This window comes from Caloenas nicobarica, chromosome 25 (genome assembly GCF_036013445.1).
Source record: "Caloenas nicobarica isolate bCalNic1 chromosome 25, bCalNic1.hap1, whole genome shotgun sequence".
NCBI classification, from domain to species: domain Eukaryota; kingdom Metazoa; phylum Chordata; class Aves; order Columbiformes; family Columbidae; genus Caloenas; species Caloenas nicobarica.
In genome coordinates, this window is record NC_088269.1 from 4,497,086 (window position 1) to 4,725,199 (window position 228,114).

At 51.8% G+C, this 228,114-nt stretch overlaps 11 protein-coding genes across 16 annotated transcripts; 6 read left to right on the forward strand and 5 right to left on the reverse strand.

Annotated features, from left to right (window-relative positions):
- The first annotated feature begins 1,202 nt into the window (after positions 1-1,202).
- On the forward strand, positions 1,203-3,890 carry NKX2-6 (NK2 homeobox 6). Its single transcript, XM_065651643.1, has 4 exons — positions 1,203-1,296; positions 2,255-2,849; positions 3,668-3,814; positions 3,860-3,890. Exons 1-4 carry the CDS (start codon positions 1,203-1,205, stop codon positions 3,888-3,890), a joined length of 867 nt encoding a protein of 288 aa, XP_065507715.1.
- A 549-nt stretch (positions 3,891-4,439) lies between these two features.
- Positions 4,440-6,964, forward strand: NKX3-1 (NK3 homeobox 1). The gene is made up of 2 exons (XM_065651829.1): positions 4,440-4,758; positions 6,567-6,964. Exons 1-2 carry the CDS (start codon positions 4,440-4,442, stop codon positions 6,962-6,964), a joined length of 717 nt encoding a protein of 238 aa, XP_065507901.1.
- Positions 6,965-17,068: 10,104 nt separating this feature from the next.
- On the reverse strand, positions 17,069-30,905 carry SLC25A37 (solute carrier family 25 member 37). Its single transcript, XM_065651659.1, has 4 exons — positions 30,681-30,905; positions 23,243-23,471; positions 20,906-20,962; positions 17,069-20,306 (listed from the first exon to the last, which is right to left on the reverse strand). Exons 1-4 carry the CDS (start codon positions 30,888-30,890, stop codon positions 19,786-19,788), a joined length of 1,017 nt encoding a protein of 338 aa, XP_065507731.1. The 5' UTR covers positions 30,891-30,905; the 3' UTR covers positions 17,069-19,785.
- A 7,173-nt stretch (positions 30,906-38,078) lies between these two features.
- Positions 38,079-46,083, forward strand: ENTPD4 (ectonucleoside triphosphate diphosphohydrolase 4). 2 transcript variants are annotated; one of them, XM_065651654.1, is made up of 13 exons: positions 38,079-38,131; positions 39,048-39,166; positions 39,430-39,627; positions 40,048-40,253; positions 40,598-40,748; positions 40,835-40,938; positions 41,570-41,629; positions 41,853-42,007; positions 42,839-43,005; positions 43,231-43,555; positions 44,260-44,345; positions 44,571-44,732; positions 44,999-46,083. In XM_065651654.1, exons 2-13 carry the CDS (start codon positions 39,159-39,161, stop codon positions 45,225-45,227), a joined length of 1,851 nt encoding a protein of 616 aa, XP_065507726.1. In that variant the 5' UTR covers positions 38,079-38,131; positions 39,048-39,158; the 3' UTR covers positions 45,228-46,083. The 2 variants fall into 2 exon arrangements, with proteins under 2 accessions (XP_065507726.1, XP_065507727.1); XM_065651655.1 differs by having other exon boundaries at positions 41,853-41,983.
- A 2,926-nt stretch (positions 46,084-49,009) lies between these two features.
- On the forward strand, positions 49,010-95,979 carry LOXL2 (lysyl oxidase like 2). Of its 4 annotated transcripts, none has more exons than XM_065651494.1 (16): positions 49,010-49,084; positions 55,520-55,666; positions 61,114-61,218; positions 62,383-62,822; positions 64,755-64,930; positions 78,429-78,640; positions 82,715-82,937; positions 84,516-84,699; positions 86,431-86,582; positions 86,948-87,115; positions 89,904-90,069; positions 90,560-90,803; positions 93,236-93,351; positions 93,740-93,876; positions 94,612-94,723; positions 95,275-95,979. In XM_065651494.1, exons 4-16 carry the CDS (start codon positions 62,462-62,464, stop codon positions 95,352-95,354), a joined length of 2,331 nt encoding a protein of 776 aa, XP_065507566.1. In that variant the 5' UTR covers positions 49,010-49,084; positions 55,520-55,666; positions 61,114-61,218; positions 62,383-62,461; the 3' UTR covers positions 95,355-95,979. The 4 variants fall into 4 exon arrangements, with proteins under 4 accessions (XP_065507566.1, XP_065507565.1, XP_065507564.1 ...); XM_065651493.1 differs by having other exon boundaries at positions 55,520-55,624; positions 61,093-61,218; XM_065651492.1 differs by having other exon boundaries at positions 55,520-55,624.
- Positions 95,980-96,859: 880 nt separating this feature from the next.
- Positions 96,860-106,847, reverse strand: R3HCC1 (R3H domain and coiled-coil containing 1). Its single transcript, XM_065651644.1, has 10 exons — positions 106,841-106,847; positions 106,620-106,707; positions 106,360-106,538; positions 104,780-104,909; positions 103,605-103,742; positions 101,697-102,852; positions 101,260-101,432; positions 99,804-99,874; positions 99,056-99,151; positions 96,860-97,463 (listed from the first exon to the last, which is right to left on the reverse strand). Exons 1-10 carry the CDS (start codon positions 106,845-106,847, stop codon positions 97,324-97,326), a joined length of 2,178 nt encoding a protein of 725 aa, XP_065507716.1. The 3' UTR covers positions 96,860-97,323.
- Positions 106,848-109,124: 2,277 nt separating this feature from the next.
- LOC135998539 (D(1) dopamine receptor-like) lies at positions 109,125-110,462 on the reverse strand. The gene has a single exon (XM_065651755.1). It carries the CDS (start codon positions 110,460-110,462, stop codon positions 109,125-109,127), a length of 1,338 nt encoding a protein of 445 aa, XP_065507827.1.
- Positions 110,463-113,887: 3,425 nt separating this feature from the next.
- Positions 113,888-122,606, reverse strand: CHMP7 (charged multivesicular body protein 7). The gene is made up of 10 exons (XM_065651818.1): positions 122,263-122,606; positions 120,676-120,850; positions 119,550-119,735; positions 118,769-118,902; positions 118,314-118,362; positions 117,886-118,005; positions 117,515-117,613; positions 117,163-117,223; positions 116,367-116,528; positions 113,888-115,564 (listed from the first exon to the last, which is right to left on the reverse strand). Exons 1-10 carry the CDS (start codon positions 122,550-122,552, stop codon positions 115,500-115,502), a joined length of 1,341 nt encoding a protein of 446 aa, XP_065507890.1. The 5' UTR covers positions 122,553-122,606; the 3' UTR covers positions 113,888-115,499.
- Positions 122,607-127,450: 4,844 nt separating this feature from the next.
- On the forward strand, positions 127,451-136,243 carry LOC135998489 (tumor necrosis factor receptor superfamily member 10A-like). The gene is made up of 10 exons (XM_065651668.1): positions 127,451-127,626; positions 131,326-131,449; positions 131,981-132,109; positions 132,698-132,812; positions 132,899-132,990; positions 133,084-133,179; positions 133,296-133,336; positions 133,817-133,957; positions 134,360-134,441; positions 134,577-136,243. The coding sequence occupies exons 1-10, from the start codon at positions 127,564-127,566 to the stop codon at positions 134,864-134,866; spliced, it is 1,173 nt and encodes a 390-aa protein (XP_065507740.1). The 5' UTR covers positions 127,451-127,563; the 3' UTR covers positions 134,867-136,243.
- RHOBTB2 (Rho related BTB domain containing 2) lies at positions 136,143-148,297 on the reverse strand. Of its 2 annotated transcripts, none has more exons than XM_065651667.1 (10): positions 148,232-148,297; positions 142,278-142,479; positions 142,026-142,129; positions 141,749-141,934; positions 140,621-141,645; positions 139,561-139,679; positions 139,335-139,485; positions 139,153-139,241; positions 138,546-138,651; positions 136,143-138,469 (listed from the first exon to the last, which is right to left on the reverse strand). In XM_065651667.1, the coding sequence occupies exons 1-10, from the start codon at positions 148,288-148,290 to the stop codon at positions 138,231-138,233; spliced, it is 2,280 nt and encodes a 759-aa protein (XP_065507739.1). In that variant the 5' UTR covers positions 148,291-148,297; the 3' UTR covers positions 136,143-138,230. The 2 variants fall into 2 exon arrangements, with proteins under 2 accessions (XP_065507739.1, XP_065507738.1); XM_065651666.1 differs by lacking the exon at positions 148,232-148,297 and adding an exon at positions 145,667-145,871.
- Positions 148,298-158,642: 10,345 nt separating this feature from the next.
- On the forward strand, positions 158,643-220,287 carry PEBP4 (phosphatidylethanolamine binding protein 4). Its single transcript, XM_065651824.1, has 6 exons — positions 158,643-158,773; positions 160,037-160,169; positions 185,977-186,075; positions 213,784-213,829; positions 214,861-214,977; positions 219,890-220,287. The coding sequence occupies exons 1-6, from the start codon at positions 158,643-158,645 to the stop codon at positions 219,979-219,981; spliced, it is 618 nt and encodes a 205-aa protein (XP_065507896.1). The 3' UTR covers positions 219,982-220,287.
- The last annotated feature ends 7,827 nt before the right edge of the window (positions 220,288-228,114 follow it).

Here is a 228,114-nt window from a genome sequence, read left to right on the forward strand (position 1 = left end):
GAGCTGCAGTGTCATTCCTGCACAGGACTGGAAATTTTGGGGTCTTGGTAGCAAGTGGAATAGCCAAAAAAAAAAAAAAAGGCATCACCACATGCTGCAAAAACCTCCTGGGGAACGCGAGCTCAGTGACTCTCACCATGTGTTTGGTCACAATTCCTACTTTACACTGGAAAATAAAGCGCTGCGTGCAGATTGTGCCACGGGCGTGAATGCACACAGAGCTAAAAACACAGAATGGACGCGGCGGGAACGAACCCATGCGTTACACAGAAATGAGGACTGACCTGTGGGGCTGTGAGCACTTTTCTCCCCAAGCCACTGTATTTATTTTTCCCTCCTGTTCCAGCCCCTCGCTTCCTTGCCTGCGTTTGGGTAGTTTATTTATTCAGCCTCCCCTAACAGTCCGGTTTGGCTATTTCGGTGGCGCGAGAGATACTGACCCAACCCAGACAAAAACTCACTCTGCTCTGTCAGGGCTATCAGCAAACACCAGCCCCTGAGCCCGGCCAGGAATTTTAATTGAAATAGCCGGTCACTGAGCTCAGATAAGGCCCAGCATCACCCCACGGCCGGTGGGGCTCCCCACTGCCCCATGGGGCTACCAGGACGCAGCCCCACTCCCCAGATTAATGTGGGGGACCCTGGTCTTACTCCGTGCCCCGGTTGGGGGGGCTGCCAGCTCAGTGCCCACCCACCAAGGCAGCACTGGGACAGACTGGGGGGGAACTGGGGCCCAGCGGTGCTGCCAGTGGGCAACGCACATTGGCGGGGGGGGTTAAAACATCCCCCCCGCCCCAGCCCAAAGGAGCTTGGTGGTCTGCGCCCCTTATCAGCCCTTATCTCCCAAAGCCGCTCGCTAATGTGACCTTAATGGAGCTAAAATCGACTCGATTTGTTTTATTGCTCCTTAGCCCAAATTCCACCCCCCCCCACCCCGCTTTCTCACTTCCCCTTGTTTTGGAAATACAGAGAAGGGGTCTGGCTCCTTCCTCGGGATCTGAAGCGGGGGGGCAGCACATGGGGAGCCGTGTCCGGGCCAGAGCATCCCTGGCGACAGGGAGAGCCCGTCTGGGGACCGACCCGCCTTCCCCTGCTCCCCCCAACCCCCGGGGGCCGGGGGTGGCGCCTGGGCCGGCGGCGGCAGGAGGGTCAGAGCCGGGGAGCGGGTCCCGGAGCGCACACACCCCCCCCGGCCCTGGAAGATGCTGCCCACCCCCTTCTCGGTGAAGGACATCCTCAACCTGGGACCCCCCGCCGCCCCCGGCCCCCGCAGCCCCGGCGGGGAGGACGAGCCGCCGCCACCGCGTAAGTGACCCGCGGAACCGGGGGAGGCAACGGAGCGCCCCCGCGGAGCCGCTTGCGTTCCCCCGGGCTGGAAAAGCCAGGGGAGCAGAGCCGCCCGTTGCATTCCCGCACCCTCCATCATCCCCGCACCCTCCAACATCCCCGCACCCTCCAACATCCCCGCACCCTCCAACATCCCCGCACCCTCCATCCCGCCGGAGCCGATGGTCTCCGCTGCGGGTCATGGCAAATTTCCTCCTTTTCCTCCCCATTTTTGCCCAGGGTTTGTTTTTTTGGGGTTGTTTGGGGCATTTTCCGGCAGCCGCGCATCCCGCTCCGTGCGCCCCGGCTGTCCCCGGGGAAACCAAGCGGCCCCGGGGTTGGGGAGAGGGTGGGTATAACTGGTTTTTCTTCTCCCGAAAGGCACAAATCGCCACCGTTTTCGATGGCACAAACTCCCGTTTCGATGCTCCGTAAGTTGTCCCCGCTGGGGGACACGATGCGGAGCCGGCGGCGGGGATGCGGCTCCGGAGCCGCCGCCGCGGGGAGATCGGACGGGTCCCCTGTTCCCCGCGGTTAAAATCCCGCAAAAAGTTTCCTTTGCTCCCTGCCCACTTCACACCCCAGACGGAGCCCCCAGCACCCCATTTCCCCGCAGCCTCCCCTCGAAATTCCCTGAGCTCTTGCTGTGGCTGTCAGGTACCCGAGTGCATCCCGCTTGCGACACAAAACCCCAGCAAATTAAAAAAAACCAACCAAACAAAACTACTTTCCATCTTCTCACGGATCTAAATATTTTTCTCGAATTCCCATTAAACGTCACAGGAAAGTTAATATTAAATTTATCAACTATCAACCCTCTGTTTTTTTCCCAAGGGGCCCCATTCCCAACTCAATCCCTCCTTCCAAAAAGCATCCTCACTGGGAACAGCACTGGGCTCGGCTCTCACTTTGCTTTGGGTTTTTCTTGCTGCAGGAAAACGTTTGCTCACCCACCCTTTTGAGGCAGACGAGAGGAAAGCCAACCCCTGCCACCATCCCAAGCAGCGACAGCAGAGAAAACCCCGCGTTTTGTTCTCCCAAGCTCAGGTGTTCGAACTGGAGCGGCGATTTAAGCAGCAGAAATACCTCTCCGCTCCGGAACGGGAGCACCTCGCCAACGTGCTCAAGCTCACCTCCACGCAGGTGAAAATCTGGTTCCAAAACAGGAGGTACAAGTGCAAGAGGCAGCGGCAGGATAAATCCCTGGAGCTGGCTGCCCACCCGCTGCCCCCGCGGAGGGTGGCGGTGCCGGTGCTGGTCCGGGACGGCAAACCCTGTCTTGGGGGCTCGCAGCCTTATCCAGCCTTGTACAGCATCACCAACAGCCCTTACTCCTATAGCTCCTACTACAGCACCTATAGCAGCAGCCCGTATGGTGCTGGCTATGGGGGGGGCTATGCCGGGGTGCCCCCCAGTGCCACCGTGGGCAGCCCCACCATGCACGGGAGCTTCAGCATGGCCGGCGCTGCTCGGCACCAGCCCGCGTGTCTGCAAATCGCCGCGCAAACGGGGATCAGGGCTTGGTAGGTGGAGGTGAGGACCGAGGAAAACACCGAGGAAAAGTCCCCCCTCCATTCCAGAGCCTCATGGGAACACAAGCCAAACCCAGAGGGTTCCTGCCACCCCGGACAGTGGGACAACTCCAGCACGTCTGTCCCCTCCGCCCGTGCGGTCACATCTCCGCAAAGGCAGGTCAGGAGAGAGGGGGACGCTGCTGCTGTAGTGCTGCGACTTTGGGGACGCAGTGACCGAGGGCATTTATTTATTTCAACACAACTATTTTGGAGCCTGGCCCTTCCCGCTCCCGCAGAGGATTTGCTCCTCCAGGACGCCAGTGTGTGGCCATCAGGAGGGTACAAATACTGGTTTTCTTCCTAAGGAAAACAGGGTCTGTGCACGTCACTGTGCATTCGCTTTTTTATGAACAGTATTTAATGCTTTGAGTTCCTCTAATCTTTTTGAGATACACTTCTGGTTTATATTTCTTAATATCTCCCAGCACAGGTGTTCATTTCTTTATTATTATTATTTGCAAATAAAAACCAAATTGGTGAAATTGTGTGTTTTTACTCTCTCACCATTCCTTAGACCGATGCAATCATGGGGCTGCCCACGGCCCCCAGTGCAGACTTTACTTGTACAGGGGAGGGGGAAAAACACACAAAGATCAATGATTGCTGCAAAATGTTGGTTTAACAGAGATCTTTCCACTATGATGCATAGATATCCTGGTGATGGAACTGGACGGCATCCTGCACACAGCTCCCACTGCACAGGACGGGGAAAATCTCCTCTCGCAACCCCCGGGGTGCGGCCCCCTCCTTTCCTCCTTTCCTGACAGCTTCTTATCCTCCCAGCCTTTGGCGAAAAGAGACTTGCAGAAGGCAATTAAGCTTTTATCTCTAATCCCACTCAGCCCCATCACTCCGGTGCTCACTCGCTTCCCAAATGCGACATCCCTGACACTCAAACCAGAAAAACTCTCTCGGTGAGATAGTGCTGGCCGCCGTCCCGCTGCTCTGGGGCTTTGCAGCCCCATCGAGGTCCTGGAAAGTTCTGGGTAAGGTGACAGATGCACTGGGTGCTGCCCCTTCTCCTTCCCTTCATCCATCCACACTCACCTGGGGATTTCTCCCAAAATCAGCTTCGGAGCAGCCAGGGGACTCCACAGAGTCCTCGCACTGGGAAATGCTGCAAACAGAAGCATCCCCAACACATGGGTTCACCTGCAAGTCCTAACAACACTGAGCACTTTGCTTTTGAGTTTCAGCAATAAAATTAGGCAAATCACATGGAACGCCCCGCTTTGGGCACCCTTCTCTCACCATAAAAAGCTCAGGGGGTGATTTACCAGGAAAGGAGCAACAGGGGGGCAAAGGAGGATGCTGAGGTTTGGCTGGGACCCCACAGACCCGTGGGGAAGGGCTTGTCTTGAGCAAGAGGGAGAAGCGAACAGCCAGAAAAACCCGCAGGAGCCAAGACACAACCGAAGGGCGTAAACTCCTGCCAGGGATCTCCAATCAGGCCCGGGAGGCTTGGCTGCCTGCCGGATAAATGCAGAGCCGGGAGGCTGGGGAGCCGGCGAGCCGCTGGGCAGGGAGAGGAAGAGGAGGATGAGTGCTGGGCTGCTGGGGGCCAGGAGGCAGAGAGCACCCAGCGGCACCCCGGCCGGGATGAACCGGAGCCCCACGGCAGCCCAGCAGCCCGGCCCCATCTCCTCCAGGCCCCGCACATCCTTCCTCATCCAGGACATCCTCTGGGATGGGGCGCAGAGGGGCGACAGCGGAGGGTTTGGCAGCTCGGAGGACGGGGAGCCGGGGGCGGCCGCCACGGAGGGCGGCCAGAGCAGCTCAGCCCTGGGGGGCCCCCCCGGGAGCCCTCGTCCCCCAGGAGCATCCCAAGCCCGAGGGACGCCCCAGGAGGCAGATGCAGGTAAGGGGGTGGAAAATCCTGATTGGTCCTGGGGGATGGATCGGTAACATCTAAGCTTGGCTCGACCAAGGGGCAGGATCTAGACCTCGAGCACCCCAGAGCCAGCTAACCCATGCTTTAAATACCAGGGAGTATCTGTGCTCCAGCACTGGGAAAGTAAGAGAAATCGCAACCGCGTGCAAACCAGGCACTTCAAATAACTCAAGGGACCGAATCTGCCTAAAACTCTGTCTAAATAAAGCCTAGACAATGTGTTTCTGCGATATCCTGGGAGATAATGTTCCCTTTTAATGCAGAAGGTGCCCGGCAAGGTCACTGGGGGCTGGTGGATCAGAGCAGCAGTTTGTGCCCGTCCTCCACGCAGCCGAGCTCCTCGGTGCCCCCGGTCCGGGGATATTTAGAAAGTCCTCGTGCTGAATTTGTGCTGTTTGCAGCAAGGCTCAGCTTTCCCACATGCTCAGCCCCGATTTCACGCTGTGATTTATTAATAATCGCCCTGTTCCTCCTGATACAACGCTACCAGCATCTCTTCCTAGCATGCAACTGCTAAATTCACTGCAGGGAATAACGTTTCACTGCAGAAGCAAATCACACTCAGAAGCACATTTTTTTGACCGGTGCCTCTCGCTTTGCAGCAGCCGGGGATGCGGGAGAGGACTCAGCCTTTTTTTTGCCCAAATAGTCCTGAGCTGAGCTGCAGCAGCCAAAAAAGCAATTTTAAGCTCTCCAGCAACCAGCTCTTGCTTGCTAAGAGAGCCCTTGCAAGGGGAATTTTGTCTTTACATTTCAACTCTATTAGAATAAGTTTCTACATAAAAGCAAGTTCAGAAACAGCCACCAGGCTGATTATTACACGAATCACTAAAAGCTGTACCAAGTCTCTCAGAAAGCAGCTCGTGTAAATCAGCGCAGCTCCGGGGATTTCAGTGGCACAACCGTGATTTACACAAGGTGGGAATTAAGCCCGTTGTTTCTATCTTGAGCGTTATGTTCACATCTTAAGAAAATATACTAAGAAATGACTAAATGGAAAAAAAAAAAAAAAATGGCCTATTCCCATTCTAAGCTGGGTAATACACAAAAAGGAACTAACTGTATAAATGAATTTACTTTTCAAAGTTATAGGTGACACTTTGCAGGGAGCTCAGCACCTTTCGGGCGACCGAATGGTGCCACGAGAAATAAGTCAGAGGCAAACACTGAAATGCTGCTTTGGAGCTGCGATCCGAGTTGGGGTCTGCAGTTCTAGCTGTAAAATCAGGCCTGGAGGTTTAAAAATCTGCCCCAAAATGTCTTGGCATTGCCTTGGAGTCAGGAAAGAGAAAAGAGAATAATTTATTTTCAACGCTTTCTAACTGCAGTCTGCTTTAAGCTGCACTGATTTCCCATTTCTGAGCTATTCTCTGTCGCTTGAGGACAGAAACTTGTTTTCTTTGGGGATCAGGATTTTCCCCCACAGGAACAGGAAGATATTTCAAAGAAGTGCCTAAATAGTATGAATTCTGCTGCAAAAATCCCAAGAGCTGTTGATGCCATACTGTATATAACAGCAGTACCTTGGGGTTTCACGCAGAGCAGCGTCACAAAATATCCCTTTCTGCATTATTTAAGTCCCTTAAGTATGTTAATATTGAATGCATGCTTAGATGAATTAAGGAAGTGGGATTTAAGAAGACTTTAAGATGGCGTTTACTCCACTAAATGAAAATATTTCCACGGTAATACGAACATTTTGCTCTCCGGAAGGGAAAAAACAAGTGATTCCGGTGATTTTCGAGTGGGTAATTCTCGGTTTTTTCCTCTTGCAGATGCCACGGCGGAGAACGAAATGTCAGAGTGTGACCCGCCCCGGGCAGCCCAGTGTCCCCCCAAACCGGCCAAGCGCTCGCGGGCGGCGTTTTCCCACACCCAGGTCCTGGAACTGGAGCGCAAGTTCAGCCGCCAAAAATACCTGTCGGCCCCCGAGCGAGCCCACCTGGCCAAAAACCTGCAGCTCACCGAGACCCAGGTGAAGATCTGGTTCCAGAACAGGAGGTACAAGACTAAAAGGAAACAAGTCGCCTCCGAAATTGGCGGAACGGACACGGATGCGGCCGGGCAGAAAGCGGCCGAGCTGCCCCGAGCATCCCTGATGGCGCTGCGGGGCGGCTGGCAGTACCTGCCCTGCCTCTACTACCTGAGCGGCTGGAGCCCCTCCGGGTGGTAACCGACTCTTTTTTAAGCAGAAATCAGCTTTTTTTCTCTTTTTTTTTTTTTTTTTTTTTTTTTAAACACTGCATTGCTCTGCGTAGTGCTAATCAGGAGAGGGACGCCCCGCTCGTAACCATCAGCATCTTCTAGTTGCTGCACAAGTTGCCACTAACAGCCAAAAAAAAAAAAAAAACCCAAAAAAAGGCCAAAAAAAAACCCTGAAGATTTTAAAAGTGCGTCATTCAGCATGCTTGATACCAATGCTTTGGGGTTGATCTGCAGCTGTAAAATATCGCAAGCTCTTTTGGGGACCAAAAGGGAGAATCCAGCCCCAGAGATGGTGACCGCCCCTTTCAAACTGCCTGTGCCCCCCTGACGCCTTTGCAAAAAGCAAACTGGTGATCCTGGGCTGGGACTGGTTTGGCCACTTGGGCCAACGAGCTGCTGTACAATCTTAAAATTTAGTTTAATTTTTTTTTTTTTTTTAAATGGCAAAAATATTTGCATTTCTGCCACTGACACCATAATGGCAAATGGTCTCAGAGGGGGCTCGGAGCTCCCCCGTGATTTCTGCAGCCTCCACCTGGGGCGACGCATTTTTGGGGAGAATTAAACCCCTTTTTTTGCCACGAGCAGCAACAACCTGAAGCGCCCGACGGCCCCGGTTTGCTGGGGTGGAGCGGTGCCAGTTCACCCCCCCAGCCACAAAACCCGGGCAACACAGACAATAGTGCAATGACAGACGGGTTTTGCATATCCGGGTGTCGACGCTGTTTGAACGTTTCCCATCTACGCTGTTTAAAATAAAAGCTGCGCAGAGTTCAAGGCTCTTCCGAAGCAGCAAAGTCCCCATTTGCAAGTGAAATCAGCCCAATTCCCATCAGGGCAGCAAGAGGATGACATCTTTACAAGTTATTTTTTAATGAGACGACAACTATTTGCACTAACAGAGTAGCAAAGTGTTGGGTTTTTTTTCTTTTAATTAATCATACTTAAAACTTTAGGTGCCACTAAGTCCGTGGGAGAAAGCGTAGAAATAAGTGAGATTTCCAAGAGAGGAAACACCTCAACTGCTGTTTCTCAGTGTAAATCAGCATTGCTCTGCTGAAACAAATGTAATCTTCTAAAACCAAAAGTAAATGGAGGGGTTTTTTTTTCCCCCTGTGAACCTCCAGAAATGTTTCTGCGGTGCCTGTTCTTTCTGCAAGAGAATTAAAAATCACAGCGGTCCTATTCCCTCCTGCAGCAGGGAAATACAGACTATTAGAAAATGTTGAGGAACTGCTTAGATCTGAGCTTTTCAACAAGATTATTTGGGAAGTGATCTCCATCTTTTGCATCACCCATGGATCTTGCAAACCCACGGACTTTGCAAAGATGAAGCTGCTCAGTACGCGGATGAGGAAAATCTCATGGGAAGGGAGAGAAGAACACGCCAACTCAACCCCTTTGCTGCAGATATTTAGTTTTTCTTGCTATCAGGGCTGTTTGCCCGATTTGGAGGACACCCGGTTGCTTTTTAATTGGCTGAAAGTAACCGCTAATATCTCGAGACAACATTTTTCTCCCATCCCCTGCTCCCAGCTGCTGCGGATCCCTCAGCCCATTCTTTCGGCCAGAAGGACATCTCCTCTCTGCTGTTGCAATATGTTTCAAACCCAGCCCAGCTGCTTATCCACTTTGAATTTTGCTTATCCACTGCTTGAAACAAAAAAAAAAAACCCCAAAATAATAATCAAAATAAATATAAAAAGCCCTGATGGCCTCGAATCCAAGCCCCCGCATCCCTCCCGATGGCATCTCTGCGGGGAGGATGTTGTGCCAAGATCCCTCGAGATGCTGCTCAAATCAAAGCAGAGACGCTATATTTGCACTAAATACACTGGATTAGCAGCTCTGATCATCCCTCCATGAAAATCGTGTTGTGTCCTTTGCACAGACAGCAGAAAAGCAACAGGGGTGGGCATGTTATGCTGGGAAGGACTGAATTGGGTTGGGAAAATTAGATATAAACCGAAAATTAGACATAAACTGAATGTCTTGGATGCTTCTTTGGGAAAATGTTTGTGTTGTAGCTATTTTTTTTCCTGGTATGGCTTATTAACCAGTAAAATATCCTTCTTGTTGCTCCAACACCCAGCTGCTCATACTTAACTTTGCTGGTAGAGAGCAAGTCCAGCGCAAACAGTTGCTATTTTTGTACATATTTTTTGATACTATTTTATCTGATGCACATTGTCCTTTGGAATAAAGGGTGCAGAGTCTTTATTAAAAACGAGCTGCCTCTGTGGGGTTTTTTTGCCATGGATTTGGATTTTCTTTTAATCCCTGTTTCTGCCACAAAATGACCACAGGTGTCCCACCAGCACATGAAAAACTGCTGCAGACGCAGCACTCGGGTGAGTTTTGTGCAATGAACTGTCACAAGCACCGGCTCACAAGGTGGTAAAATCATCATTCAGCACCATTTCTAGGTGCTCACACCAAACACTGTTCCATCGCCCATCCAGCCAGGTCCAGGGTACCCCTGAGCATCCTCTAATCCCATTTACTGTCCCATGAGCGTGAAACAGGTGGCTGTTTCCCAAAAGTAAGACCTTAAATACTGAAGTATTTTCTTTCTCACGCCCAAATTACTCATAAATCCCACGATTTAAGCACAATCAAATTAAGCCGAAGCAGGTTCTGGATCCAGCCTTGGTGCCAATGGGATGCAGGGATGCAGGCAGGGATGCAGGCAGGGATGCAGGCAGGGATGCAGGCAGGGATGCAGGCAGGGATGCAGCTCTGTCCTCCCTCCTCTCCTTCCTACTCCTTTTCTCTGGAACCCCCAAGTGGTTTCTTTACTTCCACTTGTTTTTTCTCTCTCTTTTTCAAGCCCAAAGCACAAGGACAAAAAAAAGGGTTGTACCGTTTGGGTAACCAAACCGTCCCAGAGTGTTAAAGCATTAATCACAACAAGGGGAACGACACGGCAGGCTTTCCCGGTGATAAATATCTCCTTAATTAATACAGAAAAGAAAATCCCACTCTAACTATGGAGATGTGGAGTTTTAATCAGCTTTAACGAAGCAGAACTCCTGTTTGTACACAACCAGAAACAGAAAGCATCATTTAATGTCTGTCAATTAGTGTCATGCTCCGCCGCTAACGTATCCATCAAGATTAAATGGTGTCTAATGCTGACATAACATTGACACTTGTTTGTGCCAAATCATTTATTTAAAGCAAAAAAAAGAAAAAAGTCTGCCTTTGGATAATGTAACTGTTGACTAATATTTGCATGCAATAAAGCACATACTTGGCAAGGACCCGCAGGACTGGAGCCAAGAAAAATCTTCAGCTTGACCTGCACAACATTTGCAAACCAGAGGAGTGGGAACAAGTTCGCTACATGGAGCTAAACAGGGGATAGAAAATGCAAGGACACCCAAAGCGCCAGGCTGTACCAGACCAGGGTTTCCTCCCCGTTTTGGTACCCGCTTATTAGGAAGATGCTTTGGAGAGAAGCGCAGAAAACCTTTCAGCGACGAGCACCAGGATGTGGCTCTCAGGATGTGCGGATGCTTCCTAAGGAGAGAGGCGAGCTAAGCCACGAAGCACCAGGACTTAGAGCTCTTAAAAACCCCGGAGGATTTTCAATATTTACTTTTTCACTTCAATATTTATTTTTTAAATATTTCTTTCTTGTTGTGGATACTCTTGTCACCCACAGCAATGTCCCATCTCTTCCTAACCCAGCCAGAGTCCCCCAGCCCATTCCAGGGGGCTGGACCAGCTCCCTCCATCCTTCAGCCATCCTGGCATCAGTGATGCCAAAGGGGGGTCAGGGAAGCGCAGGGGCACAGTAATCAATGCAGGTTTTCAGCAGCATTGGGGAAAGAAACAGCAAACGGGGAAAGAAAAAGGAAAGGGAAAAAAAATTTAAAAACCCACAAACTTTGGAGATGTGGCAAAACACAACTTTGCAGATTGGTGTTCCCATGGGAAACTCCTTCACTGTCTCTCACAAAAATCCAAGGCACATTCCTCCTCTTTCTTCTGGTATGGTCTGGGCACCGTTTGTTAAGAAAAGCCAAAGGTGGAGAGAAACCCACAGTGAATAACCCTGGAAGCGTTTCCAATGCCGCCTGCCTGCGGTAATTTATGGCAGCCCACTCGCACAAGGGAAAGTCAAGAGATAAGACAAGTATTTTTACAGGAAAAGAAGTTCGGAGCGAAGCATATATGGGTGGGTTTTGTGTTGAAACGCTCTGGTTTTGGAAGAAAAAGGAAAGAGGGCAAAGAAAAATAATTGCTTTTGGTGTCCGAGCAGATGGGCTCATCGCTTTATCCCCCAGCCCAAAGCAGGAAAGTGATGGGGGAAAAGGGGCACCACGTGTCACCCGTTGTCACCTCGCTGTGGGCCCCCCGGGGGACAAAGGGGGACGAGGGGCACGGGAGGAGCCGCAGCACGTTGGTTTGTGCACGGGGGAGCGGGACGTTCCTGTGCTCGGAGAGCAAGGACGCGGGGGACGTTCCCACCGGGGCCGGAGCTGGGGGGGATCTCTGCACAGGCAGCGGGGGAGGATGCTCAGGGCACTCTAGCTGTTGGGTTTGCCCAATCCTATTCCTATCCAGGCTTTTTCCAACACTAGGGTTTGGGTTTTTAAGAGATATCGGCCATGCGCGGGCACCCCAGCTCTTCTTTTCATCCGGAGCCTTTTGGGGCAACCAGATTTGCAGAAAAGCGTTTTTGTGTCCCCTGGCCACGCACAGCCCCATGGAGCCCCAGCTGCCCACCCTGAGCCTCCCAGGGACTTACTCCCAACTTCTAAGACTGATTTTCCCATGCAATATGATTTTTACATCCCAAACAGTTTGCATCACCCAACCCCGGCCAGGCTGGATCGGGGCTCTCAGCACTGACAGCACAAAGAAAAAGAGAGAAACCCCCTCCCGAAGAGCCCGCGCTATTGAAATGAGTTAAAAGCTGGGATATCGGTGATTTGGCAATGCCACTCGTGGTGTTTTTCCACCGCCCAGCCCAGGCTGCGCAATGGGGTCCGGCTCGCGCCGGGAAGCCAAGGGATTAGCACAAGTCTCTCCGCAAACAGAGCTTGGGTGGGGGCACCCAGGGCTCCTCGGCACTCCCCTGACAATAAATGGCTGAGTTACACCGGGAAAACGCTCTAGCAAAGCGATTATTCACCTGCAGCCACTTTCTCATGGGGGATGGCAGCGCCCGGGCTGCCAGGTTGGAGATTTGCAGGATTTACACAGGATGGAGTAACCCTGTAGTACACCCGGGGGAACTTGCTCTGCAGAAGGATGTCCCAACACTTTACAAACATCATCCCAACGGCTGCACCGCTCACTCGGAGCCAGGGCAAAGCTCTGGGCCGGGGCCGTCGGAGGAAAATGCAGCCCAAAGGCTCCAACAAATGCCAGATGTTCCCCTGGAAATCGTGCAGATGTTTGCCCCCCCGAGCCGGGTCTGGAGCAAGCAGAACCTGGACTGCCTTTGCACCAGCTAGATAATATTAATCCTTTTTCTGGGGCGTCCGGGAGCTCAGCCAGCGCCCATTGGGTTTGTTTGCTGCTGGGTATCGTCACGTACGAGGTGGGGGACGCAGATTGCGACAATCCCAGGCAAGTTTCCACGATGAAATGGAGTTTTTTTTCCCCAAGTACCCGTGTTTCAGTCTGGATATCCATGCTGTTCCCCAGTGAGCAGCTCCCTGCATCAACCGTGCCCCCCAGAACGGTACTCCCATGTTACAGGCTTTATCATTTTGCTCCTTAAAAAAGGGGGGAATGGAAACAAAGCTGCAAGCCAGCACCAGTCCCGCACTGCACCTTCTTCCCAGAAACACGATGTATTTGATGGGATGAGCATGGAGGTACCGAATCCAGAAGGATTCGCGCCGTTTCCCGTCTTGATTCAAGAGCTCACCCTAATTAAACGAGGAGATCACCAATAAAACCAGCAGCAAAACTTCCCCGTTTTTGGAGGGTTCAGCCTCTGGGAATTATTTAGCAAATGACCAATATTTCACCCCTCCCTGCCCAGCGGCTTTTTGCATGATGTTGATGGCACAACAACCCTCCTCATCCTCTATTTGCGCTGCTGGAAGGAGGAATTACTGCAGTATTTATCTACCACGAGCTCTTTCTGCTCATCTGCTTTGCAAAGCAGCCCCGGGGCACTGATCACCGCACACTCCCTGTACCACTCGCTAAAAATCATCACAGGGGGCAAAGCTTTAAAGCAAATAAATGAATAGAAAATTCTAGATGAAGGCGATTAACGTGCTTGGAGGATTCAGTTGGCCAGCGGTTGTGTCTGGGCTGTTGCAGACCTGCAGCTCTGAGCAGTTTTTGGAGGGTTCGGTTTCCTTCAGGCAATGAAAAAACAGGCTTTTTGCCGTGCAAATCGCAGCGGGTGAAAAAGAAAACACCGAAATGATGAATATTGGGGCCTCTGCTGGCAGTAAAATAGGAAACAAGTGAAGCAAAGGTGAGGTTGCTGCACTAGGGATATATATTGCATGTGGGGTGTAGGGGATAACTCCAGGACCAAAAAGCTCATGGCCCAAAACTGGCAATATTTGGGCTGGAATTCCACCGCCTCTCTCCAGAGCCAGGGCTTGGCCACATTGCAATGCTCCAGGACCGATCTACACCCGCAGAGCCCGGCGGAAAACACTTACCTGTTCTACAAACCGAGCCCTTGTCTGTTAAAAGGAATTAAATCTTGTGGATAAATAACAAATGTTTTTATTCCCTTTGTGGACAATAGTGGCAGAGTAAGATAGCAGGTTAAGGTGTGGCCGGAAAACCTTTCACTCCGTGATCTGCATCTTGTCATCCAAGGCAAACATGCAGCTTAATGAAATTTCAAGAGGGAAAAGGTGAGATGTTTGCCTTTATGTTCATTACCCTTTAAAGCAGAAACAATATTTGAAGAGAAACAAAGAATCGGGAAAACTAGATAATAATCATATGCGGTGAACAAACACCTAGATCCTGGATTAATCAAATGACTTCAATAAAAACCCCAAATGCCGGGGGTTTGGCGGCGCAGGGGGAGCACCCACGTCCCGCGGGGCACGTAGCAGTGACACCAGCACTGTCCCTAGTGTCTCTACCAGGTCCCCCCGGGTGGCCTCCGGTGTCCCAGGGATGTACCCATCACTGCCACCGCCACCCCCGTGTCCCAGGGACCGTTTGTCCCCCGACATCCCGCTGTACTCGCAACTGATGCTCAGGATGCACCTTCCAGCCCTCGGTTGCTATTTCTCCTCCCACCCACACAAGCTTCGTTATTACAATTGTTATTCCTTTTTTTTTTTTTTTTTTCCCCCTTTTCTGTTTGTCTTGTATAATTACAGACCCTTAGGAAAAGTATCAGTTGGGAAGTTTATAATACATGCAGTAGAAGGGAATTTATTTCTTGGTACCAACCCAAGACATCAATATCTAACCAAGCCCCGAACACGGCAACGCGAACACCCGCTGCCCTGTAGATCCTTGCTGCAGGAAATCCTACAAGTTTAAGGAGTTGCTGTGTTCTGCCAGATAAATACGGTGCACTAAAAAAAAAAAAAAAAAAAAATTACCCCCAAAAGATATTTACACAATAATCTGTACCGGGTCCAAAGAAACCATCAGTGTCAATTAGAAAATCGGATGCGTTTTCAGGGCGAGATGCCACCCAGCCCGGAGGGGGACGAGGACGTTGGCGCGTCGTGGCTCTCAGCAAGTGCCACGTGCCCGCGGGTGGCACGTCCAGCGGCTCGTTCCTCCTCCCAGGGACACATCCCCAAAGCCCGGAGGTGATGGAGGAGCCGGGGTGACACCTTTGGGCTTCGCCGGGGCTCTGGGTACCCCGGGGTCCTGGGGACGGGTCCCACCCCGCTCCACTGCAGGAATTCCCCATTTCAAGCCAGGCAGATGCCAGAGGTTTAATGCAGAAAGGGAGGAGAGATAACCATCGACGGGATATTTTGCAGAGGTCCCTCAGCCTTTCCAGTAATCTCTCCATCCAGGGAAAACCATCCCCTGCTCCCCACCTTTTTCTACCGAGAAAACAGGCTCAGCCCAGACATTCCCAGCTCCGCAGCCACCCTGCACCTTCCTAACCAACAGTATCTCTTTATTTCCCTCAATAACCAGCCACATTTTCCATTATTACTTGCAGCAACAGCAGGACGCAACATAAATTAAAGCAGTTAATGCATTCAGGCAACTGTTAGGCAAGCCAAAAGCAGAGAAAACATACGAAAAGTTGGAATTACTCACCGGGTAGATGAAGGGAGAGCAGCCTGAAGTCCTCGGGGATGCTGGGGCCAAAGGGCTGCAGCCACATCTCTGCTCAGGTGAGGAAATGTCCTCCCAGGGCACCCTACAAAGGGCACAGAGTCTTTTTCTGTGTTTTTTTTTTTTACTTTTCCTAGGTGTTTTTCCTTTATTTCAGTAGGCTTAACTCAGAGCTCTGGCAGGTTTAATTGGATAATTCCCATCACCTGTGAGCGCACATCAGCTGGGCACAATAATTCCCTCCTGTGCAGAAGCATATTTGGGGCATTTCTCACTTCTTGGGGGATTATTGGGAATAAGATGGAGCTGAATGGTAGCTGTGATAAAGAGAAATGTAGGGATCCTCAATAGCCTTCATATAAACCAATATTTAGTGTTTGAGAGGCGTGCATGAAGGGTGTGACATATCCCACCTTTCAGGACACGTTTACCACACAGGGGAAGGGGGTTAAATATCTACAACGAAAACAAATATAAACCTGTCACAAACATTTTGCTGAGTGTAAACAGCGCCTTATCTTGCGATCTTGTCTCTTCAGCCCATCAGCTGGGTGAGGCAACCTGCTCTGCACCCCTGCACGCTGACGGTCCATTGCACCTTCTGCATTTTTCGCTGACAGTAAAAACACCAAAAAAAAAACAAAAAAAAAAAAAAAAGGAAAAGAGAAAAGGCAGAAAAGTCCTTTTTGCTTTGGAGCAGCCCAAGGACAGCAGCGTCTTGCTGCCGCTCCCCTTGGCGGCCAGTTTGGCTCCCCGCGTCGGTGTTTGCTGCTAAACCCTGTAATTATCATTATTATCCCAGCTGAGGGGCTGGGGCAGCTACTGGCTGCATCCCAACAAGTTCATCTTTAGGATTTTAGGTGCATCTGCACTGAAAACACACCAAAACCCACGGTGTGGATCCCTGGATCAGCATCTCTTCCAAACCTGCCATTTCCTCAACAAAACCCACGGGAAACAAATTCTGCTCCATCCCCTTGTGGAAATTACACGAGGCTGCTCCCCAAATGATCCTTCAGATCCAGCTCTGGATTTTTAAGGCTGGGGATGATTTCCACCAAGGAGTTTCAGGCTCTGTAAATGAGAGATGTGCAGCACTTGGTAAGCTGAAATGTGATTTTAAAATAACCTGGGTTTCAGGCTAGATTCCAAACAGAGCCTGTGGTTCTGCCAGGTTTATTAGAGGTGAAGAGGAGGAAAAGAAACTGCAAGAACCACATTTCCTAGTGGAAACGTTCTGGGGTTTTTTATTGAAGGGGAAGGTAAGATCTAAAGCAGCTTCATATTTTCTGGGGTTTCCCCCCTTCAAATTCTGCAGGAAATATTAGTGAAACCTCAGCAAACGGATGGCTCCCCCCAGGGCCCTAACCCCCCGTGCACTTTTCTTGCAGGTGGGAAGAAATTCCCAGATGGGAATTCGAGCAAGAGCAAGCGCAAGCCCCGCTCCGTGGGTTTGCTCTGCAAATCTCAAGACGAGCACGTTCCAAAACTCTTCGGCGGCTCCTAGAGGAACACAAGGCCGGGATACAGATGTCAGCTCCCGCCAGGCTGCAAAACCCCTCCCAGGATTTATTATTTTTCCCCCTCCAGCGCGATGACGAAGGGATTTTTTCCGACCCTGGGAGGTGCCAAGTGTTCAGGCAACACTAGAAGGCACCATCCCGCCAGGCAGAGCTCAGCGCCCGGCTGAGGAAAGCCACCAACACGAGCCTAAAACAAACAAACGAAAAGACACAAAAAAAAAAAAAAATCAGAATATTTTATTTCCTTGAGCTCCAGTGATACAACTGTAGCAGCATTTCACAAACGAACTCCTGCATTGTTAAATGCATATTTAAGGAAACACATTAGATTCCAAGGCAGGCGAAATAAAAAAATATATCAAGAACTGCGGACAAAATTACTCATCCTCCCCCTTAAATAATATGTGCGTTTGTTGCAGACAAAGCAGCAGTACATGTTTCACATACCAGGTTAAAATAAAACTTAAAGACTCGCAGCAAAACTTTCAAATGCAAACCTAGGGGAGACCAGGAGCAACAGCTTTGGTGACGGGGCTTTCGCCTGAGGAATCCAGCATTACGTACAGCGAGAAACATTTTAAACATATGAGACCTCTGCAATTATTAGACCAGCTGGGCACGTTCCCAGCTGCAGAACGGGAAGGCTGGTTTGATCGGGTACACGGAATAACACGCAAAGAGCTCTATGAACATACAAGGGCTCCTCACCCACTCTCAGCTTGAGGGAGAGCAAGTTCCCAAGAAAGTTTGGTTGATAATTGTGTGCTCAAAACTCGGGACACACTCATATTTTTCTGGCTAGTGACCAAAATGGGACGCTGCCTCCCCAGCCCAGTACGATGCTCAGATGGCCAAACCCGTGACCACCGGCTCTGTCCCCTCGGCAAGTCCGTCCTTCGCATCCCAGCTCCTCACAGGTTACTCCAAATGGGAGATTAATTTCTCCCAGAATAGCCAAGGTGAAGTCAGAAATATTAAAGCTAAGCGACCGGAGGAAGAGGATGATGCACTGGGGACCATTCGCCGAGTGCAACTCCAACCTGCCGAAGCCACACTGAAAAAGCTCTCGCCTTCCACCTTATGCTACAATTTGCCTCTTTAACATTAAAGTGACCCAAAATTTTCACCTAAGTGTTTATGCCCATCCCCAACGGAAATATTTTGTGCAGTTCTGGTTCCTGTTAGTGATTCTCCAGTTTTTAAAGTCAATAGAAAAAGACATGCAAGGCTCACAGACAGCTTGAAGTCCAAGGACCGGGGCTTTCTGCAGCCGCACCGCCAACACCAGCGGCCTCAAGCTTACAATTTTTGTACACTTTTAAGACACAGGGTGCATTTGACACAGTGATTAATTCCGTTTAAGTGGCAAAAAAAGGCATCGAGAAGCCCATTCCACCACTATCGGCGGTACAAGGTTAATTTACGCAAGGCACACGCAACACCACCCCGAGAGGTGCTCTTTGATTTACCTTCTCCAAATAACGGAGCAAAAGGATTAGCTCTGCTTAGTGTCATCCTGCGCAACGTGCCTGGCTGAGGGGACACCCCCAGTGACACGTGCCAGCCCAAAAAGCCCCCAGTCCCCCCCCCCAGACTCGAAGCTGCATCTCCACGAGCTGCCCCAGCAGCTGCTGGCAAGTCCCAGGGAGGATGGGGATTTGCCAAGCGGTGTCCTGGAACTTACACTTACACATCCAGGCCCCCGAAACCTCCTCGTTGGCCCCTGCTCACCTGAGTCACTGGCCAAAGGATGAACGTGGGGACGCCGAAGGATGCTCGGGAAGAGCAGGGCACGCAGCAAAGCTTCAGCCCATCCCGAGCAGGCACAAAGCTCAGCATCCCATGGCTAAAAACCAAACCCACAGCACTAGCAACCTCTCTAGGCTGGTTTGTCTTTTTTTTTTTTTTTTCCTCCCAGAGACGAGCAGCAGCTTATTGTCAAACAAGGGCTGGGAGGTGGCTTTGGTTCTGCAGGTGGGACTTGCCCACGGCTGGTTTGGTGCTGCCGGGACGCAACCCAAGAGCCGAATTACAAACAGAAGCTCTGGTGTCCCCCAGGCTTCCACCCCACCGGCCATCGAGACGCGCACGGTCGCTCCCATAAGCGGGATCGGGGCCTTAGTGAAAAAAAAGTATGAATAAATTACGGGAGGATGAAGACTGTTCAGCTATCACACACCATTAAAAATGTACCTTTAAAACAAAAAAAAAGTTCGCAAAAAAATACTCTTCCTTAAAATCTATATTTTTTTTTAAGAGTCTCCTTGTAAAAAAAAAAAAAAAAGTTGATAGTTTCCTCCTCTCCCCCACCGAGTGACCGGGTATTTTGGGGTGCCCCTCCTTGGTGTCCTACAGCTTCCCAAAGCGGTGTCCCCATTCCTTCCCCCATCCCAGCAAGTCTCCAGGGGCTCCCAAGGACCTTGACACCCACAAGAGAATCCAGGCCACTGTTTGGGGGCTAAATGCTGTATAATTAAAGCCAATCTGGCTATAAAAATAAATGCTTTTCTGTCTTCCTTACACAGGATGGAAGAATTTAGCCCTTTTTAAACAGCTCAGCATCTAGCTGTTATAGTATTTAAAAAACAACCCAAATGCCTACATAGAAAAATAAAGGATAAACATTATCCATCTATTTTATATTTATATAAAAAGTAAGTTCTGTGACAAGATATTCTGCATCTTCGCTGTAAAAAAAAATCCCAGCCTAGGCTGTATAACCTAAGCCTTCTGTTGAGGAGTAAGCTGCATCTTCAAACTTATTCAGAGAAAAATATCAGTTAGCAATTCCGCTTCTCCAAAATAAAGTTATTAAATAGATATATTATTATAAGTCTTTATAAACTATGTCACTGTTTAAGCGAGGAGGGGAACGGGTGACTGAGGACCACTTTAACCTTCCCTGGGGAGGGAAAAGCGGCCGTCAGCTGCGAACCCCCCGGCAACCTGGTGTGTCCCCCGGCAGAGCCCCGGAGGGGACACGGGGGCTCCAATCCACTCCCACCACGTCCCTTCACAAGGATGCTCTTTTTTCCAGCTTGTGCTTTGTGAGAAAGTACTTGAAGAACTCATACACGGACCAGGCGATGGCCGTTGAAGGCATCTGGTAGATGACACGTGCCTGCACCCCCCTGAAATACCCCGAGACGCCCCCCAGCTGATAGACAGTCTTGAAGGCGTTGAGCATGCCCGAGAGGTGCCCGCTGATGTTCACCGAGCTCAGCGCCGTGTTCTCCTGGGTGTTGAGCAGGGTCTTGCAGACGTCCAGGGGGGTGGTGGCGGCGGCGGCCACGGCCCCCGCGACGGCACCGGAGACGATGTGGGACCGAGGGTTGTAGTCCCGGCGGGGGTTGATCTGCTCCTGCATGAATTCGTAGGTGATGAAGTGAATGGCCTGGAAGGGGACGTTCATGGTGAGCTGGGTGGTGTAGCTGCGGTAGAAGGCACCGAATCCCTCCGTCCTCTGCACTGTCCTGATGCAGGACAGGACGGACTTGTAGGGCGAGTTGAACATCTGCATCCGCTGCTTCACCACTGGCCGCGGGACGGACGGCGGCGGGCGGGACAGACACAGGGACACAATGACTCATGAGCCACGGCACAACTTTCCTGGTCATTGCAACACCCAGCACCAAGTCCCAACCGTCCGAGCCCAACCTCCCCTTCCAACCCCCATCTGCTACGACATAAATCGGGCGTCTCCGCAGCCATGAGCTCCTTATCGACAGGATTTTACCGTTTTACATCCTCTGCTTCCCTCAGCCTGCCCAGTGCCCCAAAACCCCCAACGCAACAAGTGAGAGAAGCAGGTGAGAGCTCAGCCCTGGTCCAACCACCCTCCGCTTCCACAGGCTAATGTGTTCCTCTCCTCAAGCCTAATTAGGAACCTTTAATTCTAGAAAGGCATTAAGACAGCCTGATAAGGACCTTCGGATGCATCTGTGAGGAGGCAGAGCTGTTGTGTGGAAAAATTCGTATACCATGAGGACAGGGGGAGAAAGGTGATTAAATAACTGTACGGCACCCGGCAAGTGAGACGACCCCTCCTGCGGTTCCAATGACATGGAACAACTCCCACTGACTTAAGCAAAAGGTCTATTAACTTAATTTATTTAGTCAGCGCAGGGCATTACCTTCAGCAGGATTCATCACTGCGTCGTGGAGTAGCGTGGCCACGCTCCCAGCTATACCTGCAAGAAACAAAAGCATCCTTCAAAAAAAATAATATTCAGAAGCCACAGGCTTGCTTGGGCATCAATATCCAGAGAGGCAGCAGCCGATGGTGCTGGAACCCACGTGTCCCCAGCATCCCGGTACCGCCAGCTCCGCGACAAACCCGCGGGAGCATCCAGCAACAACGGCAGACAAAGAAAAACATCCGGAGCAGCTCCACAGAAACCAGGATCCGCTCCGCAGGATCCCAGGCAGCACCTTTGCTACTCCCTACAACAACCCACGAGGCTTTGCCTGCACAAGACGCCACCGGCTTCACTGAACCTGCGCTGGACCGAGAGGTGAGCGAGGTTTAGAACTGGCTCAGCGCATCCGTAATTAGGCATTTTCATCCATGTGAACGCTAATTGCACGGATTCTGCAAACACCCAGCCAGCCGTTAATGATTCCGCAGTTGGCTCTAGGATGGGCGCCTCCAGCCACACCTTGTCCTTTGATGTAGGTTTCCATGTCAAATTCTCTCTTGCCCAAATGACTTTCGGTCATTTCTCATTAACACAGCGCTTCAGTTTTCCTGCTGGGACTGAAAGCCTGTAGCTACTTGAAAGGCAAACGCACCTTACTAGCAAAAAGCAGCAAGCCAAAAGGATATTATATACCCTCAAACGAGCTGGTGGAGCTAAATCAAGTGACTGTCACGGCAGATTCCATCACGTCAAAGACGAGGCAGAAGCATCTTCTGCACAAACCCTTTCGTAACGCCCCTGGCTCAGTTCGAGGGTTGAGGCCTGTATCTAGTGGAGTGCCTCAAGGGTCAGTTCTGGGACCAATACTGTTCAATATATTCATCAATGACTTGGATGAGGGAATTGAGTGTACTATCAGCAAGTTTGCTGATGACACCAAGCTGGGAGGGGTGGCTGACACGCCAGAGGGCTGTGCTGCCATCCAGCGAGACCTGGACAGGCTGGAGAGTTGGGCGGGGAAAAATTTAATGAAATATAACAAGGGGAAATGTAGAGTCTTGCATCTGGGCAGGAACAACCCCAGGTTCCAGTACAGGTTGGGGAATGACCTATTAGAGAGCAGTGTAGGGGAAAGAGACCTGGGGGTCCTGGTGGACAGCAGGATGACCATGAGCCAGCACTGGGCCCTTGTGGCCAAGAAGGCCGATGGGACCTGGGGTGTATTAGAAGGGGGGTGGTTAGTAGGTCCAGAGAGGTTCTCCTGCCCCTCTACTCTGCCCTGGTGAGACCTCATCTGGAATATTGTGTCCAGTTCTGGGCCCCTCAGTTCCAGAAGGACAGGGAACTGCTGGAGAGAGTCCAGCGCAGCCACGAAGATGATTAAGGGAGTGGAGCATCTCCCTTATGAGGAAAGGCTGAGGGAGCTGGGGCTCTTTAGCTTGGAGAAGAGGAGACTGAGGGGTGACCTCATTAATGTTTATAAATATATAAAGGGTGGGTGTCACGAGGATGGAGCCAGGCTCTTCTCGGTGACAACCAACAGTAAGACAAGGGGTAATGGGTTCAAGCTGGAACACAAGAGGTTCCACTTAAATGTGAGAAGAAACTTCTTCTCAGTGAGGGTGACGGAACACTGGAACAGGCTGCCCAGGGGGGTTGTGGAGTCTCCTTCTCTGGAGACATTCAAAACCCGCCTGGACGCCTTCCTGTGTAACCTCACCTGGGTGTTCCTGCTCCGGCAGGGGGATTGGACCAGATGATCTTTCGAGGTCCCTTCCAATCCCTAACATTCTGTGATTCTGTGTTTCTGCTGGTACTGCAGAATTGCTGGATCTAAAAGCAAAAGCCTTCCTGGTGGAAGCAAAACCTTTCACGAAGAATGCGAGCACGCAAGGATGCAGCGTACTTCACCATGTTGGAGATGCGTGGAGCAACCCGAACTGCAAACCTCAAGAGGTTTAGATGATGCCTTCAACGTAACACCAGAAACAGCCTGCAACTGCCCCTGAACACCTCTTGTACAACGCACTGATGACTTGTGCGAGATTAATTTGAGATTAAAGATGTATTGCAGAAGCAAAGGTTAGACGAGGGCTTTGGAGGGGGCTCAGTGTTGCCGTCAGGCGCTTCCAAAGCGGGTGCCGAGACCTGCAAAACCCTGGGGCTACGTTTGCGTCTTGCATCCCTCCCGTACAGGTATTTACAGGCTGAACGCAGGCCGAGCACAGCAAAGGATGCCAGGCTAAGCGTGTGAAGCAAGCACGGGACAGGCTGTTAATTGCAAGCTTTTTTTTGTGCAGAAAAAAAAAAAAAAAACCAAACCAAAAATACCATTGGCCAAGTGGCTGTTTCCTCCATGCTGGATAGAATCGCTTAGAGACTTTTTCATTTTTTCATAGCAGGCAAAGTACATTGCGTGGGCAGGGCCGGCCCCCAGCATGGTGACATTAATCCCACGTAAAGGCCTCCAGAAACCCTCCGTAAGGACAATCTTCTTCAGAGCTTCGTACACGCTCCTGTACTGGGCTTTGGGGTCCGGCTGCAAGCTCTGCATCCGTGTCTGCAACAAAGCACACGAAGGGAGAGGCCTCAGTTACCCGTCTTTAATGCAACAAGCACAAGCCATAGAGAGTTAAAGAGCTACGAGACTTCCAAGATCACTAGAGGGGTCAATAATGTGCTCCCTGGTTGCTCCCATGCCGGGGCCACGGCACTATTTATCCACGCTTTGCCTGCCAGACCAGCAAAATTAACTCTACGCTCCCATTGCGACACCAAAATGTTACGAGGCTGCTCAGACAAGCGCTCAGAGGGAAGTGTAACCTCTGCTCTTGTTTATGCAGGGAAAGTACAAGGAATTAAGGTAACGCCGTTGTTCAAAAGGCTCCGGTGAAGAAATACAGTTAGGTCTTTAATTGCCTCTTGCTTACAACACTCCCGTGTCTGCCCCGGCTTGTTTCTCCTGCAGTTGCTCAGCTGCTTTTGACACTTGGTGCTCAGAGTCAGCCTGCTCGGTTGGGAAACAAGTTTCCTAGAAGGGCAAAGTAAGAAAAACAGGGTACCGGCAGTAACCCCCCCCATGGAAGGTGAGACAGGTAAAGGCCACCCCATACTCCTGCACAGTGACCCAAAGAATCAGAATCACAGGTTTGGGTTGGAAAGGGCATTTTTGGGTCATTTAGTCCCACCCCTGCCGTGGGCAGGGACATGGGCACCAGCTCAGGTTGCTCAGAGCCCCGTCCAGCCTGGCCGGGGATGTCTCCAGGGATGGTTCATCCACCACCTCGCTGGGCAGCCTGGGCCAGGCTCTGTCTCAGTGTCAAAATGACCCAGCTGGTGACCACGTGTCCCCCAGCAGCCTGGAGAACACCGAGCTGCCCTTCACCCCCACCTTCCTTCGCCCCGTCTTCCCTCCCACCAGGTTCCTGAGCTACAATAAGCGGTTTCACCCGCAGCTTTGCTCAACAGTCCCCAACGGGCTTCTCTTCCACGGATTTTTGAAGGTTGCGAAGCTTCTGGCGTCCGAAGCGTCCTATTAAACTCATTGTCATCGCTTAATTACGCGCCGTGGGAAAAGTTTCTTCTTTTAGCTTGTTTCAGGCTCAAAGCCCTTGCAATGACGACGCCACCTCCTCAACCGCCCCAGCGAGAGCGAGTAAACCTGGAGCATCGAGATGCTCCTGCTGAGCAGCCCCCAAGGCTGGTACGGCAAAAATGGCCTGAACAGATGCAGGCTTTGGAGGGGGCTTCACACCTCAAAACACAAACACAGAAAGCTCCTGGCAAAGGGCACAGCCACAAGAGGCGAGTGTTTAGCGACGTGTAACCGGCTCCATCAAATTAATGCTCTTTTACGGAGAAGCCGGAGAACTGCAATTAAGAGGTTTTGACGGCGTGAGCTGGGACGCCCCATTTGCAGGATAAAGTTTCCCCCAAACGCTTTGGCAAAGCGACACGAGCGGTTCCGTCCCCAGCAGAGATTCAACAGCCCTTGAAGGAGCCAGGAGTGCCCGTGTCACCCCCGTGCTCCCCCGTGGGGACACATCCCTTCCAGCTTATTAATTCACTTCACTAATTAGCTAGGAGGCAATACTACAGATAAGCTTTCAGGCAAGATTAAGTCAATAAAAGTGCTGCAGGTTTGGACTTTTTGTCTCCCCAGACCACTCTAGTTAGTGGAAACTGAGTAGCACGTTCACATGCGCTTTCTGAGACCAAGGAAGAGATTAGAGCCGAATTCAGGACTTTAACCCAGTATAAAACAACCAAGCTATAAAAGCAGCAAAGCAATATGTGTGGCTAAGCCAAACAAATCATTGCATTTGTAGTAAATATTCTAGAAAAAACTGCATAGGAATTACATTTGCCAAGTGACTTAATTCAGCAGCTTGCTGAATTTCAGACTTGAGCATCGGGCGGTGACCATGACAAGCCATCAACTACAACAGGGAATTTGGCAGCCTCAAGCAAAGCTTCCCGTTTCAGAGCACCAAATGCTTGGAAACCTGCGAACGGCACTGGAAATAAACCCAAAGGCTCAGAAAAACCCTCCCGTAAAGGCAGCGACATCCCCGAATTATCTTGCCATTTTAAAACGGGTTTTAAATCCAACCCGCAGCCCTCGCTGAGCAGGTTTAAGGGTCTTGCAACCTTCCCATCCCGCGGATGCTCATCAGGAGGGGCTGGATTTCCCCGTGCCCCGGAGAATCTCCCGGCAGCCGTTTCGCCGTCAGCGTGACTCAGCACAACCCTGCATCAGCTGGGCTTTGTGTGCCATGGGGTTTTGTTGGTTTGGTTTTTTTTTTCCTTTCCCTCCGCTAGTTTTAACTTGTAGGCAGCCTCCAGAACCGACCCCGGGAGAACTCCATCTCGCCTCGGTATATTGCTGGGATGCCTTCGAAGCGGGTATAATTTTAAGTATGCAGCAGCATCACTTCATCAGGAAGGTAATGAGGGACAAGTGCTCCTGTGGAGCAATAAATTACCAGCTTGGCATGTGCAGGAAGAAAGCACATGGTGCTGTGCTGTCGGGAACCGACCCCGAGTATCTCCACCCTCCCTGCGGACCAGCTGCTTTCACATGGGAGTGGATAAATAACAAAAATAAATTTTTATTTTTCTGCTGGTCGCCCGAGCCATTCTAAAGCTCTCGCCGTGCCCCAAAACGGGCAGTAAGCATCTGTTGGACCCACCCCTCCTGATGAGCATCCTCGGGACGGGAAGGTGAGGGGTTGTAAGACCCTTAAACCTGCTCAGCGAGGGCCTGCGAGCTGGATTTAAAACCCATTCGAAAATTCCAAGATAATTCAGGGACGTCGCTGCCTTTACAGAAGGATTTTTCTGAGCCCTTGGGTTTATTCCCAGCGCTGTTCATGGGTTACCACCATGCTCGCTGCCGTTTGCATCACCGCCACCGCAGCCTGATCCGCAGGCTTCCCCCTCTTATTAAAGCTGTGGACACAAACAGGACAAACAGCCCAAGGAGCGACCAAACCCAGGACCTCCTGCAACGCAAGAGGCGCGGAGCTGCAAACAGGTTCGGCTCTGGGTTTTGTCCAGGACGGGTTTATCGTGCTGTGAACAGGGCTGCTGTGCTGTGAGCTCTGCAGCCCGGTCACCTATCTGGAGCACGCAGCCTCCCCCGCCTCTTGCTAACCAGCCAAAAAATACCTCCCCACCTACTTAGATTAATCCTCACCGCATAAGGCAGTGACAACCGCCAGCGTCCCGGTAGTCCTGGTTTCGGCTTGGGCATAAGAGGCCCCACCAAAAGCCACGAGTTCAGGTTCCTCGGGTTGCCTGCTCTTTGTGGACCAGCAGCGTCTTCACGGATGCTGTTTGGGGGAGAACACGCAGCTTTCCTGCTGCCAGAGCGCAGCAACGTTCCAGGGCAGTTTTCTATCCAGAAAGGTTCTCCTGACGAGAGTCAGGTCTCTAATTCTGCATATTCTCGCGAAGGGTCACCGATTGGACACGCCACTGTACAAACAAGCCCAGATGTAGCTTGCCTTTGTGTTGTTTTGGGGTTTTTTATTTCTGAACATAGCACGCGTTCCCAAAGTTCAGCCTGCACGTTCATGTGACAGACAACCAGCCCGGTCTCCCCGCAGCTGACAAAAGGCAGGGAGAACACAATACGCTTTTACCAGGAAATAAGCAGCATTTCTGCAGCGACTGGGTCAGATCCGGAGAAGGCTTTGCTATTGCATTTTTTTTTTTTTCTCCTTTTTTTGCTGGGCTGTTTTGCAGCTCCCCAGCCAAGCAACGCGCTTGGTGTGGCACCCACTCGTGTGTGCAGAGGCCCACGGGAGGGGATTGTGGGACCAAACGGGTTGACCGTGACTTTCCAGCACCCCGACACTATCAGCTGGACCAGGAGCAGCTGCTCCCCTGGACCTGCATCAAGATGGGTGGATGCAGAACCTCCCACCGCCAAACCCAAGCCAAGGCGAGCATCCCTAACCCCAAAGTCTAAATAAACCCAAGCTGGAGCCACCAAAACACGCGCTCCATCCCTCCCAACAAGCCCCATCGTTCTTCTCCTTTCTTTCCCGCTCCCCTCTCTGGCATCGCGGATGTAGGCGAGACGTTTCGCCTGCCCTTCGCCCCAGGAGCTCCCATTCCAGCACAGGACCTCCCGCACCGGTTAGGAACGATGCGTGGTGTCCACAAAGCCGACCTGAACCAGCTTGGTTAGGAGCAGTTCAAGTTTTACAAAGAAGGAAGGGCCTGAGGAACAAGGACTTTTTGTCATTTATGCAACCGCCATCCTCTGCAAGGACGGGAGGTCCAAGCCCAGCACATCTCCAGTTTCCAGATGAGGACAAGAGCTTTTTTTCGCATCCTCAAGGCAGCTACTTTACTTGCTTCGGGAAAGCAGCTCCAGCCGCCTTGCAGAAAAGCCACCAAATGGCTTAAGCAAGAGGAGGCTCCAGGGGAGTCCTCCAGAAACTCCCCAAGAAGTCCTTGAGATGCTGATCTCTCCAATTAATTTGGAGACTGACCAGGCTTGCCAGGGCAGCTGTGTTGTCAGCGGCTACAAAACAAAACAAGCCTCGGCACATGAGAAACACCGTGTCTAAAAACATCCACACTTCGAGCCGGTGTTTTCTGACAACCACAGCGTGAAGCGGGTAAGACAGAAGCCAAGGTGTAGTTAAGGCTGAAGCTACCAGGGGGTCTTCAGCTTTAAAAGGAAAATGATGGGAAGGAAAAGGCACCAAGCAAACCGCAAATAATCGCAAGCCTCCAGACGCAGCTCTAGCTGGTAAAACACAGCCTGTAATGCACTTCCCCTCTGAAAAAAACCAGCAACACTGCTGCAAAATACACTTACAACTAGCAAATGCTTTAAGTTACAGCAGAAGAACCGCAGCGTGTGGGCACAGACATCGCGGCTTTGCACCCTCTCCCATCACATCCCAGCACGTGTCGCCCCACAAACGCCAGTGGCATCTCTGTGCATTTTCTACGCTGTGTCACAGGCGCATCTACGAACTCCGCAGAGGTCCACAGGGCACGATTTCCAGCGCTTGCCCCGGCTCGGCGCAGCAGGACACCAGCATCGCAGCCCGCCCTACCCTGACCCCGGCAAGCTCAGGAATTGTGCAAGTGTCTGAAGCAAACAATCCCCCAAATTAACGTATTTTCGGTTTCTCTTTGAGAGGAAATGACTTGCTGGAACCAAAACATTTCCTCCACAGCACGATGTCGCCAGGTGCCCAAAATGCCTCTTTCTGCAGCATCCACAACCCCCTACGACTCCTCCATGAGCTCTGCATGGCCGTCACCAACCCCAGGGATTATTACCCAAAAAGTCACGCTAAGGAAGGAGCTTTGCTGCTTTTCTGTAAGAGAGCAGCACATTTCCTATTGAAGCTTCAGCTGTGTTTAGTTACTTCTGTTACCAAAAAAAAAAAAAAACACAGCACCTTTTTTGGGGTCAGTTCTCACCTTTTGCCGTAGCAGACAGACAGAACAGACACAGAGCAGCACCCAAAACCTGCAACTTTCCATTTTCCCCCTGCTCCTGACACATGGGGCGATTTTGGCCATTGCCCCGCCGGAGCTTTCGCACAGCCTGAGTATTTTATCTGCTTCCCAGCACTTGGAGGCAGTTTGCTGAGCGGGATTATTCCCAGCATAAGGTATTATACTATCCTGGCACAGGCCCTGAAGCAACCACAGAATTCACTGCCCAGTGCAATGAGCACTTTTACCTTCCAACAAAGCACCTCCCACTCCGGGAAACCGGGCACAACTCCCGTTTTCTCCCTCTCTCTCTTTTCCCCTCAGAGGAAATGCCCTCTTAAAAAAAAAAAAAAGCCAACAAAACACGCCATAAAGTCCAGAGTGATGACACGCTGCTCCGACCGTGACTTGGCAGAAAATCCCGGGCTTGGTTGCGAAAGGAGCCGGTGCGGAGGCACTCGGGGTGGGCACGGACCCCGTCCCTCGGGGGGGACCCTGCCGTGTGGTCCAGCAGGCACAGACCCAGAGGGAAAACATGGGAATAAAGCAGAGAATATTTCCCTTGAGCGCTTATCGCAGCACACTGGCAAGACCTGCAGTGCCTCAAAGCGAAGGCATTTCCTCTCCTCTCCTCTTTCTCCCCTTTCAGGGCACCCTGCATTGAAAAGAGGAGAAATTAGAGCATCTGCTTGCAGCTTTTCCTGATCGGAGCACGGAGGATCTGTCAGGGCCAGTAATACAATATTGAGAGCATTTGGCTTCTCCCAACCTTATTTTCAATATTTTAAGCCTCCAGAGCAGTGCACTGGTAGGGCAGAGGGAGGAAATACCCTTTATGATACTCCCTACCACATCGGTGACACCATGAAGTCTTCCCTTGTGTGCACTCGACAGCACCAAGAGCAAACTCGTTAGTCCCGAGCAGCTCATGGCATCAAAACCCACCAACCCGCCGTGCACCTGCAGCCATGCGACCCCCTTTATAAGCCCCAACCCTGGTAAAGCCACCGCTGCCATGGGGCTGCGGTGACACGTAAGGTTGGGTTCACACCACTCGCAGCCGTCCTGGTGCGCGGACAGACCGGCTTTCCCCTCCCGGGCTGGGATTCCAATGCTACAGAAGGGAAAAGCTGCCTGGGGGGCTCCTGCTCCAGCCCCACGCTGGACGACGCTGGTGGCATCGCAGGGAGCAGGGTGAGGACTTTGCTTGCTGCAGGGCCCTGCGCACACCTTTGCACCGCGGGTTGCGCAAAGCTCGCCGGGGCCGAGGGCAGCGGGACGGCACCCGAGGGGCTGCGGGGACGGGTCCAGGGTGGGCGCGCAGCTCCAGCATCCAGAGATCTTGGGGTGACACCTCAGGCACCTTGCACACCCCCAGCACCTCGCTCATCCCCAGCACCTCTCGCACGCTCCCGGCACAACTCTGCTCTCCCAAAGCACCGTACACCCCCCCTGGAGCCCCGCGCACCCCAACGGCCCTTGCACGCTTTCCCACTGCACACCCCCAGCACCCCGCAAGGGCTCTCCCGCTTGTGCATGCGCCTCCGGTGCTACCGTGCATGCACCCCCAGTACCACCGTGCACGCACCGCCGGTGCTACCGTGCATGCACCCCCAGTACCACCGTGCACGCACCCTCGGTACCACCGTGCACGCACCCCCGCAGACCCCCGGTACCCCGCTGCACGCCCCCTCCGTACAACACACCCCCGTACGCCCCCGGTACCCCGTTGCACGCCCCCCCGAGCCCGGCAGCCGGCGGAGCAGATCCCGGAGATCCCACCGCGCCGTCCACGCACCTTGACCGAGTCCACCGGGTACATGACCGTGTGCTCCATGATTCCCGCCACCGCCCCGGCCATCATGTGGGTGCCGAGCGAGGCGCCGCTGGGCAGGCTCTCGTATTCCTCCGTACCCTCCATAGGCGGCGCGGGGGCGGCGGCGGGGTGTGGGGGGCCGGGCCCCGGGGGCGCCGCCGCGCTGCCCTCCACTCCGCAGCTCAGCTCCATCCGCCCGGTAGCGGTGTCGGGGGGGCCCGGGAGGGGGTACCGGGGGGGCCGCACGGGGCTCCCGCGCCGCCCCGGCCCCGCTTTAAAGCCGCGCCCGCGCCCCGCCCCGCCCCGCTCGGCGCCAGCCAATCGCGACGCGTCGCCGCCACCGCCCGCCTCCCGGGAGGGAGATTGGCGGGGAGGCCGACGAATGGCGGCGTAAAGACGGCGGGGTGGAGGAGTATGATTGGCTCTGGCGGCGGGGGGGGCGGGGCCGCGCGGCGCGTCCCGCCGCCGTACGAGCGCGCCCGTCGTGCAAGCGTGCGCGCTTTGCACAAGCGCTGAGTCTCTTGCACAAGCGGGCACCCCCAGGCGCGCGCTTGTGCGTGTGTCCCCGTGCAAGCACGAGCACAAGCGGGAGGGGGCTCGAGTCCACCCCGGCGCACCGTGCAGCAGCCGGGCCGGCCCCTGCAGCGTGTCGGGGTGCGAAGCGCTGACCCCCGTCGGGTGCAGAGCGTGCAGTCCCCGTGCGTTGCACACTCCCGTGCGTTGCACACTCCCGTGCGTGGGCCTGGGGGCCTTCCAGAGGGAGCACCACCGGCTGCACCCTGCCGTGTGCTCCCGAGCTGCTGCGGGGGGAAGCCGGGGCGGGGAGGAAGGTGCAAATCGCGGGCATTGCACGAGCAAAGGGGGGATTTTTCCTGGTCGCTGGGAGTAAAGCTGCTCTCGGCACATGGGCGTTGCACATCCCCAAACACGCCCGAGCGCTCCCCTGGGCACAAGCGAGGCCACGGGACCCGCTCAGCTCTTGTGCTGCTGCCGCTTTCTCTCGGAGGCTTTTCGCCTCCGATAGGATTTAATTTTGGTTGTGCTTTTGGGGGTTTCCTGGCTCACACAGAGCCCAGTGCACTCTCCCGTCTCCCCGTCCTGCACGGCCAGGGCAGCGGGATGAGACACCACGTCATCCCCTCTGCGTGGGCTTGAGCCTTGGCGTGGGCAAGAAAAGTCCACGGAAGGGCTCAGGAGAGTTTGCTGCCTCTCCCTGCAAAGGCTTTTTGGGACAACGGGATCCACAGGGACCACCGTCCATCGCCACAGCTCCTGCTCCACCGCAGAGCCTTTAATCCTGGCCTGTCTGCAGGAGAAATGAGCTCAGCCCATAGCCCGGCACCCCCAAAAAGCTCCACTTTCCCCTGTATTTTGGATGATCTCTTTGTTCCACCACGAAATCAGCCCAAGCCAATTACATTTGACAAGACTCAAATAGATGGAGGCAAAGCCTTCATGGGCCAGGGTTCCAGGAGCAGCCTCGACTTTTCATTTTCATTTCATTTCGTTTCATTTCGTTTCATTTCATTCCATTCTTCCTTGAAGGATTATTTGGAATTTGACCTTGCTGGGAAGGTGGCATTGCATAGCGTGTACAGAAATCAAGGTTAACCATTTGCATGAAGCACTGAGATAATGCCAAAGCAATTTATTGCTGCTTGAGCCTTGGGAAGGAAGAAAACCATCCTCCGAGGGCCCAAAAAAGCCAAAAAATAAAGTGCTTGGTTTTCTTGTTAGCCATGAAATGAACACATGTGAGGCAAGAAAAGCCTGGTCCGTTCTCATCCTCGCCGTCCCATGAAACCAGTCCCAAAACCTGGAGAAAGCAGAGACCAGACCGAGTCCTTCAAGAACGTGCAATTGAACACAGCGATCGCTAAATCTCTCCTTCCTTTCCCCTTCATCTTGCCCCCCCTTGCACGCCCCCCTGGATTATCACAGCTTTGTTACCTCCCAAAGAGACCGAACAAAATACATGTTGCTGACTGATGGTTTGACACGGTGCTCTCCAGCTGAAATGACATTTTGGAGCTGGAGAGCCACGTGCATCCACGTAATTCCGGCAGAGCCCTCCCCGCTGCTCACCCGTGTCTGCGAGACGTAAATCAAACACGGGCGCAAGAGCTTCCTTTTTGCCAGGCAGCCTTATTCAAGGAAACGGATGCTTTAAAACCCAGAGGGGAACACTTTCCAGTATTGCCCCACGCAGTTTATCTAGGTTTTCTACCCCACAAACAACAGTCAACAGCAGCTGATCTTCTCTTGGCAGCGCCGAGGAGGGTGGGGAAATTACAGTGTCACTTACCTTGATGAGCCCTTTCCTCTATAATCTTAGGTCTTGCTCCCTGATAAGAAATTGTATGAATCAGTGTGAAATACGGCGCTGTTGAAATACGCTGTTTCCAGGCAGGAGCAGGTTGTATTTTAATCTGAAATGAGGACTCCTTTCTGCCCCTGCCAGGAGCCACCCCTGGGCACAGGGAGCCGGAGGTGCCCAAGAGATGCACAAACCGAGGATTTTCCCCACGTTTGTGAAGAAGGGACAAAATTATTCATCATTTGTGGAGGGAAAACGGGGCAGGGAGCCTGGTCTCGCTTGTAGCTTTGTGACATCACACGTCCCACAGGCAGGAAAAGGAGCAGCCTGTGTCTCTTGGGTGGTTTCCTGCCATCCCTGCCTGGCGTGGTAAATAAGAGTCATCACCAAAGCGAACTCTACCCCATTTACAAAACCAGTCGGTGTTGTGCAATGATTCCCTCGCTGCCTCCCAGGGCACAACCACTGCTCGGTGCATCCCGTCCCGGAGCTCCCCTGGGGTTTGCGGGTCCCTTGGGTGCTCCCCGAGCCCCAAACCCCATCAGGGCAGAGAAGCAGCACAGGGCAAAGCCATCTGCACCGCTAAAAGTACAGTTTGGCTGCAGGCTGCACGGAGCACGCTCATTTATATTAATACACCGACAAGTCGATGCGAAATACGCCGCCGCAACCTGCACGTGCGTTGCATCACTGCGAGCAGCTGAATGATGAATCAGCCCCACGGATCTTGCATATAACCTTCTTCATAGGGCCTTTGCAAAGCAGAAATGCAACACAAACGTAACGAGAAATGAGAAACGACCTGCAAAATGAAGCTAAATGCTCCATAAGCCACGCAAAGAAGGTGGCCGCAGCCCCCAGACCATCTGCCGGGTGCTCCCCAGCTGATTAGGAGGATCCAGTTGTGCTTATCGTGGTTCTTGGCCGGGCAGGAGCTGCGGGACACGGCGGCTGCACGCACGCCGATAACGCAGGAGTGTCCGCCTTCCGGGAACCACAGAAATTGTGGCTTATCTACAAGATCCAGCGAGATACGTCTAATTTTTTTTTTTTCACTTTCCAAATCTACAAGTTCTCGAACACCTTGTTTTCAGGGGGGGTTTATCCTGTTCACAAGCTGCCAGCTTGGGGGAGAGGGGGGGACGCGACTTCACCTCCAGCAGCGCGATGCCGCATAGCAGCACATTACAGGCCATTTTTTAAAATCCAGGCGTCCAGCAGCAGGTAATTGTATTTTTTATCGTGGAAAGGAAAAGGCACCTGTTTATGGCATGGTGCAAAGCGTTCACTTTAGAAGAGGGATCACGGCACACCAGCGCTTGGCCACCACCAGCCTCATCCCTCCTTAGAAATGTTCAAAACCTCAGAATAAATTTCAAATAGAGAGTCTGGACCTCATTCCCCCAAACTTTCCTTAGGTCAAAGGCAGCGTCAGGCTCAGAAGACGCCCTGGAAAAGGGATTTTCTGACACCAACTTGGGTTTTCCTGCCCTCTCGGGTGCGTTTTATGATGCTCCCGGGTGGAAGCGGCTGCAGGGGAATATCAAGCTCTAGGAAACACGATGCGTTCCCGTTATTTTTTTAATCTCTATATTCTCAAACGCCATAAAAATAAGCAAAGGGTATTGTTTTGCCTTCAGAGTGGACTGACCCACTTATTAGAGCATCCGTGCAAGGCATCCCCTGGCTTTAAGCCCTTGCTGAGCACAGAGAGGTGCCGGTAGGTAGATTAATATCAGAAAATCAGGCACCCACAACATTAATCCGGTACAAACTCAGAGCATCTTTTCTTTTGCCTCGATTCACCAAAGCACCACTCCAGATTACCAAGTTATTTGTCTCATAGCCAGCGTTTATATGCAACAGATCAACCACAGCGTATGAGGTTGATGCCATTGAGGGCCGTGAACACGAATGCAAATTAAATTAGAGAGAACTGAGCCCTAGTGATGCTGCAGGGTTATTCCTACACCAAAACAGCCGAAATCTGAAAACTCAGCAACGCAGACAGATCCAGGGTATGCCGACATTTATGCAACCTCGGAGGTAAAGGAGGTGTGGACGCCAGGAATTTGGCCTCTGGGTTTTATTTCAGTGCTCACATAACCTGACCTAATTTACCATTGCCTCGCTCCGTGGATGAATGGCACAGGGAGAGGCAATACCCCATGTGTATAATTAAGCCTGGCTTTTGTATTACTTCCTGGACCCAATTTTTTTCTCATCAACTTGCCTTTCTAGTTTGAAGCCCTGGGGAAACAATGGGAAAGGCGCAGCACATGCTGCTGGTGCTGTCGGGAGCGACTGGTGGCACTGGGCAGAGGAGGCTGGAAGGATCCCACGGGGTTTGTTTGCTGGGGTTGGGTACGGCTCCTTTATTTGATTTGATTTTTGCCTTGTTTCTGACACTTAGCAAAATTAGATCCAGAAAGGAGGGAGAAAATCCTGGCTTGTTGCTTAGAGCCGGGGACGATCCTGCTCTGCCACTGACTCCTTGCGTGGCCTTGGTCGGGTTATTTAATTCGGATAGGCTTCACCGCCTCTTCTGGGCAGGGTTTTGTGGGATTAAAAGAGCGAAAAAGGAGGAGATGAAGGCTCTGCAAGTGGGGCCACGGCTGGCGGGCAGTCCTAGCGTGCTGCTGCAGCGCAAGCAAATAAAAAATCAGCTTTATTCTCCGCGGAGTGAGTGCAGCCAGCAGCAGGGACGCCTCTCCGGCTTGGCAATGGGCAGAGGGGCGTTTTAACAAAGGAACACAAAAATGCAAGAAGAAAAGTCCAGCTGGGAGACGCGGCTCAGCCCTGGGCGATATCTGCTGGCCCTGGTGCACGGCGGGGGCTGATATTTGGGAGGGTGCGGTGGGATGGGCGACGTGCTGCCCCGAGATAGGGACCGGGCACCCTGCACACACCTCGCCGGGGGCTCGGGGGGGACCTGCGCATGTCCCACACGTGGTTTTTCCTTTGGAAACGGCTGATGCCCCGATGCCCTGGGTCTGCATCAAGCTGCTTGCTCCAGGCGCCAATTCAGAGCGAACCAAATGGTTTTAGCAGCGCGGCTTTATCCCAAATTTCTTCCGCATTGCACGGGGGGAACAAAGCAGGATTTGATGCTTGGGGAAAAACTTCCCTGCAAAACGCCAGGAGCTCAGCAAGCCCAGGTTTGTGTCAACAGCACAAAAGGTTTTACTCCCACTTGGCGATGCTGTCAACAGTGGAATGAAATATATTCGCAAACGACCAATATTTTCGCCGCCGCTGCAAGGAGCGTGCATCTGGAAATAATTAGCATGCACAAAAACAACTCGCACGCATTCCTCCTGGGCCTCCATTTTGCGCCGCCCGCAGACTCTGGCAATGAGGGTTTTGTCGGCAGCTCTTCAATTTCTGCGCATTTTTCAACATCTCGAGCACCCAGTTCGGCCCAGGGCAAGCCCTGGAGATGCAAAATCCACTCTCAGCCCCCAGCAAACCACCCCCCAGCGCCGCTTTATTGTTTGCATGGTTCGATGGGTGTTTTTAATTTTTTTTTTACTCCACAAAGCCTTTGCCGCCGCTGACATGCTCCTGCTTGTGCCTTCGTCTCCGTGGATGACGGCAGCACCGGGAGCCCCGCAGCCATTCCCCCCAAGCCACGAGTCTGCAGCAGCTGCTTTTGGGTGGAATTCAGCTCGGAAAGGGACCGAGGGGCTGCAACAGCTGCTGTGTGGCCGGTGGGAGCCTGTGCGATGCCCGGACAGTCTCAAAGCTCCTTCTCCTTGCAGGTCCTCTCATTAATTCGGCATAATTTGCCATCCCAAAGCATTTTCTTTCTTGCTGTTGTACACCCAGCACAGCTTTCCATGCAAGTTCAAGGCTGCCCGCTCTGCGTCAGCCCAAACTAACAAGGGATATACACCCACGGACAAGAATTAAAATGCAAAAATCCTAAAGAAACCAAATGTCTTGCTCATTTTGGAGCTGCAGATCTGGAGTCCTCCCTCCAGCCCCAGCAAACCCCTCTCCCCTGCCGGCACCCCATGGCACACCATGCATTGTGTGGCTTAGTCAATATATTTCTGCTTTGCTTCTATGAGAAGTTCATTAAAGCACTTTAACTATTTGTGCAAAAACTTGTTAGAGACAAGTGACTTCGTTCTCAGCGCGTGGCAAAGTAGCTGCAGTGAGATATGGTGGGAAGCGGAGCTGTGGCCCCAGCCTGGTTATCCAGCAGTAAAACCCGGTGTGCAAAACTCGGCATGCAAAACTCAGCATGCAAAACCCGGCGTGAAAAACTCAGCGTGCAAAACCCAGCAGGGAAAATCCAGTGTGCAAAACCCAGAGCGCAAAACCCAGAGTGCAAAACCTGGCACGCAAAACCTGGTGTGCAAGATCCAGTGTGCAAATTGCGACGAGCAAAACCCGGTGTGCAAAACGCAGCGCGCAAAATCCAGTGGGAAAAACCCATCATCCTGCCCCCTGGAAACTGCTCCAGCGAAGCTCCCCGGCCTCTCCGCGAGGTTATTCCTGTTATTGACACATTATTGTTGCCTGGATAAATGTTTTCTTTCCAGCCCCTGGCGCTGCGTGGGCACATCTGTGCTGCCGCTCAGTGGCAATGCGCAGGAGGGTTCCTCCTACACAGCACGGCGTGGCTTTTTACTTATTTTTTTTAACCAGATTCATTTATTTATTACTTAAATCACAAATACCTATACGCTTATTATAGCTGCTACCATTCCACTGCACGCATTTAATATATAAACAAATGTTTCTATGTGTATATTTGTATTTATAAATGTCTGCTTGTATGTTTATTTACTGTTTTTATGTTTATGTTTGCGGGGTTACGCCAGCAATGCCATCTACAGCTTGCACAACCCCGTAGCATTTGCCCCCAGGCTATAAATTGACATTAATTCAACGCCTCCGCCTTGGCCACGCCCCCCGCGCCTTGGCCACGCCCCCACATAACCACGCCCCCTCGCACTCCTGGCCACGCCCCCCGGGGGAATCCCTTTCCCAGCCCATCACCGCGAGCGTCCGTGCTACGTGTGTGCGTGCGTGCGTGCGTGCGTCACGTCCGGCGGCGGGCCCCGGAAGTGGCGCGGTGTCCCGTTGCTATGCGGCAGGGCGGGAGGTGAGCGCGGTGATCGCTGCCCGGGGCCCGGCCGAGGGAACGGGGGAGCGGGGAGCGGAGCTTCGGGGCACGGGGGGTTAGACGGGGCCGGGCCGTGCGGCCTGCCCGCCGCTGGGGCCGGGAGGAAGGGCCGAGGGCCCTCCGCGGGGTGCTGGGGCCTGTTCCCGGCCTGTTCCCCTCCGCTCGGTTTGGCAGCGGCGCAGGGACTTGGTGGCACCTCGGGCAGGTGGTTTCTCAAGGAGGGGGCGTGTGTGGACGGGCTGTGAGAGCAGCGGGGGCGGTGGAGGAGGACTGGCAGTCCTGACCTGTGCTCAACTGTCACCATTCGTGGAGGTTGTTTTAAGTATTGTTGCTATTATGTTATGTCTGGAGCCTTTACGAAGATGATGAAGGGGGTGGAGCATCTCCCGTATGAGGAAAGGCTGAGGGAGCTGGGGCTGTTTAGTTTGGAGAAGAGGAGACTGAGGGGTGACTTCGTTCATGGGGATCAATATGGAAAGGGTGAGTGTCAGGAGGATGGAGCCAGGCTCTTCTTGCTGACAACCAGTGATAGGACAAGGGGCAATGGGTGAAAACTGGAACACAGGAGGTTCCGCTTAAATATGAGAAGAAACTTCTTCTCAGTGAGGGTGCCAGAGCCTGGACCAGGCTGCCCAGGGAGGTTGTGGAGTCTCCTTCTCTGCAGACATTCAAACCCGCCTGGACACCTTCCTGTGTAGCCTCATCTGGGTGTTCCTGCTCCGGCGAGGGGATTGCACTGGGTGAGCTTTCGAGGTCCCTTCCAATCCCTGACATTCTATGGTTCTATGATTTACATCTTGGGGACTGGCTTTGTAGGCGGTAGCAAGGCTGAAGATCCACCTGCTGACAATGCCCTTTGTAAACACTCTCTAGATCATCTGTGTTTTCTTTCTAGCTCAGGAACAGAAGAGCGATGGCTTTGGGCATGGGGGATGTGCCCGGTCAGTCTGAGGTGACCGGCTGATGTCGGAACACCAGCTGGTCTTTCTGCTCCTCACATCCCAAAATGGGGAGGTAAGAATCCTAAAGGAACCGTCATATCAAGCTGTGGTGTCTTTTGAGTGAAGGACAGGGAACTTAATCATTAATTCTTGGCTAATGGTGAATTCAAAGGTGGGAATAGTGTCTTGGTTACACTCAAGCCAGAGCATGAGCAAAACTAGAGCAGAGTAAAAAGTTTTATAAAGAATCTGTTCTTAGCCTGTTTCAAAATTCATTGTGCTTCTTTTTGGTAGTGAAGTCCATTTTTAAAGCAGATTATCCTCTTTGAATTTTAGGATCAGCATCTCGTGTTTGCTTCCTGCTTCTTGGCACTTCAGCATCTCCCCGGTGGGGTGTCCCCGGATTCTCAACACCACCCTGCGGCAGATCCTCGTGATAGGAATTCTCGCTGCCGCCGTCTCTTTGCTTTACTATTCTCTGGTGGTCATCCGCAATAAATATGGGCGTGCGTACAGGGACAAAAGGTTCCACAGGTGAGAGCAGAAGAGGCTTTTGTGGAAAGGAATGAAATGTAGTTTTGGTGTGAAAGAGAAAACACTGGCAGGTTGTGTTTGTAAAATACGTGAATGGAGGGAAATGTATGAGTAAAACTTCCTGCTTTTTATAAAGCATTCCTTGTCTAAGTTGGTTATCACTTATCAATAATTCAGCTTTCTAATATTTTATCTGTCTGTAGCAGCTCAGTAAAACTATTGGCGCAAAAAATGTTCCATAGTAAATAATTTGGAAAATTACTTTTGGTATTTATTGTGGGAATTTGATTCTTATGGGCGGCGCTTCACTTTCTTCAGCAATAGTGAAAACTGAGTGATTCCTTTCGGGAAACCATTGTCTGAGTCTGATGTTGAGAAAAACTTCTTCTATATTCAACCTAACATCTGGTTTTCTTCTAGATATCTTGCCCGAGTAACTGACACTGAAGCCACAGATACAAACAACCCCAATCTGAACTATGGGATCGTTGTGGACTGTGGCAGCAGTGGCTCGAGGATTTTTGTGTATTGTTGGCCAAGGCACAATGGGAATCCGCACGATCTCTTGGACATCAAACAGATGAGGGACAAAACCAGAAAACCGGTAGTTATGAAAATTAAACCAGGTACTGGAAAGAAATTAATTTTAGATGCAATTTTCTAAGTAGTTGCCTATCCCAACTTTGCTTTTTCAAACCCCATATTTAAAGTCTCTGGGTAAAGGACACTTGTGAGTTGTCAGCGTGGCACTCCTCCCAACCAGTTATATAAATATGTAATAAACCTAATACTGGTTTTTGTTTCATATTTGGAGGATGATGAAGTGTTAACTTCATTCTTATTTCTGTAGCTGATTTCCTGGGTTTGGCTTTGGGTTGCTCGTTTCTCTGCTGTGTGTTGGTTGTTGAGATTTACCAGGAAATACCTGATGCCTGAGTTGTTTCACTCTCATATTTATCTGTTTCACCAGGCATTTCGGAGTTTGCCAGCTCTCCTGAAAAGGTCAGCGATTATATTTCTCCACTTCTGAGCTTTGCTGCCGAACATGTGCCACGCGCAAAACACAAAGAGACGCCTCTTTACATTCTGTGTACTGCAGGAATGAGGATTCTGCCAGAAAGGTTGTTGGCTGTCTTATTTTTAGCCTTTAGAATAGTGACCTTGGTGTGTCTGACTCTTTTTAACTGCCCAAAATGTAATTTTGCAGCCAGCAGAAGGCGATACTTGAAGATCTGCTCACTGATATTCCCGTGCATTTTGATTTTCTGTTTTCGGACTCGCACGCAGAGGTTATTTCAGGGAAACAGGAAGGTAGGTTAATGTTGGAAAAATGACTTTTGAAGTGTTTATTACTTTCTCGGTACAACTTGGATAATTTTGTTGTTGTTGCTCTTTAAAATTCTGGTTTGGTCGAGAGACCTTATTCCTCAGTAGCACCATATGGAGTGTGGAGATGATCATCTGCTGTGATCTTCTAACTTGTCTAAATGTTTTCTAATTATCCTCGAAAACAACTTCTCTGTGTTTAGCAGGAATTTCAGTCCATTTTCTCCAGCTTTGGGGAGGGAGGGCTAAGGATAAGGCACAACATTCTTGATGGAAGAAACTTCGCAGGGAAAAACAGTTTCTGAAGAAAATGGTTTCTAAAGGAGCGATGTTCTGGTGTGATCAGCTTGACATTGCTTTGAAAGATAAAGTGCTTAATTTTGGTGAAATTTACACATCAGACTATCTTTAATACATAGAATTAGGACTTTTTATCATAGCCTTGACTTGGGAGAGATGGAATAGAATAACTTGTCAGGAATGTTTAATTTCTAAATATTTTATGTAATAAACTATGAGCAGTGACGTGTCTTAGCTCATATGGAAAAAAATCCGTCTCTGTTTTTAAGATGATATGTACCAGATACTCCTGAAATCTGTTTTCTTATGCATGTAGGAGTGTACGCCTGGATTGGCATCAACTTTGTTCTTGGAAGATTTGAACACACAGATGATGGTAAGTATCTCAATTGTGAACTGGATTTTAGGGAGGACTTTGAGTACCTCCCTGTGCTTTCCCTGTTGATTTTAGACAGATATTAGTGAACAGTGTGTGTGCAGATGCTGATGTTGGCTTAATTTCTATGTGAAACTTGAATGATCTGCATTGCTAAAAAAAAAAGTTAACTTTAGGCCCAGCTCAGCTGTATTTCTCATTGTCCTTTTGTGGTTTTCTCCAGAGGATGAGGCGATCGTGGAGGTGCACGTCCCAGGCAGCGAGAACAAAGAGTCCATTTTCCGTAAGAGGACAGTGGGTATTCTCGACATGGGCGGCGTGTCGACTCAGATAGCGTACGAAGTCCCTAAAACTGTAAGCTTTGCCTCTTCGCAGCAGGTTATTATCTGTGCAACTTCCTTCTTTTCCTTTTGGTTTGTTTTCATGCGTATCTGTTGGTTTGGTTTTCTTTGTCCTGTTCTTCATTACACTACGTTCCAAAACCAAGGCAAGAGAAGATGGCAAATACAAATCCTTCATCAGCTAAGCACTTCATTTGTATTTTGTTCATTTGAATACTTATTTCACTTCGATTATTATAATTTGCCACTAATTTTTATGTTTAAGTGGGCATGCATTCTTGGTGTGTGTGCATGCATGTACAACTTTTAAATTTGTTATGAGACTGTAGGAGTTTAGAAACAAAATGTTGTGTGGTTCCTGTACGAGAAGTTCTATAAAATACGACTTTTTCCTTCAAGTTGGGTTGGTAGAAATGGAATTAACAGGACACGAGGCATAACAGTACAGTTTATTTAAATATCACCTACATCCTCAGCACAGTTCATCTGTTGTAGGAAGCAAATATCTTTGTTACAAGTCTTAAATGGAGCATAAATTGCACTAACTTCAGTTCACTGAGGTCTATAGGAATTCCTGAATTTTTGAAGCTGGGTGACCTCCCATTAGCTTCACTGAGAAACTATCTAAAGAATAGCATAAAAGCCCTATGTTTTGACTGTCAGTGCACTGTTATAATGATATACTTATTTTTAAGTCTTTGCATGAAATGATGGGGTTTTATTATTACAGATTTTATAAATTATAGATACAGATAAGTAAGGAGTGAAGTTTAAAGATGCCAGGAGCATCCAGTTGTCCAAAAACCTCATTTTTTAGGTTCTGGTTCATATTGTTTATAGCTAATCTTGGGTGTTTGTGTGCCTACAGGAGGAAGTAGCCAAAAACTTACTTGCAGAATTCAACCTGGGCTGTGACGCTCATCAAACTGAGCACGTTTACAGAGTCTACGTTGCCACGTTCCTTGGCTTCGGAGGAAATGCAGCGCGCCAGAGATACGAAGACAGTCTGTTCACCAGTACAGTGCTTAAAAACAGGTAAGGGTCTGCTTGGGAATGTGGTTCTGTGCATCCCTGGGCTCAGGAAGCCCCTAACTTGGATATATTTAGCAAAAAGTCCTCATATAAAACTTAATTTCTCTGCGTGCAATGCAGAAGTTTCTTTAAATTTGATGCTGTTTTATCTCAGAGCTTGATGTTTCTGATTTTCAGTTGTTACTGTGCTTATTCTTTTTTTTTTTTTTTTTTTTTTTTTTAATACAGACTGCTGGGCAAACAGACTGGCATGAGTTCTGATTTACCCTACCTAGATCCCTGCCTGCCCCTGGATGCTCAGGACGAGATCCAGCAGAATGGACAGACCATGTATCTGCGAGGAACGGGAGACTTTAATCTATGTCGTGAAATCATTCAGCCCTTCATGAATAAGACCAATGAAACTCAGACGTCCCTGAATGGTGTCTACCAGCCTGCTGTGCACTTCCAGAACAGCGAGTTCTATGGTTTCTCAGAGTTCTACTACTGCACCGAGGACGTGTTACGCATGGGAGGAGATTACAATGCTGCTAAGTTTATGAAAGCTGCAAAGGTAAAGTGTTCTTGAGGCAAAACTTTTTCTAACTCAAAACAACTCTCCAGAAGCATTTTGTTCTGAAAGTCTTGCGACAAAACTCTTCTTCTGAAGATCCAAAATCCTTTTATCCTGCAGTGAACTATCACAGAACATCATTCTTCCTCACCGGGTTTTCTTTCAGAATTCTTGTTTTAAGGCACAATAGTAAAATTGGCCATAGAGAGAATGGGGCTCATGGTAGTCAAGTACCAGCGGAATGACTGATAATGAGGAAATCCTGCTGATTCCATCCCTTGCTGCTTTTTAGGAATGTATTAGTTGTTGTTAGAAAAATAATTCCTCTTGCTTCATGCATTTTGTACCAGTTTCTCAGGTGTTACTCCTGACAGGGCTCAATCTGGTGGGGACAGTTTAAAGCAAGGCTACAACATAAAATAAATGAGTATGACCTGCTTTGTTAGTGCCCTAAAAACATCTCCAAGTACCTGACCAAAGAGTTTAAGTGCTACTGATATTAGTTTAACTGCATATGCCAAGTATGGATCAAAATGTTGCAGAAAATACCATGAAATTTGTGATCTGGATTATTAGCAGTGCGAGGCAAGCTGGTTTTTTGAGATTTCCAGCTTTTGGTGTTTACAGAGCATCTTATCTAGTGGCTTTTTTTCTGCTCGAGGCAGAAGCAATGTTGAAGTCGCTTTTATTTTTTCTTCTTGAAGGATTATTGTGCCACTAAGTGGTCTGTCCTCCGGGAACATTTTGACCGTGGTCTTTATGCATCACATGCTGATCTCCACAGATTGAAGTGAGTATTTGTGTTTGTACAGCAAATTCATTCGCGCAGAGTCACCAGGGAGAGGTCGAGGTCATGTCCCAATGATCCATTTAATGAAATCATTGAAAGTGTGAATATAACCTTAAACATTGCATCAGCCATTAAAAAGTACTGGTAATTATGTGTCTAATTGTGCTCCCCGGTCCTCTGGGACTCCCTGACTGCTGGTCTGACCTTGTGCCGCTCTTTCTATAGGTACCAGTGTTTTAAGTCCGCCTGGATGTATGAAGTATTTCACAGCGGCTTCTCTTTTCCTGTGAGTTACAACAATTTGAAAACAGCTCTGCAGGTTTATGATAAAGAGGTGCAATGGACCTTGGGAGCCATTCTTTACCGAACACGGTTTTTACCTTTAAGGTACCAGCTGTTTTCTCAAATATCTGGAAATAGCGTTTGGGTGGAAGGTGTGGGATTTTTGTGAAGGGAAGAAATGTGGGAATAGTGAAGCAGCTGACAGATGATGATGATGCCTTGTATATGTCCTCAGTACGTATTTCAGGCAGCTCAATTAATGCTTTATAAAGGTAATTCTACTCAAACGGGCTCTGTTTCCTTTGGTGGGATAATTTGGAGGCAAAGTTTGATTTGCAACTTAGGTCTGTTATCTCTTTGATTCTTTTCAGAGACATCCAGCAAGAAAACTTCCGTGGCAGTCACTCCCACTGGAGGAGCTTCTCCTTTGTTTACAATCACTATTTGTTTTTTGTCTGTTTTCTGATCGTGCTGCTCTCCATCCTGCTTTACTTGCTGAGGCTGCGACGAATCCACAGGCGAATGCTGCGGAACAGCTCGTCCACTTCCCTGTGGATTGAGGAAGGTCTCCCAGCACAGAAGATCGCAGGACCCTTATGAGATGCTGCGACAGAGAGTTTTTATTGGACTTGCTACACAAAAAGCCATTTTTGCCTCAGGGTTCCTCCTTTTTGTCCCTTTAAACCATTGAAGAAGCAGATTGCCTAGAGTGTGGGATACAGCTGGGCTTTGGAAACGTGGGAAAACGGGGTCAACTTGGCTTAGTCTCATTAGACAATATCTGCCAAAAATTATGTTTTTTTTTTTTTAATATTGCACTTTTGTGTGTAATGGGACAAGCAAAGACTTGTCAGTAAATGAGTAGCAGCAGCTTAAGCGCTATGTATGGTAAGAGAATGAGTGTGAATTCTCATCCTTTGGGTGAGGTTGTGAAATACTGTTAGCTGGGGTGAATGAGGACTGTTTCTCTCTTCTTTTCCAGATTCCAGGATTGATATCACTTGACTTCTCGATTCTGAGTCTGCTCAGTCAAAGAAAAGGAAGTGCAGGGTTTTCAAAAGCAGTAAGAGAACCTTTTAGGACAGCTTATCTGATTTTATATGCTGGAATAAGTACTGTGATGGAGAAGAAAAATCTATTGCACCCAATGCTGTGCTTCCACAAAACTGCTTAAATCAGTTTTGTTTATTGTGACACTTTCCCCATTTGTCTTGGAACCGATATCCTCATAGTGGCAAAAGTCACTGGTTTTTAATACTTTATTTCTGTTTCATAATCATTCAGAGATGTCCCTGAAACTCCAGTAAGGTGAAGAGAACTGGAATATCCCCAGACTTTTGTTTCTGCTAGAGTAGACATGCACAGTGTCTCTTTTTTTGTTGTTGTTTTTGGGTACTCTGATTTGTTAATTTATATTTAATTTAAAGCTGTTGATTTTACTTGAAAGCAAATTTGTCCATGATTAAAAGTGGGATTTTTATGAACTTTTAGTGTATGGGTATTTAATTGCACAGTATCACTTTTGTTCTCGCTGCTTGTATCCAAATGGCCAGACTTTCTTCTCTTCTAGTAGATGTGAATGTGCTGGAAAACTGGATGCTGTTTTCAGTGCTGGAGAACTAGACACGTTCATACCATTTTTGTCATACTTAAGGTGCAGTTTATTCATCTAAAAATCTAGATACTTTGAACTGGTTTGTCTCCTTTCCATATGCTTGGTTTTTTGCCTTTGTGTAGGGAATTTAGGCCTGATCTGCTGAACTGCAGCTAAATTTAGGTGCTAAACCTTCTGTTCCTTCCACCCAGCATCTGGAGATGGCTGTTGCAGTCATAAGAATTATCTGGATACGTGGTGGAATTTTGAAATGGCAACAGAATCCTTAACCGAATGTTCAGAAATAACAATGACTCCTTTTTAGAAAGGATTCCTTGTGCCTGACAAATCCAAGCGCTGGTTTGCAGTTTGCTATTTTTTGAGCACTTAGATAATACACCTCTCACTTCTGATGTCAGGAGCTGTGGTACAAACTTGTTGCACTCCTGAGCTGATAAGAATTATCAGAAAACTGATAGTGCCCATTGTTACAGAGCCTGTGCTTCCCGATTCTGAGATGCCCAAAATGAAAGTCCGGAGCCTCTAATTGCGCCCTTAGATAAAGCAGCTCCTCTGGACGCGTGCTGACGATAGTGGAAGTATCAGTGCGTGACCTGGCAAAATCCAGGCAGATGCCGAGCATCTCTTAGCAGAAGAGAGAGTGTCTTGAGTGCAGCAAGCAAAAAAAAGCCCAACCCGAAAGAAACCAATAAAAAAACCTTATGAAAATCATAAAAATATGAAAAAATGAAGGAATGTTTCAGACCTAAAATAGAAATTCCTTTTAGATGCTGCAGAGTTTTGGTTTTAGTGACGTCTTTAACACTTGAGAATGCCAAAAAGAAAAGAGGAGATAAAACCTCTTCATGTGTAACTTTAAAACGTATTCTTTAATAAAGTCAGCTAATTGTTATTAAATAATGGACAGTCATGAAGAAAAACAAAATGAAACAACGACTCTTCTGGCCTTAACCAAGGTGCTGTAAACATTTTTGAGAGGAAAAACAGTTGCCCGAAGTTATGTAAGATGTCACGGTTGAACCAAACGCAGGATTTCGACATTGCTTTTTTATCTTGTAGGATGGACCAGCCCTGGCTGTGCAGGATGGAGTGTGTGTTTTGTGGCCCCCAGAGCGCAAGAAGATTTTGGTAGAACGAGCCGCAGGCGAATGCAGTAGGGACAGGTACAGCACTGGGAGAACGGACACAGATGGGGCTTGTGCTCACATGGAGCTTTAGGGTTTCCACACTCAGTTTTTTTGAAAGCACCATGGCGGGGAATGAAGATATGAAGCAGGAGTGTTTGGAATGGGAAGGAAGATAAGATGATGGATGGTGGTGAGAAAGTGTTGGGGAAAATGGGGCAGGAATGGGTAGGAAGCTTTTTTTTCCTTTGACTTTTTTCTCCTGGGTCACGGCGGTATCGCCCTGCTTTTTGTAGTGGGTTGGTTCAGAATAAAGAGGAGTGATGACCCTTGATCTCACACAGGTATAGGGGGCACAGCAAGAGGCAGCTGAGTTAATTAAGGTGCGCAGGAGAAAGTCATTATACTCATTAGAAGCAAGAGCCTATGAGGGCTGGGAGAACAGGAGGTTGAGGAAGAGCAGATGGTGGTGTGCTCTGGTGCTCTTTGGGCACATTAGTGCTCATCTGAGGTAATCCAGCTTCAAAATGAAGGTTTTTAGCTCTGGAGAAAGGGTGGGATTGTGGCTTTTGTTGCTGCTGTGGAGAAGGTGCAGTAGAAGTGGGGTGGGATGCTGTGACGGGCAGTGAGATGTGCAGAGGGGTTTGCAGCGAAGAACTGAAGTGGAAAAACAAGCCAAAAAGTGACTGGTTGCACTGGATTGATTTTAACACTCCTGGAGAGTAGAGACTACTCCATGGAGTCCATAGGAGCATAGAATCTATTCCTGCTGTCGCTTTCAGAGGACAGAGTGTCTTGAGGGGAATTTCGGCAGGTTCTTAGACTGTGGATCTAAAAAGGTTGCTTGTCCTTGCTTTATACCTTTGGAAAGAGCAGAACATAAATGACTTGGAACCTCTGGCTTTCGCTTCTTTCAGGAGGTGGTTTTAATGCTGTATCTGGGATGGGTTTGGGTTTAGGGTATGAGAGGAGGGGTTTTGTCCTGGGAAAACGTGTTTTAGAAGAAAGGACATGGAAAACTGGGTTTGAATACAATCTTGGCCATCAGGGCAGCGAACTGGCGCCGGGTGACACAAGATTTCAGCACACAGGCTGCATGAGGCCCTTCCGCGAGACCTTTGTGTGAGTTCGCTGCGTGTTTGCTTTATTGAGGCTGACAGATGTGCGAGTGTCTTTAATTGCTTTAAGAGCTTAAAGCCCACGAGGCAAGGGGAGGAGGTGCAGATTTTCAAAAGTTATCAGCGAATACTAAACCTAAACGCCTGCATTGACAAGACTGCTGTGCTTTTTGGTGTTTGAACCATCCTGTGGCAAGCGTTTGCAAATTCAGCTCTTAGCTCCTTTGAAAAAATCTGACTGTAGCGTCTTAACAATTAGAATTAGAGCGTGTGTGGTGGTTTTTTGTTTTGTTTCTTTGGGTTTTTTTTTCTTCCCCTCATAGGGTTTTGCAGGATGGGGCAGGGGCTCTGGAAGAGGAGGAAGAAGTTTGTGACATCTCCTGAGGAGGAGACTAAAACCATATTATTCTTGCAGCTCCAGATAAAGGCGGGGGGGGGAAAGAAAAGGAAGCCTTTCAAACCCACCCTTGTGGACAAGCTTGTTCTGAAGAGGCTACATTAAGCAACAGCACCAGAGGAAACATGACTCCTTTAAGAGACTTAGCAATACCTGTTTTCACTCAGCGCCTGTTCCTGGGCTCGGATTCCCAAGTTACAATGGTAATGTTTATCTGCTTGTGTCTATTTCTGCATTAACATGCTTTATTTTCTTTCTTCTGCATCTCCTATTCACCTTGTCCTTTCTCCAGGTCCATTAGGGGCAGGTAAAGCACGCGGAAAAGCGCAGAGGGGAGGTGAGGGCCCTGCTCTTTGACCTGTCCCAGTGACCTGGAACGGACAGGCCAATGATACCAAAGCTTTTGGCTTCATGGCCTCTTAAACATATCGCTCTTCTTTTTGTTGTCGTGTTTTTGTGTGCGGGAAAAATGTCCGAATAAGGCCAAATGTGGCCCCTAATGGAAGAAGAAGCGGTTGGGAGACACAAGTTATACCCATGAGAAAGGCAGAGTGTGATGGAGAGGGTGGGAAGGGATGAAGCACAGGGCTCCTCCAGGAACACCAGCCCTGCGGAGCCTGTGGAAACAAAAGGGTTTTCGGTCTCTGCAGCATTTAGGGGACAGTCAATAGCGACTCGATGGCATGCTTGATCGGGGGCACCGTGTTCTTTCTTGTCCCATTGTTTCTGCCATTGTTGCTACTAAATAACGCATGAAGCTCATTGAGAGCCGAAACGAGCCTTGTGAGGACTTGCTGTGTCCCTCTCCCTGGGCACCAGCCTCTGTATGTGTCGTGTTCAGGGGACCTGGTCCTGATAGTTGTTTTTTTTCAGGTCACCCTCCCTTTGTTTAAAGAATGGGAGGACGACAATGACTTTCTCACCTGCTTGTGCTTGAAGGTCTTTGGACTGGTAGGAAGTGGTGCTGGGAAATTGCTTGGGACTGGTTTAGTGGTGGATGATGAGTGGTTTGTGTTGCCGGAGATACTTTTTAGAGCCTTGATCTTCCAAAGGGAGTGCTCAGCACCATAGAAATGCACTGAAAACACTAACATGACATCCAGGTTTTCCTGCGCTCCAAGTGTTTTCCAGGGTCCTGGAAGATACTACAGCTCTACGTTCCCTGCCACAAATTACGTGCAGCATTTGGACCTCCAGATTGCAGGTGTTTTCTATTCCCGGGTCTCACATGCATGGTGCTTTACCAGCATTTCTCTTCTTCTGATAACTCCAGTGGTGAGTTGCAAACGAGATTCCAACAGTGCCAGGTCTTTTGGCCATTCTCTGGCCTCTCCAGCTTGATGTGGCCCAATTTTGGCAGGCAGTAATCTCGGGTAACTCTTAGGGCATCGCCTCCTGTGAAAGCTGAGGGTCCTCAGCTCCTTCCTGATCACACACGTACAAAGGGTGTTAATAAAATGGTGGGATCAGACGCAAGGGTGTGTAACGCATCCACCATACGCTCCCTTCTGCATCCCATGTCCTGCCCTCTCCGTGAGCTCTCCTGCAAATTCAGCAAGTGGAGTCTCTGTCCTTGAACTCATTGTTCAAGTTTCTGCATGAGAGCAGAACCACCAGCAGAGACTGTCCTTGTTAGGACATGTTCTGTGGCTTGTCATGGTGAATCAGCCCAGAAGACATTAAACCAGATGTTTCCATAATGCCTTTTAAGGTTGAGGAGGGATTTGTTGCGTTTGCCTGGGAGTAATGGAGACCAGTATGTTCTGTTCTTGAGCTTCCTCCCCCTTTTTACAACCAAATGCCTTATTCTGTTCATTTCCTCCCCTCTTCTCCCTTTCTCCTGCACACAACTTCCTCAGTCACAGCAAAGTAAATCCTGACAGACTGGAGGAGAGGCCAGTTCTACCTGCTCGCTGCTCTTCAGGGCTAGAAGTCCCTTTTTGGGCTCCTCATCCCCGGCCGCAGTGTCTGTGCTCGCAGAGGCTGTGCTGTTAGGAGGGGGACTCTTGCCATCTAGTGGGAAGGGATGGGAAACTTCAGCACCTCTACCATCCCTCGGGGTGAGAAGACAAAATGCAGCTCTCCTTACTGAACTCTTAGTGTGTGTCATGGATGAGGTCCCACGGTGTTGCCACCGTCTTGAATTGCTGAAGCTGGATTTCTCAAACTCTTTTTTTTCTTTCTTGAAATCTCACTCTTTTCATGTTTTCTAGGCGCAAAGCTCTGTTTACACCCCTCTGTACTCATCTCGTGGATGGCTGAGTTGCAAGTGGGAGTCTGGCAGGAAGCTGTAGGTATGGGGAAGGAGGCTGGTGTCCTGCTCAGATATTGCAGCCGCCTGCGTTTTATCAGGAGGTTGCTTGGGGGAAGTTGCCTTTCAACAGCTGACTCCCTGAATCGGTGCTCAGAGACAGCTCAGATCTCTGAGTAATTGCTCTTTGAGATAGAGAATAAAAAGTACCTGCCAAATGCCTTGTCCTCGAGTCTTCCTTGGCTTAGGAAAACCAGAAGCTCATGTTCCAGTTGGGAGACTTCAGTACTAACTGGCCTGCTTCGCCCCTTTCTTGAAAGGTGAGGGAAAGAAATACAAGAATGTGCTTTCTCTGGGTGTGTGCTGCTCCGCTGTTCAGGGACTGAGAAGGAACAGCTGCTGTCATGCACAAGAACAGACATCACCTCTGAGCCCCTGGGTCTGCTTCAGCAACGTATCTGCTGTGAATATTCACAGGGCTTCAGGCTCTCACCCACTTTAGTGAACGAGCCTTCCGTTTGCTCAGAGATGGGTGTAGTTAATGGATGCTGAAGGTGCATTAATCTCTAAACGATGCGTCAAACCGAGAGCTGGAAGATGTAGGTCTGTTGCAGATCTGGTGAAGCTGATTTGTGCTTCTGTTTGGACAGGCCGTTTGTTAACAGCGGGGATCTTGTTTCTGAATGTTTTTGTGGAGCGTCGAGGTCAGCTGTGCCTTTAGCTACCTAATGTGAAAATCAGGTGGGTGATGGAGAAAGGAATCACGATGTGGTCGTCATCTGTGCTGCGTTGACCATTGGACTGGAGCACGTGCAGAGGAGAGATTGATCTCAAAGGACTGAAGTTACTTCTTACAGAAAATGAATCTCATTTTTCCAGTTTTGTAGGCTGTAAAAGCTTTATGACGCAAGGGTCCCTCCCCCAACAGGAGCAATGCAAGCCGACAGTCCTTTTGGCAGCAAATTGGCAGTAAGAACTAAATAGCAGGGGCTGGGAGTCTGGAAGGTCAGTTCAGTCACTACCAAGCTCCTGATGTAGAAATTTCAGTAGGGATTAAACCTGTCATAAAATTGGGGGATGCCTGGACATATTTCTCTGTAATTGCTGGTGTTTTTCACCAGCCTGCGAGCTGAAAAGCGGGGATTGAGCTCTGCAATTACACATTGTGGGAACTTTCCACCAGGGCCAATTGGTGTAAAAATTGCCACGTGTCATTAACGCTCTTACAGGGCAGTCAGGTCCTGCAGTTCTTTAGGTATCGCCTCGATCATCTCTCTGCGGAGCAACCTTTACGGAGCTGAGCGTATCTGCTGTGTGAATTGGAAAGGGCAAGTCGACCTGTGGCTCCAGTGAGTCTACAGAGCGAAAACACGAGGTTTGGGGAGGCAATGAGCCTTCCCTTTTCAGAAGAACTGAAAATTGGAGACGAGAGATTATAGAACCTAATAGCGCGTACCTAATTTTGGGGAGCATAGACTGTGACTGTGACTGCTTGTCTGTATGGCAGACGCAGAAGAAAAGATGTAGGTAAAGGATGTGGACCCGAAATGGCCACTGCATTCGTAGCCAAGAGACCAATTCAGCCAAGCTGGTACTTGTACAAGTGTTTTGCGTGAAAATATCCATTATTTGTGGAGCTGCTGAATGCAGCAAAGCAATGCCCGCCGTTAGCGATGGTGTTGCTGCCACAAGGGTGCATCTTGGGCCCTTTGTAGGAAGAAGCTGCCGGGGAGAGGATGGGACATGGGCTGGCAGATCTGTGTGTCCCTCCTGGAGAACGGCAGCGAACTCCACAGAACCCCAAGAGCAACGAGGTCACAATTAAACAGGTTGAGAGGTGACAGGGTGGCTGGTGGGCTTGGCAAGTGGTTTTCCTCATTGCCTGTTTGCATGACCAGACGATGCAAATCCGGTTCAAGCAGCGTGTTTTTTTCTGCAGGGTATTATTTTGAGAGGTTTCCTAATTTTTTTTCTTTTGGTCTTAACCAACTGCAATATGAAGGGGGCAGCAAATTCCCTGAATCCAGCGCGTTACCTCGAAGAGCTTTGCTGAATTCCTGCTGAATGTTTCGCTTTATGCAACCGGCAAACCCTTCCATCAGCTGGAAGCCTGCATGGCATTTGCTGCTTGTATCCTTACCCGACCCGGGCATTCGGCAAACATTCCTTCGGCAGGCTGTCATGTTTCTCCATGCCCCGATCAGCAGACGCTCACACATTCCTTCTGGCCAAACTGCCTTCGGGTTCCTGCCAGTCTGAAATAACTCTGCTCTGCGGAGCTTCTGCTGCAACACGTTTTCCCAATGACGTTCCTGAGACCGAGCGAGGCGAGTCTGGCCGGGCTGGACTCCCCGGGTGCTGCCCTGCTGATTGCCATGGTGCTAATTGCAATTTACAGCCTTTCGCCTCTTTTGTGAGTGGGGACAGGAGAACTAGGGCGCTATGGTGTGCGAAACCCACTGATGCTGACTTCTCTGGGGAGAAAAGCCAAGCTCTGATCCCGTGGCATCCTGGGTTTAAGTCCTGACATCTTGATATGCTCTGTATCACACCAAGAAACAACTGTCCTCTTTCTAATATTTTTTTTTTTTCCTTTTTTAAGAACACAATTGACCCTGGGGAACTGCCTGCAGGAGGCTTTTCCAGCTTGTGGGAATGTGGCTGTCATGTCCCTAACAATATTATCAGGTGGCGTAGTCTCCTCTGGGTGGGTATCATCTCCAAACCCAGTAAGTACTGGGACCATTCTTGCATTGAGCTGAACCCTCCATTCTTGAGCAGACCACTTTGTGTAGAGTCTGTGAAACAAAAAGCAGGACTTTGTGCCGAACACCTTATGGTCTCTTGCAAGGCTGAGCTCCTCTGGTATTGTCAGTTCATTCAGTGAAGAGTCATGATGTTGCTTAAATTATTCAGGGCTGCATTACACTTCTTAACGAGCTTCCTGGCTGTTGCCAGCATGTTGTGGATTCCTTTTCTATTGGTGCCCAGTTCAGTGCAATGTCCCTTTCCAATAAAAGGTGGCATCAGAGTGTGGGGAAGTGCTGCACATCCTGCCAGATAACTGATGTGAAACCAGGCAGGACTGACCTGGAAGAGGATGCAGTGGTCCTGTGCTACAAAAGGGCTTGCTAGAGAGTCCTTTACAAAGATGGATATACTGAAATAAATGGGGATATTCCTTCCAAAATTAGCCTTTGGGAATACCTGCTGGTCTTTCCGCTGACTTGTTTGAAAACCCATTGAACATAGATTTAAAAACCTGAGGTCAAAGCTGGTGAGAAAGTACATTTCTATTCTTTGGGAAATGCTGACACTTCAGAATATGTTGCTGTTTCAGACTGGGTCAGAAGACAAAGTTTCAAGGTCTTCTCTGTAACAGAGATTTGAAAGCCACTGTTTTCTTGGTGTTCTCACAGTAACAGAAAATGGAAGTGTATAGAATAGTTATGGTGCATTAAAAGCCTAAATGAAAAAAAAAAAATAGTTTTGAAATACAACCACCCCTAATTGAAACAACTGCAGAAGTTTAAAGCTGCCTCAGAATAACGTCTAGTTGATTTAGCAACTTCTTGTTGATAGAAGAACCGTTTCAACCAGCTCAGACCAGTGTTACTATTTCACTGGTTCTGTTCACACCACAGACGCTCTGAATTTCCTGACACAGCAGAGATTGGGATTTTTGATTGGTCTTTTGGTTTTTTTAACAAAGATTTCTTTTTAGCATCTGGTTAGTCTTCGGGACATCAAGGAGTGTAACTTGCTGCAGATCTAGATGGTTTTTACGTATGTGCCTTGGTTTGAGCTGCTGTCGGTATGAGCTTTAAGAACATCGAGCAGCTGGAAAAGCGGTTGCTGGATGGTGAAGGGTTAAGGTGGGTGATTCCTGAATAGCGGGGAGAGCTGCAAACTCCCCAAACTGTGGGCAGGGCTGCGGGTTTGAAGATGGAAACTCCCCAAACTGCGGGCAGGGCTGCGGGTTTGAAGATGCTGTGCTGTAAGATCCTGCGCTCCTCTGTATTTGTGGGGTGCTTGGCACTGAGAGGCTCTGCATCAAATTGGGGTGCTTAAAACCCCCTGCGATTACACCGTATTATTTATTTAACCCTGGTATTGGTGTGATTCGCAATATTTGTTCTCTAGGAATGTCCCGAGAAAGCATTCGTGTTCCTAATGCACTTCCTTCCTTGCAGCTCTGGCTAAATTTTTCCCCCCACGTTTCTTTTATTTTTTTGCAGTCCTGCTCGGATTACAAGACAAGCCCATGATATCACCCGCTATGAGCTGAGGCTGAAGGGGCTGGGTCTTGGGAGGGGTTTGCTTGGCGAATTCTAGTGAAATTTGCCAGCAAGCAGCAGCTTCTTGCAGCGTATTTCTCTGCCTGCAGGATATTTTCCAGCGCAGACGGGACCACTCAGCCGGCAAAGAAAGAACTTCATGAAGCGGGACAAGAGTGAGATCACCCCCAGCACAGCCCACCGCTGCCTCAAAGGTAAACGCCATCCTGCCGAGAGCAGCGGAATTATTGCTAGAGGTGAAGGAGCTGATTAATTAGCTTAAACATTTCTAACCCTCTCTTGCTTCGGGGCTCAAAGTTTGATTCCCCTTCTTCCCTTTTCTCTTTGAATGTCTTTTCTTTCTCACCCATCGGTTCGTTAGAAAGTATGATGTTTAGATGTAAGGGGCTGGGAAGAAGGGAGGTATTTTTTTCTAATTCCTGCCCCCTGAGACTTGATTTGGCAGGGGTGGGATGACACAGATATTCAGTGTCACTTTGCAAAGGTGTCGTGACCAAGTTACAGATTTTCTCCCCTTTCTTGCTCACAGGCATGCACAGATGAAATAAAAAAGACATGTTGCAAACTGTCTACAAGTTCAGGCAATGCATATTCTGTAATATTATTAAAATATGCTTGATTTAGACCAGAAAGCTAGAGCACATGCCATCAGCATTGTGTAAATGTTACCAGCTAAACTTCAGAAGCTGTTTAAATCCTCCTCTCTGAATAACTGTGCTCTTTCAGAGGAAAAGGCTCCAGTGCAGATGTTTCCCATTGGCAGAAAGTGCAAAACAATTATATCTCTACTTAAGAAACTTTTCTGCTGTCATTGCTTGGGCTTTGCAGCCCCTTGCAAAGGAGCCCTCAGCCTCCCAGCAACTTTCTTTAGGCTGTTTTATCGTGCAGAAATCCCAGTAATTTTCAGGATGACTCCAGGTTGTGCAGCGGTATCCACCTGAAAAGTTGCAGCATAGAAATATGGGGTGTTTGTCTCTGCAACAAACCTAAGCTAGGTGGAGTTCTGATTCTTCAGCATGCACATAAATTGCTTTGCTCTCTTTTACATTCATTTTTGTTGTTTGTTTAAACAGATATTACTGTGGGGGGGGGGTAAAAAAAGGTATAAACACCAAGGTAGTTCAGAAGACTATAGAGAAAGATGCTGGTTTAGCTATCTGAGAACATAGTAGGAAAACTATTTAGCATATCTATAATCAGCTCATGAAGATGACATTGAAATGCTTTCAAATTTGTACTGAATAGGAGCTGAAAAATAATTGCTTCAGGGTTCCTACTTGCCAGTTCCATTTTGTCTCTATTGAACTACCCACAGTGGTGGAATTTCCTTGGTTGGAAGCTAGAGAGCAGTTAGAAAACATAAAATATTAGCATGAGCTACTGTAATAGCAGAACATACAGGGAGAAACCAAAATGGGTCACTAATATGAAGCTGGATACTTCAGCTGGGGTGATGAGGCTCAAGATGACTCTGTGCTCTCCAGTCCAACCCAGTGTGGTGCTGGGGCAGGAGTGCAGGGATGAGGCCTTTAGATAAATGTTTAAGAAAGTTTTAGCAGCTTAGGAAAGCCACCAAGGTTGGAGAGAGTCTTGATGATGCAGTAGAGGACAAAGCCTTTGTCTTCAGCAGAGTGATTTAATAGAGAAGCTGTGCATTTTGCTGAACGTACCATCCTTTTGCAAGGTAAGCGGAGACCCCAAATGCATGCCTAGTAATTCTCTGGATTTTTTTTCAATATCTTGACTCCCAAGTTTGTTGTCTTTACTGTACCACTAACTTCCTTTCTGATTTTTTTCTGTTTCTTGCTTATTTGTTTTAACCTTTTATTCTTTCTCCTCCTGAACTGTTCCATGACATCCTTGGTGCTGTTTAAAAACCCAGTGATGTCCTGTCTTAGGACAACTCCAGTGGATGGAATGATGTAGCAGATCAAGCAGTTGGTTTGCAAAGTGCTTTCTGTGCAATCTTCTGGGAGCACGTGTGTCCAGATACGTGTTTACTATGAAGTATATTTGGGAATAAGTTCTGTTTCCTATTAAGAGTACGGCCCAAGGTCTGTGGAGCAGCCAGCTGGTGCTGGCCAGGAGCCTGAGAGGTGTCACAGTTTGCATCTCTATTCGTCTTCGTTCTCTGGCACCAGGCAAAGGGGAAAGACAAGGAAAATAAAGAGCTTCCCAAAATGAAGCATGTTTGAATTGCAACTGTGACTTGGGGGGAAGATGCTGCATACATTCCTGGGCCATATACATCTTTTTTTGCTGTCTATTCTAAGTGCTGCCTGTTGTAGTTTATCCTCATCAGCTGGCAAACACTCTAAACTGTTTTCTGTTCCAGGTAGGACATACTTCAGTAAGATTTTGGGAGGAAATAAAGAGGGTGCATATGTAGGTACCTTTGAATGTGAAGCAGAGGCCAGAAGGTTTTTTTAGTAATTATTAAATCATGTTATTTCTGTCTCGAGTGAGCTGGTGTTTCTGCTTTTGTCTGAGATGATGTGGTGACATTCAAAAGGGGATCCTTGCTGGGAGGAGTAAGCTGTTGATTTGGGAAGGTGAATAATAGCCCATTAGTTTCACCTGGTGAAGGCTCTGAAGAAGTAAAAGCTCAAAATAATTTTGAAATGGAACTGGTGCACGTTTCCCTGTAAACCTGTGGCCATCTGCCCCCTTCAAGACTTAAGACCAGAGCCCTGAAAAGGCCTGAGTCAGCAGCTAGCAGGAGCAAGCCTTAAAGCTTTAAATTACATGTTAATGTGGCGATGGAGAATCATCTTGCAGCCTGAAGTGAGGACGGAGAGCCAGGAGACCTGCAGTATTTTCCTGGCTTCTCCACTGGCTTTATTCAATAGGTTTTTAATGTGCTGTCTTGGATGCTTTTGAATGGGGAGACCAAAATATATACTTTTAGGATTACATCATTAATAAATCTGGAGGCTATAAAAGAGAGGACGTGAGGGGAGGAATGAGCCCGACAATAAAGGGAATAGCCAGCCCAAACCAAACGTCCTGCAGATCTAAGCCTAGATTTGTTCCTTGGGAGTTCAGCTTTGAGGCTTTGGGGAAAAAAATGTGTCCAACTCTTGCTCACAGGAGCAGAGGAGTGGGTTTACTGAAACATTTTCCTTATTAAATGTTGTTATTGTGGCTTATAATGATGCTGCCACAAATGTGTGTGCAGTTGGCTGCTGTCTGCTACCATCCATGTTTAAACACTCTTAGTGAGTCCGTCGCTGGGCTCCTGAAGTTTCCCCACTGAACCTGGGTTGTGGAAACACTAAAAATCTGCTCGTGTTCAAATTCCACTGGCTTCTACTTTTCCTGACATCGTGACTTAGTCTGAATAGTTTCTCTTTAGCACCTCAATAAACAAGACCTCTGGGTAGGGAGGGTTTTATTTCTGGGGTGACGCAAACACTGTGCAAGCTTTGCCTCCTCTTGATATTTGAATGTGTGACTATTTTGAAGCAGCCGGTAACGCGACCTGGAGGAAAAGGGAGCTGCGGTTGCCGGTACACACTGCAGTGTTGTCTCCCGAAGCGTGGAGGATTGCGGCTGCTCTGATCTCACGGAGAATTCCTCTGGGATTTGCTCCCACAGCTGGAACTGGACTAGGAGGGAGATTTCTGGGTGTTTCTTTAGTACCTTCGCAAGGAGCCCAACGTGGTCCTCGCAGGATCCTGACGAAGATGAGACACGATGCCGCGTGGCCTGAGCGCAAAATGTGTGCGCCCCCAGTGGTTTTCCGTAGAGAAGGTTTGGGATTGTGTTCCTACGGGCTTGTTGAAATTCCTTTTTGCTGGTCAAACTTGCCTCTGCGGAGCAGGGAGCTCTCAGGCAACCTTGTCCTCCCTCACCCCGCTTCTATTGTTAAATGGCGGGTTTTGGGGAACAAAAACCCACTTGCAGTCGCCTTTTGGAGTTTTGGGGCTCTTGGGGTGTCTGACTTGTCAAGGCTTTGCAAGGAGTGACAATTACACCTCCTATATTTACTACAATCTTAAATTAGTGTCTCCCTTGACTAATCTTGGTATCAATTAAAGTGACCTGAAGTCTGTTGTCACCCTCCAGCTGCTCGTGGACCGCGGGATCTCCCAGTGCTGTGACTTTTTGAAAAGGCTCTGACATCTTGCGGTGCTCTGTCTGCTGTATTAATTAACACTAAAGGGAGTACCGCTCTCAGCTGGGAACTATTACATCCTGCCTCTGAATGGTTTCCCCACATTATTGTGTCTTTTGGCTGAAATCCTTCAGCAAAATGACTCGAGAGCTCTGGTTTACATAGAAAGCAGTCCTGGAATTTGGATTTGTGCAATTTTTAGCTATTCCTTGGCCTCTGATCACGACAGCCCCCTGTTAACCTGAGCACTGGTCACTGTTTGCCTTGGAACCAGGGAAAACGTGCTGACCTGCTGGTTACACACTGTTTGTCCATCCTTTTCTCCACTAAAATATTCTTATTTAGTTTACTGTTGAGCTCTCTGGAGTATGATAAAACAAAACCGTAACCTACAGGGGAACTTGGCGTATTCTGTTAATTAACCCAATGTGCCTTCTAATGTCTTGAGAGCTAAAGGTCCTTCAGGACTTGACCGTAGGGCCACTCACCACACATTATCTGCCTTTGCCTTCTCGAATACCCTGCTACGCAGCAAGAACATCCAAATGCTTCAGAATCCCAGCAATATAGAACCAGCAGCACATTCTTGTGTGTGGGGGACAGCCATGGGAAAGCTATAATGACTTATTTAGAAAGAACTTTCAGCTAAGTCAGGGCCCTGCTACCCCTCATCTTAGTTTTTGGAGAGAGATTGTTTCAGTCCCACTTAGTTTTTGATTAGTATTTGCTGAGGCTTTTAAAATCCAATTTATGCAGTAGCAAGAAATAACAGCCACATGAAGTGAAGTAGGTCAAAACAGATGTTTAAAGAAGATTAAAACTGAAAAACAGATTTTTCCGAAGACCATGAGGCTTGCAGGTCTGCTGGGCTTGAGGTTAGACGTCCCCGCTTTGGTATTCTTACTTATGACTAACATGTGTTATTCTTCTCTGTCATGATCTAAGGGGGTTACTCGAATTTTTTTTGTGCTGTTCATGACAATTACTCTGCCCACGTGTTTATCCTCTGGGCTAAAAACCAATCTTGTATGCATGAAAAAACATTGTAAGAGGTTTATTTTGAAATCTGTGCTAGTAGGTATTGAAGTCAGACATGTCTGACTAGTACTAATGTGCCTTGACCAGGGAACCTTTTATTTTTACAGGACACGTGTATCCTGTGCTGTCGACTGCATTTTCTTTGGGAAATCCTCCTCCTCCAGCTCTCTCTGACACGGGGCAGGACTTTATTTTATTCCTCTCTCTCTGTCTCACCTCCTGACCTGCAAAAAAGGGAAAAATACCTTGTTTTCCTAGCAGTATTTCCCTGAATGCCTGATGAAAATATATAAATCTCAGCCTCGTGAAACCAAGGTGAAAGTATGTGGCTCCTTGAAACCAAATGTTTGCTTTCCAAGAATTTTTTGCTGCATATTCCTCCTTCCACCCCCGAGATTTAGTTAGACCTGTTGTAAAGCCTCCCCTTGCTGTTCTTGTTCCCTCCCCTGATATCCAGTGCTTGAATTGTAACCCACGTGCTTTCTACTTCATTTGTCTGTTCCTTAGGCAAATGCCTTTCGTCCCCAGGTCTCAAAGCACTTCAGTAGGAAGCGCAGGATCACCAGCCCTGTTTAACAGGAGGGGAAACTGAGGCACAGCCCTGGACGTGACCTGCCTGAGGTCGCGCAGCAGGTCAGTGTCAGAACTGAGCTTTGAACCCATGTCTCTGGAAATTCAGGCTGGTTGCCTGGGATTTCTGTGGCACCTCGAAAGGCTGGTTAATGTGTTTTGCTGTGTCTCCGTATGTATATCTGATTTTCTGATCATTTTTTAGGGATAGCTAAAACCTAGCAAAAATACGGGAGGATTTTAGCTTCTAGACATCCGTTTTTGGAGCCAAGTTTTTTCCCCTTCTCCCTCCCCTTTGGTGATTGCCAGGAAATAATAGGGCTTTAAGGAGCTGGGGAGTTTTTTCCCACTATACTCTGGCATTGCTTCATTTGGAAACTATTCAATCATCAACCCCCACGTGTGCTGCTCGACCGCTCCATGTGCTGGGGACCGCGGGAAGCGGGGCAGAAAAGGGCCAGAATTTAAACTCCGCACAGCATCCGGATGAAAATCCTTTAATGAGTCAAAAAGCTGCTGGTTCATGGCTTAAATGATGAGCTTATTTAAGGATGTAGCACTTCGATGATGAGTCAGTCGCTATCCAGACTTAGCAACCCCGAACTGGAGACCATTAACTCCTGCATCGGACAAAGATTTGGCCAAGATTTCTGCCAAGTGTCTGTACGGTAACAGATGTTGATTCTCTACAGATGAAACCGGACATGCAGTGATAGAAATAATTCTTCTATCATCGTATTGGGAAAACAAGCTTCAATATAAACACCTCACTTCTGACCATACTGTAATACGCTTCATTACCCTTCTGGTTTTCCACTGTTTAAGTGATCATTTTGGTTTCTTTATTTAAGGAGATATGGGGAAAAAGGGGTTTAGTTCTGTCCTGGGAGGGTTTAAACCAGGGTTTGCCATAGCTTGCTAGAGCTGCTGAACTACTGGATTTACAGAGAAATAGGAAAATCAATGGCTAGCACTTGCGACCTGTAGAATTTTACCCTGGAAAAAATATTTTCCAGCTAAAACTTTTTAGCAAGTTGGCATGAACTTTGAAATGCTTATCATGGGAATTTTGGGGTCTTTTTTGTTCTTTTACCCCACAAGAAATAATTTATCGGTCTCTGGTTTTTACAGGCAGCACTGTACGTAGTCTCTTCCATAACTGCTGAAAGAAGAAATAGAAAGTCTGTGTCATTACCAAGCCTTACTGAAATTTCCTTTTCATTTCAGCACAGCCACACGGTACCTACCTGCACTGATCGGCTGCTGGTAGCGAAGGACTTGGCTCTGAGAACTGCGAGCACTGAAAATGGAAAGATTCCTGCATTCTCCCCATAACCACTGTTTCATCGCGCTGTTCTTCGTCTCCCTGAGCCCGCTGGGCTTTGCCCAGTACGAACACTGGCCCTACCTCCCCGGTTACCCCGAGCCACCCCCGCAGGTGTACCAGCCCCCCCAAAGGCCAGCCAACGTCCCCAAGATCCAGCTGCGCCTCGCGGGGCAGAAGAGAAAGCACAACGAAGGAAGGGTGGAGGTGTTTTACAGCGGAGAGTGGGGCACGGTGTGCGACGACGACTTCTCCATCCACGCTGCGCACGTGGTCTGCAGGGAGCTGGGCTACGTGGAGGCTGTGTCGTGGCTGCCCAGCTCCAAGTACGGAAAAGGAGAGGGTAAGGGAAAAGGAGAGGGTAAGGGAAAAGGAGAGGGTAAGGGAAAAGGAGAGGGTAAGCTCGCTCCAGAGCAGCCGAGTTGTACCAACAATTCTTGACCTGACAATCAAATTGAAGGGGTAATGAGATTTCCTACAAATGTAACTGAAATAGCTCCTCGGTGGAGCGGTGTCTCTTTGAATCAGGGTCCTATTAGATTAAACAGTTTGAATAATAAGCGTTGGCTCGTTTAGGCTGAAATAAGTTAAGGAATGGTGAGCTGAAGGACCAGATCGTGGTGCGTGAGCTCTGGCAGGGATGCTGGGGAGCAGCCGGCGGTGGGTAAGGGTAGGACCAGTACAGCTTGTCAAGAGGGAAATCACACAAATTGTAACATATTCCCTATTCACGCTTCCATTGCCTTGCAGCGAGTCAAACAGAACCTCCAAACGCTCCTTCCTCTTATTTTTTTTTCCTTTGAACTGTTTAGGCTCTAAACAGGCCTGTGTGATGCTATACAAATCTTTCTTTTCCCTTGTTAGCCGTTTTAGAAACACATGCATCATATTGTGCAGTGCAGACTAGCTATAAAACCCCAAAGGAGTGTGCACACTTCATCTCCTATATAAAACTATATTTATAATAATTCGCTTGGGCTGTTCCTGGTGGGAAAAGCTATTTGCCCCCACCCCAAATTGTACAGCCCCAAATTGTACATCCTTTCTTGCTCTTCGAAATTGTACGCAATAGACTTGTGAATAATTGCGGTTTGCACCTTGTTGCACCTCATTCCCAAATATGTGCTGAACAAAGACTTCAAAAAGTGAATGTTTGTGCGGTGAAGCAATGAGCTCTTAAAATAACAATGCTTGAGAGAGACTAGCTCTGTAATAGTATGGAACTAAATGGATTTAATTGTTGTCTTTTCATGTGCTGTTAGTTAAATGTTGACTTACGGAGAATTTTTTCTGCAAACATAGAAGTAACCCACAGATTATTTCCACTGCAGCAGGGATAAATATGTCTGTTGCTTAGCACCACTTGTTAGTGCTCACACCTAGCGAAGTATTTGGTACCCTAAAATATGGTGATTGCTTGTTTAGGGGGCAAATTGTAGGGAAGCAGCACGTGCCCAGCGCATTTCCAAAGGGAAAAAGCAGCACTTTGAAAAGGTGAATCTCAGAGATGCTGTTGGGTCTTTTGCTCTCAGCTGCTTTGGGAAAACATGGCCTGAAGTCTGCAGGTGACACCTATTGATTTTTTGTCTGCTCATCTCAGAAGTGACTTCTGAGGGACCTGATTTTTAAAAGAAAAATATATATGCACGTACACGCGTACGTTCATGTGCGCACGTGCGCACTTTTTGCTGGAGGGAAAATGGTAATTACAGCCTGGGAATTGGATCTGGCAATTTGTTTTCAAAGAGCACCCAAATAACAGGAGGTTCTAATCAGCAGTGGTTTGGTAAAGCTTTTGCACAAATCTGCTTTTAAAAAGCTAGGGCATTTAATCAAAACTTTGAGCTGTCTCCAAGATGACGTTTAATGAGGATTTGATAAATGAGAAGTGATGTAAAGAGAAGCCTTGAAGAGAGGATGGATGATTTGGTGAGTATGATTAGAGGGCAGGGTCTAATCAGGCAAATGGAGGGGACCCAGTGACACTGCGTGCTCTGAAGTGGCCATCATCAGAGGAGGTCACTCGTCACTGGCAGATCTCCTTCAGGCTGCTGGTATTTTTTATTTCTATGCAGATAAGGAAAAACTGTGGGGCAGAGCTGTTTGCAGTTACTAAGTACCTGAGGTGCATCATTGATGTTCCTCAGCTGCTTTATTCAAGTTTATTTTACCAATAATCTCTTCCCTTAAGAACACAGCAGCCTCGCTTGCTTTCGGTACAGTCCAGATTTGCCCTCTTTGGTGAGTCTCAGTTTGGTTTTTCTTTCCCCTTCAGGGAAAATTTGGCTGGACAATGTCCACTGCACGGGCAAGGAGGCCACCCTGGCCGCGTGCACGTCCAACGGCTGGGGAGTGACGGACTGCAAACACACCGAGGACGTGGGGGTGGTCTGCAGCGAAAAGAGGATCCCCGGCTTCAAGTTTGACAACTCCTTGCTTAACCAAATAGAGGTAAACGCACTTAAAACGACAAGCTGCTGATCAAGAGCTGCCCGCTGCTGCACGTTATAGGTTATCCCAGCTGCGCGCTGGGGTTAGAGCAAACTCTTGGCGGTGCTTCTAGACACGACTTTCAGACCTGAATTTCGGCTGTTCAGAGCATTTTATGTGTAATAAGAATTTTGAAAGGGTTTTTTAATAGTGTAAGAATAAATCAGGAGAAAATATATTATTCCTGTTCTGCAGTTTTCAGAATTGAAAACTCGTTTATTTTGGTTTTAGGAATGTATTTGGAGAGAACGGGATATGTGCTGTACTTCATAGACCTTAAACATGGGTGACTTTGTTCATAGCAGTAAATTATTGAGTTTTCTTTCCCCCGATGCCTCCTTTTCGGTACTGGGGTCAGTTTGGAGTGCGGGTCAGCAGGTAGGCTGGGATTTGGAGGTGAGTAGGGCTCACAACCATGACTTGAAAATGAGTGGATTTATAAGGAAAGATATACAAAGATTTTTTGCACAGTTTGGCTAAGCAATGATGGACTAACCATGATAACTGTATGGAAATATTTGCGGGAATGGTGGATTAGTACTGGAAGGGATGAAAGGAGTTGAAGAGAGGAAAATGTGGGCTGGTCCCTGGGGGGAAGGTTCTGGTCGTGCCTGGGTTGGATCAATGGGCTGAGCTTGAGGCTCTTGGGAAATGACAGAAGTGAAATGCTTGAGTCACCTTCCAGAGGACTTGTTAGATTCCTGCAGCATAAAGAGCTGGGGGAATGCTGGGCTGGAAAGAATCTGAGCTGAGCTGTCAAAAGGAGAAAAAAAAAAAAAAAGTGGTGTTTTCCCTTCAGCTTTTCAGATTGGAAAGTATTTGTGGTGACTCGAACATCTCCCTTGTTTCAGATGCTCTGGTGTTTCAGTATGTGAATTTAGTGGTTGCCCTTGGTCAAAATTGATCGACAGAGCCTATCCAGTAGCCAGCGTCAAACCTTATTTTAAGCAGAGAATCCAGGATGTATCACATACCACAGTGCGGTTTCCATGGCTGAATCTTGGCTTTGTTCATGATCTCAAACAGTGGATACAGCCTCCTTTATCACTCTAAAACAAAATTATTCCAGCAGTTATTGATACCTATTGATGTAGAAAAATTCTCCCAGCATTTTCTTCTACCAGATTTTTCCATTGGAGGTTAATGCTGTGCAGAATATTTGACAAGGGAAGATAATACACTCAGTCAAACCTTTTATTGCCCTGCTGAGGCTTTAGGAAAAACACTGTATGGATGAGCGGGCAGCATTCAGCATTTTCTGCAAGCGGGCAGATACGGGATCTGAAAGCCGAAATTCTCGCCTTGACCTTGCTTCCCTTGGCTAAGGAGGGGAAAAAAGAGATTTTTCCGGAGGGATCTCAGGCTGCACCCGTCAACATCCCCGTTGTTGCTCGGGGAATGAGGCGAGATCATGGAACATCCCTGATGGCTTTGGCAGACGCCTGTTCCCCAAAGCCACAGCGAAACCTCCCAACAGAAGCCTGGAAGAAAAGATGCTTTAGTCTAGACGGAGGTCACTTCACTCTGGGATGCTTCAGATATTAATCATAAAAGGTTTGGAGGGCTCTGCTTTTCCATTAGCTAAGCACTGGAGTTTGGCTAATGAGTTGAACACACTGGGTAATTCAGGGCTCGCTTGTGCCGATGCTGGGGGGGTGCTTAAGCTTCACATAAGTAAAATGAATCATGAGATTGAAGCAGTTCATGTAGCAGAAGCCTGACAGGATCCCTCAGGAGAAATCGGTGTAAGAGAAGCCGTGTCCTGGCAGCTCTTGGGAGCCCTGTGTGGATGAAAGTGTCCACGGATGTGACATGTAACGGCATTCGCAGCAATCGCTGAGGGGCACTGGTGGGGGGAACAAAGTAAAAGAGAAGAATAGCTTCAAGTACCTGCACTGAGAGCTGTCAGCCTGGCTGTGCCTGGGACTTTGTCTTGGTGACAGAAAATAGTGTTGCATTTTCTGGGCAGTGTGCTCTGTGTGTGCATGTGCTTCTCCCCTCCCTATCACTGCCTGAATTTTATGAACAACTGTTGCTTTCTGCAAAACCAAGCTGATTTTTCTTATATCCCTATAAGATCACTGGCAGCCAAAGGGATCTTTTTCTGCTGGTTTCATTGCAGCAGGATTAAGGTTGAAGGTGATGTACTATACATTTTTAAGATGCCATTGTGGAAGAAGTTTTCAATCACAGCTAGCTGTCAAATGTTTAAACTCTTTCCCCCTCTCTCAACTTTCCTCCTCTTCTTAATCTTCGCTCTATCTTGTTAGCAGCTGGCGTGACATAGTTTGAGTCAAAAATGATGAGCAGGGTTACTCATAGGGTCATAAACTCCAAAACAGGGAGGTCAAAAGGCTTGTGTGAATGCGAGTTGAAAGTCTTTGCCCTCTCTAACATGCCTGGGAATTCTGCACGTCATACCTCGCATTCACCGGAGGAAACATCATCATTTTGTGAGCTGCCGGGTTCTTTAGTCTGTAGCCCAAAGCTTGCCCTAGTGATATTTTTCCCTTTGGAATGAGATCAGGGGTTGGAATTTTCTACCGAGCAGCGATGCTGTGGTCAGGTCTCTCTACCAGTCCCACTGGCTTCAGCTATTGCACGGACCTAAACCAGTACAAAATTCCCACTGAGGTTTCCAGTGGAAGAGACTTTAGTTTGCCCTAAAGCTGCTTTTACAACCAGGCTTTACTCCAGATAGGCCTGGTTTAAGATGATGCACAGAGCTTATGTATTCAATTGCACCTTCCAGCGTTGCGTTCCCACGCTAGTTAGTAACAACTGTAGTGGTTCCCAAATGCATCTGACTGTTTGCAAACCGATGTTTTTATGACCAGGAGATTCACAGGAGCGAGCGCTGACCTCAGTGCATGTTCATGTGTCGGGGTAGGAGCAGCGATTTTCTTCTGCTTTCCTGTTGCAAATGTTCTGGGGAAACGTGCGCCTTGTGCAGCCTGGTTACCCCATCACCCCTGGGCTTCCCTTGCTCTGTGTTTTCCCACTGCCAGGGACAGCTACATCATCTTAAATTCATCATTTTAAAAGTGTCTTAAAGACCCTTTAGTGCTAAGTTCTCTGGGGCTGCCAGGTGCTGGTAAGATTTACCATGGAAAGCCAGGAGGGAAAAGATAATATCTGACTTCATTTTGACGGGGCTCCAGCTCTGAGGGGCTGTTGCAAATTGCCATTTGCTCCAATCTGGCCTCGCTTCCTAAAATCTGACAGGCAGAGAGTTCACACTCTTTTTAAAGCAACAGGATAACCCTCGAGCAGAGTTTATTTTTATTGGACAACGTACATACCTCCATTTCCCAGTTTGGAAATGCTGCAGATAAGTAGTATAGAATGAGATTTTCCATCGCTATAAACCACTCGGCTTATATAGATATGGTCAGGCAGATCTTTTCCTGTCACAGCTCATATTTTGAGGATCACGTCACATCTTTTCCTGTCCCTGAGCTGTTCCTTACCCTGCTGGGAAGGGACTCTTGCTTCTGTAAGACAAGTTGCCAAAGTGAAACCTTTTGGTCCAGGGTGAGTGATGGAAGATCTGTGATAAGAAGATGGGAGAGAGAAAGGAAGAGGGTTAATTCTTCTGCCAGGCCGAGGTTGAGCAGGTCTGAAATCCATCAAAGAAACTCCCATCATTTTTTGCTTGCTATTTTCCACAGCCACTGCGGCTTTTTTAGCCTCGGGACTTGTTCAAAGGGTTGTTTCTTGGAGGGTGATGAATGTGCGCAGCAGGGCAGCCCTTTCACGGGCTGCTGGCCGCTCGGAATTAGCCTGATCCCACTTTAACTCGGTGGCCGCGTCACCACGGAAGGTTGCTCACCTTTTCAAAGCTCAGAGAGTGTTTGTTCGGTGCTGACGTGAGTGTAATTACATCGGCCGCATTTTACAGAGGGGCTTTTCCCCCTCTTTAAGCATGTAGACTGAATACTCTGTCTCATGAATGGAGAGGGCAAGGGTTTGTGGTTTGATTTTTGCCTGTTTGCCTCTGGGAATATTAGGAGGGGAAAAGCAGGTACGTATATTGTGGTATCACATCCTCTCTCATCCTACGGACCTCAGCCCTGTGAGAGTAAGCTTAACCCTAAAAGGCTTAAAATAAAAGCAGTAGCTGTGCTTGGCAGTGCTGCAAGCGTGTGGCTGAGCCTGGCTTAACCCAGCAATTGTAGTTGAGTGTAAATGCTGCCCACAGCCTGTGGGGAGGGCTGAGGACTCCAGTTGGTGCTGACCCTGCTTGTTGGGATCCTCCACAGAACATCTGCTCATCCCGCGTGATGAGGCCAAAGCCACTGTTAAAACACCACCATTGTTTAACTCGGAGTTTGATTTTTGCTTGCATTCCTTCTTTTTTAGCCACAGCCCGGAGTAAACTTTCTGTTTTCCTTACTCTAACTCACATTAGTGGCTTGATGGACAACTTGGGTCTAACCATGGTGGCAGAGCACGTTACCCGCTTTATTCATGCTGGTCACTCTTGTAGGAATTAGTGCGGCAGGAACATTGTCAGTGGTGTCTTGGGAGCTCAAAGGAACAGTTTAATCACGTTGGTTTCAAGCGCTGAAAGCACGGAACACAGAAACTGATGGAGTTCGGGAGAAACAGTGAGTGCTATAAATATATACACAGAACTGCAATAATTTGAGCTTTGTAAAATATGACGAGTGGAATCTGTTGCTTTAGGCAAAGATCTGTGAGCACGTGGGACCTTGTGCTGTTTGCCCCAAGTAAGTGCTGTATCTGGTGCAGCAGGGGCAGGTTCTGGGAGCTGAGGACTCACCTGGAAACACAGTGAAATGGAGGAAAAAGGCCGGGAGCACAATCTGTGCATCCCTCTGCTGATACACTCGGGCAAAATGTACAAAGAACAGGGTAAAATCAATGCAGAAGGTGCGGAGTGATGCTTGTTTCTTGTTGTGCGGTTCACAAGTGTGTGAAAGCCATGGGGTGGGCAGCGGGGACCCACTTTAACGTTCCTTTCCAGGGTGCCAGCGCCTGAGGTTTGAATGCGTGCACAGTCTCCAATGTTTTCCCGAGTCTTTGTGGGATGCCAGAAGCTCTGAAATCAAAATGATTTAATGTGTGTTCACAAAACCACGAGCAGCAAATGCCATCCCTGCTCTTTCACTTTGTGGTGTCCAAGTGCAGCACAGACCCACCTGCAACTGCCTTACCAGGTTGACCAGCAATTTTAAGGCCACAGTAACTAACTCCAACGCTTAATATATTTCTTAAATAAACGCACGATAGGTTGGGGTTTTTTTAACCCATCCCCCCAAAACATCCTTAACAAAATATTTGTTGTCCACCCTCTTCCTCTGCGTGCACACACAGAGGCTTCAAATAGGACATACTCTAAATATATCCAATTCCTGCAGCCGTTACAAGTTCACAAATAGATCTGGTACCTGAGACTAAAGCATGGCTTTGGCCAGACGGTGGGCAGACGAGGTCTGGCTAAACACACCAGGCTGTGCTGCTATTTCTGGCTTCCTTTTCCCTTTTGGGTATATGTGAAGCATTAAAAAAAAAAAAAATCTCACTTCAAAGCCCAGTGGCTCAAAGGCTGTGGTTATACCAGGTTAAAACTGTATTGTCTGAGTTCCTTAATCGGTGGGTAAGTCTTGCTTCCAGTTAAACTGGGCTGGGTGGATGAGGCCATATAAAACGCTGCTGTTTGCTGAGCTGCTTCTGAGTGGAAGGACGGGAGGGGGACAGGGACGTTGTTCGTGCCTTGGCACATGGGTAAATCTTCCTCATATCCAGCTGTTTGCCACTCAAATCAGTGGGGACTCTCTCTGTACCATGGGGAGTTGCAATTTAGGTCACCGGGATCTGAGACTTCAGCTCCGAGCCTTGACTGTCCTGTTCTCAATGTTTGGCAATAAAAGGTTTATTTGTCTGCTTGTTATGACAACAGTGAATTTCATTCCCCTTGGTGTAAATGTTTACTTCTCCAAACATAAGCCCCAAACCTGATGCTTTGTGTGTCTAGAAGAGATCTCAGCATCTCTTCTGGTGCGAACTTCAGGCAAATATTAATTAATCTGTTTTGGGGTAAGCCACCGTGTTTCTTTAGTGCTGTAAATTTAAAGTGTGTGGTGGTTTCTAGCTGCTTGCCTTAATGGTTTCTTTGTGGTGGCTCGTGGCATGTCAGGTGCTGGATTCGATGGGCAGAGAGCTGGTGCTTGTCATCTCGGGGACAAATCAGCCTGTTTATCCCCAGCACCGACTGTATCCAGGGCCTGAGCAGCTGACGCTGTGGTGCTGGACGCAAGACCATTTCTCTGTTGCACACATCAATAAACCATTTAGCTAAGCCTGAGGACAGGCTACGATCTTGCAGGTAATAAACTTGGCCAGCTTGCAGCGTCTGCTCCAGATTGCCTTTAAAATAGAAAGAAACGAAGAATGTAAAAGTTTTTGCTCATCATGAAACCCTCAGACCATGATGTGCAGCGTCCTCTCCGAAGCTGAGCGTCCCCCTCGTGCCAGAGCATCTCCAGGGTTCAGTGCTCCTGCCTTCTCGCCCTCGATTCTGTCACCAGCCTTTCTTTTCTCCGGCGCTTTTCGTTGCCCTGCTTTGCATTGGCAATCGCGAGGCTGCCGCTGAAGCATTTCATGGCTTAGCAAAGGCCTCGGCTTTTGTCATTTATAATCCGCGCTGTATCTGCTCCTGGACCCTCACCCTGAATTGCACTCTCATCCCTTTACACTTTTGTACTGCACAAATGAGAACAAAAAGTGCTCGTGGTCCAACACAGCGTGACGTTCCCAAGGGATTCCCGTCCCCCGTCGGTGACCCGTCTTTGTCCTGCAGCATCTATTTCAGCATGTTTATTTAACAGCTGGGACCTTGTTAGTGACTCAGAGGCACAGCTCCAGATGTTTAAATGGAAACAGATTCCACCCATTCCTATGTATGTGGAGAGAGAGCTTTCTACAAAGTCATCTTCAGGGGAAGAGACTTGGTAGCTGAGACTTCAGGGGAAGCGAAGGGTTTCAATAGAGAAGATGCCTCTGGGATGAACAGAGTCTTTGTGGAAAGATTTTGTGTTATGTTCTTAAATGGGAAAACAAAACACAAAAACATCAATTCATTTCTTGTCCAGGTTGCAGCCTTAATGTCTTGGTGTTTGGGAAGCCAAGAAATCCTGGAGCTCTCTCGTAAATGAAAAATGATGTGAATAGGTGCATCCAAGGGGTGGTGGGATAGGTCAGACCTAGGAAGGGAAAGAGCAGTTTGAATGGATTGTGGGGAATCTTAAAGCAGGGGAGCGATGAACGCGGACTAGCCAGGGACAGCACACAGGCTCCTTGCGTTTGTTAAATCGAGGATGTGTGGTAAGAAACGCACCTTTGCCAAAGCTGCGTGTTTGTACCATCACCTGGCGACCAGACAGCTGCCAGAGCCAGTGCCGAACACCTCCACTCCTGCTCTGCAGGTCTCAGCATCACTCATGGGGATGGTTTTTTTAAAAAAAATTATAAAGTAAAATACGCAGAAGCAGAATTTCATTGCAATTACTTTTCTGCCTGCATTTGAGTCGTTTCTCTGGCTGCAAGGGAGCCGCACACAACCACAGCAGCGCAGAACTGCCTGCCCCATGCTGCTCTCTGGTTTCTTAATATCGTCACTGAGAGCGTGGCCGTGTGTTTAAAGTGAATATTGAGATGCTTTTCTAAAGAGCCTCTCTGCAATCCCGGCCGCCGTGGCTTGATTTCAGCCAGGGGTTCAGAACCAAGGCAGCGTCTGCACTCTGTGAAGTCACAGTCGTGTTTCTAGGAATGGGATCTGCTCTCGGTATTAATTACTGGGCATCCTCAGGGCTGCTGCAAGAAGAAAAGGGCATCGCCGAGCTTGGGCAGTGGAGGAGGAGACAAGCCTGCTGTTCTGGGCATAAGTGTCCTGCCAACACAAAACAGACAGCAAAAGGTGAAAGAAAATGTTATAAAAGTTGTGCTGGTTTTTGCAATCAGATCTGAAGCCGTGGGGAAGCGTTTGGTTCAGAGAGTGGAAACAAAAGCAGCTGAGGCTCGTGTGAAAACGTTCTGAGCCAGGAATCCTTTTGTGCGAGCTCAAAACCAAGCCCCTTTCTCTTTGCTGTCCCCGGGCAGGCCCCGGCTTTCCGAAGCCGAGATTCATTGGGTTTGCGACGGAGAGCTGCGTCTTGGCTTGCGGTGGCCGTTTGTGTCCGAGGTTGAAGAGGAGCAGCCGTGCGGGTCTTGGATGCGGCTCTTGGCGAAGAAAGGAGCGGGGTGGAGGGGAATATGGCCCAACCCAGAGTAGTCGGGCAATTTATTTTTTTTTTTTTTTCACTTGTTTTCGCGCTAATTTGCATTGTAGAAATGTTGGAAGCCCCAGCCGAAATCACATCTTTGCTTTGGGCAAATACAGATGTGAAGCCCTTGCTGCAGAGGTTTTGTGATTCAGAGCGGGTGAGGTGGGCAGAGCGTTGTCTTCACATTTCAGAAGAGGCGAAGATGTGCCAGCAAGAGGTACCAGCGAGGAGGTGGGGAAGGGAGCTGGCGTGGCTGAAATCACACAGATCCGTGGCAGAACTGAGCAGCATCTCTTCAGCTTCAGACCACAAAGTTATTTTAGCTACGGTCTCATTTTTATACCGTTAAATGCAATCAAGTGGCTCCAGTGAAAAGCTGGTTGATGTGGAGGCCAGTGTTGAATCTAGGAATAGATGTATTACACTTCCCCCTCCTGCCCTTCAGACCCAGATTTATTTTGCTTTCTGTTTCTTCACACCTTTCAAGGCTGAGGAGGCTTAACTCAAGCAGGAGAAAAACACCTTAGGATTTCTTGTTGCTTGTGTGCTTAATGGCGTTTGTGCCAGAATGGATGACTTTGGTGAAAAATAAGGCTGTGGCTTGAGGGATGAAGCCGGTAGCGATGGAGCAGACCCACAAACTCCGTGCCCGGGGTCAGCAATGCAAGACACGCCGTCCTCGGAACGTTCCTCCAATCTTCCAGAGAGCAGAAAGCAAAGGCGAGAGCTGATTCAGCCTCGAGCGTGTGGGTGGGATCGTTTCATAAGCAAAGGAGAGGTTGGAGATCCAGGTCGCAATTACGCTGGTAGCTGAATTCTAAGATTTGGAGTTTAGCGGGAGGAAGAGAAAGAGGAAAAGCGGCTGGCGCGCACATCTGCGCAGCTGTTGGCCTGGGTAGGTGGGAGTTGCACAAGGTTGGCAAGGAAGGGAGTGCTGTCGTGTGTGAGCCAGGACAGTTGACTTTTTCTGGGTTTGGTCCCTCCTCCTGCTTTGTGGGTAGAAAAAATCCTCAGCAGCATTTTCCCCTGGTTTTCCACCCTTGCGCGGTGGGTCTGTGCGTGGTTTTCTCCCTCCCTGCTTTGTGTTCCTCAGCCTTAGACTGAGCGAACCGTGTCCCGTTGGCTTTGGGGCTTGGGCTTCTATTTGCCTTCCCGTAATGTGGGATGCAGCCAACCCAGTTTTATTTCCTAGAGGTAGCATTGCTCTTTGAAGGCTTTACTTTATGGCTGATACCTGCTTTGTGATCCTCAGATCTCCTTCAAAGGATTGATTTCCCAGGTCTGCTTTGGAGCTTCTGTGTATGGCTGTGATGTGAAAATAAGTCGAACTTTCAGAGATGAGGTTTCCTAGTTGATACGACAGCTTCTTGTAGGCATTTGTCTCCACGTGTACATAAAGTAGGGACAGAGTGCTTTAAAGAAGTCTGCTCTAGCCATTAAGTATTGTTTGCTTCTGATTTTTATGTGGAGCCTGTTTTTACCATTAGCCCAGCTGCTCTACACATTGGTGTTGGAAGATAAAGTATAAATCTGCCTGTATTTGCATTATTGAATACTCCCAGTGTAACAAAAACTCTGTAATGAAAGGAAAACATTCAAATCTGCAAAGAGTTACCAAGAGAAAGCTCTTAGCAGTCCTTTCTCCTTGAGAAATCTACAGTATACGTATTTCTATCCTTTCTTCTTTAATCTTCCTATGTAAAGCTGATATCTACAGCACTTTGGATGCTTCTCAGCCCTTCTGCTGTTTGCTCAGACTCAGGGCAAGCCCTTGAGTTGCTGTATCAATAATTCTCTGCCCTAAACCTGCTCTCTGTGAGCCGAAAGGGGAATGGATGTGGGTTGGTTTTGCTCTCAGACAGATCATGAAAATGTCATTGTGCGCCGGTCTGCTATAGCTATCTGAAGATAAAAACACCCTTGAGGGTATGAAATGATGGCTTATTTCTTGCTAGTTTGCTCACTTTTTTTTTTTTTTTTTTTTTTTTTTTTTTTTTTTTTTCCTTGGCAAATACAGGCAAAAAAACATGACAAAGGAGTTGGCTTTGCTAAAACAGAGTCCCAGGTCAGAGCAGGATTTCTTTTTGTGTGTGTGTCAGCATCTCTGGGGGAAGAGAGACGTGTCGCGGGACCTTTGACGGGAGCCGGTGGTACCTGAGGCACCGCGCTGGCTCCGACGGTGTCTTTGCAAGTCCAAGATCAAGCCGTTCAAGTTTGCACCTTATTTTTCATGTCTGTAAAATGACCATCCAGGACAACCCTGTCCAACCAGTTAGTGGAAAAGAGATGCCCAAACACACAGCCTGGCAGTAGGAAACGCAGGAATCTTGAATCCTGGACTGGGTCACGGCTTCCCATTTATTTCCAAGAGCTTTTATTTTTTTTGCAACTTCGTGACTTTTTCCTCTCTCTCCTTTTCTGACTCAGTTTCTGTTTTCTTGTTCCTCTGATATAATAAATCCTGGTAAGGGATTCTCAAATGTTTTTGAACACTAAAATATTAACCCCTGGCTTGGAAAGTCTGTGGGATACGGATGCTCGGAAGCTGCAGGAATAGAGCAGGGAAGAATTGCTGTGGGTTTCTTCAGCATCTGTTATTGGCAGCTGTTGAGACAGGCTGGATGTCTTCATTTTTCTCTGCACCTTATTTCTCAATCTGCAAAAGGCAGCTGAGAATCCTCGTTTTCTCCCACCCTTTGAGTGCCCCGTTTACCTTGGAGGCTTTTCAGCTTTCTCACCCCCTTCCATCGCTGAGAAGACCTCTGATGTTGCGGGAGTGAGGATGGTGATGGATTAACGATGACTAATAGGAGCAACGTGGGAATAACGATTCTGCTGCTCGGCGGTGGAAGCATCAGGCAGATGTTTAACATCTGGAATGGCACTCGGCGTGATTTGAACGGGGCTTAGCACAAAACATGGGGTTTCAACACAGTTCCTCAGAGTGAAATCCCAGTTTATTCCAAATGTTCCTCCCCTCCATCCTGCCGAGGACCGGCTGTGGCCTCAGACCTCTCTAAATTCAAGGAAAATGGAAGCATCTGTCCAGCAAAAACCACGTGTGGATTTTAGCACGTTGCTCATGTCAGGTATAGTCAGGGAAAATGTTCCATTTCGGTTACTTAAATACGCAGTAGGGCTGATTCTGACGTAACCATGTGTTGCAAACATACTTAGGGCTTTATGTAGGGTGGAAATATCCTGCAGTCACAGACGGAGAAACTCACTTTGGCTGTCTCGCCCCCTTTCTCAGCTGTCAATGCACATTTCCTCCTTGGTTACTATCTTTTCATGTGCTTTTCCAGTGCAATTTTAAGCTTTGGCTCTGTGTCCTTGGGGTTAATCCTTTTATTAAAAACACTTTTAGATTTTCAGCAGTCAAAACTATTTCCAAATGGATTTAAGGCTTTGATTACCTCTTGTTTCCTGGTGAAAAACTAAGGCAAGGTAGGAGGAGCAGAGGAACAAGGTGCCCTCTCAGGCAGCACTGGCCTGTGGCTCCAGGTAAAGATGTTTTCTCCATCAAGGGAAGAGCTGGAAACGTTTCCTAAACTGTGCTGGGGGAAAAGGGAGTTGCAGGCTTTGGAAAGCAGCCTGGGGAGGCCTTCAATGCACAGAGGCTCTGCCGCTTTTCTGACAGCACGTAGTCAAAAGCCGTGCAATATTTCGAGAGAATCTGCCAAATTCAGGAGAAAATTTCTTTTGCAGATGGACTTCCCAGACTGCACAGGGGGTGCACAAGTTTGCTCTTGCAATCAGACCCTTTGAGCACCTTAAGATGTCTCAAATGTAACAAATTTGGATGTTATTGTGGGGTTTTTTTTCTTTTTGAGGGCTACAGGAGCTTTCAAAACCAAAGCCCAACCTATGAACCGTGTCTGGGTGGCACTGTCCTTACTGGGTACATCACAGGGTCACTGGGGGCATCTCATGGATGCTCCAGCCAAGTTGCTGGAGGACTGAACCCCTGCAGCGGACGGTGGAAGGAGGAATCAGTGATCTGGTTTGCTGTGAAACTGGGTGGAAGATGGAGACAATAAAAAAGGGGGAAAAAAGAAAAGAAAAGCGGGGGGAGAAATGTGCCTTAAATGACTTGCCCAAGGTGATGCAGGCAGAGCAGTAGCAGAGCTGAGGACGAGCTGCCCACTTCTCTCCCTGCCCCAGGCGCTTTCCTTGCAGTTTTTTTTCCATTTTCCCAGGGTCTGTGAGTTCGATCAGTGCGGGCGAAGCAGCTGGAGAGTGGACGCGCCACATGTAGTTTGCAGGACTCTGCACGTCCTGCTGGGATCTCACCGGCTTCAAAACCTCCCTGCGCCGCGATCGCCACACAGGGGCTCGTGTCTCTTTAAAGCTCTGGGCATTTTCCTTTTCCAAGTGATTGAATTTGAGCGAGAGGAGGGGAGGATTCCTCAGCCCTGATGTAACTGTGAGCAGAACCACGTGGTTTTATACTTTTTTTTTTTTTTTTTGGACGAGAAAAGCTCTCCTGGAAGCAAGTTATAAAAATTTTCAGTAGCTCTTTTGTAATTGCTTGCCGTGGCGGATATTTTCCAGTCAGCCTTTGCTTTGGGCTTGGGTCTCTGCAAAGGGTTTGTTTGTGCAGCATCCTCACGTAGGCTCCAAATGTGAAATCCATTCCATTCCACCTTCCTGACTCATCTGCTGTCCCAGTAACGCTGCAGCTGGAGGAGGAACCCGGCTCGGGGTGAAATGCCGGTGTCAGCACATCAGGATCCCAGTTTTCATGGTGGAGAAAGGCTTGATGAGAGCCCTAAAGTCCTTCCCTGCAGGCTGCCAGCATTAAGCCGGCCCTAGCAAAGCTGAGCTTGGTTCACTTCTATAGTAGCTAAGACTAAGGTCACCGTGCTTCAGGAACAAGCACTTCAGTGGATTTAAGTGAATTAAATTTAACAAAGGAGATTTGTTAGGTAGCCGTTCGTAAAATAATGCGCTTTTTTTTAATGAGGAAAAGCATCCTCTTTTGCAAGATGGGTTTGCACAAGGTGGAAAGGGTTTTTTCCTTTCCTGTTGTGTCTTTTCCTAAACAGCTCATCCTTTCTGCCTCCATTCGGCCGTAACCCTGAGCAGAACTGGAATTTGTTCCCCACCTCGAAGCTACACAACCAGTTTCCTTGCAAACCGGTATAATCCGTGTTTCTTTACACTTGCAGAACATGAACATCCAGGTGGAGGACATAAGGATCCGCCCCATCCTCGCCACCTACCGCAAGCGGGTGCCCGTCACAGAGGGATACGTGGAGGTGAAAGACGAAGGCGCCTGGAAGCAGATCTGCGACAAGCACTGGACCATGAAAAATTCCCGGGTCGTCTGTGGCATGTTTGGATTTCCGAGCGAGAGGAAATACAACACTAACGTCTACAAGTAAGAGCAGAGCTTTGCGTGAGACGCGAGCGCGTTTCTTTGAACACTCGGGGCCTTGTTCAAAAATGCAAATTGTCAAATGACACTGGAGACCTTTAGGTAGAAAAACCTCCAACTGCTTCATTCCTTCAGATCAGGTTTTTCCTTCCGTGTAAATATTTGAAATGTCAAGCATTTCCCTGTGCAGACAGGAGTTGTTTGATTCCCACCATTCGGGCCGAAGACCTGGTGTGGTATCAATTGTACTTGATAGGTCCTATGGTGACAGATGTGGGTAAATCTTTTGTTGTTTCCAGCTATAGCACAGTCATTTCCTTCACCAGTGGTAGGTTCAGGTTCTGTGTTGTGTGCAGGGGATCGAACTGAGCAAACCAATCATACTCTATGAGTAAACCGATCTGCTGCTTCTGCCTGCACGTCCGAGATGGTGCTTTTGTGGGATGCAGTTTGGGGCAGTTGTGATTTCAGTGCTGCTTTTTCTTCCTATAGTTGTCGATTGCTTTAACATGAGGGAAGAAAATAGTGATCCATAGGGAGGATGTTGTGTATTTCAGAGCTGCAGGCTGAGCAGTTCAGGCTGCGATTCTTGTTTGTTGAAAGCCAGGAGCTCTGGTCTTTTGTTGCTTCGGCTTGCGTTTTGTCACCAGCCTTCATCACAGACTTGCTTCTTCCGACACTGTTCCCTAGAAACAACACCCTAAAGCAGATGCAAAATAGTTTAAGTGAAATTGTCTCGTTTCTTTCCTACACTGTGACCTATGGAGTGGGAAAGCAGCAGCTGGTTAAGGGGAGAACCGAACTCTCCACGCAGGAGTTGTGGTTTTCCTGCCTGCTCCTTTTGGCCTCTGCGATTGCTATTTCTGAAAGCTCCCTCTGGAACCCCCTGGCCACGTTTCATTTCTTTCATTACCCAGATCGTGATCGATTGAAGAGGTCCTTGGGTTGGAATAGCACAAAGCCCACATAGCAGCACAAAGAATATAAAATAACCCGAGTGGAATTCTGTTTTCAGGCTTCCCAGGAAGACGAGCAGTGAATTAATAATTGCTACCAGGTGGTCTCATGTTTTGCCCTGGACACCAGTTCGAGGAGCGTTTGTGCAGATCGTCTCCCTCAATCTCAGCTCTGAGATTCCCATCCCTGGCATCAGAGCAGGAGGGCAGAATAAATTACCTCTAGGAAGACAAAGTAGATTTTTCCTGCTTCTCAGTTGTGGTGTTTCCAAGAAAAGCATTAACTTGAGCAGCTGGAGCCATCTGCCTTAAATAAAAGGGTGCTTGGTAATTGCCCTGTCTCTTGCAATGGTGCACGTAGGGATGGAAAAGCTGAGGCATGGTTGTTCAGCATAATATTCAGCAATGTTGAAAATCCCATTCAGCGGGGCTGGAGTTATGAAAATACAAATACCAGGCTTTGGAGATCTCTGCTACTGAGCCAGACAGATGGCTTAAGTAGTCCCGGTGTCCTAAAACCTCCCTTACCTTTACTTGTTTTCGTCAAGCAGCGACATCTCACTGGGCTCCTGCACCCACAAAAAGATATTTTGGAAAATACACTCATTTTCCCAGGTTGGAAGAAGACGGGATGTCATTTTATTGGAGGGAAAAGCCTTGTAAAACTTCGTCAGCTAGACAGTTTTGCTTGGCTAGCATAGTTTAAAAGGCTATGGTCGTTCTTGGGGCATTCACCTTTGTGCTGGCAGAACTCAGGCTTTGCCCTCCCTAATTTGTAAATCCTGTTCTCCCAAGAGCAGATCCTCTCCTGCAGCTGGAGCCAGGTTGGAATTGGGTTTCTGCTGGGGGGGCTGCGAGTGTCCCCGTCCCACAGCCCCCCAGTCCTGCTCCCCACAAGCCACAGCTTTGCGAGCTGATCCTTTGCTCCTGCACAATGGTGGGAGGTGAAATGATTTGCAGATGGATCTCGCTTGAAAGAAAACAACTTAGTTCATTGCTGTCCCGGTGCCAGGGTTTTATTCCTGAATGTAACTGAGACTCTGCAGTTGACAGCACGATTTATGTTCGGAAACAAAACAAACCTCTATGTTGTTTCCATGTTCTTGTTAATTCTTCAAAGTGATTTTTATATAAGCACCACTTGTTAACTCCTCCTCCCAATTCCTGCTCTGGTTGAGAAAGCAGAGTAGAATTAAATGCATTTTGGGGATGGGGAGAGTAGAAGTTTGTGACCGGAGGTGCCTAAGGCAGAGAGATGGACCTGATGCCTTAACGGTTTGGGCTCCAATTTGACCTGGAATTGGCTACACTTTCTGCATTAAAATGTAAATGAGAATGCCCTGAGTTTCTATCCATAGAGATCATCTGTATTCTACTTCTTTTTTTTTTTTTTTTTTCATATATTTGGTCTGGGGAAATGAGGTGGGGCTTTTTCTGGCTATTTCTCCCCAGCCTACCAAGGGCTGTTAATACCAACCAGATGTTGATGCCTCCTGAAGTTTCCAGGCTGAGGTCATTGTTTGCTATTCTAAGGCATCCCCGCAATTACTCCTCTAAGCCAGGCTGTGTTTCTTGTCTGCTTTGGAGTCCACGGAGCATTCTGCACATTTCCGCCTGCATCCTCCCTGGTTTTACTTTTCAATTTTTAAAAATTTTTATTCCCCCTTCATATTTCTCATTCATTTTCTGTTGATTCAGGGTCCTCGACACACGGTTTGGCCGATTTGGAGTTTCACAACCGGTGTTTTACCCACAGGACAGGGAGGTTTTCGGTCACTGCTCCACGGGATGGATCTCAGCCCTGCTCTATCCTCCATCCTTCAGCGCAGGTTTGCTCCCAGCACGTGATGCAGTTGCATCTCTATCTCCAGCCCAGCTGTATTTGGCCCTAACCCCAACCCAGAGAAATTTGGTTCCAGAAAGGATTAATCAGTGGCCGGGAGCCATATGAGCTTGTCAGCAAAGCTTAGCAAGCAGAGGGGAGAAGATGGTCCCGTCGAGCAGCTGAGACCATACAAATTAGCCCACACAGGACCCCCAAAGGGCACCAGTGGGAAAAACTTGCCCTGTCCACTTTATCTCCAAACCAACAACCTTTGAAAAGCTCTTTGTCCCTTCCCCGGATCCTTCCAGGCTCCCTGTCCTGCAGGGACGTGCTACAGTTAATCAGAATTTGGTGCTTTTTTTTTTTTCCCAGCAAGTTCCACCTACCTCGCTGTGCCATTTATCACAGCTAATCCTTGGATCGGCAGGGCTGCATGGCAGCCGATCCTGGAACAGATCAGCCCAGGGATCTCGCAAAGCCACGTCGAAGATCTCAGCAGGGCGTTGGCTCCTCTGCGCCGCCTTTTTAACTTCTAGCATTTCCCTTTTGGTAATGCTCTGACCCATATTTCGTTTTCATTGACTATTTTAGGTCTGATAGACTCATCCGACAATACAGTTAGGATGAAGCTGGATTACTTTATTTTCTGGTTTATCACACATGCCCTTTCCCCCTTAGGAGTCCCTGGAGCGACTCCAGGCAAGTGCTACGTTTTGGGAGCCAGAAGCAGCAACTGCTGCCAATCTCCTCTGCTGTGAACTTGTCATCAAGGGAATTGCTCTTGCTCTCGGAAATTGCTTTCAGGCTCACGGTTGTTAACACCGCAGCTTTGAGAGATGCTGAAGAGCCGTGGGTTTTTTCCCCAATCTGCCGTCGTCTTCTCCCAGCTGACAGGTGATGGCCGGCAAGGAGCAGAGCTCGAGTACAGGACAGAGCTTTTGGGGGGGCTCCGCAGTCCAAACTCACCCGCCTTTATTTGCACAGGCCCTGTTTGTACGCTGCGTTTTTAATTAACTGATCTCTGACCCCTACATAACGTAGGTCTCTATTATGTGTGCAGCTGTTGCTCTAGCTGCACTGTTGATTCACGCTCTGATCTTTAGCTTAAGGAGATGACTTATTAACTCCCAAGTGTGACACCTTAACAGAGACTCATTGTGTGTGTGAATAGATCAGCCTTCAAATAATGCTGTTCAATCCTCATTTCATGTCAAGGCATTTTCTTCCCAAATGTAGTTACATCAGTGCAGCTTTTATGGATTCCTAACTTTTCCTGTTCTCTTTTATTCCTTCAAGGATGTTTGCCAGCAGAAGGAAGCAGCATTACTGGCCGTACTCAATGGACTGCAGTGGGAACGAGGCTCATATCTCCAGCTGCAAACTGGGCAATCACCTCAACGTGGACACGGGGAAGAACGTGACCTGCAAGGACGGGATGCCCGCCGTAGTCAGCTGCGTCCCCGGACGCGCCTTCGCCCCCAGCAGCCACAGCGGCTTCCGAAAAGCCTTCAGGCAAGAGGTGAGCAGAGATTAAACACAACCTCTCGAGTAGGAAAAGCCCAGGGGTGTAACTGTTCACCATCAGTTATTGGGCCTGAACGCGTGTCTGCATGTAGCCACAAACCAGCCTATTGTGCCAACGTCCCCTTGTTGTATTTCGTTCTTGCTGAGCTTCTATCCCTGCAAATTCGTGGTGCCGTGTTTCTGTCTCCAGGCCCGTAAGGGTCGAGACTGGCTCGCCGCTGCAGCTGGCAAAGCTGTGAGCAAGTAGGAAGAAAATACATTTGTCATGTTTCTCTTCGAGCTGTTCTGTTCAAGCCAGTTGAATTCGTGCCCAGTTGCTGCCGGGCTTTGCTGTTTCACAGTCACTTAAATGCTGCTGGGTCATTTCTCCTGTTGAGGTACAAGGGAAATAAGCTGGTGTTTCCGCTACCCCTGTGTTTCCTGCAAAGAAATGCCCTGAGAGACCAGGAAAACACGGCCTAGAGAAAAGGCTGAAAAAACTCTGTTTGTTTAGTCTAGTAAGGAGAGGACTGAGTGTAGCATAAAAATTCTAAGATATGCAAAAAGCTGTTATGAAATGACCCTGGAGTCAAGTTGTTCTCAGTGTCAGTGGGGCGACTGAAGGTGACAGAACAGCTAAACTTGCAGCAAACATGTTTTAGGGTGATGCTAAGAGAAGTTTTCCAGCTGTAAGGTATGTACAGCCTTAGAATGCAGGGGTGATTTTGGAATCTGGAGGCTCTTAATGCTGTGTCAGAGGGTTTTTTTGCTGGGTGCATTTAGGTGCTGTGGATCTTGGCCTGTAGCTCTGTGACTTTAGGAGGAATAGGCTCTTCTCTGCACGAGAGCTTGCAGGATCTAGGCCTCAAAGGTGAAAGATCTTGTAAATCATGACTAATCTTCTGAGCCATGCGCACTGCCAAGTAATTCCTTAAGCCTTTGTGTAGGCTTTGGATGTCCTTCATGTGACCCCAGCCCGGAGAACTGGATATGCTTCCAGTTTTAAAAGTGAAGGGTGCTGCTTTTTTTTTGGGTCTCTGCACAAATCACGTGGGGTTTAGGTGACTTGAGTTCCACATTGGTCTCCTCGGTTAACTCAGGACCCTGGTCTGGACATCTGTACAGCAAATGAATCCATTTGGCAGCAGGTAGATGGTCTTTTCCAACCAAAATGATTCTATGATTCTGTGCTAGCTGGCTCGGTGCGACTCCCAAACCTCCTGTGAGGCTCCCAAGAGATGTGGGATGGGAGCTGGGTTGGTGAATATCCAGCAGGATTCTTCTGCTGTGGCACTGCTTGCGTAAAGAAAAGCTACTAAATCCAAGCACTAAAACTGCAGAGTACTAAGATGAGTCTTTATTTTCTGCCCGTGTATAGGGACGTGAGAAACATATGTCTACACATGCCATAAGTCTTAGCAGATAAAGATCTCCTTTTAGCCTTTTGCATTACATGGTGGTTGTTCTAGGATGCCTCAGGGTAATATTAATACTTTTTGCGCCACAGCTTCCCTGTAATATGCTGTAGATAAGATCTGTAAGGAGAGGATGCTCCGTTCCTCGGCGGCGGTAACACCATTTCTGTGTCTTCCAGCAACCCCTGGTGAGGCTGAAAGGAGGAGCCAACACCGGCGAGGGACGAGTGGAAGTGCTGAAAAACGGCGAGTGGGGAACGGTCTGCGACGATAACTGGAACCTGGTGTCGGCCAGCGTGGTGTGCCGGGAGCTGGGCTTCGGCAGCGCCAAGGAAGCAATAACGGGTGCCAGGCTCGGGCAAGGTGAGAGCTCCAGGGACCATTTGTGCCTCGTCCACCTCTGAGAAACCCTTTCGCGTTGCAGGACAGAGCGTATTTTTACTGGGGTGTTTGTTTTGGGGACCAGGAATTTTTTTTCTCTACCCTTAATAAGTCTCTTGAGTCCAGGAGCTTGAGGCCGAACTGGAATACATGACTTAGAACAATCTTGAGATTCCTTGAAAGAAGTCTAGCGATGACGACTTTAACCTTTCCTGCAGACATCTGTTTCAGTAATTACTTCTTTGTTATTGCATCCGTTCCTCTCAAATTCGCTTTACAAGTTCTCTAGGTCCACACCATGGTCTGAATGGCTTACTAGAAGGTTCATGGTAAAAATGGGTCCTGAATCTGGACTTCAAACACTCTCCAATTTAAGACCAGAACACAAATTTAGCCCATTATAAATAGAAGGGCATTTGAATGGTTCAGAGCCAGGTTTGGGTTTGGATTTCCTGTATTTGGGAGTTGGCTTCAATCCTAAACTGTGGTGAGTGGCAACTCAAAGCCTAACGTGCGCCCTCGCAAACCACCTTCTGATTCACACGCCTTGGTCCCAAAAACCCTAAAGAAAATAACACCAGCCAGACCTTTTAGTGCGAGACCAACTGGAACGGGTGAAATTTCTTCAGCCCAGCACGACTTGGAGCAGGGGAGGGAAAGTACCAACACGTGTAAAGCACAGTGGTGCCGACCGCAATCTGGAAAGCTTCAAAATGTGACCTATCTGTTGGATTTGCCAAAAAAATTCTTGCGGTGGGATGCGAGCAGCTGCTGATGTGTTTAGCTGCCTCTAGGAAAAAGCAAAATCATTGTGGGGGGGGAAGCGGCCATGTGAGGGGGTAGAACACGCCGTTCCTGCCAAATCCCGCAGCCTGGAAACTCTGAGCAGCGGCTGCCCATTCCCGCACGCTAGCTTTTCCTTTATTTTAATGTTAAACACCGGCAAACAGTCAGTGCACGCTGTCAAAAACTGTCCTCTGGGATGCTGAGCGCTTGGTAACTCCCTTCAGCAGCCGGATCATCGTGCTGTGGTAGGAAAAGCTGCTCTTTCGCCCCAAATTCACCTCCGCGCTCCGATTGCACAGAGGAGTCTCCCAGCTGTTAAACTCCCTGTCCATATTTACACTTCGCTTTGTTAGGGCTGCATCTCAGTGCATTCGTGTGTTCAAAGGCTAATTTGCAAGACCAGCCTCATCATTGCGGCGTTGGAGATTTGATTCCGCCCTCTTGTTGCCATCGGTGTTGTTGGAGTCTGTAACACACGCCTGCCCCAGAGCTCACTGACTTCTCACACATCCCCGTGCTGTTACGATTTGTTGTCCAAGCAAACGTGTGGATGTCCCCACTAAATGTTAGGGCTTGACCAGGAGGAGATTCCAGCGAACAGGCCCAGCCAAAAGGTCATAATTTGTGAATTCCTCCAGCTGAAGTTTGTGAATTATGTAACAAGAAAACCTGGCTTTTTCTGTGTTTCTTGCATGCTTGAGTGCCAGAGACTACTGGAAAGAATTTAACGGTAAAATTATTAACAATTATCTTGCAGCTTTTTATTTTTACAAGAAATCACTGGAATTTTTTCAGGATCGCAGTGTTTTGAATGCTAGGGGCCTGTGTGATGTCTGCAATGTATTAATAAGCTGTTACTGGGTATTTCTTCACCACACGGTAGCATGGGCAGAAGGTAAGGGCTCTTTTCTTCTTTTCCTCCCTCAGGCATGGGTCCGATTCATCTCAACGAAATCGACTGCACGGGCTTTGAAAAATCCGTCACGGACTGCAAATTCAACACGGAGTCGCAGGGCTGTAACCACGAAGAAGACGCTGCTGTGAGGTGCAACGTTCCAGCGATGGGTTTCCAGAATCAGGTGAGAAGCCGAATTAAATCTGTGAGCGTGGCGAGGGGTTTTCCTCCTGGAGCCGCATCTGCCCTCCCGTGCAGTGCAGGGTAGGAATCATTTCACCTTCAATTTAGATTTTAACATCTGTATTGTATTAGGAGGGCAAACAAAGGTGATGCTCCCTTTTCGTATGGAACTTTGGGCTCCTCCACCCATTTATAAGCCCCCAAACTGCATCAGCTGGTCTGTGAGCACTGAACTGGGCTTTCTGGGCTCGGTGACTTCAACCACAAACCTCGAGAAGACCCTGAGCGCCGCTTGCCCGACTGTTGCCCCTTCCCTACGAGGCTTGCGATGACATTTATTGACATACGAGTTTTTATGCCCCGCAGCTGCGTCTGAGCGGCGGCCGCAACCCGTACGAGGGCCGGGTGGAGGTTTTGGCGGAACGCAACGGCACGTTGAGGTGGGGGACGGTCTGCAGCGAGAACTGGAGCACGGTGGAGGCCATGGTGGTGTGTCGGCAGCTGGGCCTGGGCTTCGCCAGCCATGCCTTCCAGGTGGGTCCCTGCGCCCTCCCGTGCCTGTGGTTCAGATATTTGGTCGGGTCAGGGCTGCTGGAGGAGGAGGAAAGCTTTTATTTAAAAAATACAAACCACAAACCACAGCGTTCAGCTTCAAGGTGATAGGTGGAGGGACCCTGAAGGTTAAAAACTCATTGCACAACAGCAACTGCGGGGAATCCAGAGCAGAAGGAGCAGCTCCGGGCAAAGCTGCTGTTTTCAGGCTCAGCTTTCCTGGGAAGTCTGACTCCCTTAGTCCTGGTTGGGCTGGTGGTTACGTGCAGTTTATTGTCCCTCCCCGAGCCAGTGAAGAGTCGAACTCCTTAGGCTGACCGAAGTGTGAAAGCCAAGTTTAACCTGGTGTCAAATCACTTGAAAACAATTTGATTTTTCTCCTGCAGTTACTTCTCGGTACACTGGTGTGGGGTGGAGCCGTATGCATTTCTTGCTCCTCTAACAACAAATGCCCTAAACCCTCCCTGCTTGCACACGACTAAGAATGGCACTTAATAAAGGCATAAAAGCTTCCAGCTAATGAGCCTGGGATAACCACAAAGGAATAAAGTGTTCTTTCCCAGCGCAGTGAATGGCAGCCTGGTGTGCAAAGTGGAGGAAAGCAAGAGGCAACTGGGAGAGCTGGAAGAGGGAGGGCAACAGCTTCCCACCCAGTTCCCAGCTGGATAAGCAGCTGGTGTAGGCAAATAATCGTGGTGCAAGATACTCTTCTGTACCGACACATCCCTCAAGGATCACAAAGTGAAAGAGGGGCAGGCAGACCTAGGTGCGATGGTAGACTTTTTTTGAAAGGAAATATATAACCTCTGGGTCTTTATTGTGGTTCCCAGGTACTGGGAAAATGAAGATTTTGTCTCCTAAAATAAACCATTTTCTCCCTAGGACAAAGTAATCCCCTGCCAGAGCTTGCTCTGGAAACGCAGCCCCTTTTGAGGCATTTCAACCAAGAATCAGCATTTGCCAGCAGCTTTGGGGAAACTTAGGCTCAAACAGCCACCGAACAAATAAACTTCATGTGTGTTTATGTAGATGGAAACCCGCACACAGAAAACAGCCTTAGATCAGTTCTGGAAAGAAAACTATTTTCCCCAGACAATTTCCGGAAATCGAAAACTTGGGCAAACAAGCACAATGCGGTTGCGGAGAGCAGAGCCTGTCCCCGTTCCCCAGGCCGGGCTCTGCTGTGTTTTCCTGCCGTATTTTCCTGCCGCGTCTGGTCTGCTCGGCGCTCAGATGCAGCCGGCTCTGCTGGGCCGCGCCGATAAACCCAGCGAGGATTCACGTCTCTGCCCAGTGCCTGCTGGTTTTGTGCTGGGAGGAACAACGAGACCCCAAAATGCCTCAAAACCTCAGCATCCCGGGGGCTGGTGGGTGCGTGTTGAGAAAGTGGGAGAGACCGTAGGCAGAAGGGGATGGTTATAACTCTGCCTGGAGATGAGTTTGTCTTTAAGGAATGACCAAGCCAGGATCCAGGAGGACACGCTGGGATGGCGGGCAGGCAGATTCCAACCGTTTTAGCTGTTTCCCATGGATCTGCAGGTCCCCAAGGGACACAGCGAGGTCGAGTACCTGGGAGGTAGGATGCTGGAGCTGCCCAAGCCGCTATCGAGGCGATTCCCCTGTTCAAGCTGGTTCCTGCAGCTGATTTACTCATATAACTGCTGAGGATAGCCAAATCCCCTCAACACTCGCCTTTCCAGCTGCCTGGCTCTGTTGACATAGCCCTGAGAGCCCAGCAAGAAACAAGACATTTTTTCCTGTAGCCGAGACTGCTGGTATTTAGAACAGAAAAGGCCCTTATGCGTATCCAGGCTGCACCAGCTACACGAGCATAAAGCTACACTGTGTAGAACAGGGCGGCCCTGTGTGCGTGTGTGCAAAGAGTGTTGCTAACGGGGCTCACAAACAGCCCGTAGCGATGGTACAGATGGGGTTTCTTTTCCTGGAAACGTGCTCCCAGTCTTGACACTAAAAGATCAGATTTTTTTCTTCTTCTTCTTTCTTCCCTTCCCTTCTCCCAAGCTTTGCAGCTGCAGCTTCATCAGGGTTTAGCGCGCCTACTTTTGGGAGTGGTGTTATGCTGCGAGTTAATTTTCCGACATTCCCACGGGTTTTGCGAAACCGGGTGATGAAGATGAGTAGTGAGCGGGGTTTGAACATCTGTGAATCCTCCCTCAGAACCAAGGGATGCAGAGCCTGGGTTAGCAGACCCCGTTAGTCCTGGTGCTTCTCAAATGCCTCGTTTCCACTGGCATTTCCAGCACGGCTGTTAATTCTGCCTCCCCGATCTGTGCAAGCAGCCATTCTGGCGTTACTTGTGGCCCTCCCAAGTGCACAGATGTCACAAGACAAATGTGGTTTAATTGCCGGGCATCTCTCCCAAAGGCATAGCCTAAGTGATTTAAAAGAGCCTGAGGATGGACAGAGCAGGGTGGAAAAGTGAGTTCACAGCTGGATTAAAAACAAGCAGAGATTTAAACCAGCTCAGAAACAAGGAGAGAGATTTGCTTAACATTGGTCAGGTGGTCAGGGCAGGGAACATGGTCAGCCTGGGTTTTAATCCCAGTCTTAGCTTTCTGCTTAAACAGGCTTGGGCTCATTCCCTGAATTACTCTTTTCCAGCATCCTTTGGCAACATCCATCTCCTCGATAGTGTTGGCTTTTGCGCTGATCTTCGCTGGGGGAGCAAAGCAAGTTACAGGGGGGTGAATATTCCCCCAGCAGTCCTCTAAACAGTGACGAGTGTGTGAAATGCCTTTTTTCTGCCCAGGAAACCTGGTACTGGCATGGAGACGTCAGCGCTGACAACGTGGTCATGAGCGGCGTCAAGTGTTCGGGGACGGAGATGTCCCTGGCCCACTGTCGTCACGATGGAGCCCACGTCTCCTGTCCCAGAGGAGGCGGTCGCTTTGGTGCTGGTGTGTCCTGCTCGGAGAGTGAGTAACGCAGGTTTTATTTCATTTTTGCATAAGTGTTTACCCTGAGACAGGCAGGAGAAAGGGGGGTGGCCTTGGATATAGAATCATAGGATCATTTTGGTTGGAAGAGACTCTCAAGATCATCAAGTCCACCCATTCCCCCACCCCTGGCACTGCCCCGTGTCCCTGAGAACCTCATGTCCGTCTGTCCAACGCCACCAGGGGTTGTGACTCCACCACTGCCCTGGGCAGCCTGTTCCAATGCCCCACAGCCCTTTGGGGAAGAAATTATCCCAAATTTCCAACCTCAGCCTCCCCTGGCGCAACTGGAGGCCACTTCCTCTCATCCTGTTGCTTGTTCGAGGTCAAAACAGCGGCAAATTCCTGCTGGCGGGGCTGAGAAATACCATGCAAGGAATGGGCTGCATCTCTCGCAGACACTTTTGGGTTTGGTTTTTTTTTTTAGCAGCTCATCAATTAATTTCAAACCTGCTTTCCCCCACGCCAGCTGCGCCGGACCTGGTGCTCAACGCGGAGCTGGTGGAGCAGACGGCGTACCTGGAGGACCGGCCGATGTTCATGCTGCAGTGCGCGCTGGAGGAGAACTGCCTGGCCAGCTCGGCCGTCAACACCTCCGTCACCTCGGGGTACCGGCGCCTGCTGCGCTTCTCCTCCCAGATCCACAACAACGGCCAGTCCGACTTCCGCCCCAAAAACGGCCGCCACGCCTGGGTCTGGCACGACTGTCACCGGTGAGCGCCACAGAAATTGGGTTGGTGCGGCCGGCGTCTCCTCCGTCCCTCTCTGCTGCCTGGGGGGATGTTTTGCTGCGTTAGGGCAGTGGGGATCCTCTGACAGCAGAAAACCAGCTTATTACTGTAGGAATTATAATATAGAACTGGTATGTGGTGTGCAGCTCTCATTGGGAGAGATGTATGCGCAAGGGCAGTATATACATGGGGATATGCGTATAGAAGCATGTGCCTACAGACCCGCTGCGTGCAGGAAGGTGCAGCCATCTGAGCAAATTCCCTCACCTGGGAAAGGACTCAAGAACACGCTGTAATTCTGCTTTTTTTAAAAAAAATGCATCTCGACCCCACGTAAACTGTGTACAGCTGGGAGACTGTGTTGTGCTTATTTTTGACAAACAGTAAATTCACCCCCATAAATGCATCATTTTTCAGGGGGACGCCGACAGTTTCAGCCAAAGTAAATCAGAAAGAGGAAAGGGAGCTGGAACCAAGCCATCCAGATGCTTTCCTTCTGAAACGATAGCTTGTTATACAGTTGATCTTCTCTAATTTGGGGTGAAAAGGAGCTAAGTAACTCACAGTGCAAAGCTCTTGTCCTGCTGCTGTTAAGACTTACACTTTGTGAAAACATTAGAAAAGTAAATTCTCAAATCCAGGAGCCCTTTCTAGTCTCGTGTGAGTGAGGTGGGAGGTGCAGGGAGCTCCGCGTCGCTCTGAAGCTTCAGATCGTGGCGTGGGGCAAATTCTGGCCACTTTTCCTGCAGACGGGTTGGTTTGTAATATTGGCAGAACTAAAACCTGAGCAGCGTGGAACCCAAGGTCATTAGAAAATGGAGTGTTCAGGGGAGGATGCTTGGACATGTTTCTGCCTTTCTGACCCTGCTGGGAAGGGCCTGGGGGAAGATTTGGGCACCACGAGGCTTTGAGCACATCGCAGGGTGGTTAAAAAGGCTTGCAGCAATTTGGGAGAGACTTTGTGAGCGAGGTGAGACTGGGGAAGCATCAGGGAGATGCCGAGAGCCATCTGGGGGCTTTAAACTGGATTCTGTTTACACAGAGGAGGATGAACTCAGCTCCTCTTCAGTCTTTCCAGTCTGTAAACACTAGGATGCAAACACCGCTTTGAGTGATTCAGACATATTTCAGAAACTGAGTCAGACTTGAGAAACTCTAGTTTTTCTCGGAGGCAGCCAAATTAAGCAGCCTCAAAGCCAACAGCTCAGAATGCCGCTGCTTTCCTCCCTCCATCACTGGGAGCTTCTGTTTAGTTGGCTTTTGATGTGGAAGTAGAGCAAAAAATGGGAAAGACCTGTAGCAGGGAGTGGAAAGTGATTAACTTCTGGCAGGTGGCTTTTTTTTTAGTGTTGTGTTTGCGGGTTGTTTTGGTTAGGGGAAAGGCAGGAGGTAAGAAGAATCTCGGTCTCTAAAGGAAAAATTTCCTCCTCTTCCCTCCTTGCTCCTCCTTTACCTTGTAAATATGTGCACAGAGTGATGCTGCAATGACGGTTGGAAGCTTTTAAGCCATGACTATTTTTAGAGCTGGAAAGGAGGATTTTTGCACTGTTTTCTCCCTTTTTGTGTGTGTTTTTTTTTTTTTTTTTTTTAAAACTCCTAAGCAACACCTTTTGAATGAAGCTCTGTCTGTGCAGTTGCATCACTCAGGGCTGTGGTCTCTACTTTTGCTAGTCTGGGGTTTACAGCCCAAATTATGTGCTCTGTCCTAACTTGCCATGCCCAGGAGAGCTGGAGCGTTCCTGATCGCAGCCCGGGCCGAGTTGACACTAACATGTCCCCGTTTAAAATTATGAGACGTCTCACGTGTGAACGCAGCTGTCAGATTATTTAGATCTGAGCGGGGCGAGTGCCGAGAGAAGCTGGTTCCATCTGTTGTTAGTTTGCTGCCAATAAATTTACATTCCGCTGCTTCAAAAGAAATAAATAAATACAAATAGCCAGGTTGCCGGTCTGGGTACGTCCAGCTCTGTTTGCAAGGCGAAATATTTCTCGTTCTGGTAAACGACGGGGCTTCTAGAAGTGATGACGGCTTTGATTTTATTTTTTTTTTTTACTTCCCTTCCTTGCCATTATCCTGGGCTGGCTGGGGCTCTCCCTGGAACAGCTTTAGCACTTGATATAGAAACAAATATCCAGGCCAGGAGCCAGCATGGGCGATGGTGCCACATGCGATTCTGCCCAGGGGAATATTTCCTGGCTGTGGTTTCTCTCTCGGTATTTACCCCCGTGGGGATGGTGAAATTCCTGGCCCGAGGGATGAAACAGCACAAAGAGTCAACTCTGGGCTGTTCAAATCCAAGTCCGGTGCCGCAGCCACCGATCGTCTCTGCTGGGACAGCCTGTTAGACCTGGTAATGATGATAAAGAGGCGTCTGTTTTCCCTAAAGATCCTTCTCCCTGTCTGTGCCTCGCAGGCATTACCACAGCATGGAGGTTTTTACCCACTACGACCTGTTGAACCTCAACGGGACCAAGGTGGCCGAGGGACACAAAGCCAGCTTCTGTCTGGAGGACACCGAGTGCGAAGCAGGTTCGTTTGCCAGAGCCCTTTGCGCTGGGAATTTATTGCTAATTTTAGGTTTTCAGACCTCAGCTCCTTACATCCTTACACTGAACGGCTCTGAAAACCTACATGTGCTTTTTCTGATTCCTGTAAAGTGAGAAATTCCAAAATGTGCCTCTGGGTGATGAGGTACAGAAGGTGGCAGCTCCTCCCGTGCGGTTAAGCAGTACATAGATTATATTTTCATACAAGGCATTAAGCAAAACGCTGTTCTATTAAATCTCATCCAAAATCCCATGCCCTGGAGCTTATCGCCGTCTATGGGAGCTGGAGAACAACGTGTCCAAGGGTGGGAAATGCCCAGCGTGACCCACTGTGAATCCAACCCTTTTTGCCATTAACTCTTCTCATTTAGATGTGCAAAAACAGTACGAATGCGCCAATTTTGGTGAACAAGGCATCACGGTGGGGTGCTGGGACGTGTACCGGCACGACATCGACTGCCAGTGGATCGATATCACCGACATCCCCCCGGGCGATTACCTCTTCCAGGTAGGGGAGAAAATGCATTTGTGACACCGCCCTTGCTTTTCTCTTATCCATTAGGGATAGATAACTAGCGGGTTTATTTGTACATCTACAGTAATATAAATTTATGATTGCAAAGATTCCCCGGATACCTAAAAGCTAAAGAATTACCCAAGAGGACCAAGTCTTACCAGATCACGTACCTTCCCCATGTGAAAAATCTTTGGAAATCTGCACCCAGCTAATATTTGATGGTTTTACACACTCCACGTGCAGCTAACGTGAATACGCTGCATTACATCTCACATTATATATGCACAGCATCCCACTGTCATCTCGTATGAAGTTTTTGAGCTGTTTGTAAACAACACTCGCTTCATTTGGGGATAAAATAGTGCTATTTTCATGGTGTTTGCATGAGGAGTTAAGACTGTGCCTACAGTCTATTTAGTGCAAGTGGGTGGAGTAGGGAGAATTCTTTAGTTCTAAAAACAGCCAATTAAACTAGAGAGGAGTGAAGAGGAATTATTTTTGTCTGCGCTGCTATTGTGTGAAATGTAGAGAAGGTGTCAGAGGGTGTGATCTTGGTCTGGCTTTAATCGAGAAGTTTCTCCTTGCAAAATGAGTTATTTCTGGTTTGTTTTGTTTTTTTAAAATATTATGGTGTAATGAAAAAGCTGATTCTCAGTCTGACTAGTAAGTGTCATATCTCATCCACCTTTAAATAACTTTATGCTGTGTTTCTCTATCACTCCCTAGGTTGTCATCAACCCAAACTATGAAGTTGCTGAATCCGATTATTCGAACAACGTGATGAAGTGCAGGAGCCGGTACGACGGCGAGCGCATCTGGATGTACAACTGCCACATAGGTGAGAGTCGCTTCTGCAGGGGAAGGTTTAAGGCTCTCCAAGGAGTGTTTTTCCTGAAAAAAATCCATGTAACCACTGAATTTTTTTCCTATTAATTGCTTGGGGTTTTTTTAAGAAAATGCTCGTGTGTCGCACTTCAGATTGTGACCTAGTTCAGAAAAGCCGAACCCACTTAATTTGGATGAACAGGCACTTAAGTGTTGGATGGGTTCTCCAGCTGGGCTTGAAAAGATTTCTATTTAAAAATAGGTGTATTTAGCTTTCATTGTCTCACCTGATTTTTTTAAGCAACAAAAATTAGCAGTGAAATTGAGGGTAGTTTGTAGTTTGGTCTTCCAAATATATAAGGCTAGATCCAGTACTCCTGGGGACTCTTAGCTGTTCTGGAAGATTTAATTAATGCATACATTAATTTGCCCATCTAGTCCTCGCTTTGAGCCCTTCATTTTCACAGCGTTTTTTGCAGATGACACACAATTCAGTGTGTTCTCTGCCGTGTGTTGCAAACTCTCTGCCACCCCCTGCTCATCCTCTCTCCGTCCCCTCCCCAGGCGGCTCCTTCAGCGACGAGACGGAGCAGAAGTTCGATCACTTCAGCGGACTCACAAATAACAAGGTGTCCACCCGATAGAACCGCGTCACCTCCCACCCCACTATTTAAAGAAGCGAGGTTTCCTGCTTCGGTGATTTCCCTAACCACTGCACACGAAAGAAAGAAAATCAAGCAAACAATCAAACTCTAAATTAGCAAGGTAAATTATTTCCTGAAGATGCCTTCCTTCCCAGTTTAGGTGCTCAGGCCACCGTGCATCTCTAATTCCAGTCCTAAATACTGCGGTCCTTAGGAGCGGGATTTTAAACTCTACTCAGCTCCGTATCTTCGCTGTTCCAACCTTCTCCAGAAAGATTTCTCCCTCCACTTGGCAGCACCATCTTTATTCCCAGACACAGCAAACACAATTTGCCTCTGTTTGGGTCCCGCCAACCTAAATGTGTCTTTACCGTTCGTCTTCTCCAAGGCATTAATCTCGTTACCTTTCAGCTCTTTTGACTCAAGCTTGAACACACCATTGATGCAAATGCCTCCATTTGTGACGCTGCTTCTCGAACACAGCTAATCCTCAGCACCACCACTGATTAATCCATTTTAGCAAAGACAGACAGGGAAAAAAAACCAAACCAAACCAAAACAAAAGGAGCAGCTTTTTCTCAGCAGAACAGCATAAAGCATAATTTAATACTCTTGAAACTCTTGCATTCAACAACCAACCCCCAGCACAATCTCTGCAGCGGAGCAGCTCGTGCAGAACTGTTTTCTGCTCCGACCTCCACCGTGACATCCCGAAGACTTTGCCGATCTCCTGATGATGAATCCACTGGGCTGGGAAACCCCATTCCACAGTAAGCTATTCGCCCAAAAGATTCTACGTGTCTAAATATTACCTTCTAAGCTGGATATTCCCTCCGTCTTTCCTTTAAAGGATTAATTTAGTTTAAGGCCTCGTAGCGTTGCTTCATGGGATCATCATCAGGGATCTGGACCTGTGCCGCCGGCCCCACCTCTGTAAGTTGCCTTGGAAAGGATTTTTTACACTCGGTAAATTCATCATGGTGCTAAGTGTGTTCCTCTGTTTGTTTGAGGACACGCGTCGCTACACATTTTCAGACACAGCTACTTGAATAAAAACGTTTTACCCAGAAAAATGTTTTATATGCCATTTGTGTATTTCTACTCCATGACAGTTTAGGGCCATGTTCACAATTCCTGGTTCTGAAGGTTTTTTTCCCCCCTGTTGTTTATACAGAAGACTTCTACAAGCAGCTAAATTAAATGACTAATTGTAGCCGACCGTTTCAGCCCCCAGGATGATTGAAACGGGCTGAATAACCCACCTCACAGGGCTGTTGTGAGGCTTCCAGAGTGCACAAGTCTTCTGCTATTCCTGTCATTTATCCAGTGGCATCGAGCAAAGGTTTTTAGCCTGTGTTTCTTTTTGGAAAACTCCATTTTGTTCTCCAGATGCAGCAAAAGCAGAGCCTGAGACAAGGTGGAAGCTCAACTGCTGCTGCCACAACGTGTCTTGACAACTTTCCTTGCTGCACAAAGCAAGTCAGGCTCTTTGAACACTATGTAAATACGGAGGAAAAAAACCCTGAAAGCCACTTGCGTTGTCAGTTTTCGGGGATATCTTAACAGTAACATTACAACAAAGTAAACACTAAACATTTTTTTTTTTTGACTCCTGCAGATGCTCTGTTCTTGCTTACAGCTGAATTTTGGCCAAGGAGATGTAATTCCCTTAATCTAATGCTTTTTTTTTTTTTAATTTATAAAGCAGCCTGACTTTCTGCAAGTGCCCCAGTGAGTAACAAGAGCAGGGCAAGATGCTCCCTAATAAAGAGCTAACAGCCCTCAGAGGGCTTTGCGCTCAACACCTCATTAATAATAAACTTTAATAAACATCCCAACTTCAGAAATTAAAAAAAAAACCCAGCGCTAATCCATAAGAGAAACATCCCCCGTGGCAACTCACTGTTCCGCATGCGGTTTAAATATCTACACATCTTTGCTTGGTTTGTTTTTTAAAGCCGAGATGGGTTTATTCCTCTTGGTCCGGGTTTTCGGGCAGGAGCGTTTCGGCGTCCGGCTGCTTGTGCTTCAGCCCCAGCGCCCGCGTCACCAGCCGCTTGGCCACCGCCGTGTCCGTCTGGGGCCGCTCCTTGGCCAGCTGCAGGAGTTCTGGGCAAGAAAAGGGCGAAAAACGTTCAATTAGCGCTTGTTGGGGAACAGGCTTGTGCCTAAACCTTAAGCTTCATAGACAGAAGGGGCGATTTCTATTTGCTTAGTTCCTTTCCAGAATTATAGCATATATATATATATATATATAAAAAAATAGCATATTTATATATATAAACCAGCATATTTATATATATAAAATAGCATATTTGTGTGTGTGTATATATATATATATATATTTTCTATCCCTGGCAAAATTCAGCAAGCCGCATCTCCGAGAACAAAATGAAGCTGCGCAGTCCAACCAATTTATCTCCATGCACAGGAAGGTTTGATCGCAATTTAAACTAATGAAACCCAGCTCAATCCTTCGAAAGCAGCAAGGAAAAAAAGAAAAATATATCTGAATGTTTTTAAGAATAATCGCTAAATCTATCAGGTGCTTTGGGAAAGCCCTTTGGCCAGTAACCTCTATTTTCTGGTAGACACCCGGCTTGCTATGGTTTCATCTTACACAAAATAAATACACCAAAACTTTACCAAGTCCACATTAGTCTGGATTTGGCAATTATCTACTCATTTATCAGCAACTGTTTGCAAATTTATTATCCAGTTAGCAATGGGGGCTTTGCTTGCTTTTTCTGAAGTTTTTATGAATAAAGGCAGCTTGAAGAAAAAGAGGCAGACTCAAAGCTTGGAAAAATCAAACTGCTGCTCCTTCTTGACAAAGCTCAACATAAAAAATTTTTAAAAAATAAGGAAGAGACACTGTCAGCTAATTAAGATCCAAATTTGTATTTGGAAATACAAAATTTGCTACTTAAACTAAATACGGAGTTTTATAGAACGCTCCCCAGAAGTTTATAACCTGATTCCGAATTGTGCCCATCAGCGACAGCAACGAGAATCAGGAGGAGCGAGAATGAAACCAGATGGAGGATACAAAGCTAAATCCAACTCTTTGACCTTTCATTGAAATTCAGCAGCCTTCAAAACTCAGGAACTTCTCACTGTGACAGTGTCCAATTAAAGCGTTAATAGCAAAATCTGTTTCGACCGCAATGTACCATAGAAATAACAGTGTAGTCGTGTGTTCAAAGTCTCTGCTGCTCCGAGATTCATGGCATTTCTTTACTGTGGCAAGTGTAACTGATTACAGTATGATTTTAAAAGGCAATAAAATAAATCAAACAACATCACTGGCTGAGCTTCACAATTTCTCCCTTCACCTGGTACCAAATAAAATCACACCGACCACAGAATGGAATTGCTGCTGGTTTTGTCTCATCTATTATCTGTAGCAGAGAAACCTCCCGGGCACGTTTATGGCATTTGCTGCGGTTTTTTTTCCACATAACTATGCTACAAGTTGGCTGAAAATATTGGTTTAAAAAAAATGAATTTGCAGGTTTTTACTGCAAACCCTACACAACAGCTCCCTGTCCTGCAATGCCAATAAAACTACATTAAAAAAATATATATATGCTGGTCATTCATATATATTTCCCCATTTAACTTGTCATGGTGACCCTCACGATATAGAAGACTGGTAAACCAAGAAATAACACTAATAATAATTAAAAAGCTTGTCTTACTTGGTCGCTGAAGTGCCTTGACCTTCGACTGCTTCGTTGCGTGGATCAGCGGTCGGATCTTTAAAGCCGAATAACGTCGGCCCAGGGCTTGAGATGCTGCAAAGAACCAAGATTGCTGAATAGTGGTGGCTTTAATCATAAAAAACCCAGTCCGTGGTAAAATAACACTGAATCATTGGAGCTTCAGCGGCTGATGCGTTATCGCCAGACTTGGACTAAAACAGCTGCACTCACCTCGGTCACTTAAATCACACAGAAAGAGGCCCGAGAAAACATAAAAGACAACTCTGTCCTTATTAGACTAAATGCCAAGAAAAAAGCGTAAGTTTTTGGGCTGAACGTGCTGGACGGAAACTCCTCTTGGGACGGCTCGGAGCTGAACTTGGGGTGTTTGTCCCCAGAAAAGTCACTTTGCTGCCTGACCCACCAGCCATCGTGCTTGGAAGGTCCCCAGGTTATTGTAAACCGGCAGGAATTTCGGCTGGTTGTAAGAGAAAAAAAAACCCTGAAATGGCAAAACATTAATTTCTAGAAACGCCGCGTGAGTCACCCGTTGTCCAAAGTTTCCCTGATTATTACCTGAGCCAATTAAAAACCTGAGTTCCCACCCAACGGCGCGGCAATTCCAGCTTCTCGAGCCTTAAATCAAGTAACCAGAACCACCCTTAAGCCCGAGCGTGAGGATCGACAGCCGCGCGTCGCAAACCAGTACAGGCTCCCTCCGTCCCAGTACCAACCAGTCACCCACCTGTCGACGGGCTGCAGAAGATTCCCAGGGCGTGCGTGTCGTCCACCCACTGGATCTTGAGACCGCTCTCGCTGAAATAAAAAGGCCAGAGAATAATATTCATTAATTAGAAATAAAAAAAGAGAAGGAGGAGGAGGAGGAAGGAGGAGGAGGAAGAAGGAGGAGGAGGAAGAAGGAGGAGGAGGAAGAAGGAGGAGGAGGAGGAGGAGGAGGAAGGAGGAGGAGGAAGGAGGAGGAGGAAGGAGGAGGAGCACAAAACCCAACCAAAACACGCCGCACAATAAAACCCATCACCCACCCTGTGTTACCAAGAGTATGTAATATTTTTATCCAGAAACAGCTGATCTTTTCAAAGCATTACACCCATTTTACAAGAGGGGAAAGGAAGGAACAGGAGAATATGAAATATGCCCCTTTCAAGCCCACAATCTACGATTTCTCCATCAGCTGCCCTCATGAATTCTCCTTTTCTTCTAAAAAAAAAACCCCTTGGCCAAAATCAACCTCGATTTCAGGGACTGACTCCTAACACAAAACTGTTCTTTGCCGTTTATGTCGCGCTTTACAAAGACAACGCGATCACTCGGCCGTATACAATAAAAAACGAGCGATTCATAGAAGTGGTTTACGAAGCCCACGGGGAAGAGACCGATGTGAAAAATCTAATAAAGTGTCAGCGGAAAATGCCGGTTTGGGAGTGGGGAGTTCAAAGATTTTCCTGCAGCTCAGGAAATACAAATAATATCAACTGCTCAGATCAGATCTGTCAATTTTCAGCTCGGTTTCATTCTCACAGCAAGCGGAAAAAATACATTAGAGGAAATGTGCACAACAGCCGGCTGCTTATTTAAAATGTAAATCATGGGTTTTAAGTTAAGGGATCCATAGAGGTGAAGCGTCCACAGCTAAGACACCAGGGATATAAAGAGAGGAGGAGGATGGTGGGAGGAAAACAGGGAGAGGAGAAACCAGACACTGATTCTGCGCAGTCCGGCAGAGCCGAGACTAATTCTGAGCTGCACTAAGCCAAGTTTATCACCAACCCTGGGCTGGACTTTGTCCTGGCCCTGCGACTAATCCAACATCACTCCCTCCGTTCCCCGTATTTACATTAAAAATCTTATCTCCAGCAGCAGAATTGAGCCTTTTATTCTTGCAAAGATTGATGCACGCACATAATTTCACTCAGGCACCGGCACACGAGAAAAAAGCAGCTCCTAGAAAGCACCTAAAGACTCACTTAAGTCAGGGCAGTAGGAATAACCCCGCGCGGAGATAATTATGACAGAGCCCTGGAGAACCCCTTGTGTTCTAAACCACGCACAAACCGCAGGAAAACGTCCTTTAATAAGGCACAGAAAGAGCGTAAGACATAAGAGCGCGAAGGCAAACCCCAAATTAAAAATCAATCCGATTCTGTTGCGCGTTTGGGTCTGCGATGTGCTCAGGTACTCACTGGAAATCCGAGAGCGCTTCCAGCAGGTCCTCGGTTTTCAGCGCCGGGGAGAAGTCGTAGATTTCGGTGACGTGGCCGAAATCCCCCTCGCCGAGCTGCGCGTCACCGTAGCTGGCATAGTCAAAGCTGATCTTCTCGATGCTGACGTCCTTCACGGTCAAATAACCCACGATCTGAGACGAGCGAAAAAGAAACGGTAATTTTAAAAAATTAATTACCTTTTTTTTTTTAAAAAAAAAAAAATCATGTTTCGGTTCAAAGGGCAATTCTCCAGGAGAAGAACGTCCTTGCCAGGGGTTCAGCAGCCGCCGCAGCGCGGGGACTCCCCTCCCACAAATGCCTTCCCCTCCGGTGACTCCCGAGCCACCTTTTTTTATCCCCAAAATCTCTCCCCGCAGCAAAAAAAAAAAAAAAAAAAAAGGCAACGAAAGCGCTACCTCCGCGACGAGCTCGGCCGTGCAGCCGTCCTCGAGGCCGCCCTGCCCGGGGACACCCGCGTCCTCCTCATCACCCGCGGACAAGCGCGGCTCGTGCCACAGCGCATCGGCCAAGCCCGAGCGCTCCTCGTCCCCTTGGGCCACCGGCACCGTCCCCACGCGGTTCTGCTCCGGAGCGGCCGCGTTCTGCTCCTCGGGAGCCGACGGGTGGGGTTCGGGGGGGACTAAAGGCTCGTTCTGGGCTTCTGGGGGGTTGTGGAGTTGGGTTTGCCCAACGCTGGGGCGCTCTCGGTCTTGGCTTTGCAGCTCGGAGAAAATCTTGGCTCCCGCCGCCGTGCCCGCGCTCGCCACGTCCTCACCACGTTCTGCAGATGGGGCCGCGATTGCGCCGCTCTCCAGGGCACCGGCGCGGCTTTTCTCTTGGTTTTCCAGCACCGGCGATGCTGCAGCGCGGTCTGTACAGTTACTGGTGCCGCTTTCGGACGGGGAGGAGGTTTCGCTGCCCCCCAAAACGCCGGCATCCCGGCTGGTTTGCTCTTCAGCTTGCGCTTGGCACAGGGTCGTGCTGCTTTCTGGTATAATAACGTTGTCGCGGCGTCGGTCTTGCTCTTCTGCTTCAGTTGGCTTTTTATTGTGGAGAGAAGAAAGGGAATCTGAACAGTCTTTATCCTGATTTTCCTGCCCAGAGGAATCGTTACTATTCGCTAACGTCGGGACATCCGTACAGCACGGGGGACGTTCGTTGTTTGCGTCATCATTATTTTTTCCCAAAAATCCCTCTTCTCCAGGCTCCTGTCTCTTGCCGAGGGCCACGGGGACACCAGCTGGGCTGCCCTCAGATTTATCCCATTCCTCCTGCGCATCCGCAACCAAAGCTTTAAGGCAAATCTCTTCTTTTTCCGCCTCGGCGCCGCCGGCCGCCGGGCTCTCCTGCTCCCCCCAGTCCCCCCTTTTGCGCATCGCTTTGGGGACGTAAAGGGCTTTGTCTGGTTTCTTCCTGGGCGGCCTTTTGATCCTGCCGGAGCCCACGCGGGGGGCGTCCCCGCGCGCGTCCCCAGCGCGCCACTGCCGGCCCCCCCGGCCCCACGGCTGCGGGGGGCGCGGGGCTCTCGGGGGGTTGCTGCTGGGTTTGGGGTCACTGGTCTCACTGGGCAGCCTGGGAGCGAGAGAACGGCAAGACGTGAGCAGGAGAACCCAAATAACGGGGCGTTTGGAAAGAGAGAGGGGAGAAAAAACATCAAATCCAGGTAGAAATCGGCAGACGGCGGAAAGGAAAAGAGCCTCTGAAATGAAGAAATAAACTTAACAGCAGAGGCAATGATACTGTTAAGCGCATTCTTTATTTTATCAGAACACTGGGGATCATCCTCCACGAGTGCTCCAAAGGCTGGATGCTCTTGCGTTGCTTATATTCACATAATTATTACATATTACGTTACATCCTTTCAAGGTCCCTTCCAATCCCTAACATTCCGTGATCCTGTGATATACACTACAGTCGTTAAAAACTTTGACATACATCTATACTAAGAAATAACTGTGATGATAGTTATTGTTTAGTTTCTCACTTACAATACATCTATTAATTATTAGTTAAATATAAACTAAGCGCTCTGCTTCTAAACAATGTATCACTTAATCTTCCGTCTCCCTCTTGCCGTGCAGAATGATCTAAAAGTTGAAAATTATCCCCTCGTTTTGCAGGTGGTCAGAAAGCGCTTATCACGTCGATTGGTTAACGATGGGTACGTATTTGTAACTTAATCACAGCAGCTTCTCTTCACCTCTGCTGCCTTAAGGACTGGGATACGCTATTGGTATTATTTGTGGAAAAGCATCAGGCGAACTTCATGCCCGTGAGCCTGAATAAAAACTCATGGCTAAAAAGAATTGATGCATGTACCGCACCTGACGGCCGAGTGGCAGATCACCGTCCTCCTCCTCCATCCTTCTCCCACGGAAAAGCTGCTCAGCAAATCCACGTTGTCCACGGTGCGATGGATCAGGTACCGGAGGCGACTGGACAGCGGGGGGAACAGCAGCACCCTGCGGGGAGAGAGGGACCATGGGCAACATCCACGGAGGAAAAGGACGGGAATAGCGCAAGGATTTATTAACCTTTCTTCCCCAAGTCATTCCCAGCGCGGGGTTTAAATCCAAGCCCAAAAACCAAGCAGGGCTTTCAGATATTAAAGCGACAAAACCCCTTGTCCATCCTAGACGTCCAGATAGACGCGCTCGCTTTGCACAGAGCCCCAGGCGGCCGGGACTCTCGTTCCTGCCCACATTTGTTCTGGGAATGGCTGGAAAACACCAGCAGAGGGTGATGGTCCCTTCCCCCCAGCCCGAGAAACCAGCAGCCAAAAGAATATGAACGGGTGAATAAACACCACGCTCAATTTCATCGCGTTTAAACGCAGTTTTACAATTCTGGTTTAATTCCTGAGCATCATACAATTGCGATTTTACTTTCTCTGCCAAACTTCTTTTTTAAAAAAAGGCAACGAAACACATATTTAAGGTCGTGACAAGCTGGCAGGAAGCTGAACTAAGCAATCCCACCCCTGCTCCTGCCCGACACCCTCTTTTCAGCTTCAAAGGTCACTGGACCAGGGACCAGGTCCAGTTAAACCCAGCCTAGCCAAAGAAAAACGACGCGGCAACCCAAGGCGATGGGGTTTGGTGCTGGGAGGAGGATCTGGCGCACGGGAAGCCCTGGGCAGAGAGGGGAAATGAAACAAGTTTGATTACAAAACTATTCATTAGAGCTCATCAGGCTGACTAGCGAGCTGGGCCAGGCTGGGGATGGCGCAGAAGCCGCCGGCGTCCAAAATAATTCAAGAGCAAACGGAGAAGGACACACGGCAGAAACCCCGCGGCGAGCCAGAGCCCGCAGGCAACAAACGCTGCTGCCCAAAAACCCAGACGGCGTTTGAGCCCCAAGGAATCGATGCAAAACAGAGACGAGAGTCAGGACGTGCCGCTGCTCCCGGGGTGGCACGAGCCAGCACCCAGGGACCCTCGGGGACCCTCGGGGAGGGGGACACCCCGTGCACGGGCCCCAGGGCTGTGCACCCACCCACCTGTGGTGCTGCCCCTGCAGCATGAAGTGCTCCAGCTCCTCGGTGATCCTGCCCACGAACTCATCCTCGTTGGGCGAGAGGAACACGCCGTCCACGCAGCGCAGCGCCAGGGTGGCGGCGGGCGGGGGGCCTGGGGGGCACGGGGACGCTGGAGACGGGGGCGGGGGGTGCAAGCTGCCCTGCACCCCTGCAAACCTGACCCCCCTCCATGCACCAGCTGCAGCCCTGACCCCCCGCCCTGTGCACCCCTCAACTTCCCTGCGCTGCTCTGGGCGCCCTCCTGCACCCCGGCCCTTGTCCTGGGCACCCCCAGAACCCTCCGCTGCTTTTTGCACCCTATAACCCCCTTCCCCGCGCAGCCCCAGCACCACGTGCTGCTCTGTGCACCCCGTTATCCCCCTTTCCTGTGCACCCCCAGCACCGTGCTGCTTTTTACACCCTGTTACCCCATCCTTGCGCACCCCCAGCACCCTCTAGTACTTTGTGCACCCCACTATCCCCCCCCAGCACCCTCTGCTGCTCTGCACAGCCCATTAACCCCCCCAGCACCTTGTGCGCACCCTATTCCCCCCCCAGCACCCTCTATACACCCCATTAACCCCCAGCACCCCCTGTGCACCCCATTACCCTCCCAGCACCCCCTGTGCACCCCATTCCCCCCCAGCACCCCCTGTGCACCCCATTCCCCCCCAGCACCCTCTATAGACCCCATTATCCCACCCAGCACCCTCTGTACACCCCCATTATCTCCCCAGCATCTTCTATACACCCCAGTATCCCCCAGCACCCTCTATACACCCCATTAACCCCCAGCACCCTCTGTGCACCCCATTCCCCCCCAGCACCCCCTATGCACCCCATTAACCCCCAGCACCCTCTGTGCACCCCATTAACCTCCAGCACCCTCTGTGCACCCCATTAACCTCCAGCACCCTCTGTGCACCCCACTACCCCCCCAGCACCCCCTATGCACCCCATTAACCCCCAGCGTCCCCTATGCACCCCATTACTCTCCCAACACGCTCTGTGCACCCCACTACCCCCCCAGCACCCTCTGTGCACCCCATTCCCCCCCACGCCCCCCCGTGCACCCCATTCCCCCCAGCACTCTCTGTGCACCCCATTACTCTCCCAGCACCCCCTATGCACCCCATTACCCTCCAGCACCCTCTGTACACCCCATTCCCCCCAGCACCCCTATGCACCCCATTCCCCCCACACCCCTATGCACCCCATTCCCCCCACACCCCCCGTGCACCCCATTCCCCCCGCACCCCCCGTGCACCCCATTCCCCTCCAGCACCCTCTGTACACCCCACTCCCCCCCAGCACCCCCATGCACCCCATTCCCCCCACAACCCCCGCGCACCCCATTAACCCCCCACACCCCCCGCGCACCCCATTCCCCTTTTCCCCCCGCACCACGTGCTCTTTCCGCACCCATCACCCCCATCCCCGCCACCCCCATGTGCCCCATTCCCCGCTCCCCCCCCGCATCCCCTCGCCCTCCCCCGACCCCCCCGTGTCCCCCGTGTCCCCCGGGTCCCCCCGTGTCCCCCGCGTCCCCCCGCCGCGCTCACCAGGCCCGGCCGAGCGGCGGATCCCGGCGCCTGCGCCCGGTCCCGGCTCCTCCCGCCGCCCCGCCCCGGGGGGGCCGGCCCGGCCGCGGCCGCTGCCGCTGGGACTCGGAGCGGAGCGTTTTCCCCCGGGAATTAGCGGCGGTGGGAACGCGGGGACACCCCCGGGAACCCCCGACCCCCTGCCGGGCGACACCGCGAATCCACCCCCGAAACACCAAACCCTGCAAAAAAACCCGCATTTTCCTTGATGTTGCACTCACCCGTGTCCCTGGAGGTGGCGGCTCACGGGTGCAGAGAGATTCAAAGTCAGGACATCCACTTGCTCAATTTCCCTGTAACGCAACTCTTCTATAAACAAGTATTAACACTAATGCTTTTCTGTAATTGCAGAGATTCCTCCAGCCAAAAAGTCCCAGAGTTTTTGGCCATCTTTCCTAGGGAGATCAGAGATGCTGAGAGCCTGAGTTTTGGGGTGACCAACTGGTCATCGTTTCAAAAACACCAGGTGAAGCCAATGAGACTTACAGGTGCTAATTATTCTCCCAGTCTCACATTGCTTTCTTAAGGAGTCAATGCAGAAAGCCTGGGAGGGGGGCAATTTGCCCCAGGTGACAGTTTCTGGAAGAGTAAAGGTCTCAAGAATCGAAAATATGTCCCTGTTGCTCCCCAGCATGAGCAGAGGTGGTCACGACCTGGCCCTGAGCTGCTCCCACTGAGATTTCAATTAACGTGTCTTGAAATATATTCATCGGTGATATGCTCAAAGGTAACTAATGACCCTCATTATTTCTCTGGTAGGAGCAAAAAAAGAACCGTGTCTGGGCTCCTTTACCTGCTCGACACACTGGGAGGGACACTCAGACCAGTACGGCTCTGGGATGAGAGGAGGAGGAAGATGCTTCCCAGTGGAACTGCAGAGATCTGCGCAGAAAACCCATTGCAGGAAAATAATAAACCTGTTCAGAAGCCGTGTTTTTGGCCAAAGTTCCACTGTTTTGGAGCTGCACGTTCTTCTCCAATCTCTTTGCACAGAGTCATGGATTAAGCCCCAGAACTTTGCCACGGGATGAGTATCAGAAAACTCTTCAAAAAGAGGGAAACCAGACAAGTCCTGCTTTGAAAAGAGCCAGGAATCCTGATTCCTTCCCACCTCCGAGCCTGGAGTCCCGAAATAAAGCACAACCACACCGCACGCGTTACACCGCTCTGCTTTTAGTGGGGGAAATGATAGATATTGCAGCAACGTTCCAATGGAATGAGTCGTGTTTGCCTCCTGGAAACGCAACAGATGATCGTCCCCATCCCAGAGTCACTGCTCCTTCTCTCATTGTGCTGTACCGTCCTCCCAGAGCTGAAAAAAACCCCGAAATGTCTCAATTTTGACCACCGCCGCCCAGGGAGACGGTTAGAAATGAAGTTGAGCCTTATCAGCGCTTCCCCAGAAAAATTCCAGCATCAACCCCGGCGATGCAGCGAGCGCCGCTCTCTCCCACGCCGACTCTGCTGCGACTTCACTATAATTTGGCTCTATTTTATAATTACCGTTACTCTGTAATTATCACTCTCTGCTTTTTCTCCTTGTCAACGTTTGCCGAAGAGGGGGGAGCAGCTTTTCTGCCGTGCCAGGGAGCTAAAGACGCCGCAGATTCGAGACGACGCGGATGTGCCGCTTGCTGCAGCGGAGTTTAACCAAAAAACCATGGTTTAAAGTCACTGGTGTCACAGTGAGATGCTGGGGGCTGTTCACTTGCTGCTCCTACCCCCGGCTAAGCAGACACAAGCTCCCACAGCACAGGGGAGGTTAATTAAAGAATAAGGTGATCAAGGAGTGCTGCTTCAGAGCCATTATTATTGAAATGAGACAGTGAGGGAGGCAGGATCCCTAATGAACCAGGGGAGGAAGGGAATTAGAGGGAGAACAGTCTAGGAAAAGAAGGGGGACCTGGCTGGGGGCAGATGTGGCGCAGAAACCAAAACGGCAACGTCCTGAAGAGCTCAGACACCCTCATTCCCACTGTCCTGGGGCTAAAACGCAGTTTATGTTCATCCCAGACTGCCCTCAGCTGTGCAAGGCCCGGCTTAGGAAGGCCGGCTCTTGCTGCGGGGGCCAGAGCGGATCTTTAGCGTGATGAATCTTTCCCTAATGAACAAGAGCCCTGCGACTGACGTGCTCCAGACAAGCCGCCACCAAGCACAGCCCCAGGGCTCTGCAAACTTGTCCGGACCTGCAGGAGAATTTGCTTGAGCAACAGTCAGAGCTGAGCCTAAGAGAGTTATCCCAGTACTGGTTTTATTTGGCTTGTGCCCATTTAGCAGCCTGATGGACTTTTGGACACGGGCCGTCGCCAAACCAGCCCCTCTCACCACAAGTCCAGCTGTGTTTTTGCTTCAGCGACCACAGAGGAGAAGCTCAGACCACACAAGTCTTTGCTTTCTCAGCGAAGGAAAGCGGAATTCGAGCCCTTGCATTTTTATCTCTTGCAGAAAGCATTTTTTTTTTCCATGGGTCAACCAGAGAGAGCAGCACCGCGGATCTCTGCTGCCCACCTGGGCTGGAGCTGGAACTGTGAGTTACAAAAACACGTATTTGTACCATTTGAGTCACACAGAAAATCACTCTGGCTAATCCTTACTTATTAATGCAAACTGTTGCCCAGACGGAGAGTATAATATTCATGTTTTCCTCAAACTTCTCAGAAAATAGGCAACTGCAAGAGCGTCCCTGCTTCCACCTCTCCCCATGACCCCTTTGTCCCAACCCTGTCTCAATTGAACGCGTTGCTGGTGAAAGGTTTGATCTTCTCCGGCGAGACAGATGCCTCCTGCTCCACGTGCATCACCATGGGCAAGGCAGGGCCAGAGGGCTCGGAGACCTGAGAAACCTTCTCAGGAGACACCTCATCGCTTTCCATCCGCAGAGCGGCATGGGGGAGCAGCTGGGGGTAGCTGAGGGTCGCCGCATCCTTCTGGTACGTGGTGTCGTGGTGGTAGGAGACCAGCTCGTTGCTCAAGTTCACCGTCTGCACCGCGTTGCTGGGGCAAAAGCAGCCACGGCCCAAGATAGTGGCAAAAGCTCTTCGAAAGTCTGCGTTGAAGGCGTAGATGATGGGGTTGAGGGAAGAGTTGGCCCACCCGAACCAGACGAAGGTGTTGAAGACGGTCTCGCTGACACAGGGTCGCTCTCCTGGCTCGCGTGGGTCAAGGTTACAGAAGGGCACCACGCAGTTGAGCACGAAGAAGGGCAGCCAGCAGAAGACAAAGACGCCCATGATGATGGAGAGGGTCTTGAGGACCTTGGTCTCCTTCTTGAAGGAGTTCTTCAGGGAGGCCTCGTGCGGGCAGTCGCTGCCGTGGCAGTTTTGGGCATGTTCCGCCGCCCTCTCCAGGGAGGAGATCCTGCGGATCTGCCGCTGGGCGATGCGGAAGATGCGGGTGTAGGTCCCAATCATGATGGCAACGGGGATGTAGAAGCTAATGAGAGAAGATGAGATGGCGTAAGTCCTGTTGAGGCTGGAATCACAGTTCTCCTCCCTGGTGACATTAAAACCTGGCTCCCGTTGGCTGAGGAGCTCGCGGTCCTTGTGCCACTTCAGCTGCACGGGGATGAAGGAAATCAAGAGAGACAGGAGCCAAGCCACCCCGATCAGGATGAAAGCCACGTGCTTCGTCATCTTCCTCTCGTAGCGGAAAGGGTTGGAAATGGCCCAGTAACGGTCCACGCTGATGATGCACAAATTGAGGATGGATGCCGTGGAGCACATGATGTCAAAAGCCACCCAAACATCACAGAAAGCCCCGAAAGGCCAGAACCCCACCACCTCGGTGGCCGCCTTCCAGGGCATCACCAGCACGGCCACAAAGAGGTCGGACACCGCCAAGGAGATGACGAAGAGATGGGTGACCTTGGAGCGCAAGTGTCTGAACTTGACCACGGCCGCGCACACCAAGGTGTTGCCCAGGAGCGTGGAGAGGATGAGGAGGGACAGCAAGGCAGCTGTCGCCACGCGTGAGGACAACTCGGAGCGGCCCCCCTCTGCCCAGCTCTTCCCGCTGGCATTGATCGCGTCCTGCCCATCTTCCGCGGAGGAGTAAAAACCATCCATGAGTCCCCCTTTTTCCTGTTTCTTGGGAGGTTTCGCAGTTCTTCAAGTCCCCATCAGAATCCAAACCCCCTTTTTACTGACATCTCGGACACACAGACCACAATCCTGCCAGCTCTCAAACCTGGCACAAGGAGAACTGCTGGAACCTCTGACTCCTTCCCAAGTCCTGCTGACAGCGTGGCGTTTGGGTTTTTTTTTTCCCTCAGTTTTACCTCCCACCCCACTTTTCTTTCTCTGCAGCCTGCGGCTCACAAAGAGCCGGCACTCACCGAGCTGGGAGGGTTTTTGTTCTGAGCCTTCCTCCCTCTCCTCTCTCCGAAGCTCTTCCTCCTTTATCAATGCGACGCTCGCTGCAGAATCCCGGTCGATCCCTTCTGCACCAGGAATATCTGGCTCTTTCTGCCCTTGCAGACGGATCTTTTCAGCTGATAAAACAGGCTGCTCTTCCCTCCGGTGCTAATTGCATCTGGATTTCATACAGGCGAGACCCTTCTCTGCCCGCACACCAGGTCGGTTCTCTGAGAAGAACTTGGCATTGGGAATCTGCAGCTGACGGGGTGAGTTGCTTGGGAATTAGGGGATAGGATTGGAAGGGTAAAATAACAAACAGTCCAGTGGGATTTGAGGGTCTTCAGTACAAATCAGGATGGAAATGTAATGTGCTCGGTCTCTGAATAAAAGACACATGAATTCACTGCACAGGCACCGAGTCGCGGCTCAGATACGTGATCCTAAACCAGCTCCTCCATCCCAAGCTACTCAGCTGCAAGTGCTGCAAAACTGGCACTTACTTTCCACGGCAAAATTCCTTCGAGTCTGCAGGAAAAATAAAAACAACGCACAAAAAAACCCCAAAACAAACAACACCACCAAAAAAAAAAAAACCCCAACCAACCAACAAACCCACACCAAAAAACAAACACTTTGTACAAATCAAAGTTTTTTCATTCTCAAAATATCAAAGCAGAGTTTTCAGTGTTTGTTCCAGGGGCGGTTATATGTAGAATCAAAGAGGATGTTGAACATCACTTGGATAATTTTTTTGTCCTGAATAAACATGGGTATTGTCAATACACTGATTTAAGGCAGCTTCTCTTTCAAGGTTCTCATTCTTTCTTTTCTTTACTCCCCTTCGTACCCCACAAAGCGCTCGCTCAGCCTGACAAGGAAACTGCTCTGCAAGACTCTCCCCTATTCCGTGGTACTAGGAACTAGGTCTGACCTAGTAAGGCACAGTTTAGCCTTGGAAGCAATACAATCCCATCCATCACTTTGTAACTGAAGCCACTCTGTAAGCAAAAGGGCTCCTTTGATCAAAAAAGTGTTGGAAAAATCCTTCTGGAGGGAAGATTCCTCGAGAGCCAGCTCTGTAACCGCTGCTTAAACCGGGACCAGCTCTGGAGAAAAGCCTTGCTGGTAAACTGGCCGAGGTGGGAAAGAGCAGCAAGAGCTTTCCAAAGCAACCTGAAAAAAAACCCAACCAGGCAGTTCAGCATTAATTCACTCATTATGTTGGTATTTGCTGCAGCGTATCACGACCTGCCCCTCACGTCTGAAGAAAGGAGAGCCAATCTACACAGGCTCAGATTTAATTAACCCCGCGACCCAGGCTTTGCATAAACCCAGATTGAGCAGGAGCTGCCCAAGAACAACTTTCGAACAAGAACGCAGTTATAGCCTTGAAGATACAGCACCGAGCAGCTTATCCCTAAAGCAAACAGCGGGCTCGCTTTGTGACCGGTTAAAGAAAAGTCCTTGCCAGCGTGTCACAGCATTTCCTTCGGCAGGCTTTGGTTAATTAAGCCTCATTAGTTCCACCGTCTGCTCCTGCCAAGCGCCTACACCCGGAGGAGCTGCTAGATGGCACCAGCAGCTCATGGCCCAGCACTTCCAGTTGGGTCCTTTCTGCCACACCAGCTCCTCCCCAAAATTTCATCCGAGGAAAAGACTCCTCGACTTGCCCAGACACCCAGGGCCCTGCCAGGGCACTAACCCTGCAAGGATCCACACAGATGAACCTTTTGCCCCAAAAGGGCTTTATTTTTTCTTGTATTCCCCCTAGTGGGCTCAAAGATTTAAGTTGAAAACATCCCATTTGCGTCTTGCACCGCTGCGACGGCAGGTGACCCATCACAGGGCATTAAATCACGGCAGAGGCTCAGACCACACATGCTAAACCAGAATTATTCCTCGAGACACAAGGAAACCTTCGTCCTCCTCCTCAGGAGCTTAAAAACATCTAGGAAAGGATCTCACCCTTGCACGCTGCTTATAGGGAACCAGCCATTCAAAGCTGGGTTAACAGGAGGAAAACAGGATTGAAAAAGGGTCCAATACATTACCGGGTTTCTATGCATCTCGGAATACACCTAACGAAGAGAGGAGCGTTAATTCTGCTGTCAGGGACAAACACGATCCAGCTACTCAAACAAAACACAGGCAGTTACTCCCGTTCCCAGATTAACTCCTCCTGCCCGCTAGATACAATCGTCTCTACTGAGAAAACTGTTCTGCTGCGTTGTATTACCGAACACTTGCTGCATTTCCTCACATAAGGAGCTGCTATTTTTTCTGAGAATCAAGTCAAGTACTATTTTAAACAGCACTCCAATATGATAAGATTGCAGTTTGGTGGCAATTCAGCTCTAAGGTTTTTTTATATTTAATTTCCTCAGCCAGCAAGAAGCTGCCCTCTATTTCCCTTCCCTGCTGTTGCACCAAAATATACTTAAAATTCTCTATTCAGCCATCTTGATGACATTCCCCACTTTGCATCAAAGGCAGAAAATTACAAGCCGCTTCAAATAAAGCAGCAGCTGCTTGGGTTTAACTCTTAAACGCCTCTTCCAGGGCACTGTCTCAATCAGATGCATTACAGAATTCCAGGAGAGTGTTTGTTCCTACAATCGGAACAAGAAGCTGCACAAAAATTGTGCCACAATAAAGTTTACGTATTGTTTAGTACAAAACCAAAGGGTAAATCAGGAGAAGTGACGTCCTGGTGTAAGTTTCCTCATGGTCACAGCGAGGTGGTTTAGGCAAAGGATTCTGTTCTGTGCAAGCCCTGAACTGCACTAGTTTGAGATGTGCGATGATGAAAAATAAGCGGAAAGGTAAGACAGGCTGAAGCAAAGAAAAAGCAGCAAGTTGTCCTAAACAACGCTCATAAAATGAAGGCGCCACAACCAAAAGCCAGTATAGGCTACATGGTAAAAACAGACTATGTTCAACTTTAAAAACTTGTAACTGTTGGGCTTTTTTTAAACACAGAGAAAAAGCTCAGGGAAATCAAAGGCTGGTACCACGACTACTCAGTTTCTGACAAAGCAGCCCAGGAATCTGCCCCTTTGCTTTCAGCAGACAAGTTTTACAGGTGCAGAAGCACAGCTGGAACAGCACAGAGAAAAGGAGACACCACAAGGGACTCCGGTTCTTCCCCTCCCCTTTATTACATGGAGGCAGAAAACAGTAGTTTTTCTCCCGTTTACTTACAAAGGAAGGGAATACAGAGCTTCAAGTCATTTCACATTAATTCCACGCACAGCCTGGGGAAACAGCCAGGCTATCGCACACCTTCTCGTGACCAAAGTGACAAAAAGCCAGAGCCAACAGCACCCTAGTGACACCTCTAATTTCTTCCCCTGCCCTCTGGGGCTAAAGCTGGGTCATCAGTAATTAACTCCAGCCCCAATGTACCGCTCACCCAAGCTGCCATCCGCAGGGCTGGAGTGACAGAGGCAGAGGTGGATGGTGACGGGAATACATTCCGAGTCAGGGAGGAGGATTTGTTATGCAGACATGTCGCTCCTTGCTCCCTGGCCAGGCTCTGTGTGCAGAAAGCCCAGTTAAAAGCACATTCCCCTCCAGAATAATCCATTTATTCACATTCGCTATCAGGCTTTCTGCTCTTCCATGTGCATACGCAGAATAAAAAAGGGACCTGCAAAAGATGGCGATCTCGCTTCTGATGGAGAAAGACAGATTCTAAAAAACACTTTCACTTGCTGTGCTTTTTTCTTGCATTAGAAACATTTACAGGGTTTTGAGTTGGGGCTTTCTGGTAACCCATAGTCTTGTGGAATTGCAACATCAAGACCGAAGGCCAAGTCAAGGCTGTTACACAAAACCATCCCCTCAAAGAGGGAAAATGCTGCATCCTTTCTCCTCCCACCCCAAATCACTCAATGAGAGCTCAAAGCAGATCAGCCTGCAGCTCCCAACAAGTTTTGCAAACAGGGAAGATATAAAAATAGCAAACGGCTCAAATTTCAAGTAAGAGCAAGCGGAAAATTGTATTATAGTGACTGCAAGCCTCCATCACACCCAGCAGCGTAAGGAACTCAACGTCAAATCTTTTGCAGGTCTCCCTTTTAAGGCCTTAGTGTCAGTACAGAAAGAGGATTTACTTTTGTCTTGTGCTTGCAATTGCTGCCCTCTAGAGCAGCAACAAAATCTCCTACAATTCAACAGTTACAGTGTCTAGTTGGCCACAACCGTGCAAAATACAGACAGGGAGGGAGAGAACTATTAACAGATGTTTAAGCTCGTTGCAGATAAGTACCGTCCTTGACATGAGTTATGTGCCAAGTGTTTTAAACAACCACACAAACAGCCAAATGTTGAGCAACTGCAACACCGCTGCAACTCAGATTCTCAACATCAGCCACAGCAAAGGAAAAAATAAAATTAAAAAAAAGCCAAAACCAAGCACTGTTATGGACATAGAGTTTATCTTCACTGGGTAGAAGAGTGAATTGGGTTCCCAGAAGGGAAGACTGGATGTCGCAGAGTGACTTGGGATCACAAGTCACACTGAGACCAGTGCAGATGTTGGCACAGATGTTGGCACAGATATGACAAACACCAGCTGGGGCCAGTTCCAGAGTGGATTGTCACGGCAAGAGATCCTGTTGCTGAGCGAAGTGATATCCATGAAGAACAGGGGAGCGTTACTCCTCTCTCCAGAAGTTCTAGTCATTAGTTAAGGAACTTTTAAGACAACTTCTCAAACTGCAACAACAGGATCCTGTTGGGTCTTTAGAGATTCAGTCCCAGAGCTGTTTTGGGTTCGGAGGAAGCAGAGGGAGTCTTTTGTGCCAAATCTATAAAGAAAATTGCGACAGAAAGAGATCAGTTTTCATCAGTAAGAGGGACTAGAGGAACTAGATCAACATATACAATTGCAGAGCACCTCGATGCTTCAATATTTAATTGCATTCTCTTGGAAACACATGCTTCATGTTCGATATGGGATGCTGAGCGTTCTGCTCTGAAACTTGAGAGTATCAGCTGTCCAAACAGGAAGAAAATTATATGGGAAGTTTTGTGTAATTGTTCATTAACAGATTCCTGAAAGGAAAATTAAAAGTCTATTCAGCCCTGTCCAGGGAAATTCAGCATGTAGTTCAAGCCCATAAGCTCTGGTCACTCACTGTTACTAAACCAAGACTAGTTTAGTACTAGTTTAAGCAGAAATCATATCTATAACACATGAGACGTAGTAAGCATTCTAGGGCAGAGAAGGTGCTGCATGTTTGGCAGCAACAGGCTTGAAAATGCTGATCTGCTTCATCACTGTTAACAGAGCACACAACAAAAACACTGCCTGGGGTTGTTAAACGACAATGAAAAATGGTTAGTCCAAGCACCAGCTCCCCGCTAGGGCCTGCAGCTTTCCCTGTACCCCACGGCAAAAAGCCCAGGCAGAACTTCTAGCAAAAAAGGGTAGTTCTCTCACGACTGAGTCTGGTAGTGCAAGATAAAGCCACCGAGCACCTGGCAGGGACACCAGGAGAGCTTGATTTCAGCTGCGTAACTGGAAGTGGGCAAGATTCTGGCTTGGGCTTTAGTTCTGCTGGACATCTTTCGTTTTGCAAGGCTCACACGACTTGCTGCCATTCGTACCTCCATCAGCAACAGAGAGCTTTTCCAATTCCGCTTCCAGCTCAGCATCAGAGATGGGTGGATTCAGCACCTTCTGGGGAACGGGAGGCAGATCTACAGGCTCCTTAGTCGAGTCCTGCAGGAGACTGTCCAGCTCTTTCTCAAGTTCCTCAGTGTCCACCTCTGCTGATTAAAGAAAACATTCAGTTCCAAGCAGAACTAAGTAGCATCTTCGCAGCACAGACTGAAATCCAAGTTTAACAGGGGTATTATTACACCCATCCATCATTACTTTTTAATAATAAGGAACTCCCTGTGCTGCTTCTAAAGGTGAAAATTCAGTCCTGATCTCAGGGAGAAGTTATTCCTTTAGATGCCTCAGCACAAAGGCTTCTAAGGGCAAGAAAACATTTCAGCAGAGACAAACAAGCTGCAGCAACATGCAGGTCAGAGGAAAAAGATCACCACTTCAACAACAAAGTGGCAGCCACTCTAAAAATAGATTTAAATCAACATGACACAACTCTGAACTGAGATCCAGCAGCTGTTAGAGACTGCAACGATTTGGAGATGCACAAATGCTGATTCCTCTGCAACCCACTGTCAGAGAAGAGAACTCTCTGTCAGTCCTCACTCCCTCTCAAGGCATCAGCAGCAAAATGGTTGGTATTTTTGTGTTTATCCTCCCAGGAAAGACTGGAGGTATGTGGGGAGGGGGCAGGGAAGGGCCAGCAGTGCAAAGGGCCAGCAGTGACAAGAGAAGATGAGCAAAGGATGAAACCCACCCCCCCACCCCCCCCGAAAAAAAACCCCATACCTAGACCATTGATCCCCACTCCAGCCAGAGTCTGGGCTACTTCGTCTTGAGTATCACAGAGCTGAGGAAAAATACACAGTGTTTGATACAGACTATAAGCTAATCTTACGTCTTACTGTAGCCACCTATGTCAAAAGTAGAAATAGTGATATGTAAACCCAAACACACCCAGGTATTTGAAGACCTCTGCTTGCTGATCTAAAAAGATCAGGATTAAATCAGTTTTCTCTGGTGGCATATGGAATAGAAACCAAAAAGCACCAGAAGCCTCAGCAGTAATAGCTGGGCAAGCTCGCTGCCTACATGTACACACCACTTGCTTGTTTCTTTAGCTGTGCTCTTATTTCAGTACCTCTTGTATCTGATCCACCAGGTTCTCCGCCTTTTCCACAGTAACATCCTTCATGGACAGCTTCAGAGCTCCCACACCAGCCTGATAGGCACTAAATACCTTAAAAAAAAAAAAAAAAAAAAAAAAAAAAAGATGCACAAGGTTAAGAACAAACAACAGGCAGCGTAAGCTTCTCTCAAGACCTGTTATCCAAGCGGGACTCCCAAAAAAACATTAGAAAATGAAGGCACAAGCAGAGCCACACCATCGGAGCAGAAAAAAAAGTCTCAGCAGCCACCTCACACCCCTCAGACAGGTGCTCTGACAAGCAGGTAAAGCAGCAAAATGAGAAGAGCGGAGCTAAAGCGAGAAGCAGAAAATTAACACGTTACCATCTGGTCAGTCTGGGAGGCGTATATACGATCCAAGATCCCCTGCACGGCATCCAGCTTGGAATGAAGCTCTTCAATGCGCCTTTCTGTCCTTCGTTTGGATTTCAGACATCTCAGGGCCTGGAGACATTAGATACACGGGCTTGGATCATACACAGGGCAGCAGCCAAAGAAAACGTCAAAAAATAGCAGTCCCGGTGCAGCAAGGCAGGCACACAACAGCTGGATTTAAGAGCTAGCTATTTCCATTCCTCTTCACATCGCCCTGGACAAATACATTCTTATCTCCACCTGAAGGAGACGTCTGGCCTCAGAAACACCACTTCAACACATCTAAGTTCAAGTACACAACACTCAACCCCGGTCATTATCTGCAGTTATGGAGCAGCTCCAAGACACTTGTAGTTCCTCCCAAGAACAGGACTTACCAATTGCTTTTTCCCAGCTCTACAAGCGCTCCGGGCATCCTCTTTACACCTGTACAGACACAACAAGGAAAAAGCAGCTTATTTCTTTGCAAGCAGTGGTTATTTTACACATCAGCAGCCGTTCTCACTTCCTTGCTCTAATCCAGAGGTGACAAGGTAACGACGTATTTTGGATACAACCACCCTTAAGCCGCTGTTGCTTCTCACAAATAGTCCTTGAGTGGATTCCAAATCCTTGCATGAACTTTTGGCATCCATTCACCGCATGTTGTTTTTACAGGGATAAGGAACAAAGAATGGAAAACCTGCCTTACTACATGACTGTGGCTACTGTGTTTACCAAACAGGAAAGGATGACTTGCACTTTCAGAAAGCAGCTTCGTTCTAACTCTGCGACAGGAATACAAAGTTCTACAGCGCACAGACGTTCTGCCCACCACCCTTCCCCAAATTACTTCTCTGCTTCCTGGGAAAGGGACTCCACCTTCTGTGACAGCAGCTGTTCGCTTTGCATCAACTGATACACTCCGATGTCCACATCATTCATTGGGGAGACTTTGGCATGAAGACCTCGGGCAAACTTCACTATCTAAAATTTAAAAAACCACATGCTCAAGTCCCATCTCTAGACTCTGCACCTACATTCGAAATATTTTCACTCTGATGGAAGGAAAAGATGTTTTTACACCCCCAGTTTAAGCCTTGTAATAGGACATGCCAGTCACCATATAATCTAATATTAAACTAGACAGGATCGGGGGACATCAGTGTGAAAACAGAAAGCCCAAATGGAACACCCTGAAGATTTAAAGCTATCCTGGTGCTCCAAACAGCGTACGGCAACGTCGCACTTGTAAGTCCTTCAGCACTGAACTGTACAGGTAAATGTGACATCTCTGTAGTTACTAATGGACAGGAACAGTGATTCCAGGGGTGTGGAATGATTTTAATTTGGGTAGCTGGGAACAGTGTGTAGACAACTACAGTGTCCACCAGTTTTCCAGCTATTAAATTACATTGGTAATATCACAAATGTTTGATGTAGGAAAATAAGAACCTGTCGTGCAAGAACAAGGATTCAATCTCATCTATAACCTTGTTACAATGTTGGAGTACATACAATTTACTTTTCCAAACAAAAACCACCCATATTTAGCCAATAAAGCATTCTTTCCAGCCCGATGAAATGCAGGACAGGGATTATACCACCCAAAAGCAGTCACCTTTACCCTGTACCTTCTCTCCGTTCTGTTCCAGGATCGTGACTCTCTTTTCCTTCTGCAGCTGGAGCAGCAACAAGTAGAACGTCCTTTCGTCTGGACAAACACTGGCGCAGAGGGAACGCAGCTCTGAGAGGGCAACAACCGGGTGAGAAGAGAGCGCAGAGTTCTGATATAAGTGATAAACTTCCTCTGCCTTCTCCTGAAAGGAAGCAACAGAGCTGTTTGTTAGTTTACACAGCACTTTTCCTTCTCGCACAGCTGCCAAGTCCACACCTGCTTCCTCCCACACACCGAAGGTGAAATGTTGGACGCATCGTATTTTGGACTAAACTTTCACAAAGCAACGGTAATGCTTGAAAGATATCACCATTAATGGAATGAAAAATGGTGGTTTTCCGCAAGAACCAAAGCTACACTGCTCACATTCCCTGTGCAAATGCTACGGAACACAAGAACTACACAGGCAGCAAGTTGGCTTCTTCTGCACTTCCTGAAGTCATGTCGCCCCCCTAAAGTTTAAACCAAATAAAACTGTTTCTTTAATTCACACTGTACTTGTACTCAAGAGTCATTTCGCATCATTTGTATATGGTCAGAGGAAAACGTTTCTCTCGTTTCCAGGGGGAGTTATAATCCACATCAGACTATAGAAATGACTCTTTCCATCCACCCCCAGATTCCACATCAAGGTTTGTGGGTTTCCGGCCACTTTTTTAAAAGGTTTCTCTTCTCCCCCATGCACACATTCTCCCGCTGCAGAGGGAAGACACCGTCTGCTATCAGAATAACTACAAATAAAGGAAAACGTCTAAAGAGCTCTCACACTTCTGCTAATCCCAGTCATTTAGATGCCACTTGCAGGCAACAGCAGCAAGTGTTGGTGCTAATTTTAACAGGCACTGAGTACAGAGAGGGACCCAAGGTCTCGCCTGTCGGCACGGCACCAGCCAGGTTAGACTGAACAACATTCATTATTTCTTATTCTTGAGTTACTCCATCCATCTCTCTACAGGTTTTTAAACACCTAAGGAGTACAAATGAAGGTCCATTCAATCCTCGTCTTTCCTCGCTGCCACATAAAACAACTCAAAATTTTTCTGGAGACACGTAACCTTGAGAAAGTTCTCAACAACACCCACCTGAAGCAGCTCCACATAAATCAGGACCTCCTCTTCCTCGGGGATTTTACTGTCACCCAGTACACTGGACAGAGTCCACTTCAGGGGCTTCAGAATGAAGACCCCCACTCCCCAGGAGATCCAGCTGCTGTCCACGCTGGCCATGAAGTCCGACTCCCTCTGCAGTTTGCCACGTCTGGAGAAAAGACACGCACACAACTGAATACGGTCAGGCCTAAACCCTTCCAGCGAGCAAGAGTGCCAGCGTGGGGAATTTTTACGTGAAACATTGCTCTGTGCTTTGTACATCCACAGTTCTAGTGGCGTTTTTTAACTAAAAGCTAATTTCTAGCTAAAGTTTGACATGTTACTAGGACGCTCCACTGGACAGGAGTGTCTTCTGTTTACTATTTCTTCCAGTTTAGTACATTTCTCCCAGTTTTCTGACTTGAAACTAATGAGGCATCCAACAAGGGTAGGGTCAGTTTTTAGAGGGGGCAGTTACACATTTCAGGGTGCTTCATTTGTACCTTAAATTGCAAATAAAATCTCTAGAGCTGAGAGAAGCTATATTTTTTATGTTCCAGACTCAGGTAGCTCCTGCTGTTCTTCAGTCGTTTTAGGGTATCAGCCCCAAGCTCTAGTTACACAACACAAACCACCCGGTTGCGAACACCAGTGCACAACATCCCCGTACGGCACCATACACCATTCACGGCTGGGTCACCACAACAACCGTTTCAGGGAAACGTAACCCAATTTGACACAAAGCTCCTCCTGCACCTACAGCCTCCCCCAGCACAGTATTCCCTTGGGATCCCCCACAACACAACCCCGTATTCCCTTGGGCCTCTCTGTGCTCCCCTTTCCAAGCACTAACACAGCAGCAAAACCCCCTCGTGTTCTCCCACAACCACCCGTCCAAGAACAGCACCAAACATTCCCTCATGCCCCCTGCAGCCCTCCTTTTGTCCAGCACCCTGCAGCGCTCTCCCCACCAAGCACACAGCGGGCAGAGAATCATTTTGGCTGGAAAAAACCCTCAAGAACGAGTCCACCCATTCCCCCACACCTGGCACTGACCCACGTCCCTGAGAACCTCATCTCCATTCAACCCCTCCAGGGATGGTGACTCCAGCACTGCCCTGGGCAGCCTGTTCCAATGCCCAACAGCCCTTTGGGGAAGAAATTCTCCTAAATTTCCAACCTCAACCTCCCCTGGCGCAACTTGAGGCCGTTTCCTCTGGTCCTGGCGCTTGTTCCTGGGGAGCAGAGCCCGACCCCCCTGGCTCCAAGCTCCTTTCAGGCAGGTCAGAGATCAGAAGGTCTCCCCTCAGCTCCTGTTCTCCAGCTGAACCCCCAGCTCCCTCAGCCGCTCCCATCACACTTGTGCTCCAGCCCCTCACCAGCTCCGTTCCCTTCTCTCAACTCACTCCAGCGCCTCAAGGCCTTTCTTGCCCTGAGGTGCCCAGCATCTCCCAGGCTGGCATGTCACGTAGCTCTCTCTGCCCACACCCACGGCGCAAAGCTCCTTTACACCCCGGTTCTCCAGCCACCCCCCACGGCCTCCCCGCCCTCCGCCCCCCCAGGGCTGCCGGGCCCCGCTACCTGAGCAGCTCCCGGAGCACGGTGCCGAGGCCCAGCGGGACGCTGCCCCGCCGCTCGAAGCCGTTCTGCAGCTCCCGCAGGCAGGTCCGTACGACGCCCCGGCGGCGGCCGCGGGCCAGCACCAGCCCGACCCAGAAGGCCATCTTGCTGTCCCACTCGGTGCTGTTCACCTCGCGGCTCTGCTTAAAAGCCGAGAAGAGGAAAGCCATGCGCTCGTCGTCCGTCTCCCACTCGGGCGGCAGGTCCCCCTGCGGGGCCGGCCCAGGCGGCGCCCGCCCCGGGCTGCACATCTACGCGAGCCCCCGGCTCCGCCGCGGCCTCCGCCCGGCCGGGACCCGCCTGGTTGCTGGGGAGACGCACTGCGCATGCGCGGTGCTCTCAAATTCCCTCCCCAGATTGCCTCTGTGTGGGCCGCCCCGCGACGCCTCTCCCCCTGCCCGCCCGCCGTGGTACGGTCCTGCGCCTGCGCACTGCGCGCTGCCTTCCCGTTATGCACCGCGGCCGCCGAGTGACCGGGGCGGGAGGGTGCGGTCCGGCCCGGTCTGGGTTTATGTCCCTCCCGCACCCCAAAATACACCCCCACACGGGCGTGATGTCTACCTGGTGATGTCAGTGGGGGTGATGTCATGGGGGGTGATGTCATTCTGCTGAATGGGGCGTGTGTTTTCCCGTTCTCGCTGGAGTCAGGCCTGGAGGTCTGTGAGGCCTTGTCAGCCTTGGCCCTTGTGTCCTCCAAACCCAAGCGGGATTAAAGGCAAGTGGGCACCTGGTGAAAATGCCCAGGGGAGTGACTTTGTATCAGCACCGGTGTGGGGAGCAGGCCCAGGGCAGCGACCATCCCCTCAAATGGTTCTGGTGTCAGTTTTGTGCTCCTCAGGACAAGAAAGCCTTTGAGGTGCTGGGGCAAGTTGAGAGAAGGGGAAAGGGCTGGACCACAAGCGTGATGGGGAGCGGCTGAGGGTTCCCTTCCAACCCAAACTATTCTGTGGTTCTCTGAATGTGAGGATGCAGGAGAGGTGCGAGAGAGAGGAGTTTCTTCATGTGACGTCTGATGTTTTCAGAGCAAAGCTCAACGCTACTAAAAAAAGGGGGAGACAAATGTCACTTAAGTAGAGCTGCCAAATTCTGGGTATTTCTGTATTGCTGCGCTCACCATATGTGATATTTCTTGTTTCTCGCAGAGCAGGGAGGAATCAAACCGTGTCTGGGGCCTTGGTGCTGGGGTGCCCTGTCCCTCAGGGGTTGATCAGCCCTTGGGCTTGGACTTTCCAAGGTTCTGGGAAGGATTGTTTTGCTCTTTGCTGTGTGTGCTGTGATTCCACAGGCTCTGAGTCAGACCCATCAGCTTAACCCTGTAGCTGCTGCGATGAACTGCTCTGTTCCTGCAGGGTTTCTCCAGAAATCAGGGAGAATTCAGCCAGCCCTCAGAGATGCAGGGTGTGGAGCTTGTTTTACCTCGTGGTTTTGTTAGGAGTTTTTTTGGCTGAGCTGTGCCAGAGCCCGTTCGGGCTGCGGTGTACCCGTGTGAGGCTGATCGCAGCCACAGGTGGCTGCTGGTTTCCTTTTCTTTTAGGTTATTTCACATTTATTGTTAAAGTCCTCAACGCAGCCCTGCTGGCTCACAGTGTCTTGGCAAGCGTTGCCATTGGTAAATCAGAGCCAGCAAAGGTCCATTCACAGGGTTTGGTGACACCACCTTGGCTCCTTTCCCCCGGCCAGACCACAATGCTGCGGGGAAGGCAGCGGCTCTCAGAGCAGCCTTTACACATCCTGCTCCATGTTTTAAATCTGGAGATGACTCAGCAGAGACAAGAGTCTATTTTTATCTTCTCCCAAGCTTTCTGTGTCAAGCTGAACTTTTATATTCATCCTTTCCAGTGCTGGCCCCAAAATAACATCGCCTTCTAACTGCAAAGCTGTTCGTACCCGAGGACTTGTGATGTCTGGGAACTTTTCTGCCAAAAAACAGCCCGACTCTTCCCTTATAAGGAAGACACGTTTTGACAAAGCAAAGCAAACACTGCGTCCAGAAAGCCAAACGGTGGCATCTGACCGTGAGTCTTGTTCAAAGGAGCCACGCAGGGCTGTGTTTACACACCTGAGGAAATCGGCCTTGAACTTGCGGTGCCAGAGGCCATTACGCAGGGGTGTCATATGTTCGGCAATAACAAAAGCCAAGTGACACTGATCCCTGCAGGATCCTGCCACATGAGAAACTTCTTCCTGGAAATTCTGCTGTGGAAAAAAAGGTGCTACAAGATAGAAATTAAAATATATATTGGCCAAAGGATGTATCCATGTGCTTTGGGAAATTAGAGAAAAAGATTCAAGGCATCCTCAGTGTATAACCCTCAAAGTCACTTTTAAAGTTGCTTTTCCAGCTGTGCAAGGAGATAAACCAGCAGCAGCTCAGTCCGTTCATGGAATCTCAGGGCTTAACATGTGGCAGGGGCTGGGATGGTCCTGCCAGGCAGCGGTTTGGCAGGAGGCGGCTCTGCTGCGGTGGAGCAGGGAATTGAGCTCTGTTCTCATGAAGTTCACAGCCTCGACTGCCCACAAGCCCTTTTTCTCCCTCTTCTAAAGAGGAACATGGCATTGAGGAGACAAATCATTTTTTTAGCTGCAAGGGGGAAGGTCAGAATTATTGGGTGGCTTCAGATCACTCCCAGGCACAAAAACAGATGAGAGGCAGCAAAAAGCTGAATGCAAAACTCAATGTTGATGTTCAAAAATAATATGTATATATATAGGCTCGTATGCAATCACCTCCCTGGGGTGTGCTGAGGATCCCAGTGAAAATCAAGGTGCCCTGGGTGGGGATATTAGAGCCTCCTTCACCCCCTGAGCTCTTTGAAAGATGGACAATGAATAAACAGATGCTGCCTTAGACAGGACACAAATATTTCAAGGGTCTGAACCGTCGAGCGAGGTTAACCACGAACTGTGGCCGATAAGCCCAGGCTTCCCCCGCCGGCCGTTTATTACCGCTGTCCTCCATGGGCTATTTGGGCTCTGATTGAGATCCATTCCTGCTCAAACCCTCACACGTGGTTTATTTTCCACTTGCAACAGAGCTGAGGAAGCAGGAGGGGAATTGGTATCCCAAAACTACAGTGGGTCAATGTGCTTAATTTACCCCCAGTGTTTCTGTTGCGGTGTCCCCGGCTTCTGGTTGGTTGAGGGGGAGCCATAGGGATGAGCGGCTGCGGGCGATAAGGACCGGGCGCCTGTCCCGAGGTGATAAACACACCCTCCTCTCGCCCGTGACCGGAGCCTGCCCTGCAAATCAGCCTTAAATGGAAATGCTCAGTGGGTGAATGACATATCTGTCTGTAGCTTAAATACCCACGCGCCAGACACAAAGCCGTCCTTGTTTTTTGTGCAAAAACATTATCTTTGTGGTTTGTCAGTGCAGATAACTCTGTTAGTCTGATTTTATAAGTGGGGAGATGGAGATGGATGGAGAAGATGCTGCAGGTTCATATCAAGTGTGTGGCGGGAAGAGGAGGATGATGTCTTGAGGTTGGCCTCCCGCTACTGAGATGTGTCCAAAAATTAAAGGGCAGGACCCTCCCAACCCAAACCATTCTACAAGGGCCCTGTATAAACTATGAGGCAAACTGGGAAGCTCCACTTCTGTCCCCCTTGCCCCACGTCCAGCCTCCTCCTGTCTGAATTCACGCACAACAGTTCCCTAAATGGCATCAGGTTGGGTTTTTGGTCCTTCCCCATCCCGCTGAATATGTGCAGAATATGCAAATGAACCAGCATTTTTCCTGACCTAACTGAAAAATTTATTGTTCTCTAAGGACCCAAATGACTTCAGCTGCAGGAACGGGTATCTAGAGCACAGAACACATGCTTTTGGTTAAACAAAAGGCCCTGCATACTTTCGGGGCTTGTAATAGAAGCACCCACCCAGGACACTAGCGGGAATTCTTCTTCTCCTTTAAATCACACTTCAGTTTAATTATTTTGAGCATGGACAAGCCCTGACTTCTGCAGGGAGAAAACCAGATTTCCACTGTGCAGCATGGCAGGGCACACAAGTGTGGTCATCAAAGATGCTTCCCAGATATTCACATTTTGAGCGGGTTTGCTCGGCTGTGCTGATCCCGTCGGATGCGAGGATCCTCGCTGCCTTCCTCTGCATCCCGGGGCCGATGATGATGCTGGTGAGCTGAGCACCAGCCCCTTGACACGCACATTTTTGATGTGCTGATCTCTGTACCTGGCGAGCAGCTTTTTCCCCTCGTGAGCATCTCTTTTTTCCCTGAGTTTTACAAACCGCTTTCACGCTTGGAAAAGCATCAGCTCCTCCTGAGTTCCTCACCCTTGGTGAGTCATGGAGGGTGAGGCGTTTCTGGCGGAAGGAGGGACAGAACCTGCTTGAAGCTTTGGGGTGTTGAATCTGCTACCACAGACCAGGATTACTTAGTTCGGAGTTCAGGGCTAGGAAAAGATTAACAAGTCGCCATGTCTCCACCTCGGTTTTGTTTTGTACAAGTAATTTTTCTTACACACTAGCCAGATAACCTGACTGTAGAAGAGCTGGTTGTGTAACGGCAGAAAGTCCAAAGGTTTAACTTATTTTAATATTTTTGCCCTTTCAGCTCAAGCTCCCCCCCTCCCCCCAAAAAAAAGAGACCAAACAACAAACCCGAGGTGGAATTTCCCCACTTTCCAGCTCAGCGGCGAGAGGCCGAGTGTTTTGCAAGACAGGCGAGCGTTTCAGCAGAGCTATGCCATGTCTTTGCACCTTGCGTGGCTACAGTCTGTCACCGGGGAATATTTCTGCAACACCCTTTTCCTTGGAAAAATAAAAAACTTGTGGCTTTGCTCCCTTGAGGCAGCCGCTGCGTGATGGAGAAAAAATGCAAGAACATCCTGAGAGAAACATTCGTGGTGGCCCGACTTCGAGACCAATTTTGACACGGGAAAATAAGCTGCGCTTAGAAGTGCGAGCTCAGTTTCCCCACTTTGCCGGGCCGTTACCAAACCCTGCTGTGGTTTTTCGGTGGTGGCAGAAGCACCAGGAGGTTTAGTAAAAAAATCCTGTCCCGGGCCAGCCCCCCTGCTCTTCCTCCTCCTCTTCTTCCTCCCGCTCCGCCCCCCGCCCGCGGGTTATAAGCGCCGCAGCTCCGCCGGTCCATCCATTGCCCCATTCACCGCGCTCGCAGCCGGTTGTCCCGGGGTGACGAAGCCGTGGCCGGGGCTGGGCCGAGGGGTGCCCGGTGCCGTGTGTTTCCCCCGCGCCGTCCCCGCTGCCGCCGCGCTCCGCTCCGCCCTCCCCCGCGCAAGATGCGCCGGGCGCTGCGCGGCTCGTCCCGCTGGCGCTGCCTCCCTGTGCTGCTGCTGCTCACGGTGCGTGGGGTCGGGGAACGATCGTGGGGAGACCCCGGGAGGGGCGGGGGGTCTTGGGGACCCACGTGGGGGCTGCCCGGTGGTGTCGCGACATGCCCGGGCTTGCCGCATAGTGCGAGTGAATGGGCCGGCCGGAGGGGAGGGGGTCCTGCGCCGGGGGGGAGATGGGGAGGGGGCTGGGGGGGTTTGGGGGGCTGTCCTGGGCTGGGGGTGCGGGTTCAGACGGGGCGGGGGGGGGGGGGGGGGGATGTGAATGGGGAGCGCCCCTGGGTGTCAGGGGGCTGGGGGCTTACCTGGGGGAGAGCAGGGGACTGGGGGGGGGTCTTCTTTACTGGAGATTATGGGCGGAGATTGGGGGATGTGGGCTCATATGGGTCAGAGGCTTTGGGGGGAAGCTGGGGCGGGGGGGGGGCGGGGCTCACCTGCTCCAGGGGATGTGGGGGGGGGGGATTGAGGCTATAGAGGCTTTCAAGGCACAGGGGCTATAGGGCGAGCTGAGGCTATTGTGGGGCTCACCTGGGCAGGTGTGGGCTGGGGGAGCTCACCTGGGCAGGTGGGCAGGACGTGGGGGGCTGTGTGGGGCTGAGGCCGTGGGGCCGGGGCTGGGCTGGGTGTGGGCTGAGGGCCACGGGGAATTCGGGGGTGACATGGGGCTGGGATCACCCCACAGCGCTGCCTGTGCCGGAGGGGATTTCCGCTCCCTTGGCTTCCAAAGCCGAGTTTGCCGTTCGGTGTCGGGATCTCGTGACAATACCAAGGCTGCGCAGGGTGTTCAAACATATTGGGGTGAGCTGTGGGCAGCTCTGGGCTGCCTGCTGCAGGAATGCTGCCTCGCCAGCGTGCCCAAAAGCTGCACAACCCTTTGCACTGCTGGCTTTTAGGGCAGAAAATCCTCCCTGCGCGTATCATATTTCTTTACGGATTGGGCGTTGCTATAGAGCTCGGAAATACCTGAAGTCTTGTCTCACCTGACATCAGTGGGATCCTGCCCTGAGTTTCATTCAGGGGATCCTGCCCAGAGTTTTATCCTGGGATCCTGGCCCGGGTTTTATCCCGGGGACACGTGCAATCCCTGCCGCTACAAGCAGGTGAAGCCATGGCCCTGGGGACACGTGGTGGCCGTTCTCGTGCTGGAATTGCTGTTGTTGTGAAATCAGCAGTGCCCACAACGGGTTTTAAGAGCATCAACTTCTCATCCAGTTCCTTCCCTATATTTTTAATGAGAGTTTAGATAAAATCAAGCCTTACTAAACCTGCTACCTACAGGCACATCCTTAACAGCCTCTATTTTTTAAATTTTGCAATAAAATAAAAGGGGAGGGGGAACCGATCAGGCCTGCTGATGCCTCACGTGATAATCGCACGACATTGTGGCTGCAGTTCCTTCCTCGGCTCACCAACGCTTGTTGCCTCATGCTTGGACCTTGGCCACGGGCTGCCGAGGAGCAGGAATGCCGATGGATCTCTGGTTGTGGGAGCTCAGATTCCATCTGCGGAAAATCTTGGGGTGGGGAAGCCCCTGTGTTCATCAAACCTGTGCCCTTGGAGTGTCGTCAGATGTTTGCCTGGCATCACTTTTATCCCTGGTCCTTAACGCTGTTGAGTAAGAGCCTCTCTTGCCGCAATCAAGGGCTTTTAATTAGGGCTTCATGGGTGTTCATCGATGGTCAGGAGTTCAGCGAGGGGTCTGTCCTCTGCTGGCCCAACCCTTCCTTGGGATCGCTTCAGGAGAAACACAAATTGGGGATGGAAGAAGGGAAAGTTCAAAGCTCAACACTTCCCAGAGCTTTTATTTTCTAGACCTGATCACCCAGAAGGAAGAGGCTTTTTAGCTAATGAGGGTATTGAGGATTCCTGTGCCTGGTAATTCCTCTGCCTTGAGGCAAGTTGCTTTCTTGGGATGTTTACTGGGGGTGAAAACTGCTCTTGAGTAACTTAGGGCTCGCCTGCGGCTCCCAGCCTGTTTTTTCCCTGTGCTTTTTGAGACTAATAGTCAGGGATGGCAGCTCTCCCTGCCCAGGGCTCTGCCTGGGATGATGCACTTGAACTCCACTTGCTGGGGAGGGTGGTGTGGGCTGATAACCTTATCGTGCACTTGTGCAAGCTCTGCTAAGTTGTTGTTTCATGAAAAGCAATGAGATTCTGCTCCTAAGGGGCCTTTCCAAACAGGAGATAACGCTGTGGTGTTGCTCTGATCACCTTCGCAGCCTGGCAGAGTTTGAATGGGGAAGAAAAACTCTTTTTGTTCACCTGTGGGAATAGTTGGAACGGGTTGTCCAGTCGCAGTCCCTGAAATCTTTCAAGACCGGAGCGGGTAAAGCCCTGAGAGCTGGGAGGGAAAAGCCAGACTTACCTCCTAAACTGGTTAGAAAAGCACTTTATAAACTTGCAAACCCTCCCAGCTGGAGCAAGCAGCAGTGGGAGACGTGGAGCCAGAAGCCGTTGGAGGATTCGATCCCTCCGAGGCAGGGTCTGGAGATGGTCCCAGGGCTCGGGGGGGTTTTGCCGTGGTGATGGGGGGGGGGATTTGCCCTCTCCATGGCCTGGCCGGTCTCAGCCGTGTTCTTTATGGGTCTGCGTCACCCTCTGCGGCCTCGTGACCGTCGGACCTGCCGCAGTTTCGCGGTTCACACCCTTCCTTGTACAAGCGCGGGAAGTGTCCGGGGAGGAGAAGGGGGGGGATCGGCTCTGCGGATGGCCAGGCAGGCTCAGGAGACGGCGGGACAGCTTGTGTCTCTATTGTTTCAGCCTTTCAAGGCAGCTTCTGACTCACAGGAGAAATATTTGCCTTAAGAGGCAGGTTTCAGGCTCTGCATGTGGGAAGGGAAGGCGAAAGTGCCTCTGCCAGACTGTGCGGAACACAGCGTGGCCGGGCATCATCCTTCCCTCTAACTCAGGGCTGGAGGTAGAGGCAGGTTTATATCCATTTATATCCAATTATATCAATTTATATCCATTCGCATCCATGGAGCAGCTGTGTCTTGTGCTAGCTGAGATGCCAAGGGCATGGGGGACCCAAATACCCCCAAAACCCTCACGGGCCAAGTGGCCGTTCCCATCGAGCATCGTCCCCCCGCAGCTGGAGCGACCCGGCCGGTACAGAAAGAGCTGAGCCAGCGGGAAGATGCGGGGTGAACTGGCAGAAACTGGGCCGTTCGCTTACCGATCCGCAGCGAGATAATGGGAATAACGCGGAAATGCTGGAGGTCGTGCTGTCCCCCGGGAGCCCGGAGCAGCCCGGGTGTTTCTGTGGGCACAGGAGCCGTGTACCAGCCTTGACATGGGGCCGGTTTCCTCCCCACAAACGCCCTCCCGGTTCCTCTTCCCTGCCCTTCCATTCTCTGTGGTGCTGTTGGTTCACTTGCTCAGAAATTGGGGAAGGAAAGGGGACCTGATGTTATCCTCAGGAAGCGTTAGCGAGCCGTTGCCGAGCTGATAACCTGGCACATGGGGAATCCCTCTGCAAACTGACTCCTTAGGCTTTGCCAAGGAAAAAAACCACTCTGGTACAGGGGAATTGACATTCTCCTGCATCATGGGGAGGTTTGGCCGCTGGGTCAAGCGGCTCTGAACCATCCCAGTGCTCCTCTCCCACTTCATCTGGACACACTGGGCAGAGCGGCTCTTGCCTTTCTTTCTTCCCTTGACCCGGGGACTTGGGGTGGTTTTTAACCCAGGTTTTTCTATATTTTTTAACAGGAGTTTGCTCTGGGAACTGCTGCAGCAGCAGTGAATAGGAGGGATCTCTCAGACCCGAGCAGGGGAGGGAAAGACTTTTACCAAGTCCAAGACAGCGATCGCTATTGCAAGATGTGCCCCGCGGGTAAGATGGTCCCGAATGTCGCCCCATGTGCAGCTGTGCCGTGTTTCTGCCTGCAGAGCCGGCACGTCAGAGAATCATTTTGGTTGGAAAAGCCCCTTGAGATCATTGAGTCCGCTTGTTCCCCCACACCTGGCACTAATCCGTGTCCCTGAGAACCTCATCTCTGTCTGTCCAACCCCTCCAGGGATGGTGACTCCACCACTGCCCTGGGCAGCCTGTTCCGATGCCCCACAGCCCTTTGGGGAAGAAATTGTTCCCCAGATCCAACCTCAGCCTCCCCTGGCGCAACTTGAGGCTGTTTCCTTGTGTCCTTGCTCCTTGCAAGGAGGCAGTGGGAGCTCTGGCTCCTTCCTGCTCTGCTGTCCCAAGATCTAAGGGCTCATTATGTGAATATTTTCCTTTTGGTGGTTCCTGATTTGCCTGTTAACTTGCACTGACAGCAGAATCAACTCCCTTTCTGCAAAGACACCTCTGTCCTGTGCTGCCTGTTCACAGAGACACCCTTTCTTTCTCCTCCACCCCTTCTTGCAGGCACCTACGTTGCAGAACACTGCGAAGAGCCCAATGGCACCAGCAAGTGTTTGCCGTGTAACAAGAGTGAATACATCGAGTACCCGAATGCGTTTCACAGGTGCCTCGGCTGCCAGACGTGTAGGGAAGGTATGAGCTGGTGTGAACAAGGGCCATGCTGGGTTCAGCTGGGTCTGGGATAAGGAAGGAATTGTTTCCCCTGAGGGTGGTGAGAGCCTGGCCCAGGTTGCCCAGAGAGGTGGTGGATGAACCATCCCTGGAGACATCCCAGGCCAGGCTGGACGGGGCTCTGAGCAACCTGAGCTGGTGCAGATGTCCCTGCTCATGGCAGGGGTGGGACTAAATGACCTAAAAAGGTCCCTTCCAACCCAAACTATTCTGTGATTCTATGAATTGGTGTAATGGCTTGTGCCAGACCTACATCTCCATTCAATGCAGCATCCCTTGTGCAAAGCTTGGACACGAGACCTCCACCCAGCAAGAACCAGGAGGACTGAGCTCACGGCAGCGTCGTAGGCTGCTGGTGGAGCGTTGATGCTTTTGGGCATGGTGAGGTCTGGGGCAGGACAGGGTAAGGCTGATATTCCGCAGCAGACAGTGACTTGGTCTGCCCCAGGCTTGCGGGTCAGCTTGGGGTCGCTAGCCGCTTTAAGGAAGGAAGGGGGCGGAGGAGCGCGGTGGGGCTGGGGTTAGAGCCACCTCTCCTCTCACCCGCAGACCAGGTGGAGCTGAGTCCCTGCCGAGCGGACAGCAACACCCAATGTGCCTGCAAGCCCGGCACCTTCTGCTCCCCGGACCATTCCTGCGAGATGTGCCAGAAGTGCCGGCCCCGGTGAGCTGGGCGATGCTGCGGGTCCTGCTGGGGTCTGTGCTGGGAACCCCCAGATGCTGAACCTGCCCCGTCTCCCCCTTTTCCAGGTGTCCCCAGGGCGAGGTGGAGCTGGCTCCTTGCACCCCGCACAGCGACCGCCAGTGTGGTCCCCCCACCGGCACCTCCTCCAGCTTATCCAGTAAGTGAGGGGTGCTGGACTGGGGGGGACGGGCTGGGGGATGCTGCTGAGACCAAGAGCAGCTCCCCACACACCCTGTTTTATCTGCTTTAGAGGACCAGATTGTGATCATCTCCTTGGTGGTGGTAGCTGCGTTCGTGATTTTGCTGTTCATTTGCTGCTCATATTGCCGCCGCCGCCATTCCTCAGGTGAGCACAGGGTTTGGGGGATCCCCAGAGCGCTCGCCCTGGCCGGGGGGGCTCTGGGTGGGAAGAGGGTCCTACCAGGGGGCGAGAGGGATCACAGCACAATTTTCATCTTCCAGGGGACGGCAGAGACCTGAGCGGGAAGTCCTGCAGCGTGGTGGTGAGTTGCTGTGATGGCGAGGGGGACTTTGTTTGTGGGGCTGGGGCAAAGCTCCCCGCCCCCCATACCCTCTGCTCCCAACTTTGCAGCTCCTGGGGAGGCTGGAGGAGCTGGGGGATGAGTCTCATCCCTGCAGGGATGTGGGGGAGCTGGGCTGAGCAGAGGAGGGGCAGATTCTGCTGCCATAGACATGAGGAAGAAATTGTTGCCCCTGAGGGCGGTGAGAGCCTGGCCCAGGCTGCCCAGGGAGGTGGTGGATGAACCATCCCTGGAGACATCCCAGGCCAGGCTGGACGGGGCTCTGAGCAACCTGAGCTGGTGCCGATGTCCCTGCCCATGGCAGGGATGGGACTAAATGGCCTAAAAAGGTCCCTCAAACCCAGACTTTTCTATGATTCTATGATCCCTGAGGGGCTGGTGTGAGCGCTGTGCTCCTGATACCATCTGACTCTGCTGGTTTGTACTTCTCTGCTGCCACAGGGCTACCTGGTGCGGCAGCTGCCGTGTTGCCAGAGGGGTGGCCTGGGGACACAGGACAACATCCACAACGAGCAGCTCTTCCGGGATCAGCTGCTTGGCCCGAATTCGGGTTCAGTGACACCCAGAACCCCGGAGCTGGAGGTACGTGAGCGTGTCCCTCTGCTCCATCGCACTCAGCCAAGGGCTGATCCTTTCCTCTGCCTTCCCCAAGCTCATCAGCCTGGGAGGCTTCCAGAGCTGGACCACAAGTTCTGCACAGAGGCAGCGGGGGGGGTCTCTTCTCCTTGTTCTGGGTTCAAACTGCAAAATCCGCTTGTCGTGGTTCTGTGCAGATGTGATGCTGATGCTGAGCAGACAGCTCTTCTCTCCCTGGCCAGCACCCACGAGGCCAAAGCTCGGAAGTGATGGGTGTCCTGGGGGGTGTGGGGATCTCCTGCCCCAACAGCCCCAGAGGGAGAGGGTCTTCAAACCCCCCATTAATGGGGTGTGGGGACAATGCTTGTGCCAAGGATTTGTGGGGGCTATAGGACATTGTCTTTCCAGGAGGTGATGCCAAGGACCTCAAATCCCGATGTGAAACCCAGGAGGAAACTGGTTCCAGTGCAAGAAGAAGACCCCGTTAGCCGTAAGTGCAGGGGCCCAGGGGATGTGCTGAAGGGGGGTGAGCCTGCAGGATGAGCTTTTTGGGCCAAAATCCTTTCTGATGGATCTGCCCATGCTCTACCCTGTTCTCTGAGCTTTTTCCCTTCCCTCCCTCTAGTTTTGCGACGCTCTTTTTACGTCTTTGCCGAAAACGTGCTCTGGAAGGACTGGAAAAGATACGGCCGAGCCCTTGATCTGATGGAGAACGAAATTGCCTTCGCGATGAATGAGCCGTTTACGCAGGAGGCCTTTTACCAGATGCTCCACACGTGGCACAACAAACAGGGGATGAACGCGTCTGTGAACACGCTGCTGGACACGCTGCACGAGATCAACCTCAGCGGGACTGCAGAGGACATCGCCTCCAAACTGGTCCAGAAGGGATTGTTCCAATACGAAGCAAGCTGAGGAGCAGGGCAGGCCCTGCGTTTCCTTACTGCAAGCTGAAATTGTGAATACTTGAGAAAGGAAAACTTGAGCTTTATCTTTAAATAAGTCTTTTTTTTTTTTTTTTTTTTTTTGGAAGCCATTGTACAGTTAAGCTGAACCCAGGGGACTTGACCCTCTCATGAAGTACAAACCTCATGGTTCTCTCAGCCAAAGCTACGGGCTCCATATTGGTGCTTCCTTAGGAAATCCATATAGTGCCTCAATTTCACTGGACCAATGCGAAGAGCCTAAAACTATTTTGCAAGCTGCCTCTGGGACCATCTCACGCGGAAGCATGGGTACTACATGGATGTCTTCAGGGTTGGTGCAGAGAAGGCATCCCCATGGTTTTTAACTGGATCATCCTTTTCTTGAGGGGTTCCTGGCATCACGCAATGGCTTCTGCTTGTAGAACATCTCTTCAGCTGGCCAGCAAGCTCAATACTGTACACTCGGTGGACAAGCATTAGCTGAATTCTTGGGTTACTTTCTCAAAGCTGTTGACTTCTTACAAGGGTATGTAGCGATAGGGCAACGAGTGATGGATTTAAACTGAAAGAGGGGAGACTTTGGTTAGATCTAAGGAAGAAATTCTTCACCACGAGGTTGGGGAGGCCCTGGAACAGGTTTTCCAGAGAAGCTGTGGGTGCTGCATCCCTGGGAGTGTTCAAAGCCAGGCTGGATGGGGCTTTGAGCACCCTGGTCTGGTGGAAGGTGTCTCTGGGGTTGATTTCTTTGCTCTGTGATCACTGGGGTTGCCGAAGAACAGGGTCAGTGCAAGGAGCGAGGATCCTCAGAGCAGGATGGAGACCATGGGCAGCAAAGTATCGGTGTGCCAGAAACCTTCTCCATGTCTTTGATCAACTCGGTTCGTGCCCGTTCCCTTGGCCGGGGGGTGGCTTTGTTGTCCCCAGCACAGAAAGGTGAATGCACCAAGGTCTGAGCATCACTGTGGGTACCCACCATCCATCCCCCAGCTGGCTGGGTCGCTTCTCAAACGCTTTGCCCCTTGTTCTGGCACTTACACATAGCTCAGGGACAATTCGGCTGGAAAAACTCCTGCATTACTTGAGCTGGGCACGTCCTGCCCACCACCAGCACAGCCCAGCCCGCCAGGACCATCCCAGGATGGTGGGAGCACAAGGGGCATCACCAGCGATGCACCCGTCCCCCCACCACTTTAAAAAAACCCCACTGACAAAGCACAAAGTTTGTATTTATGTATTTATTTAGTAACTGTAAACGTGTACATATATTAACTTAAAACCTAATATAAAAATAGTAGTGTTTGCTTTTTTATTATGCATGGTTGTATTTTTATACAGAGCTCTGGGCCAGCCAGGTTTTACATTTCTCTTTACGAAGGAAGAATAAACTTTTTTTTTTTTAAAAAAAGCCTCCTGATTTCTCATGTGTGTGGTGGTTTTTTTTTTTTATTTTTTTTTGTATCCCTTGCTGTGCCACGGTCTGTTCCAGGTTTTGGTGGGCACCAACAGAGCTGGACCAGATGCTCAGCAGCTGCTCCCTGTGGCATCAGTGCTGTGTCACCCCGGCATCCCGCCTTTTCCCCTGTGCCATGAGTCCTGTGCTCACGATTCGCCTGTAAAAGTCTGAGGCTGAAATCTCAGTCCCTTGACCAGAACCCCGGGGCTGAGCAATGCCGCTGACCCCATGACGAAGCTGATGCTGCCGGAGGGACCGCAGTGCTCCCCGCTCTGTGTGTTCCAATAGCCACGTTGCAAATCCATGTGATGCTTAGTGAGACAAAGGCTCTGCTTGCCCCAAAAAACCCCTTTGGAGCTGCCTGCCAGCATTTGCGCTGCATGGGGTTTATTGATAACGCAGGTAATTTCTCGGGGTGTGGGGTAAGTGCTAAAAGCAGCTCTTGGTGACCTGCCGGGAGGATTCATGCCCCAGGTCCAATCCTGGGCAGCCCGTTTTGCCTCCTAAACATGCAAACCCAGGTGGGGAGCTCCCACAGAGCCCGGCACATGCGGGATTTAGCGCCGGGACACAGAGTTGGGGTCCTGGCTTGGGGAAGGCAAATGAGATTATTCAAAAGGGAAAGAAACTCGTCCTACCTGCTCGCTGGTGCTGCAACGTGTGAAAACACCGTGTGTGAGCTCGCTGGAGCTGCCACCTCGCTCCTGCATCCGGGGATGAGCATGTGAAACCAGTGACTCCTGGGTGCTGTACTGGGAAGAGGAGCAATGTGGAGCGGGAGGGGACACCGCTGGGAGCATCCCTGCCTGGCTCATCCCTCCGTGTTCACTCCAGCAGCAGCCGCTTGGCCAGGGACGGGCTCAAAGGAGCTTTTTCCCTTTCCCGGAGCTGAGGTTTGGGTGCCGCAAAGCCCCTGTGGTGCCATCTCCTGGGTTCGTGCGCCTACAAGGACGCAGGTGGGACGTGCAAAGTTAGTCCGACGGCAAAGCCACGTCTCTGTACCTTTTTTTTTTTTCTGATGGCTGGATCCTGCGATGCGTCTCCTCTGTCCCTGTCCATGGCAGGGGGGTGCAAGTGTCACCCCAAGCCGGGCACAAGGTGGCCCCGTGTCCTCCCAAACACACAGGGACCACACTGGGCTTTTAAAATAACCATTTATTACAATGGAGCCTTCCAGGCTAAAATCCCAAGCCAGGGGCCTGGAGTTGGTTTCTGGTGTGGCAGGTTGGGAGTGGGGGTGGATTTGGGGTTCTTTTATTTTTTTGCAGTAACTTTTCTTTTTTTTTAAAAAAAAAAAAAAAAAGATGAGAAGTTAGAGGGGGGAAGGAGAGAGCTCCTGTCCCCTCCTGCTCCCCAAATTAGGAGAGACCCCACTTGTGAGCAGAAGGAGGGATGCTGCAGTGCCTGGTGGCATTTGGGGACCGGGGTCCCCTGCAAGTCAAAGGGGGTGACAAGACCCCCACAGCGGCTCCGGCTGCCCAGGGCGGCAAGATGCCATCGGAAAAAACCAACCAACCAAACAGACCATATTCTGCAGCTTCTGGTTACAAATTGAAATGGAAGTGGGATGGGTTTCTTCTTCTTCTTCCTCATGCTGCTCATGTCCCAAAAAAGAAAAAAATAATAATAATGCTGAAAATGAAAGCACAACACAGCCCTCGTGCTCCTGTAAACATGAGTTTCTCCTGCTGCTCGGGCTCTGCCGGTCCTGGCGGCCGGGGGCGAGCAGGGCTCGGGGGACGGGTCCCGCTGCGGGGACGGGTCCCTGCGACCACCGCGTCCTCCGGGGCTTCGGGCGGTGGCATCCGCTCCACGGCTTGGGCAGGTCATCCCACCCTTCCTCCTCCTCCTCCTCCCCGTCTCCTCCCAGGGATGCTGGAGCCAGGGCAAGGACGGGCTCTCACACCACAGCCGAGGAGGACGACGAGGAGGAGGAAGAGGAGGCTGTGGCTGCCGACGATGAAGGCGAAGAGGAAGGGGAGGAGGAGGCGTTCCAGAATAGCCACCGCTTCTTGGGCTGCCGTTTGAGGTGGAGGTAGTCTTCCTTCTCCCGCTCCTTCTTGGCCCGCTGGTAGTGATCCTCCTCCTTCAGGTACCACACCGGCGGCCAGCGATGCTTCTCGAAGTATTCCTGGTTCTCTGTGGGGAGACGGGGGGTGAGGGCAGCGCCGGGACCGCCAGGACCCCCCGTCACCCCGTCCTGGTCCCCGCTCACCTCCCGACATGGCCTTCATGTCCCGGGGGAACTTGCGGCAGACGTTGTTGTAGTTGGTGCAGATGTGGTGGAGGCACCAGTCGGCCAACTGGTAGGCGCAGTGGAACTGGAAGAGACGGAACCGGGATGCAGGAGGGATCGTAGAGTAGAATAATGGGATCATTTTGGTTGGAGGAGACCCTCAAGATCGAGCCCAACCGTTCACCCACCCCTGGCACTGATCCATGTCCCTAAGAACCTCACGTCCGTCTGTCCAACCCCTCCAGGGATGGTGACTCCAGCACTGCCCTGGGCAGCCTGTTCCAACGCCCCACAGCCCTTTGGGGAAGAAATTGTTCCCCAGATCCACCCTCAGCCTCCCCTGGCGCACCTTGAGGCCGTTTCTTTGTGTCCCTGTCTCCCCGCAGCTCCTGTTCTCCAGGCTGAACCCCCCAGGTCCCTCAGCTGCTCCTCATAGCGATTCACCCTATTCCATCACACACACCCAAGACCAGAGCTGGTTGTCCCCTCTGTCAGGACAGCATCACCCCCCGGCACTGATGGACCCCTCAGCATCTCACCCCATCCCAACGCCACCAGCACGGGGTCCTGTCCCACCACGTCCTACCTGAGCCAGCTCCAGGAACACGAGCACGTCCCCATCGATGTCCACCATCATCTGCGCCGCCTCCATCAGACCGGTGACCGTGTACTGCTCTGTGGGGCGGACACGGGGTTACAGGGCGGCTGGGACGGGGCCACCGTGGGATGGGGTGACCTTGGGGACGACGCGGGGACACCTCAACTCACCGGTGAGAGCCACCAGGTGCGGCAGGCAGAGGCGGTTGGCGAGGATGATGAGCTTCATGTCGTCCAGGTCGGGGCTGGAGCTGAACTGCCCGGTGTACAGATACTCCAGCACCGCCCGCATGCAGCTCTTGCTGGTGTAAGGAAGCGCCACCTGCGAGACACGCGCCGGCTGTCACCCCACGGCCGTCCCCAGCTGGCCCCCCGCCCTCCCGGCGTCCCTTCTCACCTCGTTGGTGGAGCTCTCCACGAAGGGGCCGCCGAACATCGCGGCCATCCAGTCGCAGCTGGAGATGAGCAGGGGCTTGTGGGCACTGATAGCACCGTCATCCAGCACGAAGGTGACATCTGGGGACAAGCAGAGGGATGCTACCGGGACCATCCCCATCACCCAGGGCTCAGCCACCCCCTGCCACAAAACGTCTCACAGAGGGAAGGCGACAGAGCCTGGGATATCCTATAATTCATCTAAAGATCTCTTATTTTTTTCCCCAGCGTCTTCCACCTGCTCAGGGAAGGACCACGGTTGGGCTCCAGCTCTTCCAAGGGATTTTCCCGAGAAACGCCACGAGAAAACGGGAAAAACCCAGGAAACAAATGTCTCGCCCAAGCTTGAGTCCTTGGGAGAGCTGGGAAGGACAGCAGGGATCTCCTCCACCCCTGGACCAGGGCCAGCACACATCTGTCCCCTGACAGTGACAGTTTGACCGCATCAAGGTCCGTCCTCGCGAAACAAATCCAGCCGGAGGCGGGGTGGGACATTCACACCCCCCCGGACGTCACGGTCCAAGCTGGTGGCACGTGATGCCGGGCAGAAAGCCGGGGTCGGGGAAGTCCCATGTGGCTCCTTGTAAATCAGACGATGCTGTGACAATCTGCAGACCCGGGAGGGAAGGAAGTCGCCTTTGCTGCTCTCCCGTAAATAAACAGAGCTGTCGGGAGGGCCAGGAGGGCGGAAACCCTGGGGAAGGGCCAGCGCATTCACGCTTTTTGGGAAAAGCTATAAAAATCCCAGAAATGCAAAGTGTGACTGAAAACCCCAGGGAAGGCGAGCGAGCCCGAGCTCCGAGCCCCCCATCCATTTGGCAGAGCCCCCGCAAAGGGAGAGGGACAGTCCTTCCCCTTGGGCTGGAGTCATCGTAGAATGATTTTGGTTGGAAAAGAGCCTGAAGCTCATGGAGCCCAACCGTTCCCCCAGCCCTGGCACTGCCCCATGTCCCTGAGAACCTCATCTCCCTGTTCAACCCCTCCAGGGATGGCGACTCCACCACTGCCCTGGGCAGCCGTACCCGAGAAAGTCCCCTTGGCCAGGCATTCCTTCACCCGGTTGGTCCTCCGGACGTGGAAGGCTTTGGTGATCTCCTGGTTCATGAACGCCTCGTTGTTGAGGATGTTGGCCACCATCATGCGCAGGTCGAACACCTCCAGCAGCTCCGCGATGTGAGCGATGTGCATGAGGTCCCGCTCGTTCTCATCCAGCTCCCCGGTGTACAGGTACTTCAGCACGGCCCGGAAAGGTCCCGGCTGGATGGAAGCATCCATCTTCACCACCACCATCAGCTTGGACTTGTAGGTCAGCGGATCTTCTGCCATCTCCTCCTGGATGCTGGTGAACGCCCGGCTCCAAGAGGAGAGGTCCCTTCCCCGCCGCAGCCCGCGCTCCCCGTTCTCGTAGCGGTTGCCCCGCAGGATCCCGTCACTGGTGGAGGCTCTAAGGCACGGTTTTCGCTGGCCGGGTCCGTTCTCCTCGGTGCTCTCGCAGACATCAAAACTCGCGGCTCGGAGGAGAAAATCCCGCCCGTGGTGCCTCTCCTCTTGGTGCATCCGCTCGGTGGGCGCAGTGACGGCCGCCCCCCCAAAGCTGTGCCCCGCCGCGCTCTGCTGGTCCCCCTCGCTCAGGTCCATGAGGAACAGGTCGTAAAATTTGGAGGAGGAGGTGGAGAGGTAGATCTTGTGTGCGTAGATTTTGATCTTCTCTTGCAGCACCAGGATGACGTCCGCGCACAGCGGGTCCTCCAAGAGGTGGGCTGGGCGCTCCTCGTTGTTGGAAGGGGGGTCCGGGACGATGATGATGGGTGGAGGGGGCTTGGGGGGCAGGAAGGGGGCTTGGAGCAGGGGCCGCTGGACGTTGCGGAGGTGGGATTTCCAGAACTGCAGGTGACGGCGGGAGATGAGGGCGGCGCGGATGGCGTTGTCGAAGACGTCCTTGATGCCAAACTGGGCCACCACGCTCGTCTCGTAATAGGGGATCCCCAGCTCCTTGGCCACCTCCCTCCCCTTCTCCGGGGGAAGGATCTCGTTAGGTTTGATTGGCCTGAAAAAGAGGGGAGATCATGAAGAAACCTCTTCAGATAGACGGTAAAGAGAAAGCATTGGGCAAGCAGGGACATCTCCAGGGTACCGGGGACTCATCCCACCTGGCCAAGGGACGCCGCGCCCGGTTGACGGCTTCCAGGTCGGCGTAGCGCAGGTCGAGCTGGCAGCCCACCAGGATGACGGGCGCGCGGGGACAGAAGTGCTTGATCTCCGGGTACCACATGGTCTTCACGTGGTGCAGGGAGTTGGGGTTAGCGATGGAGAAGCACAGAACCACAACGTCAGACCTGTGAGGAGAGAGGAGGGTCGAGGTCCAGCTTGGCGATGGAGATTTGGCATCGCCCTCCCTCCCTGCCCAAGGCTCTGCCTCCCCCCTACCTGCCATAGGCGAAGCGCCTGTCCTTGTGGTGGTCACCAAAGGTGTCCCAGAGCCGCAAGGACACGCTAACATCATCTACCACATCCCGGGAGCGCTCCAGCACCTGTGGGAACAGAAACACCATCCAGCTCCTGAGCCTTCAAACCCTGCAAGGGCGACGCTGTCTCCATCGCACGCATGGAGGAATAATTCACAATTTCCCCACTGCGAGGATGCGACTCCATCTCTCAGGGGTTGCCAGCAGCCCGTACCTCCTGGCAGACGCGGTACTGGTCGATGGCCCACACCGTGGGCACGTGGGTGGCGAGGAGCTGGTACTGGGTCAGCGTGGCGTTGCAGGCGCGGGCACAGATGAGCCGGGTCTTACCCACCGCGTTGTCCCCGACCACGACGCACTTGATAGTTTCTACGTTTGGCCTCTCATAATCCATGTCAGAATCCATTAATTGGGACCTGCCGGGGGAAGGAGGGGTAAGCAAATACAGCCGGGGCGAGCCGGGGGGGCTGTGTCTGGATAGGATGGATGCCGAGGGGGATGAAGCAAGAAGATGATGCTGATGCTCACAGGTGGAGCCGTCAGCCCCTGGCAGCACAGGGAGCTCTGCAGCGACCAGCAGCCCCGCTGAAGGCAGCAAGTGCAGGCAGCTGCCCGCGCTCCCCGCCAGTCCCCTTTAAAATTTAATGTTCCCGTGGCAGCGTGCGTTGCTCTGCCGCGCGTCAGACACATGCCCTGCGTTAGATTCGAGCCTCCTCCCTCCTCGTCTCTCCGGCCCTGGCTCATGCTTGTTCATGTGAGATGAGGCTTTTTTTTTTTTTTTTTCTTTTTTTCCCCTCCTCCTTTCCCCTTTCTCCCTCTCCCGCATTTGCAAACGAAGCTTCCAGATCCACCCGAGCGAGCGCGCACCAGGGCGCTGCCAGCTTCTTCGGCTGCCTGTCTTGAGTTTACCCCCCGTTTCCCACCCCATTCCTGGGGGTGATATTTTATTTGCTCCCAGCTAAGGAGAAGAAACTCGTTACTCTTCCAGGAGGCTCAGCAGCCATCAGGTTTTGGAAGGCTCCAGCATAACCGGCTGCCCGGGACCAGGCGCGACCAGAACCCTCCCAAGAGGGCGGTTGGTGCTCTGGATGCTGTGATGCTGATGCGAAGTGCCCGTATCCTGCGAGGACGTGTGCCCAGGTTTGCCACCCTTTGCCTATTTAGAGCCCCAGAGTCTAAATCAGCCAGAATTAACTCATCACAGCGTTAGGCCAGGGATTTATGAGATTTCCGAGGGGAGGAGATTGAGTGGAGAAGGACAAAAAAACCCCACAACAAAACACATCCCAATTGCTATGAACTTCCCAAAGTCGCTGATCTCTTCCCCCTTGTCACCTGCTCCTGGCACCGGCCTCCCAAGTTGCTATAATAAACCACGAGCGCAAAAGGCTCAGTGAGCTAAAATACCCAGTAACGATGGCAACCGAGCCCTGCACGCGGGGACCAGGGACGCAGGTCCCGAAACGAGCAGCCTGGCAAGGACTTCCCAATGTTAGCACCTCCCTCCGGTGCACTGGCTCTCCCAGCACACCTGCCTACACCAGCCCGGGGGATCCGGCACGCGAAACAGCTCGGGACCGGGCAGGATTGGGCCACAAGCCCTGTGGGCAAGCGTAGGCAAAGGCAAGTGGCACGAATCCAGGTCACTTAGGGTGCCAGCGCTTCGACATCGGCTGGTCCCGAGGCAAAACTTCTCCGAGTAGTTGTCACCGTATACCATGTCCCCTCCATCCCTTGGGATGCGGGGAATGCCGTCTGCTGAGGGCACTGCAAACCAGGGATAGCAACCACCTTGGGCTCTGCATGCCGAAAAGGAGTCAGGGCAGGTTGTCTCCTTCCCCGTTAGCACCTGGAAATTCGTTTCCATCTCACACATCCCCCTCCGCCACCGTCCCCGGTCCCCCTGCTCCTCCCAGGGACCAGCTTTGCTCAGTAGGGCCAGGAGATCTCCGGGGGGGGTGTTGGTGCTCAGGGAGCTTCGCTGCGGTTATTTTTAGGGCCAGCCACGCTCCCAAGTCATTCAGCTGGTGGGGGGGAAGGCACATGGAGATGACAACTGCGGTTGGCAGTTTGGATGCTTGCCCCGCATCCAGCCGAGCACCGGGGACTTGGGAGCCTGCTCGGTAAGTCCGGTGGCCCGAGGGAATTAAGGGATAAATGCAAACGGGATCAGAGCCTGTGATGAGGAAAGGAAGAGAGGGACAGCAGCGGGCAGAAAATGAGGGCTCCGAATAAAGCAGAAGCGTGTTGGAGGAACTCCAGTGGCCCCGCGGGGGTGGCTCGCAGCCCCCCACCCACAAGGCATCACCCTGCGAGGGGGCTGAGCCTCTTTGCAGGGACAATTTCAGCAGCACCAAGCCACCACGTCCGCAGCCCCCCTCCTCACCTTCCTCACCACCGCCTCTCTCCCAGGGACAGTTCCAAAACCCACCGGGGAGCAAGAAATAACCTGAGATGCTGAGACATCGCAGAACCCCCAGCAAAAGCCCCTCCCTGGGGAGCAGGGCTGCTCCGGCCAGCACCCCCCCTGGGTCTGCTCTCTCTGCCCATTGCAACGCCCCACCCAAAACACAGGCACCCAATTAATGCACCCCTTCCCCAGGAGAACCCCAAAATTGCTCCTTCCAGGCTGCCCAGCCCGCGGTTGCCAAGGCAACCGCACCATCACCCCGGGGAGCTGTCGCTTAGCAACTCCCAGGCTAAAAATCCTCCATCCCGCACCTCGCCAGGGGAGGAGAACCCCCAAACCGGGGGGAAACCGCCTCAAAACCGGCAGCAAGGCGCAAAAATAACGCGGCACCTCCCGGGACCCTCCCGCCTGCTTTGGGCTGGGGGGTGAGATGAGCCCGGGGGGGCAGCGGAGGCAGCCGGGGCTGGGCAGGCCGCGGCGGGGGGGGCGGGAGCGGGGCCCCGAGCGGGGCTGCAGCGCGGCCGGGCACCGGCACCGGCACCGGGGGAAGCGGCACCGGGAGCGGATGCGGGGCTTTGCAAAGGGGCCGGGGGGGCTCGGAGCACCCGAATGGGGTGCAAAGCATTGCAAGGGGGCTGGGGAGCACCGGGTGCGGGGCTTTGCACAGAGACCGGGGCGGCTGGGAGCACCCGGATCGGGGGTGCGATGTATTGCAAAGGGGTTGGGGAGCACCCGGAGCGGGTGCGGGGCTTTGCAAAGGGGCCGGGGGGGCTCGGAGCACCCGAATGGGGTGCAAAGCATTGCGAAGGGGCTGGGGAGCAGCGGGAGTGGGTGCGGGGCTTTGCACAGAGACCGGGGGGGGCTCGGAGCACCCGGATCGGGGGTGCAAGGCATCGCAAGGAAGCTGGGGAGCACCTAGGCCGGGTGTAAGGGGCTTTGCAAAGGGAGCGGGGGTGCAGTTTGCACCGGGGCCGGGTGCGGGACACGGCGAGGGGGCTCGGGGGTGCTCGGAGCGGCCGGGCCGGGGGTGCGGGGCATCGCAAGGCGGCTGCGGGTGCATCGCGAAGGGGCCGGGTCCCCGCTGTCCCCTCGCTGTCCCCTGCGCCGGGAACCGGGCCGGGCGGCGGGGCAGGATGCGCGGAGGCGGAGCGAGGCGCGGAAGGAGCGTGGCGGGAGGGGGTCCCGGTACTTACACCAACACAGACGAAGCGGCGGCTCCCAGGGGCCGGGGCCGGGCTCGCCCCTCCGGACATGGCCACGGCGCAGGTTGCGCGGCTCGGCTTTGCGCGCCTGGGCGCCGCGGTGCGCGGCTCAGGGCCTGGGGCGCAGGGGCCCATCCCGGCACCTCGGCCGTTCCGATCTCCGCATCCGCGGCCCGTTGCGCTGCGTTGCGCGGAGCCCTGCGCGCTGGCCGGCGCTGCGCGGAGCCCTGCGCGGAGCCCTGCGCGGAGCGGCGCGCTGCAGTCGGGGCCGCCCCGCCTTTCATTCACAAAAAACAAGCGGCCTCGCCGAGGCCCCACCTCCGCGCCCCCCCTCCCCGTCACCGTACATTGGTTGAGAGAGACCGGGGGGGGGGTACCCGGGATGGGGGGGAACCGGGATGGGGGGGCTGCGGGCGGGCAGAGGGGCCGGGACGCCTCGGTCCCCATCCTGCCGCGCATGGGACCCCCATCCTGCCCCTAACCCTCCCCTGCACGGGACCTCCACTTTGCCCCTGACCTCCCCCGACCCTGCCCTCCACCATCTGCTGCATCCCACTCTCATCCTCTTGCTCCATCTCACCTCCATCCTCCCTCTGCACCCGACCCTCCCCGCTCTCCTTTCCCCCCCACCTCACTCCTGCACCCTCTGCCTGCCCCCTACTCTGAGCACCTCTCCCCCTCCCCTTGTTTCACGGGGGTCACACAGGGCTGGATCCAGGGCCATGTGCGGTGCTGGTGGTGCTGCCAGGCAAACAGCCCGGCCGAGGCTGGGGCTGTGCTGGGGGAGACCCCCTGTGCAGCTGCTCACAAGCCCCAGCCCTCCCAGAGCCCCCCACAGAGCCCCCTGCAGCCCTTTGCAGGGCTGGTTCTGGGGGCACAGCTGCCCCATCCATCCGTGCTCTCCAAGCACAGGCCACACTCTGTGGTTCTGCCTTTGAACCCCAGCCCACAGCGCTTCTCACAGCCCCCTCCTCACCCCACAGCCCCCTCAGGGCTGCCCCCCCAGCCCTGCCACCCCAGGGCATAAAAAAACTCAGAGTCATCTTTGCAGCGCGGCTGCCGGGAAAGGCGTCCGGCACGCTGGCCGCGCTGCTCTGACCCCGTATATCCGCATCATGTGATGCTTCGCCATCCTCTCCCAAGGCTTTCAGCTGCCTTTTTCCCCCCCGATCGCCTCCGCCGAGCCACGCTAAGCTCGGCCCCCCCCGCTCGCTTTCTGCTCAGATCAGGCCGGCCGGCAGCCCGCGGCGCAGCCGGCACTGATGCAACACCGCGTCAGCCGGCGTCAAAACCGCTCGCCGCGCCTCGCACCTTGGCATTGCAGCCCCAACAACTACCCAGCACGGCCCCCCCACCCCGGCACCCCAGCATTGCCCCCCACCTCACCTAACTCGCAGGACGGGGATCTCTCTCTCCATAGTAGAAGGAGATGGAGGCACTTATTTTGGGGAGGGGGGGAGCCCTTTGGCTTTCGAGCTGGGCATAGGCAGCTCCCGGTGCTGCCTCTGTGCCCACACCAGCACCGCAAGCCGGCGGCGAAGCTCTCGGCTTCACGGCAAAGCTATTTATTCCCCTGCGACGGGAGCTGCGAGCAGCCGAGCTGCAGCTTTCAGCTTTCTTCTTCTTGGAGTGGGTCACGGGGAAGGAACACGTAAAGCTTGTTTGCCAGCCGCATGATTTGGCTTATTTGCTCTCTTGTAGCAGGTGCTTAATTGTGGCATAAAAGAGTTCCTGGCAGCTTTCTGGGCAGCCGAATTCCCGCCTGCCCCCCTCCCTGTCAGGCAAAACAAAAGCACAATTGTCACTTGCAGTCGAAACACTCGGGCTGCGGCGCTTGCATGGGCCCCTTTACCAGCAGGAGGCTTTGCCGGGAGGAGAGAACCAGGCAGGGGAAGGGGCTTGGGAGCATCTGCGGAGCGTGGGGCAGCTACCCCCAGCCCCTGTCCTCCGTGGGAGGAGAAACACGAGTCTCAGCCGACTCATTGCTCCCCAGCGCGCCCACGCCGTGGCATGGGACAGATGCCCACGGCATGGTATGTTTGCCCATGGCATGGTATAGCTGCCCAGGGCATGGCATGGCTACAAAGCAATAATTACCATACCTCATTAAAAGGCCATTTGCTCACTGCTCCCGTGTCTCTCTCTGATTTAAGCCTCTTGAACTGCTCCCATCTGCCCGGCTCCATACTCACCCTCGCTCCCAGGCAAAGAGCTCCAAACCCCAGGGCTGAGTGCTGGGGGTTAAACCGGGGAGCTCACACCACTGGCAACAAGCGCCCATTTTCACCTCGTATCATCCTCCATGTCCCCCTCCCCAGCAAGGAATGAAGAAGCTCTCCAGTTATCAGAGGCAGGAGCGGACATTGCTCTGTGCCCTTCCCTATAAACTTTATGACTCTCTAGAGTTTAATGCCAGGAGCTCTGCCCTAAACCCTGCGGTGAGTTTTCTGTCTTATCCATGGGGAACGGAGCCGTTGCGGTGGCGCGTGTCGGAAGGGAGCAAAGAGCAAAGTCCCCGGAGAAAGCGGCCGGAGGAGAAGCGCTGGGGATACTCACAGGCTGTGGGCCACGGCAGTCATCTTCCCGGCGGCGCTGCCTTTCCCCGGGGTTTCCATCTCTTGCTCTTGGCAGACGCTGGAAGGAGAGGGCAGAAGGGATCTGTGAAAACCCCCCCAGATGTGGGCTCCCCCCTGCTCTCCTGCACGGTGTCACCCCGCTACCCTGGGGACAGACAGCCCTTGGGAGGGCAAGTCCTGCACGGCCACTTGGGCTGGCCAAGAAGTGGCCCCCAGTGCCCACCCCCTGCTCTAAGCACCTTACCCTTGGGTTTTGGAGACCCATCAAGGTGCTGGGTCCTTCTCTGGATCCATCCAGGGAGAGTAATTGGTCCCCACTCCATTTCACTGCTCTGAATACCCCAAATCCTGCAGCTTTTCTTCCTGGGTGACGTTACAAGGGGCCGCTTTGCTCAGGGCAGCTGCCCAGGGCATCCATGTGGGCTCCTCATCAGCATCATCCCCATCAGCATCATTCTCATCAGCATCATCCCCATCCCCATCACCCCCATGCCCACCAGCAGGACTGGCAGAGCTCAGGCAGAGAGGAGATGGCAGCTCAGACAAATGGTTTTTATGGGTTTAATACCTATTGGGACCCAGCAGGCAGGAAAAGTCTCCAACCAGCACTTTGCAAAAATGGCAAAGCCCAACCCGACTGCGACGGGAGAACAGTGGGGACAAGGGGACCCTGTGCTGCTGGGGATGGCATGATGGGATGTGGGGAGCAGATGGTGAAACGAGCAAAAAGAGCATTTCTGCATCTTCCATTCCCTGTTCTGCCAGAGCAACAGGGTCCATCTCTGAGCCAGGAGACTGGGGTGCTCTGGAAATTCACTGCGTAAGCGTATTATGACCCAGCGCCATGACTGGATCCCGTCTCCCAGCCCTGAAATGCAGCCACCCGATACACTCCAGGTGATAACTCATCCTGCCATCGATACTGCTGCAGAATTTCAGGGATTCATCGCTCTGTTTATAAATATTTAAACCCAGAAGGAGCCATGTACTCCTGTAAAATGCATTATTATACAAGCAAAGCATCCCTCTATTTACCCCAGCGCAAAGCTAATGAACATCTGGGGCTCTCCAGACACATCTTTTCCAGCTAAAAACCAGGTCAGGGCAAAATTCAAAGTCTGGGTCTGCATTATGCAGGATTTCTGCACCCTCCAGCTGGGATATATTTGATTTACCACCCTGACTGATGCAGAAAACGCCACCGATGCGAAATCGCAGCTCGGGCTGCTCTTCCAGCTGTTTTTCCAGCCAGTTTTTGGGCACGCGGGGCCGGCCCCGTGCTCGCAGGAGGGGCCGCAGCTGCAGCCTGAGCCATTTCCAGGCTCCCCGCCGGCCGGCTGCTTCATGCAGTATTCACAGCTTCATACAGTATTAAGAGCTGCTGACGCCTCGTGCAAAAAAAACTGTGAAAAGCTGCTATTTGGGGAAAGTTCCCCTTGTAACGGTGCATCCTGTGGCTTCTCTGTTTCCCTTTTCTCCTGGTTCTCCTGCTGGGGAGAACAGGGCAAAAATAGGCTGATGGTGCTGGGGTCTTCTTCAGAAGAGGAAAATAACCCCCTGAGCAAAAATCCCCAAGGAATTAATTCTCACACGGCACCCAGGGAGCTGCTATGGGTGCGGGGGGTGTCTGCATGGTTTGCCGCAGTTTGGGGACAGATGCTCAGCGAGAAGGGGAAAAGTGGGACCTTCCAGGGTCTTGTCCCTGGTCTGGATGCAGCCAGAACTTGGTGTAGGGTCTGGGGGGACTCGGTGGAGGTCCCATTAAAAAGAAAATATTGATTCACATTAAAAAGAAAATAATTTAAAGAATCAAAGAACGAGGAGACTGTTTCTAAGCAACTGTCTCCAGTAGGGATGGAGGGTACGGGAAGGAGGAGCGATGCTGGGCAGGGAGAAAACTTTTGGGGTCCCAGAGCCCCCCGGCAGGACCTGGGGGATGAGGGAGGGAGCGGAGGAGCTGCCTCATTCACCATGGGTGTTTGAAAGGCAGGAAAGGAGGGGACAGGGGGATCTCAGGCCACCGGCAGCCAGGGCAGAGCCTGACGGGTGGGTTGGGGGCAGCATCACCCCCTTTCCCCGCCGCAGAGTGTGCCCTTTGCTTGTGAAACATCCCCCAAAGCCCCGAAACCACTTCCTACCCTAACGGCTCCCGGCCAAACGACACATGGCGCTGCCAGCAGCGAGGCGGGCAGGGAGGTGACAGCAGCGTTTGGTGGCTGCGGGGACATCCCGACTGCCTGCCGGGGGACATCGGCACGGAGCAGGGATGGAGAGACAGATCCCTCCCCATCGCACTCGTGCTCCAGCCCCTTCCCCAGCTCCGTTCCCTTCTCTCAACTCGCTCCAGCACCTCAAGGGTTTTCTGGGTGTGAGGTGCCCAAAACTGACCCCAGTTCTCAACATCTCCAAGGGGAGCAAAGGGAACGAGGAGCCGAGAGCATCGCCCGCTCCGGAGGGTCTGCACCAGCCCCCAGGGCTGGAAACAACCCACGGCAGCACTTAAAGCTCTGCACAAACCTCCTCCACCCCAGTGCAGCCCACAGACCCATTTCCAACCCCTCACCTCGCTTCGCAGCTCCCCAGCACAGGGGAAAACCCCCCAGCCTCGCCGTGCCCCATCGCTGCGACTGGGACCAGCCTCGGCAAAGCCCTGGGGGAAAAAACGGGGGATAAATCCGCTGCGGGCAGCCGTGGCGGTTACCTGCGTGCACCGTCCTGCCGCTCTCCGCTCCGGTCCAGCAGCCGCCTTCGCTTTCCCGAGGTGCTAACAGGCCCGGACAGGTAGGACCCATTTTTATACGCTCACCCATGTGATCCAAACAAATGCCCTAGGGATGAGTTTTTGCACTGACACAAATAAAGGGGCCGGGACTAAAAACCTGTTGAACAACAATCCGCGCTCAACCGACAGGAATTTTCCACTCGGCTCCATTCAGCCCGGCTTTGGGTGCAACACGCGCACCCTTCCCGCTCCTCAAAATCCCATTTCCCTGCGCTTCCAGCGTTGTTCCGACCCTTTCCTAAATGTTTCCCATATTGCGGCTGGAGAAAATGAACCCGGCTGGACGAGAAGTGTGAAGGAATATGTCTGAGCCATTTAATTGCATCTAAATTCTGCAAATCACTTGCTATTTCTCCCACGGCCCGTGGAATAAAACACAGCAGAAGATGCCAGCTGGGGTGAGAAATGAGGGGGGATCCTTTGCCCCTGAAAAAGCATCCTCGGGGCTTGGCAATGGCACTTCTGCACGAATTGGAAGGTGGTTTTGGGCGCAGGTCCCTCACTGGGGTGCTCCTTGCAGCCCATCAGGGATGATGATGGGGAGGGAGGAAGGCAGGTACCAGGGCCTGGGGGGGACACAGTGACCACGAGTGACCAGGACGGGGTTGGGAAGGGGAGGGTGAGCTTTGGATGAGTCAATGGGAACCGAAGGAGCGGGGAAATGGCGACGGAAAGGAGAGGTGGTTTGATGGGGTGACTCAGTGGGACCAGCTGGTGAGTCAGTGGGACAGGAGGGAGCTGATGGGCTGATGGGCAGCAGGTGTAAGTCGGGCTTAAAAAGGGGCAGGAGGAACCCCTAGGAATGAAGTAGCTCTGCTCAGTTTGCTCTTTCTGGGAAGGCTGGATCACCTCTGGAGAATGCTGGCTACAGGTACTAATTCCATGGAGCTGTGGGGTTGGAAGGGACCTCTGGAGAACATCTAGTCCCAGCTCCCTCTTTGAGCAGGTTGCACAGGACCGCGTCCAGGTGGGTTCTGAATATCTGCGGAGAAGGACGCTCCACAACCTCCCTGGGTGGCCTGTTCAGCACTCTGGCACCTCAAAAGTGAGAAAATTTCTCCTCGTATTGAGGTGGAACCTCCTGTGTCTCAGTCTGCATTGGTTTTAGCTGATAACAGGCAGGAACGTGCCGCTCAACACACGCGAGGCTCTCTTTTGTTGGTGCAGGTCTTGCCTCACCTTATAATTGAGATGATGCGCCCCGGGCTCCTCTGCTGCGTCTCCGGCACTTGGGGCTTACTCACATGTTCAGTATGTTCTCACGGGAGGCAGAGCCGTTTGTTCTGACCTAAGCTAGAAAGGGAAGGGAGGGGGATTTTTATGCCTAATTTTGTGGCAGGTACTAAAAAGGCTCCTGTTTTGCTGGGTCGCAGAGCAAGGGCGATGTTCCGTGCCTGGTTTGCAGCTACATGCTTTGTGCAGCTCAGAGCATCCTGCAAGTTGCCCCGATATTGCAAACTGCAGAGTTTGCTCATGTCCCAGCTGTGGGGTCACTCTGCGGGGGTGTCAGCCCTTGTTTTTTGTGAACTGGCCCCGGTTCAGCCCCTGAGCCAGCTCTAGGGCTCAGCCCTGCTAAGCTGGGGCTGTGCCAGACCTGGGTCTCCACTGCTGCTGCACTGGGGATACTGGTGGTGTAAAGGGGGGTTGGTGGAAAAGCCCCAAACCAGAATTGGGGGGGGCTCAGGGTTTCCCAGCAAAGCACCATTGCTGGGACCCAGCTGAGCTCGTTAAACCTGTACGAGCCTCCTGTGGCTGTCCAGTTAAACCCAGTTAAAAGAAGGATTAAGCCAGTTCAGTGTGATTTGCTTGTCTATTGATGCGAAGGTTAACCTGGTATAAGGGCATTGGTGGGGATTTGGACCAGTTTAACTAGTCTGCCTCCCTGGTGCTTGTCTGTACAAGTCAAGGAAGGGTCCAGCCTGTGCTCTGCTTCACCTTGGGCTGCTGAAAAAAGGGAGAAAACTAACTGAGGAGCAAAGGGAAGAGCCACACGCGGGCTGAATCTGAAACACAGCTATTTATAGAAATCCTTGCTCAGTCAGCCTAAACTCCCCGTAGGTCCCGGGGAGCAGTAGGGGGGTGAAGCAGCCGGGTCCTGCCAGCCTGTTGTCCCTGGCTGGGGTGACATGTGTGGCCAGACCTGCGTCAGAGCGGAGGATGCTGCTGCTTCCTCATCCTCGGCTCCTCATTAACCCGCTGCCCCAGGGCTTTCCCACGGATGTCACCCAGCCCGGCTGGTGACATGGCAAGGACCCGGAATGGGTGTTTATTTTTTTTTACTGCCATCCCTAAAGGGTTATAATCATAATTATGGCATCCGTGAGACACGGGACAGGGATGCAACTCCTTGCGAGGGTGCAGCGTGCAGGAGAAGGGGGGAAAAGGAGGGAAGAAAGGTGAAAGTGCCTGGGTGACCCTTCCATAACCCATTCCCTGCCCACGCAGCGTCCCCGGGGAGCAGGGGTTGCGCAGATGCCACACCTGCAGGTTTCTCAATGCTTTGCCTCCGTGCTGCTCTTGTGCATCCATCTGCACCAATTCTTAGTGGCTTCCCCTGCCTCTCGGAGCAGAGAAGGGTCCTTAACGCTGAGCCAGAAATTTTAAGAAGTGCTGAGCATCTCCCTGGTGGGTTGCAACAGCCTCTCAGCAGGTGTGTGAATGGAGGGGTGCAAAGGGGAGGTAATTGCACCGGGCAGCGCCCTGGTGAGCGCTGGGCTGTGTGCGTGCCAGCGCTGCCGGGCTCTGCCAAGCTGCAGAGCTGTTGCTGCTGAGGGAACGGAGGCTCCTGCGCAGCCCTGCGCCTGCCTTGTGACTGCGAAATGGATGCGCTTAATATAGGCCAAACGAAAACGTTCTTCCCAAAAATAGAAGCCCGGAACGAGCCGCGGCTCCGGCAGGAGCAGTCACAAGGTGCTGCCGCGGCAGGTGTGGGTGTGCAACGCTGCGCAGCCGGCACGCGAGTGTGCAACCCGCTGCTGCCACCAAGGTCACCTCCCCGAGCTGCTGTGCACGCTGCAGCCGCCCAGCGACCCTCCCCAAAACGTCCCAGCTGGCTCCTGGGTGCAGATGATGCTCTGGGAGAGGAGTTCACGGATGGGGCAGCACCCATGGGGTTTGGATGGGGTGCAGGGGTGGGTGGCCCCGTCTTTGAGCTGTGCAAAACTGCAGGTAAAAGTGCTGCTGTATCTCATGTGCAACTGCTTGGGGGGGTCTCTCTGCTGCCAGGGAAGGCTTTGGGGGTTCACAGCAGCCCTGAGTCTGCTCTGGTTTGTATTGCACTGCATCATCTGCTGGGATGCGAGTGCAGGAGCCTGCAAGGCGGTAGCAACTTCAAAAAGCATTGTGTGTCCTGGTCCTATAGAGACTCCTGCTCGGAGGATGCTGCAGGAGGTGCGTGTCGCAGCTCCAAACCTCCTTTATGAGGCTTCGACCCTTTTCCCCTCAGTCGCTCAGGACTTTCTCTGCTGCTGGTGACAGTGGCAGCATTTAATCCAGCTTGACCAGGCACAGCTGCCTGCCAGAAAAATGGGGCAGGCGGGGGTGAGAGTTCAGAGCCGGGGCTTTGGCAGGTAAAAAAAGCCCCAAATCCTTGTCTGTTAATCTCTGAGGCTGCACTGTGCGTCTGCACATGATGTTTTGCAAGGTGCAAAGCTCTGCCGTTTCAGTCTGCAGACTCACAGGGTTCTGCTCCAAGGGGCTGTTGCAACCACGTCGCTCTGCATTTTGCTCCAGCATCTTATTAGTGCTGTGGAAAACTAGAAGTAAGGTCTCAGCTATTGAACTCTTGCACTTGTATGATCTAGGTAGTGATATAATCTGTCTCCTCTGAGCAGGTTTAGGTTAATCTTATCCCATAACACATGCCAAGTGCTGGTGCTGCTGCTGGGCTTTGCTTCTGCAGTGACAATCTGATTTTTACCTCCTGATCCTTACCTGGCACTAGAGAGAGCCAGGAAAACTAGAAACATGAGCTGAATGAAGTGGTTGCATCCCCTAAAAACACTTAACTCTTCCCAGAAACTCAAAATTCTCTGGGAGGGAAGGCCGGCCCTGCAAATCAGTGCAGATGCAAATTAATGGCCCATTCTGGGATAAGTGCTTTTTTTTTTAACTCGGAAAGTTCCTGCCCTGCGGGTTGCTGGGGCAAGGTGAAGACGACCTTGTGGTCATTCCATTCAAGGCAGGAATGTAATCGTTCGCCAGGCAAAGAGAGAAATGCGAGGACAGGTGGTGAAGAGGTGAGATAAGAGGCAGTGTGGCCAGGGCACGGCTGGAGAGGTGCAGCAGGTTATGAATGAGGAGAGAGGATGTGGTTTTCTGTTTCCTTTGATTGCCATGGCAAAAAAAAATAATCTGAAAAATGGGTTTCCTGCAAGGCGAAGATTGAGGGAATTCCCCTGGCTGCCAAGGCTCTGCCAAGCCCTTTGCTTGCTACGGTCTTGCTGGTGGGTATCAACAGTGTAAATAACTTTTTCCAACTCTTTTTCAGACTGTAGGGGTTGGTTTCTGTATGAGCTTCTCGTGTGCTTTGCTCACAGGATCTCTGTGTACTCTCCAAGGGGAAACTGAGGCAGGGAGGAGCCCAAATCAGAGTAAACAGCTGGACTTTGGCAGAAGAGCTGAGCTCTTTCTGCAGCAGCTGGACTGGACTAAAGCTTGGGTGGGAGTGCAAGGAGCGCATTTATTGCTCAGAAATGCTCATGCAAAAGAAACCCCTTGTTTTAATGCTCATTAAAACAGAGCAACAGTCTGTCTTGGCTGTGCGGTGAGAATGGGATGGAGTTTCTAATGGACTCTAGTGGTGAGTTGGAGCTTTGCTGCTGCTTGGGGAAAAAAAAAAAAAGGGAGGAAAAAAAGAAAAACCACAGTGCCAGATTGGGGAAACTCAAACCCAGCAACACCTCCCCGCTCTGCTCCCCCCAGCAATTAATGTCTGGGGAGAGCCGAGGTGGCTTAATGACATGGGATGGAGGTAAACTCGGATTCCATGAGATAAAACAGCTTTTTATGGTGCAGGGTGAAGTCAGAAGAAACGCTGGGGTGAATTATAAATGGCGCTGGTTAATCTTAAACTAAAGCCAACAGGAAGCCGGTGGCTGGGGTGGGAAATTCCAAAGCTCGCAAACAATGTTTTTGGCCTGTGTCGGAGTAAAAAAGCTGGTCTCTTATGAACATTTATGGTGAAATTCTGACCTGGAAACACCTTTTTTTTGTGTTAAAGCTCAGCTTTAAGTAAACAAACTGCCCCAGAGCTGGAGGTTTTGCAAAAAAAAAAAACCCAGCCCATTGGATCCAGCCGGTGTCCATGGGATTCCATGAAATATTATACCGTGATTTTTGGTTGGGCTGGGTCCTAATGTTCTCAGTGCTCCCTGGTGAATATTTTGGGACCTTGGCAGCAGCTCATGTGGCCGTGGGAGGGTGTCGAGAAGTGATGTGCTGGAGGGTTCAGCAGCACCCAGCGGGGTTTCTGTCTCCTCTGCGACAAACCACCTTCTCTCCTCTGCAAGCGCCGCTTTTGTGGCCCCATGGATCAGCCCCTGTGTGTAACTTGGCTCCCAACACAGGCGCTTGGGCTTCCACACGTTCTTTGTTGCAGATATAAGAACAAGCCCAGACTTCTCCCTTCCTTCCCTGCCTTAAGGCAGCTTCCTTTTATTAAGAGCCTTTTAATCTTTAATATTAAATGGAAAGTTATTTCCTTACCTATGCCTCAGCTTTGTCAACTGTGAGAGGCTTTTTGGTAGCTTTCGGACATGTGGTTTGCTGGAAATATCTATATATATTGCATTTGTGTCTCCTCCCACTGAAGTGATGGTGGGACTGCAGCAAGTGTAGGCAGCGCTTTGCTTCCTTGGGCTTCACATCACCAGTTCTCTCACCTGATTAACCAGACGAATCTCTCCAAAAGCCACTGGTTGGACTCGGAACTTTTAAAAGCTTGATTTTCTTTCTTACCGAATATTAGTTGCTGCTGGAAGTTGGGAGGCTCCTGGTGCTGCGACTGGGGATGTGTGAGGATGGGACAAGGAGCACAGCCCATGCGGCTCTTTTACCATCCTCCAGATTAACAGTGGCTTAAAAGCAATTCCTTCCTTCTGCTGGGATTCGGAGGAAAGGGAGAGGGACCAGAGTAACCCCTCAGCTCACCCTGCCCTCCATCCCTTTCCTCTGAACCCCCCAGGACCCCAGGTTATCACCCTCCCTGGCTTGTGATGACGCGCGGTGTAAACCCCGTTTTTTGTGCTCCTGACTCACGCAGACCGGCGCTCCTGGCTCCGATGGGAAAAGCGTTACTCATGTCAGCCTGTTTGCAGGATCAGGGCTCTAATTACGGGGTTCGCCCAGCTCGTAGCATGGGAACCGGAGCCATTAGCCCCTAAACCTCTGGATCATTCCCAATACATTAATGTTTCTAATTAGTTAAGCCTGATGCCTTTTTCTCTCTGTGATGACAGTGGCGCTGGTACTTACTCGTGTTCGCTCTGCGTGCCGGTACTTCATTATATAATGATACAGTATGTGTTTTAATACCTATTCCCAACAGGCAGCGGGGGTTTTTTCGCGTATGCTTCATCCAGAACTGATTAGGCAATGGAGAAGGCAAGCCAGTGCAAAGAGATGTTTGGGTTGCAACCTTTCTAATTAGCTGGGGAGCTGTTGGTGCAGGGGGGAATGAGGACCCAGGGCTGGTGGGTCAGTTGAAGAAGGTTGCCGCGGGATGAGAACCCATTGCCTGATTTCACGCACCTTTAGGGGATGATTTGTCCCTTCCCGGGGGCTGTGTTTTTATTCCTAGTCCCTTCTTCCCACCCTTCCAGGGAAACCATCTCCACGGCAACCTCAAAACTCCAGGCTGTGCCTCGGAGCTGCTCGCCCGTCCCCAGGACGCGCCGGGTGGCTCAGCAGGACCAGCCGCGGTGGCCCTGGCCACCAGGTCCATCAGGTGGAGCCTGGGGAGGCGAGAGCTGGCCTTGGGCTTGGCTGGGGGTGCGGGGATATAAACCTTGTACCCTGGCTCATCTTGACCTCAGGGCTCGGCTTGTGCTTTGCACGGGCTTAGAAATGGGTGGCCGTGGTTGCCCTTGTGTAGCAGAAGCTCTTGTGCACCCGTTGGTCTTAGACCATGACTAAGCCTGGTACCAATTTTTCATCTTTTCTGTGGCATTCGAGGCCCAGGGAGCGCAGCAGGGATGGGGACTCTGTCCCCTCCTGGTGCTGCCTGTGCTTGGAATGTGGTGTCACAGTGGTCACTGCGGTGACCGTCACTGTGCTGCCCAGCTTGTGACGCGTGTGACATCCCTGGTGCCCCGCAGGGCGGTGGCGATGCGTCTTCCTTGTAGGTGGCAGAAATGGGTCCTCTTGAGATGAGGGATCTTGCTGGGGGCTCGACGCCAGGAAACACGGTTCATTTCCAGCATTTTAATGGTTTAATGGTGTGGAACTGGAAAAAAATTATATATAGGGATGGGTGTACTTTGCCTTGAGCTGGTTTCTGGGGGTGATGACTGAACCGGAGTGTGGTGGTGGGGATGCTGGGAGGGACAGTTTTGTCACAGCTCTGCCCACGGGACTGACCCTCTGTGTCCCTTTGTCCCCGCAGGGCAGGATGAAGCTGCTGGGTGCTGTGCTGCTGGGTGCTGTGCTGCTCGGCTCCCCTGCCCGGCTCTCCAAGCCCAAAGAGCAGCCACAGGTCTGCTACTTCGACGTGCTCAGCGGCAGGGACAGCAGGTTCTGCAGGTGAGCGACTCCGTGATCTTCCCAAACCGCACCAGCCCTGGGCATCCCGTCGTGCACCGCCCGTGCACGTCACCTCCTGGGACACTTAATTCCAGTATCCCCTTTGCCAGGGCTATAAATATTAGTTGCGTTCTTCCTTTTGCCAGGAAACGGGGCCAGAGTAAAGCTGCACCGTGCAGCTCCTGGCTTATGCAAGCTCAGATCTTGGTGTCTCTGGTCACCTCGAGTTGTTCCCTGGTCTGTTTTGCAAAGGCTTTCGAAGCAGCTTACAGCACCAGAGGTGACAAACGTTTTCTGCAGGAAGTTTCAGAGGAAGGAGGTTACTTTTGGGGAAGGAAAGCGCTGGAACAGGTCATCCTGCAACCCTCGAAGCCCGTCCTGCAGAGATGTTGGTGCTCGCAAACTGTGGGCGTGGGAAGAGCAGGTTCTTAATATCCCACATTACTGGGAGCTTCTGCACCAAAACCATGCTTTCTGTTACTTATCACTTAGCTAAAATGCTCCCTAAATATGAGCAACTTAACCTTGTGGACGAAGGCAAGCGGAGACTTCACTTGGCCCCAGCTTCCTCCCACAAACCATGAGCAGAAGCGCCTCACTTTGAACTCTCAGCCCCGTTTGTGCTGGCCCTGTGCTGCTGTGGGTGGCCGTGGGGCCGCAGGATTTGAGGGTCATGCTGGCGGCAGCTCATCTTCAGGGTGGCCTCGAGACACGCTGCACCGACCTGACGGCTTGTTCCAGTGGCCCCTTTCTCTCTTAAATAACGCGGAAGTGGAAAACACTTTGCGCAGAGGTCAGACCTGGAGGTATCTGACCTCTAATTGCACTATCAGTGCCCCAAATGGGAGGCTTGTCCCTGCTTTTGTATTGCAAGTGGGAGAAGGGGGCTCAGACTTCAAATGGCTTGTCCCAGGCCAGTGGGGAATGGGGGTAATTTTGCTCTTCAAGCCTTAGATTGACCTGTATGGGCCATGATTATTTTTTTTTTAAAGACTGAAAAATACTGGGAGCAATCTGAGTGTCGTGCTGAGCTGCGATGAATGGGGTAGCAAACCCCAGGGTTATATTGCAGCATGGGAAGGCACTTATCCTGGTGCATGAGGTGTCCCAGCATCTTTGGTGGCAGCAGGTCAGATCCTGCATCCCCTGCCCAGCATCACATCCTCATCTCAAACCTGGCTGGGAAATGACATTAATTCCCATCCCCTGCATGGTGTGACCTCACTCTAAAATCCTCTTTTTTTTTTTTGTTTTTCTCCTCAGGGGGGAGTTACAAGTTATCTACCCAGATGTGGGTGATGTGAGCTGCATATACATGCCCAAGTGCCACCAGTACCGGTGGCGGATCATTAGGGACTGGATGAGCCCCCGCGTTCGCTTCCCCCAGGCTGACGAGGTGAGTCCGAGTCGCGTGCCCCGCGCTCCTCCGCATTAATTGAGCATGTAGCTGTGTCATGGAGGAGGAATTTGCTGGGAAATAATTGCTTATACGCGTGTGCGCTTGTACTTGGAGCGGTGACGCCCTGGCTGGGAGTGGGGCCAGGCAGGGACACCCAGCGCCTGCGCTCTGCGTGCTGGGGACATCCAGGGAGTTGGTCACCTTGTGCCATGCACAGCTGAGCACCGTTGTCCTATGGCCAAACTGCCATCGGCTGCTTGGGCTGTGCCGGTTAAACTTTTGCCTGAAATCAGGGCGACTTCCTAAGTTGTTTGGGTGGGTGTTTTTCCTCTGTGCTTCCCCATTGCTTTGGGGTTTTGGTTTGAGGCTGAGTTGTGGGTAAACTGAAACTGTTTGTTTTGTGAAATTGTAGTATGTGCTGTTTTCTTTGCTATGTGTAGGGGGGAAAAAAAAACCCAAACCACAACAAAACCTTGCACGCGTAGCTTTTTAATTGCTTGTAAACTTTTCAAAGCGAACATCTGCTTTGACCAGATGTTTACGCCCCTCGCTGGCTCCTGCCCGTGCGTGTCCGCCCGCAGAACCCAGGTTAATTAAGCTGATGAGCTGGGGCTGTGGGGTTTAGTTACCGGTAACGGGGGCAGCACGGACCCCCCCTCCCTGGCCGCTGTTCCCTGTCGCCGCCGCCAGGTGGCAGCATTGAACTGCCGAGGGACTGGGAGCTACTGGGAGCACTGGGAGGTGCTGGGACCCTCCTGGGGGCGGCTGGAGTTGGGGTGCCCTGGAGGGAGGAGGGGGAGGACGAGGACAAGTGCGATGTTGTGCGGGTCTTTGCTGGGGGTGAGGGTGGTATCCAGCACCCCCAGTGTCCCCCTGGGACCTGCCCAGTTTGGGGACCCGTCAGAGGATGCGGTGGCTTCGGCTTGTGGGGGACACCTTGTCCCCAAATCCCCAGTGAACCCTTGTCGGGACCCCAAAAAGTGCCATGTGTGGTTCCCCATCATTAGCTCCAACCCCAGCAGATGCTTCAGCTGTTGCTAATGGGGGAGAAACTTGTTTCTTTTGCATCTCGGCTTTACCTTGAAGTGTTAAGAATAATTTTTTCTGGCTGCTTTGTCGCCCTCTGGAAAGTCTCTTCCCCCTGTTGATCATATGGTTTGAAGTATAACTTTCCCTTAAAGATGCCTCATTCTTCCAAAAAAATAACCCTCCCTGGCAGAGGATGCTGTACATAAAATCATCTGTCACCTGCACATCGCTTTCCAGGAGTCTGAAATTTCCCAGGCATGTAGGCAGTTGCTTTTCTTTTTTATTTTTGTCTTGGAAAGCAAACTCCGTCAGGGGGAAGGGAAGGGTCTTGGCTGTGGTGATACTGGTGGGTGCTGCTTTGCCCAGTAAACGATGCTGGGGGAAGGAATTGGGGGATAAGTGGAGCCTGGATGCGCTGGGGCGGGATGCAGGCTTTGAATTTTTGGCTCTGGCACCGTTTCCTTCCAAGACAACTCTGCACATCTTGTGTTGAGGTGGCATCTGAGGACACGGGCCCCGCTGCTTCCCTCGGTTCGCATCGATTTTTCTCCGCCAGCCTCTGCCAGAAACGCATCCCCAGCGCTGGGGGAGCCTTCCAGCTTTTGCAGCGTGCAAACAGGGGGGTTAATTTTGGGCAAGCGGCTGGAAGGCCTTAGATCAGTTCCAAAGGACCGGCTTTGAATTGCATCAGGCTTTCTCTATAGGAATATATATTATTCCTACTCCTGAACCTGTGAGGATGCTTTGCGATAATCTTTTTCCCCCAGAAAAACCAAAAATCGCTCTAAAGTGAGTGGGAGCAAGAGCTGCCTCGTGCTGTGCCGGGGCTGATGTGTGTACAGGCGATGGGGTGGTTTTTTATGGCTTACGATGGGATTTCTAAGCTTGGGGAAACTTGGCTTTTTTTTATTCCAGAGTAAGAATGGGAAACCTCACTTTGCTAAAGTTATCTCCACCTAGATGTGATACGATGTGGGGCCAAGGCTGGGTGAGCCAGTGGATGGAGCGGCGAGAGATGGGCTGGGGAAAGGGCTTTTTTTCCGTCAAAATCAGCGGCAGAAAAACTTCAGGGTTTGCGCACGAAAACTTGTGTAGGAAGTGTCTGCTTTCTGTGGAACACTTTGTCTCTTCAAGCAAAACAACCACCAAAAAAAGCCTAAACGCGGAGTGTTTGTTTATCTCTGGAAATATTTATGTTTTCTGAGGAGGGGGGAATGGGACGTTTCCCATCCTTGTTCCGAAAATGGGTAACGGGTCTGGTGGGGGCCACATTTCACCCTGTCTGTGCCCAAGGTCTCTGCTCGCAGCCTTGGTGGAGGCGATGCCAAGGTGTTTGTGGGTGAAGGACCTCAAAGCTGAGCTTTGGGCACTGACCACTGCTTGCCCTGGGGGATTTTAATATAATACATCATCTTATGTGCGTTTTATAGGGTTTTTTAATACCCATTGATGCTTCTCCTGCGATGCTGAGGATGCTCTCTCCTTGCTGGGAGACTCCTCTGAGCATCAGAACTTGTTCTGTGAGCATCCTATGCAGCCTTTGGGTAGTGCCACGGAGATGCGACCCGGAACAAACACTAAACAGTGGTTAAAGTATCTTTCGGCATCTTCCTGCAAAGCCTTGGCAGAGGAGCTGCTGCCAGGCCCTTTCCCAGCGTAAGGACGAGCAGAGAACATCTGGAGAGATGGGAAATGCACCCTCCTTGTCCTGCCTCAATATTGCTTTGCTCAACCAAAAATAAATTGGAAAAGAAAATTGGACAGTGCATCAATTTGGGGCAAGTTTATAAATTCTGCAGCTAAGCAATCCCAATAGAAAATGATAGATCGCCAGCGAGCATGCAGCCCCTGCCGTGATGTATAGTCGCATTAGCCGGAACGCCGTGTTACATGATTCTGTTTTATTACCACTGTTGGTGGCAGACAGAAAAACAGATTACGCTTGAGATCAAATCGATAGGAACTTTATTTACTGGCCTTTTAAAAACATATTTCTGCACTTTATAAAAACATACGGTAGATGCTATTGATAGAACTTGTCTGCTTGTTAAAAAGCAATTTACCCGCCGCGATGTTTGCGGGTTGTGGTTTACGGCACTACCTTTTACCTGCTCTTCCAGCTTGGTTTTCATCGCGGGGTTTGACAACTTCCTCAGAGGTTTCTTTGGGCTGTGCCATCCTCGGTTAGGGTATGGGGAAGGGTAGGACTTGTTCTCTGGATGAGGAGCCAAGCATCTCAGAAATAAAGTGCTTTTCCTGCCCCAAACTGAACTTCTAAAAACTTTTTTGCAAGAAGCCTCTCCCATCCAAACTACTGAGATGACAACTTGCACATCCGCAAAGTAGAACCTTTTTCTGCAGCTGTACAGATCAGTGCCTTTTCTTGGCTCTTTCAAGAATCGTACATTTTCATAGTATCTTATTTAAAACCATTTCCATGGCAGAATGAGCTGGAGCTTGAAAAGGCAGCTGGAAAAGCTCCCCAGCTGTGCAAACCATTGGGGTGATGCCCTCATGGGCTGCATCGGGCTTAATGTACTGGTGGTTCTACGTGCTCTTGGTGCCTAAACCCGTAACCAGCACACCATGGGGCTGCTCTGGGGATGGAAAACCGTGGCCATGCCCTGCCCCAGTGCTGTCCTGCCCTGGCACTGGGAATTTGGGCTGTCCCCAGGGTGAAGGGCAGGAGAATGAGCCTCTCCCAGGAGTTTGGGTTGTGCCTGGAGTCTGTGGCAAAGTCCACTTGTCCCTGATGCTCCCCCTTTTGTGAACGCTTGGTGGCCTGGTTGGGGACAGTCCTGATTTATAAAGGTTTCTGTGCTTTAGGGTCTGGGGCCCATTATTTGGAGAATTATTTGTATGAGGAAATTCATTAGCTTCTAACAAAAGGCTCGGTCTCCTAATTGGGATGTGCTCTAGTTTTGCAGGCGGTGGTTTGCAGCTGGCAAGGACGGGGTTTCGAATGATGCTCAGGTTCAGTTCAAGTCTCATTAAAGAAGATGGTTTTAAGCAGAAGATTCCTGACAGTTTGTTGTGTATCCTTGTTGGCTCGTGGAACCGTCTGGGGTTAAGGAGCCACCAGCCTGGTTTTATTCTCTCGGTCCTGTCTGGGCTACTTTAAAAAACAATGGACCCAGCATTCCTTCCTGATGCTGTCAGCCAGATATTATGGGGATTAGCCCAAGCCCCTGGTGACGAACCCCTCCCTTGCGCTGGGGCTGGTTTGGGTTCCCATGCCCTGGGACATACCGGCACCCCCCACTTCAGAGGGCTGCAGCTCCCCGGCGCCTGCAACCCTCCCGGCTCCGCAGCGCCTTCTGATGCAAGGCCCTGCGAGGTCTCAAAAGTGGCTCTTTAAGGGCTTAAATGTGGGGTGTTAAAGCGAAAAAATATGTGCTGCAGGATCTTGTGCGCCGCATCAGCCCTGTCCTCTGCCAACGAGACCACGCGGGGTCTGGGATGCTGCAAACGCCTCTGGTTTGGGATGCGGTCCCCGTCTGGCTTTATTTTCCGTGCATCTTGAGGAGCGGGAGAGATTCCTGGGAGAACATCCTCTATGGAAAGCGCCGGGGTGTTATTCCACAACGGGCCCTTGCCCAAGCCGAGGGGACCGATGGGGACAGCTGGTGCCACACGCCGTGAGAGCCTCTTTCCGTGAGCGATCTTGGCAGAAACGTCACTTCACATCTGTTTCATTACCTACACATTTGCTGGACGTTTAGCCATCCTGGACAAATACTGTTCCCCTTCGGGCAGAGGGATGGGCAGGAACCTACGGGTCATCAAGTCATCTCTGCTCCTTGCTTATGTATTGGCATCCACGTCCATGCAGGACAGACACTTGTACCTGTTTCGACAGCAAAATGTTTGAAGCAGCTGATGATTTTACTTTGATCCCCGTAAACACTATCTAGTAATCAAAGTTCAAGCTGCTTTGGATGCAATAATTGCTTAACAATCATATAAGACAAAGTGATTCAACAAATGACAATTAGGACTTGTGATATACAGAACAGATGCATTCAGTGTACCATATTATAATGTGCTAATACAAGATTGACAGCACAATAATAGGAGAGAACAGCCACTCAGCCTATAATTCGAAACCAAATGTGAGGCTGTCCACAGAGCTCAAATCCTAACAGGCTGTAAAATTAGAGGTAAGAAGGCACAAGGTTCACAAAGACTCATTAGCAGGTTGGCTGTGAATTTCCGAGGCGGGGGGAGAAATTTTTCTCCTGGAGAATTTACTCGTAGGCTGCGATGCAAAGAAGTAGTGTGGGGGGAAACCTCAGCCTCCGCATTCTATATGCTGGGAAGGGAGTCACCTATATCTCCCAGGTCTCAACCAGCCTGTAGCTGGTGCTGGTCCCTGTTTAAAGCCAGTTTTTGGAGCAAGCGAGTCGCTCCCGTGCTGTGGCAGCATCCCCGTCCCAGGGCACCGGACACATCAGCTGGTGTTACTGTACAGCACGGCTACGTGAACCAGACAACGGTGCGAAGGACCAAATGAAATTAAGACTGATATGAACACGGAGGTCTAACGGGCATTCCCCATGGGACTTGGGCGCTTCCCAAGCCCTAAATGATCCTGATGGGTGACAGGGCCACCCTTTGGCTCTGTCCATGGCAATTAAGGCAAGCTGGCTTTGTGTTTGCTCTTCTCTTTGGGGAAATCAAGAGCTGGGGACGTGTGCGAGAGGGGACGCTGTCAATCTCCGGTGCCCTGCGTGAGCGGGGAGCACGTTGGCACGTGCGGAGGCAGGAGCTGGGGTCCCCCCTCCCCAAACCCCCATGGGCTGGGTGCACCGTGTGACGTGCTGCTCCATCCCTCCCCGAGCTGCTTTGGAGCCCAAGAGATCAAGACAACGAATATTTTCAGCTCTGGTGACAAAACAGACTTCAGCTCATCTCGTGCTTTACACACACCGTGCACTTATTCTGCTAACATATAATTTTATCATATTTTATTATTAAATAAACATGCCAGAAAAATACACTTTTTTTGTGTGTGGGGGAGGATGAAAAGGTTTGGTAATTAAAACTTCTATCCATCAACGCTTAAGTCGGGGAGATAATTGTGTTGCTCCTGCAGATGTATACTTGGTGTTGAATCACCCGGTTTTGTGTTAAAATCGGAGCTGGTGCTCGCGTGTGTGCGGAGCCGGGACGAGCTGTGGGCTGTATAGGGTCCCAGCGGGCACGTCCCAGGGGCCGTGTTGTTGTGCGATGACCAAGGAGTTGGGAATTTGGCTTTTTATCTCTGTGGTGCCAGTTTATTGCGTGGGCAAGTCCCTGCTGTCGCAGGGCACCTTTGTAACCGCTTTGTTTTTAACCAGTTAACTTTGCTTTTAACCCGTTAATCCAAAAGCTGCAGGGATGCACCCGTTGCTTGGGTCTGTTGTAAAGAAATAGAGTGTAGTGTTTGTTTTTTTTTTTTTAATGCAAAGCCAAACTGTATTGTAGAACCAGATGAACCTATTGAAAATAACCTATTTTTTTTTATTTTCCCCACCCTGCGTTTGGGATTTTCCTGGAATGCTCTGGGTGCCAGTGTGGGTGTCAGCACTTGAGATTTAAAAGCCTCAATTGGAGTGACACTGGAGAAAAGGCTGCAAAGCGGTTTCCCCCCTTTTAAACTCCAAACCCATTTTATTTTTGAGGACACCCTTAGGACGCTCAGCCCCCACAAAACGCAGAGCCAGATGCCAAAGCCCGGCTGGGGTTTCAAAGTCGGATTCAACACCGCGGTCGATGGCAGATCAATGAGCCCCGGGCTGAGGTGTCACTTTTATCACGTCTCCCGCCGTCCCCAGGACCCGCCTTGACTTTTTCAAAAGAAATTAGTGGCATTTTGGGTGGGCAGGAGGGTTTATAGCAGCAGGCAGGTTCCTCCAGATGCTCGCGGCGCTTGTGCCTCGAAAATTGAGTTTGTGGGGTCTAAAATTGTGTTTAATCAGGCACAGCACCCCCCTCATCTTCCTTGCACCCTCCCCAGCTTCTCTGCATGCTGCTGGTACCAACTCTGGGATGGGTTGGTACCCAGAGGGGAAAATATTTATTGGGGGGGGGGGTCTCTGCTCTATTGTAGGCAGGTATCACCCTCCCTGCGCTTTGCAGAGGGGTCTGGGTGCAGCTGGGATGCGGCGACTTGCTGAGCACGTGGATGAAAAAGCCAGGAAGCGCCGGGTTTTGGTGATTTTGGTCCAGGAGGAGGGGGAGAGGAATTTACCCAGAAAACACACCCTGACCCTGCTGAGCTGCTGGATCCCTCCCACGGGACTATCTGAGCATCTCCCATCCGCTCCCTGGCATCTGGGAGGGCTCTGCCCTGCTCTGGCTTCAATTTTGGCACCGGAGGGTATTGATGCCCTTCAGTAGATCCCTTTTTTGTTTCAGGAAAACCCTCTGTGTCCTGCTTTTCCTCTCCAGCTGCCGTTCCCGAGCATCACCTCCCGCTTGGGGCAGCATCCTGGGGAGCTCAGCTCCGAGCTGGAGCATCCTCAGGAGCCATCCCCGGAGCCTTCCTCCCCTGCATCCTCCTCCTCGGTGCCTCCCCGCCAGCACAGGAGCCTTTTTTCCACAGATGAGTAATTCTTCCCAATTTGGGGGCTCCTTCCTGTGCCTGCCTCTTTCCAGCTGCCAATCTGCGGCAGAAATTTCCCCTTTTTCCCCGGCGGAGGGGATGGGGGATCTCGGTTATACAAGCTGAGGGTTGAGGAGGGGTGTGACTATTTTGGATCCCTCCTTTTCCTGCCTCCCAAATTGCAGCTTTGAATGTGACAAGTTACAAAACACTTGAGTCACTTCTCCCTCTCGCGCGCTCGCTCTGTGCATTTCCCCCCCACCAACAAGGAGAAGCTGGTTTGGGTTGTTTTCTAGGGAAAAAAATTAAGAAATAAATGGAAAGCAGGGTGGGGGGGAAGGTGGCTCCCTGCCTCCCTCCCTCCCCGGGGCGGCTGCGTGCAGGGTAACTCTGAGCGCTGTTTTATGTAAGCTGCTCATGTTCTGCTGAGCTGCAGCGAGAGCTGTTGGCAATTCAGAGGAAAACCCACGTCTGCCCACGTAGGATCTTCCCGAGCAGGGTTGTGTAACGGGGATCCAGGCAGCCGGGATGTGCTCGGGAGATGCTGCTGGGGGGTTGTGTCGGATATCTGGGGGTAAAGGAGTGGAAAAAGTCCATCGTGCTGGGAAAAAGGCTGTTTGATGCGCTGCGGGGAGAGGAGGATGCTCGGGAAGTCCTGCCCCGCGGGTCGGCACGTGTGTGTGTCCGAGCGTGTTTTAAACTGAAATACGTCTTCCAGCATCTCTGGTTCTTGGGGTTTTTTAAGCGAAAGGACTTTTCTGACAGATGAGATTCGTCGCTGAATTCGAGGAAAATATTTGCCATGCCCCTAAGAGCCCTTTGATGGAGCAGGGGGCCCGATGTGGAGCTCATGGGACCGACACGCCGCCCTCTCCGGGAGGCAGACAAAGCCCACATTTGTCACTGTTGTCACCGTCACCAGTGGGTTTTGCACCCATGGCCTTAATATCTGGGGCAGGGGGGTTGCATCCATCGCTACAGAAAGACCCTGCAGACCCCTCTGTGGAGACGGGGCCATGCGTTATCATTTCAATGCTTCTTTACATAAATGTGGAAGAATGAGAAAAGCTGGTGGCTTGTGTTGCTCCTGGCCTCTGAGAAAAACCCTATCTCGGTTATCGGATTGGAGTTCTGTGCAGCGTTACATTTTTTCTTAATCCATATTTATTCATGCAGAACAGAGGCGAGTCGCCCTGCCACGGGGCTGCCGGGTGCTCTGCTATACATAAGCATGCACCTTCATTTACATCCGCACTACTTCCCTACAATTGAACTAGCTGGGTTATTTTTATTCCTCGTGTGTATTTTTTTTAAAAAGGTGGGGGAGGGCAAGGAGGGGAAAAAAAAAAAAAAAAGCACCCTCCAAATTCACCTTTTTTACTTCTATTAAAATTTCTCCTGCTGAATTTTTATAAGCCATAGAAATAAAGCACATGAGTGAGCTCCACCGGAGGGGAGAGATGCAGCCTGGGGATGAGGGGGAGGAATGCGTTTTGGGGCAAAGAGTAAGTTTATAACTATTCTTCTCTTAAGCGGAGCAGTTAGCTGCACTGCAAGCCATTCATCTTCTGATTTAATAACTCATTCTCCCTGCACAGAGAACGGGGTTTTATGTCCCTGGGTATTGCTTTTCTTGATATCGACTATCAGAGATGAACCCACATTTTCTAACAAAATACATTTTCATTGTAATTGAAATAATCATTTTCTGCTCCTTGCATTTTCCCTTCGTTTTGGGTGCTAGAGCTCTCCTTCCCCCAGGTCCCTTCTGGCCTGACATTTATTTATTTCCTTCCCCAAGTGATGATTTCAGCACTGGAAATACAAAGTCCCTCATTTTCCCCCATCCTGGCGGGGTTTGTGTGATGGGAAAAGTGCCGCCGTTTCCCTTGGGCTGCCTTTAATCAAATAATAAATCAGATATTCTATGATCTATCGCAAATTTTGCGTCCCGGGGCTCTCTCCTGTTGCAGGGGCTGATGCACACTCGGGTACCACGTGGGTACCAACCAGTTCATGGGCTTTTTGTCACCATTCCACGCTTGGCTGGCACTTTATTTGCAGCAGCTTGTCCCAGTTTCCCCATCAGCAGCTTGTGCCCAAGGTCCCTTCTCCCTCGGGGGTGTGATGGGTTTGCAGGACCTCAATGAAGGGCCAGGACCAGGCAGGTCCTGGGTGCGTTTGTGCTGGTGGAGGGTTTTTCTGGGAGCAGAGGGAGCTCTTGGTTCACGGCTCTGCCGCTTCCCTCGCCGGAGTGAACATCTTAAACAAAACTTCTGCCTTTCCTGTTCTCCTCGCTCGCCCGCCCGTCTCTTAACTCATCATTTGGTCTCGGCGAGAAGGTTCAGAACCTGATCAGGAATTAACGGGAAGGAGGAATTAAGCAGCAGATCAAAGTGGTCGCGGGATGCGGTTTGGGGATGAAAGCGGGGGTGGCATGTCGTGGTGGCAGCGGGGAACACGGGATGCTCGGGGGTGCCAGCTCTTGGTCTGGCACAGCTGGGGACCCATGCAGAGAGTCTTTGCACCGTTGCAAGTGACCATCGCCCTGGTGTCGGTGCACCGAGGGGCTCGGAGACGAGGTTTTCCCACGTTTGAGGATGCTGCAGGCAGCCGCGCTCAGCCCACGTATGTGTGGCAGGAATTCCCTCATTAAACAAATATTTGGTGAGTGGGAGGAGGAGGAGAGGCAGCAGCGATGCCGCGTCCCCCCATGATGCTGCGTCCCCCCGTGATGCTGTATCCCCCCAGTGATGCCGCATCCCCCCACGATGCTACAATTCCTGATAATGATGATTCCTGGCCCTTTCCCGGCTCAAAGGGAGAGCGATGGCAAAGCAAAATGAACCTGGGGCTGGCGGCACAGCGTTACACCCACCAGGTTTGCAAAAGCAGAGTTTTCCTCTGCTAAAACTCTTGTAATTCCTACTACGTTGCGTGGACCCGGATGCTTTTTTTTGGAGTGATGAGCAGGGGGCACCCACTGGCCCCAGGGGTCAGGATTTAGTTGCTGCTCAGGGTTTTGTCCCCGGTTTGCTCTGCAGCTTCTGGGCTTCATCCCATCCTTACCTCTTCACAGGGGTAGGTTGCACAAAATTGATGGATTTGCCAGATTTTGTCCACCTGGAGCAAAAAGCCTGGGAATTTGGGTGGAAATCTGGCTGTGAGGGTGAAGGACTCTTGGCATTTGGGGAGAAAATCAACGTTTCATCATTGCTGGCTGCTCCCGGTCACCTCTGATGCTCTGAGTTCAACCTCTCCCTGGCCATCGGTGAGACGAGCCAGTCTGGGCTCAGCTGCCCTGCCAACCTGGCACCTTTCCCCTTTGGAAAGGGAAGAAAAGCCTGGAAAATTGTATTTCTGCCACCTTTTGGTCTTCTCTTGCCGGAATATCCCTGCGATGCAACCCACATTCCTCCCTGGGCAGGCAGCATCCATTGGGATGCCGACTTTCCAGGAAAACGCTTTATCAAACCTCAGCCTCGCATCCTTTAATTATCTGCATCCAGGGTATAAATGGCACAAGCACTTCAGGGCTGTTCTCAGCAAGGGCCTGAGGCCACGAGGAAGGGCTCCTGCCTTCCCTGTGCCCCTCTCCTTTGTATACCCAGCTGTGTTTCAACACACACGAAAAAAGCTTTTCCAAGATGTGCAATTAAAATACCACCACCACATACACATAAAACTCAGCCATGGCAGTCTCCAAACAGTGAATTAAATAAGGATGAAAGGCAAATGTTAGCTCTGGCAAAACCCTAGGAAAGGAGCCATCAGCTGTCCGCGTCGTCCGGGGATTGCGAACCACGCCAATGAAATTTGGCCGCTTCATTTCATTCACTGTCAATCAGCGTCGCTGCTACTGATGCTTCCTCCTCTTTTTATATCCCCTGTTTCTTTTGGCGATGCCCAGAGCTCAGTTGTATCCCAGCCAGGCAGCCCTCATCACCAAGCGATTAAATCATCATAAAAAAAAGAAAAAAAAGGAGAGACGTCGCTTCTCAGACATAATAGTAAAAAGGGGGTGGCGGGGGGGACAGCAGCTCTGGGTCTATTTCTGCTCTGATACGTCCTGGCGCCGATGGCACGCGTTCCCCAGCCGCTGTGCGATGCTGAGCTGTTCCGGCGCTTCACCTGCTGCAGATGGCAAACCGTGATGTGCACAGAGGGCTCTGGATGGGTTGCTGCAGCATCCCAAAGCCCTCAGCCCCAGGAACTGGTCCTGCTTTGGTGCAGTCTTGCTAGGCTCCTGTGAGTTTTGGAGCAATTGGGTTGTTGGTGAATGTGGCCAGTCCCCAAGCATCCCTGCCCTGGAGCATCCTGACCCATGAGCATCCCAAAACCTGAGCATCCTGACCCCAAACCTCAGGCATCCTGACCTCTGAGCATCCCAAACCCTGAGCATTCTGAACCCCAGCATCCCCACTCCTGAGCATCCCAAGCCCCGAGCATCCTGACCCAGAAGCATCCTGACCTCCGAGCATCCCAAACCCTGAGCATTCTGAACCCCAGCATCCTGACCCCCGAGCATCCCAAACCCTGAGCATTCTGAACCCCAGCATCCTGACCCCCGAGCATCCCAAACCCTGAGCATTCTGAACCCCAGCATCCTGACCCTCGAGCATCCCAAACCCTGAGCATTCTGAACCCCAAATCATCCTGACCCCCGAGCATCCCAAACCCTGAGCATTCTGAACCCCAGCATCCTGACCTCTGAGCACCCCAACCCTCGAGTATCCTGACCTCTGAGCATCCCAAACCCTGAGCATTCTGGATCCTCAAGCTATCTGACCCCAAATCATCCTGACCTCCGAGCATCTCTGTCCCCGAGCATCCCTGCCCCGTGTCTTTAGTGAGGGCAGCTGCCTCCCAGCCTCTAAAATCTAGTGCTTTAATAACAAAGCGCTGGGACTGTAAAGGGACCATGGAAAGAGGGGTGGAAATAATTGAGCGACCGGGGGTTATCGGTTTGCTAGTGTTTCTTGCCCTGAGTTTGGCCGTTCCCAGATTAAATGAGTGATGAGGGCACGGCTGCCCTGATGGGATGTGCCTCACAGACTGTCCCTGGGGACTTCACACCAGTTGCCTGTGACTGTCCCAGCCCAGCTGCGCATCCCTGAACCCCCTTTTTTCTGCAGATATTCGCAGCGATAACGCGGCGCTGCTTTTGCGGTGCTGCTGCCTGCACCGCTCTCTGGTTTCACCAAGTCCTGGGCTGTCGGAAATACCCAACGTGTTGCTTTGATTTATTTTAAGGATGCGTGAATACAAAACGTGCCACCCCAGGGGACCATCCCCGAGTGGCTGCGTGGCCAAGGCGAGGGGCGATGGGTCTGGGGGGTTGTTTGTCTGGGAAACGGCATTAAAAATAAGTTGTGTAGCACTCGCGCGGCCGCCGAGCGGGGCAGCAAAGGGCCGGGCCAGCGCCTGCTTTTTAATTTCAGAAATGTCACTGAGTCACGAATGACTCATAATTATAATGGGAGACATTTCCAACCCGGTGCATGACTCGGAGACGTCTTCCAGGGATATTAGAGCTGTTTGTAAAAGCCGGGCCTTGCCCCGGCGCTCTCCCCCGGCTGGTCTGTGTCCCCGTCCCTTGCCGAGGTGACAGCCCGTCGTGCGGTGGCAGCAGGGGCTGAGGATGCTCATCCCTGTCCGGCGGGAGCAGGGGGATGCATTAACGTCCCCCGTCAGGTGACAGGTGTCTATTAAAGTGACTCCCGTCACCGCTGCGTCTGGCCTGCCCTTGACCTTGGGGCTGCCCCGGCAGACAGCTCCGTGTCGGCAGTTCGATCCCCCGCGCCGGGGGCACAGGCGGTTCGTCGCCTCTCCCATCATTTTGGGTGCAAAGGTGGGTTTTGGTGCACAGCCGGAGCTTTGTGCCGCACGGAGCCGCGGCATCGCTGACAGCGGCAGCGCGGGGGGGTGTTTCTGTATCTGAGCATCGTCTGGGTTACCCCTGGCTCTGCCACCCTTCCCTCCTCTTCCCAACCAGGGAAATTGTCTTTCCTGATGTGCTGGGAAAGGGATCAACCTGTGGTTGGCTCTCCCTTGAGTGTCGGTGGGTGGGTGGGTGCTGCAATGGGCACCCATGGGTGATGCTCACCCCTGGAGATGCTCCAGCACCCAGTTCTTCCCATGGTTCACCTTAGCTATGCCTCCAGACCCAATTAATTAAGCAGGATTGGTATGAACTAAATTAAGGAGGCGTTTGATCCAGTCAAACCAGTTTGGAGCTCCCAGGGTGACTGGTGTGGGTCCGTGCCAGCGCTGTTCCCGGTGCGATGCTCGAGGAGCCATGCGGTTCCCTCCTTGCTGGAAATACTTCCTCACCAAATAGCATTAAATATTCCTGAGCTGTGAACGTCTTGGACTGATTTTATTTTCCATAAATAAACTTGTTGGGAGATATTTGGAGATGGGCCTAAGCTGCAGAGCTTGGACTGGCTCCCAAATCTCGCTGCTGTTTGGGCTCGAGGAGTTGGTTCAGGTTTGTTTCGAGCTTTCTTTTTTTGGTTTTAAGGGTTTGAGATTAAATAGCTGGGGCTCTCAGTTCTTGCCCAAGCTCCCTGGTCCCTCCAAGGTGGGTGGCGAGGGGCTATAGTCTCACTGCCAAGCACAGGCTATGGGGTTATATCTGTATAGGCTGCTATAGGGACTGGGGTTTTTGGAAGCGGGTGTTTCCAGCATGGATGGCTGGATGCTGTACGTGTGTTTAAGAGGTACCAAACCCCCGTTGCATGGGCTGGCATCATGGATGCTGGAGGTTTTAGGCAGCTGCCTGCACCAGCACCAGGAAATTGTGCAGTGCAAACCCTTCCTCCTGCATTTGCACGGTGCAAACTCTCATGCATTTGCACAGTTAACCCTTCCTTGTGCATTTGCACGGTGCAAACTGCATTTGCACAGCACAAACTCTGCATTTGCATAATACAAACCCTTCCTTGTGCATTTGCACGGTGCCAACCGCATTTGCATGGTGCAAACCCTTCCTCGTGCATTTGCACAGTGCAAACCCTTCCTCGTGCATTTGCACAGTGCAAAAAACCCGTCCTCGTTGCAGGTGCAAGGTGTTCCTTGCCAAACAGCTCCGAGCTGGTGACATCTCTAGTCTGTCACAGCATTTTGCTGAAGAAGGTTGCTTTTCAGATTGGGCAAAGGAAAGGGAAAAAAAAAATCTATTTATTTATTTTTAAATGAGGAAATTAAGTAGGAGAGCTGCAAGGATGTGTTTGCAAACCCACTCCCTGCGCAGTGCATCCCGGGGATGCTGCATCCATGGGGAGAGGAGGTGAGGGTTTAATTCCCTTACTGGAGGGGCCGAGCGCTTTCCGCTTGTCTAACATGTGCCTGATTAATTATGACAAGTACAGGATTGCTCTTTTGGTGAGCGCACATGCTCCCCGAACCCTTCGCGGTCCCTCACCCTCCGCTTCCCTTCTTCTCACTCAATTTTCAGGTTTATGCTGAGCGCAGCCATGGGAAGGGGAGTCTAATCCGACCCGTAAAACTCTGTCACATCCTCGTTAATTTGGCCATGTCTCCCTCGGTAGCCTAAGGGAACCGTCACATTCTGAACGCGGCTCCGAGGAGAATGTCACGGCGACAGCTTCATTTTGACAGCTGCGATGGCAAAGGTGCAGCGTCAGGTTTTGCGGCGGGTCCCGGGGCTCCTGGGGCCGTTACCGTTATCCCGTTTGCAGGATTTGGTCCTCGCTGTGAAATCTGTTGCAGGATGTACCGTTTTGGCTTTTTTTTTTTCACCCAGGTGCTCCCACATTTGCTGCGGGTTTAAAGCTGATTTAAAGGGATGCTCTCGTGGTCTTTTATTGATGCTGCAGGGTCAGCGCCAGCATCCCGGCGTGGGGAGCATCCCTTGGGAGAGCTCCAAGATTTGGGATCGTGGCTCGAGATGACCAATTCTGACTTCCCCCCCCCGCCCCATTTTTCCAAAATTTAAACATTTTATAACAAAACGTCACGGCAGGATCCCCTTCCCAAGGAATATTCCCCACCAGAGGCCACATCCATCAGCGGTCTTGTGTTCAGGGTGAGGATCCGTCGCTGTTTTGTATGAGGGTATCGGCTGATCCGGAGGGATCTCGCTCCATCCTGGGAGCTCTTCTTGCCTATTTTAATGCAAATGTGCCTGAGCTGATAATCTGAATGTTGAGTGGATTATTTCACCCCCAGACGAGCTACTGTAAGGCAATTTTTTTTTTTTTTTTTAATTTTTTGCTTTCAGTATATAGAACCAAAAAAATAAGCCACCACCACAAAGAAACCCACCTTGGAATTACGTTTTATCGCCAGAAATCTGTGCAGGAACGCACTTCTCCCTTTCCCTCGCTCACCCAAAAATAATTGAAGAAATACGACCTAATGACACCCTCTAACAGCTTTATCACATATGCACGATAATTGCATCAGCAAACGTTTGTGTTGCAATTAAAGTGAGGAGGAAATAAACCCTGAGAAATCAATTAAAAGAGGATCCAGGCTGCGGGAGCAGCATCCCATCCTGCGAAGATGTAACAAGACCGAACCACCCTGCTCCATCTTACCCCCCCAAAAAACCACAGCAGGGCTCGACCCCCTAGAAAACAGGGATTTGGCTGCAAGAGGCAAAAGGCACTTTGCCCACGGAGATGCATTTCCCCTCCGTGCACCGCGCGCTTTGTGAAAGAAGGAATAGTAAGATAAAGCCACCAAAACAAACCCTTCCCTTGCACGTGCGGCTCCTTCCCCCGGGAGAGACGGAAAAAGAGACGGAACCGCACGTGACAGATGTTAATCGCATCATTTAATGCACTTCTGGAAGGCACTTGGGTACTGGGCTGGGTAGGGACCCGTACGGAGGAGAATAGACTTATTGTCTCTTCTTTCCGCCAGCACCCACGGAGGAATAGATAACCCCACGAGACGCAATTCACCTGGTTTTATACCAAGGTGTAAATCGCAGCTTTTAAATTGGGGTGTTTTCTAATAGATACACGGTGAATACACCCATTTCAATACAATTACACTAAAAAAACCCCATAAATATATATATTTCTTTTTCCCGCAGCTCCCCAAAGGGCTGTTTGGTCTTGCGGGGGATACAGGAGAGGGGAAAATAGCGATGGAGGGATCGCGGCTGATCCGCACCCGAGCATCCCCGCACCGAACACCTGCTGTGTGGCCTGGGAAATAATGAAAACCCATCAAATATTGGAGAAGGGCTATTTGTGGAGGGGGAATTGCGTTTCCGAGGCACAAGCAGCGTCCCGCGGGCCGGTTCCGTGATTGAATTCCCCCTCGGTGACCCGGGAAGGTAATTGGGGAGTCGGGGCCGGTCGCGCCCGCCGTGGAAATCAGCATCTCCATCCATCACCCGACCTGGGGAGAAATTGAGGCAAGATGACTTAAAGGTCCCTAAAAGTCGCCAACTTATTGCCTAATAGATTTCTTAGTCATGAAGTCCCCGTGCTCCGTATGTACCGAAATCAAAGCAATTATGGATTTAAATGAAGCTGGAATCTGCGGCGCAGAAAATGCTTGTTTTAGCGTAAGATTGGCCAGAGGTGAATGACCTGTAAAACCCCGGGTAATGAAAGCTCTTCACAGCTTGCAGCGTTTCACGGGCTGGTAATTGCTGCAGTCGGTGATACGGATCCGGCTGCGTTAATGATGCACTGTTCCTTTTCATAGGACTCATTTAAGCTTCCCATTTTTTTTTTTTTTTCCCCAGGGATTTCAAAGCAACAAGGCTTTGTGGAAATTAACACGTTAACGTGGATGTTTTTCCTCACTCGGAGTATTTAAAATTTTATTTAAAGCTTTCCAAACGGGTATCGATTAACAAAGTGATGGGGCCGGGTGCCTCGGGAGAGGGCGGCTGGTGCGTCTGTGCGCTGGAGACAAATGGAGCGTGACGTCGATACGATTTGTGTTTTATTTTGCATGACAAGATGGATATATTAGAACAAAACATACATTAGGAAAAAAAAAATATTTTGGATGGGAATACAAATCCTATTAACTTCCAAATGGAAACCACAACCAAGGGAGACAGTTGGCTTCTCTTCTTAGTCTATTATTAAATATTTTACTAGCGAGGGAAGTTCTGAGCTGAGCATCTTTTCCCTCCTGTTCCTGGCAAGAGTGGTTTGTATAGCGGGGAGGGTTATTTGTTGGTTTTTTTGTTTTTCCAAAGCAGTTTCTGGGTGTAGGTCTACAGGTGGTGATGGTGCATCAGGGGTGGGGGAAAGGCCCCGGCTGCACTTTTGGAGATAAATGGATGTGGTGGGGTGGGCTGGAGTTTCATTCTCAGGGATCTGCCACTCCTGAAATGCTTTTCTTTCTCCCCAAACGGGGAGGGGAGCTCATCCTCCCTCCCAGCTCTTGCAATCTCTCCCAAGGGGCTCGGGGATTAATTTATTTCGGTGACCCTGGGGGCTGCCGCCGCCTGACCCCGACGCCGGCGGGGCGGCGAGGGAGCAGAGGGGACCGCCAGCAAACGAGAAGAAATTCGGGGCACTTAAGAGTCGAAACAATACAGAAATGGCATTTCCAGTTAACTTAATCATCGCGCCGGCTCCGGCTGAATATAAGCGCTGAGATTCAATTACCGTCCCCGCCAGCGCGGTCCCCGGGGAGCACCGTGTCACCCCCCGCTGCCAGCGCCTGCCGGCACCCGCGTCCCACGCTGGCACCCCCCCGGGACCCCCGTGCCCCCCGCACGGCCCCGGGGGTGGCCGTGGGTCCCTGGGGACGTGCCTGCGGCCGGCGAGGGGCTCGTGGCTCCGGCGAGGGGTCGAGGCGTGTTCGGGATTGAGAAATAAGGAGGATGCTGAGGAATATGAACTTATTCTGCTGTTATTCCTGAAAGGTGCCAGGCCGGTGATTTCCCTTCTGGGAAGCGGGGGCAGCGGGGCGATGTGGTGACCGTGGAAGGGTGTGTGGTACCCGCTCAGCATCCTGCATCCTTCCCTTTTTGTAGGGGTGAGCATCATCCGAAACGAGGGCACAGATGCCACGCGCAGCCCCATCCATTTCCCAAAGGATTTTAAGGCTGTTCCTGGGGTGGGAGAGGTGATGGTGAGGAGCCGAGGAGGCACCACTCGCCCAAAATTCATCCTTGCAGAGGGAAGCGGGGACATCCACTGTGACAACGGGTGATTTACTAAAGAGGGGTCATTATTTTCCTGCCTCTTACCCCTTTCTTTTGGTGATGGGGCACACATACCAGGGGTTTGGGCTCGGCCCTGAGCTGTGGTTGTAACCGTGGGTAATCAACTTTTGTTGAAACTGCCCCTGCAATGGTTCTTTATTTTTACAGAGAAAAAATCTAATCTGGAAAATAAGAAAACACTCATTATTTAATTTTCCCCAGTATTTTGTGTGCTCACGGGATTTTAATAATTATTCTTTAATTGGCGCTTTGGCAATTCATTTGTGCTGAGCTATTGTTTTATCAGAGAGACAGCGATGCTCAGTGTACTTTGCATCGTGGTCCATCCCACCAGCCTCCAGCCCTTCCTGGCATTCACCCATCCATCTCCCCATCCCGTCCCATCCCATCAAAGCAGCCTGACATCTCATTGTCCTTCTCCTTGTCCTCCTCCTCCTTTATTTTATTTTCTTTTCAACCTCTGGCTCCCAGACCCTGAAGATTGATCTGTCGTACATATCACCAGGTGCTGTTTGCCTGTACAGGTGGGAACAGCTGAGCAAAGGGCTGTCACAAAGGAGAGGAGCCGGTCCCTGTGGGGTGGCCCTGCTGCAGGAGCATCCCTGAACCCCATCCCCATCCAGACATCCCTCCATCCCTATCCAAACATCCCTCCATCCCCACCAGAGCATCCATTCATCCTGATCTGAACATCCCTCCATCCCCACGCCAGAATCCCTCCATCCCCATCCAAACATCCCTCCATCCTCATCTAAATATCCCTCCATCCCCTTATGAGCATCCCTGCATCCTCATCCGAGCATCCCTGCATCCCTATCCAAACATCCCTTCATCCTGATCCGAGCAACCCTTCATCCCCATCCGAACATCCCTCCATCCCCATCCGAACATCCCCCGAGCCCACCGCACCATCCCTCCACCCCCCTCCACCCCTGCCAGCTGCAGCCCCACTTCCCCAGATAATGAGAGCGAGTTTAAAAAACTTAAAGCCTCTTCCTGCACGCTGGTGACTGACACAAATGGAGTTCATATTTAATCATCTGTTAACTCGTTGTCTATTATAGCTCTTTAATAGCACCATAGATATTCTTAATGAAGCATGATTTAAGGTATTTACAGCTCCAGGACCGACAGACATCACTCACAGTGTGCAGGTAATGAGGCGTAAAACAGCTCTGGAAACCGTAAAAATGGGAGAGAGAGAGCGAGGAGGGAGAGAAAGCAGGGAAAGAGTTGGGAGCTGAATTGTTCCAGGGTTTGTTTTAAAATGTTTAGGCATTTAAAGTCATTTCAGCTTTCCTGAGGTGTCTGGTAGCTCAGAGTTCAGCGATTCCCGGTGCCGTAACCCCTGCATCGCCGGCCCCGCGATGCTCCTGGGCTGGGGCAGCTCCTGCTTCCCTTGAATGGATGGGAGAAGGGAAAAAAAGGGAAAAAACCCCTTTGAGAGTCCCCAAGGGCCACCTTGGTGCCCCAGAGCAAACCTTGGGGTTTTTTTTTGCATTCAGTTGCCCCCACCGGGGCTGTTTGCTTTGCCCACCCAGTGGCACGGCCACCACGACCCATTTGCTTACGGTGGGGAAACAATGACCCTTTCCTTTTCCCCCAGAAAAAAAAATAAAATAAAACCACAAACTGAAAAAAAAAAAAAAACAAAAAACAAAAAACCACCCAAACCCGAGCCAAGATTCGGAAAATAATTTGTGACGGAAGTGCCATTTTGCATCAAAATATTGTGTAGAAAATGTCAAATGTCACCAATCCATGTGTCCCCCCGCGTGATAGTAATTGGGCTGGAAGGCTGCGCTCTGCCACCGCGGCCGCTCGCCTCCTCCTCCTCCTCGCCGACCGCTTGGTACCGTGTTTTTTCCCCCGAATCCATCCCGTCTCCTGCCTGCGGAGCGGGGACGAGGCCAGGGACGAGCGCAGGGTGCTCATTAGCTCGTCCCCAAAGCCGTGCTACCCAAATTGCAATAAATAGCTGCTGGGAAAGGGGGGGGATGCAGAGTAACAGCTCAGCGGGGGAGTTCTTTGGGTGTTAATTCCCTTTTGGCTGGTGTTTTTTGGGAAGCAGTGGGGCTGAAATGTGTCCCCCCCATTCCCCTGACATTGGGTGTCTGGTGATGATGGTGATGATGATGATTTAGATAAACCTCAATTTTGGGGATAACCAGCGGGGTCTCTGAGCGAGGAGCTCAGCCTGTTGCTCTCTCTGCTCCCCAAAAGTGATCCAGAGTCACAACCACCTCTTGCAAACCTGTATTTACAGCATCCTGGACCTCTCGGAAGATTTATCCCATTTTCTGCTCGGCTACATTGTGCAGTTCTATTGCAAAGAGACGGGTTATTCTGCTACAGGAGAAAACAAACTGTTTCTCCATTCCTAGCAAATAACCCATTCCTCAAAGCATCCCAACACCTTAATCTGGGAACAGACCTTTAACGCGCTTGCTTTAACGATCCTGGATTAATCAATTCTTGTTAGAACATCAGACTGCATAAATATTTGGCCGGATCTCTCCGGGGAGAGCAAAGGGCTGGGGAGAGTTGCAGAGTGTTATAAAGTCAATGAAGTTCCCTTGGGCAGCCGGGGGGACAAAAACGTGCGGCTGGGGGAGTTGGGTCAAGCGTTCCGATGGGGCCGCTTGTCCCCTTGGGCAAGTCCTGCGGAGTAGGGTTAATATTGCTGACCTATTTTTGCAAGAGTGAAGAAGTGGTGAAGCGCTGGTTTAAAATAAGAAGGTAAAATCCTGACGCTCCCCGAAGCTTTTTCCCAAAATCACAATAACGGACTCGCTCGCAAACAATTTTTTTGCCGTGCTGTGCTAGCCACCGAAGAAGGAGCGAGAATGTCTCTTTGGCGAAGAATCAGCAGCAGGATTGCTAACTAGGCACCCATTATAGAAACTTTTTAGTACTGGGGATGAGCCAAGAAAAAAGCCCAGATTGACTCTCAGCTGGTGCTCGCAGCCCTTCCACCTCGCAGGAGGAGCGATGCCTTGACTCTTGCACCGGCGGGATGCAGGCTGGAGAGCCAGGACGATGTCTCCCAGGATGCTGGGTACCCTGCCCACCTCCCTGCCCATCCAGGAGCTCCTGCCCTGCTCTGGCAAGTCGCTTTGGGTATATTTCGAATTTTCTGGTTTGCAGTTGCTCAGCTACTCTCTTAATCTCTTGGTCCTTGCTTTGGTAAATTCATTAAAGGATGCGGGTGGCAATAGGTCAGCTGGGAATCTCACCTATTTTGTAGAATCATGGAATGGGTTGGGTTGGAAAGGGCGTTTTTAGGTGATTTGGTCCCACCCCTGCCGTGGGCAGGGACATCGGCACCAGCTCAGGGTGCTCAGAGCCCCGTCCAGCCTGGCCTGGGATGTCTCCAGGGATGGTTCATCCACCACGTCTCTGGGCACCCTGGGCCAGGCTCTCACCGCCCTCAGGGCCAACAATTCCTTCCTCATGTCTACTCAATGACTTTTCCAAATCAACCAAACCCTCTGTGCCGGGCTGGGAGCCTGGCTGGGGCTTTGCCCATCATTCTCCCTTACTTTTGGGATGGAATTTTTAAGACGAGCGGGACCAGCCAAGCTAGGCACCATCCCTTGGCGGTCAGGAAAAAGCGATTTTGTGCCATTTTTCTCCATGCCCCGCAGCAGACACGCCGGTGGGACGGGGCTTTGCTCCGGCTCCATCCCCAGCCAAGCACGAGCATCCCTGGCAGGACAGAGCCCCACGGTGCCAAAAACGCCGGGATGCTGCATGTGTGCCGCTTCCATGTGCTCCGGTTTCCAAGGAAACCGCTCGCTCTACATGTGTGTCGCTTAACACCCGATTTGCTTTCATTTGGATAAGTCTTTAATTCCTGCGCAGCCCCAGCTCGGCGGGATCTATCGAGCTGTGTGTGTATCCTTGGCACACAATTCCCTCTCCTGCCTTCCCGCCTCTCCCAAAGTCGCTGCCTGCTCCGAGCAAGTTTCCTAAACCTGTGGCTAATCGGAGTAACCCATGCTTTCCAGTAATAACGGGATTTATCGCTCTTTGCTTCCCTCTAGAAACAATTAGCAGGGAAAAGGTGACACGCCGAGCTGCTGTCACCTGTCACCAGCGCTGCTGCTTTGGCTCCGTTTCAGGTGTCGAAGCCCGGCAAGGGCACGCGGGGACATGGGGTGCAAAACTGGGGGGTAAGGCACCAGTTTTAGCTCGTTGCAATGGTTAAATGTGAATTGCAAAGCACTCCGGCGAGGGGAATGGCTGGGGAGCAGGGAAGGGTGTCCCGGGGAGTGGTGTCACCACTGATGTGACACTAGTGGGATGCACCGTGTCCCTACCGGGTCCTGCAAACCAGCAGCTCCTCTGTGCCCCAGGCTGAGCTTAAAAGGGTGACAAGGTGTTGGGGGTGCTTTGGTACCCCAACTTTTCAGCTGTCATAACCCAAAATGGCTTTTTTTCCCCTCTGCAAAGTGATGCATCGTCCGTTCTTCTGCACAGGGGGACTGAGGAATTTTTGCATCTAAATTTCCTGATCTAAACCCACTTTCCTCCTCTCCAAAAATCCCCGGGGCTGGTTGAGGCTCGTGGAGCTGAGCAGCTCCCGTGTCACTCAGGGCTGGCTCCCGCTAATGCTGTTAGCCCGTGTCGGGGAGGGATTGCAGCATTAAACCCCCCCTAAAATCACCAGTGCTCGGTCTGCTCGCTTGCTTGCGAGCAGAACCAGCGAAAAAGAAAAACCCTTCCCCATGCCTGGGGTAGACAGCAGCACTCGGGGACACCGGCCAGAGGGTTTGGGGTGATTTTTTGGGGGCTGACGCATCCCCTGGAGCATCACCCGGCCGCTGGAACGGGATGCCATGCACCTAAGCACCAGGAGATTAACTCGGGGACGCACAGGGCTTTGCTATCTTTAGGTGGAAGGTGAGGGATTGCGGTTCTTAGGGTGGCCGGCAGGTAACGACAAAGAAAAATCCCCGGGCCGCTGACCCGGCTCCCGTCCCCGCGGGGGTCTGGCCTCGCTGGCCCCCGGCCGCGTGTGCTGTCACCTTTCTAGGCCACAATCTGTACCGAATTGCGAGCCTGCTGTTAACTTCGCTTGCACTCTATTCTCGTGTTTGCTGTTATTTTTTAACACTTTTTTTTTTCCCCCTTTTTTTTTTCTTTTTTTTTTTTTTTTTTTTTTTTTTTTTTTTTTTTTTTTGCATAAAAGCACTACCCTCTCCCCAGAGCCTGCCTGTAGCGAAGGCATGGTCTGTACAACTGCAATTATTTCGAAGAACAGATGGAGTGAGGAGCAGAAAGTCTGTTAATAGTAATAGAAATGCTACATGTTAACCTGGACAGCACACGATGACAGTCCCATGACTACACGTTCTGTTCCCACCAGCTGGGCTCCCGAGCGGAGCCGAGAGATGCACGAACGCCGTCCTCATCTCCGCACCCTCCCCAAAGTTAGAGCTCAAATTCCTTCACACTTGCAGCGCAGGGTTTTTGGGTTCTTGGGCTCCTTCCCCCACTCCCTCCTCCTTCTGATTAAAACCTAATTTTGTTGCCAGCGAGGAATATTGCTGATTTTTTTTTTTTTTTTTTTTTTTTTTTTGGGGGGGGGGATGGATGCTCTCGGCGATGCAGCTGCGGGGAGGGAGGTGGCAGCTCTGTGCCGAGGCATCCTGAGCTTCGGCCTCGCACGGGGGCATCGTCACAGCTCCTTTTCCACGCACACATCTCCACGGTTGGCGTAAACCCCCCCGTGATGCAAATACCTTGAGCCAGGCTGGGATTAACGCGCCCAGGCGGCAGCGCCTCGCCGGCCGCGCTCCCAGGCAGGGCGGTTGCCTGAGAGTGGGATTTTTCTTTGCGACTCTCGCAAACTGTTTGCCAAATGGCTTGAAATCCATGTTTTCTGGTTAAGCCGGTTCTTTTTGTGGAGGTGTTGGCCGCAAGGGGGGCGCCGGGCGACGCTCAGCTCGGGTGGGATGCAAAGAAAAGGGGTGACGGGGGATTTCTGGGCATGGCAACACCCTGGGGCTTGCTCGCCCCAACCAAGGGTTGGGAAATAGAGTAAAAAGGTGGTTTCTGCCCCAACGATCTCCCTGTGAAAATCCCTGCCTGGTTTCACAAGGGACCGGGTGGTTAAGCCGCGGAGCTCCAGCTAATTTTGGTGGGAATTGCAACGTTAAATCCTCCGGCCGTTTATGAAACCTCAGCCCTCGGGGACGCCGGAGCCGCGCGCGGCACCGCTGGCGAGCTGACAGATGCACCTGGAGGTTTTATTAGGATCTAGATCCCTTAATCGGGGTGCTTGCAGGATAAGCTGGTGCCTGAGGTCCTGCGAAATCCCCTGAGATCCGCAGGTTTGCCGTCCACAACCTCCGGAGGTCATTCCAACCCAGCTCCATCCTCAATAGACCAAAATATCCACCTCGTCTCATGGCATCAGTGGCACCTTTGGGTGCCGGGCGCCCGGGGTGGGCTCTGGGGGGCTGAGAACCCTGCGGTACACAGTGAGGCGGGGGGCTTTGCATCCCTGCTTCACACCAGCGAGCCCTCAAGGGTTAGTCTTTCGCTTAGTCTGGGCTTAGTTAGGTAGAGCTTAGCTCCTCTCAGCCACCCTGGCTGAGAGGTGTCCAGCCTGTCCCCAGCCACCACCCTGAGGCTGGAGCTGGGTTTGAATCCCCCAAAATATCCCGTCCCCCTTTGCAGAAAGTCCCCCGTGCCTGGTGCATCTGCAGGACGCGGTTAGAGGAGGAAAATTCTCTTTGGCCCCTTTTATTTGGAGGCAGCAGAAAACCCCCGCTCCTCGCTCTCTTTGCAGAGATTTAGACCACGAGGAGTAAATCGTCCCGAGCGGGTTTGCGGTCGCCGCGTTCCCCCAGCGCGCGTTCGTCGCGCGCATTTTCTGTGCGTGAACGCAACAGTCGGAGCGTGCGTGCACGGGAAACGTGGGGAAAAAATGAATTTTGGGGGCTGATGGAAGTCCTGGAGGGATGCTCGCATGGTGACGGTGCCCACAGCGCTGTCCTCTCTTGCAGAGCAAGAAGTACGTGCTGGTGCTGGCGGACCCCGACACTCCCAGCAGAGAAAAGCCCTGGAACCAGTACTGGAGGCACTGGCTGGTCGCCGACATCCCAGTGAGTGTCCCCGGTCACCGCCGGGTCCGCGTTTGGGGTCCCGGCCCCTCAGGGGGTTCCCGGGGGATGAGCATCCCCCTGGGTACAGCAGCATCTCAGTGCGATCCCCAGGGTTTTAGTGTTTGCGAGAGGGAAATGGAAACGGTGCTCGGCGTGTAGGTAGGGGAGTGATTTCTCCGGCTATATAGAGCGAAGCTGGTCCAAAAATATTGCTTTTTTTTTTTTTTCCCCCCTAAGGAAATGCTGAAAAAAACCCGCTTTGAAAAATCCCCACCACCAGTTTTCTCTGCAGAGACAACCTGTCGTCTCAAACACCATTTTTATTCGATTAAAAAAGTGGTTTTGGTGAAATTTAGTGCCGAATTTTCCCCTTTTTTTTTTTTTTTTTTTTTTTGGTGGGAAAAGCATTTCCAGCCCAGGGAAACAAACAGGGGAAAATGGGTTTGGCCTGAATTCCTGGTGCTTCCCAGCTCCGTGGCCATGGGACAGACAGACGGGACAGACGGATGAGCCCTTGCCCTCCGACTGGGCATCGCTCTGGTTTGCTTCCAGAAAGGGTTTGGAAAATCAATTTATTCCCGTCCTGCTTGCTTTTATCTTCTAAAAGATTAGGTGTTCCAGCCCTGAATCAATCTAGCTAATAATCTGAGTACTAAAGTCTAATTAAGATATCAATTAATTTGCAGCATGCATTTAACAAGAAATATCTCGTCATTCTCCACTATTATTCTCTGAAATTACTGCTAAGGGCTTTTTGTACAGATACCTTAATTAGACTTTTTATTGTTAATGGGAATATTGAGCAAATTAAAATTGGATATTAATACTTTCCATGAATTTCATAATTGGCTGAAAAACATAAAGCATTCAGAATAATTGCAGAGATTTGTGTACAGGGCTTTATTTTTTTTTTTAAATCCTTCATAGAAACCCTTCTGCATTTCTAACAACAGGGTCCTGGAAGTCTCTCATTAATTTTAATATTTACTAAACGCAAAGAAGCCCAAGCTCTTGTTTTCCCTTCTGTACACGGATCCTTCTGAGGCATTCGCTATTGCTAATTATTGCGTTTTTCTTTTTCGAGTATAAGATCATTTAAGCAAAGGAGGGAAATGTGGGGTTAAAACCAGTTCTCTGGGGCAAATGGAAGGTGGTTTTTGTCCCCTGGCATTTGAGTGTTTGCGGTCAGTGTAAAAGGTCAGAAAACTCCTTGCTGGGCCAGGCAGGAGGGGGAAAAAGCAGATTTTGGGAAGGAGAAGGACTTTGTGTTTCTGCCAGGGATGGGGCTGACCCCAACTCCAACTATTCCTGAAGCTTTCTCATAATGAGATAAATATATATATATATATACACACACACGTATATATGAGCAGGGAGTAGGACTTGACGATCCTTATGGGTCCCTTCCAACTTGAAATACTCTTTGATTCTATTATATGTTATATATAAAATACATATATCGATATGATATATATAAAATACATATAATTATGTACGATATATATATGTCATAGGTGTATATATATCTCTCACACACATATATACATATATATCTCCGCTACGCTATAAGACACCACCAAACCCAGCATCATCCTCCCAGGCCACCAGGACAAAACCCTCTTTCCCCGTCCCGAGGTCACTCCCCGTTTCTGGGGGGATCCCAACCAGAAAATTCCCAAAGCATCACCCCCCAAAATCGCTCGGGCGAAGCCGGCAGATCCGCGGGCTCCGGCACACGGCGCCTTGTTGAAATGCAGCGCGTCGGGGGGTACGTGGAACTCTTGGCTCCGAGCAGCTTCAGCTGACAGGCTTATTTGCACACTGGCTCGAAAATAACCGTGTAGGCTTTACCCGACACCTTCTGTTGCTGTGGTGCGGAGAGGGGCTCAAAGTGCCTTTTTTGGGGGGGAGACGAGGTGGTCGGTGTGATGGTTTTGGGGCTGCAAAATCCTCCGCGCCCCAGCATCCCTCCAGCATCCCTCAGCATCCCTCAGCATCCCTCAGCATCCCTCAGCATCTCTCAGCATCCCTCCAGCATCCCTCAGCATCCCTCAGCATCCCTCAGCATCCCTCAGCATCCCTCAGCATCCCTCAGCATCTCTCAGCATCCCTCCAGCATCCCTCAGCATCCCTCAGCATCCCTCAGCATCCCTCAGCATCCCTCAGCATCCCTCCAGCATCCCTCAGCATCCCTCAGCATCCCTCAGCATCCCTCCAGCATCCCTCAGCATCCCCCAGCGTCACTTTGCCATCCCCATCTTTGGAGGGAAGCGGCTCCGGCAGCGCTAAATGCCACTGTAGGTGCTGCAGTACCTTGGCACGCCACCAAGTTTTGGGATTCGGCTTGAGAATTCGCTTCCCTAAGTGGGTTTGGGGATGGAGCATCCCATCCCCACTCCTTACCAGCCGCTGCTCCGCTGCTCCTCCGATTGTCAAACACGGGAGATGCTTTCACTCCCGTTCAAAATAATTTAAATAAAAATGTTGCTACAAAGTGGAATAATATCTTTTGATGAATGTTTTTAAAGCCCTTTAGGTTTTCATGGTAATTTGCAGTGTAAAATTATTTAGAGATAAGAGCCAAATTAGCTCTTATAGGCGGAGGTCGATATGTCCCGTTATCCATGCAAGCAGTGTTTAAATATAATCAGCCTTTACTCTAATGCAGCATAATTGTTCATTTGAAATAGCTTTTTTTTTTTTTTTTACACTCCATTCAATGAGTCATTAAAATATTCAAAGGATAATGCAGTGAATTGGAAATGAATTTATCACATTATCCTGTATATACCGTCGAGCATCAGGTAACCAGGCAGAGTCGGAACCAGTTTACAGAGAAACCCAGTAAACATTTTGTATTCAGCGGGGGAAAGAAAAAGAAGGGAGAAAATACTGCCCTTCTAAATGGAAAGCTTTCTGTCTTTATTCCCCCTCCTCGGGGAGGAGGAAGGGGGAGGGAGGGAGCAGCAAATTTGTACTCCACCAAAGCCTCGCTGCTTTAACTTTATTTTTATCAAAATATGTTTGTAACAGAAAGTCGTTATGGAAACGGGTTCTGCCAGCCGGGAGAAATCCTGCGCCAGGCTGGAGCCGAGCGGGACCCAGTGGGCGATGCCGGAGCCCGGGATGGCTCCGCTCGCTCCGCCAACCCCAGCACTGGGGAAACTGAGGCACGGAGCCGGTCGGAGACCAGTCCAGGCTCAGGAAGGGGAAACGCGTTAAAAGTGTGGGAACAGGAGCCGTCCCCACCCCATCGCTCATCCCAATAAGTGGCTTTTCTCCCCACGGAGGGTGTGCTGGGGTGCAGCCCCCCCAGGGCTGCGCTGGCTCGTGTGGCTTTGCAGAGCGGGATGGGGAACCCGTGGGTGCGGGATGGGGGGGTTTGGGTGCTGGGGAAGCCCAGCATCCCAGTTGTCCCAGTGCCACCAGTGCCTGCTCCTGCGGTTGCGTTTGTCAGAGCGTTTCTCCTCACCGGCTGATAAACAGGCTCCGGGTTGCAATGTCACCATAGAAACAGGTGCTATCTTAAGCAAACAAGGGTTTATTAACCTTAAAATTACAGGATTTTGGCACGAGTAGAGGCTGGGGGCTTGGCTGGGTGCCCACCCACGGTCCCGCACGCTGCCCCAGTGAATGTCCCTGTCCCCAGCCCAAAGGGACATAAACTTTCTGTTTATACAGCCCACGGTCCGGGGGTCGAGCTTATCCAAAATGTTTGGCTGCTGACACGCCATGAGCCGTTTATTAAAAATAATAGAGAGCGGCTGTTAATTGCTGGCTGCTGTGATTTCTGCTCCTCGCTGCTGGGCGAAGCCGGGGACGCTTTTGCATCCCAGCGCTGGGTTGAACAACTCGGGTTGCACAGGTTTCCCGTGAGCCGTACCCCAAGCCGAGTGTCACTCACTATTCTGCACGCTCTGCAAACAGATGGGGTTTAATTGCTGTTACAGTCAGGCTCTCTGCAAATACCGTACGAAAAGGGCTTTTTGGCTGATTGTTTTAAAAGAAAAGTTCAGAAACGATGTATAGAAATTATAGATCAAATGTACTTTAAGGCACAAAGTGTTTATATTACCTTTAAACACAGTTTTTAGCCAGCAGCACTAGGAGCAGTGAATGTACTGCACAATGCCGCCCTAGGGCCTGCGTCGCTCGAACAATATCAGAGCAGCAACTTTCTGCTGCAGGAAAAACTGCCGTTTGCACAAACATCTGTCTTTGCACAAGGATGAGTTTGCACCATTGTGTGTGTTTGCATAAGTACGTCTTTTTGCATAAGCGCGTGTTTCTACCAGGCCATTGCGTCCCCAGCTTGGCCACAGTGCTGCACCTCCTTGCAGCCTGTGCTAACCCATCCTTACACTGCCCAGCCCATCCTTGCACTGCCCTTTGCTGCCGTGGTCCGTCCGTCCTGGGTTGCTCCGTCCGTCTGGGGTTGCTCCGTCCCTTCCCATGTTCTGTCCTGGGGGAAATTCGGTTTGCAAACCCCCCATGTGCAAGTGTTAAACTTGCAAACTCTGGCTTCCTCGCCCCACACAAGCTACTGCTTGGCTGTCGCGTCGCTGCTGCTTGGGCTTATTCTCGCCTACCTTGTAATTAATGCTCCCAGGTAATTACATGTGCAAACCCCCTGAGAAGCTGCCACTGAGCAATTTCCCCTGGGACGCAGCTGAGAGCTCATGGAGGGATGTGCAGCAGCTCTGCTGTGTTTTGGGGAGCAGCCACCCCATAACCCAGCTGGTGCATCGAGGACGGGCTTTTGTCATGGGAACCGAGTGCGCCTTTGCTTGCTGCACCCCATTTTGGGGCCAAGGGGAGAGGGGGCAATCGCCAGGTACCCCAATATGTCTACTTCCCAACCCAGGTCACCCCCCAGCAATGCAGCATCTTCCCCGTCTGCACACGCGGTGCCAAGCAAAGCGCTCGGGGCTGTGCTGGGGATGACAGGCTCTGCACAGACGTGCATTATATGATTATTATCATTATATTGCCAAGGATCCGTGATGAGCGAGATGATTATGACGGCTACAAAGAGGCTCTTGTAAGCTGGGGCTTCTGACAACGAGCTGCTTGCGGTTTTTTCTGCTCAGCCCAGCCCTGTCCCGTGGATGCTCTTGGCTTTGCTCAGGCCCTGCTGTTGCATAGGGATGAATTTAGGGTGAAACCGTGGTGCTGTATCACTCATCATCCGCAAACTCGTCTGTTTTCGGGATTATTTGCGATGTTTTTATGTGCAATACACTTGGTTTGTTGCACTTGCCCCGTGAATCGGTCCCTCTGCCTTCGTCTCCACAGCAGGTATTGTCATTATGCAGATGGGAATTAAGGTTTTTTCCCTCGATGCTTTTATTTCATTTAACATGCAGAGGCTAATAATTTGTCACAATTCAATAAAGCGGAGGTTACAAACACTCTCGCTGCTGTTTATTTAAACGATGGTTTGTTAATTAGCTCCTCTTAACGAGGAGAGAATAAATCAGATAAAACATACCAAAATGGTACGGAGATGTTTTGCAGAATAATTTTATTTTCCAGCTGAGATGCTCCCAGCATCCAGGCGCTCACCAGCTCCATCCCAACCTGCATCCCGAGCCGCGGTGCAGGTATCGGTGTGTGGATGCACATGGTGACGCTGATGCTCTGCCTTGTTGCATCTCGCTCACCATGGGTCCAAAAAGGACTTTTTTGGCTTTTTTCTACTGCTGGGCTCTGTCCCGCTGGCCGGCCCTGTGACATGCTGGTTCCTCTCCGGTTCTGCTTGCTGCTTGTTCGGTTTAAGGTGGTCGGGAGGGGAAAATGAAAATTAGGTCAAGAATAAAGTGGTGCTGATGCAACTGGGAGTTTGGGGCAAGTTTACCCATCATCATCAGCCAGAGCCGAGCTCTGATTTCGTCACCGGGAGTGATTAGTACTCATCGGCATCAGATATTTTGTATATAGTCTGTGAAATATACGTCCGGGGAATGGGATTTCTTACAAACTCCTGTCCGTGTCCCCCCGCGAGCATCCGGGGACCCCGGTGGCGATGGCCGGAGGAGAAGCGGTGGGACCGCGCACTCGCCGGCTCTACCTTGCGGAAGAGATGCTAATCAATGATTAATCGGGCATGTGTGGCTGTGTGGGAGCGATTTGTGTTGGAGGAGGGAAACTCCTACAGCACCCCGGTCATGAATCATTTGAAAGGCAAATTTGTGCAGTTACCAAGGGAACGGAAGAAAGGAAGGGACTTCCCTTGCCGAAATGACTCGCGCTCTGATGCGGCTGAGAAAATCGCTCCAAAAAAAAAAAAAAAAAAAAAAAAAAAGAGGGAAAGAAAAAAAAAAAAAAAGGAGCCGAAGCTGTGACTAAGCAGCAGAAGTTATGTAAAGCGCTCGCTGGGAAGTGCAGGGGAGGGACAGCACATCCTGCTGCTGCCCACGGCGGTGGCGGGGGGCGGCCGCCGGCCCCCTTCTCGCCTCCCCGGGGAGCGGGGGCGAAGCCGCGGCGGCTGGGCTGCTCCTCGCCCCCTGCCCTTGCTCATGCAGGTGTTTAAACAGACCTCGGTGGCACCGCTGGAGGGGGGGACACCATCCCCGGAGCAGGGATGGGCACCTGCATCCCTCACCTCCGCATCACCCTCGGTCCCGGTCCCGCAGGGAGCTGATGTTTCAGCAGGAAAATGTCCTTGCTGCAGGCACGGGGGAGGTTTTGGGGCGCTCTGGGGATGCTGTGCCCCGCAGTGTGCTCAGCTGGCTTGTGGAGCTGCTGATTCCACAGGAAAAGGGAGGACGCGGGGAAATGATGCTGCAAACTTCGCAGTGGGGCTCCCAGTGATGCTCTTGGTGGTGGCCAGTTCGGCAAATCCTCTGGCTGGGCTCAGGGTCCAGGTGGGATCCTCTGCTCTGCACCCCGGGGGAGCTCAGCCAAGGGCCGGATACTCCCTTTGGGTTTGGACATCCAAATTTCATGATGTTTGGCCAAAGTCAGGGATGCTCATCCAAAGGGGCATAAAGATGTGTGTACGGTGGAAGCACCAACCGCTCCTCCTTGGCAAGGGAGGTGCAAACACGCACCTTAAAAACTCAGAAATCAGTTTTCCCTCTGTAAACGCAGCCCCAGCGAAGCAGCAAAGACCCAGAACCGCGGCAGCGAGATCCGCAGCGGCATCTCCGTGCCGGGAAGATGCTTTGGGATCTTTCCAGCTCTTCCGCCTGGGAGCCCCCGAGCCCGGCGGGGAGCTGCGATCTATCTCCCGAAAAGGGAATTGCAGAGGCAGCTGCACGGCGGAGGAAAACCCTCTCCCTGCCCTCCCCGGGTGCCACAGACAAGCGGTGTCTGAGCGATTAGTCACGGCGCGGGTGCCGAGGTTTCCCTCCTCCACGGCAGCGCCTGTCCCCCCACACAGGCGAGGCAGCCGAATGCTTAATTGGAGTTCCTCACACCTACCGGGGTGTAGCCTTAAACGAAGTGACAAGCGCGATCAAAGCGCTTCGGAGTCAGACCCTGGGAGCTGCAGGTTGCTATGGAGTTGCTGGCTTCTGGTTTTAAAAGAAAAGGAAAAAAAATCCATATATATATATATATAGGTAGCAATCCCAACCCTGCGGATGCTGGGGGGTTCTGCTTCTCAATGGGGATGCTCAGCCCCAAAAAGGTGTTTTCTGCCCTGGAAAACTGATGGCAAAGCCAAAAGAGGTTTGGTAGTGGCTAAAAAACCCCCAAAAGGCTCCTGCATCCCATGTATGGGAAGGGATAGGAAAGCTCATCTCTACATCCCGTGCATGGGGATGGGACAGGAGAGCTCAGCGTGATCCCTCGGGATCCGACCGTGGCTTTTGCTCCCTGATTACTTATGAATCCATCTCAGATACTTGAGGAAAGTCACCAGTGAACATGTCCCTGGGGCCAGAGGACTGTCCCCACGCCAGCCCCCGCGGCTGGGTTAGGGCTGGCGTTTGACCAAAGGATTAATTTGCCAGTCTGAAATTTATAGTGAGGATTTTAAGCCCATTAAAGCTGGTTTCTCGTCCCTGTGAGGCCACACACCACAGTCTGGTTTGGTCAGCCAGGGAACGATGCAGCATCGGGACCCCCGTAGATGGGGATGCCCGTGTCCCCCCGCTGGGTACCACCCCATCACCCATCACCTCCAGCTTCATCTTCCTCCCAGAGATGCTTGGGCTCGATTTTCAGAGGCTTTAAATTGTGGTGAGAGGGTACGGGGCCCTGAACCCCGATGCTGCCCATCGTCTGAGGCTGGATTCACTCAGGAGAGGGAAATTACAGCTTCATTCCCATCCGAAACAACTTATTTTCCCTAAAACAGAGACGCCGTGCAGGAGGGAAACAGGATATCGTTTGTGGTTTCATGAAAAAGTCATCTTTTTTTTTTTTTTTTAATTTTATTCTTGTCGCTTTGGGTTCTATTTAAAATTTGGGCATTCTGAGACGGAAAGTTATCTCAAAAAGGCAAAAACACGTCAAGTTCCAGAAAATGCCAAGAGCAGCTCTATGGCGACTTTTTTTTTTTCTTTTTGGAAACATGGTTCTCTCCCAAATCCCCAGCCCCATCTCGCTCCACCCTCCCTCGCTCTGGTGGTGCATGAAGGAGCATCCCTGGTACCAAAATACCATTTTTTTCACCCGAACTAGTGCCATGGGTGCAGCCATGGGCTTTGCAACCCATTGCTGCCTCGAGCATGACCCCAAATATCCCGGCGTGGGCACAGACGATCGTTGAAGCCCCATCGATCCCGTCCGCTGGCGCCCGGCTTCATCATCGATAAAGCAACAACTCTCACGGGGCTTATAAAGATCATCTCGAGGGCTTTTGGTTGCCGCCGATTAATTAGCACATTGCAAATGACTCGGAAAGAAGGTGGTCGGTAAATGCGACAGCAATTAAATTTGCGGTGCCTGTGCCCCCTCCGACCCCGCTCCCGAGGCATCGATCTCGCTCGGCCAGCGGTGGGGTGGGCTGAACTGGGATTGCATCCCCCTAGAATTGGGGGAAAAAAAGGTTTTTCCCAAGCCGGGATCCTCTTCTGCCTCTCTGGGCAGGCACAGGCAGCCGGTTTGCCTCTCCCCTGCAAAATGCAATGGTTTTATTCCCTACTGGTTTTGAACAAGGGCTGGAACAAGGTAGGAGAGCGAGGAAAACCCTCCGCTGGCTTTCCCTTGATGAACTGAGCTAATTTCTCTCTTAATGGTTCGCTACGGAGCTGAATGTGAGGCTTTCCTCCTGCACAGCAAACCCTCTCCCACACACAGACAAATAGGCTGAATATTTAATTGGAATTCCTCACACCTACAGGGTAAAGCCTTGTCAGTAGAAATATAGCCCATCGCCAGCTGGCATCCCCGCACGCCACCCACCTTCGCTCTTAAAAAGAAATCCCTCCCCGTCCTCCCCTCTGCGCCGCACACCCACGGGCCCCCCCGGCACTGGGATGATGCTGCTGCCCCCCACTGCCCGGGGTCCCCTCCTGTGGACAGGGATGCTGTGGAAGGGCAGATGTGTCCCATTGTCTCTAGTTCCCGAGGAGGTGCCCAGTGCCATCATCTGCAGCACCGCGGGGGCACAATCCTTGCCAGAGCTGCCGGTGCAGCTCGTTGTCCCCGCTGGGGACAATGGGGACCCTGCCGTGGTCCCAGGTTGGTGGCAGGGGACCAAGAGCAGCAGAGGGCACTGCTGGTTCGTCTGCCCACACCTCACCTCGATGGGTGATGAAACGCCACGTGAAGCGTTGCCCAACATTGGGACGGCTGACACGGGATGAGGAAGGGGACATCCCAAAGTCCCAAAGTTGGTGTTAATGCTTCTGCCTGCCCTGTCCCTGCTCCTTCCCACCTCTGCCCAGGGCTCTGCAAGAGCCCTTTTCGTCCCGGGGCAGGGAGCTGGATCCAGAGCATCCCAGGGCAGGGAGCTGGAGATGGAGCATCCCGGGATGCAGGGCTGGATCTGGAGCATCCCAGGGCAGGGAGCTGGAGATGGAGCATCCCGGGATGCAGGGCTGGATCTGGAGCATCCCAGGGCAGGGAGCTGGAGATGGAGCATCCCGGGATGCAGGGCTGGATCTGGAGCATCCCAGGGCAGGAGAATGGATATGGAGCATCCCGGGATGCAGGGCTGGATCTGGAGCATCCCAGGGCAGGAGGATGGATATGGAGCATCCCGGGATGCAGGGCTGGATCTGGAGCATCCCAGGGCAGGAGGATGGATATGGAGCATCTTGGGATGCAGGGCTGGATCTGGAGCATCCCAGAGTGGGGAGCTGGATCTGGAGCATCCCGGGATGCAGAACAGGATCCAGATTATCCCTGGGCAGGGAGCTGGATCTGGAGCATCCTTAGGCATGCTGGGGGAGGGGGAGGGGGCAGCCAGGCTCAGCCCCCAGCGAATGGACTCTTCCCCAGGGATGTGGAGCCTCCAGTGCCCATGGATGAGGAGGAGGAGGAGGAGGGCAGCAGGTCATGACCCTCGGTTGCAGAGGAGACAGCAGCACCATGCGCTTTTGTGCCAGCAAGGGCAGCGTTTGCATTCCCCCTCGTTCCCCCAATATCTCCTTTGCTTTCTGACAGAATTGCTCTTTTCTCATTCTCCGTCTTTCCCTTTTTTGCTCTTTGTCCCTCGCTCCTTCTCCTCGTACCTCTCTCATCCCAGGTTTCAAAGACCCCTCTCCATCCCCTGCAGGGACCTGCCACCATCTGTGGGATTTTTCCCCTTTCTTGTTCTTTTTTTTTAAAGTTTCCATGTGTCTTTGTCTTAATGAGCCAGGTTAAATATTCCGTAATCAGTGTAATAATACACCTGGACTCGTTCGCGAGATATCTGCCTTTTGTACTGCGACAGGACATTAATAGTAATTATTCTGCTTTGTAATTGGAGCTTTAAATACTAATTCAAACAGCCAGAGGAAAACCAATTAGTGCTAATTTATCTCTATGTGTTTTGGAGAGCCTGTGTCTGTCATACTGTGAAGAAATAGGTTGGTAATTAGTACAGTTGGGTGGTAGATAGAAGTAATTATCAGATTCTTTCATGTTCTTTAAAGGAAAAACAACAAAAAAAAAATCTAAAGGCTGCGTGACTCTCCCTTTCCAAGGAAGTTTGCATCTCGAAGGACGGGAGCGCCTGGTCCCGGCCAGTTCTGGGCTTGTGGGGACCTTGTGCCCCACGAAGGGACAACTGATCCCGGGGACGGGATGTTACAGTAAAGCCCTGGAGCGAGTTGAGAGAAGGGAACGGAGCTGGTGAGGGGCTGGAGCACAAGTGTGATGGGAGCGGCTGAGGGAGCTGGGGGTTCAGCTGGAGAACAGGAGCTGAGGGGAGACCTTCTGATCTCTGAACTGCCTGAAAGGAGCTTGGAGCCAGGGGGGGTCGGGCTCTGCTCCCCAGGAACAAGCGCCAGGAGCAGAGGAAACGGCCTCAAGTTGCGCCAGGAGAGGTTGAGGTTGGAAATTTGGGAGAATTTCTTCCCCAAAGGGCTGTGGGGCATTGGAACAGGCTGCCCAGGGCAGTGCTGGAGTCACCATCCCTGGAGGGGTTGGACACACGGACATGAGGTTCTCAGGACATGGGGCAGTGCCAGGGCTGGAGCAACGGTTGGACTCCAGTGGCTTGAGGAGCTTTTCCAACCAAAATGATTCTATGATTCTATTCTATGAATCCTACCCTACACATTTAAGCCAGACCTTATGCATTTGAGCCGTAATCCTTCTTTATGAATCCTGCCTTGTGCATACTCTCTGTGTTTGAGCCATACCTTGTGCTTTGGACCTGGACCCAGTGCATTTGAGCCAAACCCTGTGTGTATGAGCCATACCTTGTGCATTTGAGCCATACCCTATGCATTTGAGCCCGACACTATGTGCTGAACCGTACTCTATGCATTTGAGCCATACCCTATGCATTTGAGCCCGATACTATGTGCTTGAACCGTACCTTATGCATTTGAGCCATACCCTATGCATTTGAGCCCGACACTATGTGTTTGAACGGTACCCTATGCATTTGAGCCATACTTTGAGCCGTACTTTGTGTGTTTGAGCTGTACCTCAAAGCCAAAGCCTAAGCATTCGAATTGTACCCTATGCGTATGAATCCTGCCCTACGCGTTTGAGCCAGACCTTGTGTATTTGAGCTGGATCCTATGCATGTGAGCCAGCCCCCATGTGTATAGCCCTACATTATGGATTGGCCATACTCTGTGCATTTGAGGGGACATCAGCAGTGCCCAAAGGGCCACTGTCCACATTGTCCCTGTCCCCACCGTCTCCTGGCACTGTCACTTTGCAGCCCAGGAGGACGCAGCAGGTTCCTCGAGGACACTGGGCCCTGCCACACGCTGCTTTTTTTCTTTTTTTTTTTTTTTCCTCTTATTGGATAAGAGGATCTGGAGGTTTTCTGTGCAGGGAGGATTTGGTTTATGGTTACTTCGATCTCCCTCCGCCCCCTAAATTGTGCTATTACAAAAATAAATAATGCATGGAGGGCTTGTTCACCCCATGAGGGTGTCGGGCTGAGCCAGACCAGGATCTGCAGGAATTCATTAATGGCCCATTCTGTATTTCCTTTTCTCTTTAAAAACCCAGTGGAGTTACCTTGGTAATAATAAAGTGCACAGTTCCAGGAGGGAGGGAACAGATTCTTATTTTGATTAAACGGATTTCTCCTCCTCCCCTCCTTGCCCCTTTTATTCCTGCCAATTTAAAATTTTTGTTTAGGGAAAAAAAAAATATAAGTAAATGCTAATGATGGAAAAAAGCACATTTTTTCAAGGGAGGGGAGAAAATGCCATTGGAAGTCTTCTATGCGAAGAGATGCTGGGGGGCACAATATATCAAAGAAAATATAATACACCCAGGTTAAAACTAATGATTGCCATATAATTAGATGTGAACCATTGTGCTATAAATGTGTATTCTTCAGCGTGCTGTGATTTTACTGTAAAAGAGAGAGAGAGAGTGAGCGCGAGAGAGAGCGCACAAGAGAAAGACAGAAAAACACAGAACCCAGCAACATACTATAAAAAGCACTCTGTTGACTTTTCTGCTGTTTAGTATTCCTTGCCCGTACTCCCCCGGGAGTATGTAATTAGTGCTTTATGAAGAGTGCATTTAAAGCAGTTTAATATTCACCTCATTCAGTCTGAAACAATGTGATCACTGCTTAGACAAATCACTGCTCCTTACTGACATCCTCTGTCAGTACATTACCTCTGAAAAGACCTTTCAAGAGGCTTGGATGTTAATTAGTTGTCTATCATGTATAAACAGAGCAGTGAGCAGAAGGGCTGCACCAGGCCAAAGACACAGAGGGAAATACTGGAAATACTTTTTTCTCTTTTTTTTTTTCTTTTTTTTTTCCCTCCCCCTTTAATGAATTCCTGGCTTTCTCGTCGCCCGCTCCCCGGTTTGCTGGCATTGCGCAGAGTTTGGCGTGGCCTGGAGTGCAGCCTGGGTTTCCCTGCTGCTGGGTGCCCTCCCGGGGATGCTGAGCCAGCCTGGCCCCGTGGGTCTCCTCTGCCCCGGCTCTGCGGGCGAGGGGCTGCTAGACCCCAGCTAGCATGTGGAGCATCCTCTGCTCTGGCCGGGCACCCGCTGAGTGCCCTGCTGCCCCCAAAGTGTGAGCATCCCAGCCTCTGCATCCCAGCCTGTATCCCTTCCCTGCATCCCAGTGCTACATCCAGGTCCTTACATCCCAGTGCTACATCTCATCCCTGCATCCCAGTGCTACATCCAGGTCCTTACATCCCAGTGCTACATCCCAACCCTGCATCCCAACCCAGTATCCCATCCCTGCATCCCAGTGCTACATCCCATCCCTGCATCCCACTGCTACATCCCAGTCCTTACATCCCAGCGCTACATCTCAACCCTGCATCCCAACTCAGTATCCCATCCCTGCATCCCCGTGCTACATCCTTACCCTGCATCCCAGTATTACATCCCATCCCTGCATCCCAACCCTGCATCCCAGTGCTACATCTCAGTGGCACGTCCCAGCACTACATCCCAACCCGGTATCTCAATCCTGCATCCCATCCCTGTATTCCAACCCTATATCTCAATCCTGCATCCCATCCCTGTATTCCAACCCTATATCTCAATCCTGCATCTCTGTGCTATATCCCAGACCCGTATACCAACCCTCCATCCCATCCCTGCATCCCAACCCAGCATCCCATTTCTGAATCCCATCCCTGCATCCCAACCTTGAATCCCATTCCTGAATCCCATCCCAGCATCTCAATCCTGCATCCCATCCTTGCATCCCATCCTTGCATCCCATCCCTGTATCTCATCCCTGCATCCCATCCTTGCATCCCATCCTTGCATCCCATCCCTGTAGCCCATCCCTGCATCCCAACCCTGCATCCCAGCTCCACATCCTGGCCCTGTATCCCATCCTGCATCCCACAGGTTCCTTCCCAAGCAGAGAGGGATCTGCAGCCAAATTCTCCCGGCTGCTGGGCCCTGGGCTGCTGCTCCCTTTGGAAATGTGGAGCTGCTGTACTTGGCTGAACAGGGAAGCACCTCAGCCTGACGAGCTGCAGAGCGCTCAGTGGGATGGGGCCGGGGAGCTCTGGACGTTCATGGCAGCACCTCGCCAGGATTAGGGACATTCCCACTGGGACACGGGCACAGCGATACCGCAGGGCTGGGGATGGCACCAGGCACCTGCCAGCACGGGAAAGTGCTTTAATCCCGGCACTGACACCAGTTTAGTGACGGAACGTGCTGAACTAAGCACTTCTGCACCTATAAAATGTGGTTACTGACACCCACCCACTTTTCTAACATGCTGGGAAATGAATGGATGGGAAATACTATCGGAAAAGGAAGTATTGCTATTTAAAACGGAGTTTAGCTTCGCACAGTGGCTTTACCTGGTGCAAAGCCCGGCTGGTTTGCTGCGGTGCTCGCTTTGTGAATGCTCAGAAGCAGCTGTCACTGGTTGTCACAGCCCTCAGTGACACCAGCACAGGGGGACGAAGGATGGGGGAGCGGGTGGGACACCCAGCTCTGACACCCTTATTGCACCCAAAGTGCCTCTTTAACCATTCAAAGAGACTCTTTCCATTTTCCGCCGCTGCATCCTGCTGTCCCGGGTTAAACGTCTGGCAGATGACGGCGGCCGCCTCACCCTGCCTGCCCCTGGCTTGATCTGCTCAGGGAAATCCAGCAGATCGGGGACAGTGCTCTCATCCCCCCCCAGCCCCGTGCCCGCAGGATGCTCCCCACACTGCCATCCCTGAGCCCTCCTTCCGTGGGGCAGCATCCCCGCCATGTCCCCCCGCGTGTCCCTGGTGTCCCCTGGGTGCATTGCACCATCCCGGGAGCTGGTGCCGGCTCCGCTCGTGGCTCCTCCGTGGTGGGGACAGAGGAGCAGAAGCCACCGAATCCTATTACCGGTCTCCATCTGGCCACCCCCGTTTGCTCGTCCAGGTGCTCATGAGCCAAATCCAGCAAATCCAACACTTCCCGGGGCAGGGGCAGCCGCTGGCTCCCTGCGGAGGTGTTGGAGGAGCAGGTCAGGTCCCGTGCTGTCCTCTCCCTTTGACAAGCAGCAGACACGGGATGCTGCTCGTTCTGCTGCTGGGGGCAACAGCCGAGACTTGAAATGATGGGTGGTTTTGGGGTGAGAGACCCCTGCACCTCCCGGTCAGGCTCCCGATGCATGTGTGCCCATGCATGTGTCTCCACGCCATGGTGGGGACACACTGAGCAGCCCCATGGGCCACCATCCCGAGCCTCCCCGCCTGCCTGGCCACCGAGCAGCAGCTCCGACACCCTCCGGCTTGGGGTTTTTCCCCCTTTCTCTCCCTTTTTCACCAGTTTGTTTCCCCGGCTCTCTTAGTCACGAAGGTGAGGCACTGACAGAGACACAGACATCAAAAACAAGAGGTGATGAAACGCCAGGAATAATTAACTTGCACTAAATCACTGGGCCCCGGTGGCACCCTGCCAAAGTGCTGAGGAAACTGGAGCACGAAGGAGCTGAGTTATTATTAATAATCACCAGCGCCCTCACGAAAAACAACCTATTTTGCACCTCTCCGTGCCCAAGGAGAGGGAAGGGAGCAGCCGGGCGCAGGGACCACGAGCACGGGGGACAGGTCTCCTTCCCGCTGGCTCTGCGGGTGCGCAGGGCTGTACATCCCAGGGATATTTGGGACTGGATCCATCCCGGGGCCATCGGGACCGGCCGGGCTGGGCCGGAGCAAGTCTGCTCCCGCCGCGCATCCTCCACGCAAGCCCCAGCCTTACGTAAGGGCGTCCTTATCCTCCTGCCATCGGGGCTCGTCCTCGCACCGGCTGCGAGCAAGAGCTCCCGTTCCCAGCGTGTGGGTGAGCCCGCGAGCGCCGGGCTGGGCGTTGCACAGCTCCTGCACCTCTGCTTGCAGCTTGTTTGCACCCTGCATGCAACCGGCTGCCGTTGCAAGAGCTGATCGGCGGCTGATAGCGGGCCAGCATGCAGCTGGCACACCCCCGGCTTTGCAGGGCGTTCGGGATGTGTTTTCCTCGCGTCGTGCTGGGCTTTCGCACTTCGAAGCTCTCGGGAAGTTGCTGCTGGGTGTGCAGGGCTTGCTGCCGTTGCTGCTCCGCAGCCCACTCAGATGATGTGCTTCAAGGACCGAGGGAAGCCCCCCAGCACCCATTGCTGGTGGAAAGGATGCTCCGGCTCCCACAAACCTCCCTGGGTACCGCTGTGCTTTTTGGGGAGAGAAAAAGAGACTTTAGCGCAAAGCCTCCTTCTCCAATGAATGCTGGATCAATGGCTTTGCATTGCAAGGCTTGTTTCAGGGTTGGATCCTCTGCAAGAGCCCGGGCAAGCTCTTTGCAGGATTTGGGGTTGATTTCAGATGCCACATGGCCAAGGGCAAAGCCTGGGCCCCAGTTCCCACCACCGTTCCCACCAGTATGCTTTTTGTCAGGGGAATCATCCCAACTTGGTCCAAATCCTCCCTGGCGGGGTAAAACCAATGGTGTTGAAATTTTGGAGAGCTGTAAATCTGATGCATTTGTAAAACCTTTAAGCCTCCATCTGCAATGCATAGGCAAACCTTTAATTCCTTGACAATACAGGGCTAACTCCCAGCTCAATCCTTAATTCCTGAGCACTCTAGCCCCGTGAATTCGGGTCTTGTAGCCCAGCTCTCATCTGCAATGAGCAGCATCGGCTGCCCGCTGCAGCATCCCTGCTCTTGGGATGCGATCTGTGTGTTCCCAGTGGAAAAGTCCCCTAAACCAGGGTGGCTGTGCCCCAGATTCTGGTGCTTTTACTCCATTGAGCAAAATCTTCGGAACGCCTTGTGCATCTCTTTAAAATAGGAATAACGACACTCCTGCACCCCTGCAGTGTTCTGGGATGCAGGGGGACGGGATGGAGCCCTCAAATCCCATGTCCCAGGTCCGGGCCAGCTCTCCCTTCCTCTAAAAAAGGCTGAAACATTTCCAGTCCATGTGACATGTTGGAATGAGCCTGTTGCTTTGCTCCGGCGGGTGCTGCCAGGCGGGCAAAGCATCACCAGCATCCGCTGAAAGACTTTTTCCCTCCCGAGAGCCTGTTGGAGCCGATCCCCGTGCAATAGCGAAGAGGGTGCAGCTGTGGAGAGACCCGAGGGAGCCCGACGGGTTTTTGGGAGCTCATCAACATCACGATGACAAGCGCTGGGGATTGCTCCACGTGTTGTACAACGCGGGTCCCAGCTGCTCGGGAGAACGTTTCCCAACCTGGAGAAACCTGTACAGACGACCACCCTTTTCTTAAGCAATTTTCTTGACTCAAGATCCCACCCCGAGCCAGCGGGAGAGACGGTTCTCTGCTGCCTCTTACAAAACATCTCCATCCAAACCGGTTTCCCCATTAATCCCTCTTCCAGGGATTATTTTTTCCTCCTTTTTTGGGGGTGACTGCGGGTGCTGTTGGCTCTTTTGGTCTTGTGTTGGGCCATGGTGCTGCATGGACATGGATTGGGTTTTCTCAGCTGGGAGGGCACTGAGGCCACCCGTGGCATCAAGCACAGATGAGCCAAAATCATGCCCTTTGTAGGAAAGATTTTTCTGAGGCAGGGGAAGGGAATGGCTCCTCTGGAAACCGGGCAAATCCAGGTGAGATGCGAGCGCCGGGGGATGCTCAGCCCTTTTTTATTTTAGTGGCCCAAATACTTGACCTGCAGCAAATCCAGAGGACGACACCATGTTCACCCCCCCTGGATTTACAGCATGTTGATAAGGAGCGAATCCTTTTATAGATGAATGAAAAGTCGCTGATTTATTTTGGCGCTCAGTCCTGGTGGGCTAAAACCCACCCGTAACATACCCTGAGCGTGTGTATGGGAACATCTGCAGTTCAAGGCACTTAGAAATTAATTTTTCCCTCTTGGGGACGACCCGCCGGGCTCTGCGACCGGGTGCCGGCAGGTGAAGGGTTACGCGGCCCCGCCAGCTCCGCTCCCCATTGCACAAGGGCGGGTTTGGAGGTTTTTTTTTTTACTACAAGTTTCAGACAATGAAGGTGTGTCTGCGCTCGGTGCCTGGTTTGCCCGTTGTGTAGGCGTCGGGTTCAGCGCCGTCTTGTCAACACTTGAATATGTTGAGCATCACTCACGGGGCATTCTGTAAGAAACCTATTAAGTTAATTACCGAGGCTCGGTGTGTGTGTGTGTGTGCATGTGTGAGAGCGAGCGTGTGTGCCTCTCATGCAGAAAAATCTGGCTTTCTTCATTGCAAGACACTTGTGATGCAAGGCCTGGCCTCTCGGGGTGATGACATCTCGTCTGCGGCTGCCACTGATACGGGGCTCGCGTCCTGCAAGCCGGGGAGCCTGGGGGCTGGTTCTGGGGCTCAGGGGTAGGACCCCCCACCCAAACACAGGGACCTGCTTCAGCTCCCTGCGCTGACCCTGGTGACAGGCTGGGGAGGAGTTAGGACGGAGATCAGTCCTAAACCTGTGGGGTTTGAGCTCAGACTGCGATGTGCTGCCTGCGTGGGGCTGCTGAGCATCCCTGGAGGTAGCAGCAGCTTTTGCTGTTGGTTTAGAGCAGCATTTCTGCTCCGTCCCAGCACAGTTTTGACCCCTTAGTTTGTGAAAAGGGCTGAGAAGGTCCCTCTTGGTCATCATATTTGCACCGCCACCCACAAATGGCTCAAAATAATATAGACTGGAGGGAAGAGCTGTCTCAGACCCGGTGGCGTGGTTTGTGCAAGAATAACTTCCAGCAGCAGCGATGGGCGTTCTGGGGGGTGACATCCCCTCCACTTTTCCTCTCCCCACTTTCCCTCAAGCCTCTCCGCTGCCTTTGCATCCCCTGGTCACGGAGCCGGGGGACCGAGCCCCATTGTGGACAAGACCAGGGTTATTTGAGCGATGCCGAAACGCTGCAAGGAGCAGCACATGTCTGCGCCGCCCCTCTCGGCTTTCCCCGCATCTCACCTCGCCGCCCCCAAAAACCCATTAAAAAAACGAGTTTTCCCAAGCCGGGGTAGGGAGCAGGTCGAGCGCTGGCTCCTGGCTCCCAGGGTGGGTAGTTTTGGTTTTTTTTGGAAGGGGAGGAATTGCACAAACAGCCCCCGGTGCTCACAGGTAGGGCTTGGCCCCCCCCATCCATCCCATGGGAGCCGGGATCCGGCGGACTTTTATGGAAGAACGGGAAGTCCGTGGCACCGCCGGAGCAGCCTTGGCAGCCGCGGCCGCAGCGCTCGCCAGCCCTGCAGAAAGCACCGTTAACCCCTCGTCCCCGGGACGGACGATGCCAAACCGCTGCCTGCACCGCTCCTGCCCGCTGCTGCCTGCTGGGGTGCGGGTCTGGGGGGGTCAGCATCCCTAATGGGGGGTTCGCATTGAGCTGGGGGCTGTAGGGTGCTCAGCAGCTAAAAAAGATCAAAACCACCCAGAAGGTGCGTCTGGCTCGTTCTCATCTAGATCGATGCAAAAGACCCGTGGGTGTCCCGAAGCCTTCATGACCCCCCCCGATTCGACGATAAAAATACGGAGCAGGAGGGAAGCGGGGGGAGAACTCGTGCTGCTCCAGCGAAGGATGTTTCCTGTCGGAGTTTTCTCCCGTCCCAGGGGCAGCTCTGGACTCTCCCTCTGAGCGCTGCCAAGTCCGGCTGTCAGGAAGCGGCTTGGGGGGGGTTCGGGGGGGGGACACGGCGGGGCCGAGCCCACGGCAGCCCGGATGCGCTGGCGGGGGCCAGACATCGCGTTCCCCTCCCTGCGGGTCCCGGCCAGGGCTGTCGTCATCACGTCCAAAGTGGGGGAGACTTTTCGGCCAACGGAAGGAGAAGAAAAAAATAATTTAAAATAAAAATAAAATTTAAAAAGAAAAAAAAAAATCAGCTCCCCCCCGCCCCCCCTGGCTCCTTCCCCATCGCTCCCATCAGATTAGTGAAGCCAAAATAGCCCCGTTGGCCCAGAGCGGGGCTGGCACGCGCGGGCTTTGATCCGCCCCCGCGCCCGGGAAGGTGCCTGGGCCGGGGATCAGACACCCCGGGGAGGAGGAATTTGCAGGGGAGGTTTGCGGCGTGCGCAGGCACCCATGGGTGCCCTCCAGCCCCGATGTGCCCGCCCCGAGCCGGGGCTGGGCTGCCGGGGTGGGATGCAGCATCACCGCAGCGGCAAGCATCCTCCCTCCCAACTCATCACCGGGTATCACCCCCCAAAACGGGGGGTTATGCCCCGGTTTCATGCCCTGGGCTTTCGATCCTGGTGCATCAGCACGGACCCAGCTTTTGCGTCATGTCAGCGGTGCAAAAAACCGCTTGGAACTGCAGGACCACCCGGAGAGGAGGGAGGGGATGCTGCTTTTTGGGCAGGCTGGAAAAGATGAGGTTTGTTCTGTCCTCCCAAAGCCTTGCAGTGCAATATGAAGCATCCAGGCTGTATTTTTATCTTTAAGAGCCTCTGAGCATCTCCCACCCTCCTCAGCATCCCTTCCCCTTGGACCAGACGGGAGCTTCGAGCATCTCCACCAGGCTGGTTGCTCCTCACAAGGGGATGTGCGGTTCCCGCATGAGATGTTCAGCCCCGTGTGCCCCACAGACGTGTTTTTATTACTGTTTACTACTGCTTTCGGATATTGGCAGTGCTGGGAACGTGCTGGAGCTTTGCAGCCACCCAAGTAAACATATTCCCGTCCCCAAAGGCGAAGCAGCCGGTGGAGTCTCCCCACAGGGTCCAGCCCCAGGGAAGGTTTCAGCGCAGGCTCCGCTCTCATCCGCATCAAATCGGGCTACGGGCCTTTAAATGAGTGAATTAGGCAAAATTTGGTGTTTCTCCAAGAATCCTCTGGAAATCTGCTGCTGGAAAAGCAAGCTCATCTTAAAGCTACACGCACATGGAGCACACAAGTTTTCCACTCTCAAGAACTGCAGAAACTCAGGATGGAAAAGATCTTTTTGGTCCTACCCAGCCCTTTTTCTGGCCAGTTTGAGCTTGAAATTGATATCTCGGGTCCTGGCTTTGGAACCTCTCGTCATGCACATTTCTCTGGAGTTGTCGCAGCGATTTGCAGATGCCCCATGAGAAACGGGGGTGATGGGGGTACCCTAATGAGCACAGGAGATCCCGCCGGACCTCCTGGAGAAGGACCGGGCTTGTGCAAAGCCCGGCTCAGCAAAATGGCCATGCGGAGCGAGGCGGGTGGCAAGCGGTGCCAAACCAGCGAGGCGCAAAAACTGCCCTTCTGCACCTGCGCCATCCTCAAGCCTTCCTCCTCCTCCTCCTCCTCTAAACCGTGAGATGCTTCCCATCCAGTGATGCAGCATCAGCCGTTATCCCACGAGGATGCTCGTGGGGAGTCCCAGATGATTCTGTGCGGGATGGAGCCCACCCCAACCTTCCCCTTGCCAGGGCAGCACAGGATGGAGGGTCAGGGTGACTCACGTGGCAACCAGCTCCGCCGCAAGCTCGCCCGCAATTGCAACACCGCGGAGATATTACACCAAACCAGCCAGGGAGCCCGGCATCCAGGCAGCTTCCTAACACGCCCCTGGGGTTGCTATCAACATCCCTGTTGTTCTTCGCAATCGCATCCAACATTTATCATCCCGGGTTTACAACAGAAGCCCAGGGGCTGGGAGACGGGGTGTAACCGCGCAGGACGCGGTTGCGACGCTCTCCAAAAGGGTCTTTTTTTTTTCTTTTTGGGTGCGCCGGGTTGCAGCCACCCCACTGTGTGCTGATGCTGCTCCGGCTTTCGGCCACTGTGACCCAGAGCAAGGTGTAGACATCCATCGGAGTTTGTACATCCCTTTCCATAAGCTGATTTAATTCATCCTTTTATCCTACCGGTGCAATTTTCTTGCTTAAATGAACCCTGACGCTTCTCTGCTGGGAGAGAAGGGGTAGCAAGAAAAGTCTTTCATGCAGTTTCTTGGTGAAACAGGCAACTTCAGCTCCCAAATCCATCACTTATAGAGTCATGGAATCCTGACAAAGCCTCATTTCGGCTGCACATCGGGGACCGGAGCATCCTGCATCCCGTCCTCCCCATCCCAGCGCTGCCCTCTGCCTCCACAATACCCCGGGTGTTTTGAAACAAAACAAACCCCCATCCTTTTTTTTTTTTTTTTTTCATTTCAACAGAAATGTTTTTGCCTGGAGTTTCAAAACCACCCAGGTGTCATCACGGCCTCCGCCCCGCCAGTTTGGACCCCTCACCTAGATCAGGGCTGGAAACGCACCCAACGGAGCCTCCCGCTCTGGAAACGGGATGTTCTGGTGCTGGAAACGCCATCCTTGGGCTTCTGGGAGGGAGGCAGGTGAAGGTCTCTGCAGTGAGCAGATGCTGAATGGTTTGGGTTATTACTAAGTGCAGCATTTTGTCTCTGCTGCTTTCACGCTCCTAGATTAAAAAGAATCTTGCAAAGAGCCAAACACCGAGGTGATTTATGTTTATTTTGCTTACTTAATAACCCTACAGCATGTCCTTCCCTGGGGCATTAGGGTGTATCAGACACGCATTAATTTAAATTGCAACCGTGCCTGATATTTATTTTCTAATATATTTTTATGGTAACATTCCCCACTTATAGCCATCTAAAATAATAATAATAAAAAAAAAGCCAGACCACGCCAAGAAGCTGTAATCGCAACCTAATAATCTTAAAAGCAATCGGGGTAATCGGTCAGTGGTGTTGACCCTGGAAAGCCGGAGAAGAGGCTCTTTGGAGCCGTGTCACAGCGGTGACATCCCGGTGCGGCCACCCTTGTCCCCTCTGTTGGGGACCCAGGGGTGACAACAGGACCCCTTAAGCTGCTTCTGCTCCTTGGGGACCCTTGGGGACTCGCGGGGAGTTTTCCCAGGGGCTCTAACGAGCTTCGGTTCATGTTTTTTTGGATGAGGCTGTGTAGTGCATGGGCGCGGGTTTGTGCAGCACCATCTATTTGGTGGTCACTGGCCTGCTGAGAAATGGTGTCTTGGCATGATATTGATATTAAAACCACACGTTTTGGGTGCTTGTAGCTGTGTCAGTCCCCAAACAGGCAGATCCATCGGCTGTAGGGTACCAGCCCACCCAGGTTCAGCTTTTGAGGTTCTGGATCTGCCCTAAAGAGAAGTTCCTTGTGGAAAGAAATGCGCTTTCCCCCCCTCTTTCTGTGCCTATAAGTGGCTTAGATGAAGTTTATCAAACTTTCGTGCTCAGAGTGGCAGCGAATGAGCCAAATATCGCTTGGTGAGTGAAACCCTATGAGATTAAAAGGAAATTAAAAATAATGGGCTATGGGTGATGTATCTGGTTCCATGTAGCTCGGCTGGTCCCCGGGATACGGTGCTGGACCGAGCATCACCGGAGCCTGCGGAGAGGAGCAGGCGGCTCCGGAGCAGTGAATTAATCTCTCATTTGCACGCATGAAAAGCGAAGCAGCCGGGCAATTAAGAGCCGGACGGAAAGTCAGGCTGGAGGCGTGGGGTACCCGTGTTTCGGTGGGATGCTGAGCATCGTTTCTGCCTCGGGTCTGGGGTTATCTGTGCCACCGGCTCCCAGCAAAGGTTGAGGACCCCGAGTCATCCTCGGGATCTGGGGATTGCGGCCGTGGGGAAGCACCGGGGAGCAGGAGATGGGGATGACGTCTGGGCTCAGGAAAGATGCTCTGGTCCCAGCGGGAAGGGGGATTTTTCTGGGTTTTGGGGTGTGATAGGATCTGGCACTAAGTCCTGATTTCCCAGCTTCCCTCCGGATTTACCTGGTCTAGTGACATCCCCACCTCGGTCAGCTTTTCTACCACGAACTCTTTCCATTCTTTATCTGTATTTATTCTATTTCTACTAATTCCTTTCCCGATGGAGAGAACACGACGTGGACACGCCGAGCTTTGATTCGGTGGCATAATGACATTGGCATAACGGGATGTGACATTTAGAATTAAAAAAAAAAAATTATTTGCATGGTAGGGGCTGACAGTCTCCTTGGGGCACAAAACCCCCGTTTGATGGTGATGGGAACAGCGAGGGTGGTCTGGAGCGGGGAGAGGGTTGGTGTGGGCGAGCTGGGGTGGATCGGGACCATCCCACACCCTGGTGTGGGAACTGGGCTGAAAAACCAGTGAAAATGCGAATGGGCAGCCAGGCTGGGAAATGCCAGAGGTTGGGAGTGCTGGGAGGGCCCTGCCCTGCTCTCTCCACACAGAGATAATTGGAGGGAGAGTTTCTCTTGGACCGGTTGTATTTTTTTTTTTTCTTTTTTTCTCACATGTTTTTTTTGTTGGAAAGCTCGGAGCAGGATGAGCCGGGGTAGGAGCGATCCTCCCTTTGGTGGGGAGGAGAAAAACCCAAAGTTTGCACCTTCCCCAGCGAGGAGGCGGTGGAACAGATCCCGCTCCAGCTGCAATTAGCATCTTATTCCTTTATTCCCCGTTCAAGCCTCCGCTCTGCTTGCAAGAGGCCAGTTTGCCATCCCGGCGGCTCTGCCTTTCCCGGGATGCTCCCGAGAGACGATTCCGAAATCATGACCTCGTTCCAAAGATCACAGAAAGCCAGAATAACGACTCGGGGCTCCTTTGAAGCCTTTTCTCCCCCTCTTCAAGCTGCGAGCAGCGCAGGAGGAGCTCAGCTTGTTCGGGGATTCATTTCCCCACTTGGCTAATTGTTGGTTAATCACATCACCTCCCCACGGGACACGGTCCCCATCACCCAGATGTGTCCCCCGGCGTCCCCAGGGCTGGGATGGGACAAGCTCCCGGCGCGGTGGCAGCAGCGCAGCCCTGGGTCCCATCCATCGTCTGTTTGTCCTGGTCCCCTGCCAGCGATTGTGCCGATTCCCACACCCACTTTTCCATCGCCCTCCGTCCGTCCTCGCCCGGGCGAATCGCTGGCACTTCTCGCCACCCAGCCCTTTTTTTTTTTATTATTATTATTATTATTACTATTATTATTATTATTATTTTTTCCCCTCCTCTGCGATGGGATCAGACACGTTCGGGAGAGGGGGAAGAAAGGAAAAGAAGGCAAAAAAAAAAAAGATCAAGAGGAAAACAAAATGTGACTCACTGCCTTCTTAATTTATTTGTATTTATTTATTCCCCCCGCCCTACTCTGGGACGTGCAACAGCGAGGCTGTGATCTACACGGACCGTGTCCAGCTTGCCAAAGGGGTGTTGGGAATGGGGGGGGAAATAATTTTCTCCCCTCTTTTGGCCAAGGAAAAGAGGCACATAGAGCAGGTCCTGGCATGGAAATTGTGTGGTTCAGATTTTTCAGGCTGTCCAGGTCCCCATGTGAGCATCCCACCGGCATCCCCTGCCCCACACAGCACTGTCGGGAGGGTAGAAATATCTAATTCCAGCTCCTCGGCAGGGGAAAGAGAGAAAGAGAAGATAAAAGGCTGGGAAGCTCAAATGGTGTCATTAGAAACTATTAATACTCTCATAAAAGGGCATTAATAAACACGGCAGCTCATTAGCATCCATTAGCTCCCCTCCTGGCAGGGATTTTTGGGGGCTGCTGATGTGTGATGCTCCCCTTGCCCTCAATGGCATTGAGACAAGGGGCAACAGGCTGGGGGGGGGCGATTCCTCCCTGCAAACCATTGCCCCCGCACTGGGAAAATCCCATTTCCCACCTACAAGGGATGGGAAATTCGCAGGAGCAAATGGGGCTTCACACCCGACCCCACCAGCATCTCTCGCAGCCCGTGCACATTGCAGAGTTTGCTCCCTTGCTTCCAAAATAACTGGTTAGTATTACAAAAAAAATAAGGCAGGGTTTACAGTGCTCATCCTGACTTTCTCCCTCCCGCCCTCTTCCTGTTTTCGCCTCTTAAAAGGAGATTTCTCCTTTGACTCTCCCATCCCCGGGGCGAGCCAGAACCCGCAGCATCTCGGGGCGAGCAGGGAACCCACAGCAGCGGGGAGGAGGTTCGGCCGCTCCCCATCACCCATAGCCAAGCCAGGAATAGCAGCGAGGTCCCCCCCGCAGGGGAGCAGCCCTACCCGGAGCTGAAATTAAAAAAAAAAGCCTTGGAAAAGCGGGGGCTGGTGGCTCGCCTGGCTTGGGGTTTGCTGCGAGGTTCTGCTGGCAGCCCAGCCCCACATCTGGGGCAGCGGGAACAGCTGGAGGGGCTGGGCACATACGGCTGGGTAGAGCAGATGTGCACATCTGGGCAGAGGGGGCATGCATGTTGTCTGGGTGTAGCCAGCATGCACATCTGGGCAGAGTGGGCATGCACATCTGGATGGGAGAGGCGTACCCATCGTCTGGGCAGAGCCGATGTGCACATCTGGCTGAAGGCGGCATGCACATCTGCGCAGGTTGTCCTCACACATCTGGGCATCCCGGGTAGGGAGGGAGCCCAGCACAGCCCCACGGCCTCGTCTTACCCCCGTTCACCCCCAGGTGCTTCTCCCCCACATGCCGCCTTCCCCTCCCCCTGGGAACCACCCAAAATCTTACTCATCTCCTCTCTGCCATGGGGATATTTTCGGCTCCGGGTGGCGAGCCAGCGCTGGGAGCCAGTGGCCAGGGACACTTGGCTCCCCGGGGACCCTCGCCAGCCCGTGACTCAATGCAAAGCAGGTTTCTTTCCTTGGTGAAAGCAAAACCTTCGATCCCAAAGATCCAGGGAACCGACCCTGTTCCCCGTGTGCACTTTTGCTTGCAGTTTATCTGATGCATCTCATTTTTTTATTTCTTTTTCGGGGTAATAACTCCCAGGGCAGGTTGGGACGCAGAAGCCCTGGCAGCGGCGCGTGTGTGGGCAGGACTGGAATAACGGGTGCTGGGGGTGGGATGTACAAGCACTGGCAGTGTTGGTGGGAGGTGGGGGCCAGTTGGGAATAACACAGCAGGTCAGGGGTGAGGTGGCTCTTTTGGGGCCAGGATGGGGCCAAAGCTCCCGCCGCTGTCGCCTTGTCTTTAATCCAGTCCCAGCGAGATGCTCACGGTCTCAAAGCCTCAATCCTCCAGGAAAGGAGCATCCCAGGCCGCTGATGGCCCCACATGTGGGTGACAGCAGGGTGACAGCACCACGTGTGTGCCAGGGCATCGTGCGTTGAGCATCTCAATCCCAAATAAAATAAAATCCCAAAATAAAACCCTGGGGACACTCCTTCAGCCCCCCCGACCCCGCCCCAGCTCCCTAATGACCTTTGCAAGGAAAACACCCAAAATGTTGGAATATGAACCCCTGGGGACAAGCGGGTGCAGCCGGGGGGGTCTGTCCCCACGGCATCTTTCTCTGGGGGTCTCGGTAGCCTCACCCCCCGTCTTCTTGTCCTTGCAGGGTGCGGAGCTGAGGAGTGGGGACATCAAAGGACGCGTGTTGTCGGGTGAGTGCAGACCCCACGGGGACACTGGGACACGACAGGGGGACACGAGGGGTTCCCGCTGGGCACTGTCTGAAGTAGGAGCCACTTTTTCTCTTATTTTTCTAGAGGCAAAAGTGGTTAAAAAAACCACCCCGGCGGCTGGAAGAGCTCCAAAGCAGCGCAAAAAAAAGAGAGGGGTGTGTGTGTGTGGGGGGATGCAATCAAAAAGAAAAACAAGAGATAAAAGTGGGTGAATCCCAACAACTTCTGTGATGTTGCATGAACAAAGACTTTCGGTTCCAAACAGGCTCATGGAGTTCACACCCCCAGAGAGCTGGGGAGAGGGGCAGGGGGCTCGTCTGGCTGCTGGGCACCGAGTTCTGGGGGTTCAGCCTCTTGTCCCTTGTCATCATGTCCTCCTGTGCCCAAGAGAGGGTGAGGGGTGGCCGTGGTCTCTCCCCAGGGATGTCCCAGCCCTCTATGTCCTCGCCAGCCAGCGATGATGCAGCTGCATCCCTGAGCCAGCTGCAGGCCCCACATCTGGGCAGCCGAACATCTGCAGCAACGTGGGGAAACGACCCTGGGCTCCCAGCAAGCCGAGAGCTCGCTGCTTCCACCACCAGAGCAGCCTCCTCCCCCCTAAACTGGGCATGGAGGGGCTGCAAAGACTGGAGCCAAACAGCTGGGTGATGGAGGAGAGGTCGGGGCGCTCGGCACGGGGGCGAGGAGCACCCCGGGGCTCTGAGTTGAAAAAGGAGGAGGAGGAGAGGGCGGTGGCTGGGGTGGGGAGCAGGTTATTTCAGGAGAGGGAAAACAGGAGCTGGCCCACAGGCTAATTTAAGAGAGATTTGGGTAAGGGAGGAGATGGGTTTGGGGGACCACAGCAGCTGCTGAGCGCTTTTTCCCTCCAGCCCCACACATCTCAAGGGACCTTGGTGCATGGTGATGGGTGGGAGAGCTTGATCCCAGCCTGGATTGGGCGGGTGGGTGCTGGTTACACGGGGAAGCGGGTCCTATGCGGGATGCTCAGCCGTTATCTTTTGCATCCCCAGATTACATCCGTCCCACGCTCACACCCCGCAGCGGGTACCACCGCTACCAGTTCCGCCTGTACCGGCAGCCGGCTAACGCAACCATCGCCCTGACCCGCGAGGAGCGCATCTCCTTCTGTAAGGACCAGCCGTGTGCCCCCCCTCCGACCCCACACCGCACCCCGAGGGGTTTCCCGGGGGTAATGGTAACACCATGTGTTCGGGCATTCCCAAAATGCCAGCTTGGGGATGCTCGCTTGGTGCAAAGGGACTTGGAATCCTTACACGGGACATGGCTGGGGTGTCAAATCCTTTGCAAATCAGCACAAACCCTCGGCAAAATATCTGGTAACGGCCTGGCTAGCGGGATCGGGAGGAGGGAGAGATCTCTTGGCCATGAAATCGGGCCGAGTCCTCGCTGGCACGTCCGCCCCGGGTTGCATCACCGTCAGCTTGGAGCGTGCAGATAAGGATCAGACCTGGAGAGGGTTTAGCAAGGGATTGCTCAAACGGGGCTGACACAACGCCCGCCACCTCCCAGCTCCCCTCCGCCCCACGCCGAGCGGGATGGGGCTGCCGCCTCCCAAAATTGCCGCACGCCAAGGATGGAGGCGAACAGCCAAGACCCCTAAGACGCGACGGGACCATCCGCGCTGCTTTGTCCCAGATGGGTGCACCCAGGGGCACCCCCGGACTGGACAAGGACCCATCCTGCAAAATGCAAAGCCTCGGTTCCTTCCCCGGGACGGTGCGAGCACGGGGCACCGCAGCTCACGTGGCCTCAGCAAGGGAAATTTCCAAACTTTCCCAGCCGGGAGCACACGAGCACAGCTCGATCGGCAGGTCAGGTCGGTGCCTCTCGCCTGACTCACCCCCGCGCCGTCTTCACCAACACGGCACATCCCGGCGAGCTCCTTGTCCCCAAACCCCCCTGCCATTCCCCAAAACCCACCCGGACATGATGCTGCGAGTCTCTCTGCGGGTTATTTCTGCCCTTTGCTTTGCTTTCTGGCTCATTAGCTTTGTTTCTTAACGACGTGCACTGAAGCCACCCCCCTGCCAGCGCTGGGGCACTTCCCCAGCCCCTCGTCCCCATATTGTCAGAGGAAGGGGCTCCACTGCTGTCACCCAGGGCCACACACCGGTGTCCCCATCACAGCATCCCGGGGCTGGGTTGGGAGCCTGGGACATCCACCAAAGGGCTTTTTCCAGATACATCCTCTTTTTAGCAGGATGTGCATCCCCAGCTCCCAAATCTTACGCCTGAAGGGGTTCAGCCACCAGACCCACATGTCCCCCAGAAGATCCTCCCTTGTCCCCCCGACCCCAAGGCACAAGGTGGCTGGGTGCTCCCCACCTCATGCCATCTCCATCCCATCCTCAAGTTTTTGTTGTCTCGAGGGTTTTAAATAAATCCATTCCCAGGAGCCGCGGTGGGACAAACTCCGATGGAACCGCTGGCGCATCCAGCCTTGCGTGGGTCACCATCACTGTCACCATCACCATCACCGTCACCGTCACCATCCCTCTGGCAGCTTGTCCTGCTTGGGGACAACACGGAGCCCCATGAGAGCGTTTCTCAGCTTGGGGACCAGCTCCCCCCATCACCCCCTGCCCAAGCAGAGCCACGGGCTGCACGCTGGAGGCTGAACTGGGAAAGGCGCTGGGCCAAGCTGGGCTGAACTGGGGAGGGCGGCATGTGCCAGGCGGGATGGCAGGAGCTTGGTGGCAGAGCCGAGGGGCTGGAGCCTCCAGGAGAGGGCACTAAACTGGGACCTGCTCGTCCCCACGCCTCCCAAAGAGCCATTTCTGCTGCACATCCCCGGGGAAATTAAAAAGCGAGGGGCAAAGGTGAGTATGGAAAATAAATCGGTGCTGCTTCTTCTGGCCAAGGGTGATGGAGCCCCCTGCTCGTGTCCCCCCGCGGCGCAGCACCGGTGGCAATGGGGAAACCAGTTGTTTACACCAGAGGTGTTTCTCCAGGCTGGCTCTTGAGCAAAAAGACTTGTTTCATCACCAAAAAAAGAGCATCCTGATCCTTCTCCAGGAGCGTTTCTGATCAACCCCTGCACCAGCCGCCTCTCTTGCTGTGCAGCCTCAGGCAAATAACCCTCTCACAGCCTCAGTTTCTCCACCGGAGCATGATTCACTCCACTTTTTGGCTGTGCAATTAAATTGTCAGGGGGCATGAGCTCTGTCCCTGCTTGGCACCAAAGACGGGGACCCTGGGGGTGTCCCCGAGGCCAAATGGGCACCAAAAGGCAGTGCAGCCCTTCCTCCCCACTCAGCCCACGTCCCTCCCGAGCCGGGAGGGTTACCAGCCCCGTTTGTACTTTGGGCGAGATGCGAGATAACAGTTTGTGGTCTGCAAAATGTCACAGCCACGGCGGGGAACCCCCTCGGGCAGGGGAATTCGGGTGTCCAGCCACGGTGGGTTGGCACCGGAGACATTTCCGCCCTATGCGAGGATGGGGACCGTTCGTTTTCCACGTCCTTCCTTTCCTTTGTTGGGGTAACTTTAATTAGCAGAGGATTTTGAGGCTTAATTGCACCTGCCCGCTGGTGCCGTATCTCCCTCTGCTTCCACCCTGATGCACCCCGGTGTGCATGGGGAGGTGCCCCCCGGCATCCCCAACCCTCCTCCTGCCCCAGAAAGGGATTTTACACCTGGAAATGGATTTTTGCCACCCAGAAATGTCGCCTTTGGGATGCGGCGAGTCCTTTGGGGAGCAGGGACCCAACCGGCCGCCCTGCCCACGGCTCCATCCAGCTCCGGCATCGCATCAGGGCAGCGGCGTTGACTCACGGACCGACCTCGTGCGTCTCCCATCCGCCCAGCTGGAAAATCGGGTCGGACCGGGGCCCGGCGGGGAGGGAAAGGCTGCAGCTGGGACGGGAGACAGCGAAGGGCTGCGGGGAGCACACGGTCCCGGCCAAAGTCCCCGGGTGTCGGGTAATGGTGACTGAAGCAGCCGGCGGCCTCCCGCCCACCTCTGCCGGGACATCATTAATCTTGGCAGAAAAGCATCAGGGCTCCTATCACGGAGAACGGCCCCGCTGATGAGGCTGATAAATTACAGCCCCCGGTGCTGCGGGGGAGGCGGGGATCGCTGGTTTTGGGGGGGGCAGGGTGTGATACGGCCCCGTGTACCCATTGCCGGAGGGTCCCCGGGCTCCCCTGAGCCCAGCGGCTGCCTCGTGCCTCAGTTTCCCCACCCAGCGCCCAGGGATCACGCAGCCGCTGCGCGTGTGGGTGTCGGCGGGCGCTCAGATAAGGGTCAGAGCGCGATGATATAATCCTGCAGGAAATGAGCTTGAAAGTGGACCAAGCCGCAGATGAAATGTCGCATTGTTTTGGCAGGGAGAGGGGCCGGCGGCACCGCGACCTCAGCTCCCCGGCCGGTCCCGTGGTCCTGGTGACTCACGGCCCGTGCCTGCGCGCGATTTGGGATGGTTTGCAGAGGGACGTCACCCTGGAGTGCAGGAGGTCGTGCCGGGATGGGGCACCCAGTTTGGCGATGCTCCCAAGGGCTTGGATTTGGGCTGCGGACCCCCAGCCCTGGTACCCACCCGGAGCATCGCTCCCATGGCCAAACCAGCGGCTGCACCCGGGGCTTTCCCCGCGGCCGGTCCCGGTTTCCCCAGCGGGACGGGCACAACCGGTGCGATGGCAGGTAGGAAAGTAGGTCAGGAAAAACCCTCACCCCGCGTGCGGCGACGGCGAGAGCTCAGCCCCCCCGGCTCCTTTCATCCGCATCTCTCCGGAGGCTGCTCCAACATCAATGCCGGCTCCCGGCACTCCTGGGATTTGGGGGGGCCGCTGCATCCCGCTCTCACCCCACTCCCCTGGGGCACCGGCTGCTCCCAGTGGAGTTTTCCGAGCGCTTTGATACCCATCGGATGAAAAGCACCCGCTGTGGGTGCAGTGGGAGCATCCCCCCCGGGGATCCCAGAGCTGGGGGGGAATGGATCGGGCCCCGAAGCGAGGGTGTTATTTGGGGATAGAGGTGTTTGTGGAACATTATGGGGCCCGGTGGCCATGCAGGGGTACGCTGGGGGTCAGAGCCATTGCCTGGCAAACCCGAAGCCCCCTCGGGCTCCCGCGTGGGGGCCTGTCCCCCTCCTTGGGCTGCGGTGAAGGCTGATAAAATGCAGTTCCATGTCCCAGCTGACAGCGACCCTGGTGCGACACGGCGGGACTGTCCCTGCCCTTGGCTTCTTTTGGGTCCTCAGTGGTGGCGGTGACAATGTGGGGACACCCGGGACACCCCCAGCCTTATGTGTTTCAACATCTCCTCCCAGCTGGCATCTCGGGGTGCGGGATCTGCTCTGAGCATCCTGCCACCCCCTTCCCAGGCACGGGAGCATCCTCTTTGCAGCTTTTCTCACCTCTTTCACGGCGTGAATTTTGAGGTTGTCCTGTGCAGGGACAGGGGACATTCTATGAGCTGCGGGAAGGTCGCAGTGGCACCGGGAGCATCTTCGGAGCCCGTCGGGGGGTTTTTGGCCACGGCAGGGCCTGACTCAGTGCCTGAGGAGGATGGGGAGCACATAGCGGGGAGCCGGGCACCCCCTGAGCCATCGCCGCCCTGCACGGGGTGATGCAGCAGCTCGGGTTTTGCTCAGCACTTTTTTTTTTTCAAGAGCAACGGGGACGGTTTTGCTCCGTTGGGGCTGAGATGGGGCAGATAAGGGCTGCCAGGCTGCGGTGTGACATTAAAGAGCAGCACCAGGAAGGGGAGAGGAGGGGAGGACGGGTTGCAGATCAACAACGGGCCCCGTGTCCCCCGCTCCGTGACACCACAGCCATGTCTCGGGGATGGAGGTGGCAGCGTGAGCTGCTGGGGTCCCCTCGTCCCCGGGGATGGTCCCTCTGGCCAGGGAGGATGATGCTCCACCAGCCCCACATCAACACGGAGCTCGGGCAGGGTGCAGAGCGGGGCGTTGGGCACAAGGGTGCGTGGGATGCAGCAGGATCCAGCCCCAGAGCATCCCCTCTCAGTCCCAACCACCACCCAGCCTTGCTGACCCCCTTTCCCTCTCTCCCCAGTTCGCTGGTCGCTGACACGCTTCGTGAAGAAGTTTCGGATGGGCTCCCCGGTGGCCGCCACCCAGTTCCTCACCAAACACTACGAGGATTAGTGCCGGCCATCGCATCCTCATTGAGACCCCCCAGGATGCGCCCACCCTCCTACCAGCCCCGCTGGGCAGCAGAAACCCCAGCTCCTCCTCTTCCGAACCCCAAGGGGGGCTCTCTTTCCCTCCGAGGGTGACATCCCAAGCATGCAGGCAATGCCAGGCATGGCCCAGCGTCACCCAGGACCGGTGGGTCCTTCTCGGGGGTCCCTCGGTGACACCGCGTGGGGTGACACCGTGGGAACCGGGCGCTGACTCCCTTTGCCCCTGCCCGCTGCCTCGGCCCGCTTCTTTTGGAAAGCAAAACCGAAATTAAAGCCGTAAATCAGAAGAGCTCTGCCTGCTGGCCACTTAGTCGGACCTGTCTTTTAATTAGCTCTTTAATTAGGCTTTCATCTAGGACTCGGTTTTCTCCGAGGCTTGGATTCGCCCTCCTTGCAGCGTGTCCTTGGTGGCTCTGCTGTGACAAGGCTGATTTTATTCTGCCGCTGGCCAGGAGCACTGTGAACAAACTACGGGCAGTAAGGCCCCGGGAGGCATTTTGCAGGCTGGGGAAACTGAGGCACGAAGGAATGACTCGCTCACAGCCCTACAGGGAGGTTTAGCATCATTCAGAGGGGATGACGATGCTCCTGTTGCTGCATCTTTCCCCTGCATCACTCCCTGGGTCTGTCCCAGAGCAACCTGCTCCCGATAAAAGAGAGAAAACGGGTCTGTGACATCCCCAGCAGTGAGAACAGCTTTCACTCCATGCCGGGGGGTGTTAAACGTGGCCGGGACTTTCCCTCCAGCAGGAAACGGCTGTTTATTACCCTGCAAGGGCTGAATCACGCAGGCGCATCGCACGGGTCCTGCAAAGCTCCGCCGGCCTCGTGTCCCCGCCGGGAAGGGTCGGGGTGATGGGCTGTGAGGGGACAAGGGGGACGCTGGGGGTCCCGGCTCACCCCGGGGTACACGCCGCTGGCTGAAGCTGCAGGACGCGGCGGGAAAGAGAAAAACAAAAAAAGGAAACTGCGTGAGATACCACAACCCAGGGAAAAAAATACAAACCACGCTGCCCGGCTTGCCATCGGCGTTAAAATTAGCAACAGGGGAAATGACACTTCAAGATGTCATGGAAGTCTGCTAAAGTTGGATTTCTCCTTCTCTTTTTCTATACTTACCCTCCGTTGAGGGTGTAATTGGCCCGTTAGGTTAATGCGGAGGGACTGGTGTAAATGAAAGGTCATGCTTTGTTGACATCCTGCAGCCAAACTATAGTCATCCTTTCCTCCCTGCCTTTAATTCCTTGTGGCTGGTGTGTTTATTTTTGGTGGAAGAAGGAGAGAAAAGGCAATCGGATGTTTGTCCTTCTAGGAAATTATCACCATCGTTCTTGGTTTAAATTTGAGCTGAGGATGAGAGGAGTCAGATGCATGGTGCGTCTCCCCGGTCCAAACCAGGCGGGCTCTAGCAGGGCACTGCGAGCCCAAAATGATCCTCTGTGTGTCACTGATGGGGACAGGGATGGGGATGGGATGGGATGGGGATGGAGATCAAGATGGGATGGGATGAGGATGGGGATGGGATGGGATGGGGATGGGGATGAGGATGGGATGGGATTGGGATGAGGATGGGGATGGGATGAGGATGAGGATGGGATGGGATTGGGATGAGGATGGGGATGGGATGAGGATGAGGATGGGATGGGATTGGGATGGAGATGAGATGGGGATTGGGATGGGGATTGGGATGGAGGTGGGATGAGGATGGGATGGGATGGAATAGGGATGAGGATGGAGATGGAGATGATGGAGATGGAGGTGAAGATGGAGATGAGGACAGGGATGGGGATGAGGGCAGGGATGGGGATGGAGAATGGGCATGGAGACGGGAATGGGAATGAAGACAGGGATAGGGATGAGGATTAGATGGGGATGGGGCCAAAGATGGGGACAAGGATGGAGCTGGAGCTGGAGATGAGAACAGGGACGGGTGCAGCCACAGGACCAGCCAGCCCGGAGCCACAAACCCTCACCTGGATGCACACAAGGCCTTCACGGCATGGAAAATATTAACAGTGGGGGTTTGGTTCACTTTTTGATAATTTAGAAAGAAAGAAGGAAAAAAAAAGAAAAGGAGGAAGCCACGTACAGTCACTTTGCGCTGGTCCCACCCCCTTTATCTCTCCTTCCATTCGCTCACCATCAGTACAAGAGAGAAAAGAGAAGCTGAGTCTCTCGCTGCCTAAATGTAGAAAGTTTTGCTTCTAAATCAGTTTGTGATGGAAAGGAAATACGTCACGTCCCGGGGGAAGTGGCTGGTTTTCAGCAGCCACAACCCCAGCGCTGCAATGGAACAGCCCAGCACTGAAATAGCTCCACGCTCTGTTATTGTCACCAATATAATTTTTTTTTTCTCTGTCTACATGTGTCATTTTTAGCATCCAGAGGAAGTTTTATTTGTATTTGTTAGCTCGAATTTCCACTGTCGTGGCTTTTTTTTTTAAATTTTTAAAATTTTTTTTTTTGCATTTGAAGATCCAGGAAGGGGGCAGGAAAAAATAGAGCGGAGGGAGCTCAGGTGCGATGGGCTCGATGGGGTGTAACGTGGTACCCGCGGCATCGCTGGCCTCTCCTCCTGCATCTTCTGAGCATCCCGGCGTGAGTGCACCAGCCCTGCAGAGCCCAAGGGAGCTGCAATTCCACAGGCCCATGGAAACACATGCGGGTTTAGACTCTTCCAGCCCCTTCCCAGGGCAATCCCACCCGCTCGATGGGACAACCGAGGAAGAGGAAGACTTGGGGTTTAAAAAATATCACAGCGCTTGTGAAAAACGCATGTTCCTGGTGAGCAACGGCAGCTCCCAGCAGCACATAGGGGGTGTTTCTTTCCAAAACCGGGCTGGAGGCCAGAAGAAGCCTGCGCTAAATGCAATCCCTAAGTCAGCAGGGTAATAATTACCTATTTTTAATGATTATTGAAATAATTACTGTAATGAGAAAAAGTCTCAGCCCCTGTCTCAAGAGGAGGTCCCATTCCCTGATGGAAAGCATCCCCTCTGTGGTGGGCCCACCCCAGGAAAATGCAGATTTAGGGGCAGGGGTTGTTAAGGAACAGGGAGCGGGGGCCACCCCTTGCACCCCCATGGCCTTGGTGGCACATGGGGACAATACAGGGACAATACAGGGACAATACAGGGACAATACAGGGACAACCCAGCTCTCTGGGAGCGAAGTGATGGCAGCAGCTCCCCCTCGCACAGGTCCTTGCACAAGAAGGGATTAGCAGGATCAGCTGCTGATGATCTAAGTGCATAACTATATCAACCTGTGGATTAATTAATGAGATCTCGCACTCCACCATGGCGCTATCTGCAGATCTGATGCACTCCTCAAGCATTCAGTGAATTAAGCCTTGCTGCAACCGCCCCCCGGGGAAATAGGTCAAGATTGTTAATCCCCATGTGCCGGTGAGGACGATGTGGGGACGCACACGGCTGCACGTTTTGGGTGCCAACATGGGAGATTTTTGCAGGTGAGCCAAGCACCAGCATCCCCATGAGACTGGGAAGGAACTGGGCTCCCTGGATCAGCCCCAGGTGGGCGATGGGCATGGCTGGTGGGATGCTCTGGTACCCGGTACTATGGATGCATGAAGCCCCCAGCCCGGGGGTGTCGGGGTGCAGGGATGGGGCTGGTGCTGGGTGCGCACACCAGGAGCTGGGTTCGGGATGCTGTGGATTCCTTCCGGTGGCTCCAGGAGCGGTGACCCGGCAGCCGGGCGGGCCCTGGGAGAGGCAGCCTGGGCTGCGGCAGGAATTTAGGGCTCCTGAAGTAATAGGAGAAGGCGGGCGAGGCGAGGACAGGGACACGTCCCCACCTCTGCGTGCCACGCCAGCACCCAGAGCGGACTGGCAGGCAGCAAGGGGCACACAGGATGCTCCTGGCATGATGGTTTCATTCATTAGTAATAATAATTAATTCTTATTGGGCCTCAAAAATGCTGCATGTTGTCAGAGGCGCTTCGCAGGGCTGTCTGGAGGAGCCCAGTCCCCCTCGGGTTTGGGGGTCCCGGTTCCCCCATCCCGCTCACGGTGGCTCAACGGGATGCAAACACTGCTATTGAGCACAAGACGCTGTCCCAGATGCCCAGACATCCCATCAAGAGATGCTCACCAGAGACCAAAACCGGTGTTGGGGTTTAGTTTCCTCTCCCAGGTTGCTCTCGGCGTCGGCCGGGCCAGCTTTGGGAAGCTCCCAGCCTCACCCGCTCCGCCGCCAGCACCAGCACCCTCAGATGTGGTTTGCCCCAAACATTCCTCAGTAGAAAAAGAAAACAAGAAAACAGGTTGTCGATGGGGTGACCCTGGCCCAGCAGGAGCACCCACCATTCTCGGCTGGTGCCAGGCTCCCTTGCTTGCACCAAGCAGCTCCTGGCTTGTCCTCACTTGTCGGTAGCGCCTCGCTTCCCATTCCCTCCTCACATCCCTGCGGGTCCTCGGCTAACCTCACATTTCCTCATCGCTAGGAAATGGCTAATTCCCCCCGGGCTGGTTTCAGTGGATGCACAGATCCCTCCTCGCCTTTGGCCTCTCCCCAGTTTCTCTGTCCGTGGTTAAAGCCGAGCCCTGCAGCGCTTTCCCAGCCTTGGACATCCATCCCCTGGCACAGCATCCTCGGATGGACACCCACACCGCGCCGGGGGATGGATTCACCCCCGGCTCTGCCTCTCCGTCCTCTGTGCTGCATTCATGCAAGGTCGAGCCGCTTCCCTTTCAGGCGAGGCGTGAGGAAGGAATTTTTTATGGTGAGAATGGCAAAACACTGGCCCCACGTTGCCCAGAGAAGTGGTGGATGCTCCATCCCTGGAGACATCCCAGGCCAGGCTGGACGGGGCTCTGAGCAACCTGAGCTGGTGCAGATGTCCCTGCCCATGGCAGGGGGGGCACTGGGGGAGCTGAGAAGGTCCCTTCAACCCAAAATATTCTTTTATTCCATGATTCCCTGGCATCGCTGGTAGACAAAGTCTCTGCCGCGCTTTGGTGCCAGTTGCGCCACGAGCTCCGGTCCCATGAGGGAACCGCTCACATCTCCAGAGTTGTGTGTCATGGCACAGTTCTCGGAGCTGAAACGCAAGCATCCATTTCCTCTTCTGTTTCTTGGTTTCAGGTTTAAAAAAAAAAGCCCCAAAACCCTCCGTGGTATCTCTCTGCAAACCCTGCACTGCCTGGTCACTCCGGGGTTCCTGGACGGAGCCACGGCACGGAGGTTTGTGCTTGTCCCGTAACGTCAGTGCTGGTTTTGCAGCCCCGTCTCTGTCAGCTCTGCCTCCAGTCACTGCCAGTGGTCCCCAGGCTCCAAACCCCGTCGTTCCCAGCGGTGCTGCTCCCTCAGGACTGCTTTTTGCTCTGGATTTACTATTTCATTTTCCTGCTAATCACACTGTCTCCTTATCTCTGGATCACACTGCACCGGCTGCCACCACTATTGTTTCCCTGCTGCGGGCTGGATAATAACAGGAAAGACTCTGGGCTCGCAAACCAAAACCTGTCGCGGACTTAAATGACCCAGAGGTTCCCAGGTCCCCTCACTGCCACAAGCCGGAGTCATCCGCCGACCCCAGGCCCTGAGAGCAGCAGAAAATCGTGGGATGCTCTTCGGGGCGGCACAGTGCAGCTGGCGCATCCTTGCTGTGGGGCGATTTGGGGAAGGGGACAGCGGTGACGTGGGGACCGTGGGATGCAGGCAGAGCATCCCCCAGCAGCACCCACCACACCCCATGCTGCTGCGGGTGTTTCCCTGGTCTCCAGCCAGCTCCCAGTGCTGCCACCTTCAGGGACCATCCCCGGGGCCACCTAGCACCCATTTTCCTGAGCAGGGTGCTCATGGTTACCCCAGGTTCAGCAGGGGGGCGTCTGCAGCTCCTGTCTGCTCCAAAGGGCTTTTCTGCACCCCCAGAGCTTTTTGCGCTGCTGCTGCGCAGGGCAAGGCAGGGCTGGTCTTGCCACTGGGGAAACTGAGGCAGGAAAGGGCCTCCAGCAGTACCCCAGCCTGGCTCCCCTGGGGTTCAGCACGCGGGGACCTGCCTTTTGGGACCAACCCAGCAAAGCCACCAGCAACATCCCGAGGGTGCAAGTTCTGCCCACGGATCCCTTCGCCCACCAAAAGAGAGGAGGGAGACGTCCATCTCCTTTGCCATGCATATTTCAGCGCAAGTGGTTCTGAATATTTCCGGAGGAGGAGGGTGTGTAGTTTTTCACAGGCAAATCAGGAAAACCTAGGTGAGGCGGGAGACAGCGTTGTGGAAGGACGCAGGCCGTGCCGGGAGGGCGTTGGTCCGGGATCAGGAAGGCTGCCCAGCAGTTTCTCCTGGCTGGAGTTCTCCCAGCCAAAGTTTGGCCTGAAATGAGGATTTCCCACGCCCAGCAGCAGCAGAGAAAGTCTCTCCTTCTCCAGAAATTACAGATTACCCCAAATCCCATCCTCGATGGTGCTGAGCATCTCCCACATCCAGACCCTGGGTTGCCCAGAGAATAAATTGCTGCTCATGCAGCATCTGCCACATCTGGGCAGCCGGTGTTTGCCAGAGGGAGGTGACACCCGCAAAGTGCCACATCTCACCCGTGCAGCCTCATCGCTTGCAAACAAACCACTCTCAGCCCTGAGAAACTCCGGCGGCTTCATCAGATACCTCCACGACACCCACCTTGCGGTTGGAGTGGCTGAAAGACTCGGGGGTTTATTTGTTCCCCGTCTCCAAGCTGCTCGAGAAGAGATTCTGTTGTCGACCATCCAAGCAGCCACCTACGCACATGGCCCCGGTACAGTCATGCCTGGGGGTAGGAGGTAGGTGACCTTTCCAGGTCCCCACCAGCCACACTCTGTTTACAACTCTGTGACCTTACCAGCCCCAGATCTACATCTACAGCAAATCCAGGGGGCTGGGGAGGAAAACCTCCACGTTCTGCTAATATAAGTGCCTGGAGCTTCGTGTCTGAGCATCCTCTGTCATCCAGGACTGGTGGCACAACCACGGCAGGTCTCCAGAGCCTAAAACCCACAGTTATGCGCTGTGCAAAGTTTCTCAGAGCTCCTGAGATACCAAACCATGTAGTGGGATGGTGATGAGCATCTCTTCGTGTCCCTCAGCCTCTGAGGCTCGGCTCTGTCCGAGCTTGACTCAAGCCCACCAGCATGGTTTAGGGATGATTTTAATGAGAATGAGCACCTCATTTGCCTCACCACAAGGCAGGCAAAACAGCCTCATGTTCTCCTCCCTGTAAGTACGTCTATGCTGTCATTAATTAGGTGAAAAAAATAACGGAGTAGTTCCCCTTTTAAAAGCCTGGTGGTCCCTGGAGAGCCGATGTGTAGCGTGGCCTCTCGGCACAGCCCGCTGCACCTGCAGCGCTCGCGGCACATGAATCACCCGCCGGGCGGCAGGTCCCTGTCACAAGACCGAGAAGAGCGGGCAGAAATCACCCATCAGCTGACAGCACCCAGAGGGACCCGGCCCCGGTCCCCCCGGGGTGCCAGAGGGGGTTTTGGCGCGGGGATGGGTGCACATCGCCCGCCTGCAGCATTGCACAGCCCCAAAGGGAGGAGCAGGGGCTGGGGGCAGCGGGGGGCTCTCAGTGCTTACGTTTGCTTTCTGGATAAGCTGCCAGGACTTTTTTGGTGTGGATATTATGGGGACTGAACCCATCTGGGACACTACTAAATGGTGTTAAGGCTCGTCCCGAGGTGCAGGGCAATGGAGAGGGTGCCAGCAACAGTTATTGGCATTACTGAGATGCCCCGATCAGGATGGGCTTCACATGGCCTAAGAGACAGGTGTGTGGGATGACCAAAATAAGTGAAAGCTCTTGGCTGCAGGTTCCCTCCAGACCCAACTGTATTTAAAACCATTCAGAGCATTCCAGGTGAGATTTTTTTTTTTTTTCCCGCTCCCTTTGGGTAAACTACTCTGCTCAGGATGCTCCGATCCATTAAGCTGAGCTGTAACTAAGCCAGTCTAATCCCCACACGGCCGTTTTCATGCCAGTCTGAGGCTGCCTTGGTTTATTTTGGCTTAAGGCTGTTCCCCATCAACTGGCATCAAACCACTGTTAGTAACCGAGACGGTGTTGGTGCGGGATTAGGCCGTTCTCACAGGCTG

What these genes read in the sequence shown, in the direction of transcription:
- RHOBTB2 (XM_065651667.1), bottom strand. Translation starts at nt 148,290, where the DNA reads ATGGAAACCCCGGGGAAAGGCAGCGCCGCCGGGAAGATGACTGCCGTG. An exon ending in AGGCGCTTCGCCTATGGCAG is followed by an intron (nt 141,935 to 142,025) that starts GTAGGGGGGAGG and finishes CTCTCCTCACAG; the next exon opens with GTCTGACGTTGTGGTTCTGT. An exon ending in GGCCAAGGGGACTTTCTCGG is followed by an intron (nt 139,680 to 140,620) that starts GTACGGCTGCCC and finishes GCTTGTCCCCAG; the next exon opens with ATGTCACCTTCGTGCTGGAT.
- NKX2-6 (XM_065651643.1), top strand. Translation starts at nt 1,203, where the DNA reads ATGCTGCCCACCCCCTTCTCGGTGAAGGACATCCTCAACCTGGGACCC. An exon ending in CAAACGGGGATCAGGGCTTG is followed by an intron (nt 2,850 to 3,667) that starts GTAGGTGGAGGT and finishes CTTTCCTGACAG; the next exon opens with CTTCTTATCCTCCCAGCCTT. An exon ending in AAACCAGAAAAACTCTCTCG is followed by an intron (nt 3,815 to 3,859) that starts GTGAGATAGTGC and finishes GGGGCTTTGCAG; the next exon opens with CCCCATCGAGGTCCTGGAAA.
- SLC25A37 (XM_065651659.1), bottom strand. Translation starts at nt 30,890, where the DNA reads ATGGAGCTGAGCTGCGGAGTGGAGGGCAGCGCGGCGGCGCCCCCGGGG. An exon ending in AAACAGCCACTTGGCCAATG is followed by an intron (nt 20,963 to 23,242) that starts GTATTTTTGGTT and finishes TGTTTCTTGCAG; the next exon opens with GTATAGCTGGGAGCGTGGCC. An exon ending in AGTGATGAATCCTGCTGAAG is followed by an intron (nt 20,307 to 20,905) that starts GTAATGCCCTGC and finishes TCCCGCGGCCAG; the next exon opens with TGGTGAAGCAGCGGATGCAG.
- LOC135998489 (XM_065651668.1), top strand. Translation starts at nt 127,564, where the DNA reads ATGCGCCGGGCGCTGCGCGGCTCGTCCCGCTGGCGCTGCCTCCCTGTG. An exon ending in TTGCAAGATGTGCCCCGCGG is followed by an intron (nt 131,450 to 131,980) that starts GTAAGATGGTCC and finishes CCCTTCTTGCAG; the next exon opens with GCACCTACGTTGCAGAACAC. An exon ending in CACCTCCTCCAGCTTATCCA is followed by an intron (nt 132,991 to 133,083) that starts GTAAGTGAGGGG and finishes TATCTGCTTTAG; the next exon opens with AGGACCAGATTGTGATCATC.
- R3HCC1 (XM_065651644.1), bottom strand. An exon ending in CGCCACCTCCAGGGACACGG is followed by an intron (nt 106,539 to 106,619) that starts GTGAGTGCAACA and finishes GTCGCCCGGCAG; the next exon opens with GGGGTCGGGGGTTCCCGGGG. An exon ending in CTGCAGGGGCAGCACCACAG is followed by an intron (nt 103,743 to 104,779) that starts GTGGGTGGGTGC and finishes CTCTCCCCGCAG; the next exon opens with GGTGCTGCTGTTCCCCCCGC.
- LOXL2 (XM_065651494.1), top strand. Translation starts at nt 62,462, where the DNA reads ATGGAAAGATTCCTGCATTCTCCCCATAACCACTGTTTCATCGCGCTG. An exon ending in CGATGGGTTTCCAGAATCAG is followed by an intron (nt 86,583 to 86,947) that starts GTGAGAAGCCGA and finishes TATGCCCCGCAG; the next exon opens with CTGCGTCTGAGCGGCGGCCG. An exon ending in TGGTGTGTCCTGCTCGGAGA is followed by an intron (nt 90,070 to 90,559) that starts GTGAGTAACGCA and finishes CCCCCACGCCAG; the next exon opens with CTGCGCCGGACCTGGTGCTC.
- CHMP7 (XM_065651818.1), bottom strand. Translation starts at nt 122,552, where the DNA reads ATGTGCAGCCCGGGGCGGGCGCCGCCTGGGCCGGCCCCGCAGGGGGAC. An exon ending in TTTATGTGGAGCTGCTTCAG is followed by an intron (nt 119,736 to 120,675) that starts GTGGGTGTTGTT and finishes GCTTCCTTTCAG; the next exon opens with GAGAAGGCAGAGGAAGTTTA. An exon ending in TGGAACAGAACGGAGAGAAG is followed by an intron (nt 118,903 to 119,549) that starts GTACAGGGTAAA and finishes TTTAAATTTTAG; the next exon opens with ATAGTGAAGTTTGCCCGAGG.
- LOC135998539 (XM_065651755.1), bottom strand. Translation starts at nt 110,462, where the DNA reads ATGGATGGTTTTTACTCCTCCGCGGAAGATGGGCAGGACGCGATCAAT.
- NKX3-1 (XM_065651829.1), top strand. Translation starts at nt 4,440, where the DNA reads ATGAGTGCTGGGCTGCTGGGGGCCAGGAGGCAGAGAGCACCCAGCGGC. An exon ending in GCCCCAGGAGGCAGATGCAG is followed by an intron (nt 4,759 to 6,566) that starts GTAAGGGGGTGG and finishes TTCCTCTTGCAG; the next exon opens with ATGCCACGGCGGAGAACGAA.
- PEBP4 (XM_065651824.1), top strand. Translation starts at nt 158,643, where the DNA reads ATGAAGCTGCTGGGTGCTGTGCTGCTGGGTGCTGTGCTGCTCGGCTCC. An exon ending in GCTTCCCCCAGGCTGACGAG is followed by an intron (nt 160,170 to 185,976) that starts GTGAGTCCGAGT and finishes CCTCTCTTGCAG; the next exon opens with AGCAAGAAGTACGTGCTGGT. An exon ending in CGAGGAGCGCATCTCCTTCT is followed by an intron (nt 214,978 to 219,889) that starts GTAAGGACCAGC and finishes CTCTCTCCCCAG; the next exon opens with TTCGCTGGTCGCTGACACGC.
- ENTPD4 (XM_065651654.1), top strand. An exon ending in AGTTTATGAAAGCTGCAAAG is followed by an intron (nt 43,556 to 44,259) that starts GTAAAGTGTTCT and finishes TTCTTCTTGAAG; the next exon opens with GATTATTGTGCCACTAAGTG. An exon ending in ACACGGTTTTTACCTTTAAG is followed by an intron (nt 44,733 to 44,998) that starts GTACCAGCTGTT and finishes GATTCTTTTCAG; the next exon opens with AGACATCCAGCAAGAAAACT.